Here is a 240,388-nt window from a genome sequence, read left to right as displayed (position 1 = left end):
TGTGTGGGTTTTTAGATCTCAGCCAGTATGTATAATCAGACTCCTCTTTATAAGAATGCAAGACACACCTATATTTTGCATTGCTTCTCCTCTGGACTCACTTTAACACACTGTTTCTCCCGTCTAGCCCCCATGTACTGAAGTATATTTGGATTTATATATCTTGCTATTTTTGTTTCATTTTAAAAATATTGATACATAATAATAATAATAATAATAATAACAATAAAATTTATTTATATCCTGCCCTCCTCAGCTGGAGCCGGGTTCAGAGCGGCTAACAACAATAAAAGTAGCACAGTTTGTATAAAATCACAATCTATTAATTGAAACACATTCTAAAATCAATTCATTCTAAAATCATTCAAAATCAAATTAATGACAACCATTGGGCTAGAGTTCTGTGAGGATTACCGAAGGAGGGGGTCAGACTGTGCCTTGATCCAAGGCCTGGTGGAACAGCTCTGTCTTGCAGGCCCTGCGGAAAGATGTCAAGTCCCGCAGGGCCCTAGTCTCTTGCGACTGAGCGTTCCACCAGATCGGGGCCACAACTGAAAAAGCCCTGGCTCTGGCTGAGGCCAGCCTAACCTCCCTGTGGCCTGGGACCTCCAAGATGTTTTTGTTTGAAGACCGTAAGGTCCTCTGTGGGACATACCAGGAGAGGCGGTCCCGTAGGTACGAGGGTCCTAGGCCGTATACAAACAAAAGAATCCCAACAAAGAGAAAATGGATTTGGGATCCCCCCCCCCCCAGACAGTACTTCAGATACCATTTAGTTTGTCTTTTTTTGGCCTTTGTCTATATGTAATTTAGACTGCACATGATGTGTAATCTCGCTAAGCAAGTTTTCATACTGTTTGAAAAACCTATAAAACCTGTTTTATAGGAAAGGAGGTGTATGTTGACCATGGGAAACAAAGCGTCTCTCAAATTACCTACAGTTCATGTCTGTCTGCAGCCTTAAAAACAACAACCAAAAACCAGGAAACAGCCGCCACCCCCCATGAGATGAGTAAATTTAATAACCTATTGGATCATCGTTCTAAATTCATGTGTGCTCTTCTCTCTTCCCTCCATCACACTAACCATCTATTTGACAAGGGGAAAATCAGCATGGCCTCTTTCATCCAAAGGCTGGCCAGGGGCAAAAGAGGGGCTGGGATCTTGCATTTTCACAGTTGTTTAGAAGGAATTTCAGCAGATGCAGCTTTTTCTCTTTTGTCTAAAATAGGTTGTGAGCCTGCAGGTACAACCTATCATATCTTTTAATCTCTGTACAGTTCTTAGAACATTTTAGGTGCTTCTATTATGTTGCACATGAGGCTGCAACCTCATGTGCAATTAATTGCAAGGAAGTGGGACTTACTATTATAATAATAAATGAAGGGTATTAAACATTGCGCTAAGTTGATCACCCTCATGAACTTGCATTTCAGCTTGCCAGACAGAATGGAGGATGTGGGAATGCAAGGGGGGGAATGCCTCATCTGAGTAAGTGGAAATAATTGAATAGGGCTTCCGCTGACAGGCCTCATCAGGTGAATCCTGCCCTATATCCCACATTTCAGGATATAAAAATACTGAAGCTCACACTGAAAACAAAGAAGCCAAAGGGAAACACACACATTTGTGGCAGATACATTTCATTAAGCAACAGTATGAAGTGTATCCAAAGAATAATGATAGATATTTATTTATACCCTGCCTTTTTTCCCTAATAAGCACTACAAATAAAAGAAGAACAACTAAAAGCATAGGAGGGGGTGATAATCAAAAACAATTAAACATTATTAGAATTAAAATTGTATATAAATATAAAAGATCTATTAAAACACAAAAGGAGGAGTGAGGCCTTGTCAGAAGGTAACATCTGTGCTCAGAGATCTGCTCTGGTTGCTGATTTGCTGCCGGGCCAAGTTCGAAGTGTTATTGTTAGCATAAAGGTAAAGGGACCCCTGACAGTTAGGTCCAGTCGCGGACGACTATGGGGTTGCGGCGCTCATCTCGCTCTATAGGCCGAGGGAGCCGGTGTACAGCTTCCGGGTCATGTGGCCAGCATGACTAAGCCGCTTCTGGCGAACCAGAGCAGCGCACGGAAACGCCGTTTACCTTCCTGCCGGAGCGGTACCTATTTATTTACTTGCACTTTGATGTGCTTTCGAACTGTTAGGTTGGCAGGAGCAGGGACCGAGCAACGGGAGCTCACCCCGTTGTGGGGATTCGAACCGCCAACCTTCTGATCGGCAAGTCCTAGGCTCTATGGTTTAACCCACAGCACCACCCTTATCCCAGATAATCCCAATTGCAGAAACTGGACACGTGTTTGCTTAGAGTGGCCATTGACACTTGGCCAAAGGAATGGACTCCAATTTGCATATGCTGTGTGTAGATGCACATTAAAAAATAATAGTTGTTTGTATCCTACTAAGTCATAGTCACTAGACCCATTGATTTCAATGATTCCGAGTATGACTTAGCTGGATATATGATATTACCTTGAGTATGACTGATGTGTTGGGTCACCCTATAATTCTACATGGGAATATTATACATCTCACTGCAGTGGGGAAGACTGTGGCCTAGGTGGTTGTGCTTAGTCTGCTGCCAAGGTGCTATCTGTTGATGGGCAACTTCAGTGCCCCTGCTCTTCCTTCTGTATCTTTCAACCAGACCTGGAATGCCCGGCCATTCAAAGAGAGGACACCTTCATACAGAGGACTGTCACCTGCCCACATCTTAAGCCTCTGACAGCCCAGAAAACTTACAACTGTCTTCTGTAAAATAGGACACCTGAGCATCTTATATTTGCTGTTCTTCTGCTAATGAGTGAATGTCATGCCATTTCCTCTTTCATCCCGGCCTTTTCCACATTCTGAATAATCTAAATAGGATCCGTTTGTTTGCTTATTTAGGTTGCTTTCTAAACAATGCAAAATTAAGAGTCAGTCTTTTATATATTTACACTATATTTAAAAGAATTAAGTATTTTGTTCTCTATGGCAAGGAGTGCTAGGATGGGAAGCATCCATGTAATTCACCTTGTCTTAGACACACACCAGTGATGCATCAGAGGAGCACTTTGCTTCATTTAGTTCTTAAGGGGGAGAGATAGATAAAGAGAGAGAGAGAGAGAGGTTGCATTGGAAGTAAGCAGGGACACCGCAGGGGCTTGAACCCCGTCCTGGAAACCAGGAGCGCCAACCACCAGCGTCTTTTGCTTTTTTTTGGCCAATGCAACAAAGTGAAAAGCAAAACCTGAGAGAACACTCTGAATACAGAATGTTCTCTCAGGAAAAAAGAAAACCCTTAAGAATTATGAAGTTGCAGACAGAACACAATCAAGGTTTTATCCCTTGCCATTAGCAAGGGATATTCACCTAGATGTGTTTAAGTCACAGAGTGCCATGTTGACTGCCATTCATTTTCAGGGCAGAACAGAGAGACTGGTTCCAGTCTTCAAACTCTGCCTTTATGCTCACCTTTTTGTTTGTCCCTCCAGTGTGAATTCATGGGCCTAGACGTTCTTTCTGCTGGTCTGTGAAAAGCAATCTGGACTCATTAATTTGTCCCCGGCTCTTTCTCGCCAATTCCAGAGAAATTTTTTGGGAACACAGTTCTTCTTACTGACCTGACTTCTGCAGGAAGAGCTGGCTTCACCTGAGTGTGCTGGGCTCTTGGACAGAACTGTGAAGAGATCAAGCGGGGAAAATGGAGAAGCCAGCACAAAAGGATTGTACTGAAAAAGATCACTGAATTGTTGAGTGTGAAGTTCACTTGCTGTTAAGTTTCCTGAAGGTTTGCAAAATTCTACTTCTTGTGTCACTGAGATGCACCTGGAAGAGACTAGGGTCTTCAGCAGCCCTCCCCTCCAGACACAGGAGCAAAAACAGCCGGTTACCTAAAGCAGGCAGTCAAGACGCAGGTATCTCTCAATCCTGCACTGCAGATGGTCACTTGATGGATCAAGAGCTCTGACGCTGCCTTTTGTCAATGGAGCAGATCTGCTTCCGGCACAGGTAGCTCTGTGAGGTCTGTAAAAATATCCATGATGGCTTTGTTCTGCCTCTAGGACTGGCGACACCATGTCTCTGAAGAGCACCATCTTTCTCATAGGCACCCGTCTGGCCACTGGGGAATATTGACCTCTGGTCCAGCACATCTCTTACATTGTTATGGCAAGCAGATAGTCAGCAGGAAAAGCTTTTTGAGCATGCAGGGTTAGCGATGATGGGCAAAAACAGTACCTGGTGAATGTCTGCTTGCCTTGCAGCTTTTAAAAGCATGGGCTCAAGCCCTTTGAGATGGCTCATCCAGGTTCAGTGAAGTCTCTCACAGAGAGTTCTTTAAAGTGACAGTGTGAATGTAGCCATGGGAGTCTGGCAGCCCTGCTTAGGAGTTCCCAGCCCCAAATTGCCAGCAAGCAGTTCCAGCTAATGACAGAGGTCATCCCGTGTTGGACAAATGCCAGGGCCCAGAGGACTGAAGGTGCCACTATTTTTTACCTCACATTAGGCCAATCCCAAAGTCAGATGCTATAGTCCAGTCCTGAGCTTCTGGGGTTAAGAGGAATGATGGTCTTCTGTGGGTGTGGGGCTCCTGGGCAGGCTGAGTTAATGCAGGAGGCCTGCTTGACAGATCCCACCCCTCTCACCAATCACCTGCAATGAGCAAAGGAAGAGGAGAGGTTCTGGGATTTTGCCTGTCCTGAAGCCAGGATCAGGAAGGAGGCAGAGAGAGGGATGGATAACTTAATACTGGAAACAGGGAATTGAAGATCACCTTTATAAAGGTAAAGGGACCCCCTGACCATTAGGTCCAGACCCGACTCTGGGGTTGCGGCACTCATCTCGCTTTATTGGCCGAGGGAGCCGGCGTACAGCTTCCAGGTCAGGTGGCCAGCATGACTAAGCCGCTTCTGGTGAAACCAGAGCAGCGCATAGAAACACCGTTTACCTTCGCACCGGAGCAGTACCTATTCATCTACTTGCACTTTGACATGCTTTCAAACTGCTAGGTTGGCAGGAGCTGGGACTGAACAACGGGAGCTCACCCCATCGCAGGGATTCAAACTGCCGACCTTCCTACTGGCAAGCCCTAGGCTCAGTGGTTTAGACCAGGAGTCAGCAAACTTTTTCAGCAGGGAGCAGATCCACTGTCCCTCAGACCTGGGGGTGGGGGGGGGCGTGGCGGACTATATTTTGAAATTTTTTAAAAACAAATTCCTATGCCCCACAAATAACCCAGAGATGCATTTTAAATAAAATAACACATTCTACTCATGTAAAAACACACTGATTCCCGGACCGTTTGCGGGCCAGACTGAGAAGGTGATTGGGCCAGATCCAGCCCCCGGGCCTTAGTTTGCCTACCCATGGTTTAGACCACAGCGCCAAAGCCCTTAACAACTTGGGACTCATCTTACGCTACATGCCCACTTTGACTGGCGGAATAGCCAGGTACACTCGCCCCAGGCCTTGGGAGGGTTAAACTGGTGTTGAGTTTTTAACTTTTTTTCTAAGAAGACTCCCGCCCTGGGCCTCAGAGGAGCTCTGCACGGTCGGACTACAGATGCCACACAACCCCTATTCCGCATTTGTAAGAATACAGCCCTTGCGTGTGGCACCACCTACACTTTGGAACTCCTTGCCTATGGAGATCAAGCAGGCACCTTCACTGTCCTCTTCTCGGTGCCTGCTAAAAACACATTCCTGCTTAGACAAGGCCATCCAAAGGCTTAGAAAGCTGAGGTAATCTGTTTTGGCATTTTAACTTTTGTACCTTGGGTTGGTGTTACGGTAAAATCTGGGTGCGAGGCTGCTCTGCCACCCAGCTCGTTGGACTAAGTCCGTGGGTCCCTGCGGAGGAAAATGAGCTCAGCCGGAGATAGGAGCAAGCAGCAGAAGATCCAAGTTTATTGCGCAACAGGTTCAAGGCGAGATTGAACCGCAAGAAAGGGGTGACATGAGTTTTTGAAACTTCCCTCCATGTCCCAGAATACAGTGCAAAATACATCATAGTTACATCATGAATACATTAAAGAGAGGTTGGGTTACAGAGATTAACATACCGAGGAGGGAGGGGGAATATGTAGAGCTGGAGATATGCGCGGATAAGCGCTTCCTGAGTATCAGTAATGAGAGGACAATAGTCCAAATATGTAAAGTCTGGCACCTGGTATTGCCCGGAGGAAAGGTTGGCAGAGTGATTTGACAGGATTAGGGTCTTGACACCTTGCTTGAGGGATTATGGAGGACAGGGGAGGTGTCATGGAGTCCTAGAGAAATTGAGCAAATTGGCACGTTGATTTTCTATGAATTTTATAGATTTTAGTTCCTTTTGACATTGACAATTGGAAATAAACGGATATATTGTAGCGAAGAAGAAGGTGAAGAAGGCATGCCCCCCCTTCCGTATCAGTTGGGTTTTTCAATTTTACTGTTTTATCTTTTTTAAGCCGCTTTGAGGGTTTTCTTTTTTTAAAAAAAAATATTTAATCATTTTTTCAATACAAACAACCACAAAAGACACATACAACAAAAACCATAATATCACTAACACAATTTGACAATTCAGCTTTGAATACTGATATACCTATGACTACACCTTTTAAAAAATATTTCCCCACCTCTCCTCCCCCTACTTCCCACCACTGTTCACTTTATCACTTAAATATTCCTTCCAGATTTCTTCATATTTATCCATTCTTAATTTGCGTTGACATGCAGTTCGTTTGTATGCAGCTAGTCTGTCCATATTATCAATCCGTGTGCTGAATGGAATCTTTTTGTGGCTCTTCCAATGCATCAAAAAAAGTTTTTTTGCTTCTAATTTGGCACGGTACATCCATTTATTTATTTTTACCCCTTGTAATCTCCCACATTTCCGGAATATAATTTAGAATTAAATTCAATTCCCCTAAATAACAATTTCTTTTTATTACTCTTGCTATAACTATCCTCACCCCACACCAAAATGATCTTATCATTGGGCAGTTAATCATCATATGTACTAAGTTCGCATTTTTACTCCCAGCAGTTGTCTGCACTTGTTATTTTCTTCTGGTATATAGTTTTTCTGGAGTGTCCAGTGGACTCTGAATATTATTTTCTGTTGTCTAAGTCTTAGTCCTTTTTATCTTTCTTAAGCCGCTTTGAGGGTTCTTTCTCACAATCAAGCGCTGTGTAAATTTTAAGAAACAGGTAAAAATAAATATAGAATGAAAACAGCACGTAAAGGGGAAGCCATTCCCCCTCCCCCTCCCCCACACCAACAACACCCGCAAAAATTTCCTTTCGCAGCAGCTTCCACAAGCAGGAGCCAACAGCGTAGCAGGCTCTCGCGAGAGTTCAGCCCACTTCCCGCGTGATTACGCGAGCGGAAGAAAACCCGTCGCTCCTTCCCTCGTGCGCAGAATTGCTGAACAATCCGTCACGTTCTTTTAGCTCCCTGTTCCCGCGAGATTTCGTGGCTGGAGCGGCGCGCGCCCCTCGGCCCCTTCTTCGCAGGAGGAGCGACTGCGGACTTCCGCGTGACGTCATTCTCGTGATATTTCTCCTCAGCCGTCCCCATACGCTGGAGCTCAGGGAGGCAGGTCTCGTGACCAGATCTGCGAGCTCTCGCGGGAGCTCCCTCGAGATACCAGTCCCCTCCCCCAACTCCATCTCCCTTTATGGCTCCACATCTCAACCATAACCGAAGACATGTATGTATCTTAGGAGTTTCGTCACTAGAAGCGAAGGACGGCTACCCGCGTGATTTTATTCTCCAAATCTCGTGAGGTTTCCAATAAGCAAAAGTAGGAGACCTAGTCCGCCAGGGGAATTGCTCGAACTCTCGCGGCTCTTTGGGTTGTTCTCGCGTGGAATATTTTGCCTCAGTTCTCACGGCAAGTATCGCGATAAACGCTCGTTAACTAGCTCCTTTCCGAGGTCACAGACCTGCGGCAAGAATAGGAAAACAACTCTGCCCTGTTTCCCGCCGCCTCATCCCTAGAAGTAACATCCTCCACCAGAGGGGGAACGTCACCGAAATCTCGCGTGATTTCAACTTCCTCTTTTCACGTCTCGCAGGAAGCTGCCTTCTCAGTCATTGTATCGCGAGACTGTACTTTCCGCCATAACTCGCTTCGCCCTCCTCCTCCTCCTCCTCCCGCAATTCTCGTGGGCTCTTGTGTTTCCTCAGATATCGCGTCTCTTCCTCCCTCCCTACCCGGTGGCGAGTTCTCGCGCGACCTGGCTAGGGCTGAGGCTCAGGGTCTGCTGTTAAGATGGCGGCGGCGGGAGGCAACGGGGTACGGCATTGACACCCCCTCCATTTCTGTCCCGGAGCAGGTACCCGTGTTCTGGGGCGGGGAACGGGAGAGCGGCAGCTGCGGAGGAGGGGGCCCGTTGGGGAAAGGCCCGAGGCGGGAGACGCTCTGGCGGCACGGGAAGAGCGGTGTGCGCTGAGGCGGGACAATGGGGCCTGGCTTTTCCCCGTGGGGAAAGGGCGGCGGTGGTTGAAGTCAGGAGGGAGGGTGGGGGGGGGCGCTTCTGCCTGGGCCTTTCCGTCAACTGGGACCTCGGTTCCAAGTGGGGAAGGAGTACGTCTCTCTTCCTACTAGGAGGCACTTCTCAATTCTCAACCCCCCCCCAACCCCCGCCGAAGCAGCTCTGTGGGCCTTATCACCCTTCACGCCCTTCCTACTCGCCTCATGTAGGGCTTCGTCCCCTCCGCTCCTCAGTAGACATTCCATCTATAGTCGCATCTCGTGAGGAAAGCCGGTATTTTCCGGTTTGAGACAGGGAGCTTCGTCGTTTATATGCAAGAAAACAAGTCTGGTCAACATCCCGCTGAATTCATTAGGAAACATTGCAGAGGATGCTCATAGTTCCAGCCTTGACCTGCAGCCTCCTTGGTTTCCTTTGGGTCTAATTTCAGAACCTAAGGATAGATCCACACCATTGATTGAAAGCACATGACTTTTCCCAAAGAACTCTGGGAACGGTAGTTTCTCCCTCACAGAAATACAGTTCCCAGAACCATTAACGAAACCTTAGTTCCCAGGACTCGGCGGGGGGGGGGGGGAGTTATGTGTTTTTAATGTACAATAGTGTCGATCTGGCCTAATTGGCAGGTAATTTCTCTTGTTTCTTCTCTCCTCAAAGGTGTAGGGCTACTTACACCTTTTGTCCTGGTACAGTGGGAGCTTTTGGCACCCATTCCATCTGTTCCTGTAAACGTATGATAAAATCACCCTTCCATTTCCCAGTATAAGACACTACTCAAAAATCTCTCTTTTGCCTGGGCTAGCTCATGTGGTATATTAGTTTATTCTTATAAGAAGTCTGGTAAAGATTGGGGTTCTTCTTTGTCCCTTTACCTGGTAGTTCCAAGCATCTTTGGAGTACCATTTTATTTGGAGTACCATTTATATGTGCTACATCAGTCTCCATTCCTATTTTCCTGGATAGAAAAATTATTGGGATATAAGCAAGATGTGTTCACACAGATGAGAAAAACTGTTATCTGAGTCAGGACAAATGACTCAAATTGAATAGCACATTTCATTTGCATTAAGTAAGCCTTTTATTTTAACTGTATATAGACTATGGTAGTTCTTATACCAGAGAGCCTAAAAATGCAAGAACAGGTTTAACTCTTACACAGGCATTAGCTTATGTTGCTCCTAGCCTCTGAGGAGTATCAGTATAGTTCTAAGTTCTTTTAAAATATATTTTCCTATGATTCAGATGAGTTAATCCATGACACTATGGTCCCATTATAGTTTCATAGGTGCAGTTTACTCATTTTTCAGTAGGAATAGATATTGTTGGCAAGGAAAGTTGGGCACCTTATAGCATGGTTCTGGCAAGATAAGAATCCATGATCAGTTTCACAAATTGATTACTTTTAGTAGATATAGTTGATATGGCCATATTTGTCCCTGAAAACTTGCTTCCTAAGGATGCACAAGCTGACCATTTAATCTGGAAAAAAAAGAAAAGAAATCAAGCCTTTGGGGAAATAGTACACAATGTAAAGCAAAAGCTGGTCATCTTAAAATTATTTAAAACTGTTACTTTACCACAGTAGACATAAACATCCTGTGAAAGCTTGTTTCTGCTGTCTCCTTCATTATATGGAAAGCTTGCTAGATGCACAAAATGCCAAAGTAATGTGCTGAGTTTACAGCATTTCTTAGTTCTACTTGGCCAGTTCACTTTGGTATGATTCGGATGTCAAAATGTTCTTCCTATCAGTGAACTGTGCACTTCCTTGCTTGTATTCTAAGTTGTCCTGCATTTAAGACAAATATCCTAGCCAAGGGGAGCTAGATTAGCAAAGTCCAAAGCTATACCAGCCTGAATGTCTTTTCAAAAAATACCTGTCAGTACCTTGAACTCTGCCTGCTTGAAGCCCAGTACTAACTTGTGTGGTTTTGTTGCAGACCCTAAAATAGTCTGACATAAGTGGATTAGAGTGACTGTGAAACCAGAAGGTGTTACCCTTGGCTGACTAGGGTGAGGCAAAGGTGCCAGAACAGTGACTTGGATAGTAGACCAGGCCAAGTATGGATTGGCTGTGATTCCAGGTTAGTATTGAACTTTCTTTGTTTAATCCTGCTTCTCTTCAAATGGTAGCGATTCCCTGAAATTTTCTTTTTCCTAAAAGGTACCCTCTGATCTCAGAACAACACTTGTTTAAGAAAGGCTTCAGAGTCTAACCTTGGTTTCTATGGGGTTATGGCTGGTTGTTTATGTGGAGTGAATGTAATTCCTTAGTGGAGTGGCCATGCCCCTTCTTTTTTCTTGTCCAAATACAAATGGTAGCTTTATTTGCTGCATTAGAACTATTACTGTGCACCAGCTATTCTTTCATTTCAATACTGTAACAGAAACCCGCAACCACATATGGTACAATTCTGCATCTGTTGCTACTTAAGAGTGCAATCTGAGGCTGAAGAGGCAACTTGTCCCAAGCCATCAACAAATAGTTTGTTTGCATACCAAAATCCTGACCAAAGAACCAAATTTGGGAATGGGAGTTGATATTGCTTTCTATATTTTTTCTGTGTAGAGGGCTGCAAAACTAGGGATTCAAAAACCCACTTTGATTTTTCAAAGCTTATTGAAAGGAGTGCTCAGTTGGTAGAGCATGAGACTCTTAATCTCAGTTCCATGGGTTCAAGCCCCATGTTGGGCAAAATATTCCTGCATTGCAGTGGGTTGGACTAGACCCTTATGATCCCCTTCCAACTCTACAATTCTGTGATTCAACTAAGTAGGAGTGGTTAAACTTTTAATGTTTGCTTGTTGCTTTTTTATTTTTATTTTTAAAATCTTGTTCACTGCTCATGTCTACAAATATCTTTTCACTAACATTTTCATCAGTTTTAGATCTTAGTTCATTGTGGTTTTGTTGGATTAGACCAAACTTCATTAGTCCAGTATTTTCTATAGAGACTAGCCAGAGGCCTGTGGAAACTTGCAAACATTGTACAAAAGTGATGACAATGTCTTATTTATCTCAACATCTGTTGTTGGAATGTATATTGCTTCTATGTTGAGGTTCTGTTTAGCTGTTGTGGCAAATAATTTTCTTCCTTGATGCATCCCTTATTGATGTAATACAGAGATTACTTTCTCCCATTGCTGAATGATTTTCCAGATATTTCTATGTTGCAGTAGTATGCATTTGTTACTGTGTAGCTGTGTGTGTAGTTGATAAGTACGAGGCTCTTGAGCGTTCAGAGCATTTCACATACTGATATCCTTGCAATAGGTAGATTTTATCCCTTTATTGCTTGAGGCTGAGAATTCATAGCTTGCCTAAAGCTTCATTGGCAGAGGTGAGATTCCAAGCAGGGACTTCCTCACTCATAGGTCTGTCTCAGAATGGTAGTATGTTAGTAAAGGTTAGTAAATATTTTTTTGGGTAAAGTGGATATTTGGTAGCATTTCTGTCCCCCACTGTAATTGTTATACAGTATTGACTTTAAAGTAAGAAAGGCAAAATAGATTGGTTCTGCATGGCAGTTCACACAACTCATGATCTCCAGTGGCATTTATAACATCTTCTAATCTAACAGGTACAAGGAAATTTTAATTAAATGAGTGCAAGTTAGGGCCATTGAGTGATGTAGTTCATGCAGGAGAAAATCCTAAAGTCCTTGGCTATCCCTAAGGAGAATGAATAATAATAAATATATTAAGCCATAATTCTCCTGCTGTATTGTGTGTGTATCCTCTGGAACATTTGATCCTTGTTTCTTTTTGTAGGCAACAAACTAGGTTAGATATTTCATAATCACCAATGGTGTATTCAGCACTTGGGAATGTGAGTTTTTGCTTAATAGATTTCTTTGGGTCTTTGAAAGGCATTATGATTTGACCCCTAGAGATCCAACTTATCTTGGGCTATCTATCAAATCATTTAACTTTCTGTGTTTGTCAAATTCATCCTGAAACAATTAAACTGGATCTAGTGCTTCTAGAGAGCACTTGGTGTTTACATATTACTCATTCATAAGCATGAGGGCAGACCAGTTTTTTCTTTTTGCAAGGTCCAGTAGTCCTGCTTTGATTCACCATATGCTGACAGACTGGATATATGACCTGAAGGCTTTGTTTAAGGTTCTGGAAGGTAGATGTATGTCAATTACCCTGTGACAGCTAGAAATAAAGTATTTGGGGATGTGTCTCAGGTGTTTTTGAGCATAATAAAATGTGCTATATTTATATATTATCCAGTGCTTTCTTGGGACTTAGGACTGATAATGTATTATAGCTATCAAAAGTTTCCTTTCCTGTACGTACACAGCATAAATTACAGAACTAGTTGCTCCAGTTGTTGATCAGATGATTATCTCAGACGTACAAATAAGTCCACAGATCTTAGCATCTTAAGATTTAACCACCCCTGTCTCTAGCTGATACTTGCTTCTCAACATAGGCCATTAGAGAAGGGCCAAAGTATACATGTTGGCCTTGCTGTTACCATGACTGAGGAAACTGACTTGATGTTTTTTGTGTACATGTATTAGTAATGGTTATTTTGTGCATGTTAGCTACTTTTATTCTGAGTCCTTACATACTGTATAAATGGCTTCTTGGCTTAATAGCTACAATATCACTGTCAGAGCCAGTTTTGCCCTCTGTCTCAGAGACTCTTAATTTGATGTGTCATAATAGTAGAGTTGCTAAAACCTGATATACTTGTTGACCAGCTTAACACATCTGGCTGTTGGAGTGACTTGCAAACTTGCAAACAAATGTTCACAGTGAGGAGATTAGCTCTGTCTTCTTTTTTGAAGGTCTCTCCTATTAAATCCCTCAGTTTCCATTGTTATTACAATTATTCCAAGATGACCATTGACCAGAATGCTCAAGATATGTGTGATTGTAGCAGGATAGAGGCTGTGGTAAAGAGCATTAGCCTCTTAGTTTACTGCATGTAGAGAATGTCTAAAAGTGCCATTATGCTAAACTGTACAGCCATGTGAAACAGCTTAAAATATTTATTTCAGGCTTCATTGTTTGCCCAGATCTGTGTGAATACAGTACAATTGTCAGAAGATAGACATTCTCTTAGATTGGCATGTCTATTTACTCTTTTTCTTCTTTGGTGATCACTCATAGCTGAGTAAGATTGTCTTCTATTATTGATACCTTTGTATACAGCACCCTGAAAAATGCCTTTGAAGGGCAGTATATAAATTCCACATATGGTTGTAACCATTGTCTTCTGAGACAGATGTATGCCAACAACATGTATCGAGCATCGCCTTTGCTCAATCAGGACAGGCTTCCACTTGTGCAGTAGGACTTCCTCTTCCTCTCTTTGGCAGTCCTATAGATGGTTTTGCTGAATTGTATTGGATTTTAGAACTTCTGTCAAGGTTTTGTTAATATGCTTGAAATACCAAAAATTATTGTATATTGTTAGTTGTGGCTATGCTGGGATGTAAGATGAATTGTGGTGGCACTTTTCCATTCAAACTGAAGTGTAATCCTTTATTTCCTTAGCTGTGCCACTTACTGAATGTTTGGCCTTGGTTGAATTGTTCTGCCATGTATCAGCTGCATCTCCTGTCTTGTTTATACTACACAGTTCCAAAGGGAAGTGATTTGTTGACCTTCCCTCTAAAATGTGGTAGGGATGCAGAATTCTAAAACATACAAAGACTTGATCAGGAGTGACAGATTTGTTTAATTGAAGAAACTTAAATATTATGGCAAGCCAAGAAGAAATCTCATTAAGAACCTAGTGAGGTGAACTTTTGGAGTACATGAAATCCAGACTATGGTCCTAAATTCACTAAGAGAAAAGAAAGAATTGCAAGAGATGTTAATCTGAAAGTGGTAGAGAATGAATGAATGAATCTTTATTTGCATCAGCCATCGGCCATAGCAATAAAACAACAATACGATATACAAAGAATAGATTTTAATCGAGTGGTAGAGGCATGGTACCCTGTCTCTCTTTCACTTGATATTGGACAGATTTGCTAACGCTGGTAGTCATGGGTTTTGAATCTGAAAGAAATCACTTCACACAACATTACAGAAACTTCCTTTGTATTATCTGCACCAAGCATTTAATGTATGGCAGAGGTTGAACCAGATAAGTAAATTATGCTCTTTAAAAAGAATTCTTACCTTTTCTCAAGAGGCAAGTTTGCAGAGCAGTTCCACTTGTTATAAAACTTTGAATAAGAAAAGACCATGGATCATGTGTTTACTACTTGTACTGTAGATCAGCTATTTTCACCCACTCCCACCCCCAGTGTTTTGGGGAAACCCGTGCTTTCAGTTGAAGCTTATCAAGGATTAATGAGAAGATCACAACGTGCAGCCATAGTCTGGTGTTAAGTGTGTGCGCGTTCTAAGTCTTCTACTGTGCACTGAATTTCTATGATTGAGGTTCAGGAGTTCCACGAAGGTAGAACACTTTTGAAAACAGCAAGACTTCTTAATTCTTCTGATGAGTTTTTTTGAACTTCAGTAACTACAACATGTACCACTGAGACTTGCTTGGTCTTTGAGTAAAATTTAATAAGCCAACCAAAAGCTTTTGCGTGTTAGAAAAATCTATAACTTGAATCAGAAATGTCAATTGATTTGAAGAAATGTCTGTTTCAGCAGTCTTTTTGAAGGAACACACTGCATAAAGTGGAATTAACATGGAAGCTTATATCTTTGAAACTGCATCGAGTTTTCACTCCCACACTGCATTCCAGTTGAGGGACATGCACTGTCTGATGTTAGCCTTCATTCTGATATTCTAATCCAGAGGTTTTCAACCTTTTTGAGTCCATGGCTCTTGACCAACTGCATTCTTTCTGTGGCACCTCTGAGGCTTAGGAGCCCAGTTTCGTCACCCCTTGCCTGCAGAGCTGGCAACCCCTCACCCCTTTTTGAACACCCTCCTTGTGGACTGTTCCCTCAGCCTCCTCTCTTCTCCCCTCTCCTTGGGAGTCTTTTGGGCAGCTGCTGCTGCTGTCCCTGGTCTCTGAGCTGCCTGCCCCCCCCCCCGCCCGAAAGAGAGGTGCCTCCTCTGCCTCACAGGGGCCTGGGAAGAGGATGCCCCCAGCCCTTAGTGGCCCAACAGAGACTGGCCAAAGTTGAATGTGAGGCCAGCACCTTACCTTGGGAGGCAGCAGCAAGCGCTGCCAGTCCTGCATGGCAAAAAGGCGCTCAGCACCAGGCACTCGGCTCCCTGGCAGGCCTTGCACACAGCAAGCACAAGAAAGGTCAGCGCACTGCCTGCCTCCCTGCCCAGCCTCCTACTTGTCTGTCCATTCCCAACAGCAAGGACTGGTGGATTGGCTGGCTGGGCTCCCTAGTCTGCTTGCTTCCTTACTCCAAGGCCACCTCAGCTCCTGACAACCAGCATCCCTTGGCCAGCCCCAGAGGCACCATTCACCTGGGGAGCTTATAACCAGCACTGCTGCAACAAACAGCTGTGCAAGCCTTTGGGAGGCAGAGACGTGAGGGCATCAGAGGAGAGGGAGGGAAGGAGGCCAGTGTTGTCCACGGCACCCTTGACCATCATTCAAGGCACCCCAAGGTACCATGGCACACTGGTTGAAAACCACTGTTCTAATCTAACAATCCAACACTTTCTGTGCTGGTTTGTTTTAAATGTCACTTACTGGGTTTTGGTTACCACCTGCAAGCTGATGGTGTTGAACCTTTACAGAGCAGGTAGTTTCTGAAGCCATTTCAAGAAGAGTTAACAGTGCTTGGCCTCTGCTTACCTGGAGCTGCAGCACAGGATGTGTAAACTTAGTCTCTCCTTTGCTGCATGGTCCTGTCAGACCTCTATGTATGCTGTTGTTGCTTCAGTAGCTGGGGGCACAATGAGTCACATCAGACAAAATGCAAAGGATGGTGCTGGGTGTTCCATCACTTGTGGACACTGTATGCCCTGCTTTTGGTGATGTGTTATGTTTCATAAATGAAACTTAAACTCTAAGTTGTTGCAATGACTAAGCATGTGTATTACAGGTCTCATAGGAGTCTAAGAGGAAATCTGGCAAGACATGCTAGTCTTTTGGGATTTCCAGAGTGTTTGCTGTAGTTAGCCTCTAGGGTTTCTCATCATTCTTATCTGAGTAATTTTGACCCTTCAAAGGCAAGTACATGGATCTAATTCTGTCTTCATCTAGACTGTGTTTTTTTGAAGTCTGAAGATTTGAGGCAACAGTGAACAGAGAACTTGTGGTACTTTCTTTTTGGAACCGTGTTGCTGCAAGGTGCAGGGCATCCATATCAGAATGCTTCCATGGTCGCTCTACACAGTGGTACCTCGGGTTAAATACTTAATACGTTCCGGAGGTCTGTTCTTACCCTGAAACTGTTCTTAACCTGAAGCACCACTTTAGTTAATGGGGCCTCCCACTGCTGCCGTGCTGCCAGAGCACGATTTCTGTTCTCATCCTGAAGCAAAGTTCTTAACCCGAGGTACTACTTCTGGGTTAGCAGAGTCTGTAACCTAAAGTGTATGTAACCCGAGGTACCACTGTAATTACTTATTTATACTTAGACCCCACCCTTCACCAAATGGTCCCAGGGTAGTAAGTACAATTGCAGCATAATAATAAAAGAAAACCACAGAAACAGCCGCTATCAGAATAACAAGACAGCAGCATAGAACAGCAGCGTTCAGCAGTATAAAAGGAAGGAATGCATCTACTTAACCAAAAACCTGGGTAAAGAGGTACATCTTTGCTCATATCTTGCACATGGAAAGATAACGCCTTGGGAAGACAGAATGTCTTAGCCTAATGTTTTGTCTACGGTGAACTTTTGATATGGGAGAGCATTCAAAATCTCAAGTTTACATGCCTAGCTAGAATGTACCTCTTGCTGCTCCAGTGGTCAGATAAGTCCTTTTTTAAAAAGCATGAATCCTGTGGAAATGACAGTGTTATTTCTGTTTTATAATCGGTGGTTTGATTGCAGAAGGGTCCCTTGTTCAATCATCACTCAGATAGCAGGACAGTCTCTTAGACCTGAGAATCACCTACTCACAATTTTTGTTCTGGGCTAAAATTCAGTGTAATGCTTGTTATTTATGGTCTTCCTCAGTAGACCTGGAGAGCCACTCTTTTCCCAAGATGTCTGAACATTGTTAACAAGTTAAAATGCCTAGAATGGCAGTGGGGCAGGAAGAGAAGAAAAATGTTAATTGTGTGCTTCACAATGGAAGTAACATGGCTACGTAAAGTTGAGGATCTAAAATTCCCTAAGTGTACCACTAACTGGAGCTCCAGCCAAACAGCGCAGAGTGAATCCACATGCCTCTGCTGCCCCCACTAGCTCCAGAGCTAGAGAAGGACAACAGAGGAGCGTCTGTTGGGTCCCAATCTTGTGCTGATGTTTACAGATGAAGGATAAAGTTGCGGCAAGATCCTGTCCTTGAAGGGAAAGTGCATGTCCTGGTGAATACAGTTTTTTAGCTGACTAATTGCTGCCCCAAATTTGTTGACCATTATTTATCTCCCTGTTTGGGGTATGAGTTGCTCACGTGGCAAATTCTTCATCAGTGCTGTGCATTCTAATTTATTTCCTTTTGGTGGACAGGTTCATTCCCTCACAGCTGCAGTGGACACTGGTTTCTCAAACTTGAACACTTCTTTCAACTAGGGTTTGTGTAGATAGAACATCTGGCTTGGATAGAGGACGGTAAAATGTTCTTCAGTTATGACTTCCACAAAGAGCAGGCCATATCTGACATGTGTTGCCTGCTTTTTCAAATTGTTACTTTTAGGGCAGAAGAGAAAACGTTGCGCATGATTTATTCCTGTTAGTTTGAAAAAGCTAGTGAAAAGTGCTGTAGCTAGCAGATGTTGGTGTTTTCATGTGTGCTGAATTTCTCTTGTATCATGAAGAGAGATTGGGAGCCAACAGAAACCTTCATTAAGTTATATTAATGTGTGACAAAGTGTCTTGGGTTATGGCTATGTTTTGTGTCTGGTCAGGATGCTTCAAGCATGAATGATGTGTCTGATCATGTAGATTTCTTAGGTGGGAATGCATATGGAATGGAGAGGAGAGAAACAGGCAACCGGCTGTTTCTAATGGGTGCATGGATTTGTGGAAACAGCTTTTGTGTTTTTTGTTGCTCTTTAGTGTTGAGCACACTTTGTTAGAAATGTAGAAAGATTTTGGAACCTTTGTGTCTGCAAGAGTATGAAGTTCATATTAGATGGATTGAGTGATACCCTTGATTCTCCAGAGAGGGTGCCATGTTTTTACTGCACGAGACTAACAGAGTTTTGTGGCACCTTTAAGGCTAACAAATTTATGAAAGTTTACACTTCCATAGACACATTAAGTGTAACTTTTCTTCTGTATCCAGTGAATTGGATTATAGTTTGTGAAGCTTATGCCATAAGTTGGTTAACATTTAAAGTATCACAATATTTTGTTTCCCCTTCATTCTGGTATTCTTGGGTGATCTGTGAATGAAAATCCAGCTGCTAGAGCAATTTGAATAGGTTTGTTGTAAACTTACTTATGGATGTGTACTGGTGCGGGCATGTCATAAGGATCTCTAGAAATATGAGTCTTAAGTGTGTGCTTTTTATAGCAGAATTCTTTTCAGGGTCTTAAGGCACTTTCCCAATAGCTTAGTAGGTAGAGCATGAGACTTAATCTCAGGGTTGTGGGTTCAAGCCCCACGTTGGGCAGAAGATTCCTTCATTGCAGGGAGTTGGACTAGATGACTCACATGGTCTCTTCCAACTCTGTGATTATATGATTCTAAGACTAACCACTGAAATGACTTGATGAGTTCCATCTATTCAGTTTGGAGTGCGTTTGGGTGTTTATGCAGCCCCATTCTTCCTACTTCAGACTGTAGCAAATTGTTTTGGTGCCAAGAATTGTTAGCATACTGGTCTTATGTAGGCATAATTTCTAATTACTTCTGAATACACATGCCATGGTTAAGAAAATAATAACATGGGATTGTATCCTTGTTAATCCTACTTAGAGTAGACTTATTGAAATCAAAAAGTGTGTCCAACTAAAGCAGTATGGTGTAATGATTAGAGATTCAGACTCAGAGCAGGATTGAAATCGCCATTTGGCCATGAAACTCACTGGTTGACCTTTGGGAAGAAACTGCGCCTCAGTCTATGGGAGGACAGGCAGGGTGTAGTAGCAGCGAAATAGCAGGTAGAACATAATGACAAAATCCTGTTGTTAGAAGTAAGCCCTGCCCTCTGTTATGCTCAATATAGTTTCCTTCCTTTGTGAGAAGAGCACTTGCCTTTTATTTTGGAGTTTTCAGTGGCTCAGTGGCAAGATTCAGGTAGGTAGCCATGTTGGTCTGACTCAAGTCAAAATAAAATATCTGAAGAAGTGTGCATGCACATGAAATTTTATACCCAGAACAAACTTAGTTGGTCTCCAAGGTACTACTGGACAATTTTTTAATTTTTAATTAATGCAAGTAACTGTAACGGGACATACCTTTTCTCCATGCCTTCTTGATGTTCTAACTGTGTAAACCTATCTGTGTTTGAACAGCAATTCTGTTTGGAATAGGGAATATTGTTGAGGTGCACATCTATTGAAAGTGCTGTATGTTTGAGAGTACATATTATAAACTGATCCTCACAACAGTTTTAGGTATCTAGATATTGACTCTTGAGGCTGCTGTGTTCTGGACAATATCAGAACACAGCTGAAAGATTCTTTTTTGTTGGGACCGGTAAAGGATGCAGCATTTTTTCATTTACCATTTCTTGGTCCATTTCAAGCCTGCAAATCACAGGTTGAATCCTGAATGCTCCTACCATCTTGTTGAAACTGGTGATGACTGGCTAGAGGACCATCGATTGTGGTTCCATTATTTTATATTTATGACCCACCTTTTTTCTTGACAGGGATTCAAGGCTGTTTACAGATAAAATAAAAGCAGCTTAAAATATGGGGGGGGGGGACTCATAAAAAAAGAAGTGAAGCATTAATATAAATAAAGAATATTAGAATATTAGAATATTATTATTTTTTAAGTACAGTACTTCTCTCCCTAAGGAAGCTTGCCTGATGTGTATACTGTCTTTTTGTCACCAGGCTTTTAATCTTTAATCTGTGATGAGACTTTGTAGCCAGTTCTGCTTTGTGAATGTAAGTTGCCTTGAGAATTTGTATTGAAGGGTGGTATGCATATTTAATAAATATTGATTCCACAGTAAGTATGAAATCACTTCCATAATGGAGAGAGGCTGGCCAGTGAGGATTTACATAATGAGTTAATGTCACCAAACCTAAAATCTTCCAGGATTTAACTATTCTTTTAGAGAGATGTTACCAGAATATGTTTGTTAAAGAAATAAATCTGCTTAGCGTTTTATGCATACTATAAGTCTTCTCCACCAGAAGCTTAGCTGGCAACTTTTAATGAATATGCAATTATTCACCCTTATATCTCTCTTCACTTCCTATTCCTTTTATCAGTTTTCCTTCCCCTCATCCCTCTGGACGACTCTCGTTTCTTAAGACTGGGGTAGCTCAGTTGGGAGAGCATGAGACTCTTAATCTCAGGGTCATGGGTTTGAGCCCTGCGTTGGGTGAAATATTCCTGCATTGCAGGGGATTGAACTAGAAGACCCTCATGATTCCTTCCAACTCTACAATTCTATGATTCTATAATTCTGCTCTCCTTGGCCTGCCGCTGCCTTATAAATTAGCCCTGTGCTACTAGTCTGTCATGATGAAGCAAAACCGGAGAGATATAGAATTGGAAATTGTCAGGGAACTGCCATCAGCTCGGAGACGAGAGGTGGAAGGGCAGTTGTGTTATAGGGCAGTGTTTCCCAACCTTTTTTGGGCAAAGGCACACTTGTTTCATGAAAAAAATCTCGAGGCACACCACCATTAGAAAACGTTTAAAAAATTAACTCTGTGCCTATATTGACTATATATAAAGTAACTCTCTTTAATAGGAATCAAATAAACACAAAGAAAGTATTTTATAATTACTTTATTATGAAATAGTAAGTACCGTATTTTTCGTCCCATAGGACGCTCCGTCCCATAGGACGCACCTACTTTTTTGAGGGGGGAAATAAAGGAAAAAATTTTTTCCTTTATTTCCCCCCCAAAAAACCAAGTCGGGGAACAGTGGGATGGCGGTGCTGCGCCTCCCCGCTGTCCCCCGAGCTTGTGGGGCTGGCCCATGTCTGCCTGGCGCGAGGGGCGCTCTGCTTCAGGGCGCCCCGCACGTCCGGCGGCAGGCTACAGTCCGCAGCATGGGGAACCCTCTGTTTCAGGGCGCCCCATGCGCCCCCGGGTGCGCAAGGCTTGCCAACACGAGCGCGGAGCACGGGGCGCCCCGTGCTCCGCGCTGCCAGCTGCCGCCCGCAAGCCTTGCGCTCCTGGGGGGAGATCCCCCGGGTGCGCAAGGCTGGCCAACACCAGCGCGGAGCACGGGGCGTCCTCTGGAGGGCGCCCCGTGCTCCGCGCTGCAGGCTGCTGCCCGCAAGCCTTGCGCTCCCGGGGGGAGATCCCCCGGGTGCGCAAGGCTTGCGGACACCTGCGTGGAGCACGGGGCGCCCTCTGGAGGGTGCCCCGTGCTCCGCGCTGCCAGCTGACGCCCGCAAGCCTTGCGCTCTCGGGGGGAGGTCCCCCGGTTGCGCAGGGCTGGCCTACAACAGCGCGGAGCACGGGGCGATGGGATGTGGGAGGGAGCTCGCTCCCCGCCCCGTGTGTGCTCGCCGCCGCCGCCCCGCCTCTCGCCGCCCGACTCGCCCGCCTCCCTCCCACGGCACACCAGGCAACGTCTCGCGGCACACTAGTGTGCCGCGGAACACCGGTTGGGAAACACTGTTATAAGGAACCTTCAAAGACCTTGCGAAGCAGTTCCTCCTCTGGCAAGCAGGAAAGCTCCGCCTCCAGTGGGGAGGGGGTGCAGGGACCAGGAGATGCTAGGGAGAGCCTCAACACTGAGCCTGAGCAAAGCGGAGAGGAGGGAAGTACCCCTTTGCCAGCGCCCACTCTGCGCAGTAGGTTTCAGCACAGAGAGGGGAGAAGGATGGGGGTCATGCAACTGTTAAGCTGGGGGAGGTACAAGGACTGGTCACTCCCAGATTCTGCTAACGACTGAACCAGACATGAACTTGTGATGCTCTTCACTGTAAATAGTTTGCACTAAGAATAAAGCTTGGAAAAGACAGGTCGGAGTCTTGCCTGTTCGCTCTCGAGGCAACCACACCACCACCTGACAGAAATCTTTACTCCTCCAATAGCATTAGATTTCATTTTCATGTGACTGAATATCTTTCCCGTTATCTTAAAGCAAGGCTGTTGCTTGCCCTCCTTGAAGAACATGGCATCAGGTACATGCACACAATAAAGATCTGTGACCTGCTAAATGCAGCTAACTCATGTACTTATTTCAGCCAAATAAATGGAGCTTTGCAGAATCACTCAGTGTTGTAATGGGCAGGAGTTCTATTTCAGGTAGTAGATTTAAAATAGTAACTAATTTGATCTTGGGAGTGTTAAGTCTTTCAGCGTTTTTAGTTGAGGGTGGGGAAGGGGAATCTTTCAAGTAGTGCTTGAAAATTGTCTATTTTCTAATCATCACTTGGTTTTTGTGAGCCTTCTTCTTTCTTTCTTTCACATTCATTGTTGCGGGGAGTAGCTGCCATCTCCTAATCAGATGGCTTCAGAGCCAAGTGTCAATCTTAACTATGTTGCATTCTGGGATTTGCAGTTCACTCTGCCTACAGCAGATGGGAACCTACTAGTGTCTGTCTAAAGGCAGACATTTATCCAGAGAAAGCTGTGCTTAAATTTTGACCCAGATGTATTAAGATAAAAACAGAAAACTGGAATGAAGCACTACTAGGTTAGCAGATGGAACAAGTTGTGATTTATGGACAAACACAGTCACTATTAAATGCTGTGGTAACTAATTTTATAGCTGATCTTTCCACAAGTTTGACTTGGCATGTGAATAAAAATGCTCATCATCCATCTGGCCCACAGAATTAAGCAGATGACTGTGTGGAGGGCCAATACATTGTGGAGATTTGCTGAGTCTGTGGCAAGCCAACCCCTAGGGGTTGTAGGGGCTTCGGCCCCGACAATAAAATACTGTCTAGTGTGTAGTATCTGTAGTTCTACAAAGGAGAGTTAATGCTGTGGCAGCAGGGACACTAAGATCACAGTCCTTTGCACACTTGATAGGAAGGCTCATTGAACACAATGAATTTTTCTTCCAAGTAAGCATGCATAGTAACAGTGCAGTCCTTTGCATGCAAGTCACACTGTTCAATAGGAACTACTCTCCAGTAAGTGTGCAGAGTATTACAGCTTACATTCCTTTTAGCCAAAGAGAAGTAAGCACTGATGACTCCTCCTTGTTAAAGAACTGCATTATATAATTTTACCACTTGATGGTGCCATAATGCTGACAGTTGTGCAAGGCATGGAAGGAACTGGGAATATGTAAATGCTTCTTGGTGTGATGACAATGACTAGTGTAAACTTGTACTCAAGCACCACTACCCTTCTCACATCAAGACAGGCAGCGTACTTGCCTGTTTTCCTTCTTGCATTTAAAGCACCTGTCTCTTCTCATTCTGCTGGTTGCTAATATGAATCAAGTGTACGAGTTTTTCTGCCTGTTACTTTACTATTTCTGGAAATGGGGACAGGCTGCTGTCTCCCAGGTGAGAGGAGGCTCCTGTTGGTCTGGAACTACTCAGAGCAACAAATAGGAAAGCTAGAAAGATAGCAGGAAGTGATGGGAAAGATAGCATGGGAACTGATCTTTCCAAGGATTGGACAGATGGTTGCATCAAAAGATGGCTAAGAGAACAGGGCACTGGGCAAGATAATGAATGGGGCAAAGTGTTGAGCCCCCTGTGTAGCTGTGGCCACACATTGAGCCCCTCCTATGAATCCTCCTATGGTCTGGCCTTTCCCTCTTCTGCAGTGGCAGGTCAGCTGGCATGCTACATCAGCTGGGGCAATAACTGAATTAGGACTGGTATAGTCAAGGAAGTATGACAGTCTTTTTTGACCTTTTCATGTTGTGTGTAATTTTGCCAACTTGTTTGAGAGGTAGGCTGGTATGTGACTGCTATCAGCTAAATAAAGATCCAGAAATCAGCCTATAATACTAAAAGACACACGCACAACAACAAAATAGGCCTTCCAATATAAGGATATAGTACCTTGAGAAGGGGAACACATCAACCATGAAGTTGTTGCTCCGGAACCAGCAGATGTGAAGCTAAGTAAAAGCTGAAAGGTTGGTCTGTTAGACTCCAATATAGTCATGTTTTTTTTTGGGGGGGGGGGAATCCACACACTTGGGTGTCTAGGTTTCTGTAGTTTTGATGTAGGTCATAATTTTTTCTATTGTTACAGCATTTTTAATAAATATGCTTGGTATCTAACAAATATCGCAGTGACAGGTTTCTGTCACCAGGACCTTCCGGTTTAAAAGCAAAAGCTTTTGACTGTATGACAACCCAACCAGAAGTAAAATGTGGCTAAGCCAGAAAGGACAGTGGTGCATAGCCACTCCCAACACCAATTTGCTACCCATAATGTGGAGAGACTGGGTTGCTTGAGAGTCACAGCTCTAGGTAACCTGACAGCGCTCAGTGTTTTAGTGGGGTCTGGCTGCTTCACAGAGAAGATTTCTGTGTATGAGTTCTTTGGTGCCAGAGAAATTCCTCCCAGGCCAGGGGGAGAGTAGAGCTAAAAATTGTCTCCTTATAGCACTCCTTATAGTGCTAGAGAAAGTAAAGGAGAGGCATCTAATAAGCTGTGCTAGTGGAGAGTGCAGCACCCCCCTGTATTCTTTGGCTAGGCTAGAAGGAACATGCAACACACCTTTTAAGCCCAGGGGTCAGCAAACTTTTTCAGCAGGGGGCTGGTCCACTTTCCCTCAGACCTTGTCGCAGGCCGGACTATATTTTTTTTGGGGGGGGGGGAATGAACAAATTCCTATGCCCCACAAATAACCCAGCGATGCATTTTAAATAAAAGGACACATTCTACTCATGTAAAAATACACTGATTCCCGGACTGTCAGCGGGCTGGATTGAGAAGGCAATTGGGCTGGATCCGGCCCCTGGATCCTACCCATGTTTTAAGCTGTTCCGATTAGTCAGTTTTTGGTCTTGCTGCATCACTTCCTGGCATGTTCAGCTGAGGCCGAAACCTGTGGTAGTGAGTTCCTTAGTATTATCACCTGTTTCACCTGCCATTGTTTTTAGACCATGGAACACAGTCTCTTAGAAGCTTAGGGATTTTAGTTGTGTATCTTAACTGCTGACTTGGTTTTATGGGATAAGTGAGGAGCATACTTCCAGAAAACCATTTTTTTGCGGAACTGAACTGATTCTCCACCAGAAGGTCTTAAAAAAAATTATTATCTTTTTTAATGAAATACAAAAGAACGTGCAAGATCTGTTCTTTATGTTCATATTTTAAGTCTTTTCGTTACGTTCAGTGTAAGACAATATGGTCTCCAGAGGTTAGGGGGAGAGGGTGGATGATAAACTTGCACACCATTTTTTCATTTTTCCAGCTTTGTATAAGTGTGAGGTTTTTATGTCAGCATCATTTGGGTAGGTTCTCTTTCTGTATATTTGTCAGCAAGGTCTTTCTTAATTTGATCTGGCTTGCCAGTGAAATGAGAATGTATTCATATTTTTGTGGCATAGGTACTCTATATACTATTAAATACAGTTAGATATGTTTTTCAGCATTTCTTTTTCTTTTTGGCAGTTTAAGACATTTATGCTGACACCTAAAAGTAAATTCCAGTGGAATCAAATTGAGCAGGCTCTGATCAGTCCCTACTTGAACTTGTGCATGACCCTTGGGGTCCCTTCCAGTTCTACAATGCTATGGTTCTTTGTTCAACCCTGTGCCTTACTGTCCTTCTCTATTGGAATAGATTTTCCTCTGCAACAACCTTTCAGTTTCTTGGTAGCTTTACTCGTCCCCCCCCCCCCAGTTTGTGCCTCTTATTGCTGTCCCACAACTGGTATGCAATATTTAGGGTAACTGGGGACAGTATATTGGTCTAAGGATTAAATGTGTTAAGAGAATAGAAGCCTTTTCCTTTTGGGGTGGGTGGAAAATAAATGTCAGTAGTCCACAGCTATTGTCCTGATTTCCAAAATGTGGCTACCAACCTGTTTGTATGATTCCAGCATGAATCTGTAGTAGTAGCAAATTTGAGAGATGTACAACAAAGAGGTGCCTACAATGAAATCAGAATAAAGCAGGAAGTATTTTGGTAGCCTTGTGTGCTAATGAAGCGTTCATGTGAGCAGTGGAAGCTTAGTACAGTGGTATCTTGGGTTACATACGCTTCAGGTTACAGATGCTTCAGGTTACAGACTCCGCTAACCCAGAAATAGTACCTCGGGTTAAGAACTTTGCTTCAGGATGAGAACAGAAATCGTCCCCTGGCGGCGCAGCAGCAGTGGGAGGCCCCATTAGCTAAAGTGGTGCTTCAGGTTAAGAACAGTTAAGAACGGACCTCCGGAACAAATTAAGTACTTAACCCTAGGTGCCACTGTATAGAGGTCTTTGGTATACATTCAACCTCAGAAATTGCTTTTGATTCCTTACGTTTATCTAAGACTGCCCCCATTCTATGTAGTTTGAGCTTTTTAGGCTACCTTTGTTCTTTTGCACTATCACTTGTTTGTTAACTGATTAAAATATGTCCTGTTGACAGTCAACTCTGTCATATATTTTTTTTTACCAAGCAGGACCAGGAAGCGGAAAACTAATAAAAATGAAAGTGGACCGAACTAAGCTGAAGAAAACACCTACAGAGGCTGTAAGTATCACCTCTTGTTACCTTGAGCTCATCATAGGAAAAGTGTGAGAATATACTGCAATGGGATCAAGGAGCTTACAGATTTGACTGTATCTACAGCAGTGCATTTCTGACATTCCAGTTTTGAATGTCTTGGGTTGTGTGATAGTTTATTGCTGGAATAGTCAATCCGTTGTAGGCTGCATTCCCTCAAGGGTAATCTTTTGGGAGGGGGTGCATGCTTTTAGTGAGTAGAGCCATACACAGTGATGAGCACAGACAGAAAAAAAAACCTCTGTGTTCCATTAACTAAACTGAAATAAAGACTGCCCTGCCTGGTTCAATTTTTACATGGCCACCTCACATGAGAATTCCTAATCTCATGTGCAAATCTACTCATAAGTAAGCATCACTACCTTTGGTGAGATTACTCTCAGATAAGGATTCAAGAGTTTTTTCATACAACAGATCAATATAGCTACTGTTCTGGAAAGCAAAGACAGTAAAAGCAGTTCCTTTCTGCCTTTGTGTGATATGGACACACACATACACACACACACACACACACAATGGGAAAAGGTAGAAATTTGGGAGCATTTTGTTTTCTATAAATATAAACACAGAAACACCCAAGTTGTTGTTGGTAGGATCTGTTTGTGCACATTAGGCTGAGGAGAGAAGTGAATGATTTTTAAAATTTAAAACAACACAACTCATTGCTTACCAGCATTTTCTTTTATGAAGAAGCATCCATCAATGTGTAGCAATTAGTGTTCCTTATGCAGTTTCTTCACCTTTCAGCCTGCAGATTGCAGAGCCTTGATTGACAAACTTAAGGTTTGCAATGATGAGCAACTGCTGCTGGAACTTCAACAGATCAAAACATGGAACATCGGCAAGGTATGTGGTAGCAGCAGATCATGTAGTAAAAAAGCAACTTGAGAAAATGCAATGCCTCTTGTCTTTTAATTTATATTTATTTTGAGGCTTTATAATACAGCATTTTTTCCAACTTAGTGTGCCCTAGCACCACAATTCCCATCTTCTGACCATTGACCATGCTGCCTAGGGCTGATGGGAGTCCAACAAGTTTGGGGAAAGCTGTTGTGGAAGGTTGAGGATGGCATGGGCTTCAGACAACCATGACTGGTCCCAGAGGATTAAAACTTTATGATGCACTTCTGGTTCTGCAAACCAATTTGTAGCTTTATCCATTTTTGTTGTTATTTATTATTATTATTTTACAATATTACATTCAGTTACACATTTTATCATTCTTTACAATACATTCCAAATTGTGCTATATGTATATATCTATGTGAAGATGTATATTTTCCTTATTTCTACCATTGTGTCTTCCCTCCACCAGAGCTCGACTTCTTTTGTTTTTCTTTACTTTTATATTTATAATACTATTTACTTATTCCCCATTAACGAACTTTCCATATTTTACCCTTAACTTTGTGAGCTTCAGTCAATGCATATCAATAACTTTGTTATGGAACAATGTTTTATCATATATTCTTCTACACATTCCCATTCTTTCCTCAGTTTCTGATTTGATTGGAATCTAATAGCTGCTGTCATTTTGGCCAACTCTATAAACTCACAGAGCTTGTTTTGCCACTCTGTTATTGAGGGAACAATGTCCCTTTTCCAATTTTTCGCTATTGGTATTTTGGTGGCAGCTATAGCATATAAAAACACATCTTTTCTTATCTCCAGGGATGTCTGTTGAGACTATACCTAATAGGAACGCTTCTGGCTTTTTCTCAAATGATGTTTTAAACATCTTTTTCAGTTTTTCATGGATGCTACTCCAGGATTTTTTTAATTTTCCCGCATCTCCACCATAGATGGTACATAGTTCCTTCTGCCTTATTACATCTCCAACACATATTTAATTTTAATCTGTATATCTTGGCCAGTCTGATGGGGGTCATATACATCATCTTTATCAGATTTTCTCTTACTGTGTAGCAAGCAGTAAATCTAATGTCTTGCTTCCACAATTTTTCCCATTGCTCCATCTGGATATTATAACCAAAATCTTGGGCCCACCTCTTTTATTTCCTCATCTTTTAACTCCCACTCTAACAGTAAATTATAGGTTTTAGATAATAATTTCTTTTTGTTTTGTAATAGTTCTTTTTGTAGTTTAGATTCTTCTTTTCCAAAGCCGATTTTTTTGTCCAAATTAAATATGTCGTGTAATTGATGGCATTGCCTCCAACCAGTACAATGTTGTTTAATTTCCTCAAAAGTTTTCAGTTTCAATTGGCCATTTTCTTCTTTTAGTAGTTGGTTGTATGTAGCCCAGTTTTTCTCCATGTTTTTCTTTTTTACTGAGACTGCCTCCAGAGATGATACCCACCACAGTGTTTTGGGTTCTAGTAAATTTTGATATTTCTCTTAATTCTTTTTTGTATGACATTTTGTTGTATGTAATATCCTCTTATGAAGGCCTTACTTGTGTCCCATATCACTCATATCTGTTTCCTGAGCCATATTTATTTTGAAGAATTCCTTTAGCAGATCTTGAGCTTTGTTCAGTATCTTTTCATCATTTAAGATCTTTTCATTCATTCTCCATCTCATATTTATTTTCCTGTTACCCCTTAATTCTAACATAGAGTTGTAAAAGTTATAGCTTTATGCTATTCAGGCTTACTTGCTGTGCCAGTTGGACTTCCAAATAAGCACACATGGCGGTTGGATGTAAAGTTTTACTCTCCAGTGACTTAGTCAGCTTTTGAGTCCACTGTATTTGGCTGATGAATATGGGGATAGCTTGGTTTCCTCCCCTGCCCCCCGGGAGGTATAGCAGACCCTTTCCCAAGAAGTCCAGTTATCTCTCCTTGTCACTGTCATTCTTTCCTGAATGTGCTTTTTCCTCTCTTTAAGTGCGAACTTTACCACTGGGTGGACCTGCTAGACAGATTCGATGGGATCCTAGCAGATGCTGGGCAGACAGTGGAGAACATGTCATGGATGCTGGTTTGCGACAGGCCGGAGAGGGAACAGCTGAAATCCTTACTGCTGTCAGTGTTGAACTTCACTGCCCTGCTAATAGAATACAGTTTTTCTCGCCACCTGTACAGCTCTATCGAGGTAAAGAACTCTAAAGTAGCAGGGTTGGGATTTAGAAGGGCTGAAGGGCCTCTCATCTGAAACATGTTTTAGAAGCAGATGATGGCTTTAATAGTGTGAAGCCGCTTTTCTGTTGGGACAAGAATGACAGCCCTACTATATTGTTGATGGTGGGAGGCAGATGGACTCAAATATTTAATACTTAAATACTTAGCAATTTTATACAATGCTTTAAAGCATTCAAGAGGTTTACATAGCATACATTTATTTTTTAAATTTTAAAGCCAGTAGGCAGGCTCCCCATATTGTAGGTTGAGGATTGTAGCTGCCCTAAGGCTGCATATGGAGTCCATAGCAAAAGCAAGGTTTGAATTATGGACTTCTGGTTGATAACTTAGTTTGTTAGCCACAACACTACAGTGACTGAACATGGCAAGGAAGACCAGAGTATTTATTTGCTACACCATTTTTAGTTTGTTTTATCCTGCTATGGCTGTATGCTAATGCAATAAAGGTTTGATTGATTGATTGCTATAACAGGAAAATATTAATCTCTTTGGAAATTAAGATTGTGGTAGTTTCAGGAATGTTTCAAATACTTTGCTCTTCATTTAGCACTTGACAACATTGTTGGCATCCTCGGATATGCAAGTGGTGCTTGCTGTGCTCAACCTCCTGTACGTGTTTAGCAAACGCTCCAATTACATCACGCGCCTGGGCTCTGACAAGAGGATGCCTCTTCTGTCCCGGCTACAGCATTTGGCAGAGGTAAGGAGCTGTAAAGAGACCTGCAAGAAAGTTGAATTTCATTGGCTTAATGGCTTATTTAGATAATGCAGCTTTAGAAGCTATATTGATGGATCAAAAATGTAATGTCCCTAGTAAAAAATTATTCTAATCCGTTTCTCTCACATGGGACACACTTGGAGCATTGACAGTCATAGTATAAATGGATTTGCTCAAAGCAATAGAAAATGGAAGATCTCTGACACATTTTCTACCTCTGCTTCCTAAATTTAAGGCTTTAGGCATCACATCTTAAATCTGGTTTGTCCTTTTGGGCTGTTTGCATCAGCCCATCTTACTTAGTGTTTTATTATGTACTGAGGTTTCCAGACAGGTATGTAGTTATTTGTAGTATTCCCATTGTCAAAGTATTAAGACTTAAAAGCCTGAATTGTCTAATTTTATTTGCTTTGGGGTCTTCTTCGTATAGCCAATTTTTTATTTGTTGTGGGAACAATTCCTTTTGAAAGGCTGTGTATTGTTAAACAGACTTTTGAGCCTAATGATGAAGCTAGTAAACCTGAAGATCATTGTGCTACAGTTTAGCCTGCTCTTGTGGCCTTCTGTCACATTGCAGGTGTGGTGTAATCTGAGACAGAGAGCAGGCGTCAGATTCCTTGAGCACTGCCTTTTTATCTGCTATGTGATAAAAGCAGCATGCAGCCAGTGTATATAAAGGAAGTTCAGTCTGTGACTAGCTTTAGAGGTGGTATATTTTTGGCCGATCAGACCTCTAAGCATGCTGAGAGGTACAGTCCTGTAACTGATTGTGTGAGGGACTGTTTCACGTGATGTGTTTTCCCACCAATTCTTCTGCACAGTACAATGTAAAAATGTATGGTACAAAAGGTCTGAAGGCAGATGAAGAAAAATTGAGAGGTTAAAAAAAGCGGGTGGGGACGGGACAGACACACAGATAAAACAAAGCACTTTGAGGGAATTGTGTACTTTCAGGGGGGAAACAGAAGTGGCTTTGTAAAACTTTGCTTTGAAAACAATATTTAAATATTATGTCTGTTCTCTGTCTGCTCTATTTTATGTTCTTGATTTATTTTCTGTATTTTATTGGTGGTATTTCTGTTTTGTTTATAATTGGAAACTATAATAAAGTAAAATATAAGCCACTGCATAGGTGGCTTCACTCATCTTTCTCTGGATCCAACCTACTAAGTTTTAATCTGTTTGTGGCTTGATTACACATCCAGATTACAAAACAAAGGTGACCCAATTCCTTCTCTCATTTTCAAAGCAGTTGAAATTTACTCTCTGGTGTCACTTGTAATTGCAGTTATCACAGGAAGCAATGATGTACATGACACTGCAATGTGCAGCTGGTTGTTTTCTTAAAAGGTCCAGTTTAGGTGTGCCTGTGGCAAAGACAGAGTACTATCATCGCAGGTACAAACTATGATTCAGTGAGTCATTTCAAGCAGCTCTGAAGGCAGCTGAGCACTGGCGCTCTTTATCATAGCCTGTGACAGTTACTTAGCTCTCAAACTTCTGTTTTACCAGTCAACATTGTTGCATTGGGTCATGTTGGATGGTATCTTGGCAGTTTCTCAGTGGTATGTTGGCTTTCATTTTGGGTAGCCTTCATTACCACAAAGCAGAACTTGTCAATTGCATTTGGAAATAATCATGAGGACTGTTTACATTAAGTAGGATTTTGGAGTCATAGGGGGAAGGGGGGCACTTAGTGAGATTTTAAATGCAGCTGTGAATAGAACATGCATGCCAGAACTTCACATAGCCAATTTTCTATTGATCAAGTCCAACTGAAGTGTACAGTTGAGTTTTCCTTCTGGATTGTTTTTTGTAGGGTTTTAGGGTTCATTCATCCTTTATGTTCTCCTCCTTCTGTCCTGCAGAGTTGGGGTGGCAAGGAGAATGGCTTTGGTCTGGCAGAATGTTGTAGAGATTTGCACATGCTGGTAAGTATTCCATTTTGAATTTTATCTTTTCTGCTACTTTGCGGTTGGTAGCTTGAGTCATGGTGTGTAGAGCTAATTCCCAGTTGCTTTTCTGATTTACGTGAATACATTGATAGTCCTTTCCCAAGTGTGTCTTTTATAGTGCCTCTCAAACTGTTCGTATTTAATAGCAAATTGGCAAATAGTTGGTACTCTGCTCTTGCAGGAAGAAAATTTGGTCTTCCTAACGGGCAAGAGTCCATTAAAACACAGTAGGATTCTGCAATATATTTGATATAAAAGCTACTTTGCATTGCCTGGCATAGGCTTTGGAAAAGTTTGACTTCAAACAATGTTTTAGGGTTAGGGATTCTGACACCCAAGATTTGGACACTGAAACTCTCATTTTTTGCTGGTATATATAATCTTCCTTCTTGAGGGTAAGCAATGTGTGATTTGAAAGAATACTGGGTATTTGGGGGCGGGAGTTCTTGCTCACTGCATAATTCTTTCCCCCGTCCATGGTGGTCCCCTGAACTGGGAGAGATGCCAGCTTGTGGTGGTTCTGATAGTTACTAGCCTCATCAGAACTGCCCCATTGCTTTAAAACTTTCCAGTGCCTGCTTTGCTGATTTTTGCTATGTTTTGAAATGGCTACACTCTGGAGTGAAGCAGCATCATTGTGGGCAGGATCATACATAGAGTATTTTCAAGATGTATTGTTTTTGAGAATGATCAGAGTAACAGTCATTTACAACATACACATTCTGGGTGTTGATCATGGTGGAGATCACTTTTTGCCCCAGTTGGGTTAGCATGATCAACACAGATGGTACAGCTGCTATCATACCAAAACAGTGGCAGTTACTGTAAACTTCTGGAAATAGGAAGCAAATCATTTTTAAGGTGCTTCCTGGTTTGCCGCTACCGTCACTGCTGACAGCGATGTCAGGAAGTGCACCAATTGTAGGGCTCATATGAGTTGTGAGGCCCATAAGGTCTGATGGCATGTTCTGAAATACTGCCCTTGACCTGGGGCCAGTGGAATTCTCCCCCTCGGCTGCTTCAACTTTTACATTAAGCTTGCATGAGCTGAGTGATGCAAGGCTGAGTAGTCTTTTATGCATTGCTACTCATACCCTGTGGGGCTGCTGGAGGCACAGGTCTAGGCCATTGTTCCATGTCTGTGCATCTTCTTGGATATTGCTGTTGTGTTCCTAGATATCAGCAGGGCTCCCTCTGCATCACCATGTCTTCATACCTAATCCTAACTTCTTACATCTTAACTCTCTTCCTCCTCCCACGTGCACAAAAAGATGTAAGGAGAGTTGGGGTGGTGGTTATACTCACACTTCTGCAAGTGGGTGCTCTTAGCACCAGGGTGCATTGTCCTTTCTTACGCTAACGCCCCTCCCTTAACCTCCCCCTAGTCCAGGGTGAGAGTGGTTTGATTTTTTTTGGAGGGAGTGTTTGCCATCTGGTTTGTTCTGATTCCATACTGTGATCTGTACACAGAAATACCCTCCCAGTGCAACTACACTACACTTTGAATTCTATGCAGAGCCAGGGGCCGAGGTCAAAGTGGACAAAAGGGTGAGTCTCCTACAGACTTGTTCTTGTAGGGTTCTGAGGGAAGTGGGTGGGAGCAAGATTTGGCAAATAAGCCCACATTGGATTGAAAAAGGCTATAGCACGTTGCTCCCTATTCAGTTTCTAAGAGAAGTGGGGTTCTCTACTCCCAGTGAGTGAATACTAAGATGGAGGAAGTTACTTTAGGTATGAGAAGATGCTGGCAGCCAGTCTTCCTATTCTCAGATGCTTTCAGTAGCTTGATAAACTCATTTTGGAGGTTGTCATGGTCCACTCAGTGTCCTACCTCTGCTGTAGCTGCTGTGCCCTGCAATCAAACATGCTGCTTTTAACTCTTGGAGGTGGTGGTGATGGTGGTAGGGATTCAGTGGTGTTGAAGGCCCACTTTGTTGCCCTCATATCTCAGGGAGAGTTTGTTTTCCTATGTCTTGAGAAACACTCTATGAAAGGTCTCTTGTCAGGTGCAAACAGTTCAAACTTTGTCCTCCCCAAATTCCACACTAGGCCCTGTGAGGACCCTTACATATTAGCTCCAGTTCCCTGAGTATTTGGGTGTAAAGTAGATGGCACACCTTGACAGTGTTCCCAAATTAAATGGGAACACTTCAGTGCCAGATACATATACCCTTGACACTTCCAAGGTAACACCTCTGTCCACCTGTGAAGAGACTTCTCCATTTTGCTTCTCTAAATGCTTGTTTTTTCTAGGTATGGATTTATGGGGCAGATGTGGATTTATGGGGCAGCAGCTCTTTCTCAAATAGGGGTTGCCAGCACAGTAATCCATATTGGGATATGATTAAAATACCCCACGAAAGCCAGGTCTGATTGTTGGCCAAAGGCACAACTCATTTTTGAGCTGTAGCTCTTGGTGGCTGCCCTTAAGCAGTTCTGTGGCACAGTTGTGACTTTGCCATGGCTTCCGAATGAGAGATCGGAAATGAACTCTGAAACCTTTTTGTTTCCTTTTCAGACTACCAGCAACACACTACATTATATTCACATAGAACAACTTGACAAGGTAAGCTAACTCCCCCTGCTAAATTGAATGATATTTTAAATTTTGCCTTTGTATTGGCTTCTAAGCCTCTCTTATTTACCCAATGCAGATTTCAGAAAGTCCCTCTGAAATTATGGAATCCCTCACCAAAATGTACAGCATCCCAAAGGATAAACAGGTACATTGACAGGAAAGACCAATGTGGTGCTCTGGGTGCATTACAGAATGAGGCTTCTGGTTTAGTTTCAAGGAAAACAAAGTTGCTGTGTTTCGGAGATTTTCAGTAGCTAAATTGAGTTAATGAATCTCCTTGGTACTTGAAATGGATTTTTTTCTGGGCTTGGTGGGGCACTTAATGAGTTGAGAGCTCTAGTTTCCAATACTGCTAACTTTGGTGTGGTTTCCATATTGTGTCCTCAAAATGGGGAGAGTGTGATGAGATAGAGAAATGGAAACCCATTGAGAGTGACATGGTTACACAAGGTAGTAGCAGATACTGCCCTGGATTGCATCAGGTTGAGTGCATTAGGGCCACCTTTATACAGATGGCTAAATGAGATAATAGAATAAATTGTATCATCTGGGAATTGCATTTTGAATGTGCGCTCTGTAGACAGAATGAGGGCATTGGGGAGACTGGTTCATGCCCTGCCCTTGTTCTAGTTTTCTGCTTGCAATATTTACTTATATACACATATGACTGAAGTAATAAAATTCGTTGCATCTCATTCTGCTGCATATGTAGATCCTGCCAGGTGACTGGTGTCAGTTATAACCCTGTGAGGGATGCGTTGTCATGGTGGGTGCTTGGGCCTTTATTGCAACACTGCTAACTGTTTTCTTCTTGTAGATGCTGTTGTTTACACACATTCGCCTGGCCCATGGCTTTTCCAACCATAAAAAGCGGTTGCAAGCTGTTCAGGCCAGACTGCATGCCATTTCTATATTAGGTGAGCATGGTGGCAGATGGATTCTTATCTGTGGCGCTGCCAAAGTAAAGGGGAAGAATATGAGTTTATACAAGTGGACATTGGGATGGCTTTAAAGTGATACTTTTTATTTTGTTGCACCTGACCGTGTTTTCATGTACTGCCATGAAATAAATAAACAGGCGTTTGATCAACCAGTGGGGCAGGACAGGAGGCATCTTCTCCCTGCCACTCTGTCACGTGTCCATGCCCCCATCCTGGCACTATTTCTGTTCTTGGCCCTCTCCTTCCATGCCCAGCTGCCGCCAGTGCTTGCACTGGCTCCCCTCAGGCAAGCAGGCTTGGGACAGGCTAGGCAGTGGCCCCAAGCAATTTCCAGGGTGAGAGTCTGTCTCTGTCTGTGTCTCTCTCTCTTCCTCATGTGCCCTCCCCGTTAAAGTGGAGAGCTCTCCACTTTATGTAAGTTCACATGCATGTGCGGGGTCCTGGAATGTAACCCCTGCGTAAGGGCGGGGGAACGCCTGTACTATGCATTTCTGGGGACTCTTGAGTCACATACTTTACTTAGGTATTCAGGCTGCTTTTTAACTGATAGATGTAGTGGCTCACAACAAATGAAGTGAGCAAGTCTGTGTATCAAGGAAATCCTACAGTGTAGCTACCATTGCTGAAAAAAGACTTGGCCCTGGACATGTCAGCCTGTGCTCTCTATATATCAGTATTTAGACCCGGATGAGTTAGTGCTATCAAGTCTTGACTTATTTCCCAGAGACTAACTGGTAACCAGCTGAGATCTTTTGGTACCAAGGGGATGATTCCAATAGTCCAGGCATAGGCAAACTCGGCCCTCCAGATGTTTTGGGACTACAACTCCCATCATCCCTGACCACTGGTCCTGCTAGCTTGGGATGATGGGAGTTGTAGTCCCAAAACATCTGGAGGGCTGAGTTTGCCTATGCCTGCAATAGTCAGTCCCAGCCAATAGCTTGGCTGCTGCACTAACTGAAGTTATGAACAGCTTTCAAGGGTAGCCCCAAAGTGAATATATTACAGTAATATAATATGGAAATTACCGTAGCGCAGATCTCTGCTGCTCCTACAGAGAAGGCATAACTGGTTGTACCTGGTAAAAAGTTACTACTTGTCATAGTGCCACCTTTATATATAAAAGCAGCAGTATCTTAAGATACAATCTTAATCTGTGATCTCTCCCCACCCCCCGAATCTAGATAAGATCTATTCCCAGTCCCCAAGATTAACAGGGGAGCAAACACCACAATATTGTCAATGAGATAAGTTTAAGTTGGCTGTAAGCTTCTTTCCTACTTAACTACTGCTGCAGCTACCAATTCAGGAATTTCACTGCCCCATATGTACCGTATTTTTCCTTCTATAACACACAGATTTTTTCTCCTAAAAAGTAAGGGGAAATGTCTGTGTGGCGAATGTGTGGTCCCTGGAGCCAAATGGTGTGAGGGGAGGCAAAAAAAAGCAGGCAAAAATCAAATGGCGAGTCTCCTAGAAGGGAAACCTGAAAAGAGGAAGTGGCTGCTTTCCGGCATTCTGCCTCAGGGTCTTACTGCCCACCCACCTCTGTTTCCTTGCTGTGTTTGCTCAAACGGAACAAAGAGCAGGGAAAGCCCCTCCCCTCCAGGCAAGCAGAGGGGAAAACATGCAGGAGGGAGAGAGAGCGCGCGAGAGAGAGCTGGCTGGCTTGGGTGGGTAGGTGAGGGAAAACTTTTGCCTTCCTTTCCTCCCTCCCCGTTATACCCCTCTCCTGCATTCTTAGCCAGCTGCTTCTCTGCACACCCCTCTCCTGCTCCTTGTCCCTTCTGTGTTTTTCCTTCCCTCCCCACTTAAAATGTGGTTAAAAAGCATGGATCCACATGGATCCTCAGGATCTTTGCATTGGGTCAGCCCAAATTCACCATCAGATCACATAGCATGTCCATGGCTACAGCCTGCCCCCCCAAAATCACGCACCCACTGTTGCCTGGGGCTGCAGTGGTGCAAAAACGTGGTTAAAAAGCATGGATCTACATGGATCCTCAGGATCTTTGCATTGGGTCAGCCCAAATTCACCATCAGATCACATAGCATGTCCATGGCTACAGCCTGCCCCCCCCCAAAAATCACGCACCCACTGTTGCCTGGGGCTGCAATGGTGCAAAAATGTGGTTAAAAAGCATGGATCCACATGGATCCTCAGGATCTTTGCATTGGGTCAGCCCAAATTCACCATCAGATCACATAGCATGTCCATGGCTACAGCCTGCCCCCCAAAAATCACGCACCCACTGTTGCCTGGGGCTGCAGTGGTGCAAAAACGTGGTTAAAAAGCATGGATCTACATGGATCCTCAGGATCTTTGCATTGGGTCAGCCCAAATTCACCATCAGATCACATAGCATGTCCATGGCTACAGCCTGCCCCCCCAAAACCACGCACCCATTGTTGCCTGAGGCTGCAATGGTGCAAAAACGTGGTTAAAAAGCATGGATCTACATGGATCCTCAGGATCTTTGCATTGGGTCAGCCCAAATTCACCATCAGATCACATAGCATGTCCATGGCTACAGCCTGCCCCCCAAAAATCACGCACCCACTGTTGCCTGGGGCTGCAATGGTGCAAAAACGTGGTTACAAAGCATGGATCCACAGGGATTCTCAGGATTTTTGCATTGGGTCACCCCAAATTCACCATCAGATCACATGTCTGTGGCCACAGCATGAAGCACAAAAATGATACACTGTTTCATTCAGAAGGTTTTTTCCCTTGTTTTCCTCCTCTAAAAACGATGTGCGTGTTATGGTCAGGTGCGTGTTATAGAGCGAAAAATACGGTATCTGCAAAAAGGGCAAGCATTAATTGTTGCCCATATATTGATGATACACCATTCAAATTCTGTGATGACATCTCCCAACAGTTTCATAAACATATTAAAAACATAAGAGAGAAGCCCAAGCCAAGATGGTTTTTAAGTAGTCTGAGAAAAATAAAGAACTTTACACTAAATTGCCATCTTTGAAAGCTGTAGTCTCTTTCCACCCACCACCCACCCCTAATTTTTTAACAGGCCAGGGAACAAATGTTATTGTGCTTATTTGTGATGTTGTTTCATAGAGGCCTGGTTGACTTAAATGCTTGTTCCTCCATGGCCAGTTGGTGGGGTTGTGGTTCATAGCAGTGAGAATTTTAGGTTGTGGACTAACAGATGCAAGGACCAGAGGGAAGCCAAACGAAGCCATATAGAACCATGTTTGCTTTCTTCCTCTGATCTGGAGCACCTGGACATAGCTTGTACAGTAGAAGCTTGTGCTTCTGGATCAGAGACCATAATTGTATTAACCAGTTATGTGTCACTTAATGGATAGGTTTGTCCCCCCCCCCCCATGTCTGTCACCTGCTGCAAATTCTTAACAAAGCCTCTCTTTCCACAGTGTATTCAAATGCCTTGCAGGAATCCGCCAACAGCATTCTATACAATGGGTTGATAGAGGAGCTAGTGGATGTACTGCAGATAACAGATAAACAGTTAATGGTACGTCATCTATCGACCTGCTTCTCCTGCCCAGACTTGTTGGTAAGGAAAGCTAGCTCAATGCTACTCACCTTAGTTCCTTCCCAAGGTATTGGCATTGGGTTGGACTGTAAAGATTCTAGAGTTTTTTTCTGCCATTTTCCCTGGAGTTTGTCACTAGCCTATTCAGCTTCCTTTGATACTGACTGAATGTGTGGATATTTATAAATTATAGTATAGCACACGATTCTCCTCGGAGCTAAATCCCTAATCTCCCCGTTTCTCATTGACAGGACATCAAAGCCGCCTCACTGAGAACATTAACTTCCATTGTGCACTTGGAGAGGACTCCAAAACTCAGTAGTATTATTGATTGCACTGGAACAGCCTCCTACCACGGATTTTTGCCAGTCCTAGTCCGGAACTGTATACAGGCCATGATCGGCAAGTATTTCTAGATCTCACATGTACTTTGGTTGTATTCTGCTTGTTGTATTCTAATGGTGCTTCCTTCCCTCTTCCCAGATCCCTCCATGGAGCCATATCCACATCAGTTTGCCACAGCACTCTTCTCCTTCTTGTATCACCTGGCAAGCTATGATGCAGGAGGTGAAGCTCTAGTCTCCTGTGGCATGATGGAGGCCTTATTGAAGGTAATGTATGCTCAGGAGAATGAGTAAGGCAGCCAGTTCCAAAAAATTAGAGAACTGTTTGCTGGACTCCGGTCAGACAAAAATTGGACATGCAGTTCTTTTAACTGTTGTCCAGAAAACTGGAGCACTGTTGGGTGTACTGATACCCTTCTCTGTCCCTCACCTCCACATCTTGCTGCTGCTGTTCCCGTTAGACTACAGATGTTTGCCAATTTGTTTCTATTGAATTAAAACTGGTAAATCTTGAATGCCAGCCATAGGGAAGCCCAGTTTCTGAGGCCGAGAAACTATCTTAAGAGTAGAAAAGATGGGCTCATAAGTATTGGCGCCTAAAGCATGCATGCATATGTGTATCTGGTTTGTCTCAACTGAAATGCCTGTTCTGTCAAGCCAAGCTCTGATTTAATAGCATTCAAGATTAGGCATAGTAGCTGCCCTTTGAGAAATCAAACTGCTTGGTGGCATTCCAGAGCATTTAACCGTAGCCTAACTTTGCTGTTGTGACTTTAGTTGTTGTGTTCTGGTCCTCAGACCTCAAGAAGGGCCTTATAGAACTAGAAAAGGGCAGTCAAAATGATCAGTGGGCACTGGAGACACACACACACACACACACACACACACACACCCCTTTGAGGAAAAGTTACAGCCTTGGGGTCTTTGAGGGGGCAAGGGGGAACATTATTGATTGAAAGATATAAAATTAAGTATGGTGTAGAGCAGGGATGTCCAACAGGTCAATCGCAGAGTGATAGCGGTAGATCACGTGCTCATTTTCCTCTGTGTGTGTGTGGGGGGGGGGATAGCATCCCTGCGCGTGCTGTCCTGACCTGGTGAGAGTCAGTTGTTGCTCAGATGCCTCTGCCGCCCTGCTACATGGGTGTTTTGGAAGCTCCAGCCAGCGGGCTGCAACAGGTTAACTCTGACAGGATCGCAGATCCCTGGCTGTGCCTGTCTACTTATGCAATCAGGCGGCTGTAGACTGTTCCTGGTGCTCAGCCTCTGGGGAAAGTGGTGTAGTGCTTAATGTTTTTAAAGCGATTTATGGTGTGCCCCCCAAAAGCAGCAGAAGTACTGCACCCCCCAAAATGCTAAACAAATTTGGACTGGCCCCCTTAAAAAAGCTAAGCAAATTTGATTCCCCCCCCCCCATGGGCAGATCACTGCCAGTTTTTTATTCTGAGAGTAGATTGCAGTCTCTTTTACATCTCTTGGGAGTTGGACGCCCCTGGTGTAGAGAAAGTGGATAAGTCAGTAATCCAGGGTCACTGAACGAATCTGAATAATGGGAGACTGAGGATAGGCAAAACAGGTACTTCTTACAGTGCATAGTTAAACTGTAGAATTCACCCTCAGAAGATGCATTGATCGCAGCCATGATCAAAGCCCACTTGAATAATTTTAAAAGGGGATTGAACCCGTTCGTAGTTGAAAAGGCTGTTAATGGTTACTTAGGGTTACCGTATTTCAAGAAGTGAAAATCTGGACACAAAAGTTGTTGAGCTTCCCTCCCCCCCAGCCCCCCCCCCAAACACTTCTGATATGGGCTGCCATACACCTGCGTTTTCATGGACATTTTAACCAACTTTTGACAATTGCGCCTGGACTCCCTTTTCAACGGATGAATCACGGCTTTGTCTGGGAAATTCCAGACGTATGGTACCCCTGTGGTTACTAGCAAAGATGGCCATATGTTAACCTCCAGTATGGAGGCAGTGTGCCTCTGAATACCAGTTGCTAGGGAATTTGAGAGGGGAAGAGTTATATTATATTGTGCCTAGGTCCTGCTTGAATGCTGGACTAGAGGAACCATTTATCTGATGCAACAAACTTCTTAGGTGTTTTCTTTTGAAATTCTGGATTCTCCCCAGTGTCAGTGGAAAATGGTGGGTTGTTGCACCCATGGGTTTATCATTTTTGTGGCTCCTGCATTCACACATTCTTACCTGCTTTTACATTTTTCTTCCCAGGTGATCAAGTTCTTAGGAGATGAACAGGACCAGATCACTTTTGTGACCAGAGCAGTCCGTGTGGTGGACTTAATCACAAACCTAGACATGGCAGCTTTCCAGTCTCACAGCGGCCTCTCTATCTTCATCTATAGACTAGAGGTAGCTGTGCTTTATTCTTGTGTCAATTGCTATTCATTGCATACTCTTCATGTAGGCCTGACTTCACAGCCATTGTTCATTTTTATTGCAGAGTTCACAATCATTGATACCAGTGATTCAGTTAACTCTACTCAAGTTGTTTTAAAGCTCTTTTTACATATAGCTTCCTTTGTGTTTTAGCATGAGGCAGACCTGTGTCGGAGGGAATGTCCCTTTGTAATAAAGCCAAAGATCCAGAGACCTGCTGCTACCACTACACAGGAGGGTGAAGAGATGGAGACAGACATAGAAGGTATCTCATAAGAGCTATTGGTCACTTTTACAGAATTTTTTATAGCTTACTGAACCAATAAACGTACAGAGGAAAATCTACAGAAACGGTATCTGTGGATAGTATTGGATTTTATTTTAATTGCAACTTGATGTATTTCTGTTAGCTTTTATTACGTTTTAAAGAGATTTAATAATCCTATGTTTTATAGAGCTATAGCTAAAATGTTACATGTTAGATACAGTTGGGATGCTTCTGCTGCCTTTCAAGAACTGGATTTTGAAATAAAATGAATTAAGTAGAATTGTGAGATGAAAGGTAAACTTCATGCATTCTCCATAGATGGCAGATTTGACATGCTTAGCCAGTTTTGTTTGGGTGTGTGGTTTGGCAGAGTTGGTTCAGCACTTTTTGAGTGTTGGGGGATCCTCTGGGATTTTTACTTTAGAAAATGGGTGAGGTAGGGTGAGGCAAGATAGAATTATACATGGTGTAGAGAGAATAGATAGGGAGAAGTAATATTAGTCTGTTGTTCTAGGGCAGGTTAGGTTGTTGAGTTTTGGAAAATGATGATAAAGAAGTCATGCCTACTGTCATCTTGTGTCAGCAAAGAGAAGATACAGCTTCTAAATGAAAGATAGGGTATTCCCACAGCTATAGCTTTGCAGACATAGGGTGGAACTTGTGAAGGGCCTCTGCTAATTTGTCTTACACTGAGTATATCTCTCCCTCCCCCGCGCCCACGCACAATTGAGTCCAATTGTTTCTTGTAAAATATCTTTCCATTTCTCTAGTTTCTGACGTAGCCATGGAAAGCAGCCCTGGGCCTTCCACCTCTGGAGAACATCGACAAGAAGTTGTGGTTGAAACAAGGGCCCCAAGTGCCATCACTCCTAGCAGTAGCGGTAGCAGCAGCAGCACAAACATGGTAGTCTCACCCCGAAGTGGTATGTATTGACTTGTATAAAAGAGCTTTTGTTGTACCACTGGAGTGTTTTCCATTGATTGATTTCATTTTCTGGATTCCTTCTTTATTCCAGGAGTTCAGTGTATCCCTCAGCGAGCAGCACTTCTCAAGTCCATGTTGAACTTCTTGAAAAAGGCCATCCAGGACCCAGCTTTTTCAGATGGCATACGGCATGGTGAGAGACTGCCTTAGCATTTGGGCTAAGCCAGCAGTTCTTGAACCAGCTTTCCCTTGACCATCTTGTCATAATGACAAGATGCTTGTCTCTTTGTGGTGTATAGCCTGTAAATGTTGGTGGCTACATAACTAAAGGCAGGAGTCTCTGGGATGCTTCCATCCTCCTCCAATTTGGTTCTACATGGGCAACAGATCTCTATGAATTCATTAGCTTTCTTTTCTTTTTTTGTAATTTTTTTGGGTTAAATTTTACATCTCAGATGGTGAATGTTATGTTTGAACGGAAATCTGAGAATTCATTAGCTTTCTTTGGTGACTTTTGTATTTCCCTCCTACACAGATGTAAAAGTGTGAAATGTCACACTAGACCTCTTTTTGGAAGTTGCTCTTGTTCTGGGGAATGAACTTCCCAGCAATAGTCACCAGTGTCTAATCTTGTGCAAAGCAAACCACAAAATGTGGAACTGGGGGTGGAATGTGACTTCCTTAGAATCCCAGTTTCATTGTTTAAACCCAGAGAAATTTGCTAGCCCATTATTGTAAAGATGTGATTGGAATCGTGCAGAGAATAGTTACTGACATCCTTGGAAGCCAAATGAGTTGCTGAATAATATTTCTGGTGGTTTGGGGGTAGGGATTTAATTGCCCTATGAAGCTCCTTGTCCTTTACCATTACTAGTAAAACCAGAATAAATTGTACAGAGTGACAGAATATTTTGTACATTTTTGCATATTATAAAGGTGATAAAGTAAAACTTATTGGTGCAGCATTTTTAGTGGAAACTTTACTGAAAGTGCTTTATGTAATTACCGCATTATCTGTGCCTTATTCATTATGTCTCCTCCTTGCAGTGATGGATGGCTCTCTGCCTACCTCTCTGAAGCACATCATCAGCAATGCAGAATACTATGGGCCATCACTCTTCTTGCTTGGTAAGTGTGTCTTTCATTCATAATAAATAATACGTTTCTTAGCTGGTTTCCCTGGACCACATCCCTCTTGATTTGTTTCCCAGGAGTGACAGCATACTCTGGGAATGGGCCATTGTAATGGGAGGTGTCATCTCTCAGCCTAGCTGCGAAGTTGTCCTGCCTAGGAAGACCTGTACTGGTCAGTGACGCACCTCATTCTCTCTTCTCTCCTGACAGCCACTGAGGTGGTAACGGTCTTTGTATTCCAAGAGCCTTCGCTGCTATCCTCACTACAGGACAATGGCCTAACAGATGTCATGCTGCATGCTCTCCTTATAAAAGATGTGAGTTTTATTATTTTTGCTATCTGTGTTCCTATAAAAGCCTCACGTTGTTGTTTTTTTAAATCTGGGAGCTGAAAGAGTCTTAGTAATTTTTACACTTCCCATTTTGCATTCCAAAGGGACGCGGGTGGCGCTGTGGGTAAAACCTCAGTGCCTAGGGCTTGCCGATCGTATGGTCGGCGGTTCGAATCCCCGCGGCGGGGTGAGCTCCCGTCTTTCGGTCCCAGCTCCTGCCCACCTAGCAGTTCGAAAGCACCCCTAAGTGCAAGTAGATAAATAGGTACCGCTTTATAGTGGGAAGGTAAACGGTGTTTCCGTGTGCTGCGCTGGTGCTGGCTCGCCAGAGCAGCTTTGTCACGCTGGCCATGTGACCCGGAAGTGTCTTCGGACAGCGCTGGCCCCCGGCCTCTTAAGTGAGATGGGCGCACAACCCTAGAGTCGGACACGACTGGCCCGTACGGGCAGGGGTACCTTTACCTTTACTGTATTTTGCATTCCAGCAGTTGCTAATTTCTGGCACTGCAATCTTAATTCATTTTGTAAATGAATATACTTGATAAAAGCATTTCATATAGTTCATGTTACGTGTACTGTGCTGGCCCATTTAGGGGTTCATTGCACAGTTGGAATTGCACTTGTGCTACTTTTTCGACATATCTCCTCAGCTACTCTTTTATTCTGCTCAAATGGAGGATTAATGTGGAAATACGTGGATTTACTTCCATTTTGTCTTTCCACTTTATTTCCACTCCTGCTCAGTAAGTTCACTCCACCATTTCTTTCCAATTTCCACCTTTGAATCTCTGCTTTCCTGTTTATATTGTTTTCTCTCAACGTAGTCCCTTGAAGCTACATTTTTTCTCTCAAGTCATTCAACTCAGTTAAGAGAGTTCTCTGGCTCCTATACATAAGAATGGGTTCCCCATTCCACATAAAAATTCCTCTTTTCCCACATTGCTTTTATGCCATATCTCACTGCATTTTGTAATGTTAGGCCAAAGGTGAGCAGAAGGTTGGTCAGGATCTGGTGGCAGATTTGTGTGATAGGAAGCAGATTGGAAAAAGGTTCTGACTCCCAGTTCATTAAGAATAACAACAACAAATTCTTTTTTCCATGTAAATCAGGTACTGGGGGGAAATTCCTAGGCTCAGAATGTGCTTGGAGGCAAACTTCTTTTCAGAATTTCAAGATCTTCCATGGAGTAGCCAGGTGCAAAGGACATGTAGCTAGAATTAAAAAAGCAAAGAAGATCTGACAAGCCTGAAGTCTAACCATTCTTGTGTTAGGTTGTTAGGCCTCATTTGCATCAAATAAACGTTTATAAAGAAATGTTACTTTTATAGCTCAAGTGCAACTTTGTGACCCTTTTGGCATTGCGGTGCACATCTCTCCTGACAGGTCCCAGCCACACGGGAAGTTCTGGGCTCCCTTCCTAATGTCTTCAGTGCCCTGTGCCTGAATGCCCGGGGCCTCCAATCCTTCGTTCAGTGTCAGCCTTTTGAACGCCTCTTCAAAGTGTTGCTCTCACCAGACTACCTCCCAGCAATGAGGAGGCGTCGCAGTTCAGACCCACTTGGTGAGTATCTTCTGGGGTCCATGTGTGTTGGGCATTTCTCCCTACTTGTCACCATCCTGTGGTCCAGACATTAGATAGCCATCTTCATATATATTAAGGGCTGTCACATGGAAGAGGGAAAAGTTTGTTTTATCCTGCTCCCTGGAGACAACTGGAGGGGTTCCCCCCCCCTTTTAACTTTTGGAAATCATTTTGAATTTGACTATTATCCAGTCTAATTAACAAAGTAATCCTAGTGTTTTATGGCTCATATATAGGCTCTGTTCCTAGGTGAAATTCTTATAAAGTGGACTGTTAACAACCTGTGATGAAGAATTCCCCATTTCCCTTTTGAAAACAAGCTTCTATTTTTTACCATTTCTAATAATTAAGTTGAATGGAAGTGCAGTTTTTCTGCCTCAGAATCCTACTTTCCTGATGACTTAATACAGCACCCAATGTGGTGCTGCTTGTGGTGTTTTAACACGTGAATGTGCAGCTTTCCACCTGGCATCTTTGTCTTCGCAGTGGGTGATCTTGTAATCACAACCAGAAATTGTACTAGCAGTAAACAAAATGAGCTGGCTATGAATCTGAAAGGTTTCGTTCCATCATTGATGGTGCCTTAGAAATGTAACTTATTTGGCATACTTTTATCAGTTACAGCAAGAGTTGCCAATCATCATCATTATTATTATTATTATTTGGAATAAAATTTTATTAGTTTTCAATTACAGTCCAATAATAGCCTCATTATAGCAATACCAATTTATAATACAAGTATTAATACCAATCATTCAAGTACTGAATTATATAATTTAGTTAAAGTGGCCCCCTGCATGCTTGATTTGATGATTTGATAATTTTCTTTATTTCTGCATTCCAAAATCTTACTAGTGTCAATTGCATTCTGGTTATAATAATAATCCCTTATACAACATCTGTAGTATTAATAACTCTAATTGTGTTGACACATTAAATGATTTATAAAATTTCAAGTGACGATCGCCAACCATATCCTTGTTCTTGTGTGTGGCAGTGTTCAGAATGGAGGGAAGGATGGGTGTCCAGTGCTGGCATCCAGTGAAATATGGGCATTTTTAAGGAATGTGCTCTGTGTAGAAGAGGCTGAGCATGTATAAACAGAAAGTGAACAGAAGGAACATATGCTACTTGGGCTGCTGTGGTTGCGTAGAAAAATAGATTCTTTTGACCTGTGGGGACCCATACCTGATTCTTAAAAAGAAATGCAACCCCACTCAATCTTGAATTAGTAGCATACCCAGCCAACAGTGCTTCCATCTTGTTTGGGCAACTTGTTTACTCACATCCAGTTCATCACAGACCTTAGCAGTTCAGAACCTTAGTTAACTCATTGAAAGCAGATGAAAAGGAGAGATAGCATTGAGTGTCCAAAATCTTCAGCCAAAATCTCCAGACAGTTTTGTGTAGATTGAACCTTGTGGCATTCTGCGTGTGAAAGGCCTTTGGATGGAACAATAACTCCAGCTGCCACCTTTGTAGACACACCTTGCAAGAAAGAGAGACCACAGCATGGCCTCTCTCTGCCCTAAACACAAGAGGCAATCCAGAAGAATATCAGGGGATTTTGGAGAATAAACAAGATCCTATTCTCACTTTCCATCTCCTATCTATGCGCACCCACAGTTTATAATAAAGACATTCGTGCCTGAAGATTAAACACCATACCTAGAAGTTGGTATTCTTGAAAATATCATGCTAACTTTTTATGAAAGCAAGTTCCTGGCTTATGGATTTGGAGATTAATAGGTGGAAAACTCACACAGTGTCTGCAAGAGAGTCATACCTAGAAATTAGCTGTTACTCCCATCTGGCCTTCTGTTATTTTCCCTTATACCTTGTTTCCCTTTCATGCAACACTGAACCTTTTTTTTTTTACGTTTCATTAGAATATTGAGTTATGTAGATTAAGAGGACAAAAATAAATTGTTACTTACTTGACTGGGCTGGTTTATGCCAAGTACCACAGTCCTTTATAGCTTAAATCTAATTTGCTCCCCTTTCCCGGTGTTCATTCTAGGGGACACTGCTTCCAATCTTGGAAGTGCTGTGGATGAGCTCATGAGGCACCAGCCCACACTCAAGACAGATGCTACTACAGCCATAATTAAGGTAGGAAGCAGAACAGAATGGTCCCTGTGCTGTTTGTCTCTCTATCTTGCCAGCCTCCCAAGTTGTGCACCTAGATGTTGTCTATTTTACACTGTTTTTTGCTGAATGCAGTCTTATTTGGAGAATAACATCCCAGACTGGTATTCTGGAAGTCCTAACCAGAACTTGTTCCATGCCAACATGCTTGTTCACTGTTCTGCAGTTACTAGAAGAAATCTGCAATCTGGGCCGAGACCCTAAATACATCTGCCAGAAGCCCTCCATTCAAAAGGCTGATGGAACAGCCACTGCTCCGCCACCTCGCTCAACTCATGCAGCAGAGGAGGCCTCCAGTGAGGATGAAGAAGAAGAAGAGGTGCAAGCTATGCAGAGTTTCAATGCCACGCAGCAGAGTGAGGCAGAATCCAGTCAGCAGTGAGTAGCTGAGGCTAAGAATAACATACAGCAATCCTGTGAATGGTGGCTTGCTGCAAAGTCTAGCCTGCACTTGCTTTCTGATCAGTTTTTAAAGCTGCTTGAAAACAACCTGTATTTGAGGGCAGGGTGGATGGGGGGCTTGGCAAAACAACTGGGCTGTCCTTCATGTTTAGGAAGAGCATGGTGATGGTTCAGAGAACCCATGAAGTTAATTCCATGAATCCAGTGAGGTCTTGTTTTTCTTCAGTGGTAATCCAACATGCCACATGGCAATTAGTTTTGAAACGGAGAGTTTCAGAGCAGCTGGTGCCGGCACAGGGTGTGTTGGGACGGGTAAGCTATACAAAAGTTATACAAAAGTTACATCCCACTGGATTAGCAGAGGCTCTCTGAGTAAGCCTAAGCAACTCTCTGGATCCTGGTCAACGTGCTTCACATAACTGTCAAGGTTGCTGCGTATAGCAGAAAATGTACTTGGGCAGCTGTTACCCATGTTGACTGGCAAGTACATTGTACACAGCAGAAAATGCATTTACATAGCTCTTCGTGTGTTAGCAAAGCATTCATTTTCCTGTGTGCTAATATCACTAGTAAAGGTAAAGGGACCCCTGACCATTAGGTCCAGTCGTGACCGACTCTGGGGTTGCGGTGCTCATCTCGCTTTACTGGCCGAGGGAGCCGGCGTACAGCTTCCAGGTCATGTGGCCAGCATGACTAAGCTGCTTCTGGCGAACCAGAGCAGCGCATGGAAACACAGTTTACCTTCCCACTGGAATGGTACCTATTTATCTACTTGCACTTTGACGTGCTTTCAAACTGCTAGGTTGGCAGGAGCAGGGACCGAGCAACGGGAGCTCACCCCGTCGCGGGGATTCGAACCGCCAACCTTCTGATCGGCAAGTCGTAGGCTCTGTGGTTTACAGTGCCAATTTGAGGCAACTGTTGAGCTCGTTTATTGAAGTGTACTGTTGCAAAAAAGAAAAAAGCCCTTCATAAGAGTAAAGTTTGATTCCTTTGAGCATTTTTGGTAGAGACTGTTTGAGAAATGGTGTATTTGAGTGTATGTTGTTTTGTTGTTCATGCCTGCCTTGTGGTTTTGAATCAAGACAGGATAAGACCATGGTCATTTTGCTGTTTAGCATTATTGTGATATTGACCCTTCAATACAAGGTTGCTGACATTTAATACCTGCTTGGTATTGAAGCAGGCCACAGATTCACAAATAACTCCTTAGATTCATGGTTTGCATTTGTTTATTTGGTAGGTTTACAGTGCCACACAATGAACAGAGTATCTAGGCAGTGAACATAATACAGTCAGTGAATGGTAGAGTGGGCTCTGTTGGGTTTATAGCCCTGAGATGTAATTGAAGTGATATATTATACCAGGGGTCAGCAACCTTTTTCAGCCGTGGGCTGGTTCACCGTCCCTCAGACCATGTGGTGTGCCGGACTATATTTTGAAGGAAAAAAATGAACGAATTCCTATGCTCCGCAAATAACCCAGAGATGCATTTTAAATAAAAGGACACATTCTACTCATGTAAAAACACGCTGACTCCTGGACTGTCCGCTGGCCAGATTGAGAAGACCTTAGGTTGCCTTAGGTTGCCTACCCCTGTATTATACAAAGCACAATTCTAAGAAAAGAGGGTGGGTGAAGCTGTTATAAAGATCACTTGGACCACAGCAGAACCCAGAGCTAGGTTTCAGTCAAAGTGGTCCTGTTAGCTTTTCTTTCTTGTTTCTGCAAGCTGATTCTTCACTTACCTATTTCCTGCCTTGCATACATTTTACTCGGAAGTAAGAACTACTAGCTTTCAGTGGAATTCACTTGCAAGTGAAAGTGGGTGGGAATATTTAATTTCCTCCTCTCAGTTCCATTCTGTGCTGTGCATGTGTAATCTTCCTGCTCATTATTCTATTGGCTTGTGACTAGGAGAAATTGGCTTTTGTGAGCTTATGGGTAGGGTTGGCATGCCAGTCAGTTGACAGATCAGACATTATAAATTTGCTATCTTGTTATCATTTGACCATAATCACATACCTCATGAAGCCACAGTGTTTGAACTTACTTGCTGCCTAATTAGCACAACTGCATTTAAAACCTACTTTTTAGTTGGTTGCTGCTGCTATACTTTATTTGGGATTTTATTTCATTATGTAGCCATGGACTGACCCCCGTGTTTGGGATAAAAGCTAGAGAACAGTTCAATGAATTCACATTTCAAATGATTAAAAGTTATAATTCACTGCAGTTCTTTTTGTTTTAAATATGGTAGTAACTTTATGATTTCATTAACAGATTATTTTGTTTTTGTAATTAGTATAAATATCAAACATGTTTATCTTTCTGTTTTTGTTCTAATTAAAGTTAATTCTTTCAATGTTAACCACTATTTGGTCAGTTGACCAAATCTTTTTTTGATTGGTCAGATGACCAAACTTAGCTGCAAGTGCTTTCTTAAAAATGCATCAACACAGAGTATTCATTGCTTTGGAGAAACTCCCAAATTATAACTTACCAGGAACCACAACTTGGCTGGATCTTTTCAAACCTTGATAAACCTGCTTATTCCCACCACTGGGCTTTCAGATTGTCCATGTTCTCATGTAAGACTAAAACATGACAGGAAGGAGCTGCTGTGAGCCTTGGGCTTGTTTTTCTTCCTCTCACCTCAGAGGACACCTACAGGGTTTAGTTTCACTTCCACAAAACCTGACTTATTACATATAAATCAGAGATTGTGATTTTTAAAAACCTGTTCTGTGTAAACCAGCCAACTTCAAACCATGGACTGTGAAACTGTCTTATTTAACTAGCCCAGGGGGTGGGAAACCTGTGGCCCTCCAGATGTTATTGGACTCCGTCAACCTCAGGTAGCATGGCCCAGTGGTTGGGTACGATGGGGTGTGCAGCAGCCTGTAGAGAGCCACAGGTTCCTCATTCCTGTTTTACACCATGATACCTGGTTCATAGGACATGATAAGCCAGGTTTTGTGGAAAGTGAAACTAAATTCTCCCAGCCATGTGGTAGGTGGTGTGTGAACTGTGTTTCCCCTCATAAGTGTGGTAGAACCCTAGAAACAAAATGTTTCCAGGTAGCTTCTGTTTTTACTAGAGTTTTATGTTTGATTGTTTTACCGAGAAGAGACTTGGGCTGTGGTCTTTTGCAGACTTGCAAGGGAGTGAGAACAATTTTATTCAGTAGAACATACTCTATAAGTAAACATTCATAGGATCAGGCTGCTTTCTTTAGCTCTGCCTCATGATTTTGTAGATGCTGAGGAATAATTTTTATCACTAAAATGTGTTTCTGGTGTCTAGAATTCTGTACTTAATGTGTTTTGTTGTGAGTATGACATAGATTGAGGAAAGTCTGTAGCTGAGCTCGTGAAATCTAGTCTGCTGACTGTTTACAGGTAGAATGCTGAGATCTTGGCAAAACCAGTTATAGAGAAGGTCCCTGAGCCAATACATATTTCATCGAACTGGTTTTGAGCAATGATTGCATTAGTTCTTGGGACAAGGAGCCCCCTATTGCACTAGCAAAGGGCAGGATTACATTTGGGGTGGATGGAGGGTCGCCTTGAGCATTTTTGGCATTGTTTTGCTTGCTCCCTGGCACCCTGATCCCAGCTGCGCTGAAGGCCTTACTCAGAGACTCTCTTGGCTCTGCAATACTTTGGCAAGCTCTGCAGCAGCTTCTGAGTGCCTGCCAGCTGTTTCTTTGTAAACTTCTGAACTCTGAAGTTTCCTGTCTATGGGGTTTCTTAACCCCATAAACTCCTGGCTATGTGGTACTTTGTATGTGTGCCATTTGCTGGGTAATGCCGCGGGGGAAATGAGAGAGGAGTAGTTGCTGTCCTGCATTGAGAGCCTGCTGGCCCCGAGATGGCATGATGCTTTGCAGAGTGGGTGGGTGGAGGAAGAATGTTTGGGCGCTGGGAAAAAGTTTGCCCTGGCAGTTCTGGTTTATAGGGAGTTTTCTGGCTTAAGGAGCTCTGGATCCACTTGTTTGCTGGCTTGAGGATCCTTGTTTAGAGTAGACTGTTTTGAATTAAGCATTTGTTTCTTTGTATTGCCTTAGTTGAGAACAGACCTGTGTGCGTGGCGGTTTAGAAACAGTTAAACTTCCTTCTAGTTTCAGGGAGGCAGCCATGTTTCTTCTGGCCAAACTTGCAGGGCCGGATTTCCTTTTGGCTTGCTTGCTGCCATGTGGCAGGTGCCTGGTGCAGACTGGAGAGGTCCCAGTATCCTCCACTTTTCTTCCCCCCGCCCATCCACCCCAAGCATTTTGCCTGGCCCCTCCTTGCCTGTGTCGGACTTCGCTTTCTTCTCTTCCTTCTCCGACCAAAACTTGCACCGAGCATGCTCTTTACGTCACTGCCCAACTGTTCCCTCCCCTCCTTCTCCTCCTCCCCAGCTCCATTTTGCTGCAGAACTCCATGGCGCCTGGCAGTCGACCATTCATGGCCTCTGCCACATTCCCATCTTTAATCCAATTTGAGGCCAGCAGCCAAGATGGGCAGCACAGTTATCCCTCTCCTTTTGCCTTTTTCTGGTGTCTCCTCAATGCTGGTATCTTTTGTCACCATGATGCATTCTGGACTGCTTCAGGCGCGGTTTTGCCGCAGTCCTGGCGCAGGGCTGCCCTCTGGAATTTTTGTTGTTGTTGGAAGAGAACGATGGTACTTCTATTCTCCCAGTTTATCTTTTTGGGAAACCTTAATAGGAGACAGCTTTGCATAAAACCTGGAATGTGGGAGCTGGATATTGCGTGTCTAGGACTAAGAAAGGTGAGCAAAGATTTTTATAGTGTCTTTCGTGCGGTTGCCCTCTGATAAATTTGATTGGGAGCTGGGGGAGAATACTGTAAGGTGACTGCAAGCTGAGCAGCTAGCTCACATATCTACAACCCAAAATCGAGTGTCTGGAGGCCTGTATTGAACAATATGGTTGCAGTAATGAGCCTTTTCCCCCCCTCTAGGGTGGTCGGGACAGAAGAACGGATACCAATCCCACTCATGGACTACATCCTTAATGTGGTAAGTTCTCTGTTAGTGCGTGGTCCTTGAGGGATACCTTGGCAGGATCGGCTTCAGTGTGTCTAGGGCAGGGGTCAGCAAGGTTTAACTTGCCTGGGCCAGATTGGTCCTGCGGAGATCCCTCTGGGGGCTGGATGGCGCGCCTGTGTGAGCATGCGCCCCCATGATTTTCGGCATCTGCACAGACGCGGTATTTGGTGTCTGCGCATGTGCAGACACAGTATTTGGCGGCACGGAAGCAAGTCCCCGCGCTGCGCCAATTTAGCGCAGCACATGAGCGGGCAGCTAAGTTTGGCGGCAACTCATAGGCCGGTCAAACGACCTCCGCGGGCCACTTCCAGCCCATGGGCCTTAAGTTGCTGACCCCTGGTCTAGGGAGATATTCAGGCATCCCTAGCTCTTTCGGCTGACACCTTTTTTGTCTCCAGCCTCACATGCCATGTTGTTAGAATGAATTTGTATGGCTCTTGTAGCCACAGTCTTGTCACTCAGTAATGCTTCCTGAACTTGCTTGGTGTTGGTCTTGTTTAAAGACACAAATACATGTTCAAATAGCAATATTTTATCATTTTTCCCAGCTATAGAATTATTTTAAGAGGTAGGAGTTTGAGTGTGTAATATTCACTTTCTTAACACATCAGTTAAATAAAAAAAATACTGCAGGTTTGCTGATTATCTGCAGAGAGTGTGTGTGTCCTTTTAATTAAACCTGGAATGTCAAAGTAAACTTTGCTTTACTGATTCCTTTTTTTGGAGCAGCTAGCCTTGGAACCCATCTATCACAGGGTTGTGAGGATATTGGACCAAGAAAACACTCCTTCTTTGGCTTTACTGTAGTTGCCTCTTGAAAGATGGATGAATTTGGATTTAGAGAGTGTAGAGAAACTATGGAGTTGAGAGCTCTCCATGCTTCACTCTCCATTTGGGCTTGGTCTGGGTGTAGGCTACCCAACCTTTTGTTTTTGTATGAAGTGTTGATTATTTTCTTCCCTACCCTCCTTTTCTGTCTCCCAGATGAAATTTGTGGAGTCCATCCTCAGCAACAATACAACAGATGACCATTGTCAGGAGTTTGTGAATCAGAAGGGCCTGCTGCCCCTAGTCACCATCTTGGGCCTGCCCAACCTGCCTATAGACTTCCCCACCTCAGCAGCCTGCCAAGCTGTGGCTGGAGTCTGCAAATCCATATTGGTAAGGAGGAGAATACAACATTTCCCTTTCCAGAAGGTAATTATCACTGCCATCAAGTTGGAAGTACACACAAGCTTCTGGAAATCCTACTCTTTAACTCCTACTCCTACCCCAAAATGCATCTGCTAGACATTCCTGTTGACTGTGTCATTACAGCTAACAGGTCTTATTTTTGAAGGGCTAAGAAGCCCTTTAATTGGAGATAGCTTTTTGAGAAATGTAGCTTGGCAGAGGACCTCTGCACCTCTCCCAGCATTCGTTGTGGTCATGTGCATAATTTTAGTGTATTGCCAGAGAAGGGCCAGTGTCTCAAGACTTTGTCACCTGGATGGAGTTGTAGAACTATATTTAAGAAATCCAAAGTAAAAATGTAAGCAGGAATAAATTATATCTATAGAACAGGCATACTTTCACAGTTCATGTTGGGACTATCACTCTATAGCATGATTTCCACTTGCTGCTATTTTGTGGGAGCATGGGAAACCTGTAGAATACAGCTGAAGAATTCTGTTTCCTAAGAATCTCAGCTTTTTATTTGATTTCACTGACTGGGGTGGAGTTGGGAGAGCAGCAACAATTTTATTGTTTAAAGAAACGTTTTGAGGGTAAAACCTCAAATCAGAAGGGCTAGGTTAACGTTTCTGGGGAACAGAGCTTTAACATTCTGTTTTAGCTCTTGGCTATTCCATATGATTTTCAGAAGCAGAATAATTTATGCTTCAACAGTTTAAACTGCATGATTATGCAAAACAAACCCTGCTGATTTGCTTGGGTTCCAGAATTTACACCAATTGCAAAGTTCAGCTTTTGGGGTTGTGGAACTTGGGCTATGTTGTTACAGAATGCTTAGTTTCTTTTTAGGACAGAGGCCACTCAGCCTTAACTGCTTTTTCTGATGAAACATTTTACTTCAGTTTAAAAGAGCAGGCTGTTCTCTGGAAGAAGCCGGGAATTAGTTGAAGCAATTAAAAGATGTCAGACAGTGACAGTGGTTCCATGTGGTGGCAGCTCCACATTTTGGCGTGTGCAGTAGTATTCATAAACTGGTCATCATGTGGATCTCAGTTGCATGAAGTCTCTGCCGGGGCTTAATTTGTGCCAGAGCTCACTAAGCTGCAGCCTCATTGTCTGTTGGTTTAGAGTTCATTTCCTTCAGACACTGCACACATCAAGAATGGCCCTAGTGGCCCTAGGTTAGAAATGTTTGGAAACAGACTTGAGGCATAGCATTTTTCCCTTAGAAATTAAGACTGGTCTTTTATGCTGCTCCTGCTCTGGTTAAGCTGATCAAGGAATAATAAATTTTAGGTGACCAGAACCACTACTTGATCAAAAGCAATTTTAGAGCCCTTTTGCTGTAATTGCTCCTCAGGCAAATCCGCTAATGTTGCATCACCACACGATATAGATGCAATGATCAAGGAAGTAAAAAATTAACAAAGCAGTTACTGTAGTTTTAGTAGCAGTGCCAAAAATCTTCTTAATCCTGAAAGCAATACAAACCAAAGCCAGTTTCTCTTAGATAAGCACTGTCAAATTGGTTCCATAGATAGACTTCTTGCTTTCAGCAAAATAACCAACAATTTTTCATTTTCCAGCTTTGCATATAGAAGCGTAAAATAACAAAAAGCATTGAGTGAGTGTTCTCGGCTGATGCTGATTAGCAAATGTACAGCTGCTAATTCAAGTTCATTCTTTTATAGTGTCTGTCCAGGTGACATAGTCTGTCTGTCAAGGTTTCCCCGTATAAACTCTGAGCAATGATGCAGGGCCACCACATATAAAAATTTAGTAGTAATATACACACTGCTGGCAAGACTCTGCCTATTCCCTCCCCTCAAACAATGCTTGGTGAGGGTTGCAGGGAAAGCAAACAACACCCTTACCATCCTATTTGTTTGCTATGATCTATTGCTTACAAGTCTTTGTAGTCTGAACCAGGTTGTGGCCTCCACTTCATTGAAACCCAGTTCTTCACTTTAACATTCAACATTTGCTTGCAGTGACTGTTGATACATTCATAAGTGTTGCTTGTCTCCAAAAGACCTGGCAAGTGACATGGTACTTGATTCCTGGATCTCAGGCCATATTAGAACATAAGAGGAATCCTTGTGGCCCAGAGTCCAGCACTCTGTTCTCACAGTGGCCAACCAGATGCCATCCAGTTTGGGTTAGTTTAGAGCATGTGTCAACTGCATGAAACCAAGGTGTATTATTGGATGTGTGCTGGAGAAAGGGGCTTTGTGCATTCATAGAAAAAAGACAAAGCTAAATCAATCAGTACTTTAAATGCTGACTGGTGAATAAGCTGTGGCAGCACCTTATACAGCCTTCTGGTGTTCAGCAATCCATGGTAGCGACACTTCCTTGAAGCTCTGGGTATAATGTCATGCTCGGCTTCTGGATGTTGGAAGGTATTTTTATGCAGAAGATATGCATTTATAATAGCGCTTACTGACATGCAGTTGTGTCGGGTCATTCTCAGCACTTGCTGTTTTGTTCTAAGAATAAATTCGTGTACCCATATCATTCCACATGCCCACAATCTCTCACCACCTTTGCTTCATTCAGTGTGCCAATATTACAGGCTTTCTTACCTTGCAACCTGTTTCTAGATCCATGATTAGCCCAATCATCACGTTCATTTCTCTTCAGGAAGGCCAGTTTAACTTTGACAGTTGAGGAGTCGTAATAATTAAACTTGCAAATCCACAGAGTTTACTTGGAGCAGTGAACTTTAGGGGTTTTGTTTTTCTCATTCAGTGTACCTGACTTGCTATAACTTTTTGTAGACACCTGAAGGCAGTTCCTGTTTGGGGAAGCTTTTAATGTTTGGTGTTTTGTTGTGCTCCTTTATATTTTGCTGGAAGCTGCCCAGAGTGGTTGGGGCAACCCAGTCAGATGGGCTAGGAACAAGAAATAAGTTATCGTTGTTGTTGTCATTGTTGTTATTATTATCTACATAGCACCACTTTTCTTACTAGGTCCACTTCTTCCAATCTAAGCAGTACCTAAACAGATCAAGGGACCAAAAAGGTCATGTATCAAGGATGCTGTTGTGGCATGAGTTTAAACATCTGTCCCATCAGGGATTAAACCACATAATTTAGATTACTGTGTTCTTTGCAGGAGCTCAACATCTCTATTAGTTTGAGTAGGCAGTGATCAATATGCTGTGATCTCTTGACTTGGGGAAACCACATCTGAACTGTAATATGATCAGCCACTGCTCTTCTAATTCTGTCATGGTAGCTTAGCGGGTGGGTTTGGAGTGCGAGTCTGCGCACTTGTTGCTTAGCCTTCTTGTGTGGGCTAGTGAGTAAGCTGGTGGTACTAGCTTGATTAGTGGGGAAACATTATCTATATTTAGCCTTAAGTCACTAAATGTTAACAATGTGGCCTTAGCAGCTGGAAAAGCTTCCAATATTTCCCTGAGAGAAAGTGATGGATACCTTCTGAGTGCTGCTGGGTATTCAGTAATCCACAGGCCACTACTGTAAAATGAACATCCTGAACCAGAGATTGGTATAGTGGGTGGTTTTGAGGCAGAGATCTGCACTTACTGAGCCTTGTTTAATGGATGTCACTATTTATCTTTTCTACCTTAGACGCTATCTCATGAACCGAAGGTCCTGCAGGAAGGCCTGCTCCAGCTGGACTCCATCCTGTCTTCCCTGGAGCCTCTACACCGGCCCATTGAGGCGCCTGGTGGCTCGGTCCTGCTGCGGGAGTTGGCATGTGCTGGCAATGTGGCTGATGCCACACTCTCAGCCCAGGCCACACCCTTACTTCATGCCCTGACAGCTGCCCATGCTTACATCATGATGTTCGTACATACATGCCGGGTAGGACAGGTAAGAGCAACCCCCACACCTTGTTAATGACCCATCTGGTCTGGCTACTGCTTTCTGTCAGCAGAATGTAGTCCGGGCACTTAGCAGCGTGTAATCTCTTCTATTACAGAGTGAGATCAGAGCCATCTCAGTAAACCAGTGGGGTTCCCAGTTGGGCCTGAGTGTGCTGAGCAAGTTGAGCCAACTCTACTGTTCCCTGGTATGGGAAAGCACGGTTCTGCTGTCACTATGTACACCAAACAGGTATGGAGCATTTGGTGGTTGAGAGGCTTAGGCTTGGCAGTGGTGGACAGTTTTATCATTTACTCCCAGAATTTGAAATCAGTAGCAGCCAGGTTAATGTCTTCCAAGAAGTCATTTGGCAGACAAGAATTCTGAGGGCTGAAGAGAGCCAAATGTCTTAGACTTGTTCAAATGCACGTCCTCCTTGGGTCCCTTAAGGAGTTTATGTGTAACATAATATGGTAAAGTAGAAGCCATTAGTACATACTCCCTTGGCAAGCAAAGGCTACATACAAGGAGCTTTCTCTTGTCCATCATACCTAGAGTCAGTTTCTTGGGGAAAACTCATCTGTAGATTAAGTGAACTGTGACCCAGATTCCATTTAGCAGCTTTGGAGCACACTCAGCAATTTCAGTTCTTATTTAGCCAGACTTGTTCAATCATTCTAAAAGCTGATGTGGCTAAAATGATCAAAAGCATGGGAGGAAAAAGCAAGAGTCCAGATGGAAATGTGGAGAGGGCTTCATCTAGCCCAAGGAGCATAAAGAGCTCAGCACTGACTAGGGAGATGTCTGTGATCCTTCATTTCTGTGCCCCATGCTTGAAGGGTAGTGCACCCCCTTGCTCCATATTGCTAAATGTTTTTCTACGGTGCTGTAGGCTAACGTGCCCTGCCAGATGAGTGCCACCTGTAGCTGTGTCTTACCTTTCCATGCTTGCAGTTTGCCTTCAGGTTGTGAATTTGGCCAAGCTGATATGCAGAAGCTGGTGCCGAAGGAAGAGAAAGCAGCCCCCAATTCCACCCAGGGAGCCAAAAAAGCAGGTACGAGTGGGAAGCAGGATCCTTATCCTGGACATATTGAATACTGTGGCATCTCTAGAGGAACTTTGATTTCATGGTACCTATGCAGTGCAACATGAGCATGGTTGTAGAAGATACGTTTTGTAGTTCAGTCGCTATATATACTACATGTCAAAATATAAACACCCTCTAAGGCATACTCTGTGTGGTCATAAAACGCCGATTACATTTTACACATTATTCAGGGCTACAAAACAGATGTCTTTAGCAGGGTGAGCAAAATTGACCTAATGTATGCTGTAGCATCAGCACAGTACTAATATTTCTGTGGTTTCAAATTTCACTGTCTGAGCTGCAGTCAAAACTTTGGTGTATCTATCAATTCAGATTGCCCTGAAGGTTTTTGGTGGAAAACTAAAAGTTTTAATGTGTGATATTTTAATGTATTTTTAATCTTTGTTGGAAGCCGCCCAGAGTGGCTGGGGTACAAATAATAAATTATTATTATTATTAAAAGCCCCCTGGTGCCACCTGAATTAGTACATTGTGTATGGTGTGTGTGTGTGTGTGTGTGTGTAAAAATAAATAATAAAACTAGTGTGGCCCCTGGGGGAGTATGACCCTAGCAACCCATTTAAGTTTGACACCCCTGCCCTTCCATGTGCCCTTTGTTGTCCAGTCCAGTTCCTGATTCTCTTGGCTCTAAACTACTTCACTTGAAATGACCATGTTGTAAGATGCAGACCTTTTTGAACCAGTGGCCACATTTGGAATTTTGAGGATGCTGTGGATGCCAGTCACAAGATTGTTGCTGTGGGTGTACAGTTTAGCACATCTGGGCAAACAGGAGGGAAATATATAAATAAAAAAGACAGACCATAGAATAATGTGAGCATGCCCCTCCCCAGTCAGTGGGGGGGCGGGAAGGCATCTAGATCCATCATTGATGTGCTCGGTCACAGAAGCTCTTCGCATCTTTCCTCTGGTATCCAGTGACATGTACATGCTTAAGGTGGCATGTTCAGTGTTGAAGAGGCTGAACCAGTCAGGGCAAACAGGCGCGCATAAGGAAGAGCAAGCCATGTCTCATGCATCATGAATATTTAAGGATTATTTACTGAGACCTTTTGTGGTGCCATAGGAGGTACCAGTGAACACACTGGCATCTGCTGGCTCCATGTTGGAGGCCCCAATGTAAAAAAATAAATAAATCCCTTTCCAAACCCCTAGACTCAACTGATAGAGCTACATTCTTCAGTGATTGCTTTACCCAGGACCTTTTGTCTGCACATTTGAATTTATGGACTCTCGGTACCTCCTAAGTAGAATTGTGGAAAATAGGCTGGCAAACCAGGTTTCCAAGTGATCTTGACTTAGAACTGGAAGAATACAAGACTAGTAATTTAACATATTCTTCTTGCAGATGGTGAATCGGAAGCAGTGGCAGCTGGGAGCATGGAAGCCTCTGCTCAAGGCCTGCTAGAAGGAATTGGCCTGGATGGTGACACACTGGCACCAATGGAAACAGATGAGCCCAGTTCCTCTGATCCCAAGGGGAAGTCAAAGATCACTCCAGCCATGGCAGCCAGGATCAAACAGATCAAGCCCCTCTTGTCAGGTGAGAGCAGGAGAATATTGGGGGTGGTTAAAAAAAGAGACAAGAGCTTAAGCAGAATATGCAGCTGGGGGTCAAAAATTATTTGTATGCTATTTTGCTCCTTGTTTTCCTTTTTATGCTGAAGTACAAAGAGAAGGCACTGGAATATGACATGTCCCTTCCTTTACTGAAGCTATAAGATGTGTTAGGTTTTGGGTACCCTTTTTAAGAAAGAAAGAATAAAGTATGTCTCTGGAGCTACAGAATTGATTTCATGCTCTCACTGTGGACACTGCTTCTTGGCCAGAGGAGCAAGAACAACTGTTGCAGACCTCAGAACATACTTAGGTGGCGGTGGAAGCTACAATGTACAAAACGATTCCTGCTGCTCCTCAGAGAAGGAAGAGAGGGGTGGCGGTGACGGGGGACAGAGGCAGCAGTGTGCAGAAGAATGACTCATGGCTTCAGTTGTCTCTACATGAGTGTAGTTGTCTCTATGGGAGACGAGAAATAAGAACTTGAGCTCTTAATGCAGGATGGCAAACATGACCTGACAGGCATTACTGAAACCTGGTGGGATGAGTCTCGTGACTGAAATGTAGAAATTGAGGGGTACAACCTGCTCAAAAGCAATAAATCAAACCAGAAGTGGGGAGAGGCAGTATTATATATGTAAGGGATGTGTACACTTGTGAAGAGATTCATGACTTGGAGCATGGAAGGCAGGTTGAGAGTACATGGGTAAAAATTGTAGGGGAGGAAAACAACAGTGACCTTACTATGGGTGCCTTCTATAGACCTCCAAGCCGGACTGAGGACTTGGATAATGCATTCCTCGAGCAGGTTACCAAACGTTCAAAAAGGAGAGGTACAGGGAACTTTGGAAGGAAGTGATCATGTCTTCTTGGCTTTTATTACACATATGCAAGGGAAAGCTGAGTGTAGTCAGACATGCACTCTGGACTTTAAGAAGGCTGATTTCAAAAAGCTTAAGGAACTACTGGGTGTAGTCCCATGGTCAGAAATACTCAAAGAGAAGGGAGTCCAAGTTGGATGGGAGTTTTTTAATATTGAAATATTGAAGGCACAAAAGCATACAATTCCGGCATGAAAGAAAAGTGGGAGGCACTTGAAGAAACCAGTGTGGCTGCATAAGGAGTTTACAGATGAGCTGAGATTTAAGAAGGAAATGCAAAAGGAATGGAAGAAAGGAGAAATCCCAAAGGAGGAGTATACACGAGTTGCTTGGAAGAGAGGTTAAAAATAATAATAAAAGGTTTCATTGGCTATGTTTGAAGCAAGAGGAAGAACAAGCAAGTAGTATGTCTCTTGCGTGGAGAAGATAGAGAAATGTTATTGGATGACAGAGAGAAGGTAGAACTGTTCAACACCTACTTTGCCTCTGCACCCAAAAGGAAAGTAGTGCCCAACCAGGGGATAACAGAAGAAACGATGCAAGGAGGGAGCTGAAGCTCAAGATAAGAAAAGAGGTAGTAAGGGAACACCTTGCTACCTTAAATGAATTCAGTTCTCCAGGGCCTGATAAGCTACGCCCATCTTGTTCCCCTCCAGCTGTTGCTGGACTCCAGCTGCCATCACCCCTGACTATTGACCATGCAAATGAGCTTGGAGGTGTACTCTCAGAGCTTTTGTCTATAATCTTTGAGAATTCGTGGACAACAGGTGAGGTCCCTGCAGGCTGGAGGCGGGCAAATGTTCCCATCTTCTAAAAGCAGAAAAAAGAATACCCAAGTAACTACCGACAAGTGAGCTTGACATTAGTAGCAGGAGAAGTGCTAGAACATATAATTAAATAGTTGGTCTGTGAGCACTTAGAAAAGGATGCTGTGGTTACTAAGACCCAGCATGGGTTTCTCAAAAACTAGTCCTGCCAGACGAATCTCATTTAGAGAGAGAGAGAGTGTGTATGTTATAAGGTTGGTGGATCAGGGGAATGCGCTGGACATAGTGTATCTTGATTTCAGTGAGGCTTTTGATGTCCCCCATGCTATTCTTGCAGAAAAGCTGGTGAAATGGGGGCTGGATGAGGTAACTCTTAGGTGGGTTTGTAGCTGGTAACAGCTCCTCACCATCCTGGAAAACAGTGGCGTGCCACAGGGTCCTTGGGCCTGTTGTTCAACATCTTTATAAACAACTTGGATGAAGGAATTGGGGGGCTGCTCATCCAATTTGCAGATGACACCAAATTGGGAAGGGTAGCTAATGCCTCAGAAGATAGAATCAGGATTCAAGATGATTAAGGGAAGTAATAATCCTGCTCAATTCTGGCTTGGTCAGACCACACCTGGAATGATGTGTCCAGTTCTGGGCATCAAAATTTAATAAGGATATTGACAAGTTGAAACATGTGCAGAGGAGGACAACCAAGAGATTATCAAGGGCCTGGAAACCAAGCCTTATGAGGAATGGTTGAGGAAGTTATGTATGTTTAGCTTAAAAAAGAGGAGATTGAGAGAAGATATGATAGCTATCTTCAAGTATCTAAAGGGCTGTCACATGAAAGATGGAGCAAGCTTGTTTTCTCCTGCTCTGGAGGGTGTGACCTAAACCAATGGCTCCAAGTTACAATAAATGAGATTCCTACTAAACATCAGGAAGAACTTTCTGACAGTAAGAGCTGTTCAACAGTGGAACAGACTCCTATGAGAGGTGGTGGATTGTTCTTCCTTTGAGGTTTTTAAGCAAAGGTTGGATACTCATCTCATTTATGATCTAGCTGAGATGCCTGCATTGTAGGGGGTTGGACTAGTTGAACCTCTGCATCCCATCCAGCTCTCCAGTTCTATGATTTTATGACTTTATGGTTCTCAGTAAAGCAGGAAATTAGAGATTATGCCAACACCAGGTGGAAAGTCCTCATAAGCTTCTTTATTTTGGCACAGTTTACTCGTACCAAGAGTTCCTGCAAGTAAAGAAAATCAGTTCTTCATTCTCTCTCTGTATCTCAGCTTCGTCTAGGTTAGGCCGTGCCTTGGCTGAACTGTTTGGGTTGCTGGTCAAGCTGTGTGTGGGTTCTCCAGTAAGACAACGCCGGAGCCACCATGCTGCTAGCACCACTACTGCTCCCACACCGGCTGCTCGCTCGACAGCATCAGCACTGACCAAACTACTCACAAAGGGGCTTTCCTGGCAGCCCCCACCATACACACCCACCCCCCGCTTCCGGTGAGTCCTGTCTACTATAAATTGATCTCAAGTTCCACAGTGTTTGCAGGAAGAAAGGAAATTTTATACTTGGATGCTTGTAAATACTCTTCCTGAGGTGCTGGGACTCAAAGAATGTTTGAGTGTTTAATCTTGCAGAATCATCAGCCTAACTATCTAAATCTATTTTTCTTCTAGGTTGACTTTTTTCATCTGTTCTGTGGGTTTCACCTCACCAATGTTGTTTGATGAGCGGAAGTATCCCTACCACCTAATGCTGCAGAAATTTTTGTGCTCAGGGGGCCACAATGCACTCTTTGAGTAAGCATTTATCTACTGCACTCCACTTTTTCTAGTATAGGAGACTGAAAATTGGGTTTGAAGGTTCTGTAGTTTTATGTGCTGTAGTCAAAAAATGAGATTGAAAAACTAAAACCTCTGTCATCCATTGTTTGCTCAATTACTTAATATAACATACGTTGCTAATGACACTAATTGTGTGGGTGATGGAGGTGGCACTAGGATATGTGAAAAGTAGCTTTTAAGTCAGTGGGAAGATCAATAAATGGGGCCCAAATGCGGGTGCATAATATTGTGGGATCCTGTAGAAAAAACATTCAAGTCCAAATGCTTAGAGGTTGTGACACTATTTGTGTTCATTCCTTTTTTCCTTTAGAACATTCAACTGGGCCCTTTCCATGGGTGGCAAAGTTCCTGTCGCTGAGGGCCTGGAACACCCAGACCTACCTGATGGCACAGGAGAGTTTCTGGATGCCTGGCTTATGCTGGTGGAGAAAATGGTGAATCCCACCACAGTGCTGGAATCTCCCCATTCATTGCCTGCCAAGCTGCCAGGTGGGCAGAACTACCTGCAGTTCAGTGCCCTGCGCTTCCTCGTGGTAACACAGAAGGTGAGCAGCCTCTCCTATCCAGCTTATACTATAGGTCTATAGGCACCATTATACCAGAATCTGGTTCAGTGTGTCTTGACTGTGGCAAGGACTCTCAAATCATTTATTTTATTCTAATGTTATAGTCTAATAAAGCTGACCTGTATGGTGCTCTTAGTAGTTTGTTCAACAAACCTGTTCATCGAATGCTTTATAGAGAGTTCAAAATGCTATATACTGCTAAATTATAAACATTTAATTCTGTTAATACTCCTAGCCAGGGCTTTGTGTTGCACTACTTAATGCGGAATGCACCATACTGAGAAATCTCTTGCTCTTTTCTTTGAATGATTCCCCTCCGCACGGACACATATTTTGCCACCTTCTGCTCCAAGGAATGTAACCCAAGTAGGACTAAGTTTGCTAATTCTTTCTCCGTGGTGCAGGCAGCCTTCACTTGCATCAAGAACTTATGGAACCGCAAGCCACTGAAGGTATATGGAGGACGCATGGCAGAGTCCATGTTGGCCATCCTGTGCCACATCCTGCGTGGAGAGCCTGTCATCCGTGAGCGCCTTGGGAAGGAGAAAGAAGGAGCACGCAGTGAGGAGGAGGCAGGGCAAGAGGAAGGTGGTGCTCGAAGGGAGCCCCAGGTCAACCAACAGCAGCTGCAGCAGGTAGGTAGAAATCAACTTATTATTCCACCATAAAGAGCACCCTCCCATCCAGAGATACTCCATCCAAACTGTGTCTTCCACGACAGTCTCTTCAGTCTGCATTTCTGATCTTTTAAAAACCTGTCTCTCTCTCTTCAGTTGATGGATATGGGCTTTACACGGGAGCATGCCATGGAAGCTCTGCTGAATACCAGCACCATGGAACAAGCTACAGAGTATCTGCTGACCCATCCTCCTCCACTTATGGGTGGTGTTGTTAGGGTAAGGCCACTTAGCAGCTAAGACTAAGTAGCAGGGGAGGGGCATATTCCTGGGCTGCCACTCTCTCCAGCTTGATACTTCTGAAGGAAAATGTGTACTGCAAGCTAGTTTAATGTAGTTGTGGTGGCCTTAGCCAGGAGGATTGTGTAAGCAGTGTACCCAAAGGGTAGGTCTCTTCCTACTTGAATTCTGCAATTTAGGCCCTGTAGACTGTTTGGAGAACTCTTTAGTTTCCCTTGCATTGAGTTCTGTAACCTCACAGGGTTATTTCTGTGTTGTATGACAGGATCTGAGTATGTCTGAAGAAGATCAAATGATGAGGGCCATTGCTATGTCACTGGGACAAGACATCCCCATGGACCAAAGAGCTGAATCACCAGAGGTAAAGGCATCATAAGGGGATTCCATAAAGTGCTGGGTTGAAGGAATACTGGTGAGGTTTTTGGAAAGAAGTCGGGAGTGGGCTGGCATATGCATCCTGGAATTCAAAGGTTGCAGAAATGTGGTGAGAACCTGTGGTCGTGACAATGTAAATATCGCAGACTCAGTTTTCTTTGATAATAATAGGACAGCTGCAAATAGCAGAGGAACCGTGCCTTATCTTTGAGGGAGGTAGGCAGGTGAGTCTGTGGTACTGTGAAAGCAATATTTATAACCTGCCGTTTCTGCTCTCTAGGAAGCTGCCTGCCGAAAAGAGGAGGAAGAACGTAAGGCCAGGGAGAAGCAAGAAGAGGAGGAGGCAAAGTGTCTAGAGAAGTTCCAGGATGCCGAACCTCTGGAGCAAGAAGAGCTGCACAGCTTTACAGACACCATGCTTCCTGGCTGCTTCCACCTGTTGGATGAGCTGCCAGACACGGTGTACCGGGTCTGCGACCTCATCATGACTGCCATCAAGCGCAATGGGGCTGACTACAGAGACATGATCCTCAAACAAGTGGTGAATCAGGTGAGCGTATCTACCAAGACCACACAATCTCTTTACATTGGGAGGCGTCCTGAACAATACCCAGTCCATTTTAAGCTATTCTTGCCCTGAACAAGACTGCATTATCCCAGTGCTCTGTTAGCCTAGGTGATTATCCAAGATGCTCTAGAAGAGGAAAAGGCTTCTTTAGGTACTTAAGTTCACCTGGTTTTCTGGGACAATCTGGAAGACAGGCTGCAAGCATTGGGTTCAGTTAGAGCTTGGATTTGAGATCCTGGAAGATAATGATATCTGAATTGGGCCGCACGATGTGTGCTGGATGACAGGACTCCCAAGGACTGCTTAATGTACGATACATTAGGAAAAATCAAGAACGCAATTGAAAACTGCATGTTTTCCTCTTTGTGTACAAAGCAGGAAGCTCAGTTGGCCACAGAGGCTTTGAGGTAGATGTGTACACACATGGGTAACTCAGGTGTAATGGTACAGGCGACTCCCCAATTATGTAGTGGTTACGTTCTGAATCCCTGCACGTGTCACTGAAATCGCATAAAATGGGGAGTTGCCTGTCAGCTCAACAAAGCCCCGCTGATGTGTGTGGAAGAAGTTTCTTCCCTGTGCATCAGCTGAGCTGGTCAAGAAGACCCGCTGCCACTTTGGCTCGTGTGAGCCAGAGACACAGCAGGGCTTTCTGCCTGATGCTCGGGAAGGTGCAGCAGCAACCACTTTGCCACACATCAGCTGTTAGCTGGGAGCCTCAGCAAAGCCCTGTTGCACCTCTGGCTCATGAAGAGACCATCCCCGGAGTCCGAAAGATGTCCCCTTCAGGGAGGGTCTCCTCACGAGCTAGAGGCTCAGCAGGGCTTTGCTGAGGGTCATCAGGTCTCTCCCCCCACTTCCAGGTTTCTGGAGCCATGCATATGCATGGTCAAACGTGAATTGAACACATGGTAGTGGGGGGGGGGATACCTGAATATACATGCTCTCTTGAAACATAAGCATTTATCTCAGTAGGGAAAACTCTGTTTAAGTAGCTGGGAGGCAGCAGGGAGATAATGTGGAACCCAAGGTATAACAAATTAACAAGAGCATGTCTCCAGGTAGAATTCATAGAGGTCAGTGTTTGATATGCTTAGGTCTCAGTTTTAGAACAGTTAACTTCCTGTTGCCAACAGGTGCCTGTAGGGCCTAGCATCATAGCCTTCTGAGCAAATACCTTAATGCCATTGTGTTCTGGATGTTCTGTAATGGATTAAGACTAGTGTCCAAGAAAGGCTATCTTGCTGATAATCCACTCCATTCATAACATGCCCTTTCTTTGGCAGGTGTGGGAAGCCGCTGATGTCCTTATAAAAGCAGCTCTGCCCCTCACCACTAGCGACACCAAGACTGTCTCAGAGTGGATCAGCCAGATGGCTACCCTGCCACAGGCCTCTAACCTGGCCACACGCATCCTGCTGTTAACTTTACTCTTTGAGGTGAGTCCAAAGAAAGGGGAAGGAGACGTACCCACCCCCCACCAGCTACCCCATGTCTTTGTTCAACTTTTACCTGGGATGGGGTTGGAGGGTCAGGACTGGACATTCAAGCATTTGAGGTGATAGTTATCATGTTTTCCTATAGAATTTGGATTGCTCTTTACATATAGCATTTATCTCATAGCCCTCCCTTGCTGTTTCATTGCTTTAATCACTAGATGTTTCTCACTTCTCACAAAGTCCAGGATATAGAGCATATGGAACGTAATTATTTGATAGAGAGAGTGGACGTGATCACTCTAGTTCATGATACTTTGTCATTTAGGGTTTTCTATTATAACTGCTTAGGCATCTATATGTTAAGCAGTGTCTGTATGTGTTATATAACATTAACATTAATATATTCATATTTCATATTTGACACTGAAATATTCCTTTTTTCAAGGATACTATACACACACACACAACCACAGAATACTCAAATTCAAATAACTTTGGTGAACACATCTACAGATTGCTTTCTACTAGGCCAGCCTTCCCCAACCTGATGCCTTCCAAATTCTTGCTGGTACTGATGGGAGCTGTTGCTAACATCTGGAGGGCACCTGGTTGAGGAATGCTGTATTACAGCATACAGTTGTGTGGGATGGGATAATTTTTTACAGGACAGTTGTGCTTTTCATTCAATCATCATCATCAACTATTCTTATTATTCTTATTACCACCCTACCCATCTGGCTGGGGTTCCCCAGCCAGTGTGGGCAGCTTACAGTATATCAAAAAACACTTCAATAAACTTTGGATAAAGAGGTTGATGTATGCTGTTAGATGTGAACTACGCTGAGGACCTGTACAATAGAGCATGCACTTGAAAAGAAAATGCCTCACACTCCCCTTCACTTGGCTCTGAAGTGATGATAACACTTAGAACTTTGAATGTAATGGTCAGTTTGTGCTCCAGTTAGTCCTATCTGCTGCATGGTTGCCAACCTCTTTACCTTTGTTTCCCTGCAGGAGCTTAAGTTGCCATGTGCTCGTGTTGTAGAATCTAGCGGCATCCTCAACGTTCTGATCAAACTGCTAGAAGTGGTGCAGCCCTGCCTGCAAGCTGCCAAGGAGCAAAAGGAAGTGCAGACACCAAAGTAAGCAACAAAACAGGATATAGGGTGGAGCTGCAAAGCCCCAAGCCAGGCTTACCCACGCTTTGATATACATTACCTGGGTTTTGCTTCTGGTCTTTCTTGTGAGGAGAAGCTACCAGTTTTGTATTTGTACCTAATGAAATAGATAATGGTTTAATAATGCTGGATGCAGTTACTAACCTGGAATGAAATTGGGTTTACCTCCCTCCTTGAGTCCAGAAGGTCTTGCTACTGTTTTCTTGGCAGAGTTTTAATCCCAAAAATGGCTGCAGTATCTTGGCTGAGGAACCCATGCAATATATTTTGTTGGATGCCTTAGCTGATGTAATTAACTTGCCTCCCACAGGTGGATCACCCCAGTGCTGTTGCTGATTGACTTCTATGAGAAGACAGCTATCTCCTCCAAGAGGAGGGCCCAGATGAACAAGGTATGAGCTCAGGGTGGTGGTGTGGGAAATGCAAGCTATTACGAAGGGGACTGGGAGAAAGGATCCTGGCCACTGGAATTGTGAGTGTGCACGGCAAATAAGCTGTGGCATTTGCAATACGCCCTGATACAACCAGGCTGCAATCTTTTATTAGAACTGGGAGCAAGTTCCATTGAACTTTATGGATCTCAATTCTGAGTAGACATGGAGAGAACTGCAGTGTAGGTCTGCAAATGCTAAGAATCTGTCTTCTTTCTCTCCAGTACCTCCAAGCCAATGGCAACAACTGGCGCTGGTTTGACGATCGCTCAGGCCGTTGGTGTAGCTATAGTGCAAGCAACAACAGCACCATCGACACAGCGTGGAAAGCAGGAGAGACCAGTGTTCGTTTCACTGCTGGCCGCCGGCGCTATACTGTGCAATTCACTACAATGGTGCAGGTATAGGCATTGGGAATGTTGTCATGGGTGTTCTCTGAGGTCGTTGGGCACATGGGGTATGGTAGTCTTAACCTCCCTCTTGTTTCCTTAATCAGGTGAATGAAGAAACTGGGAACCGGCGTCCAGTAATGTTGACTTTGCTCAGGGTGCCCCGGCTCAGTAAGAGTATGAAAGAGGGCAATGGACAAGAGCTGGAGAGAACCTTGGAGGAAGGCAAGGAGGTCGAAAACAAGCCAAAGGAGGAGAAAGCAAATGGTACTGAATATGTAGTCTCATCACTGGCTTACCTATAGAGTAGGAGACTGGAACTTGTAACCTCAAACCTATTTTATCTTCCCTCATCAGATAGCCCTGCTTCTACTGAGAGTCTCACCCTGGAGAAGGAAGCACCTTCAGAAGAGGCCAAACCATCAGAGATCCTCATCCAGGGCCTGACAGAGGAAATGGTTACCGTGTTGATCCGTGCCTGTGTCAGCATGTTGGGTGTTCCTGTGGAACCAGACACACTACACGCCACGTTGCGCCTCTGTCTGCGCCTCACCCGCCACCACAAATACGCCATGATGTTTGCAGAACTCAAGAGCACACGCATGATCCTGGGTCTCACGCAGAGCTCTGGCTTCAACGGCTTCACGCCTCTTGTCACCCTTCTTTTCCGACACATAATCGAGGATCCCTGCACACTTCATCACACCATGGAGAAGGTATGGCTTGCTTCTGCTGACTTCACCATAGAGAAGGTAGAGTCTTAGAAGCTTTCTTCTGTATAGGTCTTGCACACTAAAGAGGAGACTTGACTCAGCTCAGACAGCATATGGAAAGTGTTGCTGCTTCGGTAATTGCTCGGGCTTCCTGAAATCTCCATTGCCTTGTCCAGTAGAACTGGCTTTTTCAATTGCGGGTATGAATGCACATTTCTCTTTTTGTCTGTTCCAGGTTGTGCGCTCAGCAGCCACCAGTGGAGCAGGCAGCACAACTTCAGGTGTCGTGTCAGGCAGTTTGGGCTCTCGGGAGATCAACTACATTTTGCGAGTGCTGGGCCCAGCTGCTTGCCGCAACCCAGAGATCTTCACTGAGGTGGCCAATGGCTGCATTCGCATTGCCCTGCCTGCTCCCCGTGGCTCTGGAACTGGTAAGTAATTCAGAACCCTGCTGGTTTTCCTACAGTGTCCGCGCTAATGCAGTGTGCCCATTTGCACATGGAACTTCTTCATAATTTGAGGTAGAAGGAGGTCTGGGTCAGAGATAGAAGAGAAGTATGAATCCTAGAGTAATCTTGTGCCAAAATAAAAAGCAGCTGGAAAAATCGCAAAGAACTAACCCCCTTCCCTCCTTAAGTCCCAGGTTCCTTTACCAGTGTTGGCTGCTCTAGTTTTTTTTATTATTTCTCCTTTTGCTCCCCAAGCCTCTGATGACGAATTCGAGAACCTGCGGATCAAGGGCCCCAACGCTGTGCAGCTGGTAAAAACCACTCCAGTAAAGCCCTCACCGCTGCCTGTCATACCTGACACTATCAAGGAGGTGATCTATGACATGCTGAATGCTCTGGCTGCCTACCATGCCCCTGATGAAGGTACATGACTACCTGGGACAGGATGGGTGGGAATTTCTATGCATGGGGGAACCAAGGGCCTCATTCTGTTGAGGAGGACTTCATGTTGCCTGAACAGAAGCTCCCTTCTGATCAGTCCTTTTTATTAAAGCTGGAACCCAGTATTATCCATTTCACTTCCCATCCCCAAAAGACTAGTAATAACAAAGTGCTTTTCTTTCAGCAAGTCTTCAGATCATGGAATTGGGTGTAAGATAAACACCACACCAGCTTCTTGAAATAAACACTTTGAATTTGCCATGTATATATGTATAATGGCTCTCTGAAGAGACATTGTCAATGGTGGTCATGGTTTCATTTCCCCTCTCCAGCAGACAAGTCTGAACCCAAGGCAAGCAGTACTAACCAGGAGATGAGCCAGATCCTGCAAGAAATTGGAGATGATATGTACCAGCAGTATCGCTCTCTAACCCGTCAGGGCAGTGACTTTGACTCTCAGACCGGCTTTGGCATCAATGTGAGTCTGCCAGAAGCAAAAACCCAAACTCCACAGTAACATCTATCAGCTGTCAAAATCATTGAGCCATTTTTTCTGCAGCAATATCATAAATCCCATATCATCTCATTTTTGGCTCTTTTATTTCCTTTTGCTTTTTGAGGTTTTCAGTTGTTGGGGGTTGTGGACTGTATCTGAAGCATTGTTTAGATGTTGACTGCTTCTCTGGTTTCTTATGGTTTGAGACCTCTTGTGTATTCCACCTCTCTGTTGCTCCAAAGTAGCAGATGGCAGTGAAAACTGTAGTGCCTTGTCATGTGTGGAACTCTGTTGGTGGATTTTAGGCCATTCAGCACCATTTTGTCCATTGCCTTTGTTGTTCTTCTCTAGGCTCAGGTTTTTGCTGCTGATAGTGCAGCTGCTGAGACTCCCCAGTCTGGAACTCCCCAAGGAGATGGTAAGTCTCATCTTTGTTGATTAGACATAACAGTGTCTTAATGCCTCTCCGGGGATCTCCCTTGAAGCTATCCTGCAATTGGAAATACTAGTCCCTGATTAAAACAGACCCAGAATGACATTCCCCTGCTCAATCACTTCAAGTGTTGGGATGCCAGTCTCATTTCTCTTAGTTGTAAAGATGGGGCCCCTCAGTCTTTTTCCTGAAAGTGAGATCAAACCCCATCTGCCATACTGGAACCATGTCTCTCCTGAAACTTCGTGGGGAGGTTTTTTTGGGGGGGAGGGAGGCAGGGAGCAGTTCTTTCACTGGTTCTCCTTTTCCCTTGTGTCCTACAGCCTCCACTCCTGAAGAATCAAGAGAAAACAAGAAGGATAAGGAGGGTGATAAAGCAGCAGAGGAGAACAAGCAGAAGGCTAAGGGAAGCAAGCCACTTATGCCTACATCCACCATCTTGAGGCTGCTGGCAGAGCTTGTGCGCTCATATGTTGGCATTGCCACCTTAATTGCCAACTACAACTATACTGTGGGCCAGTCTGAGCTGATAAAGGAGGTGAGAAGCCCTGGAAGAACAAAACAAACCTAAGGAACTGTGGATTAGGAGTGGGGTAAATGCAAAATAAGACTTGGGGCCAGCACTGCTAGGTTCCAGAGAAGAGGAGTGAGTTTGGGTAGACTGCTTGGGAGGAGGAGTTGCTGATGAAAGAAGATGACTAGGCCACCCTGGCCTGCTCTCGCTACTATCTTTCATTTTGTCTTTTCAGGACTGTAGTGTGTTGGCCTTTGTGCTGGACCATTTGCTCCCTCACACCCAGAATGCAGAAGACAAAGATACACCAGCCTTGGCGCGCCTCTTCCTAGCCAGCTTGGCTGCAGCAGGTAGTGGCACAGATGCCCAGGTAGCCCTGGTGAATGAGGTGAAGGCAGCCCTGGGTCGGGCACTGGCCATGACAGAGAGTACTGAAAAGCATGCCAGGTGAGCTGGAAGATGTTGAGGATTGATTAGCACTTGAGAAGAGGATGTTGTATTACAACTCTCCTGTAATAGGTTCTTGCAGCTTTGCAGCCCAGGTATTCGTGGTTTTCAGTAGGTCTGCAGCAAAGGTCTTGACTAAATCATGTTTCTTTTTAGTACAGAGGTGCCCCGCAGGACGAACGCCTCGCAAGACGGAAAACCCGCTAGACGAAAGGGTTTCCCGTTTTGGAGGCGCTTCGCAAAATGAATTTCCCTATGGGCTTGCTTTGCAAGACGAAAATGTCTTGCGAGTTCCTGCGGGGTTTTTCCACTTTTTTCCCCCTTTTCCTAAGTCCTAAGCCGCTTATCAGCTGATCCGCTAATAGCGCTAATCCGCTAAGCTGTCAATGGGCTTGCTTCGCAAGACAAAAAAACCGCTATACGAAGAGCCTCATGGAACGGATTAATTTCGTCTTGCGAGGCACCACTGTAGTACCATTGTACCTTGGAAGTTGAACGGAAGCCGTTCTGGAAGTCCGTTCAACTTCCAAGACGTTCAGAAACCAAAGCACGGCTTCTGATTGGCTGCAGGAAGCTCCTGCAGCCAATCAGAAGCCCCGTTGGATGTTCGGGTTCCAAATAATGTTAGCAATCCAGAACACTCACTTCTGGGTTTGTGGCGTTCGGGAGCCAAAATGTCCAATTATCAAGGCATTCAGAAGCCAAGGTACGACTGTATAAAATTTTCAGGTACAGTATTTTGTAAATCAGGAATGGGGAACTTCCGGCCCGCCAAAAGTTGTTGGACACTAGCTCCCACCGGTCCCAGCCAGCATAGCTAATGGCAGGGGGGATGGGAGTTGTAGAATATCTGGAGGGTCACAGGTTCTCTGTCACTTTACTAAATTAGAATACTTGTTGCAGGAAAATAGATCCTTCCTGTTACAGGGATTGGGGCAGGGTATTGCAGGTTTTGCTAACCATGACACTGTTCTGGAAGTAAAGAAATGTCACTTTCCACTTTGACACTCTTTAGGCTGCAAGCTGTCATGTGCATCATCAGCACCATTATGGAATCATGCCCATCCACCTCTAGCTTCTACAGCAATGCCACAGCAAAAACCCAGCATAATGGCATGAACAACATCATCCGCCTCTTCCTCAAGAAGGGGTTGGTCAATGACCTGGCCAGGGTGCCTCACAGCCTTGATCTGTCCAGGTATGTGACTTATTTAACCGCAAGGAGATGGAGCGGGCCTCCTTCATGATCAGGGATGATGTTGAACAGTTGGTGTAGGGGACAAGGACAAGACCAAATGTAGAAGACAGATACAATCCCTTCCACTAAGATTTGGCCTTAGAAAGTTTTTTCCCCTATCTCTAGAACATAATTGAATTGGCATATTGAGAGAGCAGGCAGAATCATGACATCTTCCCACTAGAGGTTTCTCTTCGTTCTACCCCAGCTAAGGTTAGCTTTGCTATTAAGACCTTTGTTCACAGTCTGGAAACTCATATTGGCATGTGTTTTTCCTCCAAGTCCCAACATGGCTAACACAGTAAATGCAGCCCTGAAACCCTTGGAAACGTTATCACGAATTGTCAATCAGCCCAGTAGTCTGTTTGGTAGCAAAAGTGCCTCGAGCAAGAGCAAGGCGGAGCAGGATGCTCAGGGAGCAGCACAAGATGCCAACAGTGGCCAACAAGATGCAGGTATGCCGTCCTCAGCATCCATTGTTTATGGGTCATGTACCTCTTCTCTGTGATTTTTCATCAACCTCTTCCACAATAAGATCCACACCTGCCATCCCCTCCTTTCCTTGGCCTGGAATTTTTCTGACTTCCATTATGAGCCTCCATTAGTCTGTCTGCCACTAAGCTAATTCAAGGATGACTTGAGAGGGTAATATTGAGACCTTGACTTACAGGGGAGAGTGGGGAAGCAGAGGCCCCGGAGGAGGACCATGATGTTGCCCAAGCAGAAGTGACAGATGGTGACATCATGGATGGTGAAACGGAGAGCGATGCCGTGGTGATTGCTGGACAGCCGGAGGTGCTGAGCACGCAGGAGATGCAGGTATTGATGGTGGCTTGTAGGGACCCTGCCTGTATTGCATGCAGGAGGTGGCCACAGGTTTTAAGGCATGGGATGTTGGTGACATATAGCTGGGATCACTTCCATTCCTGCTTGTGTTGCTTAAAGTTGCAATTTATTTAGGGCTATATGCAGAGGAGTGTGTAAATGAAGACTTTTGTTGACCACATCTTTGCTCTGAGATTAATGAGTACAATCTGGATAGCTGCACAAACTGAAATGACCCTTTGCTTGCTTAATTTAGATTGTGATACCTGGGGCTGGGCTAGCTGTCGTATATAGCGTTTGACTTGGGTAGAGCACAAATCAGACCTGTTTCAGAAGTCAGGGTGATGCAGCTTGTTTTACGGTTTTGAGACTTGATTGTAAAGAACTGGAGATCACCAGCGTGTTTGTTTTTACCATCTTCTAGGTGGAAAATGAGCTAGAGGACCTGATCGATGAGCTTTTAGAGCAGGATGGTGGCTCAGGGAATAGTACAATAATAGGTAAGTACAAAGCCCCAACACTTTGCCTCAGAACTTTCCTTCAGTATCTCTGGACTCTCTGCCTTTCCCCCTCTGTGTGGCCTCTGAGGGAACCAAGTGCATTTTTTGCTTTGCTGTAGAGAATCCTACCTCATAAGGCCACTCCAGGTAGAGATCATCTACTGTTCTTCTCTCTTCCTCCTCCCTGCAACTCTTCTTTATCTCACATCATGGGTGCTGTATCAGACATATGTCCGTGTTGCTTTTTTGCCCATTATAGAGATAATCTATTCCTATACAATTCTTGGTGGGTGGGGTGACTTCTGAGAGGCAAGAGGCTTGTCATGGTAGCTGCCAAGAAAATCGCCATCTGTATATGGAAAGCAGCATCACATCAGGACCATAACGGGCACTCAAAGATAAATGGCCATCAAGTTTAGGGACTGCCCAGAAGGTCCTCTAAAGGGAGAGGGTTGTTTGCTCATAACTTTGCTAAGCCCTATACACTTCCTTTATGTCCTTCAGTGGGCCGAAGTGGAGAGGATGAGTCTCAGGAGGATGTGTTGATGGATGAGGCACCTTCCAATCTCAGCCAGGCTTCCACATTACAGGCCAACAGGGAAGGTGAGGCATTGCCTACGATGTTACATGGAGTCAGTAGAAGTGCCTATAGTCCCTGGAGGGGGAGGGGGAGGGTAAGTGCAAGAGAAGGGTGAACTAGCACAATGCAGAAGTGTTGTTATAGGCTTGCGCTCTCGTAAGAGAAGCAGGAGGGGGGGCGGTTCTGAGACCTGGCTTTGTGAGGTTTTGCTTGTCTGGCAAAAGGAGTTTGAAGATAGAACTTGCCAGAAAGGTAACTGGAAGAATCTTCACTTAACCTGCAGGGGCCAATTCACCATAGCTACACTCTAATCTTCTCTAGATTCTATGAATATTCTGGATCCTGAAGATGAAGAGGAGCACACACAGGAGGAAGACAGCAGTGGCAGCAATGAGGATGAAGATGATAGTCAGGATGAAGAGGAAGAAGAGGAGGAGGAGGATGAAGATGACCAGGTAAGGGCATTGAAGGAAAGGCAGTGCAGAAGTCTTTCCAGTGGGTGCTTTATGATCTTAACATAGGAGGCTGTGGGGCAGATGTCAAAAATAACAGGGAAAGGGTGGTCATAATTGAGGACAGCATGTAATAGGTTTTATTGGGGAGCTAATGGGAGCTAGGCACCATGATGTTTGGGTTTTAGATCTAGAATATTTTATAGTGTGAGAGCCAAAAATTTCATTGACTCAGTCTGTGGTTCCAGGTAAAGAGAGTGACTAAAGTTGGAGTGAGGAGGTATGAAGACTGGTTTTCATGATGCTGTATTCTAGCCGTCATTTTTCTTAGTCTTGTGTTTGGTGATAACTTTCCCTCCAGGATGATGAAGAAGGTGAGGAAGGCGAAGAGGAGGAAGATGACGATGATGGCTCCGAGATGGAGTTAGATGAAGACTACCCTGATATGAATGCCTCCCCACTGGTGCGTTTTGAGCGCTTTGACCGTGAAGATGACCTCATCATTGAGTTTGACAACATGTTCTCCAGCGCCAGTAAGAACTTTGAAAACTGGAAAGCCACAGGACATGGCTGATTCTGGGGGGGCTGGGAGCCAAGATGCTAAGCTTTCCCCCACATCCTATGGACTAGGGAACTGGGGTTTTCTTTGAAATGGAATAACATTCTCTATCCAGTGGAACGGAAGCATCCACATAATGGGTTGTCTCCTCCCACTGCCCAGAACAGGCAGGACCAGACTGCCCACATTCAGCATCATCTCAGTTCCTTTTCCTGCCTTATCCATGATCAGTGCTGTGTTCTAGCACATGATCTGTTTTCTAGCTTCAAAATGTTGCTCTGACATTTGGGAGGCTTTGTAATTATGGCTTTGTTGACCCTATTTCAGGCTAGTTCTTGTCTCCAGGGAAATTATATTTGTATGTCTTCAAAGCTCCATCTTGGCTTGCTAACTTTGCCTATTTCTATTCCCAGCGGATATTCCTCCATCACCTGGCAATATTCCTGCCACTCATCCACTCATGGTACGGCATGCAGACCATAGCTCCTTGACTTTGGGTAGTGGCTCCTCCACTACGCGATTGGCGCAAGGCATTGGCCGCAGCCAGAGGACCCTTCGGCAGCTGACAGCAAACACTGGCCATACCATCCATGTTCATTACCCTGGCACCCGCCAGCCCAACCCACCTCTGATCCTGCAGAGGTGAGACTTGAGGGAGTGGAGGAGTATCACATTTTGCCAAAAGCTGTAGAATACAGAACAGTGAATTGTTCTGGCAACATCCCAACGCAGTTTGGTTTGCCCCAGTGTTCCCCATAATCTTGTTCTGAGAACTGGGGGATTCTTTTAGAAGTCACTGCATCTCTGTGTAGGAAAACAAGTGTTCCCTTTATGTCTTCTTTAGGTTGTTGGGCCCTTCAGCAGCTGCAGATATTCTTCAACTAAGCAGTAGCCTCCCGCTACAAAGCAGAGGTCGAGCTCGCCTTCTAGTAGGCAACGACGACGTGCACATAATCGCTCGCTCAGATGATGAGTTGCTGGATGACTTCTTCCATGACCAGAGCACAGCCACCAGCCAGGCAGGCAAGTCCTTAAGACTGTTTACTAGATTTGTAGGTAAAATCAAAAGGACCAATAGATTAAAACTCTACAGTGGGAATGGCTGACCCTTTTGGGGCCACATCGACCCTATGGTCAGCACTCAGGAAGCCAAAGTGTAAATATGGGTGCAGTGAGAACTACAGTTCTCAGGTCTACTTTCCAAAGCAGGACTTTTTGGGAGTGGTTGGTCAGTGACATTTTTTGAAATTTCAATTTTTCATTTAAAAAAAACTAAATGGAAAAATTTGAGGGATGCTTAGGAGACTGCAAAAGAACCTTTTGTGAATTAGCAGTCAGGTGCCTACAACATTTTTATACCATTGTGGATCAGTTCAAACATCTTTATCAATGGAGTCAGTTCACATTTTCAGCTGTTAGGCAGATGTGGAGAATGGCTGGCCAACGGCACAGCTGTGGGTCTTGAGGGTGTTGGTGAGCTGTTGTATGGATTGGCTTATCAGTAATATGTCCTCCACTTTTCCTTCTATAGGAACCTTGTCAAGCATCCCTACTGCCCTGACACGCTGGACAGAAGAATGCAAAGTACTAGATGCAGAAAGCATGCATGACTGTGTGTCAGGTGAGCCAACAAGTAACTTACCTTGCTTCAGCCAATGCAGGCCCTTCTCTGTTTGGCTCTATTTAATCTGGTGCTTTTTCTCCATCCAGTGGTCAAAGTTCCCATTATCAACCACCTGGAGGCATTGAGAGATGAGGAACTAGAGGAGCGTAGAGAGAAGAGGCGCAAACAGCTGGCTGAGGAGGAGGCCAAAGTTGCAGACAAGGCCAAGGAGGCAGAAGACAAAGAGCAAAATGCCCAGGTTAGAAGCCCAACTTGAACATCTGTGGCCTTTTTTAAAAGCTTGTTGAATGGCAAACTTTCAGCAGGACTGATTTCATCTGGTATGGTTTTCATTAAGGAAGCTGCATTGTGACTGGGGTGTGGAGACAGGACTAAGAGTTGTATTCATTGTAGCACTAAGGCAATTGTTAAATTAGCGCAAGGCTTTCTGCTTGCACAATGGAACACTCTCCTCCTGTGCATCCCTAAATCTGTTCTAGGGGTGTTTCCCCAAATCCTCCGGAGAAGTTTCAGGGAGGGCATGGGCTGCAAGCAGGGAACGTGGTAATGCTTGCACTAGTAGGGCGAATCAGTTGAATATCACCTTGAATATATGCAACAGGGTTGTAAATGAGAAGCAGAGTACCTATAATTTGGAATGAAAATGCCAGCAGACGAGTTTAGGTCTTGGTAGCTTGATAAGACAGCAAATCTGTTCTGCTCCAGAGCAAAGATGTGAACTGTTTTTTGGTAAACTTTAAATTGTGGCAAGTGGGCCACCTTAAAATAAAGTTGGGGATGTTCATTCACTTAGGTATATAAGGGAAAACACAAAATAGAAACCCCTGCTGTCATTTCAGTATATAATTCCACATGTCTGTGTGCTCTTTTGCACATGGCAGACAGAGATGAAATCAGAGAAAAAACCTCTGTTCCTTTCTTTCCCATCAGGAAGGCAAGCAGAAACTCAGACACTAGACTGAGAGCTGATCTTTCTTAGTACAGTCATACCTTGGGTTACAGACGCTTCAGGTTGCGCATTTTCGGGTCGCGCACTGCGCCAAACCCAAAAGTACCAGAACAGGTTACTTCGGGTTTCGGCGCTCATGCATGCACAGAAGCACCAAATCGCGACCCGCGCAGACGCGGCGCTGCATGTTGCGAATGCTGCGGGTTGTGAACGTCCCTCCCACATGGATCACATTCACAACATGAGCGTCCACTGTAGCTCTTTGTAAGAAGGAAAGTCATCACATTCCTTTCCTAGAGCCAGGTCTTACACCTGTTCTTTTTAAAAACACCCCACCCCCACACTGTTACAGGAACAAAAGAAACTCTGTTATCAAGAATAGAGACACCAGCAGTAAGTGGAATATGGTAACAGTCATACCTATAATAGTTAGCAGATACAGGGATGGACACACTTTAATGTGTTTCTTCATATCTCTGCCTGTCAATGCTAGGAGGATATTGTCATGAAGTTTGCTCATTGATATAATTCTATTGGATTGGTATCTTTAGCCATTGTTCCAAACATTTGCAGAAGAGAAAGTGGTCATTCTCTTACTCTTTCAATAAAGAATTTAGCTGTTAAATCTCAACTAAGGAGAAGGAAATCTAAGACAGTTTAGCAAGATTGTTTTTGGATCTGAGGGAATAGAATATCTTGACATTTTTCTGTATATAATCTATAAAAGCCGGATATCTTTGTCAACCAATTACAGAAAGGAAAACTTATCAACACATTTTCCAGCAGTATTTAGAATGCTTGCTTCTATGTAGAAGAGAACATTTTGATAGATGTGCCTCACTGGACTAGACGAAAATCGGGCAGAGCTGTTGTAGCAAAAGGCATTCAGGTTACGTACCGTCCTCCTTACAAATGCTTCGGGTAACGAGCTCCGCTAACCCAGAAGTAGGTCTCCTGGTAGCAAACTTTGCCCCAGGATGCAAGCAGAAGTCGCGCACTGGTGGCGTGGTGGCAGCGGGAGGCCCCATTAGCAAAAGTGTGCCTCAGGTTAAGAAGGGACCTCCGGAACGAATTAAGTTTGTAACCAGAGGTACCACTGTAGAGAGAAGGTACAGCTGTGACCTGAAGCTTCTGCCTCTTTTCCTTGTCCTGGGTGTCAGAAGCTACATAGGCAGTTTCCTGCCCAGATGAGTTTTAATCAGATGAATCTTTGCTTACTTTTTTTTCCCCCTCTGCAGGGAGCCTTACCCCAGTCAAACAGCTCTGCTGAGCAGAACCTTCCAGGTAATTTGTTCCCTTACTCTATGTCTGTATGGTGTCTTCTTCCCCCAGCTCAGCTGAAGCAGATGCTGTTCCTGGGCCCCCTGGGATGAGGTAGTAGATTGTATAGTTTTAGGGTCACACCCGGTCTTGGAGATAACTATACAATCTACTGTCTTTCCTGTGAGGACTCGCAACTCGCCGTGCCAGCACTGAAGAAGAGAGAAGCCACTGAGAAACCACGCCTAGCTCAGGAGGAAAGAACATGGGCTCAAGAACGAAATGTGGAATCAAAGCCCCTGAGTTCCTTGGTTCCATCCCTAGATGTGGACAGAAATTTGGGGATGGGGGTTATAGTGGGATAGTGTGTCATTAGATCTTGTAGGCAGGATTCCCTGGATCTTGCTGTGGCTTGGGGAGAGGATCGTCTACATGAGTGTTCTCAGATCTATGTGAAAGGATTTTGCAGGATTTTTTAAAAACTGGCTGTTCAGATAGGGGAAGAACCAGTTGCCTGACGCTGAGGCTTTGTGACGTTGCTCTTGCTGGGGTGAGGTAGTAAGTTGTATTGTTGTGGGGTAGGGATTTGTGCCCCAAATCAGAGATAACTATACAACTTACTACTTTCCCTGGGAGGAGTGAAGTACCCAGGACTGGGGTGGGTGTTTGATGTGCCCAGCTTTTGAACTAACCTTGAGGGTGCAGGATGAAGCCAATTCCCTGCTTGAAATCCTGCTGCTGCTCAGTGGCCTGGGTTTTAAGACAGCCTCCCTCCCTCTCTTGGCTCCCAGATGGTGCTGCCCATCCTGATGGCTATCCTGCAGTCCCAGCTGCAGCTGAAGACGCCTCTGCTGGCCCCAAGCAGACTCTGGTCACGCTGGAGAGCCCCCAACAGCAACAGCAGCAGGTGACAGGGGCAGGCGAGCTTCCTTCAGAGCTGGCGGGGCAGTCCAATGCCCAGGGCTCTGGGCAGTTGTTGATGCCGGTGGAACAGGAGGACTCAGGCCCTGGGAGGCCAAGCACTGATGCTGAGGCCACACAGATGGAGCTTTCACCTGCTCCCACCATCAGTAAGTGGCCCCAGGCTTCACCCTGCAGCAGGTGTTACCTCCTTTCTGGCTGTGTGTCACTTGTACGTGCATAAACATACTCTGATTCCTACCATCTTCCACATGTTCAGGAGAAGGCAGCAATAGTTTTAAAGTGCATATATTTTCATCACCTACCTACCTACTCAGTGGCCAAGAGCATCATAACTAGACACTGGAGAGAACATGAACCCGTGGTACCAAACCATATGGGAAACAGCCCTACTAGAGCAGCTAGCCAACAGACTGAAACTGACAGAGGGGCAAATAAAAGAGGACACCTTCACCCCAGTGTGGCTCCCCTTTATTACATACACAGCCCAACAAAACAAGAACCCACCAGCAGCATACAAATCAATATGGCTAACTTGACCCTAACAACAACTCCACCTCATACACGCAAACAAAACTCACTGCAGCCAACTGAAGGCAACCAATCATGCCCTGCCCCCCAACCTCTCTCGCCACCAATGAAAACTAATAAATGATTAGAGAGAGAACCTGGCCACGTGACGCTGACACGAAAACCTTGCACATACGCTCTCCCCACTTCTCTTCTCCCCATGCCATATACTGTCTATAACATAAGTGTCTCGCATCGAGTATAACTGATCTGTAGAAAGGGTCCTATGAATGGAAAGCAGAAATGCTGTATGCACTTTTGTAACCCAAGAAAATCTTTAATAAAAACAATTTTTTAAAAGTGCATATATTTGCAAATTAACTAAAATTTGCAAAGTGAAAGTAAAAGCCTACGCACCCACCTAATGATTTGATCCTAGCTTTCAAAATTTGGCTGGATGTTTGTTTGTTTGTTTTTTAAGTAGCTTTTTATTGAGGTTTAAACTCATGTTTTGAATCTCTCATTTTTAAAAATAAAAATGCTGTGCTGGATCAGACCTATCAATTCAGCTCAGTATTCTGCCTTGAAAGTCTTCACAGGCAATTTCTGAAGCCTGTTACTGTATAGTAGGTGGTAGTGAAGGGTATATCACAGCCAAAACAAGATGTTTCCTTGCTAAATTGGAACCAGAGCCCTGTCATAATAGGCAGCAGAATTTGAATCCAATGTATCAGGTTTTCAGGCAGTGCTTCTATCAGTGCTTCTTAGGAAGGGTGTCTAAAAGCCAGAAGGAGGTCAATGTGTAGGTTTCTGTCCTTTCCATGTTCTGGGCTGAATCTGATGAAAAGAATTCACGTTTGTCAGACTTATCTCTCAGTCCTTTCTTTCCTTTCCCACCAGCTTCGCTTTCTCCAGAGAGGGCTGAAGACTCTGATGCCTTGACAGCAGTCAGCAGCCAGCTGGAGGGCTCACCCATGGATACCAGCAGCCTGGCCTCTTGCAACCTTGAAGAAGGAGTTGGAGAGGCTGGTGGCCCTAGCAATGTGGACCAGGCAGGGGGAGCCACTGTTGTAGCAACGGCAGACACCGCCCAGCAGGGCTCCAATGCACAGGCCCTCAGGGAGGGCCAGCCAGATCTCAGCCAGCAGGTGGATGATGGGTAAGGAGCAGTGATGAGGTGCAAGGGGGTGATATGCCAATTTTAGCATTAGCACTGCACTTGCTAATACTGTCACTTCCTGCTCTTCAGCTCCCCACCTGCCTCATCCTCCGAGAGCTCCTCCACCAGAGATTCGGCGGTGGCCATTTCCGGTGCTGATTCTCGGGGCATCTTGGAAGAACCCCTTCCTTCTACCAGCAGTGAGGAGGAAGACCCCTTGGCAGGTAAATACTAGAAGAGGACATAAAAAGAGGGAGCTATACTAAGTCAATGCCCTTTTTCTTAGTAGGGATAGCAGCTACCTCTAACATGCTTTTTCATAGGGATAAATCTTCCGGAAGGTGTAGACCCATCTTTTCTGGCCGCTCTGCCTGATGACATCCGGCGTGAAGTGCTACAGAACCAGTTGGGTATCCGGCCTCCTGCCCGTACGGCCCCGACTACCACAACTGCTGCTACCCCAGCACCGCCCGTGGTGGGAAACCCTAGTGTGACAGAAGTCAGTCCAGAGTTCCTGGCTGCACTGCCTCCAGCAATCCAAGAGGAGGTAAGATGGCACTTTTAAAGATTATGGGGTAAAACACAGTTTAGGAACAAGTATAATAGAACTATAAAATCTGAAGGAAACTCATGTAGCCTGTGACCCTGCACTGTACAAAATAAAACTTTCTGAATTTAGGATTCCTGACCTCTTAATTAAAAAAAAAAAGGAATTTTTCCATTGCTTGAATTGTATTGTTTAAAACATGTAACATAAAAAAAACATAAAATGGGAAGTCAAAATAGGAAAGTAGGTGTAAAAACAAATCTACGGGACTGCCAACTACAAGTCACAAGAAAATCTGGGCAATTGCATTTCTCTTCTTTGCGCTTAAGTTATAAATTGCATAAGGACAAGATATGCAAGTTATTTGTGTGGATGTGTTTGGCTCACCTTATTGCATGCATGATCCATAGTTCATTGCCTTGTGGGAGATTCCACATAAGGGGGATGTAATTCAGTGAAATATGTATTTCTTTGAAATATAGTGAAATTTCCAGGACTAAATTAATAATGACCAAGACTTCACATCCTAAAAGGGGCTTCCAGCTGTGGAGTTCCACCCGTCATGTGGTCACAGAACCCAGTTTCTGTCCCACCCCCCACACCTCGGAAAGAGAGATAACCATTTGTGGTTGAAGGAGGAGAGTCATTTTAGAGAGATTGGTTGGGTCTTTTTTTTTTTTCCCCCTCTGTTCTTGCTTAACAGTAGAAGTTGTTTTTATCTTTCCCCCTCCCATCTCAGGTGCTGGCACAACAACGGGCAGAGCAGCAGCGTCGGGAGCTGGCCCAGAGCACAAGCTCAGACACTCCCATGGACCCTGTGACTTTCATTCAGACGTTGCCATCAGACCTGCGGCGCAGTGTGTTGGAGGATATGGAGGACAGTGTTTTGGCAGTCATGCCTCCTGACATTGCTGCTGAGGCACAGGCTTTGCGGCGTGAACAAGAAGCACGCCAGCGCCAGCTCATGCACGAGCGTCTCTTTGGCCACTCCAGCACCTCTGCCTTGTCTGCCATTTTGCGTAGCCCAGGTAAAGCACATCTGTTTCTGACATACTACTGTTTTTAGTTCTGTATGTCTCGACTCCTGATCTGATTGCTTTGCTTATTTTCTTTCCCCTAACTCAGCCTTCACAAGCCGGCTGAGTGGAAACAGAGGTGTCCAGTATACACGTTTGGCTGTGCAAAGAGGAGGAACCTTCCAGATGGGTGGTAGCAGCAGCCACAGCAGGTACAAGATCAGTGTTCAAAACTCCCATAGTTCTAGGCATATTTTGTACAGGGAATTTCATTAGCACGAGCAGTTTCTGAGCTCTGGGTGCCGTACTGCACCTAAGATTTCAGATTAAAACTGCAGAGTGGAAGGAAAGGAGGACTTTGTCTGCCTCCTCACTTCCAACTATTCTCTGAAGACTGGAGAAGAGACCCTCTTAAGAATATATGGGGGGGGGGCAGGGTAAGGACTAGACCATGTGAAAAATGAACATAATATTTTAGCTGCAGTTCATTCATTTTCAGCCTTGTATTCCTGTTATTTAAAAAAGTGTGCCTAGACATTCTGTTGTTGCACCCATAAGCTAAGTTTAAGGTGACATTTAGCTCCTAGCTTTCATATCTCAGTTTCTAACACTGTATTAGACTTATGGGGGAAGGTAGTGCAGTTTCTTTGGAGGGAATAAGCTGAGGGTTAGGATTCCTAGGGAAAAACCAATGTAACTTATTAGTTAAGTTGGGTATGCTTGGGGAAATTAGAAATATAAAAACTTTCCCAAATTGTATAGTACCTAAGGTTAACCTTAAAGTCTGGAAACCAGGGGGATTATCTTGCTTCTTCCAATTATCAGTCCTTCCTAATAAGCCCTGGTTCTTGCAGGGCTGCCATGGATTCCTTTGGGAGGAAGGGTGGGAAAATGTTTAATAAATAATTCTCAGATTGAAAAAACCACTCCCTGCCCCATTGTGTAAGCTGAAAGATGGGCTCAGTGATCACTGGATCAGTTCAGGGATCAACTTCAAAGCAAGTGGGCAGAGTTGCCAGGCCAGCAGGATGTGCTGGTTTTACAGGAACCAGCTGCAAGGCATGTCATGGTAAAAACTGTCTACCCTCACTTAGATGAGACACTGCTAGGGGAGAGCTGTTCACCTTGGATGCTGTAAAGAACTCTGTTATGCTTTCAGAGTCCATTGTAGACTGTGCTGATGATATTTGTCTTGTTGTATCCTAGGCCATCAGGCAGCAATGTGGACAGCCTGCTCCGCCTGCGTGGACGCCTTCTGTTGGACCATGAGGCCTTGTCCTGCCTGCTGGTACTGCTTTTTGTGGATGAGCCAAAGCTGAACACTAGCCGGCTACATCGGGTGCTGCGGAATCTTTGCTACCATGCACAGACACGCAGCTGGGTGATTCGGAGCCTGCTCTCTATCCTGCAGCGCAGCAGTGAGAGTGAACTGTGTGTAGAGACACCTAAGGGGACTGCTGCACCAGACGACAAAGGCAAAAGAGCAGCCAAGGCCTGTGCCCCTGACAGCCGGCCACTAGACCTTCTGCACAAGATGGAATCCAAAAGCTCAGGGCAGCTTTCTTGGCTCTCCGTCTCTATGGATGCTGCTTTGGGTTGCCGAACCAACATATTCCAGATCCAGCGAGCAGGAGGGCGTAAGCACACGGAGAAGCATGCTGCTGCCGGTTCCACTGTTCATATTCACCCCCAGGCTGCTCCTGTGGTCTGCCGCCATGTACTTGACACGCTCATCCAACTTGCCAAGGTGAAGACAAGGGCTGTCTAGAGTGGTGCTCTTTTTTATGCGATGGGCATTCTATCATTCTGATGGAAGTCTGAATCTTCTTGGTCTGCATAGCTTAAAAGAAAAAGTTAAGGATTTAGATTACAGGGAGGTAACTCTCTAGACTAAATATTAGGGTGAGTTCCAAACTGAGAGCAAGCAGGCAGTTAAGCTCCCTGTAATTGTTGTTGTTATTTAGTAGATTTAGATCCTGTTTGTCCATCAGCATGTTCAAGGTGGCTAACAAAATCACCATTGCATAAAAACGCCTAAAACAAATAAGTGCAAATTTGCTGCAAAAGGTGTAGGGGTCATCATTTAAAAAATGGGAGAGCAGTTATTTTAGTATTTCTAGGCTGCATTTCTACCCACAGACCTTCAGAACAGCTAACAAAAGTTTTTAAAAAGTTTTGAAATTGGTTCCTCTCTCCACTGCAGTTGCTGCCAGCTAATCGGCTGGTCTCTTGCTGTGCAGGGATTAAGGCAAATAATGGGCAGGCATTTGTAGCATATTCTGTACCAGGAAACATCCAGTTGTGCTAGAAAGGAGCTAGACGTTAACTTCTTGGTTCCTTTGCTGTTCAGAATAAATGAGATTAGTAAATAATAGCCATGGAAACATCTTCTCCGTGGGCTACTTTGCACATCATGCTAAACCATTATCAGTGAGACTTGCATTATCAGTGAGAAAGGAGCTGCTGTGAGCCTCTTGCTAATGTATTCCCCCATCTTCCTGCACAGCCAAGAAGAACAGCCTTCTCCTCCTAGTCTCTCTCTCTCCCCCCCCTCCCTCCTTGTTGTGTCATCCACACCAGGGATTGTTTATCACAAGCTGTTTTGCTTGAACTAACCAGCATTTGGGACAAACAGTAGTCCCTGGTCTGGATGCCCTGACAAGCCAAGATTTAGGGAAACTGGTGTGAGGATAAGAACTGTTGGTCCTCTGGATAGTGGAGGAAAGGAAGACAGGGAAGCACGTGAGCCCACGGCTTGCAGCATCTCCCTGCTCATGTGTGACTTGCTAAATCATGTGAACACAGCATGGGCCCTACTTTTGTTAGCATGAAGCATCCTGAAAACCTGTGAATTTAAAAGTGCAAGTTTTTTTAAAAAATCCCAATAATAATAATTACATTTTTTTTATTTAAAACAATTTAGTATCTTGTCAACAAATGATTCCAGAGCAGTTTTTAATAGCCTTTCCAATTCTTCTGTGATGATGGTTATTCAAGAGTGGGTTTCTCCTTACACTTGCCTCAGGGGCAGGGCTAATGTAACTCAGTTTTGTGCTTGGTCCCTCCCCACTTCTAGTTCTGCCAGTTTCAGGGTAGCAGAACTTTGTCAGAGCTCCACCTCTGTTATTTTTTTTCATTGTGATGATATGATGGGATCAGCATTTGTAAATCTGGGAAGTTTTTCTGACCCATGGAACAGGGAAGATGCTTCTGATTATCTGCTGTATGCCCCATGAAGCAAAGGACCAGAACTGGCGACAAAGAGGAGCATAGCTCTCAACTTCTTTCTGGCAAAGGGGGGCAGCTTGTTTCCCAGGCAAGGTTCATCCTCCTTTGGTTGGCAGAGGGGCCAACACCTCCTATATGAAGACTAATACCTTGTTAATATCTTTTTAGCTCTGAATATGCTCTTTAATATAGCTGTTAATAGTTCTGTCTTGCAGCAACCCTGGGGAATAAGTAATTACTTGGGTCCTGAGGTTATGTGCATGAGTTGCCCCAAACCATCCAGTGAGTCTCTCGCCTGTACCTGGAGTTAAGGCAAACATACATGGGGAGAGAAGTGAACCTGGTGCTCTGTAGATTGTTGCCACTCAGCCAAATGCTGACTAGGACCTGAGGAGACTGGCACACACGTGCTGCTCTGCATGGTCCCCCTTCTCACTCTCTGCTAATTTGAAGGAAGCTATAGAGATTCCAAATACTGGCTTTGGCAAAAAACTGTTGCTGGAGGCCTGTGTTAATGCTGCCTCAAAGGCATAGTTGTACTTTTTATGGACCGCAAGGTAGATATTCCATGTGGGACACCTTCCAATTACAGAGTGGAGACTGTCTTCCTGGAGCAAGGCTCTAGGGGTCGTTGCTCTGTGATTTAAGCTTATTCTCCCAGGACATAACTGCTGCTGAACAATTTGTTCTTTGCTGCGACTGGCAGTGCGGTATATATCTATGTATTCTAGGCATTTTCTAGAGAGCATCTACTTGGAACTGTTCAGGTTTATCTAGAGCCAGGTGTGCCAGTAGACTTGGAAGGTGAGGGGTGTATGGTTGGGTTTTTTTTAGGGATGCTGGTTGGAGAGGGTGCTGTTGTTGAACCTTGATTCGGTGGGCAGAGTGATAAATAATCCTATAGAACTGGAAGCCACATTTTTCAATGAGGGATTCCAGAACATGATTTGACTTGCTTCTCTCCTCCGTGCCCCCTTCCAGGTGTTCCCCAGCCACTTCACACAGCAGCGGACCAAAGAGACCACCTGTGAAAGTGAACGGGAGAGGGGCACCAAGCAATCGGGCAGCCCATGCCCAGGTCAAATGGGCACCAGTGGCATCTCCACTGACTTCTGGGACTTGTTGGTCAAACTGGATAATATGAACGTAAGCCGCAAGGGCAAGAACTCCATCAAATCTGTGCCTGTGAGTGCTGGCTCTGAGGGAGAGAGCTCTCCCTACAGTCTAGAAGCCTCTCCTCTGGGTCAGCTCATGAACATGCTGTCCCATCCAGTGATCAGACGGAGCTCCCTGCTGACAGAGAAGCTGCTGCGCCTGCTGTCACTCATCTCCATTGCTCTGCCTGAGAACAAGACCACGGCTGAGGGGGTAGCCAACCATGCTGCTGCTGCTGCTGCTGCTGCTACTACTACTACTGCAACTACCACCCCAGCACCTGCTCCCGCCCCTGCCCTGGCTGCTGCCGCCGCTGTAGCTGCTGCAGCTGCCGCTGCAACTGCTGCTTCTTTCGGCACCTCTGGTGCTGCCACAGTAACTGTATCTACTCTCCCCACCACTGTGTCCAGTAAGTATTCTATTGATTGGGGTTTTTTGTGGGGAGGGGTGCTCGGAGACGAGAAGAGGAAAGGATACTTTTCTTCTCCTTGTCCCACATTCCATTTTCTTTCTTCATTTGAGTTGTGGAGCAGGACATGTCTAAAGAGAAAAATATATGTAAATTTCTACATCCAGGCAATCCAGACTCTGTGACCTGTACAGTCATACCTTGGTTTTCAAAGAGCTTAGTTCTCAAACATTTTGGCTCCCAGATGCTGCAAACCTGGAAGTGATTGTTCCGGTTTGTGAACTATTTTTGGAAGCTGAATGTCCCAACGGGGCTTCCACGGCTTCCGATTGGCTTCAGGAGCTTCCTGCAGCCAATCAGAAGCCGCGCTTTGGTTTCCGAACGTTTTGGAAGTCGAATGGACTTCTGGAACAGATTCCGTTCGACTTCCAATGTACAACTCTATGTGTATTTGCATTAATTTAATTTATTTTTCATAATTCTGTGTTTTGGTGGCCATGGAGACGAGAAGGGAGCTATGAAGAACCCCAAATATTTGTCTCAGTTGCTAGAAATCTTATTTAGCCACCTTTTAAGACTTCAGTAGGTATTGCTGCACACACTTTCAAGCCATTGCAGCCCTGAGGAAAAGATTTTTGAAACAAAATAGAGAGCTGGGATTCTCAACAAGGCAAGCTCTTAAGATCACACACTGTTAAATCTGTGCTGTCGCTGAATTCATAGAATTATAGAGTTGGAAGGGATCCCAAGGGTCATCTACTCCAAGCCCCTGCAATGCAGGAATCTTAATTAGATCATATATGACTGATGACCATCCAGTCTCTACTTAAATACCTCCAAGGAAAGAGTCCACCACCTCCTATGGGAGTCTGTTCCACTCTGTGCCAAACAACTTTTACTGTCAGAAAGTTCTTCCTGATGTTTAGTCAGAATCTCCTTTCTTGTAACTTGAATCCTCTGGTTTTGATCCTACCCTCCAGAGCTTGCTCCAGTTTCCATTTACAAGTGTACACATCGCTTACATATAATGCTGGTGCTCCTCCCTTCCTGACTGATCTGTTCCTTTTGAGCAGGTTGTACCCCTCAATTTCTACATTTCAATTACGAGCCTCATTCCACCAGCTTTCAGTAATGTCTATTAGATTATAGTTGCCATTCTGTATTAAGAGCTCAAGTTCTTCTTGCTTGTTTCCCATATTCTGTGCATTCATGTAGAGACAACTGAAAGCATGAGTCATTCTTCTGCACACTGCTGCCTCTGTCCCCATCTGTAGGGAGTCACCTGCCACCACTACATGTCTCTTCCTTCTCTGGGGACAGGCAGGAATGGTTCTGTACACTGTAGCTTCCACTTCCACCTTGGTATTTGCAAACTTACCACATATATGAACACAGCCCTGATCAAGGAGGATATTGCCTCCCAATAGAAGTCTGATAGACTTATGTGACTTCTGTGTAGGGATGTAGGTAGATGGTAGGCAAGTGCTCAAAGGAGACCCAGACTTCAAAAAATAGCTGGTGGTTTGTTTGGTCATTCTCTCACTGGTTAATTGTCAAATCCCAAGTTGGTTCTAGCTTGTATCTTGTCGTTCTCTGCAGCTATCGCAAAAAACAGCAAATCGCCAGCCAAGGTAGGCGAAGCGGGAGGCGGAGGTGGAACTGACAGCAAAATGGCTGCCTCAGGCCTAACGGAGAACCAGCTACAGCTGTCTGTGGAGGTGAGTTGTGGTGGGTGTGGCCAACGCACAATATGGGGACGGAAGAGGAAGGGATTAACATTTTGAGCTGTCAGCGGCACAGTGACTTTCTCATCTTCCATTCCAGGTGCTGACATCTCACTCCTGCTCTGAAGAAGGTCTGGAAGATGCTGCCAATGTTCTTTTACAACTGTCACGGGGTGACTCAGCCACACGTGACACTGTGCTCAAGCTTCTGCTTAATGGGGCCCGGCAACTAGGCTACACTCTTTGCAAGCAGATAGGTAAGGAGAGATGAGACTGGAGAAGTGCCAGTGTGAGGAGCTGGCTTAGTTAAGGGTCCTGCCCTGTCTCAATCACTGAGTACCACAGTGAACAGTCAGAAATGTGAAGCTAGGAATATTAGCCAGTAGCTTACAGAAACAATGGGCTTCAGTGCTCTTCTCATGTATCAGTGTGATAGTCTGGGGATTTACATGTGCAAGCATGGGTAACATTTAAAGGCACACCTCCTCACAGAGGATAGTAACTCATAAGACTGTTTTCCTTGCTGTCAGGTTTGAATGAGCTATAGTCTCTTTTGGAACTGTCTCTGCTAGAAAGAGTCACACCATAGCATAACAGAACTGTTTCTGGTGGTAGGGCAGGGTGATTCAACCAGATATGGGATTTCAGTCAGTTCTGAACAAGGTAGCAAGCATGGCAGGGGAATCCCCCTTGTGCTAGTGGAAGCCCTTGAACTGACTTCCACTAGCGCACCAGATAAGTTGAATCTGGGCCCTAAATTGTACTCTTACATGGCCACCCATGTTGATCCAGCTGTTATGGTGCTCACAGGAACACAACTATATAAGCGTGTTACCTATTTTAGAACAATTGCACTGGTTACCAGTAAGTTCGTGGGTGCAATTCAAAATGCCAACCAACTTGGCATCAGGCCCTAAATGGCTCACATCCAGGACCATTCATACCATCTACGATCTTTCCTCTGTGTCTCAGTGTAGGCTTATTCTAGGTTGGCTGGGATGTGTGAGAGCCGAGGAGCGGAATGCTCTCTCACTGGGACATTCTTTTTTTTTAAAAAAAAAAAAAACAACTTTATTACTTTTCAAACTTATCTCAATGGGACATTCAACTGGCCCTTTTAGTTTCTACTTCCTAGTGAACACAATTCCTTTTAGGCAGGGATTTTTTATTGCCTCGGGCTTTATGCTGACTGTTTCAAATTGTGAACGCATGATCTTTGTTTTCTGGATTTTAATGGTTTTACCATCATGTGTTTTGATATTGTTTGTTGTGTTGGGTATAGTTTTATAGTGGAGAGGTGGGATCGATTTTCTTAAATAGCACTCACTAATTCTCAACTCTCCCTTTCCAGGTACTCTCTTGGCGGAGCTGCGAGAATACAACTTGGAGCAGCAACGTCGAGCCCAGTGTGAGTCCCTGTCGCCAGACGGGCTCCCTGAAGAACAGCCTCAGACCACCAAATTGAAAGGCAAGATGCAGAGCAGGTGAGTCTCCTTCAAGTTGGCCTTTCTCTTTGTCTTTTGAGTGGCCTTCTCTGACTTTCTTCCCCACCTTCTTCCTCAATTGTTAGGTTTGACATTGCTGAGAACGTGGTGATTGTGGCATCACAGAAGCGCCCTCTGGGTGGTCGCGAGCTCCAGCTACCCTCAATGTCCATGCTGACTTCTAAGACCTCCACACAGAAGTTTTTCCTAAGGGTGTTGCAAGTCATCATCCAGCTACGGGATGACACACGCCGTGCCAACAAAAAGGCAAAACAGACAGGCAGGCTAGGTATGTTAGGCAGGAGAGCAAGCTCTGTCTGCACAAGGCCTGTTTGTAGATGCTAGAGCATGGGTGGGAGATCTCCTGATACTGGTTCAGACCAGTCATACTTTACCTATAGAAGACCGGAGAGGCCCATAGGCCACTGCAGTTTTTGGGGGTCTGTTCAAAGCTTGAGTAGGGGGTTAAATCTTAACAGGCTCAGCTGTAGGGGCCAACCCTCATTCTTCTTCTTCTCTCCCCCTCTTTTTGCAGGTACTTCCGGTCTGGGCTCAGTTAGCAGCATCCAGGCCGCTGTTCGGCAGCTGGAGGCTGAGGCTGACGCCATTATACAAATGGTACGTGAGGGTCAGAGGGCCCGGAGGCAGCAGCAAGCAACAACGGTTAGCATGGTGCCTGTGGCGCTTGTAGGCCACTCATTTTGTTTATTTGAACTACCCTTTTTCATTATTTTACATTCCTTTCTCCATCTTTTCTCCTCCCTTTTTATGCCAACTGGTTTGTCATCAGAGGAGCCTCTTTGTTCAGGGAAGGAAGAAGCTTCAGCTCCTTGCTGCTGTTGGCTCTTGATCCTAAAAAGCTGTTCTTCAGAGCAGGCTGAGGAAGAGCTTGTGAGGACAGTTTGTGATTTGAATTCTGGGTTCTGTGCAGTGTTTTTTCCCTAAAAAGATGTTTAGGGGTACTTTCATTTTGACTCAAGAAAATCACCATTTTATAGTTCAAATCGGGGAAAATAAATACAGTAAATGGACAAAAGTACAAAGATTCACAAAATGTTTAGGGGTATGCATACCCCCAGAAAAAAGCACTGGTTCTATGTATTAGGTAGAGGGATGAGAAAACAGCTGGTTCCAGCTGAAGTGTAAGAAATGCTGAAGACAGAAGAAGTCTTCCTTCTTTGTACCTGGCTTATGCATACACCTTGGCTGTTCTCCCAACAACCTCAATATACCTCCATGGGCTCTGGTGGTGGTTAACTTTTATGAAGTTTGCTTATTGATATGAAAAATCTGAGTTGGATATTTGCATAGTATCTTTTAACAAATTGTGGTCTTCGGACTTTTCACTCCTGCGAACACCCCTTTGTTTTCTATTATTTTAGTTCCTCTTCCAACACTTAAAAAATGTGTTTAGCTTCTGTATGTCTTGGACACCTCTATGCCAAATAGCTCTAACCTTATTTGCTTCCTCTTCATACGATTTTGGGTTATCTGCTGAAGGCAGGTTGAATGGGGGAAGGGGTTTGTGGTAGGAGATAGTGAGCTGGGTGAAGAATCCTCTGCAGCTTCAAGATGCCTTCCCCATTTTGAAAGGCCGTCCACTTCCATGGTGGATACATTACTAACTCTGCTGCTTATGAATTGAGAACTGAGTTGGGGGGGTGGTTCCTGTATGCATCTCCCCTTCCTTACTAATGGAAAGCCAAGGCCTGACCAGGAATAAATGGAAGGCTCTGCAGCTGTGTAAGCAGGGTAGGGATTGTTTTTCTGGTTTCAGCTGCCTTTTTCATACACTGTTTGGCTAGGATTGTTGGTTGAAAAGCAGGGTGTTAAAAGCTGAGAGCAAGCTAGCCATCTCTACAGTGGCAGATATTTAGCATTGGTGATCCGCCCTGGATTCTTCAGTTGAAAAGCAAAATGCTGCCTTTAAGAAATAACCTTCCATTGCCTACAGACCAAATCAGTTTTGTGGAGTTTAGCATTCTGATTGCTTAAGTTGTTGGAATTTTGACATTTTAAAAGGTGGGCATTGTGGCGGCGGCAAGTAATATTAGTGAACAAAAAGACAAGTGGTCAGGGGACACTCTGCTGTGGTCTCAGCCGTTGACACTTGCTTAGTGCTTCAGATGTTCTGTGATTAATAATAAATCTTTTGGATTTCTGTGGAAGTTTCAAAAAGCACAAACAACAAGGGAACTAACCCAAAGCTGTACAAGTTGTGGACTGAACATGTGATCCATAGTTGTGGTCTGTCTCCCTCTGCCCTTCAGCCTTAGTCTCTTCTCCTGGCTCAAAGCCACTCAAATTGGAAAGCCAACTTGACATGGCTGTGAGTGAGCTGACACCCATGGTAGCTCTAAGAGCTCACTTCCACTTGTTAGATCCAGCATGTATTCAGGGTACTTCCACTGTCTGTGTGGCCCCGGGGCAGGACTAGCACAGCAACCACACAGCATGGCTTGATGCCCAAATTCTTAGGGCTTGTACACACATTACTTTCCTATGAGAAGTAGCTAAGCAATAAAAAGTAACCTGCATTTATTTCTGGGTTGCAGTAGGTAGAAAGAATGCATTAGAGGTCAACAAGAACCAAGCTTGTTTGCAAGCACAAGTGACACAACTGAATCACGTTGGTGGACTTTTCAATCACAACTATTGTGGAGTGGATGTGACAATACAGTAATGTGTGTACAATCCTTGAGCCTACCTCTCTCCAGATTGTTGCATCTTAGAGGCTCCAGTCCTGTCCAGTTTCTCTAGAGAGATGTGGGCTGCCTTTGCCCCTGGCATGTGGGCCTTGTTAAATATGAGGTTATCCCTGCAGGAAGGTCCCTGATGACAACTTTCCTCTTCTCTCCACACCTGTTCTTTGCTTTCCAAGAACTTTCCCCACTCTGGTGCATGCACTTCACCATTGCTCCTGGCTGTAAGTGCTCCACCTTCAGATTCACGCATGTCATGCTTTCTGTTAGCTTTTTCCCCCTGCTCCCCTCTTTCTCCTGTAGCTGTGTCATTCGGCTCATTCCCTCTGCAGATTTTAGCTTGTGTATAGCAGCATGTTTAACCTCTTTTGGTCTTTGTAAAGGATGGGGAAAGTGGTAGGGCCACCATGCACAGTTCTGTTGATGGTCCATTTTCTTCCCTGCCTTTTGGGAGTTACTGGGCTGACCTCCCAGCACCTATTTCCTAAGTGCTCTTGGGAAGCTTCAGCCCTCACTAATGTGTGCGTCTCTTCTGTTCAGTCGGAGCCAAACCAGGCAGAGGGTTCTGTACGAAGAGACGAATCACCTATGGATGTGGATCAGCCGTCACCCACCACACAAGACACCCAATCAGTTGGTTAGTATCTGCTTTTTGCAGTTGAGGGGTGGCTGTCTCTGAAGTAGAGAAGCTGTTTTACCTGCCATAGGCCCTCCTTCTACAGGTCTGAAGGAGTTGCCTGTCCTGGAACTGGGAAGGCTAAAGTGTGAAGAACTGATCTCTTGTTCTTACAGTGTCAGAAGGGTCCCAGCAGGGTGAGAAGGAGAAAGAGGAGCGTCCTCCAGATCTGCCTCTGCTAAGTGAACAACTCAGTCTGGATGAACTATGGGATATGCTGGGCGAGTGCCTGAAGGAGCTGGAAGAATCGCATGACCAACATGCTGTGCTTGGTAAGGTTCTGGGCTGCTGGAAGGTTGGTCTGCTTCAGGCCTCCCTGCCTCTTGAAACTTCACCTTCTGCTCTCTCCCTACAGTGCTGCAGCCTGCAGTGGAGGCCTTCTTTTTGGTGCATGCTACAGAGCGGGAAAGCAAGCCCCCAGTGCGTGACACCCGGGAGAGCCAGCTGGCTCACATCAAGGACGAGCCCCCACCCCTTTCACCTGCCCCGCTGACCCCTGCAACACCCTCCTCCCTTGACCCCTTTTTCTCCCGTGAACCTTCTTCAATGCACATTTCCTCCAGCCTTCCCCCAGACACACAGAAGTTCCTCCGCTTTGCAGGTTAGTTCAAACTGTGGCATGTCTGGCTGTGTCCAGGGTATTTTCTTGAGGGCTTCAAGTGGGGGTTTCTCGGCTGTCTCTATCTCAGAAGGGCAGCTGGTTTGCTGAGGGAGGAGTGTGTGGATCAAGGTGTGACTAACTAGGGAATATACTTGTGGAGGAATTTCATTAACGGGTTTCTGCAGCATGCCTGGAAGAAACACAATAAGGAGCGTGCAGCCGAACCTTCACTTTTGTTCTCGTCTTGCAGAAACACACCGCACTGTGCTGAACCAGATCCTGCGCCAGTCCACCACCCATTTAGCTGACGGCCCCTTTGCTGTCCTCGTGGATTACATACGTGTGCTGGATTTTGATGTCAAACGGAAGTAGGTTTTAGGGTGGGGTGTTAGTATTCTGTTTCCTATTCATTTTAAATAATAATTAAAAAACAAGGAGATGCCAGAGATCGATTGTAAGCATGAGTATGATGTCTCACTTTTGATCTCTAGGGCAGATTGCTTGAATGATATTCTAGGCTTGTGTGCTGACTTTTCTATTGGCTGTGATGCCCTCTAGGTTGGCTACCCAGACATTTCTCATTTCTTGGCATTGTTCAGCTCCTCCATTGGCAAAAAGATCAGTGTGGGTCAGGAGAAGTCGTGGTGACTGGATGGGTGGTCTTATTCAGTTTGATATGCTTCTTCCCCTAGAATGAAGTATAGTCAAAAGTGTCTCTCAGCCCCAATTCTGAAGACACTTTGTAAGGGCTGGAGAGATGGCAAACCCGCCCACTTTTCATCTACATCTGTAGAATATGTCATCTCTTGCATTGTTAGTGCTTTGCAACTGTAACTGTGAATTGGCTTCAGGGAGTTCCATAGTAATAGCCCTGGGGGCTGCCCAATGTGAGAGGTAATGGCTACATGCTTACTCTTCTTTCCAAGGTACTTCCGGCAAGAGTTGGAAAGACTTGATGAGGGGCTGCGGAAAGAAGACATGGCTGTGCATGTGCGTCGAGATCATGTCTTTGAAGACTCATACCGGGAGTTGCATCGCAAGTCACCCGAGGAAATGAAAAACAGATTGTAAGCAACTTCTTCAGCTACTAGAACTTTTAGCGTGCGGCTATAATCAGAGTTTTCTTATGTGCACCGTTTTCTTTCTTACCCTTGCTGAGGACCTTTGCCCATGTTTTGTCTAAATGTTGATTTTTCCTTATTTTGTAGATTGAACCTATAAACCAGACATTCAGTCCCTGCCAGCCTTTTTGTTCTAAACCCATCCTCCACTTCTGACGTTTCCTTATTATTATATCCTCTTCTGTTTTTCAGGTACATAGTATTTGAAGGCGAAGAGGGTCAGGATGCTGGAGGTCTCCTGCGCGAGTGGTACATGATCATCTCACGGGAGATGTTTAACCCCATGTATGCGCTCTTCCGCACATCGCCTGGCGATCGAGTCACCTACACCATCAATCCTTCCTCTCACTGTAACCCCAACCACCTGAGCTACTTCAAGTTTGTAGGGCGCATTGTGGCCAAAGCAGTATATGATAACCGGTTGCTGGAATGCTACTTCACCCGCTCCTTCTACAAGCATATCTTGGGCAAATCAGTCAGGTCAGTAGTGCCTTTGCTTTTAGGGTTTTTGTTGAACTAGTCCATCTAAAATGCTTTCCTATCTTTCCCAAAACATGTTCCTAACCCAGCCAGCTTCCTTCAACCATACAGGTACACAGATATGGAGAGTGAGGATTACCACTTCTACCAGGGACTGGTGTATCTTCTGGAAAACGATGTCTCCACACTGGGCTATGACCTCACCTTCAGCACAGAGGTAAGCTATCCCCTTCTCATGGAAGTATTTTGGGGCAAATCTTTTGGAAGTTGAAGGATATTGAAGCTAAAGAGACAAAGGGCTATCGCATAGAATGGGCAACCATTCAATTTGGACAATTTTGAAGATGATGGATAAAAATCAAGAAGGTGGTAGAATTCCTCACCCAGAAGTTGTACAGATCCCTCCATGTGTAATAATAGGTGAAGATGACTATATATTTGCAGGGATTTTCTAGCAGCGGATACAGCTCTTTCCTTTTGAATTCAGATTTCTTTTGATCTTAAAAAATTAGAACTCTCTAAACAATGTGAGAAACAATGAGGCTGTGGATATTGGCATTGATTATCAAGCACTGTAACAAGAATGGCATTTGGACACAGTGTTCCAAAATAGTAAGGATGTATTACCTGGTGATAACTGCCAGAGTCTTTCGTTGCCCCTGAATGATGGCTGCTGCTGTTCTGTTTTGGTTGTGTGTTTATATTTTACTATGCACAAGGGGTAAATCTGATTCTTGCAACTACATTATGGTGTTTTATTAAGAGAAGCATCCATTGGGTTGTAATTTGAGGCTGAGGAGGAATTTGTGAAACTGAGAAAGGATTGAATCAAGGCCAGTATTGAGTCATTCTGACTTCTGGCCCTTGTCAGAAAGAGCAAGGCAAGCCTTCTCTTTTCCCAAGAGATGTTCTTGTTAATCCAGTTTCTACTTATTTAGTACACTTCTGTCTTTCCTCCTCCCCTACCCAAACAGGTTCAAGAGTTTGGTGTGTGTGAAGTACGTGACCTTAAGCCCAACGGAGCCAACATCCTTGTGACTGAGGAGAACAAGAAGGAATATGTACACCTGGTGTGTCAGATGCGAATGACAGGTGTGTTGGGGGAGTACACCTGAGAACAGTGAAAAGAACCTGATGATCTAAACCCATCTCTGCTGGAAGATGGGATCCCTCCACTTATTAACTTGCGTCTACCTTTTGAATTAACATTCCCTCCCTATCTCATAATTCATACTAAGTTCTAAGCAAAGAACTAGTGTCATACCAGAGCTGTCCATGAGTTGCTGTTTCACCGGATCAATAGCAATAGCCTGAAGAAGGAAGCCAAACTGTGTTTTTTAAGGAAAAGTGTACAAACAACAGCAACAACAAAAACTTTAGTTGTCTAATTCGGTCTAAGGTCATTACGTAGACTCTGTACTTGAGGCAGATTCATCTACCAATCAGCTGTGAGAAGTTGTAAATTTTACATAAATGTGCACATTTCAGTGTTTAGATTTTATTCCCTCCTGAGCAATAGTTTCCCCTCTTCTTTGGCTACTTGGAACTTCCATTGCCTTCCCCACCCAGTGATAATCCATATTCCCTTCTGGCAGGAGCAATCCGCAAGCAGCTGGCTGCCTTCTTGGAGGGCTTCTATGAGATTATCCCCAAGCGCCTCATCTCCATCTTCACGGAGCAGGAGCTGGAGCTGCTAATCTCGGGGCTGCCCACCATTGACATAGATGACCTGAAGTCCAACACAGAGTACCACAAGTACCAGGCAAACTCTATCCAGGTTAGCCTTTCCTTTCTAGCAGGTTGCCTTTCACCAACTCTCTATTCTCCAGAGTGGAAGTGTCAAGGCCTTATGGAGAGGAATCCTCTTGATTTTTCTTGGCATGTTAACAATCAATTTCCTTAGTTGGTTGAGTTCAATGAGACTTTGGGTAAACTTGTATAGTATTGCAGCCTTGATATGTTTGACTGCAAGTTTGATCTTGGAACACTGTTTGCCACTAAGCACACAATGAGGTGGCTCTTCTCCTGTTGGGCGTATATCCCCACTACCTCCTGCTTAGAAGGCAGGAAATGTGTGACACCATCCCTTCTGCTATCCTCTCCCCCTATTGGCTCCTCTTTGTGTTGGTCCTTCTGGGCCCTTCACTTCTGGAGGCCTGCAAATTTCTCATGTTCTCAGAAATGTCAGAGTCTCTGACTCCAGTCTCCACTCCTTTTGTCCTTCTGCACAGATTCAGTGGTTCTGGCGAGCCCTGCGCTCCTTTGATCAAGCAGACAGAGCAAAGTTCCTGCAGTTCGTCACAGGCACATCCAAGGTGCCCTTGCAGGGGTTTGCTGCCCTAGAGGGCATGAATGGCATCCAGAAATTCCAGATCCACAGAGACGACCGCTCAACAGATAGACTGCCTTCTGCTCACACGTGGTAAGAGGCAAATGGATAAGCCCATTGTTAGTGTTCAAATTATAGTTTTCCATTATGCAGGAAAAATTCTTATGTAAATGGAAGTGTGTCATATAATCACCCTAACTCCAAGAGGCCCTCCAAGCTTCTGTAAGTGCTAGAATTCGCTGGTTATCATCTTGAGCCATAACACTTATACCATGACGCTGCTGAAGGTTTTTTCCTATGAATATCTGTAAGGGCCTAGCTATTTTACAGGAGCTTCCCTTCTACAGCAGTATCTGTTGCTCCTTTACCTAGAAACACAATTGGGGATTTTGTGAGCTGGGAGGGGAGAAAGGGAATGAGTGTGTTTCTGAAACAGAGGCTATCTATAACTTCAGTCATGAGTCAATGGTAAAGTCCTAAAGAAAGAGGTGCCAGAACTCCAGTTTTGTGCCTTGCAAATCCAAATCCCAGATGGAGAGTTGGATGGGGTGACAATTGTTTGGGATAGACATTCTGCACATGTGCAGAGGATTGTTCATCACTTCCAAGGGCTGAATTTTGACCTTCAGAACAGGTTCTTGGGCTGTCCTCTAGTTGAACTGAAACACTTCTAAGAATCAAATGTGAGCAGGCTGTAGATCTGTAGGTTTTTGTCAGTAAAGTGAGCATGGCCTACACATTAAGAGTTCTGGCCAGTTTGTGGGGAGGGTGAAGGTACTGTCTTTTGCTCTCATTTTGAAAAAAGAAAGGCATTGACTTTGCAATCAAGCTGGTTGGCCCCACCCCCTTACACTGATGCTTTCTTCCTCCAGTTTCAACCAGCTGGACCTCCCTGCCTATGAGAGTTATGAGAAATTGCGTCACATGCTGCTACTGGCCATCCAGGAGTGCTCGGAGGGCTTTGGCCTGGCGTAAGGGTGGCTCCAGCTGCCATATTTTTCTACTGTCAGACTTGGGGAGCAACAGGAGGGAGTGGAACTGAGCGATGCTGCTCCCCCTTTTCCAACCACCTGTGTGTGTGTGTGCGTGCCCTGCTGCCCCCTTACTGAAGAGAGCCAGAGACCCCCAGCCAATCAGCCGTCTTCGGAGGTGGGGCCGGGGTGCAACCCGGAGAGAAAAAGACAAATTATATATATAAATATATATATATTTTTTGGTTTAGTTTGCATTTCTTAATTTGTGCTTGGAATGTGTTGATGAGGCGGCGGGAGGGAGCGTTTGGATTCTTTTGTTGGTCTCTTTCCTTGGCACCCATTTGCTGCTGGAAGGGAACCTAAGGTTTAAAAAATTCCAAAAAAAGGAAAAAAAATTAAAAAAATAAAAGCGCACTCTTGATAAGAATGTACTGTGCCTGTGTGTTCATTTTGGTAAGAGTGGAGAGTTCACCTGGCTTTGGGAAGATCTTCTGGAGATGAGGAAAGAGTCCGTAAGGCCATTCTGAATGGTAACATACATGCTTTGCATACAAAATGTTCCAGGTTCAATCCCAGACATCTCCATGTACAGCTGGTTAACACTTGTGACTGAAATTCTAGCAAGACGAAGATTACTCAAGTAGGATGGGAAGTCTCTTGACAACATGCCCACCCCAAATAATGGTCCTCCATGTGGTTGTTTCCTGTCTGCATAGTGTTCTGGCAAGCTGGGGTGGATCTTGCTTCTAGCACCTATGACTGTAGTTCAGTGGTAGAGCATCTGCTTTCCATGCAGAAGGTCCCGGGTTCAGTTCCCAGCATCTCCAGGTAGGACTGGGAATGTCGTCAATCTCAATATCTGGAGAGCCTCTGCCAGTCAGTGTAGGCAATACTGAGCTAGATAGACTAATGGTCTGACTTGGTATAAGGCTGCTTCTTGTGCCAGTTTTCACCACTAATTTTATTTGCTGGAAGCTGGGTGTGTAGATTCCAACGTGAGAGGGAAGCAGCTCTTGATTTTGGCAGATTCGGGAAGGCAGGGTGGAACTTCTAGTTATGTGTCAGAGGTAGCCAACAATAAATCACACAGAATATGTGAAGTTAACTCTTCATTAGAAGATACAAGGTCTGTTCAGGGGAGTCAGGCCTAATGAGCACAACAATTCTTGGTAGGTATTGCCCCTTATGGAGGCTGAAGATCCACACCTTCCCACAGCTGTCTAAATCTCGTCCTTTCCAAACAATCTGAGACTATGCCAACACACCTGTCTCTGCTCCTCTCCCTTCATCCCTCTTCTGGTCCTGGGCAACTAGGGGGATAGGTAGCTTGTTGCAGCAGGCAGCAGGGAGTCATCCTAGCTTCTTCACCAGCCTGTCTCATCTCTGCCTCTTGGACTCCCTCCTCTCCTGCTTCACCTTCTGTTTCTGGACTTCTCTCTGACACAGACCCTCCCTGCTCACTAAACCCTGTTACCTTTTCAGCTTCTGACACCACCTACTTCCAGGCTTCGCCCTCTGACCACTCATCGTCATCCCACCACCATTCTCTGGGCTCTGAGCCTTCTTCCCTTGGTGGTTCCCCAGCCCATGCCTTCAACCATTCCTCTGTGTCCAGCCAGTGCATGACATGCTTGTATTTTATGAGATCACTAGCCAGCATACCATTTTGCATCCTGAGCAATCAAACCTCACTTCCTTTAACCAGGTTTGTACCACACATCGCTTTGGCAAAAATACCTTGGAGTTATGTCTGAAAAGGCAAGATGCTAAGAAACTGGCAATGCTTCTCATTTAACAGGTTGGGGCTTGAGTGTCCAACACAAGCTCCCTGTCCTCCACCCCACAATGCAATTTCCTGTCATCATATTTCTATCCCTTCTGCCACATGAGTCCTTGCCAGAAATTCCTCTGTGAACTCAGTGAACAATCTCGGAAGACCAGAATAACTTCTGAATCATTTATTCTGGGCACTGAATCTCAAAGTGGAGTGTTTTGTTGTTTCCGAATACCTAATATTAATACATATTGCTTCGCTACCTATTGTTTGTTGCTTTGGTAGAGGGCTAAGACTCCCAGATTTTGAAATGGGTGGTCTGGTAGTAAGAGGGCAAATGGGAATGGAGAAACTCTGGCTCTCCAGATCTTGTTGAACTGCATCTCCCATCTGTGGCCATTGACCATGTTGGTCCCAACATCACCTAGAAGGTCACTAACCCCAGCACTCCACCTGGAGAAACATCACTCAGAGGCAGTTAATGAGTCAGCAGAATGCTGATGAAACCTCTTGAATGGTTTTATTATGTGAGAGGCAATGGCTTCTTGCCCACTCTTCCTTTCTGTCCTCTGAAAGTCTCTTTAAAATCTCCATGTCTATTCCTTTCTGTACCCTACTGCTTCATTTAGGGCAAAATTGAATGACGCTACTACTTTCATGCTTGTGGTCAGCAGGGAAGAAACAAATTTGTCCAGTTTCATGCGGGTGGCGCTGTGGGTTAAACCACAGAGCCTAGGGCCTGCTGATCAGAAGGTCAGCGGTTCAAATCCCCGTGTCGGGGTGAGCTCCCGTTGCTCGGTCCCTGCTCCTGCCAACCTAGCAGTTCAAAAGCACATCAAAGTGCAAGTTGATAAATAGGAACTGCTCCGGCGGGAAGGTAAACGGCGTTTCCGTGCGCTGCTGTGGTTCGCCAGAAGTGGCTTAGTCATGCTGGCCACATGACCCAGAAGCTGTACGCCGGCTCCCTCGGCCAATAAAGCGAGATGAGCGTCGCAACCCCAGATGACCGGACCTAATGGTCAGAGGTCCCTTTACTACTTTCATGCTCAGGAGGGAGGAAACAAGTTTGTCCAGTTTCTGTCTCCCCAGCAATAACAGCTGGGCCTAATGTACAGATTTCTCCTAAGAAAGGCAAAACTATCATTCAGAGGAAAGGAAGATGAGCACTTTTCGGCAATCTGCTTGAACTTTTCAAAATGAAGTTACAGAGATCTGCACTAGGGAGGCAACAGCCAATTTGCTGACTTTTTAACTAGTAGTGAAGCTACAGCTGGACTTAACAGCATGGTGCCTATATCCTTAGGTTTTGTGAGTGGCAAGGGAAATGCTCTTGTCCTCTGTCCCCTTTGCCATAAGTTGGCAATGGGGATTATTGTTTCCTCCTCAAAAAAATGACACAAGAAAGCAAGTGGGGAGAGTGACTCCCACTTCCTCTTTTAGCTCTCTCTGCTTCTCAAGGCTCAGCTGAACAGAAAGTGGATGATGGGGGGGGGGGATAGGAGGAAAAGGGAAGGGAAATGGCATGACTGAGAAGGCAGGGGCAAGATAGTGGTATGTCATGAAAGGAGACAGAATAGAGCAGGCTTCCTCAACCTTGGCCATCCAGATGTTTTTGGCCTACAACTCCCATGATCCCTAGCTAGCAGGACCAGTGGTCAGGGATGATGGGAGTTGTGGTCTCAAAACATCTGGAGGGCTGAGGTTGAGGCAGCCTGGAATAGAGCAAGAATGAAGGATGAGTAGAGACAGAAAAAAGAGGGAGTGGTGTCAGATTGGGTGAGAGGCAAAGACAATGAAGAACCAGAGAGAGAATTCATATGCGCACACGTTTACCTGAGTCAGATGCAGAATCCTCTTGAAAGTATTCACAGGTTACCCCTCCCCAACCCCCCCAAAACAGAACATGTCTAAACTGACTGAACTGTAAAAAATAATTGATTCAATGCTTTACACCACTGACATGATACAAAAAATTGATGGTCATAGGCCCAAATAATATTTGCAAGATAGTCCCTCAAAGCCACCATTCTGTGATTTATTGGGTTTTTTTGTTATCCTACATAAAAATCATGAGGATCCATGCCTTGAATCAGTGTTTTTCTGTTGCTGGCTAGCAGAAGATTAGTGTGGTGGTGTTTTACTGTGCAGTACACCAATGTAAGCTTTATTTCAGGAAGTTCCATTTTAATCCTAATGGGACGCAGGTGGCGCTGTGGTCTAAACCACTGAGCCTCTTGGACTTGCAGATCAGAAGGTTGGCGGTTCGAATCCTCACAATGGGGTGAGCTCCCGTTGCTCTATCCCAGCTGCCAACCTAGCCAGTTCGAAAGCATACCAGTGCAAGTAGATAAATAGTTACTGCTGTGGCGGGAAGGAAAACAACATTTCCGTGCACTCTGACTTCCATCACGGTGTCCTTTTGCGCCAGAAGCAGCTTAGTTGTGCTGGCCACATTACTAGGAAAAGCTGTCTGTGGACATACGCTGGCTCCCTTGGCCTGAAAGTGGTGATGAGTGACACACCCCATAGTCAAATTGGACTGGAATTAACTGTCCAGGGGTCCTTTATCTTTTTGCATTTTAATCCTACTGGATGCAACCTTTACCCAGATCCTGTGAGAACACACACAACGTGCTCTTGCTCTTCTTTCCATCTGCTGGGGTGGGGGAAAGAAGCAACTGAAGAGGAAGTGATGCCCATGGCACTCTCAAAATCCCAAATGGGCCCCAAACAGTTGGCAATCCTTGTGCCTCAATATTGGCCATGATGTCTCTTTCCTGCTTACTCTGAGGCTGTTTTGCTAGTCGGGGGCAATACTCTTCCTGCTCATGCAAAGGTAGTCAGATGCTGCAGAATACAACTCCCATCACCCCTGACCATTGTCAGTACTAGTGAGGGCTGGGCTTTAGCCCAGTTTTAGTGTAGGCTATCCATATGCCAAAGTCTTCACTGTTTACTTCTTGCACTTGACAATCGGAAGGTCGGTGGTTCGAGGCCCTGCAACAGGGTGAGCTCCCGTTGCTCTGTCCCAGTTTGAAAGCATGCAGTGCAAGTAGATAAATAGGTACCACTCCGGCGGGAAGGTAAATGGCATTTCTGTGTGCTGCTCTGGCTTTGCCAGAAGCGGCTTAGTCATGCTGGCCACATGACCCGGAAAAGCTGTCTGCAGAAGTGGACAAACGGCTCCCTTGGCCTGTAAAGCGAGATGAGTGCCGCAACCCCAGAGTCGTTCACAACTGGACTTAACTGGACTTAACCTTTAGTCTTGCTTCAGTTTTCCTTCCCATCATTCTTGGACAGTTTGCTCTTCCAATCTTCATATGATACTTTCTTTAGTCCAGATTCAGGTAGGCAGCCATGTTGGTCTGACTTTAGTCCAAATAGCCTCATGCTGTCTGCTCTGGCAGCAGCTGCTCTCCAGCGCCTCCGGCCAAGGTCCTTCCTTCCCTGCCATGTTACCTTATTTGGCTGAAGATGCTGGGATTGAACCTGGGCTCTCCGTATACAAGGCATGTGCTCAGACCAGTTGGTTGGATAAAAATCATGTGAATAAGTAACAGAATGAATGCTTCCTCCAAATCATCCGGCACAATGGACATTGAACTCTTCCAGCCTAGCACTTCTCCCCGACTCCCCCAGGCCTGTTGCCTTCTCAGTACTCTGTCTCTTCCCCCACCCCTTTATGAAAAAATTATTAAGAGATTCCCATAATACAGTAAAATTACAGCTACAAAAAAAATAAGTTGAATGCAAAGTTTTAAAAAGTAATTCTTAGCTCTTACCACCCACAGTGGACACTCGCTCCTCCCAGGTCTCACCTGGGTCTTTATCCTCCCAGCCTCTCACCCTGGGAGACCGACCTTTCCCTTTCTCTCACACGGGGTCCTCAATCAGCCATTTACCACCCCTATGAGTATACAATCTCTGGGTGTTAATAAGGGCCCCAAACATAGGACTCTGAAGAAAGAAGAAAACCAAAAGGAGGCAGGGAGGCAAAAAGATACTGGGGAAAAAACTGATTTTCCATCTGCTGGTTACATTAAAAAATATGATCATTCAGCCCATGCTAACATCCATCTTCTCCACTTTCTGTTAAATAATATTTATTTTAAGTCTCATTTATTTTCTTTTTCCCGTGAAAAGACAAAGATAGATTCCCTAATTGTTATTATTGATAAATGTCAACCATTTTTTAAAACTTTACTTCTGTTAATTCCCACCACCATTACTCCATACTGAATGATAATAAGTTCTTCTGTCCATGTCCATCTTAAAGTCTCCCCACTGTGCTCACACACTGGGCCAATATTCCATATTCCTCCCCCGTCATTAAACATGCATTAGGTCGTGTCCAGTTCCATAGGTTCAATTCCATTTCCTGTTGTATTTTCATTTCCTGTTGCGTTTACGATAGTACCCTAATCTTATCATCTATGACCTTCCATTTGCTTTTTCTCCAGAAAGAGTACCATAATTTTAATAGCATCATTCTCTAAATTCGCTCCAGGTCATATGCAGAATATTATCTCCTTGCTAGAACTGAAGGAAGGCCAGGACTAAAGTTTTCCTAAAGTTTGTCCCCACCCCTCTTAACGCTACCAGTACCATATCTGAATAATTCATCTCACCATTTTTTATTTTATCTTCTTCTCCAAATCCTTGTATGGTAGTCATTTACATTTTTTTAAATTTAACTATTTCATGATCCAGTCCTGCCACTTTTTCATCAATTTGGTCTGAATTCTCTGAGTGTTCCCCATTTCCATTTTCCATATCATATCTCTCTGGCTCATTTTCTTCATCAAACATTGATCTGATCATTATTAATTGTTCAGCCATCAACTATTGAACAATACCAGCGGTCACTGGGAGATCCAAAAGTACCTTAACCATACTGGATACTTTTGATGTACTAGATATTATTAGCAACTAAATCCCCCTTCATATTTCCACAGCGGCAACTGTGTCTTATCTCAAAGCAAATTCCTTTCTCACAGCTAATGATGATCGCTTTACTTTCAGCTTTTCCAGTTCTCTAGTGGCAGGAAACAGAAAAAGGATTAAGGATTTTTCACATATAGGGGGTTCCTCTCGTCTGTTTAATCTTTCTTGTCAACCATAAATTGGGCTTTTCACTCTGCTTTAGACACTTTTAACAATCAGTTTCCTTTCTGTTTTTCTCAATGACAGAAGGCAGTACTTTCAGACTGTAGATTTTCTGCAGCAGATGAAGTGGGGTTGGGGTCTGTTACAGTTTCCTTGTCCCAGAAGTGTTTTAAAAAGAGAGAGTGCAGTTATTTCTTACCTTTAAAAGGTGATTACTCGGCATTTGGGCAAATCTGGAGATAGTCTGGAGGAGCATCCTTTTTAATAAAAACCCTCTAATTTCTATTGGTTCTTAAACAAAGACAAAAACCATTAAGCACTCATCCAGCAGTACATCTAACGGTGTTGGTTCTATCCATTGACTCTAGACATAAACTTTCACATTCAATGTTCAAACGTATTACTTAATGTAACCTCTCCAACTGAAAATATTGAACTGTTTGTATAACAAGGTCTTGATATTTGTCATTAACAAGCTTAAAGAAAGGAGTCCATATCTCTTGGAAGGTGTCTCTATTCGTTATGCCTTTAATTGCTCTCCTGTGTCTGGTGACAGACACCAAGGGGCCTCCTTGGTGTCTCCATAGGTGGATTCTGATGTGTTTAACCAGATTCAAATCCTTATTCAGCTATGTTGTTCACAGGGTGACCTTTATCAAATTGCTATTTTGGAGTCCAACCTACCACCCAGGTCTGTTGTGAGGTTAAAATTAGAGAATCCTACGTATGTTGCCTGGAGTTCCTTCCAGGAAGGGTGGGAAGCAAATGCTATAAAGGATGTCCGAGACACAGAACATCCTGCTTAGTTTTCCTAGGCTGGCTTTTGAGAACTCCTGGGGAAGTTAGTACCTCATTATTGAGAAACATTTGTTATTTTTAAGCAGAGCTCAAGTCAAAACAAGTAATGCTTGGATGCAGAACAGAGTGTGGCTGTAACTAGCCATTTATGATATATGAGAGTGAGAAAGCCTGTGTATCAGCCTGCCTTGTAATTTGCCACTTGGATGAGAAGCACTTGCTCATAGCCAAACCACCTACATGCTAAGCATAGCAAAGCCCTCTTTAATTGAGGAGGGGGAGCAACTGTGTGAGCTTCATATATGGCTTGAATTTGTTCTCTCTCTGCCTCAAAGGCATATTGTACCTTCATGGTTATAGGCTAACAGTGCAGCATCAAAAGCAGCTGTAATAGAGGAACGCACATCTTTAGCACCACCAGAGGGGCTCACAACCTCTAAGGAAGGATGCAGCAGCAATACGTTTGTGGCTGTTTTTGCAGAGCCACCTAGCGTGTTTCAGCACAGCATTCTTCCCTTACAAAAAGGTTTATATTGAAGACTTTGTGTTACAAAATAAACAAATAAGGGAAAATACATATAGCGTCTCCACTTTCGATTCATAGTCTTTTCCAAAACTTAATGTTCAGTATGAGACACTAATGTCATGGACATATTATGGTTGTGGAGAAGAAAGAGGGTGAAGAAATGGGGGGGGGTGTTCTGTTGCTTAGTGGTAGACTGCTAGACTGCATCTGTTTACATTTCCCCCTCTTGGCAGCTCTTAAGTTGGTCCAGTGGCCCTTTTGTGGAGGCAGAGTACCCAGGAATTTGGGGGGGGGGGGGTGAGAAGTGGCAGAACAGGATGAAACACATTCAAAGATGGAATCCTGCATCTTTGGCATGGAGTCACATTGAATTCAAGTCAAGTCAAGTAACCTTTATTGGCATCCCATAAGAACATTCAGAATACATTTAAAATAGCTAGGCCAGTGCGATCTCGTCGCCACCCCAACAGCACAGTCACCCGCCAAAGGGCAGAAGAGGCAAGCAATCCGCCTCATCTCTGTGGGTTTCCAGCAATCCTGTAGCATACTTTGGCGACAAAAAATCAAATAGAGGAACTTAGCTACTGTCTTGGTGAGCTCCTGGTCTCTCCCCTGTAATAAGAAGCGCATAACCTCCGTCTCTGGTTTCCATGTTGGAATACATAGATGGTCTAGAAATCGTTGGCGGAGATCATCATACATTTTACAGTTAAGGGCCATGTGTGCTAGAGTTTCCACCAGGTGGGCATCGCATGGGCAGATCCTGTCTCCTTCTGCCAAACCTGCAAACCTGCTCCAAAGGAGGTTAGAAGGATTAGAATTGAACCTGGCCAGTGAAAAGGCCCTTCTTTCTTGCAGATTAAACAAAAATTGTAAGTAATTAAGATTAAATTCCTGCGCCCAAGAGAGTCGAAAATAAAGAGGGGGGCATGTTTTTTCCGCAGCTGAGATTAGTTCCTGGCGATCTATGTCCCACAGCCTAGTTTTTAACATGGTCTTGGCAACTGGGAAAGCCACAGCACCCAGGAGATCCTCTGAAACCCGTGTTGCTGTATCTTTGCGCAAAACAGTTGTAGCCCTGGGGAAAGGAAGGAGTCAGACAGAACACTAAACACATTTAAAGATGGAATCCTGCATCATTGGCATGGAGTCACATTGAATTGAATGTGACTTACTTAGGAGACATGTATAGGATTGTTTGCATCCAGCACAGCTCTGTCCTGAGCATGAAGTCTCAGTTCTAAACAAGTCTCACACGCTGGATGTGAAGGGTAGAAAGAAGAATGTGCGTGTGTGTTTGTGTGTGTGTGTGTCAGAAGGATGACTTTCTACTCTTACCCCTGTTGCCCTTTTGGAAGTCCATGATGAAGACTTGTCATCCACCACCCCATGAGATCTTTCAGCAATCTTTGCTCTGGTGTCCCGTTTTCCCTTCGCCACAGAAGCAACGTGAGGGTGGAAGCGGATCTAGCTAGACGGCGCACCCTCGTGAGACTTAAGCAGTCGAGGAATGCAATTATTTTGTCGCTGGAATTCAAAAGTATATTGGAATTTGAAGGTCAGCGCTTCCCCCATGTTCATGCACGTCCCCGTCCCCCCACTCCAGTCTGCTGGCCGAGGACAGAAACACAAACATGTCTGCATCTTGCCTTCCCTTGCAAGATAGCCTCTGCCCCTAACTGGTCTGATCGTTCTGTTCCCAGTGAAGCAGCCATTCCTACGTCCTCAGACGGTTCTGCTTGGGAAAACATATGTTGCTTCTTCATGAACCGCGAAAAACACGAAGACAGTTGGGGCGGACAAAATCTTCGAGTGCCAGTTCCTTCGTAGCCATCTTGAGGGCATGGGGTGCAAAGGCGCCCTCATGGAGAACAGCTTCATGGGGCCGACACCATCTTTAAAAGGGGTGAGGGGACAGATCCCTAGGCAGCTAAGGGAGGTGCTTGCTTCGCCCACTCGCGGGAGGCCAAGTAGAAATGGCAGCTGTGGGGATGGTCGCCAGGGAAAGCACCCTGCGCTGTTGACTCAAGGCCCTCTTTTGAACATTTCGGGTGGCCTGAGGGCAAGTTGAAGCGTGAGGGGAAAGCTGGCTTTGCCCACCTCACTGGCCCATGTGAAACATGACTTTCCTCATGGTGGCAGTCTGAGGGAAAAGCGGGATGATGATGATGATGATAATAATAATAATAATAATAATAATAATAATAATAATAATAATAATAATATCTAACTCAAAATATCAAACCCCGGTGACTAAGAGCAGGAATATGACGCTTGGTGCAGACCTTACTTTTGAGAATAAGCATAAAAACGCTATGTGGTATTTTGTTTTCAGTAGGCATTTTATATGTGGTCCCCCCAACCCCACTCTGGCTGCTCTTTCTAAATAATGTTTAACATACACACAAACCTGAGCCCTTTGAATGTGTTGAGTTGGCAACTGAAAAAATAAGTTCAATCGTACCAGCACCCTAAAACCAGGTGACTGTAAAATTTGTGTGAATTTTCTCTTAATAAATCCTTTCTGCCCCTCCACTATTTATTCCATTCTAGGTATGAACACAGGTATTTCTTTATCTAAACATGCACACCTAGAAAAAGATTGACAAGAATTGCACAAGAGCAGATACAGTATTATAAACATATTTCACAGTGTGGGGAAACGAGGATTGTGCTTTGGGTGGGGGAGGACAAGGGAACATCAAATCCCATCCATCTATGGGTTCCAGATATAATAAAGGACCAGAATACAGCAGCTGCATTTACTTTATGAAGATCACCAGAGTACTCAAAGCTTAAGCCCACCTGAGCTAACTCTGTTTCCCTTCAACATTACCCCACTTCCAGGTCCCAAATCCTGTTGCTTAAAGATAGTCACAATACATGTATCAGCCATTTTTAAAAAAAGGATCTTGTGCAAGTTTGCTCTTATGCAAGACCTCTATCAAAATATTGCCCCTGCTCCAGTGACGAGGTTCCTTTGACCAGCCATTTACTTTCCAAGAAAGAAGCTGGAGCAGAATGAGTGCAAGTTTTCACAGCCTTTATTGGGGTTCATGGCTCTCATAGCCACCACTCCAGCCAGCCTCCACAACAGCCTGGTTGTGGCAAGTGGCCGCTGAGTTGTAGATATCAGTCTGGACATCCCACTTGTGCACCAGCAGTAAAATGGCTAGGTTATGATCCTCAGCTGAGCAGCAAAACAGAGCAAAGGGGGTAGTGATAGAAGCCAGCCACATGACAAACTGCCCACTAAAACTAAGGAGCTTCAACATCAGTGACTGCAGATGTATAACATGTTATACTTACTGGATTTTGTGTGCTAAGGAGCAATCAATATTAAATGGGGTGGGGAGCATGGGCTAGTTTTCTGATGATTTCACCTTGATACACTAAAAACTTGCATACATGAGTAGCACCAGAGCTTTTTTCCGTCTGGAACTCAGTTCTGGCACTGCTAGAAAAATAGCACTGAGTAGCACTCATTCCACAAACTCATCTGGAAGTGCCCCTTAGCGGCTAACACTGATATGGGGAGTAGGAGAATTCCATTAATGAACAAGTACAGCTAAAGCATGCTCGTTTTACAGTACCATGGTACCTCGGGTTACAGACACTTCAGGTTACATACGCTTTAGGTTACAGACTCCTCTAACCCAGAAATAATACCTCGGGTTAAGAACTTTGCTTCAGGATGAGAACAGAAATCGTGCTCTGGTGGCACGGCAGCAGCAGGAGGCCCCATTAGCTAAAGTGGTGCTTCAGGTTAAGAACAGTTTCAGGTTAAGAACAGACCTCCAGAACGAATTAAGTTCTTAACCCAAGGTAGTACTATGTGTAGTCACACAGCCCTATATTAAACACTAGCAACTAGGAATTCAGTGAAAGTGAGAGAACAGGCCTATGGAGGAGAGATGGAACACTCAGTACTCTCCGCACATGAGATAAATGCATCCAAGAGGGACAGAGCTCTCCATCCTTCCTGTCTGCCTCCCAGTAGGCTAGTAAACATTTTTTGCAGGTGATTGGTAACACCTGCGGCTTTATTTAGAAGGCTCAGAGGAACCTTATTTTAAATGCAGCTTATTCTAGAGTGTAACAGTGCCATAAAACATAATTAGTATCCCTAATTGCAAACTACTGCTATGTCCATAATTGCACAACAGTTCTATTTTAACATACAGGTCACAGTTGGCCCTCCACATGTTCTAACCCCTGCTAAATTCCACTTTCTGGGAATCACAAATGGGTAGAGTGCTGTTACACTCAGGTCCTGTTTCGGCCCTTCCCATATGTTTCTGGTTGCCCACTGTGAGAACAGGTTGCTTGGACTAGGTGAGCCAGGTCCAGCAGGCTTTTCCCATGTTCTTATGTTTCTGGGATTCCAGCTCCCATCAGCTCCAGCCAGTGCTGGGAACAGCAGCATCTTTGAAAGAGAACTGCATTCAAGGATCAGAAGAGGTGACAGGAACACTGAACTAGAGTCTTAAGGCATGCTAGAATTCAAAGCAGGTCTCAAGAGTTCTATGGAGTTGATGTCACAGGTGAGTCTTTTGTGAGCTTAAATGTTCCATCCCAGACAACTCATGTGCTGACTCCCTGCCTCAGTGGGGCCTGTGGATTACACTACCTCTTCTCATCTTCCCTATGAAGCACCTTTATGACCCCAAAGCCTCCCTCTGCCATAGAGAGGAAGGATGGAGCTTCTCCTTGGGCTCTCTGCCCTTTCCCAGTTGTTTTTGTCCTCCTCCACCACCTGTAAGTGACCAGAGTCAGAGCTTGAGTTCTGTTCCCCATGTTATGGGAAGCAGAAAGACTTGTGCAACCCAGAAACTCTTTAGGATTAAGTGGTATAACTGAATGGGAGGTTTCAAGTACAGAACATTAGCCCCTGACAATGAACTATGTATAAAGCTTATATTTTTAAAAAAGAAAAAGGTTCCATGTGGCGTTCATTTGCACAATCATTTGACTAACCTGTACCAGATTGAGGGAGGGTGTGCAATACTGGTTTACATTAGAGGTTAACTGTAGAACTGGCCTGGAGTTTTGGTGAGCCATCAAAGACTCCTCCATTGGGGTTAACCACAGCTCAATATCCAAAGCCCCAACTAAAGCATCTATTACACATTGTACCACAGTCAGGATGCAGGGAATGGGAGATCCTACAATATTCTACTGTTCCTCTGTAGTCTGTAGCATCCGGCATCCCTGGACGAATTGGAACAAGTCTCCCTCCCCAGAAGAGAGAGAAGCCCTGGAAGCACCATGGTTAGTGAACATATTTGGCAATGGCAAAAGGTGCCAAGGAGTTGTCCTGAGCAGCTGGTGGGTCCTGACAGCAGCCAACTGTTTCCTACTGATGTGAGTAATGTGAGAGATTGGAAGTGCTTTTCTCCTGATGGAGTGCTAGCTCTGGTCCTAAGATGGTTGGTTCTGAAATGAAACAGAGTGCCTGAACAATGAACAGGCTGTTGTGGAGTAAGGTCTCGCCATTCAGGATCTGATAGCTATGGTTGATTATAAAATGACCTTCCATGTTTGCCTTGCAGGCAGCCGAGCAATGTAGAATTCACTGGGGCTCACGGACGTTTCAGCACCAAGACAGTGAGCCAGTTCATTTCACACCGGGGTTTCAGCTCTTGGGATGCACCACCCAACAATGACCTGGGACTCATTCTGCTCGGCCAGCCAATTGATTTAAGGAAGCCAGACATATGGCCAGCTTGTGTCATTCGGAAAGAAAAACCCTATGACACACAAGAGGAATGTAGGATTATTGAGCGGAGACCCGACGGTGAGTTTGGAGGTGCCCTGTCAAGGTCTGAGGGGGTTGTGCTAGTGGGGAAGGTGACCACAGCCCAGAGTCAAAGTCATAGGTACTAATAAGTCTGCAAGTTATTTAAAAAGACTAAGTGTATGTGTCACATCTGTTAGAACCACTATACTCAACTAATGTGTATTTGGCACATAGTTTAATATATTAAGAGTGTTGGGGTGATTATTACTCAATTATATTATTGTATAATTATATTATTATATAATTATATAAATTATATATCTTAGGGCTATGGAAATATTAGAAAAAAATATGGTCAGTGAAGACTTAGAAGTTAGAGAAGGCTATGTAGGAGAATTTGATTTAAAAAAAAAAAAACGCATGCAGACACACGCACAGCGCTGAGACTGATCAGTGCTGGAGTGGATCCTTAGAGTTTGGCTAACAGGCCTTGCAGTTTATAGTCATCTCTCCTTCTTCACAGGGTCCTTCAGATGGTCAGTGAAGGAGATCATTGTGCATACTTTGGTGACATCGGAATGTGCCAAGCAATGGCCTGACATAGGCAAATCATGGAACTTGTGTGTTTCAAGAGAGGCGTCTAATGACACAAACTGCATGGTAATCCCTTATGAATGGATTCAGGGTCGATTGTGTGAATGGGGACACACACACACACACACACACACTTTACACCAACCCTAGTAAAGGTAAAGGATCCCTGACAGTTAAGTCCAGTCATGAACGACTCTCGCTTTACTGGCCGAGGGAGCCGACGTTTGTCTGCAGACAATTTTTCTGGGTCATGTGGCCAGCATGACTAAGCTGCTTCTGGCGAAACCAGAGTAGCGCACAGAAATGCCCTTTACCTTCCCGCCTTTACCTTTACCTATTTATCTACTTGCACTTTGACATGCTTTCGAACTGCTAGGTTGGCAGGAACTAGACCTGGCCACAAAAAAACCCTTCCCGTTGATCACGTTGGGGAGGAGGGATTGAACAATGGCCACTTACACATAATTTTTTGTCCAGACCACATCTCCACAACAGAGTATAGGATATGGAGTGACTCACTCATCAACCCATCACAGCTCATTACCATCTGTATATAAATCCCACACAGGGAGACCAGATAATAGGGTGCACAGCATGTGTCTGTATCTCTCTGACTTCATGTTGTACACATAAGGCTCACAAAAGGGAACCTTGGCCATGGGAAACAGGTAGAAAGGGTATTTTGTACAGAGAAGAAGCCTCTTGTACAAAGCAACCTGTCTCCAGAAAAACCCAGGAGCTTAAGCATTGCTAACATTTCTTCTCTTCCTGGATCCCTTGCCAGGTGCCTTTTCTCTAGCAAATGGGGTACCAGGACAGAGTTCTTCACACAATGCTATTGTTGTTGTCATATCTCTTTGCATTTTGTGATGCAGGAAGATGTGTTAAGGCATATCCCTATTGATTTGGGGTCCTTGTTCAAAATGAGAAGGGCAGCACTTCCCTCATACTTCAGCAACGGCCAGCAAATTGTGATTCTGTATTCCAAACCAACTCTACCTCATTAGTTCTCTAGTGGGTGCCCATTCTATACTTCCCTTTTCTAGTCACCATTTTGTATATGTGGGAAGTTAGATCTGGTCTTATACTATTTGATAGGACCAATGTGATTAGAAAGGGACTACAGTCAGCAGAGGGGAAGGGAAGATTGGCCAAGGTTTGGAAATACCAGAATTCTAATGGGATTTTTTTTTAAAGTGTGCGTGTATAGGACACCAACAAACATTACCAGAAAGCACAAATAGTTATGTAGGAGAAATGAAGAGCGGGGATGACAGGGACACCTTTTCTTCATTCTGGACACATCCTGTCATGTTTCACCTGCTGGTGCGGACAGGAAACAGCACAATCAAACAAAATAATTGCCTCTTCATGCCAACTGCAGCATAGCTGAGGAGCTGGAAAATAACTACTGAGCTCCTATGCTTCCCAAGAGGCAGCCTTTCTTACTGCTTTTAGTGGCACAGACCCCTTTTTATAATCTGCTTTAGTTGTCTCATTCCATATCTGATTATCATGCTCTCTTTTCTGCTACAGGTGTCTGTAGGCAGTCCTGTGATTTGTCGTGACCCTGGCAGCGGGCACTGGGAGGTGATGGGTGTTGTGTCCCAGAGCTTACACGACTGCACAGCTCCTATCCTGGCTTCTCAGATTTTATCCCATTTGAAGTGGCTGAGTCAAGAAGGAGCACTTGGTCCGCAACTGAAAGATAGCGAGACCACTAATGGTGAATTGTCTCCCCCAGCAATTACACCATTATATGCTCTGTCTGAAACAGAAGGAAAATTATCTTCAACAGCTGGAGAATCTGTAACATTCCCAACAGGCAGAGTATTCACATCAACAGCACAAACAACCACACAAGTCTCACAAGCATCTATAACACCCCCAATTGTGGAACAAGAATCTGAAGCATCTGAAGCAGTTGAACCTGTTGAACCATCAGAAGTAGCTTTGACAACCAACCCCCCACTGTTGGATTCTATCTTTACAAATGAACTCTCATCGCCAGAAGCTACAAAACCATTGACTGTAATACCTACAGCTTCAGTGCACTCTACACCTGCACTCAATAGACTACAGTCAGTAGTCACAATAGTTGCAGCAGATAATCATGTAAATTTTACAACATCCACAACAATTCAGAAAACATCCACAACAACACAGTCCCTCCCCAATATCACAACACCCCATGTAACACTTACAACTACCAGGCACCCCCCATTTTTATCATCTTCAACAACTGGACAGACATCTACAATGGCCAGAGAAACATCTTCTGTAGTGTCTTCCACACTTGAACATCTATCTTCTGCAACATCTACAATAGCACTAAAATCCACAACAGGGCAGAAGTCGTCCACAACAGCAGGGCATTCGTCCACAACAACAGGGCAGTCATCCACAACAGCAGGGCAGTCATCCACAACAACAGGGCATTCGCCCACAACAACAGGGCAGTCGTCCACAACAACAGGGCAGTCATCCACAACAACAGGGCAGTTGTCCACAACAACAGGGCATTCGTCCACAACAGCAGGGCAGTCATCCACAACAACAGGGCATTCGCCCACAACAACAGGGCAGTCGTCCACAACAACAGGGCAGTCGTCCACAACAACAGGGCATTCGTCCACAACAACAGGGCATTCGTCCACAACAGCAGGGCAGTCATCCACAACAACAGGGCAGTCGTCCACAACAACAGGGCAGTCGTCCACAACAACAGGGCAGTCGTCCACAACAACAGGGCATTCGTCCACAACAACAGGGCAGTCGTCCACAACAACAGGGCATTCGCCCACAACAACAGGGCAGTTGTCCACAACAACAGGGCATTCGCCCACAACAACAGGGCATTCGCCCACAACAACAGGGCAGTCGTCCACAACAACAGGGCAGTCATCCACAACAACAGGGCAGTCGTCCACAACAACAGGGCAGTCGTCCACAACAACAGGGCAGTCGTCCACAACATCCTCTACAACCAACCAAATATCTGTAACATCCACAATACACTCAACAGAAATGTCAGCTGTTGTACAACCACATATAATAATAATACCTGCTACCACTTCACAGCCACAAACGCCTCCTTCAACCGCCGTAGCATCCGTACCAGACACTTACATCAACCAAGGTGCTCCTGTTCATATTGTTGTAGCTAGGCCACAGTTCCCCAAGAGTAAACGCGAGGAAGGCCCATCTCCTGGCCCTTCCCTAGCATTACTTGCCCCACCTAGTGTAACCATAATGCCCAACTTGCAACTCCCTGTACAGGTGACGCTGAAACAGTGTGAGGTGGGATTGGCATGGGATGCCAACTCCCATACCTACCAACTTAACAAGATGGCAGTTCTTATGGATCGCAAATTTGGTGAGTACATGTACTCCCCACCCCTGAAAAATAATAATAATAATAAGGGGGAGATCTGAGGAACTGTTATGTGTGTGCCACCAGTTGCTCCCTCATCATTCTGTCGGGAAATAGACTGTACTGGATAATATTACTTCAGACTTCTGTTAGATAAACTGAGAACTGAAGGCAAGCAAATTCATTTCTAATATGTTGGTCTTTCCCTTCAGGATGTGGGCTGCGGCCTGGTTTTGTGCCCAAATGCCCAAGCTGCACTGAGGCTGAGTTGGGGGAATTTCCCTGGGTTGTTGCTCTTAAGCTGCCCATCCAGCATTTCTGTGCTGGCTCCATTCTCAACCCCTGGTGGATTTTAACCTCAGCCAACTGTGCCAACCTTATGTAAGTATCCTGTTATTCAGGTTGATCTAGTTCAAGATAGGTGCATTGTCTTGGTCTCTCTCTCTCTGCATTTTCAATTTTACAGTACACCATACATATTTTACCTTATACTATTTTTTACAGACTTCCCAACCTAACCTTCAGTGACATTAACAGAATCTTAGTTTGCTGCATTTCCGCTGTTTTCTACACCTTATTTTAATTCTACCAATTCCTTCGTTTTATTTTACTGTTGTTCAAACAGTTGCTTGCAGGCCAGTTGTAATATCATTTCTTTTTAGGTACTCTCTGAAATATTCCCACTCAGCCCTTGTCCTCCCTTCATCACAATCCCTTATTTTAGAAGTCATGCTTGCTAATTCTGCAAACTGTCAGTTTATCAAACAATTGCTTTTCTGTTGGAATAGCTTTGTCTTTCCAAATCTTTGCATACATAATTCTTGTAGCAACTGTGGCATATAAAAATAAGTTACACACCTTTTTTGGTAGCTCCTCTCCTATGATGGCTAGCTGGAAGGCTTCAGGTTTTGAGGGGGAAGGTGAATTTAAACATTTTAAAAAAATTCTTCATAGACCATCTCCCAATGTTTTTTGATTGCTTGCATGGCCACCACATATGTTTTAGGGATCCTTCCTTCTCTGAGCATATCCAACAGAGTTTAGAGCCCCTTTTGTACATTTTGATGAGTCTTGTGGGCATCAGGTACCACCTATACAAAATTTTTAATATATTCTCCTTCATCTGATAACAAGCTGAAAAATCAATTTTTCAGTGCCATACATAGCATGGCAACTGCAGAAGGAGGGAAAACAGAATATTATAAATAAAATTGCAGTGATAGACCAAAACTCTAAAGATACAGTATAAGGAATGAATTTCAATGGTTTTACTCAAAACTGTACTTTTATCTGCCCTGAATCCTTCAACATTCAGCTTCCCTGGATGTCTCAAAGTTCTAGTGTTATGAAACACCACCCACTTCCTCCATAATTTTATACATTTCTATCATGCCTCCTCTTACGCATCTTTTCTTTAAAGTAAAAAGCCCCAAATGTTGTAAGCTTTCCTGATAGGAGAGTTGCTCCATCTCCTTGATGATTTTGGTTGCCCATTTCTGAACCTTTTCCAGCTCTACAATAAATACTCTTTTTGAGCTGTGGTGACCAGAACAGTACACAGTATTCCAAAGGTGGTTGCACTATGACTTGAGTAACTGCATTGTAATATCAGCATTTTAATTTTCAAGTGGAATTTACCTTTCCACAGCTGCCACACATCTTCATCAAGCTATCCACTATGACCCCTTGGTTTCGTTCCTGGTCAATCACCACGACTTTGGTGATTGAGCGTATAAGTTAAATGAAGTTGTTGTTGTTTGCCCATGAATGCATTTAATTGCATTTGCCATTTTACTGCCGTTCACTCTTACAAAATATATTGCTGCCCCAAGCACCTGTTTGCTACCAGTATTGCATCCATTTTAAAATGTTGAATTTTATTGTATTATTATTATTATTATTACTACTACTACTATTACTATTATTATTTTATTTTATACTGCCCTTCATCCGAGGATCACAGGGTGGTTTACTAGCATGCTAGAACAGTATGCATTTTTATCCTTCCCAGTGATTTCCAGACTTGTGCTGAGTTGTGCCTTAAAACGTTACCCAGCCACCACATTGGAACATGTATTCATCATTCTGTGCCCACTGAAGTAGGGAGTCCTTATGTAGCATTAATAACCTTCCCACCCCAAATATATGTCATTTGTTTTACATGCTGTGCAGGTGTTATGGGGCCACAGAAGCACATTTTATTTGATTGCATTTTATATCAAGTTCACAGTTCATATAATAAAAGTTCAAATAACAACAGTATCTACAATAGAGTGCTCGATACCTGCTTCTGCAACATGTGTGTGGTTACTGAAACTATTATGTTGCTGTATCTCTGTTTCAGAAAAAAATCAGAAGCTTTGGCCCTGGTGCAGGCTGGTCTAGTTGACATCTCCAAGGCAACGTACTCAGTGCAGACCCGCCAGTCTCTGACACACCCAAACTGGTTGGAGCACAGGGACCTTCACAACCTGGGCCTTTTGCAATTGGAGGAGCCACTGGAATTTGGTCCCTTTGTTGCACCTGTGTGTCTCTCAGACAAGGCAGATGCAATAGGTGACTTCAGAAATTGTTGGCTTCCAGGCTGGTCTGTGCTGGAAGGTGAGTGGTGCACTTGCTTCCTGCTTGTACACTGTGATCTGAATTGGCTCTCTTAAATGACCTTGTTGGTTCTTCCAGTCTCTGTGATTCTGTAAGCAAGATTGCATATCAGATAGTAGTTAGGGTCCCCAGAAAAGATACCCAAGAGAGATAAGTCTGTTTGGTTTTGTGCAGGGCCCTCTCATGAAATGATGCATGAAAGGTATAATGCCAGTGTTACTCTTGCAGGCAGCCAAAGAGCTGGCTTGTTGTTTCAGATAAGTCTGAGAACATCAACCTTCCACAGTTCATCTTCATGGACACTCCTGTCCATTGTCCACTCTCTATCCCAACATTCCTTTTCTTTTGCCCTGATCTGGACTCTTCTCTTAATTCCTCTTGCCCACTTCAACTTCCAACCCTCCTGTTCCCATCTGCTCACTTTCTTTATCCTACTATAGGGGTGGGGAACTTGCAGTACTCCAGTTGCTGAGGGACTCCAACTCCCACTGGCCTTAGCCAACATTGTCAAAGGTCATGTATGATGGGAGCTGTAGTCTGGCAACAGCTGGAAGGCGAAAGGATCCTCATCTCTGTGCCCTGCCACACCCTCTTGTGAGCCCTACAGGTGGTCATCACTGAGGGCCTGGAGATGGATTTATGCTGCCTAACTTGAGGGCAGATGGTGCTACCCCCATGTGTTCTCTCCCTGCTGTAGGAGGCCCTGCCGTGCTGCTGAGACACCCCTTAGACATCCTGAGCATCACCAGCTGCGACCAGCTTGGAGAGCAGCTCTCCAACGCCATATTCTGTATCAAGGCTCAAATGGGCCCGGAAGGAGTCTGCACGGTGAGAGAGATTATGACCCACCTCCACCGCTTTTTGACTCGACGCTGATATCAGCTGGCTGTGGATTTAAAAAGTCAGTCTCCTTGCCCATTTGTTAAACTGAAGAGGTTAAAAGACATAATTCCTGCCTGCCACACATAGCTCTTTCAGGTGTACAACAGCACCTAGATATTGCATGTTCTCTGTCTCTCTCATACTGCTTATCATGGATCCAGTAGATGGGTATTTACAAATTAGCTTGTTACATGGTTTGCATAAAGTAGAGGTGGCATGTCAAAACAGGAAGTGCCGCCTTGCCCTGCCACTGCTGCTACCATAAAGGTAAAGGGACCCCTGACCATTACGCCCCGCCGGAGCAGTACCTATTTATCTACTTGCACTTTTGATGTGCTTTTGAACTGCTAGGTTGACAGGAGCAGGGACCGAGCAACGGGAGCTCACCTAGTCGCGGGGATTCGAACCGCTGACCTTCTGATCGGCAAGTCCTAGGCTCTGTGATTTAACCCACAGCGCCACATGCATCCCTTTCCTGCTGCCAATTTTGGGTGAGATATCACTGAAATTGCTCAAGATTCTGCATGCTCCACAAGGTCTTGCAAAATTTCAGATGTGATTTCAGCCAAAATCGGCACCAATACTAGCACCGTTTCTGTGCCAGCAGTGGGGCAGGTGGGGCTCCTGCTGTTTGAGACAGCCACTGAGCCAGCTCTAGCACAAAGTGCCCCACAGAAAGGAGGTCAACTGCTGTTTGAAAGAGTGTAATGGTTGGGAAGCTTCTTTTGTACCTACTTCTCTTTCTCATTTTCTTTTCCTTCTCCCTCCTCCTATCCAGGGTGATGTGGGCTCTCCGCTGATCTGCCCTGACCCCCAGGGTGGGGCCTGGCTTCAGCTGGGGGTGCTGAGCAGTTTTGATGAAGCCTGCTCTCGCCCCTATGTCTTCAGCAGTCTGCCCCACTACCTGCCCTGGCTGGAGAGGACCACAAAGGTTGCAGGGTATCGTTACAATCACACAGTTCCTTGGAAACACCTGAGGCCTACAAAAAATCTTAGGCAGCTACAGAAACCAGAGAGTGAGTGATAGCTTGGAATTTCTCATGTGAGCTGCTTCAAAACATGTGTCCCTTCTCCCCCAGGTCACTGTGGCCTGTACATACAATGGCACAATGCCTTCCAGAGCACCCCTGACAGGAATGGCATTCCATGTACATTTCCTGCTGTTTAGAGTTAGCCTCCCTCGCTCTGCTATTGTCCTCTCCCCCACCACACACTGACCCAGCCTCTTTGCCCTCTTCAGCCCTGGCTGCATGGATCTCAGCACAATTGTCCTTGCCCTGGCAAGTGCTCATCGCCACATGTGAGAATCAGAGCTGCGGGGGCTCAATTCTGAACCGCTACTGGGTGTTGACTACAGCACAGTGTGTTCAACAGACGTAAGTGATGCCCCCATTCTCGTGGCCTCCTTCAGAATAAGTGTCGAATGGGAGAAGCATGGCGAGCCAACTTGGACCCACAGGCTAGAGGTTCTCTAGCCCTGTGTTAGGAGATCAGAGCCCATGCCCTTTGGGAGACTCTAGTTCATTATCAATACAGTGGTACCTCGGGTTAAGAACTTAATTCATTCTGGAGGTCTGTTCTTAACCTGAAACTGTTCTTAACCTGAAGACCACTTTAGCTAATGGGGCCTCTCGCTGCCGCTGTGCCACCGCTGCACGATTTCTGTTCTCACTCTGAAGCAAAGTTCTTAACCCGAGGTACTATTTCTGGGCTAGCGGAGTCTGTAACCTGAAGCGTATGTAACCTGAGGTACCACTGTATTCACCCATTCCGTGCTACATGTTAGGGTAGGGAGACATTTCATTACGGGGTGAATGTGAAAGAGGCACACCTATTTTGTTCACCTAGGCTGTAGGACATGGGTAGGCAAACTAAGGCCCGGGGGCCAGATCCAGCCCAATCGCCTTCTAAATCCGGCCTGCGGATGGTCTGGAAATCAGTGTGTTTTTACATGAGTAGAATGTGTGCTTTTATTTAAAATGCATCTCTGGGTTATTTGTGGGGCATAGGAATTCGTTCATTCCCCCCCCAAAAAAAAATATAGTCTGGCCCCCCACAAGGTCTGAGGGACAGTGGACCGGCCCCCTGCTGAAAAAGTTTGCTGACCTCTGCTGTAGGATATAGCTGCCCAGAGGGCATACAGGAAAGGGAGATGGCTGTACTTCACAGCATCACCGATGAGCTCAGATAACATGAACAGAAGCAAGAAAAAGGCCCAGATTAATTTTAACATAGGTCAACATCAAGTTTACCATAGTTTATGGAGGAGTTGTTACTTTGAATAAACTATGTAAACATAGCTGAGCCTGCTGCCTGCCCTGTCTCATCATTATGGGTCCTAAAGGTAAAGGTCCATTAGATCCAGTCATGACAGACTCCGGCGTTGCTGCGCTCATCTCGCTTTATTGGCCGAGGGAGTCGGCGTACAGCTTCCGGGTCATGTGGCCAGCATGACTAAGCCGCTTCTGGCGAACCAGAGTAGCGCATGGAAATGCCATTTACCTTCCAACCAGAGTGGTACCTATTTATCTACTTGCACTTTGACGTGCTTTCGAACTGCTAGGTTGGCAGGAGCTGGGACAGAGCAATGGGAGCTCACCCCGTCATGGGGATTCGAACCACTGACCTTATGGGTCCTACCAAGAGCAAAAAAAAATGAAGAACAAGAGACTATTCCCTGTTAGTGATGGCTAGTGCCCATTTGGGACTGGTAGGGTGGGAAGCAGGGAGGCCACAATGGAGTTGGAGTCAATAACAGCCAGCGCCAACTGATTCTAGTTTTGTCCCCATCCTGCTCCCTGCGGAGTTCTGCAAGGGCAACACAGAGACTAAGGAGGAGGAAGAAGCAGACGGCCAGTGCCATCACCTGAACTGGTTGTAGCTAAGAAGGCAGGTGGGTAGGGGCTTAGGGCAGACTGAGGTTGGTGGGGCAGTGCCCCATTTGCCTTAATGGACTAGCCTACACTATTCCCTTTGCCTTGTTGCTTTTCCTTTGACCCAAAACAGAGTTATTCCAGGCCCCCCTTTACTCTTTGCAGGGACCCAGCAAACATAGCTGTCTTTGTGAGGCTGACACATCCCAAGGGCCACGCCAGAGGCATCCATGTTGCTGCAATTTACCCTTATGAGGAGACGGCGCAGTACAGTCTCTCTGGCAGCTCCAACGTGGCTCTGCTGCTCCTCCAGAAGCCCATCGCCTTTGACCAACATGTGGCTGCTATGGCCTACTTCCCAAAGGAGCCCTGGGATAGCTGCAAAGTGATGGGTCTACAAATGATGCAATCTGGTATGCCAGGAGACTGACTGGGAGTTGGGTGGGAGTGGGGTGGAGGGAGAGGGAGAGAAGAGAGGGACCTTGCTATTGTATAGGGCTGTATGCTCCAAGACTATTTCAAACAGTCTCTCTTCCTTAACATCAAATATCCCTTAGTACATTCATTTGGAAGCCTGGTGACGTTGCATCAAGTTGCAGCATGATTTGTGCAGGCAGCCAATGGAGCTTAACCTGGCTTTTGCCCCCAATTACTGTTTGTGCATCTGCACATGTGTGTGTGTGTGTGTGTGTGTGTGTGTGTGTGTGTGTGTGCGCGCGTGTGCCCATGTGTGTGTGTGCGTGTGTGTGCATACACACACACACACACACACACACACACAGAGCTTGTGTGTGAACTGTAAGGATCAGCTGTGCTGAGTGGAACTGGACAGTCCTTGAAGACACACCCACCAGGGAGACATCTACTCTCCAAATCTATATTCCATCAATCTTTATGCAATGGCCATGGCTGCCTGCAAAGAATCCTGAGCATTGTAGTTTGGCAAGGGTGCTGAGACTTCTCAGTGATCTCTCACGGAGCAAAAAGTCCCCAGGGTTATCTGAGGAGAAGGAATGGCTATAAAATTAGTGCAAGTGTACCAGAAAGATGTTGAGAGGAACTCTTGACTGTCGCTACCTCACGGCACCTCTTGTGTCTCCCTAGTAAAATTTGTTAAATGACATGTTACATGCCATCATCATGCACATTCCTCCTTGCAAACATCATCCAATGAAGTACAGTGAAACAACACTGAAAGCAATGATGATATATCTCATGTCTTTTGTAGTTAAATGTTACGTCTGTGGTAACGTGTCCCTCACAACATGTAAATTAGGCCCCGTGTTTCTGGTGTAGATATGATGAAAGCATATGGCTAAAAGCGTAGGGAAGTGGTGGATTTTTCAGTGGTGCTAAACTAGATTATTATTGTGGTGATGGAAGCAGAGGTGGGGTGGGGGCACAATTCCTGAGACAAATTAGTTCAGGATAAAATGGTGTGATTCAGCAGACAAATGTAGAGTCCAGGCATTTGGGAGTCAAGGCTGGATTCTGACAGGGTAGAGCTTGGGGCAGTATGCCATAGGATGGAGGAAGGATTCTGGAAGTTTTCTTTCCCAAAAGTGGGAAGTGAATTGGAAGCAGTTTGCTGGCTAATCACCCATCTTTTGACAGGTGAAATTGAGGCTGACTCCAGCGCATACCAAGTCAAGGTGCTGATGCCCTCAGACTGTGCCAAGGAACATCCTGGGGTCAATCCAGGCATGTACTGTGTTGTAAGAAATAGCTCTAGCTACCTGCCTGGTGCTGCTGTGAGTATCTCTCCAAACAGCCTCCAACCAACCACTCATCTTCACACCTTGTGATAGGCCAAAGCCGGAGCATTCTTGCTTCATTCTTTTCTTCTTCTTCTTCTCCCAGCTAGGTGAGGGTGCAGCCCTGCTGTGCCACTTGGAGGCCAAGAGCATGACATGGAGCCAGGTTGGCTTGATGAGTGAGCCCTTTCCGGGATCCCAGATGGTTGTTCTGTCCTCCAGCATCACCTCCTATGGGGACTGGATAGAAAAAACCTCCAGACAAGCCAAGCACCAATTATTCCTGCCCCGTGGGAGAGCAGCAGCCTGTGGACCAAGTAGCTGGATCCTCCTCCTGATCCTGTCATTGTTTAGGGAGGCAGAGTTAGGTTGAACACACATATTAGTGTGTTCTCATTCCTACTGAAGGTGCTGCGTTGGATGGTTCAGCTTCTGCAGTCGATTACCGGGTGCATGACTTTCCGTGCTGGAGGTGGCCCCGCTCTCCTCATCTCTGCAGGCACCATGGGATATCCACAACAAATTGCCAGGTGAAGGGCAGTTGCTACAGTTGCCTCCAGCAGTGGTCTTTCAAGTCTCAGCTGGGATGGCCCCCATGAGCACCTTTCCGGACAATGCCATCAGCTAGAGGCCTGTCCCTGGGAGTGAGAGTCTAGAAACAAGTCCTGAGACTACTCTGGACTTCTGCGCCAGCTATTGCTTCAGTAAACGAGCAAGTAACAAAAATGAGATGGAGATATTTCAATAATATGTAGGGCATCATCCTAAGAGCTTTAAGGGAGAAAGATAGAAAAACCATGGTAGACGTTCTGGAGAATTTTCCATACAATACATAGTAGACCCTCCAGATAACTTCTGATTTGTGCAGTCTCCCCTTACTTCTCCGAAGCATGGTATTTGCATAGAATATGTGTCTGCAATTGGGAAGTATAGCTGATATCAGCACTTGGACTCTAATCTTATAATTAAAACTACGAATCAATTAAAAAAAATGCTCTCAAATACATTGTAGAGTTCAAGTCGGTATAAGGCCAATATAGGGCCTAGCACTGAAACTTCAAGTTCTTCTTTTCCTTGTTGGTGGCAAGGAAAAAATATGGAGGTGGGGTGTGTGTATGTACACACTTTCCAGATGACATTATCCAGGTTTTAGGCAAGTATTCTTTGGTGAGAGAACCCCAGCAGAGATTTACAATCACAAAACATGCAGCAAAGTAAAGCATTGAAATATAGGCTCTCAGACCTAAAATATGCCCTTGTGAGTTCCAAAATAGTCCCCTCTTTCCTTGGCATGGAAAAAGACCACATGTTTGGTAAGTTAAAAATGATTTGCTTGCAAACTCTTCAAAGGTTGGATTCATGCACTTTCCCCTATGGCATTCAGAAAATGTTACACAGGCAGTAAAACTTGGTTTCGTTATAAAGTGATAAAAGTTCCTAAATGATTGGTACAGGAACATAAGAGTGGCTTGTTAGAGCCATGCGGTCTGAGCTTAGAGCAACCAGGGATCATACCTCATACATGCTTAGCTTCTCAGGTAGACTGAGGTACAACAATAGGCTTGATTACCCTCCTCCCAAGGAGAGTGGGAGTGCCCTAGTTAAGCCTGGCAGACAGCTTACTCTATGGCATTTAACCCCTTCATGCATTACTTAGACTTAAACATATTGGCTATATGAGGCTGGTTATCCCACATTTTTCATCCAAAGGATTCCCCCACAGGAACCATTTTCAGCCCCTCCCCCTTTTCTGGCAGAAACCTCACAGAGGCATGCAATAAGCTGTAAGGAAGTGGTTGGTGTGTGTTTGAGTTTTGGAAGCAAATATCTATATGTCTGTACCTGGAACATGGCTTGTTGCTTCCATGGTCTGTATATCAGCTGGCAGTTTTTTGTGGGCTAGATTTGGCTTGGGGGCTGTCAGTTGCTGACCATTGCCTTAAAGCCAGGGCAAGGACAGGGGGGAACCAAAGGACACTGGGAAATGTGGCAGGATCTCTTGCAGGGTCAGAGAAGGAGTGGTGGTGCATGTAGGTTTAGAGCAAGGGAAACAGCAAAGCAGGCAATTACTGCAGACATGGAGGGAGGGGGAAGGAATACCTGGCATTCCACAGCCAAGGCCCTTGGGGCTGGAATCTGTGATTTACCTTCTTCCCCTCTGAACTGCCATGTAATTTTGAGTTCTCTTCCCTCCTCCACACCTTGCCTACTTCCAGCTATTATGTCCTGCCCTTCAAGCTGTTCTTGGTCACTTGCAGGCAGCCTACATATTGAACATTCATTATTATTCATTTGCACAAAGGTTCTGGGGACCTCCTACAATGGGAGCTATTTACTGAGCATTCATTCTGATTTGTCTGCAGGGAATCTATACAATTGCTCAAGTCCACACCATAAATTTAAAGCTCTGTTAGACCACTTGAAGAACCATGACTTCCTGCAAAGAATCCTGGGCACTGTAGTTCGTTAAGGGTGCTGAAAACCCTACTCACATCACAGAGCTACAATTCCCAAAGTGGTTTAACAGCTCTGTGAGGGAACAAGGGGTCTCCTAACAACTCTCAGCACCCTTAACAAACTACAGTTCCCAGTATTCTTTGAGAGAAGCCATGGCTCTTAAAGTGGTAAGGTAAAGGAACCCCTGACCATTAGGGCCAGTCGTGACCGAATCTGGGGTTGCGGAGCTCATCTCGCTTTATTGGCCGAGGGAGCTGGCGTACAGCTTCCGGGTCATGTGGCCAGCATGACTAAGCCACTTCTGGCGAACCAGAGCAGCGCACGGAAACGCCGTTTACCTTCCTGCCGGAGCGGTACCTATTTATCTATTTGCACTTTGACATGCTTTCGAACTGCTAGGTTGGCAGGAGCAGGGACCGAGCAACGGGAGCTCACCCCGTCGTGGGGATTCAAACTGCCAACCTTCTGATCGGCAAGTCCTAGGCTCTGTGGTTTAACCCACAGCGCCACCCGTATCCCCTTAAAGTGGTATAATGATGCATAAAATGTGTGTTGTGAATGTCACCATTAAGCAATTGTTATCCCACATTTCCCAGTGTATTTCCCTGTTACTCTCATTATTTATTATTTTTTAAGCCTGAGCACCAAATCCATCTTAACTGCATGGCGTGAATTTCCCACTATGCAGCTGATTCCCACCTGCAAAATTATCAGCCGTCTGGAAGTGCCCTGTTCTCACAGACACCCTCATCTTCTGCTTTCCACTTTATGCAGGAGCTAAAAGCATGTACCAAGTTCTTCTCAGGAAAGGTGCAAAATAGTGTCTTCTGCATACATTAGGCATAGCTACCATATTTGGAGTGTGCAAGTGACAGAATCCAGGAGTTCTGATTCTCAGTCCTGGCCTCTGCCCTAACTCCACCAGATGCACTGTGTCAAGAGTTGCCTTCACAGTATAATTAACTGGGTGATTCAGCCAGACGTTACAGACAAAAGTCACATCCACACCAAACATTTAAAGCACATGTCTATCCCTGAAGAATTTATCCCCAACACCCTTAACAAACTACATTTCACAAGATTCTTTGAAGGAAACCATGTGCTTTATATATACTTTAAGTATAGATATAGCTCAGAGAGAATCTATAACATCTCATCAGAGACCTTCTACATTTACAGGTTTTCAACTTCACCTCTATTCTCTTCCAGCCCACAGTCTTGGGATAGTGAGGAAACCTTAAGTGTCGATCTGTATTTGGCCCACATAATGGTTAGCCTGAACGCAATGTAGACAAGGTCTAGAAGTCTCTTTCTGGCTTTTCCAATAACAGGCTCAACTCCCTTCCAAATTTACCATCAAGGGTCGAAAGCGAAGGTTGGAGAGTGCTTCTATGAAGGGCGAGAATGGATGCCCAAGTTGTTTTTCTCTCTGGGATTTGCCTCTGTTGTGGATTGCAATAGATTTCCTGGCCCAAAGAATTTGACCTGGGACCTAAACTCCTCTAGGGGGTATGTAGGTTCCCCCCATTCCTCGGCTGGTTTTTCAGGTCCCATCTGCCTCCGCCCAGTTTGCGCTTCAGAGAGCGTTGCTAGGCACCCCCATCCCCATGGAACTCCTTCCGCCGGCACCTGCTGGCAATGGGAATAATCAAACCCTCCTCCCCTAATCAGGCTCATTTCTCTCTCATCTCTATCAACACATCCTCTTCCCTCTCCCTTTAGTAATGCCCTCCCCTGCAGCCCCCTTCCATGAGGTTGGGGGGGGGGGACACCAGGAACCGTGGGAACCATTCCTGCTGTGTGTGGCATGCACACAGGATGGGGAGGGGGACAGGAATAGCTCATGCTTGGGCAGCAATTCCTAACAATAAGGCTGTAGCATGAAAAGAGGCATTTGCACTAGTCTGGGAAATCTGGGCATGGGGTGGGGGAAGGGAACTCTTTAGCACAGGGAAGGGAATTGGATTTTCCTAACTCTGTGCAGTACTGTTTTCCCATTTTTATTTTTGAAGGGCAACCTTATAAGTGAGCATGTTCCCATCTTTCCCACCTGCTCTGATTCTGTTTTTTTACATTTGTGGTTGAAATAGAAGGTTGCTTAAGCAGAAGGAAGGAAGGTAGTGAGAATGGTCATTCAGAAGCCCAATGTACACAAGACATTTGAAATCCTTCCAAATATACAATGCACAACTATAATCGCTCACAAATATTATCTTCTGGCGTGATATTTTCTTAATACAAGAAGGGTGTTGGCTTCCTGTGCCTTTGAACAGAGTATTTTTTTCCCTTCTCAAGGTCAGTTTATACTGAGCCTTCCTGGGGAGAAGGTCGTATGAAGAACATCGGAAGCTGCTTTAGACTGAGTCAGACCTTTGGTCCATATCGCTCAGTATTGTTTTGCGGTGACTGGCATCAGATTTCCAGGATCTCAAAGGGGTCTTTCCCAGACCTGCTGCTGGAGATGCCAGGAATTGAATCTGTGTTCCAGCACTGATCTGCAGAGTCTCTCAAAAAATGAATCTGTTATATATATAGTGGTACCTCGGGTTACATACGCTTCAGGTTACATACGCTTCAGGTTACAGACTTCGCTAACCCAGAAATAGTACCTCAGGTTAAGAACTTTGCTTCAGGATGAGAAGAGAAATCGTGCAGCGGCGACGCGGCGGCAGCAGGAGGCCCCATTAGCTAAAGTGGTGCTTCATGTTAAGAACAGATTCAGGTTAAGAACGGACCTCCAGAACAAATTAAGTACTTAACCCAAGGTACCATTGTACTAGGACTGTTTATCCATCATGCCCAGTATTGCTTACTTCCTCTGACTGGAAGCAGCTCACCGGGTCTCAGGCAGAAAGTGGTCTTTCCTATCATCGGAATAATTTTAACTAGAGATTAAAGTTGGGACCAGTGTGCTCTGCCGCTGAATTATGGCTCTTCCCTTTTAATTAATTAAATTTATATACCACATTTCATCCAAATTTAATTACCACACTTTATCCAAAGATTACAGTGCAGTTTACAACATAAAAACACAAAATGCTAACAACTACAATATAACCCCACCCCACAAATATTTAAAAGGCCAAAGACTGCTTAACGGCCAAAGACCTGGTTGAAGAATGTTTTCCCTTTGCAGCCTTTAGGTGTCTCCCACAAGGAGGCAAGGAACCTGCTGACTACAGTGGTACCTCGGGGTTACGTACTTAATTCGTTCCGGAGGTCTGTACTTAACATGAAACTGTTCTTAACCTGAAACACCACTTTAGCTAATGGGGCATCTTGCTGCTGCCGCACCGCCGGAGCACGATTTCTGTTCTCATCCTGAAGCAAAGTTCTTAACCTGAAGCACTATTTCTGGGTTAGTGGGGTCTGTAACCTGAAGCGTATGTAACATGAAGTGTATGTAACCCAAGGTACCACTGTATTTCTGATTCTGTAGGCGTTGTTACAGTATTCTGTTAGATGGCCAACCACGCCTTCCCCACCCCCCAGGCCGCCACCAGGTCATTTTGTAAAAATTAAAGGATTTAGTGGATTCTCATGGACTGGAAGGTTGCACCCAAACTGAAGAACTACATGACTCATATTGGTCAACCAATTCAATCTAGAAGGTTCATGTTCATGGGCACTATCTGGTACCCAATAAATCGGTACTCTCTAAGTATTAGCTCAATAAAGTATTATTACTTGACAATGTGATGTGCAATGTTTAAATTATGCATCCTCATCAATAGGTTAATGAAATGAGCAAGCTGCTAGGCCTCCCTTTTGCATTGTCCTAGACCAAGGTTCACAATGACCCACTATGTGAAAATATAATGGGAATCTGTGGCCCTCAATGTTGTCAGAGTGAGACACCATCTCCCATCAGCCTCAGACAGGTAATAATCAGAGGTGATGGGAGTGATGGTTCACCAACATCTGGGGGGGGGGCACCAGTTCCCCATCCCTGCACAACACAAGACCATATTTGGTATAAATCATGTGTGCTGTGTTTCTTTTACAGTTCACTGACTCATGTTTTTTACATAGTTTTGTAGTGCCTGTGGTTGACTATATTTACAGGCCGTTGCCTTTGGGGGTCTTTCCTTTAGAGTTCAGTGTTTCTCCTGTACTGTAGCAAAGGAAAAGATGCAACTGCCTCACCAGAGATGACCCTGGAGGCATCATTAGAGCAAACTTTCAGGGCTGGATCTTGGGTTCGCTATGTATGCCTTGTATGTAAGATGTGGTCCAAAGCTCAGGAAAGCAACCTCAGAACACTGGTATGTTTGGGCCACCCTAAATGGTCTTACTGGGCAGTCAAACATTGGACAATAAAGTATGTTATTTCGCTAACTTCAAAATGCGGTGAGTCAGCCCTGCGGCGCTCTGGGGGCTCAGACCTTTCCTGACAGCCCCACTTTCTCAAAACCCACTGTGTCATAAAGAGTAGAGATGCATCAGGGAGGGGGGGGGGGAGGTTGGAGAAAGAGACTTTCTTCGATTCTGCGCCCATTGAAGGAGGCAAGAGATGTGCCGCGCTGCTCCTGTGAGCTGCACTCCTGGAAGCTACATCCTGGGCTGTGTTGTGCAAGAGCTGCCCCATCCCATCTCCGCCAGATGCCAAAGTCAGCCTGGCGCCATCCTGTCTTTTAAGAGGAGCTCGATCAGGTGGGTCGCCCGGTGCGAAGGGTGCGCTGGTGGGAAAGAGCTGGATTCTGGAGGGGGGCTGGCCTGCCCACCTGTCAAGGCGTCTTTCTCGCCTCTCCTCCTCCAGCCGGATCTGCCCCGGGCTCCTTCCAGCACCTCGCACCCCGCCTTCTCCGGCTCCGCTGCCAGGGACCCCCCTCTCCTGGCCTCCTGCAGGTGCCGCCCTCCTCCTCGCTGGGGAGAGGCCAAAGGTGCGGCTGGGCCCGCCTGGCACGAGAGGGGGCGGTTGTGACACACAATCCTGGCGCAGGTAAAAGACCTCTCTCAGCTCCTCCGGACTCCGGACTTTGCCCCCGGACTTTGCCTCCGGATTCTCCCCCCCCCCCGCCCAAGGCTATGGGGCAGATCTGGAGGAGCGCCCCATAGAAGGCAAGGAGGGATCAAAGACACGGGCGCAGGGCTGAGACCCCCAGCTGGGGAAGGTCTCCCCCCCCCGCCCATCTGCTGGGAGTCCCTCCTGCTCGGGGAAGGAGGGGGCGCCACGCCGCCTCGGCAGCGCTTCCCTCTTGGGCTCCGGGAGCAGCGAAGGGGTTAAGGCGTCCCGCCCGTCTCGGGAGAGGCGGCTCTGCCGCTCGGGCTCCAGGAGGCAGAGCAGCAACTTGCACGCGGCGGCGGCGGCGGCTTTGCCCGGCGGGGCGACGTGCAGCCGCTTCCCTTTCCCTCCGCGCAGGGACACAAGCCCGGACCCGGCGGCTGGGGGGGCGGCGGGCAGCGATGCGCCTCTTCCCTGCGCGGCGAGCGGCTCCCCTCCGGAGGAACAGCACCACCCAGAAAGTTTCGTGCGCGCCGGCGGGGGGACGCGCCGGCGGGCTCTGAGCCGCCGCGTGGGTCGGGAACCGGGAGCAGCGCGGGCGAGGGGCGGTGAGTGGCCCTGGCCACGATCCTGGCCCTGCTCCTTCGCCCCTTCTGTGTCCCAGGCAGTGGCGTAGCGTGGGTTGTCAGCACCCGGGGCAAGGCAAGTAATTTGCGCCCCCTAACCCGTGGATTTGTGCCCCCTAACCCTACTCCTAACCCTAACCCCCAGATGTTGCGCCCGGTGCGGCCGGGCCCCCCTGCACCCCCCACGCTACGCCACTGGTCCCAGGAACACCCCGCCAGCCTCCACTGCAATCCTCGCTTGCAACCTTCCTCCTCTCCACTCCTGTTATTTATTTTTCCTCTGAAGCTGGGGGCGGGGGGGGGGGAGCACACTTTGCGCCGCTTCTACTTCGCTTCTCGCTTTGGCTCTGCGCGCCTTTACCCACAAGACGTCCCGCGGGCGCTTGAGTAGGACTCGCTCCCGGGGCGGCGCGCGCTGGGGTTGCAGCTTTGGTCTGAGATGCCGCCGCTTGTGGGGTGAGGGCCGGGCAGCACATCACGGGAGGCTTCTGTCCTGCTCAAAACACCAGCGTGGCGGATCTGGGCGCGGGGGGCGCGGACCAGGGCTGGCCCCCGAGGGGGACACGGAGTTCCTGCGTGTCGAGGGAGAGCGCGAGAGAGGTGGCCCAACATGCAAAGCACGGGCCCTGGATTCCGGGGGGGGGGGGGGCGAGCCAAGCCCCTCTGGCCCCCGGGGCCCTTTGGGACTCCATGTCCCAGCATGCCCCGCTTCGCTCAGCTGCACCTGGCTCAGGTATGGAAGCGACAGGTTGCGGCACGTCGGCGGAACGAGGGACGGGACAGGGCAGAGCCGAAGGGACGCGACTGGCAGGCGGATCAAAGCGCCCCGCCCGAGCCCCGCTGGCAGGGAGGGGGAGCTGCGTGTGCTGGCCGGGCGCGCGGAGGGGGTGCTGCTGCTGCTGCTGCTGGCATTGTCCCCTGGCACCTGTTCCGTGGCATGGGGAAGATTAGAGCCCGGCTGGGGCTCGGGGAGGGGTTGCTGCCGTTCCTGCCCCCTTGGGCTGAGAGTGATGGCGTCAGGAGGCCGCCGCAACATCGCTGCCCTCTCCAGAATGAAGGGGGCCGGCCCAAGGCAGGGGGCGCCGGCAGGGGGCGCCATCTCCCGGGGTCCAGAAGCAGTCCAATGAGGTAGAGGTTTTTTTTTGGGGGGGTGGGGGTGCGGTGGGCTGGGATCCAGCCCCCATTTGGGGACTCCCAGCCCGCGCCCCCCGACTTCAAAGTGCCGCAAGAATGGCGAGGGGGGAGCGGGCAGGCCAGGCGGGCAGAGGGAGAGCGAGCCTTTGAAGTGCCCAGGAGCCGCGGCCCCGCTCGGGTTACAGCGCCTTGGCCGGGCGCCGGGGGGGGGGCGGGCGAGCGAGGCTGCGCCTTTGATCTGGCGCCCTCGGCCGCAGCGCCCTCTAGGCCTCTCCCCGCCAAGCGCCCAGAGGCGCGCGCGTATCCCTCGCCCGGTGCCCCAGAGCCCGGCAGAAGGAGGGCGCGCCTCCAGGTCTCTCTCTCTTCCCGCCCCAGGTGTCCCGAGGACTCCCTCGGCCATGGCGCCCTGGGCACCCCTGCTGCTGCTGCTGCTGCTGCTCCGCTGCTGCCGGGGCCAGAGCAGCCTCGCCGGCGCTCCCCGGGTCTACCTAACCTACAAAGGTAAGAAGAAGAAGAAGAAGAGGGCCTTCCAGGTGGGACTCAGGTGAGGCCCAGGGCTGGCGGGGGGGGGGGAGGAGGACAAGGCCCTGTGGGCGTCGCCTTCCAGGTGGGCACGGAAGGGTAGCGGGAGGTGTGGCACCACCGGGCAGTGCCGGCGCCGGGCTATTTTGCCCCCTGGGCAAGGCTAAGTACTCGGCACCCCGCCTCCCAAATTGCTAACTTCACTCTCCAGAAACATATGTCTTGTAGACATAAGATTCTTCAAAATATAAAAGAAAGCATTATCAGGAATTTATAAGGTGTAACAAAAAGTAATCTGTATCAAATCGTGCCCCTCGGAGGTCTGCACCTGAGGCAGCTGCCTAGTTGGTCTAATGATAGTGCCGGCTCTGGTACTGGGGCAACTCTGGGAAGGGGCGCTGCTTAGAACTGAGAACTCTTATGGAGGGGTGTGTGATTTTCATTGCGTTGTATCCAGTGTTAGTCCTGCTCAGAGCAGACCTGCTGAAATTGATGGACATTACTAACTTGGGTCCATTCATTTCAATGGGTCTACTTTGAGTAGAACTTAGTTGGCTACAGCCCATTGCATTTTTATTTTATTTTATTGATATCCTGTCTCGAGGTTCAAGGCAATGCATTGCACACAGTTCTGGTTCCCCTCCTTTTTATCCTCTCAACAACTCTGTGAGGTAGGGTTAGGGAAAGAGGTAATGACTAGACAACCAGTGAACTTCGCAGCTGAGCAGAGATTTTAATCAATCTCTCCTTAGTCCAACACTAACCATTACACAACACTGTCTTTCCATACTAAAATGTGTATGTTTGCTTCTGTCAGCCAACCTAATATGGGGTTCTCATGGCAGCAGGCAGCACCAAAAGATCAGCATAGTTAGGGCTGTCAGCTGGTGAAAGAAACCAGTAAGCTGATTAAGCCATGCAAGATTTTTAATCAATTGAGCAACTGACTGTATCTGCATTGGTTTGCATATGAATAAAACTACAGTTCTGAGGCAGGAGTGTAGCATTCTTCAATAGTGGGTGCATGTGGGTGTCCCCACCCCAGAAGTGGCATTCCCTCCTTGGGAGAAAGTTGGAAGGGGGTGATTCCTCTCATCTGAATGTGCTTGCTGCCTGTGAATTCAAAAACATGTGCATGGGTAAAAGCTAGTGAATTATTTTAAATCTGCTGCCCTGTAATATCTACAAGATTTTGAATTGCTCTGTCTCACTGATTGGCTAAACCTTTCAGCCCTACTAATAATAATAGTGCATTATTACTGTGCAGGAGCCTGGTCATAGCTGTCAACTTTTCCCTTTTCTTGCAAGGAGTCCTATTCGGAATAAGGGAATTTCCCTTTAAAAAAGGGAAACGTTGACAGCTATGAGCCTGGTGGAGGGGGTGTTTGGGGAGAGAGATCTTTCACTCCTTGAATTTGCACTTGAGTTCATCTTGAGGATCGCCACACGTGGCTTTCTCTATAATGTTCACTTGTTGTGCTTGTACTCCAAGCTCCTTGGAATTGTTTGAAGTCATAGCCATTCATTGAGGAGGAGGAGATTGTGTGTTGATCAGTCAGAGGGCAGGCTGTATGTGAGTAAGCAGTGACATGAAAGGAAAGAAGAAAAACAGGGGCAGATTCACAGGTGCTTGTGGCAGTGGTGGACAAGGGCTTTGGGTTGTGTGTGTAAAATGTAGGCATTTCACAACTCTAGCATGACGCAAGGCCACTTGGGCTAGAGAGATATACAATTGGCTCTAAAACTTCCTGCATGATGTTGGGCCGGTCACTATCTCTGATCCTAGCCCACCTCACAGGGAGACCGTGAGGATATAATGGGTGCTGTGTGCTGCTGTGAGCTGCTCAAACAAAGGTGGACTATAAATGTTGATATCTGCCCATCTGCAAGTGGAGGAGGACATGAAGATGCCCTTTTTGCATGCGGATGAGGCCCGTAAAGAACGACACCACATTTATCACCTTGAAAGTTGGCTGATACAAGGAAGCATGGATGTTCCTTTATGAGAACCACATAACCCACAGTAGGGTATTCTAGAACAGGCATGTCCAACAGGTAGATCTTGATCTACTGGTAGATGGTGGGGTGTACCTGGTAGATCCTGGTAGATCTTTGGCCTCTCAGTGATCTCCCCCCCCCCGCCCTGAAAAAAGGGGGAAAAACAACTGTGGCTCAACAACTTTGCCTTTCCCAAAAAAGCTCAACAACTTTGGTCCATCCAATGACAATGGGTAGATCACTGCCAGTTTTTCTATATACTGTGAGTAGATTGCAGTCTATTGGGAGCTGGACGTTCCTGTTCCAGAGAATAGGTACCCTTTTCTACCTATGTTTATGCTTGTGCAGTGGGTCCCTCCACAGGGCAACAAGAAAAGGTCTCCTGTCACATCAGGAAATTTGTTTGTTGGTATCTGACCGATGGCCTGGATTTTTTTTTTGCTTGGAATTCTGGCAACAGCAGCCAGCCAGAATCCTCAGAGAGATTTGCAAGCACAGTCTGATGCCCATTTCCATCCCTCATTGTTAAGCCTTCTGATGTGGTAGCCAGAGAGATGCTGTTTTCCTTTATGGTGGCTGTGTTTTTGGCTATTATGCCTAGAAGCCACCAGCGAATTCTGTTTTCCTTACATTCATCTAATTGTGATTTTTTTAAAAATTGCTTTTGCTCATTGTAGCAGCCGCACCACCATGTGGCAATAAGTTCCATAGTCACCACATAATCATGCAGCCTTATTCCGGCAGCTGTATGTGTGTAGTCTCACAATAAGCAACACCTTTTCGTGTGCTGGCAAGTGTGCGAGCAGTTGGTTACACTTAAATGGGAACGTTTAGCCACAAGCAGATCTTTGGACAGGGATCGTCAACTATATATGTGAACTATAAAGCCATTCACACATAAGGAAAAGTGAACACATTCCCACAATGGTTGCCATGAGTTGTATGTATATAAGCAGCATTTTGTGCCATGTGTAGGACAGCATGAGTGGGCCATGCAGTCAATGTGCGCAGGGCCAAGTCTGCTTGTGTGGGTTTCTCTCCCTGACGGCGTCCTATGCAGCAAATCATGTCAATTCATGTGCCAATGACACCTGTGAATTTGGCACAAGCGTCACCTTCAAGGCATGCCCTTGCATGCTGAGATACCGCCAGAAGGCAGGAAAATCGCCTAGACTGTGTTCTTACTGTGCAAAGTGCCTTACTACAGGTGTATTTTTTTTCCAGTTGCACAAATGCATGCCATTGTATGTGTGGGTCCTCTGCTGTCATGTTGGCTCCTGCTGCTAACCTCCCCCCATCCCCAAATTCATCTCCTGTGACCTTGCTGGGTTCCCCCTACACTCTCTGTTCTCGGGGATTCCGGGATCTGGTTACTTGCCAGTCACAGGGGGAAAGGATTTCCCAGAAGGGCTTAAAATACCCAGCATGCCATACAGAGAAGAGGCTGGAACACACTTGGATGATTCCCCTTTTCAAAGCACATTGTTGGGAAAGGGAAGTGAGAGATATCGGGGCAGAGAGGAGATTGTTTAATTGCTGGGGGAGTGCGTGCCACAACCCCCATTACGGGCACCCAACCCTCTGTCCTCTTTGCAGCCCTTTTCCCCTCCTTTCCTTCAGCTAAGGCATTTGGTGCTAGCCCAGCCCTTGAAGTGGATGGGTGTGCATGTGTGTGCAAGAGAGCGAGAGAGAGAGAAACATCCTTGGCCAAAGGACAATTCATTCCTTTTGGCAGCAGCAATCCTGCCTATAAAAGGCAAAGCCCTGAACACCACTCTGCCCAGAGTTTGTGTGTGTGTGCGCGCGCATGAATGCACACATGCATAGACACGTGTGTTTGCCTGTGCCTGTGTGCACCCATAGGACTGCATGTGGTGAGGACGCATGTCATGGATTGCAGGCTTGGGGAGTCAGTGATCTCATGTGGAGCCTGGCCAGCTTATGTTTCATGAAGGCAGGAGGGTGTGCAGTGGAAGTATGGCTGGGCATTACTATTTGGGAACAGTGTGGGGAGAAGAGTGTTCTGCAGTTGCTCTTTGTGAACTGAAGCCGCTTGGTTGCTGCAGCCTAGATTGCACTGTGGGCTTGGCCAGGGTGTGGCAAAGATCTGTGCTGGGGGCGCAATGTTCTTTGTGGCTGTTCAACACGTCTGCCGCATGAAGAGCCCATGCACCTTTACAAAGCGGGTTCTGCTTGTGTGTGCCTTTGATATGGTGGGTTCTCCTGCTGTTGCCCAATGTGGGAAGGTCACTTTTTTGTTCATGTCCAACTGATTGTCTACCCTGTGCCAAGGCATGTAAACAACATTTTATTTTTTAGCGATATAAAGTAGAACCAGTGAGGCCACCCAGTGAGCTTGGGGCAGAGGGGACAGCAAGTTCTATTGCAAGGGTCATTTGCCACTTGTGCTGACTTCCAGAGGCTTGTTAAAGTTCATGGCTTTCCAAAAGTGTTGTAGTCTTGTTGTGCTAACAGTAGTATGTATATGCAGGAAGTGTCAAGGCAGTTTTATTGGGAAAAGAACATAGACCCAACTAGTACAGCATCCTCTTTCCACAGTGGCTAAGCAGATGCCTATGGGAAGCCACAAAGCAGGACCTGAGAGCAAAGGCATTCTCCCCACTTGTGATTCACACCCACTGGCATTTCAGGAGCACCCTGCCTCTGTCTGTGGAGGTAGAACATTGCCTTGGTGGCTCGTAGCTGCTCATAGCCTTCTCCTCCATGAATCTGCCTCAGAAGATTCTAGAAGATTCTGGAAGATTCTGGAAGCCATCCAGGTTGCTGATGACCATCACTGGGTCTTGTTGGAGTAGATTTCATGGCTCAGCTGTGTGGAGAAGAACTTCCTTTTGCCCACCCTGAAGCTTTGAATGTTCAGCTTCATTGGGTGTCCCCAAGTTCTAGTGTTATGTGTGAGAGAAAAACTTTTCTCTGTTCACTTTCTCCTTATGCCATGCTAAATTTTATACACCTCTGCCATGGACAGTGGTACCTCGGGTTACAGACGCTTCAGGTTACAGACTCCGCTAACCCAGAAATAGTACAGTCATACCTCGGGTTGAAGTAGGTTCAAGTTAAGTATTTTCGGGTTGCACTCTGCAGCGACCCAGAAGTAACGGAGCATGTTATTTCTGGGTTTCAGCCGCTCGCGCATGCGCAGACACTCAAACTGATGTCACGTACGTGCACGGAAGTGGCGAAATGTGGCATTCACAGACGCACAGTCACATCTTACGTTTACTTCAGGATGTGAACGGGGTTCCAGAATGGATCCTGTTCGTATCCAGAGGTACCACTTTACCTCGGGTTCAGAACTTTGCTTCAGGATGAGAACAGAAATCGCGCGGCGGCAGCGGGGAGGCCCCATAAGTTAAAGTGGTACCTCAGGTTAAGAACAGTTTCAGGTTAAGAACGGATCTCCAGAACAAATTAAGTTCTTAACCCGAGGTACCACTGTATTCTCTTACTTTCCTTTCTTCTAAACTCAAAGGCCCCTATGTTGCCGCTGTTCCTCACAGGGACTTGCTCCATCTCCCTGATCAGTTTGGTCACCTTTTCTGAACCTCTCCTAGTTCCACCATATTCTTTTTTGAGGTGAGACCACCAGAACTGCACACAGTATTTAAAATGCTGTTGCACCAAAAATTTGTATAAAGGCATAATGATATTGACAGTTTTATTTCAAATTCCTTTCCTAGTGGTTCCTAGCATGAGATTTTGGGGGCGGGGCAGCGGCAGCAACTGTTCCACGCTGTTTTCACAACATCTTAATTGAGCTATCCACTACAACCCCACGGTCAGGTAGTGAGTAGGTTTTCAAACCATTTAAACATGTTTTTCACCGACAGTTATCCAGGGCTAACAACCAAGTGCTTTATTTGAGGAACAATGAAAATAAATTCAGTCAGCTGAAGTCTGGGATGAATGCAATTAGAACCAGTAATCTCCTAAACCCATTCCCACTCAGCTAATCCCCTCTACCCTTCATCCTCTCCTCCCTCCACTGTCAGCCAACAAAATTTGATCATCATCCCAACTGTCAATCCATAACTGCCTCCCACATTTCATGCCCCAACTGATTTCCTCCAAACACTAACCCCAAACGTGGTTCCTTGCAAGAGGATACCTCACCTGGTTCTAATAAATGTCTGGTGACAGTTTTTAATACCTTCTCTGTGTGGAAATAGACAAAAGGAAGTACGCCTTCCCACAGCACATACTCAAACTATGATATTTGCTTCCACAGGATGTGGTGACAGCCACCAATTTAGACGGCTTTGAAAAGGAGATTAGACACATTCATGGCAGATAAGGCTAGCAATGACTACTCGTCATGATAGCAGCTATGTGCTCTGAGCTCCAGTCTTTGCAGGACAACAGCAGGAGAGAGAGCTATTGCACTCATATTTGGTGTGTGGGCTTCTCAGGGACCTCTGGGTGGCCACTGTGACCACAGAATGCTGGCCTAGATGGGCCTCTGGTCTGATCTAGCAAGGCTCTTATTAGTGGCACATCTCTGGTCTGGATATGCATTTCAGGGAGTCTTCCTGCACGCTCCTGACAAAGTTGCCCAAATGCCTGTTGTGTGAATACAGGAAGTGATGCCTGCTTTTGATTTGTTTGGTTTTTGGCTGGTAGAAGTCTCCCTGCACCTTGGCTGTGCAAATTAGGGGCAGCTTTCAAAGTATTCTGTGTATTGTTGTGGTGGAGACACATCTAAAGCACCATCCATTGCCACTGTTGGGCCCAATCAAGGAGAGAAGACGTGAGGGGTTTTCAGAGCCCCAAAAGGTCCTTTTCCTTGCAGATTTGTGTTCCTTAGCAACTGTGCCTTTGTTTACCCAGCAACAGAATCACCACATGAATTTCCCCAGACAGAAAAAACAACAGCACGTTATTTCCAGAGAGATTCCAGATTTATCCCGTGTAAACGTCATAAACACATTCTTCCTCCAAAGTCTCTGGGGTCCCATATAGACAGCCTCCCAAACTGCTGCTGGTATGGCAAGAGCACCCTGTGGTATTTCTCCCCTTCCTGTCAGAGGAGAAAATCAGGGAAGTTGTGCCTTCACCTAACACCTAATAATTAATTATCATAACTGACGGTTTTCCACTGGTAATTATATAACACTCAGTTTTCATGTGGCACAGGTGGGGAGTGTGTGACCCTCCAGATACTGTTGGCCTCCAACTCCCATCAGCTCCAGCCAGAATGGCCAAAGGCAAAGGATGCTGGGAGTCCAACAACATCCAGAGGGTTACAAGTTTACCGCCACCACCTCCTTTATGACTGAAAAACTCTCCCATGCCCTCTCAGGTTGCTGCTTATAATGCCTAAGAAATAATCCAGTATTGCTTGGTTGTGTGTATATCCCTGAAAGGGGTCCCCAGCACTGCTGGTGTATGCAGTGTTATATAATGGTCATTGTATACATCGGATCTGGGTATGCGTGACACACCCTGCCCTGGGCATCCTGCCATGGGGCTGCCTGACATTTATTGCAGGGTGGGGAATGATAGTCTCCCACCTGCCATGTGTTAATGCTTGGGGAATTCCACCAGGTTCTCCGGGTTCTGTCTCCAGCGTTCAGACTCAGTCGGTCGGCTGAATTGGAGCAGAAGGAACAGAGGAGAGGGCCCTGGAGTCCTGCTCCTGCACTTAGTTTTGTTCCTTTCATTTTAATTGGATCTCAATTCCTCATCCCACTCAGGCTCCTTTCCCTCCCCGCTCCCCACCTGTCTCCCTCTCTGAGCTCCCCGGAAATCTGCTCTTCTGTCCACTTGTCCACAGGGATTAGGCCAATTTCTGTCCCTGGTCTCTGAATTCTTGCCCAGACTTGGCTGCAGAAAGTAGCTGGGCAAAGAGGCTGGTTGTCCTCTGGCCACATCCCCAAGGTCACCGCAGGTGGGAAGCTCACCAGGCCACCCTCTGATCTTCGCCTCTGGAATGTGGCCAGGGGGATTGCTGGGGGATTTAGGCTCTTTGCTGTACCAGCCGCTGAGCGCCCTCCCCCCACCACCCACGTCGGCTCCGCCTTAGCCACTTCATGGGACCAAAATACCCCCTGAGCTCAGCTCAGCTCGGCCTGAGCCCAGACCAGGGATCACATAGATTAGCTTGCTCCCGCTGCTGCCCATGCGGAAGGCAGCAAGAAAGAAGGGGGATGAGGACGCTTGAGACTTGCCCTCCTTTTGGAGGCCAGTGGGCTGAGGGAGTGGGCTGGCTTGTGGTTGACCCTTGACTCCAAGGATGTCTGTCTCTCCCCAGAACTCCTGGAGACACGCACTGCCCGCCCTTTCAGCTTTTCCTTCAACACAAGCGATTATCGGATCCTGCTGATGGACCAAGACCAGGAGCGGCTCTACCTGGGGGCACGAGACTTCCTGGTGGCCTTGGATCTTCACAATATCAACAAGGAGCCACTCATTGTAAGCCCTGCTGCAGAGGGCCTCAAGGAGAGTTGCGCTGGGTCAGAACGAAAGGGGCCACATTGCCCAGCATTTATGGGGTTGGGCTGTGGTCCGCTGGATGCGTCCAGAAAAGGCTGGGTTTGGTTGGTGGGGGTGGGAGGAGGTGAAGAAGAACATGGGATAGGCTGGAGCAGAGGCAGCCAGGGAGATGGGCACCCTGGATTCTTGGCCAAGCTTCAGAAGGCAGCTAACAGCAAGTGCGTGAAGGCTTGGCATGGAGGGGAAAATACCTCCAGTCTCTCAAAGCCAATCCTCTTCCTGTTCATCTCTCTCTGCACAGATTCATTGGCCAGCACTTCCCAGCCACCAGAATGAGTGTCGCCTGGCAGGGAAGGGGCAGAGGGTGAGTCGTAGTTGCTGCTCCATCACTCTCTTATTATCACCCTAGGTATCACCTCACAACAGCTAGTGGGTTTTTTGGTCTAAATGCCCCAAATCCCTGTGGAAAGACCATTTGTCAATGTGGCTATGGCTGTCCCTGAATCCATCCGACGCCTTATTTTAGTTTCTTGCATTTATATCCCGCTTTTCTTCCATTGTGGAACCTGAGGTGGTATGCATGTGGCTCCCAGGCCCAGACTCGCTTACCTTCAACCAGATGATGTGCATTCAGGCAATACCCCTTCAGGCAATACTCCTGGGTTTTCTTGTGTACCTCTAAGAACAATATTACAAAAAAAGCAAACAAATCTGTCACCTCCATGACATCATCTTTGCTATCCATTGATCCTGCATAGCCTGTTTCTGAGCTGTTGTGTTTCTAACAACACTACCCAATCTGAAAGTTAATCTCTGAGCAATGCTCCCCACCAGAAGTCAGCTCCCCTTCCTCTTTATTTTTTGGGGAAGGGACAGGGTAAGAAAATGGGGGTTGAACCAACGTCTGGCTGCCAGGAGGATGTCTGCCAGCTCATGCCCTGTTTCCTCTTTACCCTCCAGGGCGAATGTTTCAACTACATCCGGCTTATGCAGCCCTTGAACCGCACTCACCTGTACGTGTGTGGAACAGGGGCCTACCACCCAGTCTGTGCCCTCGTCAACCGTGGCTGGCGCTCAGAAGTAAGCAGAGAACCTGGATTGCTTCCCGCTGGGAGGAGAGCCACTGCTCAGTGGTAGAGTCATGCTTTGTATGCCCAAAGGCCCAGGTTCAATCCTTGGCATCTCCAGGCAGAGCTGGGAAGGATCCCAGTCGGAAACCCTGGAGTGCCACTGCCAGTCAGTGTAACTCAGGTGTGGGCAACCTATGGCCCCTCACAGATATTGCTGGGCTACAGCTCTAATATCCCTGATCATTGGACATGGAGGCTGAGACTGATGAGTGTTGGCAGCCAACAACATCTAGAGACCCACAGGTTTCCCTGTTGTTGACCATAGTGAGTTAGAACACAAGAGGAGCCTGCTGGATCAGGCACATGACCCATCTAGTCCACCTTCCTGTTCTCCCAGTGGCCAACCAGATGCTTGTGGGAAACTTGCAAGTGGGATTCGAACACAAAAGTATCATCCCCTCCTGTAGTTTCCTGCCAGTGGAGTTGAGAAACATTGATGCCTCCAGCTGTGGAGACAGAACATAGCCGTCATGGCCAAGAGCCATTGATAGCCATCTCCGCCATGAATTTTTCTGATTCTCTTTTAAAGCCTTCCAAATTAGAGGGACCAATAGTACGCTGGACAAATGTACGCTACATACATCCTATACCGCTAAAAAACATTCTGGGTTCTATAGTTTGCTCAGGATTGTTAAGCGTTGTAACTCTGTGAGGGGTGAACTACAGTGCCCAGAATACTTTGAGGGAAAGAATGTTCTACAAATGTGCTTTAGTGAGTACACAGCCTTAGTTTAAGGCAGTTACTTGTGTGAGCTTCTGAAGAGAAAGGCTACTTCTGAAAAGGAGAGCAGGTCAAGAGTGGGATTTTGTCCCTCCACAGTTTTGGAAATGAGCTGGGCTTTAGGTTAGGCATTCAAGGTAGGTTTCCATGCTCATATTCATACTCTCTTCTTTTTTCATCCCTTCAAAGGAGTACCTTTTCCGCATGGTGCCTCGTTCACTGGAGCCCGGGAAGGGCAAGTGCCCATATGACCCCCGGCAGCACAGCACGGCTGTGCTTGTCAGTAAGTGACTTTGAGTGAGTTTGCACGTGTCCCTGGATGCAACCCTGCTACCAGATATCTCTATGAAGTACCAGTAGTGCTGTGCATATACATGTATTTGTCTTTTAACTCTTGTTTTTCTTACAAGAGAGCTCTAGATGAGTGTGATCCATCTTGCTTGTCAGCATATAAATGGCCACAGGTTGCCCAGTTGAGCCAGAGACCTTGTCATTGTGTGTTTACAGCCACCATTGTTTGATGACTTGTCTTGCTCTTGCATTTACTAGACATGCTGCATTAGCTAAGCAGCCAGTTAGCGCTAAACAGCTGATTGGCAGGGAACAAGAAGCTGCTGAGGATGTTGCAGGCCAAGAAGATATTTTCCACTGAGGGGCCATGACTTAGTTTCAGAGCACATACTTTGGAAGTATAAGGTCCAATGTTTAACCAGAATTGAAAGGAGATTAAAAAACAGGGTTAGGAGACCCACGTCTAATGTTCTGGATTGCTGTTTCTCAGTTAAGGCAGACAATACTGGAGCAGATAGACCAAAGGTCTACGCTCTTGTATCCAGATCCCTTTCCTTCAGGTTTGCATCGGCTATATGTCTACATATGTCTCTGTGTCTATTTGACTAATGCTGCCATGTGCCTCTTCCACCGTTCTCCTCTCCCCAGATAACACACTGTATGCTGGAGTTCATGTGGATTTCATGGGCACTGATGCTGCCGTGTTCCGTACGATGGGGCCTCGACCGGCTGTGCGCACTGAGCAACATGATTCCCGCTGGCTCTATGGTATGAGGCTGATGGAGGTAGCCCGAAGTGGGTGGGGATGAGTGCTGGGATAGCAGACTGTGGATAATGGCGAGAATTATGGCTCACCTCCTGTGGCGTGAGTGGCACAGGTAGCAGGGTGTGTGTTGCAGCACACCTGGAGATCCTTGCACTTGGCAGGGCCATAGAGGTGAAACCTGCAGCCCTGCCCTCTGTTAGGCTGCTGCCTGCCCCTCAGCTCAGCAGACTTACGCCCGTCCTCATCCTCATTATTATTTGTGTTCATTTGTCACTTTTTTCACAAAAGTGAGTTAAAGTGATTCATGGCATTAAAAGAAACATTAAAACAGTGTACAAAGAGCAGACTCTGAATCTGAATGCTCATCATGCAAAAGGACAGATCCAACTCACCCACCCCGCTGAAAAAATTAGCATTACCCCAATGCATAAGAATATGTGTTATAACTAAAGCAAGCTTTCTCAACCTCGGCCCTCCAGATGTTTTTGGCCTACAACTCCCATGATCCCTAACTAGTAGGACCAGTGGTCAGGGATGATGGAAATTGTGGTCTCAAAACATCTGGAGGGCCGAGGCTGAGAAAGCCTGGACTAAAGTGTAGAAAATTTCCTAGATGTTGTACTTGGCTTGTTGTGGCACGCTTGCCCCCAAAGGTTGGCAGCCACTGGGCTAAAGTGTTTGCTTGTGCTGCCTAGTGGCGGACCAAGGTAACGGCACTTTCCCCCTCCCCACCAGACCCTGTCTTCCTCCACGCCCGCGTCATCCCCGACAGCTCCGACCACAACGATGACAAGCTCTACTTCTTTTTCCGTGAGAAAGCGCTTGAGGGTGCCGTGGGGCCTGCTGTGCTCGCTCGGGTGGGACGGGTTTGCCTGGTGAGCGACGCTTGGAGTGGGGGAGACACCCACCCACACTGTTGAGTTTTGGCTTGAGGCATGGGGAACCAGGCTGAGAAAGATGGAGCAGGCTGGGGGCTGCTGCCTGAGGGGTGTGTGAGCGCGTGTTTTGCTGGTGGCAATGGCTGTGTCCCTGCTCCTGCAGAGCTAAAATTGCACCTGGAGATCCTAGAAAAGGGTTCCAAATTCTGGGTTTCCTTAAGTGTAGCTAAGTCAAGGTCCAACTACCCTTAGGATTACTGCTTGCTCAATGGGACTTCCCCCCATCTTACTTTTGAATACATCTAAATTTCTTCTAGGGTTCCTCCAACCCCCCTGGAGCAAATTTTGGGGCACGTGTACGGGGAAGAGATGGGGAGGGAGTCCTGTTGTGCAAGTGGTAATCCACACACTTACAGCAGTGTTTCCCAACCTTGGGCCTCCAGCTGTTTTTGGACTACAACTCCCATCATCCCTAGCTAGCAAGACCAGTGGTCAGGGATGATGGGAATTGTAGTTCAAAAACAGCTGGAGGCCCAAGGTTGGGAAACACTGACTTACAGGATGTATTAGTTGACTACCATACAGTGTGTTTCATTTAATAACCGGACAATGCTTTACTGTACTATAGGAATTCAGAGTATGGCAGATGCTGCTGTTGGGGAAATCTAATGGGATGCCTTGTTTGTAAACTCCCCAAGGAACAGGATAATGGACTAGAACTTTCATTGGTCTGTTCCAGCTAGTGAACTCTGCTACTGAGTGTCAGCAGGATTACAGCACCAAATTAGGAAACTGAGGAATAAAAGGGAGGTGTCAGCATGCTTGGGAGAACCTCAGAGTTTAGAGAAGTGCAAGCTATCTTTGGCCGGGCATGTGTTTGTGCGGCAATGAAGAAACCAACACAGAAAAGCTAGCAGCCCAATGAACACTCGGTGTCTGTTGTTGTTGGGTGATGGTGTGTTGTGGAAGAGAGCACTATTGGAGGGCAGGAACCCTGAACAGGAGCCCTCCCCACTTCCACATTACTCTGTGCCTATCTCTCTGCATTCCCACAAGCACACAGAGATGCAGACACACAAGCAAGCACACTGGTCCTGTGCCAGTTGCGGCACAACTGTGCACCACAGCGAGCCTGTGGAAGGTATAGGTATATGCACAGCCATTCTGGTCTTCGTTGTGCACAGGTTGTGACCACAACCAACTCAAATGTTTTCTTGCAAAATCCCTATTGAAATTCATGGGAGCTTGGAAAAGAGCCCAGATTCCCTCATCCTTTCATTGTGGCTTGTGCAGGGAACTTCCTGGTAGATTGTGTGTGATTAATATTTTAAATTTCCCTGACAACTGAACACATGGCCATTGATACCCTGTCATGTGATTAGGGAAGAGCCACTACATTCTGAGTTATGGAACATTCATGAGAGTTCAAACTGTTGTTCAGGTCTGAAATGCTCTCAATTACATTAAGTACAGAACCCTACCCAGTGTGGGGGGAACCTGTTTTACTTAGCCTAATGATTTGCCCAGCAGCACATAATAAAGGATGCCTGAACAGATTACCCAAAATCCTTTCTGTTTTTTAAAAAATATTTTTATTTTTTATTTTGACAAAGTAATAATAATAAATAAAGAATAAAAATGTGCACCCCACCCACAAGACCATTCCATTGTAGCTATCCAACATCCCAAAATTTCAACACCTCTCTTGCGATGGTTTGACCCCTTTCCATTTTAACAGTAAAAATTCTACAAACCCCTTCCATATCTCCTCAAAATCATTTCTTTTGCATATTCCCCGTCTTACCTTAATAGAACATGTTAATTTATCATAAATAAATAAATCATTAATAAATTTATCCCACACCTCTTTATCCCATTCTTCCATTTTATATTCACCTTGCCCCTTCCACTTCCTAGCTATAATGACTTGGGCAGCTGTCAATAAATTTGTGAGCAACTCCTTCATAGCCTGCGAACTTTCCACCCCGTCGTAAATTGATAATAATGCTACCTTTGGACTTTTGGTCTTCTTTTACCCAGTGATTTCTGTTATCTCCTTAAACACCCTTTGCCCCCAAAATTGTACGTATTTATACCCCCACCACATGTGAACTTAATTCCCGGTTTCCTGGCATCCCTTTTACTTACTCTTGTCCCTTTGGCCAGTTCATTTTTATTTTTAAACTTTTCTTCCTTATTTTTCAATAATCAATAATCAAGGTATGGTTCAAAGAAAAGTGGGCCAGACCCATGTGCTTTCTTTTTGTAACCTCTAAGTTTTTCCAGAGTGTGCTGTGAGTGGGTGGTGGGGCCATATATTTATAGCACCATAGAATTGTTGGGACCAAGGACAATCTAGTCCACCCCCCTGCAATGCAGGAATCGCAACTGAAGAATCCCTGACAGATGCCCACCCAACCTCTGTTTAAAAACCTCCAAGGAAGGAGAGTCCTTCACTTTCCAAGGTCCACCCTAGTTCCTGATTCTTTTAACTGTGTAGATATTCAAATGGTGCCACTTCAGATACCAGCAAATTCAGGTCGCACAATTAAAGTTGATTGTGAAGAGCTCTCCTCTGGAAATTAGTGCTCACCCAACTGTCTTCTCTATGGGTAACAGTGCTATTGCTGAAAAAGAGTTAGAGCAGGGGTAGACAGAAAGACCAAGCTGTGTTGATAGATCTCTGGCTGATTTGCAGTAGATCAGCAAAGGTTTCAGAGGTTCCTTATTTCTGTGTCCCCCCACCCACCCACCCACCAGCCACTATTTTGCACACTGCTCTGATGGGTGGACCTTGATGTTTTGGTTAAAAAAAAAGATACAGTTAAATATTTCAAGCCTGAAGCCTGCCCGTCCGTGGGTTAGAGAATTTTGATCCACCCCCTAATTGAATCAACTAAGAGTCTCCTGCTGCTCTTAGATCTCCAAATCCTAGGGTCTCTGTTTGGCTTTCTCTGCTCCTCTGTGATAAAACTTTCCTACCATTTCCTATTCCATGCCCTCCATGTTCTAATTTTTTTAAAGCTTTCTGATTCTTGCTTGCATGCTGGTGTTAAGGCAAGAGGTCCCAGTACAAATAATGGCTTTCTCCATCTTCCAGCCCAGAGGTGGCTGCTGGATCTATTGTTCTTCAGGGGTGAATGAAAGCTTCCCCCTGACCCAATGCAGATTGCAAGTACATCACCCTCTTTTCTGGAATGGGAGCATACTGGTGGCGGGGGAGAACTAAAGCCCCCCCCCCAATATCCTAATCCAGACTGGGCTCTACATGCTGTCTATTTCTGCAAGAAAAGCTGTGCACTCAGAGACCAAGCATGTGATTCACTTTGGCCACTGTAGGGATTAGCTGACAGACCCGTGTACATTTCCCTTTTCAGAATGATGATGGAGGGCAGCGCTCTTTGGTGAACAAGTGGACGACTTTCCTTAAAGCTCGGCTTGTCTGCTCGGTGATTGGAGAGGACGGCGTGGAGACTTTCTTTGATGAGCTCCGTGAGCTGCTGTTTTGGAGAGGGATTTTGTTTTGGCGGGGCAGAAATGATTTATGCTGGCAGGGGGGAGGTTAAGGCCATAAGGATTTCAGGTTCCACCCTTGGTGCAGAAACCTGAGGCTTAGTGATTGTCTCTGTGTGTGCAGGTGACTGTAAGAGGGTTGAGGCACAGGAGACAGAATTGCACCCTAAGCTCTGGAGAAAGAATTAGCTTGAATGACTTAAAGCCAGGCGTAACCAGAGAGTGGCCATTGAAATATCTTGGCTCTGCCAACTTCAAGGGGTTCTTGAGGCCATTCCAAAAGACATCTGCCAAGATGCTTGTTGTTCTTAGCATTCCAGGTCAAGGTGGAAGATCCCAGCCCTGTGTATTCCAGTGGCCATTGGGATGAAAAATGTTTTTCTTCATTTGGCCATTTGTAGATCTCCCTAAATTCACTGTGTAGCCAAGGATGGGGATCCTGTGGATTCCCAACTCCCATCAATCCCATCTCTGATGTAATCAACCTATTTCTCTGGACTTGATCCATTCTTATGACCCTTTGGAAGGAACCCTTGGATTTCCATGTGTTCATAGAATCATAGAATTCGACAGTTGGAAGGGATCTGGGGATCATCTAATCCAACCCCTTGCCGTGCCATTTGTTTGCTGCCATTTGCTTCAGTATGTCCCCCTAAGCCACAGCACAGATGTTATTGGGAGATGCATGCAAGGCATAGGCACCAACTTCTAGGGGCTGAGGTCTATTTGGCTCCCCCAGAAAATATTTAAGGGGGCTGCCCCCTAAAGTTGATGAGCATTGCCATTCAAATGGTGTGTGTGCTTCTTGTGATTGATTATGCAGGGCAGAGCTTACCTCCCACCCCACCCCACCCCAAATATTTTATTCAAGTTGTCACGCCTGATGCAGGGGGTTGGCCATAGACCAGATGGGGACTGGCAATCTTGCATGCACAACCTACCCACCTCCCTCAAGAAGCTCTGCCTCTTTGTTTCCCTCTTCCAGGTGATGTTTTCCTGCTGCCAACTCAGGATGAGAAGCACCCTCTGCTCTACGGGGTGTTCTCCTCATTGGGGTGAGTGAGCACCCCGTGGTGGGGACAGCTGGGCTTCAGTGTTGGGGCTTAGCCTGCTCAGCAGGCCTTGGGCCTCACACAGGGGCATGCCCCTTTCTCCCTTCTCCCTTCCCCAGGTCCGTGTTCCGTGGCTCTGCGGTCTGCGTTTACTCCATGGCCGACATTCGCACAGTCTTCAATGGGCCCTTTGCCCATAAGGAGGGACACAACTACCAGTGGGGCCCTTACACGGGACGGGTGCCCTACCCTCGCCCTGGAGCTGTGAGTCACCAAGGCATCTCCCTCTCCTAATGTGTTAGTCCCCTCAGCACCTGGATTTCCCTGTCTGCCTCCCTTTTCTCCTTCCATTTCCCCTAAGCTCCTTGCAATTTCTTCCTTATATTTACCCCCTCGCCTGCTTTACACTCAATTGTGTGTTTCCTTTGCATTATGGGTACAAAGAAGATTAGCAGGGTAGGGTGGGGAAAGCTGGACCCCTACAGTTCCTCCCACCCTGGCCAAGACTCTGATTCTACCACCTGGTTCTCTTTCTCAGTGCCCAGGAGGAACCTTCACCCCAGGACTCCGCTCCACACGCGAATTTTCGGACGAGCTGGTGACGTTTGTGCGTGCCCACCCTCTGATGTACAATGCTGTTTACCCACTGCAGCGCCGCCCCCTGCTTGTGAGGACCAATGTGCCTTACAGCTTCACCACCTTGGCCGTGGACCTAGTGGATGCAGTGGACGGGCGCTACGAGGTTCTCTTTCTTGGGACAGGTAAGTAATGGGTGCTAGAGTTGCTGGAGAGTGCTTAGCTAGGGATGCTTTCTGACATTGTCACTCTTCAGCCTCCCCCACCGCCCCCATCAGTCAGGCTGTGGTGGAAGTCACCTAGAAAACTCACCTTCAAGTGCATATTTAATACCATTGAATTCCCAGCTGTGACCTGAGTGACTTTTCTTTTTCTTAATTTCCCCGGCTGAATGGGAAAACTGTGACTCTCCAGATGTTCTCAGACTACAACTCCCATCATCCCTTACCGTGCTGCTTGGGGCTGAGGGGAGTTGCAATCCCACAACATCTAAAGAGCTACACAGATTCCCCATCCCTAGTGTAGGGTTTTGAAGGTAAACACAAATACCTTTGAAGTTGTCCCTAAATACTGTTCACAAGCAACCAGTTCAGCTCTTTGAAGCACTGGAGTAAAATGTCCTCCATAGCTTCTGAAGGAAGATGTCTGGGTCTTCTTCCTCCAGACCAGGGCACAGTGCAGAAGGTGATTGTGCTGCCGAAGGAACAGGGCAACTTGGAAGAGCTGACCCTGGAGGAGGTGGAAGTGTTCAGGGTGAGTGAATACGTGGCTCCCTATCGTTGCTGCCCTAACACTGCTGCTGTCTCTGCCCTTCTCAAGTATGGCCTCTCCTCTTTTTGCCCTACAGGCTCCAGCGCCTGTGAAGACCCTGTGGATATCCTCTAAACGGGTAGGTGGTTGAGGTACCTGTTGCTGAGGAGCAAAGTAGGAGATGAGCACTCTGGGTTGCTGCTCTGACAGGGGTGCAGGTACCTGAAGGACCTTGTGGGCTTAGTCCTTCAACTATGAGGTTAGGGTTCTGCTGCTGTTACGCAGAGGCTGAAGACCAGGACCCTTAGCTTCGTCTTGTAGGAGGCAAGCGGGTGGTCTGGCAACAAGAGGAGAAATCCAGGTTCCCATTCAGCCGCTGCTCTCTCCTCTCTGCTCTGCAGCAACAGCTGTACGCCTCCTCAGACGTGGGGGTTTCCCAGCTGAGCCTCCATCGGTGCCGCGAATACGGTGAAGCTTGTGCCGATTGCTGCCTGGCCAGAGATCCCTATTGTGCTTGGGATGGGCAGCGCTGCGCACGCTACAGCCACACAGCCAAAAGGTAACATCCTGAGAGTGCTAAGTTGGGAAGGCAAATGCCGTGGGAAGGAGGGAGGGAAGCGTGAATGTAAGACGAACCTGGAGGTTGGATCAGGCCAGTGGTCCATTGAGTTGAGCGTTCTGTTCTCACAATGGCCAACCATGTGCCTGTGGGAAGCCCCCAAGCCGGACCCCAGCAATTCAGAGACATATTTCCTCTGCTAGTGGAGGTAGCCATCAAGGCTAGCAGCCACTCTATGGATTTGTCTAATCATCTTATAAAGCCATCCATGTTACATGGAAGAAGAAGGGAAAAAAAAAAAAATACGAGGCACTACACTTCTGTAAAACAAGAAAATCCTTAATAAAAAATAAATATAAATAAATAAATAAATAAAGCCATCCATGTCGGCGGTGACCATCACTATATCTTGTTGGAGTGAATTCCATTCCAGGGGTAGGGCTTGCTCTTTGCTCTGGCAGAGGCACCCAAAAACACCACTGGCAAGGGAAAGGGAAAGAGTCGGCTCCACCAAGCCCACTTCTATGAAGGCTATTTACTACCATCAGGTCTGATCCCTGAGCAAAAGTACAGTGGTACCTCGGGCTACAGATGCTTCAGGTTACATACGCTTCAGGTTACAGACTCCACTAACCCAGAAATAGTACCTCGGGTTAAGAACTTTGCTTCAGGATGAGAACAGAAATCTTGCGGTGGCAATGGGAGGCCCCATTAGCTAAAGTGGGTTAAGAACAGTTAAGAACAGTTTCAGGTTAAGAATGGACCTCCAGAACAAATTAAGTTCTTAACTAGAGGTACCACTGTAATGTGTGACTGTGGCTGTGGCAGGAGCATCCCTAGCCTGGCGGTTCTCTCCTCCACTCTCAGATTGGTCTGGGCGGTGGCTGCTCCAAGGCGGCTTCCCCAGCCCCCCCGCTGCCACCAATAGTGAGTTTTCCTCCCCTCCCCGCCTTGCCCTATTTGCCTGTGGTGTGTCCCTTCAGTGTGGACAAAGGGCAGAGAGCAAGGCAGCTTGTTCTAAGAGGAGGGTCTGCATGTGGAAACTTGACTGAAAACTATTTTATTCAGATAGAAGCAGCCTTGAAGCACTAAACTGAAGGAAGGCAGGATGAGTCGGTTAAATCAGGGATGGGGCATCTGTGGCCCTCCAGATGCTGTTGGACTCCAACTCCCAGCAGCCCCCGTCAGCATGGCCAATGGTCAGGGGTGATGGGAGTTGTAGTGCAACAGCATCTGGAGGGCCACAGGTGCTCCATCCCTGGCTGTTAAACAGAAAAATAATAAGCACCATGATTCATGGGACGTGGGTGGTGCTGTGGGTTAAACCACAAAGCCTAGGACTTGCCGATCAGAAGGTCGGCGGTTTGAATCCCTGTGACGGGGTGAGCTCCCGTTGCTCGGTCCCTGCTCCTGCCAACCTAGCAGTTCGAAAGCACGTCAAAGTGCAAGTAAATAAATAGGTACCGCTCCGGCGGGAAATTAAACGGCATTTCCGTGTGCTGCTCTGGTTCACCAGAAGCGGCTTAGTCATGCTGGCCACATGACCTGGAAGCTGTATGCTGGCTCCCTCGGCCAATAAAGCGAGATGAACCCCAGAGTTAGCCACGACTGGACCTAATGGTCAGGGGTCCCTTTACCTTTACCTATCATCATGATTATGGTTGGTCGGTGTTTACTAATTTCCTTTAGCTGCTCAAAAGGAAGTCTCCTGGGTTGGAAAAGGGAATGAGTTTGACCTCTTCCCTTTCATTTAGGAGGAGCCGCCGTCAGGACATCAAACATGGTGACCCTTTGCGGCAGTGCCGGGGCTTTAATGCCAAAGGTAAGTTTTCACAGCACCATCCCAGCCTTATTCTCCAAGAGTTTGTCTAATCCTTTTTTAAAGCCATCCAAGCTGATGGAGATCCATAGTCCATAGTCCAACTGTGTGCTGTGTGAAGAAGTGCTTGCCAACAAATGTGCCGTTTCCCTTAACACAAATGATGCCTTCCTGGAACAGATGGCCAAGCATGCAAAAGGAAGGGAGATAGTAGTAATGGGGGACTTCAATTACCCGGATATTTGTTGGATGTCAAACTCAGCCAAGAGCATAAGGTCAAACAGATTCCTCACTGGCCTTGTAGACAACTTCATTGTCCAGAAAGTGAGAGAAGCAACAAGAGGAACAGCCATTTTAGATCTGGTCCTAACCAATGTTGATGACCTGGTTAGTGGGGTAGAAGTGGAAGGATCATTAGGTGCGAGTGATCATGCTCTTCTGAAGTTTACTATACAGCGGAAAGGAGCAGCCAAGCATACTAGGACTCAATTTCTTGACTTTAAGAAAGCCGACTTCATAAAACTTAGTGAAGTGCTGGGTGAGATCCCATGGACAGTAATACGAAAAGGAAAGGGAGTTCATGATGGCTGGGAGTTTGTTAAGAGGGAGATAGTAAAAGCACAACTTCAGGCAATACCAATAAGACGGAAACATGGAAGGTGCCTAAAGAAGCCAGGGTGGCTATCTAAAGAACTTTTAACTGAGTTAAGATTAAAAAAGGATGTGTACAAAAAATGGAAAAGGGGGGAAACCACCAAAGAGGAATTCAAACAAATAGCCAGCACGTGTAGACACAAAGTCAGAAAAGCTAAAGCACAGAATGAACTCAGGCTTGCTAGAGAGGTTAAAAGCAACAAAAAAGGCTTTTATGGGTATGTTCGTAGCAAAAGGAAGAACAAAAAAACAGTGGGGTCACTCAGAGGAGAAGATGGTGAAATGCAAACAGGGGACACAGAAAGGGCCGAACTCCTCAATGCCTTCTTTGCCTCAGTCTTCTCCGATAAAGAAAACAATGCCCGACCTGAAGAATTTGGAGCAAATGATTCAGCAGGGGAAACACAGCCCAGAATAACTAAGGAGATAGTACAAGAATACTTGGCTAGTCTAGATGTATTCAAGTCTCCAGGGCCAGATGAACTGCATCCAAGAGTATTAAAAGAACTGGCAGATGTGATCTCAGAACCACTGGCAGTCATCTTTGAGAATTCCTGGAGAACAGGCGAAGTCCCGGCAGACTGGAGGAGGGCAAATGTTGTCCCTATTTTCAAAAAGGGGAAAAGAGAGGACCCAAATAAATACCGCCCAGTCAGTCTGACATCAATACCAGGGAAGATTCTGGAGCAGATCATTAAGCAAACAGTCTGTGAGCACCTAGAAAGGAATGCTGTGATCACCAATAGTCAGCATGGATTTCTGAAAAATAAGTCATGTCAGACTAACCTGATCTCGTTTTTTGACAGAATTACAAGCCTGGTAGATGAAGGGAACGCAGTGGATGTAGCCTACCTTGATTTCAGCAAGGCATTTGACAAGGTGCCCCATGATATTCTTGTAAAGAAGCTGGTAAAATGCGGTCTTGACTATGCTACCACTCAGTGGATTTGTAACTGGCTGACTGACCCAACCCAAAGGGTGCTCATCAATGGTTCCTCTTCATCCTGGAGAAGAGTGACTAGTGGGGTGCCACAGGGTTCTGTCTTGGGCCCGGTCTTATTCAACATCTTTATCAACGACTTGGATGATGGACTCAAGGACATCCTGATCAAATTTGCAGATGACACCAAACTGGGAGGGGTGGCTAACACCCCAGAGGACAGGATCACACTTCAAAATGACCTTGACAGATTAGAGAACTCGGCCAAAACAAACAAGATGAATTTTAACAGGGAGAAATGTAAAGTATTGCACTTGGGCAAAAAAAATGAGAGGCACAAATACAAGATGGGTGACACCTGGCTTGAGAGCAGTACATGTGAAAAGGATCTAGGAGTCTTGGTTGACCACAAACTTGACATGAGCCAACAGTGTGACGCGGCAGCTAAAAAAGCCAATGCTGTTCTGGGCTGCATCAATAGGAGTATAGCATCTAGATCAAGGGAAGTAATAGTGCCACTGTATTCTGCTCTGGTCAGACCTCACCTGGAGTACTGTGTCCAGTTCTGGGCACGACAGTTCAAGAAGGACACTGACAAACTGGAACGTGTCCAGAGGAGGGCAACCAAAATGGTCAAAGGCCTGGAAACGATGCCTTATGAAGAACGGCTGAGGGAGCTGGGCATGTTTAGCCTGGAGAAGAGGAGCTTAAGGGGTGATATGATAGCCATGTTCAAATATATAAAAGGATGTCACATAGAGGAGGGAGAAAGGTTGTTTTCTGCTGCTCCAGAGAAGCGGACACGGAGCAATGGTTCCAAACTACAAGAAAGAAGATTCCACCTAAACATTAGGAAGAACTTCCTGACAGTAAGAGCTGTTCGACAGTGGAATTTGCTGCCAAGGAGTGTGGTGGAGTCTCCTTCTTTGGAGGTCTTTAAGCAGAGGCTTGTCAACCATATGTCAGGAGTGCTCTGATGGTGTTTCCTGCTTGGCAGGGGGTTGGACTCGATGGCCCTTGTGGTCTCTTCCAACTCTATAATTCTATGATTCTATGATTCTATGAAATGTTGACAAAATTTGGCAAGTCTCGGGAGGGCTGCCTGGAATGGGAAGTCCGGCTCCTCTGGGGATCAAGAGGCAGAGGCAAGCTCAGTTCCTAATTGCCACAGGAGGAAAGGGTTATCTCAGCTGCTCAGACCAGGACATGCCTGCTCAGCACTCTCAAAAGAAAAACAAATTCACTGCTTCTGCAAGGAAGGTAATGTAATAAAGGTTGAGAGAAAACTCTGTGTGGTTTGGCTGCTGCAGCAACTCCTGGCTTTATAAAAGCCAGCTCTGTTGCTGAATGAAGAGGCCATAGCACATAAGATGAATACAGAAGGTGTCAGAATCAATCCCTGGCATCTACAGCTTTTTTTAAAAGAAGGGTTGGTTTAGCAAGTGATGGGCAAGACTCTTGGCTGAAACCCTGGAGAGCTGTGGCCAGTCAGAGTACTATACTGAGCTGGATGGATAAATATTCTGACCTGGTAAAAGGCAGCTTCCTTTTCCCCTAAAAGTAATGTAATTCCAAATTAGAAGGGGAGGATTGCATATGCTGTGTTAAACATAATGAGGATTTAGAAGATAAATTTGAAGGTATTTCTTCTCTACATTGAGTGTCAGAGGACGATCTAGATTAGAGATTTGTGGGAGTGGGAAATGAACTGAATTGACCATTGGAGGATTTACTAGTGCAGGGGAGACGGGTGCCAGGATCTTCAAAAGGGGAGCACAATGACCTTCTAGTGAATTAGGAATGGGGAGTGGGATAATGCTAAGAGCCAGCACTGGGGTTGTGCAGGGAAAGGTGGCATGGGCAAGCAATGTGATCTCCATGCATGGGAAGCATTTGTGTAAGTTGGCACGAAGCCCTCCTGATATCTCTGCCTGGCCTTCAGGAGTCTTCCCAGGCCACTTTTGATACCCCTTTTGTGCTTTTGCCTGGTGGGAATGTGTCCTTGGAGTGTGAGAACTCTTGCTTGCTCAGATAAAGTATAGAGAGAGGTTGGGTGGAGGTAGAAATCTCGTCTTTTGTGGAATGTAGCCCGTTGGCAAAAGTAAGCATCTCCACCCCCTTTGGCTTCTGTCACTGCCAACCACCAGCAGTTGGTTGGCAGCACTGCCAACCAACAAGCCTCCAGAAGGTTGGCCATGGGGGAATGAAAAAGATTCCCCACCCTTGTGAGACATAAGCATTACTACCCCTATGCATGATACTCCTGTAATGGAAGAGTAATTCTTGCACAATGGCAAGATGGGTTGCCCCACAAGAACTCCTGCGAGTTACCAGAAGAAATGCCACCTGTGATGGGTTGTGTGTGCTGGTTCTGAAAGAGAGTCTTGCTCTCTAATAAAGTTACAAGGTGCTCCAAACCTGTGTTTCTGTTTCATCCTTTTGGTGACAAAGGTGAAAGATGGGAGAACCTTTTAGAGTCTTGTTTTTTAATTGTTTATTTTGAATACTGTGCTCAATTTCTTTGTTAAAGACCCTTGAGGCCATGGAAATCTTATAGAAGTGTAAGAAGAGCCCTGCTGCTTCAGAACAAAGGTCCGCCTAAGTCTGGCATCCCAGTCAGATGCTCCTGGCAAACTGGCAAACTGGCAAGCAGAGCATGATGCCAACACAGCTCCGCTGCTTGCCCCACAGTAGTTGAAATTCAGCCTCTGAAAGTGGGTGTTCCATATAGACCTCATGGCTAATAGCCATGAATGGAGCTACATCCTCTGTGACTTTGGCATAAATGACTTTAAAGGAGGATTAGACAATGGCCTTCACCTTGTTGTGTGGCAGTGAATTTCATAAACTAATGATGCGCTGGTTGAAAAAAGTGCTCTTTTTTTGTCTGTCTGGGGATCTGCTGCCCATGAATTCCATTGGGTGGCCTAATGTGATGACAGAGGGAGAAAAACCTCTCTACCTACAACATGCATAATTTTATGAACCTCTGCTGTGGTTCCCTTGGTTGTCCTCCTGCATTGTAAGCCACAAAGCTATCAGACACTTTAGGCTTGTAGTGATGATGCTTTAGCCCCTTGATCATCAGAGGTTATCTTTTTCTGCACCTCTTCCAGTGCTGTGTTCTGCTGAGGTGGGTTCAACTAGGACTGTATGCTGCTCTGTCCTAGTGACCTCATTGTTACTTAGGTGTACTCTGCCTCCTTCCCTCCAGACAAATCCTCCTAAGGATTTGAGGGTGGCCTGGTGGGTCCACAGGGCTTTGCTGAAGCAGATTCAGACTGATCAGCAATAGTCTGGGGCTCAACACAAAATCGTCAGTACCTTTGACACAGGGAATTTCAGCAACAGTAAGTGGTATTCCTATGTAGCGCGCGTGCACACACACACACACACACACACACACAATCTTTATGTACCACCAACCTCTAAGCAGTTTGCAAAAAAAAAGTACAAATATGGCAAATATGGCACCTATGGCAGTGCTAATTCTGCAGATCAAAGTGGCCAAGTGGGCATACATGGTGTGATTCCACAAGTAAATAGTTGTGTTGCACAAATCCACACACGCACCCTTTTTCACATGAACACTGGTACATGTGTAGATACGGCTTGTGCCTATGTTTAATGTGACATGTGAACAACCCTCTATTCCCAAGAGCTTAATAATGTGAAGAGAGCCTGCTGCATCATGCCAATGGGGCAGCTAGCATCCTGTTTTCATAGTGGCCAACCAGATGCCCAAGGGAAGCCCAAAGGACCTGAGCACAACAGCCCTCTGACCAGCAAATACTTTCCCCCTTACACACTTCCTTATGTTATTATTCCTTGTGTTAATATCTAGTTCCTTGTGTTCAGTCTAGTTCCAAGATGCCTGGGAGGGTTTATAATTTTTTTGACAGGGGTTAGTGAGATTGCTTACACCTATGCAGCTCTTGGGCTTTGCTGCTTATGAAGAATACAGTACCTGAGGGACATCATCGCAGAAGGAAAGACAGTCTACTTTAGAGGCAACAAAAGAGAATGGGGCTAACACTATCAAGGCCTTCTTACTAAAGGCCTTCTTACTCTTACTCTTGCCAACTGAGTAGAAGCACTTGCCAAGTCATTTCCTTTCTTATTGTTATCAGTGGCAGCTTCTGACGAAGAGTCTTGAAATTTATTTACTTTTCCCAAAGGAGTTTGTCTAAGGCTGGCCCAAGACATTTTGGTTCCTGATGCAAAGAACAAGATGGTGCCCCCTGCTCCTCACACACAAACAGATTGGGGCTGAAATTGAAACAAACTTAGCACTAGCAATGGGACAGTGTCTTCCAGTTTAGAGGTTGCAGAATAAGCTATAGGCCACACACAGCTCTGGTTGGCAACAGAGGGGAATGGCTGAGGTTCTCAGGTGGAACATAGGCAGACACTGCTGCAGAACACACACTTGTTGCCTGCGATGATTGCCCGCCTCCGAGTGAAAACATTGGTGGAAGAATGTGAGATGCAAGTGAGAGACAGACTGATGCCTGTCTTCATGTTCGTGTTTCCAGAAATACAACTGTCTTAGTCTGTTTCAGCAAAGACAACAAACGTTTTGTGGCACCTTAAAGAGAAATACTTTCTTATGGCACAAGCTTTGATGGACTCAAGTCTCCTTCCTTAGATACAGTGGTCATTTTTGGTGTACTTTGCATTTGTAGTGTGGAAACTGTCGCAATGGGCAAGGCCTTCTCAAGGAATAGGAATTGAGGAATTGTGGTCCTCCAAATGTTGTTGGACTCGAACCCCCATCAGTCCCAGACAGCAGAGCCAATAATGGGAGCCAGGGATGATGGGAGTTGTAGTGCAGCAACATCCAGAGGACCAAAGGTTCCCTATCCCTCTTGTAGTGTGGGATTTTGCACCTCTAGGCCACCTCTGAGAGAATTTGGCTGTGATGTGTTAGTTGCTAACTCAGTGGCTGACAGTTTCATCAACAGGAGAAATGGTATGCAAAGCTTAATTTATTTTTAAGTTGTTTTGAACCTTCCCTGGAGAATTTTTCTTTATCACTAGCCTGCCCCTTTAGCACAGTCTCCTGGGCCAAATCTTATGCAAATTGTGGCAAAGCAATCTACCTTTTAAGCCAGATCAGGACGGTCAAGATGTAATCATACAGAGTTTTGCTGAAGTGGTGTTTCCAGCTTTGCTCACTTTCCTGCCTTAGCTGGTGCTTGAGTGGGGCTGTGAGATTGTGAACATCCAGTTTCTGCTTTGTCAACTGTACTGCAGGATCATCTCAAGCTTGGTAGGTTTGAGGATCACAGGAATCTCAGCTATCAAAGCAGGGTGTGTGCGCTAGTACTTCTTGCTATTCTCAGCTTATCTGAAGGTTAAATTCTTCTATTAAATTATTGGAGATCAGGAATTTCTAAGTGTTGCTTGATTGCTGCTTCTGGCTGCAAGAGTGTGTTTGTTTTTGTCATACGCCTATTCAGATGCAGAATGTTTTATCTTGGGTATACTAAAAAGATGCTACATCAGTTCCACAATGAAGGCGTTCCCTTATCTCAAATTGGCAGTGAACACTTCCTAAGAGCTAACTCTGTACATCCCTGTTCCTGGACTTTTCTACATTAATTTGCCAATTTTGGCAGTCTTCCTGCGTTGTGAGGTGTGGTATCATTGGTAATGGTTGTCATTCCTCTTGTCCTCCACTTCAGAAAGTAGAAAAGTTGGAGAGGGGAATGAAAGGTATTTTTGATGGCCCAGAAGATACAGGATACAAAATGGAGTCTAACTAAAAGGAAGCTGGGCAAATTTAGTCTCCGTTGCATTTCTGATCTCCAATAGGAAAGCAGCAAATTTATGTTTTTTATTTAATTTTTGTGATTTTTGCAGCTGAGGATATGTCCCCATCCAAAGCAACACATTTTTAAACAGATATGGTGGGTATTTTTTGTCCATGATTAGCCTCTGCTGAAGTTGTGACAGACTCTCCTAAATTTTTGTAATACTACTTGAGCCTTACTTACACTTTGGTCCAGAATCCAGCACTAGCTCTTTTCCTAGTGTCTGACTTGGCTGCTCAGCTCTGTCACATTTATTGCAGATTCAGCAAAGTGTGATCTCCCAACGTATTTACTGCTTGCCAGGTGGTTGGCAGCTTTACTCCATTGGAAGACTTATTACGATGTATCTAAATCAGGCATAGGCAAACTGGGCCCTCCAAATGTTTTGGAACTACAACTCCCATCATCCCTGGCCACTGGTCCTGTTAGCTAAGGATGATGGGAGTTGTAGTCCCCAAACATCTGGAGGGCCGAGTTTGCCCATGCCTGATCTAAATCAAAGGCACCGTTGGCTTGTCTTTTTTGTGGGTTCTTGAACAACTCATTCCTATCTGTTGGAAGCACTGGAGAATGAGGGCTGCTTGTAGGCGTTCAGTAAGGCATCACTGGTGTGATCCATAGCTCCTAATGACAGAAGTGCTTTTAATATAGTTCATAACATGCTGTTACAGCTTTAGATAACTGAACCCACACCACTCTCATCTAACAAGACTGGGATGAAATTATGTTGACTTTTAAAATGTCTAGCAGAAAAAAGCATTGGCCCTCCTGCGACTTATATTCCCAACCATTGAACAAGCTTGGGCCTCTCATTAACTGAGCTCACTGCTTTGCTTTTGAAGATTTACCAGGACTTGGCCCTGTCTGCACATCTCCCTCACAGGTGCAGAAGTGCTCTGTTGTGTGCTAAGCTGTAATGCTTGTCATTTTACTGCCTTTCCAGGAGCACTGCCTATATTCTACTCAATGTAGGTGTAGCCTAAAACTGGCTGTGCTGCAGGTAGCTGTACTTAGTCATGGTGCCCAGTTCCAAGGCTGTGGGGAATTCCTACTGCTATCTCTTGCTACAGGGAACAGAGATGAAGCTTTGGGCAACACAGATGTGGTGTAGGCATGGGGGATTGGGCGATGACTGCTGAGTTCTTGAGTTAACTATTTCTGCAGCAACAATTCTGGAAAAGCAAACCTCTGTGCTAACCAAGACAAATTTGCAGAACATACAGAATTACAGTGGGGTTATAACACTCAACAAATCCTGGACTTATTTGCAACCTTTTTTTTTTTTTTTTTTTTTTTACAGTAGAGCAACAATTACATGAGCAGATTCAATATGGACTAGAAGGCGGAAGTGTATTCCTAGAGTGTGAACCACGATCTCCCCATGCCTCCATCAAGTGGCTTATGCAAGCTCATAATTCTGACAAGCGCAAGGTGGTAAGTCCCTCATCCTGAATAGCCTTTAGCTATGAGTGTGTGGACTGCAGAGATGTTAAACTTTTTTTTGGGGGGGGGAGTAGTCACACTGACATTTGTCTTCAAAAAAAAACACCAAAACAGCAGTCTGATAGCATCTCTGACATAAGAGGAATGTTGGGAGCAGCTTTTACTTATCTCACAAAAACTGCAGCTACACTAACTGATGCATGAATTTGGGGACAAAGTGCAATTTCTAAAGAGAAAATTTAAATCCCTTCAGTTACCTCATTCTCTTCTTCCCTTTGCAGCTGCCCCGTGATCGTGTGTTGCTGCGCACGCCTCAGGGTGTGCTTTTAGGCCCAGTGACACCGGCTGATGGTGGGCTCTACCAGTGCATAGGCACAGAGAACAGATTCCGCCACACACTGCGCCGTCTTCGTTTGCACGTACTTCCACATGCCTTGCTGGAGGGGGCCATCACCCAGGAGGCCCCTGCTCTTGGCATTTGCGAGAGCTACTGGCGACAGCTCAACAAAGGCCAGGATACATGGCGTAGTCGGAGCGGCCGCCAGTCCCACTCTGGACCTAGTCTGTGGGACTCGGAACAGCAAAGCAGCTGGTACAGAGCCACCCAGCACTCTCTGAACTGGACCAGTAGTAGTCCCCAGCACTCCCAAAGAAGCAGCAGTAGCCGCCGCCGCCAGCACCACCACCGCTCCAAGCCATGGACAGGCCACCATTCCCCTCCTCGGAGTTGAGCTTCATGGGAGGGGAAAGAGCGGGGAGAGGATTTGAACCCACGTTCTCTGGCTTGAGAGAATGACATTCCAAGGGACTCTTTGTAAGAGATGGGTGGATACAGAGACGGGGGAAACCTCTCTCCTCCTCAAACTGAGGGGACAGCACTGATGCTAATAGTGTGTGTTGTGTTGTGTGTCCAGGCTAATTCCAAGGTTTTGCAGGACCAAGGCTCACTGGCTTTTCCCACAGCTGTAGATACATGACCAGTGCAGATTCCAGGGGCTTTGGTTTTAGAGTCTATTTTTTACAATGCTCATTCACTCCCACCCACCTACCACCACCCTCCCCGCTAACATGACAAACTGTTTTTCCTACTGTGATAGGAAAATGGTGGGGCTTCCTTCAACATTAACCTCATGGTTTATTATCCCTCTGTTACAGGAGCAGACTGCAGAGAATAAAAATGCCAGTTTATTTTCTAAACAAAATGCAGAGGGCCATGGTGAATTTCTGAAAGTAACAACATTCCTGCACAGTGATCCTAAAATTATATTTAAAATGTAGTTGTAATGCCCCATCCAGTTAGATCAAAGACCTACCGAGAATGGGAGGGGTCAACACCAGAGAAGGATAAAAAACATGTTATTAAGCTGACTTTTACCTTGGCTACAACACAGGTATAAAACTGACCCTTACCCTTGAATGGAAGGAATCAACAGACAGATCTATCCTAGGTTTTGTCTGGTCTCTGGCCAAATAAGCAAATACAGTTAATTTGCATGAGTGGCAAGACCAATTGCTCTGTATATTTCAATATCCAACTTAGGAAAATACTTTTATTAAGTGAACCAAAATGTTATAAAGGTTTCAAATTCTTTAGAATGCTTCTTCAGGTAAACAAAAGCAGGGAGGGGAGAATTGGCTAGTGCTGAAACCATGGAGACTACATTTAGTCAGAATCGTAAGATGGAATGTGGGAGGATGTAGCAGACATTCAAATGAAACACTGCTAGGTAATTTGCAGGTTTCATCCATCATGTGTGCCTTTTCTCCCTGCAGCCATAGATGCAACCTGAAACTATTGCATTTTATTTAATGTGCTTTATATACCGCTTAATCATCAAAACCTCATTGAATAATGGAACTGTTGCATTGGGAGCGTTCCCGAAGCCATCTAGTCCAACCCCCTCCAATGAAGGAATCTCAACTAGATCATACGGTTCTTTGCCTTGGCAATGGTTCCCGCAAACACTGCTGGTCACCAGCAGAATGGGTGCATTTATGCCTTTTGCCATCCTTGGTGTATTGACTGGGCTCTCACTTCCCCTTAATAGTCTGGGGGGACAAGTCATCAGGCTCAAGTCTCTCATTTTAATGTCTGCCACCTCCTTCTACATGCCACCATAAGACTGACAAATGCTGGCGTCTACAGTCCCCCCTGCTTTGCTTGCCATCTAGCCTGATGAGAGTGTTCTGGATAACAATTTTGTGAGAGTTTGGTTGGGTTAAGTTGTTGCTCTAATGTGAAGTTTGGAATTTTTCTTATAAGACAAGGCTACTTTTGCTTATTATTATTATTATTATTATTATTATTATTATTATTATTGAGTCCTGTATAAAATGCTTGTTGAACTGAAATGCAGCAGCAGGCTTTGGACTGCAGGTTATTCAGATGATTGGAGTTCTCCAGCATTTCTGTTTTGTCTACAGCAGGAAAGACACCCTTTTACATGTTCTCTGTGTGCAGACTCCTTCTCCCCACGGTAGGGGAACTGCCTTATGCCTCAGTTGTAGGAGGGTTCTGCCTACACCCCTGCAGCCCCACCTTCAAGTGCTGGACCAAGGAGGAAGGGTAAGGGGAAAAACCTAGCAATGGTGCTACAAAGGCACCGGAAGGACATGTATCCAGCTCAAGAACCAAAGGTTTCCCTGATGGATCAAGCCCCATCTAGTTCAACATTGTGTTTTGCAGAAGCTGCTGGAAACAATAGCCATCTTACCATTCCCCCTCCCTCCAAAAAAATCTGGTGTTCCAGAACACTGTTTTGGCACATGTAATTTCCATTAAGCTTCTATTGTTGATGGGTAGCAATAGCTCTGTCCTCCACACATTTATGTAATCCTTTTTAAAAGCCATCGGAGCTTGGTGCTATTATTATAACAACTAAAAGCACATAGCATAAAATAGTATACACCTCTGCTGAGGCCCCTTTTGAAGCTTTGCCCTGACTCCTTAGAATTTCACCATTTTGAACAAGTTGGTGTTATTTGCAGAACTTGGCTACTTACTATTCCCTGCCTATAGTTTGATTAAAAATATTACATAGCATCAATTCTAAGAGGGACACTTAAAACACTACTGGCTGCTCTTCACTGTGAAAACTACTCAATCACATCTACCCTTTGCTTCTCCCTGCTTTATAGCCAGTTACTGGTCCATGGGAAAATTCTTCCTCTCATCTCTCACTGCAAAGCTTTCCTAGGAAGCTATGGGGAGGGACAGTCAAAAGCATTCTGGAATCCCAAGCATCCAATGCTGATTGGTCTTAGCTCAGTGTTCGAGACACTGAATTCCAAAGATGTTAAGGAGGCAAGACTTCCTCCATGTTGATTCATCACCAGGAAGGCCAGTCCTATGTAGACTTAAGTATCTTAGTCTTAAATAATGCTTTCTACCAGTTTACCTGGGGAAATGGCTTTCTAATTTCCTGGATGTTTAAAAACCCTGTTATTCCACTGCCTGCCTTCAACTCCTCTCCAAAAAAGGAAAAAAAATAATTTTGCTGTTTTACACAAAATATCAATGATTTAATATTGGAGGAAAAATGCCTTGGTTAAAGTGTCATGCAGCCCAGCCCAGCTGATGTTAATTTTTTATTTGACAATTGAGTTCTGAAATATCATCCTTTCTCACCTCTCTTTAACATAGCTTTTCAGGTGCACTCGCTGTTAAGTCGCAAAGATAATCTGACACAGAAAAATCTATTTACCTGACTCTTTCTGTCTTTGTTCAGTACCCTTCTGTCACCTACTGCTCCTTCTACTTCTCTGGGCTTTTTGGGGGGTGGAAGGGCTTCTGAAGTATTAAAAAAAGTTTTAAATATCCATTTTCAGAGCCATAACAATTTGCCCCTCAAATTCCTTCTTTGTGTCTTATTGGCAACGTATGTAGGTTTGGCCTAAAGGGCTTTCTCTTTTCTTGGTGATGTGCAATTCACTACTGGAGGGACAGCAGGGCTTGCTACAGCTAGACTATGGGAAACTTTCTGTCAGGAACCATGTGCCAATGATGGGCCAGGCTGCTGCCCAAAGTGGGCAACCTTTTTCTCTATTTTCCTGTCACCCACTTCTCCCTAGAGAGTGGACTGCTAGGGAAAGGGACAGATTACATTTGCCACAGGACTGAACTGATCAATTGTGGAATTTTCCACCCCTCCTTCTCCTCTTCTGGTAGGTTCCCCACCATCACCAGCAGTATGGGATTAGGCTGACAGCTACATGCGGCCCTTGGGCTGCAGGTTCCCCACTCTGCCTCTACAGTGACTATTAGGCACCTGGAAGAATCATATCACGCTATTTTTTACTGAAAACTAGGGTGCCAGAACTCAGAATTTCAAAAGGAGAAAGCAGCTAATCAGGGCTTCTCAGTGCTCCACAGCTACCCTCCTACATAGCAGGAAGTTACAAGACAGGAGCAGTCACTAGACCTGTGCATGCCTACATTTTACATGACAACTGCTAAAAGCACCCCTGACGGATGAGGTGGCGCTCACCCCCAAAATCCAAGTAAGTTCATTAACCTCCAAAGTTTAATAATAATAAAAAATCATAATACAATAAAATAACACACCCCTCCCTACCCTCAACAGCCCACCCTCCCCTGCTGGAAAAAAGGAAAAACACTAAAAAGAGAAAGACAAAAGGACTTTAGTGTCAGAGCCTGAGGCAGCATGGGGCCCATGATTTGGGGTAGGAAGGTCAGGGTGGAGTAGAGGCTGGAGTGGAATGGGAAGATTCCTTGCCCCGTCCACCACCCTAAAGAACAAAGTGGTTACCCCAGTTCCTATAAAACCCAACAGGTACCAGGAGGAAGATAAGGGTGTTTGGGGAGAGCTGCCCCTCTGTGCAACAGGAGGCGCTGCCCCTGTTGTATCTAGGGAATGCTGGTACGAGGAGCAGGGCACTGCCCTTAAGAGGGCACCTGACTCCTTTTACTGCCAGAAGCAAGGAGCTGGGGATTTTCCCAGCACACACTGCTATCGCCACCCACAACAGGTCTCTGCAAGGCTCTAGTCCTTACAGCAACAGGGTGCACCCTGCTGCGTCCACCAAAGGGAACTGGTGGGTCCTGCATTTGGTGCCCATGGTGACCCCTGCAATGCCTCCCCCTGCCGAGGTATCAACAATACAAAAGGAGGAAAAGAAGAAAATGAAATATTACATCATCTGAAAATAGTCTGGTGCAGGGCCAGTGCTGAGTCCGGGTGGGGGAGATTGTAGCCTCCAGCTTCTGAGACTAGGTGCCTCCCCCCCATGCAGAGTGCTAGTCAAACCAACAGGGTGACATGGGGCTGCCAGAGTCCCTTGCAGTGCAGTATAGTCCAGGAAGGGGAAATCCAGGCATCATCTAGCCGTCACAACTGCTAGGAAAAAGGAAGACAGTTACTACACATTAACTATTCGTCTGACACAAAACAAACAAACAAACAAACAAACAAACAAACAAACAAACAAAAACCACCAAACCCCTGAGTGCCCCACTACTAGCTCAGAACATGCCCCATTCCACATTTACCCCAACTCCATTGTGGCTGCAATCTGTGCCTGCTGCAGGGGGAGCCCCACCCTGAGGCAGCGCTGGGTCTGCCCCCCGGATCTTCTTTGGCTCTAATTCCTCCTTGGGCAAGGGTGGGTAGTCGCCGCGCTCTGTCTTCCGCTTCCGCCTTCGCTCAGAGTCTCGGCCTCTCCCACGGGTGCCACGCCGCTCTGCTTGCTCCAGCTGAAAAGGAACAAACAAGAAAGCAGGGGCTGACAAATCCTGTTTTTCTGATGGTTATGTGGGGTTATTATGTAGTTTATGCCTCTTACAGATACACAGTGTAATATCCTAACCTACTGCAAGCTTTGGCTTAATGTCTTTCTTTTTTTTTTTCATGGCAGAACTACACCACAGAATCAGATCTGTCATGAGGGCACTCATCTGTGCCTGTGAAGTTGCTGCAGCCAAATCACTCAAAGAATTCAAAAGTATTCAAACTATTCAGAAACCCAATATTGGGAAAATGTACAAAGTACAACAATGGGCAGGGTTGATTTCCTTGATGCCATATAGAGCAAGACCAGGGTGCTCCAATTCTGCCCCTGTGTGACTTCCAGAGAATATCACACAACTACTGCAGTTACTGCAAAATGCAAAAAGGGGAAAAAAAGAAAAAGGATGGATTCAAAGCTAATTCCAAGATAATCCTGTGCAGGTAATTCTAATACCTACATAGTAATCAGTTGCTTCTACAATGCTGTTAACTTATGACTCAACGTCTCTGCGCTCACCTACATGTTAAGCCCTTCCTCAGGCCCCTTCACACAGGTAATGCAACTATAGGCGCACTTACTCTACACCAGAAGTCTACCACTTATTCTAATAAACCGCCTTCAGTTTTTCTGGATTCTAGATCTGCTCTCTGCTAGAGAGCAGGTTGGATAAAAGAAGCCATGTTAGGAAAACAACAAAGAATGTTGCAGCACTTTAAAGATGCAACAAATATGACATTTTTAAAGGTGCCCCAAGGAATTTCATTGTATTTTTGTTTATTGCTGTTAGCTGAGCACCATTTTGTTGAAAGGCAGGATACAAATGTAACAATTTTTTAAAAAATGAACAACAACCAGCTGCTCAGTTCATGAGCGACTCCAGCTTTGATAAGAGTCCCTTGAGGTATCAATCTACTCCTAATTCACTGACAAATGCCACATCCAGGAGTCCTCCTCCAACACTTCTGTGATGAAGGAGGCCATAATGAATTCATGGCTAGTGAAAGAAGTCCCAACAAATAAGGAATCAGATCAGGATTTCTGATGATAATTAGAATATGCCCCCAGAGGGGGGAAAGCATGGTCGCTTACATCTAGCAATTGGTGGAATTTGTCGAGCTGGGGAGCAGAAGCAGCCTGCAGCAGGCGCCAAATGCTCTGGCTCTCATCTAGCGTCACCTCCAGAAGATCTCCCTCCATTAGCAGCTCCTCCAGGGGTAGGCGAATGGCATCTGTCACCTCCAGCACAGGGCCCTGCAGCCGTGGCAGGTAAGAGCAGAGCGTCTCCAGGTCTGTGAGAGGGGCAGAAAGGCAACTGAGGAGAAGAAACAGCTAGAATCCTCTGCTGCACAACAGGGCTAGGACTAATTTCCCCAAATAATTGTTAAACCAGGCAGACACCAAAGGTGCCTAAAAATAAGGGGAACACTCAACTACAAACTTCCTAAATTCTACGTAGGGAAGCTGGCAAAATAAGGGCTTTACTAGAGAAATACCTGAGGCACAGGAGCCATTCTTTTCTGGAGCTGTGGAGTCTCCGTTCTCCAAGGAAACCTGGTTGAGGAAAAAGAAGATGCGTGATGAAATGGACTTCCACGTCACAAATGCAGTTTCTGCACAGGGACTAATGTAGCCCTGCAGAGAGATTCACTTGAGATCATGGTAGTCAAGGCAAGGCAATTCAAAAGATGTATATTACATCACACTTTGTCATGTTCAAACCTTTGAGAGACAGAGTGGGTAAACTGGTGTGATAGATTGGAATGCTCAGCTGTTTAAGGAACAAAGCAGTTGGCAAACCAGCTTTTGAGGGAAGAAAGTGGTAGGTTTGGGCGAGGCTGAAATCTCACACACAGTCTGAGGACTGTAAGGAGGTCCCAGGACATGAAACAGCTATGGAAAGAGGGGTTCAGAATAGGCAATACAATGAGAAACCTGTAGAAAGTGTCAGGAGAAAAAGGCTTGCAGAAATGCAGAGAAAACTAGGAATTGAGGCAAGGGACTAATCAAGGAAAGCAGAAAAGGACACTGAATGAACCTTCCAGTGCTTAAGGAGAGGTGCTGCATACTAAGTAAGGGAGAGAGAGAGAAATGCTGGAGGTGGTGGTCCAGAAAGAGGGTGGCTAAAACCAAGTGGGACAAACTAGACAGTGGCCTGAAGAACCAATGGGTGATGGACGTGGGGCAAAATAACACACAGTGTCTGGCGATAGGACAACTGCGCATTAATAACAGGAAGCGGGCAAGCAGGGGTGTATAAGGGCTAGATGCAGGAAAATTCTGGCAGCAGTGGCTCCTCCTGTTATTATAGCAGTGCGGCAAGGGAGATGAAGGCCAAGCAATAGGGGTGGGAGATGAATTTCACATATTGATCTGAATCAAATAATTATTTGGTTTCCCGAACAGATGAAAAAATTTAAGATTCAGAAGCTGGCAAAGAATTGTATTTTTCCAAGTGGCTCCATTCTCTTGCATATTAATGGCTCCAGCACTTCTTTTTGTAAAAAAGAAAGCAGATTATTGTTCCTCCTTATCTCCCTCCCTACAGTATCTTTTTGTAATTTACTTTTTTTTAAAAAACCAAAATTACCAAATACTTTGAAGGCCCCAAATACAGTAAAGTGTATTCAGAATTCTGCCAATAGGCATGGGCACTAACAAATGTACAACAAAAGAAGTTCCTTATTGCAAAGGCTGGAAGGATGAACACCCACCATCCACTGACTGCACAACTGTACGAAGATTTCACTGCTCTTTCTACAATGGAACATGTGGATTATAACCATCAATCTCATTTAGATACTTATTTGGACAGAAAATCTATACATTCACTTTTTATTGTTATTGCTAAGCTGACGTTTCTACAAAATAAGAACATTCTGCCACTGGAAAGCAAACACACCTATGTGAAAGACAAATACATGCACCACACTTACGCTCCCAATCCAGACTTGGCTAGTTAGCACTAAAAACCAACCCATCTCCCCCTGTACTCACTTACCTTGGTCTGTTCATTACAGCTGCTCTCTTTGAGAGCACCTGCCTCCTTGGCCGAATCTCCAACCAGTCGCTGCCGCAGCCCCGCCAGACGCTCCAAGGCAGCTGCTACATCTGAGGAGGCAAGGAGCTGGCGGGCACGGTCCTGCCATGTAATGGCTCGCTCTGTCAAGCACTGTAGAGCTTCTCCCTCAGGCAGGCGCACAGGAAGCTTTTGTAGGGCTACAAGCAGAGCCAGGATCGTCTCCAGGCGGGGCCGGCGAGAGCGCTGGCAGAGTGGACAGAGGAATTTTGCTTCCCATTCCCACCATGCAGGAGAGGGGCGGGGGTTGCCAAGGCGGGGCCAAGCCACACAGGTGGTGTGGAACCAGTCCTGACACAGTTCACACTGCAGCATAGCAGGGCTTGGAGGCTGGGAACATACACAGTACTGGCCCCCAGGAGAACTGTGCGTTGATGGCACAGGCTTCTGGGCATTTGACTGACGTAGGCGCAGGATCCCCGCTTTCTCCTTCTGCTCACCTTCTTTGAAGGCCAAGATCTGCTGGCACAAGGTCACATAGTCGTGATTACACAGAAGTAAAAACTTAAGCAAAATCCCATTCTCCTCACTAGAACCTAATTTCCCCTTCTCCAAACAAGGTACTACTAGATTAGTGATGGGAAATCTGTGGTCCTCCAGATGTTGCTGCACTATCTGGCTGGGCATTTATAGGAGCTGGAAGGTTACAGCTACCTCATCTCTGAACTAAAGTAAGTTATTAGCAGAAATCCAGACATGCTACTCATTTCCCAGGTTCTTCAGTACTCATCTACAAAAGGACAAGTCCATCATATCAATTTTTATATTTCAATAGCAATGCAGTCCTACTTACTTTCAGAATCATTAAAATTTAAATATGGACCTCAGCAATATCTAAAGCATTGCTATGATTTTATTGAATTGTATAAGCATTGCTAAGATTTTGTTGAATTGTATCAATCATTTTGATGAATTTGTTGTTTGCTTTATTCATGTGTTACTGTGTTTGATAGTATAGTGATTGCAATGTCTGTTGTTTTTTAATGCTATTGTGATGATTGTGAGCTGCTTTGAGCTCAGAAATATTAGATCAAATCAAATCCATCACCATTGCAGGTGAAGGTATGAGAAACAATCCTACCAACCTGGGGCTAGTTCAGAACCAACACTTTTCATAGGAGAAAAGGCCCCAGATCCCATTCATAATACAAACAGCCCTCTCAAGCCAGCCACTCACAACGGAGCCAGGGTCCCTGAGGTCTTGTGCTGAGAGGCCCAGGCTTTCTGTATCAGATTTGTATAGGCCTGGTTCCTTCTCCCGCTGCCACTTGGTGCGTTTGACACTGTCCGAGTCGGCATCAGCACATGGGCACAGCACCTGGGAGAAAGAGGCGAGGTATGAAGCCTTTGATTCAAGAGGTCAGGCCCTAGAATGGCATCCACCGATCTCACATGCACAACACCATCACTAACCTCAAGTAACGTGTAACAGGAATTCTTTTTGAGAAAGGTTTTGGAAGCCTTTTCCCGCCAGGAATGTGCAGTAGCCACTTGCACTTCTAAGTGACGCAGTTCCTCCAGACGCACTGGCAAATCCCTACCCACAGCTACAAGCCCCTCCAGGTCATCCAGGCAAGGATAATGATCCCCATTCTGTAAAGAGATTATAGTACATATTGAAGAGGTTACTGTGTGATTCTGAGGCCTTTACAGCAAAGTTACCCAAATCCTCAGGGCTACAGCACACCTGGATCTCCTCAACATCAGCAATCCAAGCCTGTGCCTTAGAAAGAGCCTCCTTGAGTGACAGGATATTGGGCAGGTGCACTGGGATGTTCTCTGCCTCTTTGATGATGGCCTCTAGTGTAGCTGGTGGGTGCTTCTGCCTGCAAGTGATGGGGAGGGAAGTCATCAGACAAGGATTTTCATGGGCATGTTTTGGCACATACACAAATAACTAAGTTCTGTTGAGGTGAACCCTCCCAACAAGAGCTGTGGATACCCAGGCATCTGAACTCTTCCCTGTCAACAATGGTGCTTAAACCTCACCTGGCCTCCAGGCACATCTGGGCTTTTTCCTCCCAACGCTGGGCAATAGTGAGTAACTCCTGTAGTTCAGCCATGGCTTTGTCCACAGCAAGGCTAGGTGCAACCCCACAACCAGAGGTGATGAGTGCTCTCATAACAGATAGAGTGACTTTATCTTGGGGTGAACGCAGAGTCTGCTTGACCTCCTCCAGCCAGACAGCCTGTTGCACCTGTCTCTCCAGTAGTTCCATCTCTGGTACCTCCACCCCTAGGCATGTTCCCTGAGCCAGCAGTCTGTGCAGCTCTGGGGAGTTGCCTGGGAGATCCTGTAGAGCTTCCTGAACCTCAGCTTGGAAAGCTTCCACCTTCTCCAACACACCCTAGAATATGATACATATCATCAAGTCAGACAGATTCCTTTACAGTCACTCAATGTTTCACTTAGAAAGCAACACCAGTCATCAGTGTTCCCAGTGGAGCACAAGATATCTCCAGTTGTGGCAGGGGGCCACAATACACCACCAATTATCCCACCTGGACTTCTTTGATTTGGTGCATGACACAAGGCAAGTTGCTCATTTGCTCTAGGAAAACACGTAATTCTTCCACTGTCATATGGACTGATGGTTCCCTGTAAGAGCAAGCAGGAAAAAGGACAGAATGCACTTAGCAGCTATAAAGAGAGAAACACAACAAAACTTGATCCCACAGAAAACTACTGAAGAAAACAGCCCCCTCACTAATACAGTACGATTAAAACAAAGAAGAGTATCCCTGCAGAAGAGGCACTCTGGAAAACGGGCTGCCTCAGCCCAATGGACATATAAAGCTGGATGCAAGACTATGCCATCCACACTTTATATTGCTGTATATAAAACTCCTTATCTGCAGTCTTCACTCACCCAGTTTCTTGGCTGCTTATCAGACCCAGGGCCTCTGAGACACACTTCTCTGCTTCACTCAAGCAGCTTTTGAGTCGATGAAGGAGCTCATTCTCAGGGAACTTCCTCTCACGTGCCTCGGACTCTAGGGCACGCAATTCCTCCAAGGCTGCAAGAGCAGACACACTCCATGAAGTTCAGAGCCAATTACACCTCTTCAGCTACACCTCCTGCTATCAACCTCAGGAACCCAGGTCAGAAAAAAGCCCATGAGTTGCCAAAAGCTTTCCAACGATTGTGGGATTCTTGTCTCTCAATCAGTGGGTGACACATTACCTGATTCCCAGCTCCATCACTCTCATTCTGAATTTTATGCTTCAGTTCCTCCTAACGTGTCCCACTTGTCACTGCTTTTCTCACATTCGGCTTTACAAAAGGAAGCCCTAATGCTTACCGAAAGGGTGCATACTTTCTGCTCACATCATACCTCAGCCTGTATGCAGGGCCTTGAGGGATAATTGCACACTTCCCCACTGAGACCATAGAGATTAACCTTATTTGTAAGACACCAGTGCCTTAAGAAATAAGCCGCCCAAGGTCACTTACTTCTTTTGCGTCCATCTTCGACTTCCAAAGCAATTCGAACCTTGTTGGCCCACATGTCAAAGCACTCAGCTCGAACCTTCAGCTTGTGTAACATGGCTGGGAGCTCATCCAGAGTGTACCGATACCTGAATGGAGGAATAAAAAGAAGGGATCAGTCTGATCTCAAAATCAGAGCAAAGCCCACAAAAGTCCATTCATCAGCCCTCAAATCATACCTAACAACCTGTACTGAAACTATTCTTTCCTCCTCTCACAAAGCAACACACCATCTTTTTAAGACTTTGAATGCACCTACAATTTATTTTAGTGTCAATCTTCCTATCACTTTCATTGTGTCGTAGTTACTAGAGTGGCTGGGGAAACTCAGCCAGATGGGTGGGGTATAAATAATAAATTATTATTATAATAAATTATTATTATTACTAATGGCTACTGCTTATCACTTCCAAGTTAGCATCACTGAAAAAGTGAAACCTTCAGCATTCCTATTCTGCAGCCTTTTTACAGACAATAGGTTTATAGGAGCACTTCAGAGCACTCTTAGCATAGTAATAAGGTATCCTCCAAAGTTCCACATGCAAGCCTGAAATGTCAGGCAGGCACAGATGTGCCATTATCTTGCAATGTTCTCAACAAGTTTCCCAAGCCCACCCACCCCTTTTCCCCATGGTGTCTCCCAATCCCAACATCTGAGTCAGGGTACCAAGATGCTGCGGTGTGGACCACTGGGGTAAACACATCACTCCTAGAACAGTTGTGACTGTTGCCAATTTTGTGTGCTAGACAGATGGCTGCCTATGTTAATTTTGTTTTTGAATGAAGTGTGACAGTCATGACGATTTCACCAACAGTGGTGCCCCGCAAGACGAACGCCTCGCAAGACGGAAAACCCGCTAGACGAAAGGGTTTTCCGTTTTGGAGGCGCTTCGCAAAACGAATTTCCCTATGGGCTTGCTTCGCAAGACGAAAATGTCTTGCGAGTTCCTGTGGGGTTTTTTCCCTTTTTTCCCCCTTTTCCTAAGCCCTAATCCGCTTATCAGCTGATCCGCTAAAAGCCGCTAAACCGCTAATAGCGCTAATCCGCTAAGCTGTCAATGGGCTTGCTTCGCAAGACGAAAAACCCACTATACGAAGAGCCTCACGGAACGGATTAATTTCGTCTTGCGAGGCACCACTGTATACAGAAGCTGAGCCTAGTAACACTTCAGGAGTCATAAACCATACGTTTCCCTGTGTCCAACTCAGCACCTCTCCTCTAAAGTGACACCAAGAAAACAGTCTTAAGATCTTAGCTGCTTTTAAAAAAAAGCAGTGTCACATGTTTCCAATGCTATAATACTCAAATCAATGTAAAACACCTAGTTCAGGCCTTCAGCACTGAAAGGGCCAGTCAGCCAGATGAAGGGAAACAAATAAGGGGTGGAGACAAAGAACTTGTTCAAAATAACTCGTTTACATGTCTTGCATTTACATGTCTTTTTGCTCTGGCTGGTTAAATTACCTGATTTCTTCTTTTCATGTGCTTTAAACTGATGTTTTGTTGCTTTTATGTAATTTTTTGTTTTTGTTTTCTTGTTACACACTGCTTAGAGCTTTTTAGAAGTCTAAAGTTGTTTATAAATGCATTTAAATGAATAAACAAAGCAGTCTACTTCTTTCTGCCCACCTGAGGTACTGCTTGCTGCTGGGGCACTTGCAGAGGTCATTGATGTGGTAGAGGCAGACAAGACAATCTGGACAATCATAGCAAGCTAGTGCTGACAAGAAGCATGTTGTCTTGCACTTGTCGCATTGGCGCTCATCATCTGGGAGCAGCTCAAAGGCCTCTCGCTCTGCCTCCGTGATACCCTGGGGAAGGAGGAAACAATGATCAACTGCTCAGGCATCCACAGCTATCATACAATTGTTCCCTGTCCCTGCATCATATACCCATCCTATTTCCCTGCACCTTGTCAAGAAGAGCCTTGCGCAATTTGCGCTCCTCTTGCACCAGAATAAACATCTCTTTGTGCACAGCAGCTGCCAAGTTCAGGTCCAGCTTCTCAGGGCAAGCAGCCATCTTACAGATAAGCTCCTCATGTGAGAACACACAATATCGACGGAGGCGGCGGTAGTGCTCAATGCACTGGCGACCAGCTGGCAACTAAGAAGAAAAAGAAAGAAGTCCATTCGTCAATACAACTGAGGATCTCTGGCTCCCAGGATTGTCAGGTAAACCTTACATACTTCACAGTCATAAACTGCAACCCACATTCATCACCCTGAAGTCCTGCTTTGGTAGGGTAGCCCACCACACTCTTTCTTACAAGAAAAATATTGTAAAAATGCAGAAATATGACTCACCCAGTCAGCAGTACAGAAGTTTACTGCTTCAGCAAAGTTATAGCCCTGGTTGAAACCACTGTGGTAGGCTCTAGGGAAGGTAATGACAAACTCTCCAGCACACTGGTTGGTTCGGACAACCTGCAGAAGCATACAGGGGGAAGCAATGAAAACAGGGCAGTGCAAGGGAGACACACATACATGCTACTTAGACAGATAGATTACTCACTGGGACCCCATGAGCCATGAGTGTGTTGGGGTTCATGAGCGTCACCAACTGGTGCAACAAGTCTGGTTGACTCTCAAACAGCTCTGGGGTCAGCTTCTTCATTACATCTTCCAGATGTTCAGCAGCAAATGATGGGACCCCATACCAGGTTTTGGGTTCACCCCTGGAAAAAGAAATTGAGTCAGGAAGTGCTGCTTTCAGCTATCCTTAAAATGCGGGAGAAGGCAGCCTGAGCATCCATTGATTCCCAGCCTCAAAATGCCCCCTCAAGACATATGGTTACTGAAGTGTATAGAAAGAGGCAAATTTTATTTCAGACAAATTTTGTCTCCCAAACTAGTTCACATCAAGGTTCAAAACAGGTGGTAGTGAAGGAAGTCAGAAAAAGAGAGGAAAACTGACAAAGTAACAAAAGAAAGCATGCTCGCTGCACTGCTTATTTGAAAGGCTTATTATTTAAAGACTATATAATGTGAGCTCCAGTATAGCAGAATTCTTTCCGGGGTCCTCTAAATTCCATGCAAAGTGCCATGAAAGCAGACTTGTTTTCACTGTTTTCTCTTTCATCTGTCTTTCTATTTAGATTTAATAAAAATAAAATAAAACATTATTTCACCCTTATTTGTGATTTTTAAATTTTTACAGTTTGTAATAGTGACTTTCTTACTTCCAACTTGGGCAGCCTTTAGAGAAGCCTTGCACTAGACAACAAATCCGGCCTCCATGTCCCCCCCACCCCCGATGTCTTACCAGTGGAGGTAGTTAATAGAGTAACTCCAATGATCCTCGATGTGCCAGCAGAAAGCAGAGAACACCATGCCCACGTAGAGCCATGGAACCTTCATGCCCGAAATATCAGCATTTATGTGGCATAGCACTGACTGCTTCAGCACTGGCATCACATTGAGGTTCCAACCGCTAGCTGCATACTCCTGCAATCACATGTAGAGAGCTAAGAAAGAGGGTAAGGCTAGTAGTACAATGTAAGCCTCAAGTTACAAAGGGTGAGGGGCTTAAGATATGTAGGCAAGAGGACGTCTGCCTTCAATAGGGTACACACCGCTTCCTCTGGAGAGAGCTGCCTTTTGCCATCATTGATGGGGAAGCCACTTCCAAATTCCTTGGAATGGATATCAGCCCCATACTCCACTGTGACATCTTCTTCAATGCTGTTTACTAAGCGCCAGAACTCCTTTTCCACCAGCTCTGTTGGCACCATCTGGGAAAAGAAGCAGAGGAAGAAGTCAAGAATACAGACCCCACATTTTTAAACTCAAGACACTAGAAACTGCATGGCAGAATCCGCAAAAGAACAGGATGCTGTGTTCCTTCCTTCCAGCACCCAGCATATTCCACAACCTTCCCAGAAATAAGTTGGGTCCTACTAGCCCATGGCCTAGCCTACAGTGAGGGTACTGTGACTCACATGTACAGGCATATTGAAATAGTCTGCCTTGAAAGAATCTGCCATCTCGCCAAAGCTCTGTAGTGTGTACTCTCGAGTGGCCTGCTCAAACCCAAAAGCCTCTGGGGGGCGCTTGCATTCCTATGGAAGAACAAAGACAGAAAAAAAAATAAGTAAAAGGATTCAGACATGGCCACTGCCCTCTCCCACCAAATTATCAATGATGATCAGGTTAGCAGTAGATTCATAATTATTTTTTAATAAAAAAGAGATCCATTTAGATCAGGCATCTTCACATCTAGACATGCAAAAAATGTTCCACTGTGCCTGCTGTCAAGAGGCAGAAAGGGACCCCTTACCGCCATGACACATTTAGGACACCTCCAGACGCCTTTTGGAATTTCAGGTAAGGGGGGCAATAGGCAGAAGATGTGGTAGTTGTCATCACAGCCATCACATAACAAGAGCTTGTCATCCTCATCTCCCCGTGCACAGATACGACAAACAAAAGACTCAATCTGGAAGAAAATAGAGCAAACCCTAAGCACTCATATAAGAATCAATAGCATGTGTCTGCTAAACCCTATCAACAGTGTTTCTTTGACAGCAGCCATCACTGCATGTTCCAAAGGAAAGTACAGGACGGTGATTCAGCTATTGAATACAAGCAGGCAAATTGTGACTGAGGTCACATCTCCCTGCAACCAGCATCTATTAGTCACTCTTGATCCATTCCATCACTGATAAAGAGGAAAATGAGATCCTGAGACCTTGAACAAGAGAGAGGAGGTAACCCGCTCTAGATGCCCTCCTCCGCCAACAAAGGATACTTAATGCAAAGGCAGGATATAGAGGGGTAAATGGAGGGCACCTGACTAATGAGTAGGAACACAGAAGATTCCACTTACAAACTGAGTGTTGTGGTTGCGACGCAGGCGCATTGTCATCTTGGTGCAAGGTTCTGGACTGTGCCTCAGCTCCTCCTTCATGTTTGCATAGCGTCGGGGTGATGTGGGCTCCAGCTTAGTCTCTGGAACAGGGGCCTCCTCTTTCACTATCACTGTTGGAGGGCACTCAGGCATCTCCTTGTCTATATTTGGGGAGAAAAAACCTTAGGAATGGAGAGGGCCGACTCTGCCTCCAGCTTTTCAAATGCAGGGCTAGCTCACAATTCCCACCTTTCTTGCGCATATTCTTGTCCTTGGCCACAAGCCCCAAACCAAGCATTTTAGGCCCAGCACCATAAATCTGCAGTTTCTTCAGTTCTGGATTCTTCTCAATGTCTTCCTCTGTTGGCTCTGGCTGCAAGGAAGGTGTAATTAGAAAGGGGATAACTATATAAGGTTACCAGCCTTAAACGGTGTCACAAACACTCGAAGAAAGCAGCAGCAAAGGAAAGCAACAGTAGAAGATAGACTGGGGAGAAGAACTGTTGCATAGGGAGAACTGGATAATGCAAGGATAGTGCTAAGCTGTGACTGAGCTCCTGGGGCAGAACCTCACATTGTGCAACAGAATTCTTGATTACATACATCCCTGATGTGAAACATGCCATACTGCAACATAAACAAAAGTCAAGAGTGTATTATGGGAGATTTAGTCTCCTTAGGCCGTATTTCTCATTCTATGTGGTCTATGGACTTTCAGCCATGAAGCAGGATAAGTAAAAGAGAGGCAGGAGAGATGGACAGAACAGGAACTGTACCCATGCTTGAGGCGCTCGCTCAGGTAACAGAGCTGGGGCGCTGGGAGGCTCAAGGCACGATTCGGATTCCTGTAGGAGGGCGACAAAATGAGTGGGGAGTAGGGATCAACAACAGGGCTGCAGGAATTTTAATGAAGGGAGTAGTACTGGATTGTAATGAAGGAGATGGCTGCCTGGTCTATGACTTCTTTTTCTTGAACATCTAGAAATGAAAGGAATTAAGGTGCCTTACAATTGAAATCCATCTGCTACAATGGAGCTACAACTGGTTAGGCTTTACTCTCCCCTGGAATTCCTCAAGAATTTCAGGGTAGTCATGGTGGGGGAAGGGGCAAGAAGAAAAGGGGAGGAAAACAACAACTATTTTTTTGCTCATTTTACTGATGGGGAATCAAGAGGGGAACTATTCAGCAACACAGCAAAGCTTAAAACATGGGAAGGGAGAAATAATCCTGAAATTTTAATTCTTACCACCACCCCTCATCCTCTATAGACATCCAAGGCACCTTAATGCAGATTAGCTAGCCCTTCACACCTTTAAACCATGCTGTCACCCTAGTTCTTTCAGAGTTTTGAGAGTAGGAAAATGCGGATTTTGAGCTATCTTTCACTGTAAACAGACAAAGTGGGGATTCTAATCCATATTCATGATGAAGACCATGGAATCATAAGGTTATTTCAGATTAATTCATGTCAAAGATCTAACCTTGTTTGCGAGACATACCTCAATAAATTCCCATGCTCCTAAAGATGAGCAACTCCCAACCCCTTTACTATTATCGGTTGTGTCTTTCATTTTACAACTGAAAACAAAATATATGAGGCTACGCTCCAATTGCACACTGTTAACCACAAGACTCATGTCCCTGCCAACCCTGAGAGAAGTTCTTAAAAGGTTGGGCCAAGGACATCCAAAATGTTGTTTGCTCTTCATGATCCAACCTCACCCACTGAGATATGGCAGAAAGGTCTTGCTCCATGTTCCACCACCGCCTAAAGTAGGGATGGGGAACTCCCAACTTCTGAACCAGATACAGAACTCAGCGGAACTCCTTCAGGCTCGCCAGTTCCACTCCCACCTATCAGCTGTTCAGCAGGGAATGGCTGAGAGGGAAAACTGCTTTGGTGTTGTGCAAAGTGTGCAAATGCAGATCTTTTCTTTGTAAGAAGATCAGCCAAGAGGTAGTCTTGTGTTCCTGGCAAATATGCAAAAAGCATCTGTACATATTGCAACTGAATGAATGAAATGAGGCTTTGAATAGCTGCAAAGCAGGGCTTGAAGTTCAGTGATGCATTGAGGTTATCTGCATTCTTCTGCTGGTATTATAGGGTATTTTTTGTTTTTTGTGTGCCTTTTGCAGTCAGGATAAAGGGTTTTGAAGAACTTTTTTTAAACACTTTTAAAAACAAACAAGAAATGGTGAAACTAGAGCAGATTTACTAAGAATTAAACATATGTCTCTGTTTCCATGGGAAATAGCTTTGCGTGTGAGTGTGTGTGAATATGACTGTGTGGTCTGGCCCCATGCACTTTTGGGGCTGGTGGCCCCCCACCCGCTACTGGAATGCAGCGGACAACTTCCCACTGGGGTAATATGGTTTTTCACCTATGAGTTTTCCCTACCTCTGGACAAAAGGATAGCAAGTGGCTATGCAGGACAGGGCTCCCTCAAGTTGCAGCACCCATACTCTGGAATGCTCTCTCGTGAGTCTGCTCTACCCCTTTCCTCCACTGAAAGACAGCCACTTTAGGCAGGCCTTCATCTTGGAATAATCCATACTCCACAAACCAGCATATTTTTATCCAACTCTTAATGACATGGTGTCTGCTGTTCTTTTATTGAATCTTTATCATATTTTAGTTATTTTATTGCATGCCACTTTCAAAGAAGCTGCTACAAAGCAGCTTACTTATTTTAATTAATAAAAATGCATAAACACACCTGTCCCTTGAACATGCTCTAAACAACTAGATTCAACACTTACACATACTGTACTATACAAGAATAGTCAGCTTTTGCTTTTTTAAAACCAACCAACCAACAAAAAACAAAACTTTTTTTTTTAAAAAAACCCCAAAACTACATTCCAATAAACCTTTAGTGGTTCACAGCTGACTAAGGCTTAAACCTACATTGTTAGCTCATAAAGATGAAGCACACACACAAAAAAGTGAGGCAATATCCCTTCTATAGAAAAGAACACCCACGTTTGTAAACTCTCATCTACTTGGTCTTATCACCATTCCTTTTTCTTTCTGCCATAGTAATTTAAAATCACTGAGCTTGTTCCTTCCAAAAGCAATGCTTTGTCCCAGAAGAGCCAAAGACACACATTTCCAGTCTTTAAGACCTGTGAGGACAAGACTTCTTTATGTGGGAGGGATGCACCCCAGCAGGTCTAGGAAGAAACAAGGCTTTCTGCAGAGTCAGGGAGATGCATGTGTGTAACAGCCCTGGGAGTTAGTGACTGGCCCAACCCAGAACAAAAATTGTAATTAGGGCTGAAGGTGTGTCTTATACTCACCTCCTGCTGCAGACGCTTGGCCCGGCGCCCATAGCTGTTGAACTTGGATGGCTGAACCGATTGGCGCAATGGGATGCTGTGTGGCTTATACTCCTTGTCTTTCTCTTCGTTGTCAAATGGATGGGTATTGCACTGCTGGGGGAGAATAGAATTAGCACCAAACAGACCTCATGGCTACACCGACCCATCACTAGGGATCAGATAGCAAGTGCCTAATCCAGCTCTCCCACAAGAGCAAGAGACTAACACAAGGGAGCACATGACATCTTTGTGCAGCTCAAGTCTCTGCCTTCCTGCCTACAAAAAAATCATTTTCCAGAACAGAATAGTTCCCAAGGGGAATGCATTCATGAGGTTCCAATCTTTCCTATAAGCATCTAAAATAAGAAGGAAATGGCAAGCGCAATGAGGTTTTAAGAGATCTGCTACTCACCACCAGGTTGGCACCGGACTGGTACATTTCATAAGGGTAGATTATGCGCTCATAGTGGGAGCGAAGAAGAGATCCAATGTTCTTCCCCGATGGATAGGAAAGGCGTTGAGCCACTCGTGCCCACCGCCGATCCTTGCAGATGGCTTCATATCCACCTTCCTCCATCACAATCTGGAATACAAAAATGTTGAGAAATACTATTCCTCCCAAGCTTGGCTAATTTCACACAATCATCACACAAAAGGAATGCATATTCCAGTATCATACTTGGTTTTTCCTATCCCTGTCTCCAAATCACGATCCACAGCAACCCAAGGCTGAGCCCTGGCAGTCCCTTCACCAAACCAGTAATGAAATCCATCCATTCTACCATCCCTTTTAAATTTTACATATTATCTCCCATCTCTGTTTTTAAGGAATAGCTTATTTTCAATGGAGGAATTTAGTTTCCAACTTACTTTGCTGAGGCTGTACAAGTCAAGGATTCGCCTCTCTACATTGGGGATTTTCAGTGCAGAACCCTGGATTTCCCAAAACTTTGCAATCTGGTCTAAATAGTTCAGCTTCACTCTGGTCTGTGCCTGGCAATAGGGACATGACAAACTGCAGTCAGCTTTTCTCATATCAATGACTTACATTAGTTTCCGACTAATCATGGAATCTTTCAATCACCAATTACTGACCTCTAACATATTTTCATGGTGCCATGATGAAATCAGTTTTGTACATAGCAGACACACTCATTGAACTGGGCTTAGACATGTGCACTATAGTAATATTTCAACTTTTCTCATCTACATAGCTAAGACTTTAAACTTTGACTACTTCACTCCAAAAAGGAAGCTAGAGTGCTAGGTCACCATCTCACACCTTAACTCCCTACAGCACAATCCTATGTAAGTAATTCTCAGTGCCTCCAACAGGGCTTAACAAGTGCATTTAGGATTGCAGCCTCAGAATGTTCACTTATTTCACCAAGTACAACTCAAGCTGCAATCCTATACACATTTAAGTGGGAGAAAGACTCACTGAATTCAATGGGGCTTTCTTCTGAGTAGACATGTATAGGATTGTACCATCTTGCCAGTACCTTATGCACATAAATTGTTTGAAAAGTACAAGAGAAGAAAGAACAAGAGCAGAGAATCAGAGATACTCTAATTAAAGCAATGAAGATGTGGGGAAACACTTAAAATAAATTGTAATACAATTACTACAATACAAACAAATATACTACATACAAAATTGACAGCCATTAAACCCAGAAATCCCACAATTTCTCATTATCCTCCAGGATGCTCTCATATTTCTCGAATTATATTAATTTTGCTGCAATTGATTAAAGGCTTCTCCTGATAACCTTTTCCAGTACCAAAAAACAAGAAGGCACGGCATCTGTCTTAGCTAGCCTATTCATTTTATCAAAAATGTGCAAGGAACCTTACAGTTCTCTGTCTCTACACTTGCAAGACTCACCTCTAGTTCATTGAGCCTCTGTATTCGTGGGGTAAACCGGAAGTTATCCACTTCCACAGCAAAGGGAGGCTGCCAGTCCTAAGAATGAGAGGGAAAGATGGTGTGGTTAGGATCCCAATGCTCTGTGTGCACACATGTAAATCTTTTAAATCTAAACAGCAAGAGATTCCAGTACTTTTGCTCACAACACACCATGAGCAAGGATTAAGCTAAATATCTACGTGCCTTGAAACTCAGAAAGTAGTCTCACAGGATCCCATTTGATTTTAAACTTAGACTGCTTAAGCACGTTAGTTAGATTAAAAACAGGAAAACTTTGGCAGAAGGGGGAATACCCTTGATGTAACAACAAAACAGCCCCCCATACACAAGAGAGATCAAGCAGAGACACAGCTGACACTTGAAAGAGGCCTAGCTTTCCACATGGATGCCTCCTAGTGAAGCATGAATGCATCAGGCAGTGTAAAGTGGTGCGCATGTGTATGTCTTCATCTTGACCATTTATACAGATAGAAGCACAGGACATCATCAGTGTCTCTTTCACCCATTAGCAATATTCTTCCCCAAGGCACCGGACATACAGGAACTGAACTATGTTGATGCTGATACACAGACACTTCAAGGGTGGGGCAACTGCTTATGGTCATCAAATGCCAGACATAAAGACAAGGGAAGGCCTGTGAAGGAGTGTGTGTGTGTGAGAGAGAGAGAGAGAGAGAGAGAGACAGACAGAGAGATTCCAGGTCTCGTAAGAAAAGTGGGTCAAATTGATGGTTACACATTTTAATTTCGATCAGCTTGAACAGCCACCAGGATTTGTGTCCCCCCCTTTCCGATATGATTCATATAAATATGGGCTATTTCTTGGACTTGTGGCAGCAAAGAATAGTATTTTATTGGTTTCTAACAGCATAACTCAACTTTAAAAAAAAACAAACTTAAGAGGCAGGCTAAGTTGGAAAATTCCTGTTTTCTCAGTTGTAAGGCATTTTATCACATTGCTGATTTCTAGTGAAATGCTTGCTTAAGGAATAAAGCAGATCTACAATGCCATACATTCTACTAAATGTTAGCACACACAAAAAATCATAACAAAGATATCAAACAGTAATGCCTCTTAAAATTCCAAAACCTAAAAATGGAAGAGGAAAACCAAACATGCTAACAAGATAACTCTTAGGCACCATTGTCCAGACTCACATTGTCCAGGTTCCCATCCTACATCAAGCTTGACTACAGCAGAAACAGTTGATATGGAGGACACTGACTAGTTTGAACTACAGCATATACCTCTCTAGAAACAAATGTGGAACAAACCACTTGTTCAAAATGTTCCATTTTACCTTTACAAAAAAGCTATTCACTGGACAGACGTTGGTACACTGACTAAAAACCACAATAGCTTCTCAGTGAAGAAGAGAAAGAAGGGTGGGTGGAGTTGTTTCAATAGCTTAAGTGGGACCAGAGGGCAAGAAATGCTAAAACAGATGGGCCCCCTCCTCTAGACACACCTACCTGAATTCCATTTCACCATCTCTTCTGGTCCCACAGAAGAATCAAAACTCTATGCAATGCTCCGTTTGATACAATCTCTGCTAGAAAAGCAGCATTGCTCTAATAATACTTACTAGCCTTTCCCTCTACTGCTTCTTAGACAAAGTTTATGTCACTTGGACATTACAGAAATGCTTTCTGTTTTGGTGTTTGAAATCTTTAGGCTATGACCAGTTCCCCTGCATCAAAATAATACAACAGGGAAAGAACTAAATAACATACATGCAAATCAATAATATAAGCTTAACTTCATCACTGTTGAATGAAACTGTTAGCTGTAGTGCAGTTTACAGCTGAGGCCCAGCAAGGGAAAAACTAAGAAATTCATGAGACACCAGAATGTAGAAATAATCATGAAGTAATAGAAGCAGGAGATAACCCAATCTACAACTTCTACAACTTTGCAAAAGAACAAGCTCTACATCAAAACACACATTTCACCACATCTTGACAACTCAATCAGAAACTGAAGCCTCTTCCAAGCCCACAATAATATGACAGAGGTTGATACAAATACTATGAAGACAGAGAATCAACATTCTTCCAAACGAAGCCAATCACTCCATCAACTTGCTCATCTACTCAGCATCCATTCACTGATTATGTCACAAGTGATGCTCCAATGTGAATGCAGATGGCTCAGCTTCCAAACAGTATGCTGGGCATCACTGCCTCTAGCATCCACAGATGCTACGTATCCATTCTTATTATCATGCCAAGACAAGCATCCCAAAGACTAAAAACACCTAATGTGGTGATCTCCAGATATTGTTGGACTACAACTCCAATCATCCTTGATCTTAGGCCACTCTGGTTGGTGCTGATGGGAACTGGAGTTCAACAACCTCTGGTGGGCACTGGATTGGCTCCCACTGCTATGACTTGCTGGAAGAACCCAAATATTTCAAACCCACCAAGGCCATACATCTTCCACACCACACTCTACTCCTTCCATAACTATGACAGCTGTCAATAATTCCTTTCAGGAGTTACAGCAACCCCATACATCCTTAAAGTCATGTTATCCACACCCAAGCTGTCACTGGTGCTTCTTGAAATTGAACTCTCTCACCCACTGAAAGGGGAGCACCCCAATATAACTCCCACTCAATCTACTCCACTTGCGGACACTAGCCCCAAAAGGCCCTCACCTGCTCTAAGCACCTGCCTGTCGCACACCAAGAACCTGCTGCTCCAAATCCCGTACTGGCAGGCACGGGCTACTCCGAAATCCACAGGCGCCCCCCAATTGGTGTCCCCATACTTACGGCAGGAGGGCGGATCTTGCAGATGCCGCTCTTCTCTGCGATGGGCCGGATTTTCGCAATGTAACCTAGTGGGTCGCTGAATTCAGCCCAACTGGGCTCAAAGACGGGACACTCGGGCGGCGGCAAGAAATCCTCCGGGGGCAACGGGGGTTCGGCTTCCCCTGCCCAGGCCGGGCCACGCTCCACCCACTCGCCTTGCTCTGCCCCCCAAAGCCCCCGGTCCGCCTGGTCCGCCCCTCTGGGAGCCCGAAGAGCTCGATCTCCCCGGGGACCCCCATCCCCTTGCTCAGCCTTCTCGCCCCTGGGAGCCCCTCGCTCCCCCTTGGCAGCCCGCTCGGCCTTCTCTGACCTGGGACCACGCTCCCCACAATCCCCGTGCTCCCAACTCTCCGCCCTCGAACCCCGCACCCCTCGCTCCCCTTTCTCCTCGCGAGGCGCCCAGTCTCCCGGGCCTTGGTCTCCCGCCTCGGTCTGCTCCCCCAGCTCCTCCCGGGACTCCATGCCCCCCGCCCGCTCCTCCCTCCCGGGGCCCCTCAGGGGGCCATACCCGGCCCCTCCCCCTCACTTGAGCCGCAGGCCTGACTGAAGAGGGTTAACTAGGCCGCTCGGCCGTAGCGGTTCCCCGGGGTCGCCGCTCCCCTTAGCCTTGCTCCCGCCTCCTCTCCGGGGTCTCCCTGGTGCCTCTCCGGGCCCGGTGCCGCTCTCACAGCCCTCCCTTCCCGGACTCAGGGCCTGCCGGGTCCCCTCGGCCTGGCAGCCGCCGCCATCTTGGACTTTCTCAATACCCTCCGCTGAGGCTGTGCCATCAACAACAAAGCGTCTCCCTCCGCCACTCTCCTCAGGTACGAAAGGAGCCTCCCCCAAATGTCGCCGCGCGCCTCTAAAACGACCTATCTCATGCAGGAACCCCCATCCAAACGGCTTAGCTAAGTGCGTTGAGTTACGTCGGGAGCTCCAGAAGCAAAAGAAAGCAGAAGAAAAAGTCCCTCAGGGCCAAGGCGGAAGGATTCAACCAGCAGGGGAATGTGGTTGCTGGAACTCCTTGCGCACGTTTAAAGGACCGCATCGCGCCTGCGCCAGAGAACAGAAAACAGGAAGAGGGGGGAGGACGGTCGAGTGGGCGGGGCAAGTGCTAGCCCCACCCATTCAGTTGTCAGAGCAGCCTCAACCTCACAGCTGGTTCGATTCAGTTCAGTTTCTATCAGCATATTGTTGACAGATTACCTCATGCGGACTCCTTTAGGCGTATATGCGATGCGTTTAGAACAAGGACAAATCAAACTTTTGACTCCCGATTCTTTGCAATCTATTGTTCAAATATATCTTGGTCCAATTAACTGGCGGAAATGACTGGCAGAATCCGAGATCAGGGAGAAGAGTTGGTGGAAGAAGATTGGAAAAAAAATAAAGATTATTTACAGAAATATTGTAAAATTAATGAATGTTAGAAAAATGATGGAATGAAGTTATATGGCTTTAGCAGAAATGTTATAAGGAAATAGGTACAGATAGATTGTTAATGTATTAAAGGGGGAAAAAAACAAGGTTAGAATATGTTAAGACAAATTACAGGACAGAAGATAGAGATAGATGGAAAGGAATTGCTGAAACAGGTAATTGAAGTGGAATACAAAAAGGGAGGTGAGAGGAGGTCGCTGAAACAAGTGATTGAAAGACAAGATTTTGAAATTATTGGATGTGTTTTTAATTGTTTTGTTTTGTTTTGTTAATTTAATGTTTTATGTAGTGTTTTTGTTTTTGTAATGTATTGTTTAATTCTTTTTCTTTTTTCTTTTTGTAACTTTTAAACTGTCAATAAATATTATTAAAAAAAACACAAACAAACATATCTTGGTCCAGCAGCTGGCTTTTCCATTTTAATTGCAATCCATCCAACAGGCTTCAGCATGAGCTTCTTCAGTGCACGCAGGGCAAGGCAATCTTGTCCTATAGAGAATTGCTATAATATAGAAGTTTATTTCTTGGATCTTGACAATGCTGGAGGACAATGCGGGTGGCGACAAGCCGGGTAGCAACTAAGATGTTGGCATGTTGCTGCTGTATCCTGGTTTGAGAATTTCAGAAAAGTATTCTATTAGATGTTCCTTTCTACACTCATAATGTCTACAAGGGTGTGGAACAGGCCAATGCTTATCACTGATGCAATCTATCCTTATTGTTTTTCTTTTTCTTTTTTTAAGATTACATGGAAATAGTGAAGTTATCAGGGGTCCTTTGCCAAATATCAGTGGGCAAGGAAAATTACCAAATGCCTAAAGTAACTGGGGTCTCAAACAGGTAAGAGACCTTATCAAAATAGATTAGGGAAAATAACTTAGGATTCTGCCTATATCATAAATGATATAGAGTGGCTGGGAAAACCCAGCCAGTTGGGCAGAGTATAAATAATAAAATTATTATAATGATTATAATGATTACTAATGCTCATTTTTGTGGCTATACCACTTCAAGAACACTGTAGTATTTTTTTTTTTCATTTCTTATATCAAACAAACAAACAAACCTGAAGTTCATCCCCATGTTTACAAAGAAAAAAAGGGAGGGAGACTTGACAGAGCACTGCTGAGATCCACTGAACCCCAGAAGTAAATTCCACTCTAGGGAGTCATGCAGTGCCAGGTTGACTTTGTCTTGACACAGGAGTTGTAACACTGATTTGGGGTATTTGAGTAATGTTAATTTGGCAGGGAGAACTTGTTGAAGTTATTTATTGATCTGTTTATTTATATGCTGCTTAATGCCAAAATAGGCTTCCAATTGGTTTGCAAGTAAAAAAACCAATTTACAATGAACTCAATATTTCATCTAGGCATTTTTTGTTTGTTTTCTCTTCTGCTATGAACCCAATATTTCACTTGTGCTGTACATCTTCTGTTTTCTTCTCTAGGGCTTCCTGATAGCCTAATGAGGAATTTAAATTAACATTGCAGGGTCTAACTTTCCTCAATAATTTTTGTGTTAAATTCTACTTTTGAAGCATGTTAATAGTAAAATTACGTTTTAAAAGTTAAACTGTAGTCATTTTGAAATCAATCATTTACTTTATTTCCAGGTAGGTCTTCAAAGGGGGCTTTTCAACCACAATAGCAGACTGATAGTGGCAAAAGTTTGGGGCAGGTGAGATTTGTGACGGCTTGATATATTCCACCATTATAAAAACCTGGATGTTCTAAAAAAGAATAAAATGAAGAAAACTTGTCTAAACTTTCTGTAATTTATCATGACATATCTACCTGATGAGTGCTATGAGCTAGCCATGTTTCAGGCAGCTATTTTGAGAAATGGCTAAAATGCAACACTTTAAATCCATTTCCCTTCTTCAGCAATTTTCCTTTTACAGCCATTACTCCACATAAAGTTCCTTCTATCTCCCTCCCCCCCAAATACATATATTTTGAAGAAAAATGGTAGAGAATATTGCAATGGTCTTGGTTTTCCCATGTTTGTGAAAACCATAAGATTGAGGTGAGGGAAGAAAGTATACCTGTCCTTAAGCAAAGCAAAGTGTGTTGAGTCCTGGGGAGAGCTGGGTAAATTGTCCTGTTGAATATGGAAAGCTAACTGCCTACTAGGAATCTTGTTTTTTTTTTTCCTCATAGAATTATAGAGTTGGGTGATCATCTAGTCCACCATTCTGCAATGCAGGCATCTCAACTAGATCTTAATTAACAGATGGCAATCCAACCTCAGCTTAAAAATTTTCAAGGAAGGAGAGTCCACCACCTCTTGTGGGAATCTGTTCCACTGTCAAACTGCTATTACTATCAGAAAGTTCTTACTGATGTTTAGTCGAAATCTCCTTCCATTGGTTCCAGTCCTAGCCTTGAGAGGAGAGGAGAAAATAAGCTTGCTCTGTCCTTGTGTTGGACTGAAGGTGAAGTGTTCCAGAAGCTTTGCTAATGTAACCTCACCATTAATTGGTAGCAATGAGGTCATATATGTATACATTCAGTTGCTTTGATATAAGCTAATTGGTTTGCTGTGATGTTATTATCTGTGGGCTTGGGGTGCTGGGCTCTGAACTCAGAAAGGGGAACTATTTGTAAGACTTGGGTATCTGTCACCTATGCCATCATTTGGGCAGGTGAAGTGATGGAAAATCCCAGACAAAGCAATGTATGTTGGAGGGTATGGAATTACAGTCATACCTCGAGTTAAATGTGCTTCAGGTTGAGCATTTTCAAGTTACGCTCTGCGACGACCCGGAAGTAACAGAGCGTGTTACTTCCGGGTTTCGCCGCTTGCGCATGCGCATACACTCAAAATGACGTCACGTGCATGTGCGGAAGCGGCAAAACGCAACACACACAGACGCGACTTACATTCTACTCAGGATGCGAACGGGGCTCCGGAACAGATCCTGTTTGCATCCAGAGGTACCACTGTATGCAACCCCCAAGCCAAGGAGAGAAGTAAATTAAAAACCCTTAGAAGACATTTGAAGGCAGCCCTGTATAGGAACATTTTTATTGTTTAATGTTTTTATATATGTTGGAAACTGCCCAGAGTGGCTGCGGCAACCCAGTCAAATGGGCAGGGTATAAATAAAAATTGTTTTTGTAAACCTAATTTACCCTTCTTACATATTTAGGGCTTCTGAATGAATACTGACTCCCACTGTCCCCAATTATCATTTAACTTTTTCCTGCCTCCCCCCCCAGCTGTCCCAGCTTCCTTTTTTTGTTTAGTCATGTCCGACTCTTCGTGGCCCCTTGGACCAGAGCATGCCAGGCACTCCTGTCTTCCACTGCCTCCCGCAGTTTGGTCAAACTCATGTTGGTAGCTTCGAGAACACTGTCCAACTATCTCGCCCTCTGTCATCCCCTTCTCCTTGTGCCCTCAATCTTTCCCAACATCAGGGTCTTTTCCAGGGAGTCTTCTCTTCTCATGAGGTGGGTGTTGTGTATTGAGTCAAAGGATTTTATATCTGTATTATTATTGTCTGTAATTGCATTAGGGTAAAGTAACTGCCTTTTGGTTCCAGAGGGTACAGCTACTATTGGTTCATTTAAGCTGCTGTATTTGGATCCTCTGTCTTATTGGTTGCCTCCAAAAGGCAGGACTGTGATTGCCTGATATTGTTCCCTCCAAAATGTATCCCTTCTAACTAGTTCCCTGTCCCTATAAATGTAGCTCTCCCCTCCTCAGGTTTTAGTCTTGTTGCTTTTAATAAAGAAGTGTTATTAGAGAACTGACTCCAGCATATTATGTCAAGAGAGCTGAAATCACAAACCCCACGTCACAACAACTGGCGACGAAGGTGGGATCCGGAATGCTGAGGAGCGGTTAAACGCAGCCCTGCCTCAGAGTCCGGATTGTAGCTAAGAACAAGACTCACTGGCCGGCTGAGAAGACGACCCTGCCCACAGGACAATGGAGAGTCCAAGGGTATTGGAGCCCTTCCAGCCATCAGAGCCCCACACGTGGGAAGACTACGTCGAACGCTTCAAGTTCTTCGCAGTGGCTCAAGGGATCACTGATGCCAGCAAAAGAAGGGCCACATTCCTGAGCTACTGTGGGCCTGAGACCTTCAAGCTGGCCAAGGCATTGCTTGCCCCAGCAAAGCTAAGTGAGACATCTCTCAAAGATATTCTTGCCTGCCTAACAAGCCATTTAGCGCCTACTGAGACCAAGATGGCCCGGCGGATGGAGTTTCATAAGAGGCAGCAGCGTGCTGAGGAGTCTGTATCTGCATTTCTAGCTGAACTGCGGAAGCTCGCTCAGCACTGCGACTTCCAAGATCTGGAAGAGACTCTCCTGGATCGGTTTGTCGGTGGTCTGAGCAGCAAGAAAGCCAGAAGACGCATCGTGGCTAAAGAAGAGGTTACCCTTGCTTCAGCCTTGAAGGAGGCCACTGCCACGGAGAATTATGAAAGAGAGGAGCTTGATGCCAGTCGCAGGGCCCCTAAGCCACAGATAGAAGTTGCGCATGCCATGGACGAGCTAGAGGCTACTCCGAGCCAGAGCCCAGTCCGTGGGGTCGAGTCAGTGCGTCAGGCCTGCACAGTGCACAAAGATCACCGAGGCAGGTGCCCTGGTTGTGGCGGAAACCATGAGCGGAAGAGTTGTCGTTTCCAGGATGCTATGTGCCGGACGTGCGGAAAGACAGGTCACATCGCCAGGGTCTGTAGATCGGCGGCGTTGGGAGCGACAGGAGCACCTAGACTGGAGCATCGCAGATCGCCCACAGCAAACCATGTTCTAAAGGACTGCCACTACGTAACGGAGATCAACGGGAGGGTCGTGCAGTTTCCAGCGCAAGGCAAGGCACACATCAAGGTGAAGATTGAGGGTCAGCTGTGCGACATGGAGGTGGACTCCGGATCTGGATTCACTATCGCGTCGGACCAGACCGCGAGGACATTCTTCCCCAGGGGTAAGTTGCCCCCTCTGGAGCCCTTCCCGGCAACTTTGCAGTCATACTCAGCGGGCCGCATCCATGTCATGGGAATGTGTGCCGTGAGAGTACAGTTCCGGGACAAACAGGCGGTACTCAAACTGGTGATTGCGAAGGGCAGTCGCCCCAGTCTCCTGGGCACTGACTGGTTCCCCGCCCTGGGACTGAGTATATTAGGGCTTAATTCAATCCAAACCTGCCCTGAGATGAGCGAGGCATTATGCAAAGAATTTGCTGGTCTCTTTAATGGAAAACTGGGTTGTTATAAAGGGCCCCCAGTTGACTTCGAATTGGACCCTGGGGTGGCCCCAATCCGACTCAAACCAAGGCGAGTGCCATTTGCACTGCAACCCAAGATCGAAGCAGAGCTGGATAAATTGGTCAAGCAGGGAGTTCTCTCACCCGTGGACTCCGCTAAGTGGGAGACTCCAATCGTCACGCCCCTTAAAGCAAATGGGGAAGTCAGGATCTGTGCTGATTACAAATGTACTATCAATAAGGCACTCAGGGGAAACTCATACCCCATTCCAGTCGTATCACATCTGTTGGCTAAACTGGCTGGGGGCAAGGTGTTCGCCAAAATTGACCTGGCGCAAGCTTACCAGCAGCTGCCAGTAACCCCACAATCAGCGGAAGCACAGACTATTGTCACACACAAAGGGGCGTTCAGAGTTAACAGATTACAATTTGGAGTTTGTGTGGCCCCAGGGATTTTTCAAGGGCTCATGGAACGCCTGTTAAGAGGTCTGCCGGGGGTCTTGCCATTTTTTGATGACGTTTTGATTGCTGGAAAAGACCCACAGGAACTGGTTGCGCGTGTCCGTGCCGTGTTGCTCAAGTTCAAGGAGGTGGGGTTGCAACTAAAAAAGGAAAAATGCAGTTTTGGGGTGCCAACTGTGGAATTCTTGGGGTTTAAAATTGATGCATCAGGCATCCACCCCACAGATGCTAAGGTTAAGGCCATCATCGAGGCACCACGACCACAGAACAAGACGGAGTTGCAGTCATTCCTGGGACTTATTAACTTTTATCATTTGTTCTTACCCCAGAAAGCTTCGGTAGCTGAACCATTACATAGACTGTTGCAGAAAAAGAATGTGTGGCGATGGGGGCAGGAGCAGCAGAAGGCTTTTGACTCCTTGTGAGGAATGCTGAGTAGCAAGAGCGTCCTTGCTCATTATGATGAATCGAAGCCGCTGGTCCTGGCATGTGATGCCTCTCAATACGGCCTGGGGGCGGTGCTGAGTCATAGGGAACCGGATGGGTCGGAAAAGCCCATCTCTTTCTATTCCCATACGTTGTCGCCCACGGAGCGCAACTATGCTCAAATTGACAAAGAGGCGCTTGCAATTGTGGCAGGAATCAAAAAGTTCCATGATTATGTGTACGGTTGCCATTTCTCCATTGAAACGGACCACAAACCACTGTTGGGGTTGTTCAACCCGAACAAACAAACGCCACAAATTCTCTCCCCCAGAATGTTGCGTTGGTCTATATTCCTGAACGGGTTCCAGTACACCTTGACCCATGTGCCGGGGAAACGGTTGTGCCACGCTGATGCGCTGAGTCGATTGCCCCTTCCTGGCGGGAGCAATGAGGATCCTGCTCCAGCGGAGCACATAATGATGCTGGAAACACTTCCGGGGGCTCCTGTAACGGCTACTGATATTGCTGAGAAAACAAGGAAAGATGCTGTTCTCTCCCGTGTGCTCACTTGGGTGGGGAGGGGGTGGCCAGGTGGTCCGCATGAAGACAAATTCAGGCCTTATGCGACAAGGCAGCACGAGTTATCCATGCATAAGGGTTGTCTCCTGTGGGGAGATAGGGTGATCATCCCAGCACCACTGAGAAACAGGGTTCTTGAGACGCTTCACATGGGACACCCGGGAATGGTCAGGATGAAGTTGCTAGCCCGATGTTATGTGTGGTGGCCTGGAATGGACCAGAACATAGAACAATGGGTACGAACATGCAAGGCATGCCAAGAGGTGCGGCCAGAAGTGGCCAGAGCACCAGTTCACTGGTGGGAGCAGTCCAGATCTCCCTGGAGCCGGCTGCACTTAGATTTTGCTGGGCCATTCCAGGGGAAGGTCTTTTTGGTTATCGTCGATGCATATTCCAAATGGTTAGAAGTGGCGATGGTCCTACCCTAACTGATGAGGAACAGGAATTCATGGACAGCCCTATCACCCTAGAGGAAATAGATGTGGTCCTCAAAAACCTGAAACCACACAAAGCCCCAGGCCCAGACGGCTTCACAGCAGAATTCTATAGGAAATTCAAAGAACCCTTGATGCCCTACATGACCCGCCTATTCAACGACATCATAAAAGGGGGCCCCATCCCCAAAACCTGGACCCACTCCAAAATAGTCTCCATCCCAAAACCACTAAAAGACAGCCTCAAAGTAGAATCATACCGCCCAATCTCATTAATAAACCAAGACTACAAGATATTCACATCAATCTTGGCCAACCGCCTAAAAATCTTCCTACATAAGTTAATAGCCCCAGACCAGACTGGCTTTGTCCCTGGCCGCAATATAACAGACCCCATCAGGAAACTACTGAACCTGATCGAACACAGCAAGGCAACAAAACTCCCATTGACAATTATGTCCCTAGACATCCTCAAAGCCTTTGATTGCTTAGAGTGGAAATACATATTAGCAGTACTAACTAACATGAAATTTGGCCCCAACTTCCTACAAATCCTCAAACAAATATACTCCCAAGCCTCAGCAAAATGCAGAATTAACAATATGGATTCTAATACTATAGCTATCCAAAGAGGCACGAAACAAGGATGCCCACTGTCTCCCTTCTTATTTATCCTGGCTCTGGAACCCTTAGCAATCCGCATCCGAGCAGCCACAGACATCAAGGGAGTGGAAATAAAAGGCAGAACCTATAAATTAGGGCTCTTTGCAGATGACCTAATGGTGACAACACCAGACCCCATAAGCACAGCAACCTCCCTAATCAGAGAACTCAACAAATTTGCAATGGTGTCGGGCTTACAGGTAAATTTTACAAAGTCAGAAGCTATGTGCTTCAACACCCCTCCTCACACCCAAAAAGAGCTCACGAAGGTCACCAAAATAAAACTCTGCCACACCAAGTTCAGATACCTAGGGGTACAAATAACCAAAAACCTCAACAAATTGTACCTCCACAACTACAAGCCCCTGTGGCGGCAAATTAACAAAGACCTAAAGAGATGGAATAACACGAATTTCACTCTCTCAGACAAAATAGCCATGATCAAAATGATCACACTCCCAAAACTAACCTACCTATTCCAAACCCTCCCAATCTGGATCCCCTCAACCCAACTCCGCAGTTGGCAGAGAAAACTACACTCTTTCATCTTCTCACATAAAAAACCAAGAATAAGCCCCAAATACCTGCACCTCCCCACCTCAGAAGGAGGATGGGGAATCCCCAACATAGAAGCATATTACATTGCCAACCAAATACGTCATGTAATTCCATACATACTAGAAGATGAGACTAAACAATGGGTACACCTAGAGAGGGACACAATTGAAAATACCTGCACCACAACATACCCACTCCTCCCAAACAAACTAAAGAAAATTCCCACAACACTTAACAGGTACACACAGACCATGCTCAAAGCATGGAAAACACAAATAGGCAAACTATCCCCAACCCCATCCCCACTAATCCCCCTGGCGTACCACCCATTATTCCACCATGCAGCACAAAACCTCCAGATAAAAGCCTGGCGAACCAAAGGCTTATATCACCTAATAGACTTTTATAAAAATAACAAACCCTTGTCAACACAAGAAATACAAGACAAACTAGAAGACACCCAAATGCCCTGGTTAACACAACACCAACTACATGCCCTCTTAAACAACCCAACAGTAAAATCAGCAGCAACTAGGCCCCTGACAACCTTTGAAAACCTCCTCCTAACAACAAAGGGAAATGGTAAAGGGACGGTATCCACAATATACAAAATACTACTCCAAAATCCCGCAAATCCCCTAGACGCAATCAAAAAACAATGGGAGAATGACATAGGCTATGAGATTAACCCCACTCAATGGACCAGAATGTGGTCTAAACCCCCCTTTAAATCCATATCAACGAAAAGAAAAGAACTCACACTGAAACTCACCTACAGGTGGTACCTAACACCAAGGAAACTAGCGCTAATACACCCAGGAACCTCACCAAAATGCTGGAGAGGGTGCACCTCCACAGGCACATACCTCCACATGTGGTGGGAGTGTCCCAAAATCCAACTATTCTGGACAACAGCCATACAAGAAATATGTAAAATAACAAAGCAAGTATTAGACTTCACCCCAGAATTGGCCCTACTAAACATCTTCCAAGACAACAATGCCCATTTACTCCACAAAGAACTCATAACCCACCTACTTTCAGCAGCCAGAAACACCATAACCAGACACTGGAGAGACCTGTCAGGAGTAAGCATGGACCAATGGTACCAAATAGTATGGGAAACAGCCCTACTAGAAAAATTAACTAACAAACTGAAACTGACACGGGGACAAACAGAAGAAGACACCTTCACCCCGGTATGGCTCCCCTTTATCACATACACAGCCCAACAGGACAATGACAATAATCCACCAACAGCATACAAATCAATATGGCTAACTTGATCCAAAACACCCACCCACCTCACTCACACACGAAAACAAAGATCACCACAGCCAATCACAAACAAACAATCACATCCTAGGCCAACCCCAACCTCTCTCACCACCAAAGGAACACAAGTGAACAACACAAGCACGCTGACACCAAACTACATACATTAAGCATAATAGAAACACCGCTACCCCACCCCACCCCCATCCATCTCCCCTCCTTCCACCCTCCTTTCTTCTTCTTTTTTTTTTTTTCTTCTCCCCCTAATGCCTCAACAAATGAAATGGATTTGTAAAAATGTTATACGGGGGAAAAAAAAAAATACACGAGGCATTACACTTACACTGTAAAACAAGAAAACCCTTAATAAAATATATTAAAAAAAAAAAAGAAGAAGAAGAAGTGGCGATGGTCCCTAGCATGGCATCAGCTGCCGTAATCAAGGTGTTGAGGCAGCTGTTTGCAACCCACGGGTTACCTGAGACCATTGTATCAGATAATGGGGCAGCTTTTGTATCCCAAGAATTCAGGGCATTCTTGGCTGATAACTTCATAAGAGGGGTCACATCCGCGCCCTTTCACCCATCCTCCAATGGGCAAGCGGAACGCATGGTAAGAACAGCCAAAGAATCCATTGCGCGCTTAATGGAGGGTAACTGGTCAGCTCGCATCGCGCAAATGTTATTTTTGCAGCATGCGACACCGTGTACTGCGACGGGCAAGTCGCCAGCTGAGCTGCTCTTGGGTAGAAGATTGGTAACGGTGTTGGATTATGTCCACCCGGATAAAATGCCAAACCGTAATTCAAGAGCAAACCCCCAGGCTGAGACTGACACAACAAGGTATTTCGCCCCTGAAGATCTGGTCTGGGTGAGGAACTATTCACGAGGTTCGCGGTGGGTGGCTGGTGTGGTCACCCGGGCTAGTGGACCTGTGTCCTATTATGTGACCTTGGAAAATGGGCAAGTTTGGAAGAGACATATAGATCAGCTGAGGCGCCGGGCGCTCAGCAGGGAGGAGTCTGATAATTCATCCCTGGCTAACGGCGCAGAGCTGCAAGACCAGAGTGAAAATGGCCCAGAGGTGCAATCACCAGGGGCTTCAGCAAATGAACCAGGGTCTGCTAGTCCTCAGGATGACGAGGTACAGGTAGGGGACCCTGAGATGTCTGTTCCTGATGAAACCCCTATAGCAACCCCCCTACCACAGGTGACACCCAATCCAGAACCGGCAACACCTGTTGTCAGGAGATCAAGTAGAAGTTGTAGGACCCCACAGTACCTGAGAGATTACGTCTGCTGTGCTCACTAGGGGGGGAGGGGTGTTGTGTATTGAGTCAAAGGATTTTATATCTGTATTATTATTGTCTGTAATTGCATTAGGGTAAAGTAACTGCCTTTTGGTTCCAGAGGGTACAGCTACTATTGGTTCATTTAAGCTGCTGTATTTGGATCCTCTGTCTTATTGGTTGCCTCCAAAAGGCAGGACTGTGATTGCCTGATATTGTTCCCTCCAAAATGTATCCCTTCTAACTAGTTCCCTGTCCCTATAAATGTAGCTCTCCCCTCCTCAGGTTTTAGTCTTGTTGCTTTTAATAAAGAAGTGTTACTAGAGAACTGACTCCAGCATATTATGTCAAGAGAGCTGAAATCACAAACCCCGCGTCACAACAGTGGCCAAAGTATTGGAGCCAGCTTCCTGCTTATGTACAACACACTCTGGGATGGGTAGTTCATGAAAGACAGAGGAACTATTTGGATGGCGTGCTGCCTCTTACCTTCCTTTTCCACTTTTGAGCAGTGTGCATGTATGTGGCAACAGTATACAAGGTTTGAACCACTGTGTTGCAGGAACTCCTGGAGACCAGCAGTACACTGTGCAGTGGAGGGTGCTCTGTCATCTGGAAGGGGCCATGGGAGCACAGTCCCATCAGTGTGAGTGGAATGGCTCCTTCCTTGGAGGAGTGACACAGGGATGTTGTCACCACCATAACCCATTGTAATAAGAATTTTAAGGTCTTAGATATATAATAAATGTTCATAAATAGACCAAGCAAACATGTACATAAATATATAAACCACACGTTTGAAGCAGCACAGACAGTCCTGAAACCATTTTAACTCTCCCAAACTGACCAAATGCAAGGAGGGGAGGAAATGAAAAAAAACCTTCCCATTGTCTTAGGAATTAAGTAATCACCATCTCAAAGGAATGGGAAGACTACCAGAAAAGGCAATCAGATAAGGCATTATCAGATAACCTGACAGACAGGAAAAACAACAACATTCAAATTTCTGTTGTAGGCTGCCTCTTCTGTGATCTATGAATGATGTATGGAGGGGTGGTCTCGAGCTCCAGGGCAGGGAATTTCAAAATGGCTATATAATGGCAAGCACACATGGTTCGTGGTCCTCCTCCTCTCTCCTGCTTGTGGGGGGAGTACCCTGTTGCAACTGTTTAATAAAGATCAGGCTTACTAGCTGCTTTGCTTCTCAATATTCTCTGGTTGGCCTCTGTTATTTTCTCCTACTGATGGAGAACCTACAAAGGACTCTATAAGGGCTCTTGTGTACCCCATAAGGAAATTAGGGCAGATTTTGTTTACAACACCATAAATGGTAATGGACAACAGTGTTGCCACTAGTTTAGGGTTGCCATACATCCAGATTTTCATTGTTTGAAATATGGCAACTCTACACTAGTTTTGCATGTGTGCTTTGTTTTTTTACTGCGGCTTTGCCCTCTCTCCACTTATGTGCTGGGAATATATATAGTATATGTTGCAATACCACTATTGTGCTGGCATAAATGTCCCTCCTCCCTTGTGTAAATAGAGTAGAAGAGCCTGTGCTTGTGGCAAGGTGAGGGGTGGGGAATGCACAGATGTTCAGACCTTATGCCAAACCAGTGATAGGGATCCTGTGGCCCTGCAGATGTTGTGGGACTAAAACTCCCATTGTCAGAGATCATTGGCCATGCTGCCTGGGGCTGATGGGAGATGGAATTCAAAAATATTTAGAATGCCACAGGTTCTCCATACCTGTGCCAGACCACAGGTAAATGGGCTTACTTCTCACCTTGCCCACCAGCAGCTCTAGCCCTGCACACTGTCAGTATGCTGCCTCTAACATATTATCCCTGAGGGAATGTGGCCCTCACTGGAAAAAGAGTATCCTACCCTTTTAGGAACTAAATCAGAACTGCCTCTTCCCTGTACAAACCTACATAAAAACTCCCTCTCACTTTGGAGGCTCTCTTCCCTGTCCCCTGGCCATCAAGGATGCAGTAAGTGTACGAGGGACCCCTCTCCTCAGCTGTTGCACACTGGAATCCACATTGCGGAATAGCTGCCCCTGGCCCTATTACTGGTGACCCCTTAAAATACTGAAACTGAGCTTGCAGTGAAAAATGAAATCTGAATTTTGGAGGATAAAACAATGCAGCTAACACCAGCTGCAGTCCCAAATACATGTGTATAATAAAGCAGTTGAGTGCTGATTATAAAGAGTTTGATACTTTAACTTGCAACACCCTTGACAAAGTTCAGCATGAGTCACCCAGATGTCACAGTGCAATATCTTAGGTAAGTAGCATTATAAAATTTTAGGTTGCACAAACATAGCAGATACACACTCCCCAGAAAACCAATCCTTCACCCTTCAAAATTTAGGAAATGTTTCCTAATTGCACCTTATTTTAGCACACAGAACCATCCCAAAAAGCCATCTTGGCTCTCCTGATGACTCTAAATATTTCCTCTACAGAAGAGAAACCTTTTCCAATAGTTCTTTCACTTACAAATCCTAAGGGCATATTTTGTGCATGAATAGGGAGGGCCTGTGACCTGGATTCAAGAACTAAAGCATTTACCATCTCAAAAGAATGGTCAGACTGCCCAGGTAATGTAATCAGTAAAGCATTATCAGAAATCTTGGCAGACAGGGGGGAGCCTCACTCTCAAATTTCTGTTGTGTAGACCACCTCCTGTGATGTACGCATGATGCCTTGAGGGTGGTCTTTGGCTAAAGGGTTAGGCAATGTCTTTAAAGGTTCCTGCACACTTTTGTTCTGGGTGTCTCCTACCTCCTTGCAAGAAGGTGTTGGGACTCTGTTGCAAATAGAAAAAATAAAAGATCTGCCTTGCTTTCTATGGATCTTTCCTCCATCCATTCATCTCTGACCCATCATGGACTTTGGGGACTCAGTCCCTTGGGGAACTGGGCAGCAAAAGCCAACCTCCCTATTTTTCCTGCAACAATAGCTATGCAACTTATGAACATTTATTTATTGGATTTTTTTTTACTGCCTTTTTGCCAAGGCACCCAAGGCAGTTTACCATTGTAAAGCACTGATTATAGCAACAACAGCAGCAAGGATACTTATTGCAAAGTATTGGAAGACACAAGATTTACCCACCCTGGAGGAATGGCAGATGAAGGTGATGGAATATATGGAATTGGCGGAAATGACTGACAGAATCCGAGACCAGGGAGAAGAGTCGGTAGAAGAAGATTGGAAGAAATTTAAAGGCTATTTACAGAAATATTGTAAAATAAATGAATGTTAGAATGATGTTGGAATGAAGTCAAGTGGTTCTTAGTAGTAATGCTAGAAAGGAGTAGGTGAAAATGGATTTTTAATAGGCGAGAAAGTAAAGTTATAATATATTAAGATAAGGGATTAAGATAAACATAAAGAGGGAAAGGATTTGCTGAGTTAACCAATTGAACTGGAATACAAAAAAGGGAGGTGTGGGGAGGTCAGCGAAACAAGTAAATGAAAGATAAGTTATGGAATCATTGTGTTTATTTTTTCTGTATTTTGTATTTTTCTTTTTACCTTTTTTTCTTACCTTTGTAACCTTTTTTGAAACTTCAATAAATATTATTTTTTTTTTTAAAAAAAGTAAAGCACTGATTATATATACGTGATATAAAACGTCGAGAGAGTGAGAGCTCTCATGCCAGCCTTGGCGTCCTCCGTGGCCTGGGCGCCGCCGTCCCTGCCGCCTTCCCTCAGGGCGCCCAGGTAGCGGCCGCCTCAGGTGAGGGGGGGGAGCAGCTGCCCCGGGACTCCCGCTCTCGGGCCTCGCTCGCGCGCCTGATGGCCCCGTCAGGAGCAGGTGGTGTTATGGGCGCCGCTCCGTGGAGCTGGCGCGGGTCGCCTCCGCTGCCACCTCTGCCCCGGGGCGCTGGGCGGAGCCGGCGGGAGGAGCCGCCACCGCCGCCGCCGCCGCCGAGCTCCAGTAGCAGGAAGATCCTGCTGCTGGAGGCCGGATCCGGGTGAGGCGGCGCAGGAGCGGCGGGATTCGGAGGCCTCTCGGAGGCGCTTTCCCAGGCCGGCGCCTCAGGGCGAGAATCGAGGGGCGCCATGAGGAGGAGGTCGCTGGGCGGGGGAGTTGAGTATGTGGGCCGCTGGACGCCATGAGAGGCGAGGGGGCTGCCTTGGGGTTTGGGGGGCGGGCGGAAGGGACGGGGGTGCGCGAGGGGTTGTCGAGCGAGAGCAACGGGGGGAGCCGTCTTCTCTCACGACGAGGGTCGCGGCAGGCAGAAGTGCGACAGGTCTGGCTTCCCTGCAGCATCTTCTGCGTAGCGACGGGCGGGCGGGAAGGAGGCTTCAGGAGCTGCGCCGCTGCCACCCGTGCAGCTGTTAAAGGCTCGGGGCCCGCCTGTCACCTGAGGGGAGGGAGGGAGGGAGAATTTTTTTTAAAAAGGTTGATTTTAGAGTAACGTGGGGAGGGTTGGAGAACAAGATGGGGGATTTAGCTCCGCTGCCCCAAAGGTCCAGATTGGAGGGAAATCCGAGCAGCTTTAAATTCTCTCTCTGTGTGTATCAGATTCCCTTGCAGTGTCGAGCGATGAGTGGATCATTGGCTCCCCAGCCCCGAAACTGCAGGTGGAGAGGTGATCCAGGGCAGGTTAAAAGGAAAAGAGCCCCAGGGTCAAAGAAGGAGCGGTTGACTCATGGCAATTGTGGCAGGGCAGGCCCCACCACCATAATCCTGAAGGCTGCTCTCGGCTCAGGAAAGATATCGAGGTCAATTCAACTCCCTAGAATTCAGGGGGTTGTTATTAACTACAGTACTGTGCAATTTCTTTGAGGTGATTACCTTGTTTTGCCCCTGTGGCTTTTGAGGACAAATGATGATGTGGAGCAGAGAGGAACAGGATTAGCCAAGATCCCCTGACCAGAGAGATCATAGTGGAGTAGGAACTTGAACCCTGGGCCAATGCTGCTAATATACAGTGGAAGCCACTTCAAGCCTGGTCTGCAGACAAGCAGCAGAATGAGAGGGTGATAGAGAATTCTGAGGTTCTGCAATGCATTGTACCACTTCAGTCACTAGGCCAGAAGCCACATTCTTTCCCCAAAACTCTCCAATGTAAACAAGCAAGTGAACAGAAATCACCTAAAAACATGGCAGAATGGGAGGAGAGTTCTAGCCCAGGTCTCCCTCACGGTCTACTGTGCACCTGTTTTTTGTTTAATGTGAGAGAGCATTCAAAACATTGCTCCTGCCAAAAAGGGTATAATCCATCCCACCACCTCGTTTTGCTGTCGACCAGGCCTCACTGCTGTCCAGTGAGTGGTTTGACAACATTTCTGGGACATTCCTCAGTCACTGCATCTCAGTTGTAAAACATCTTTACCATGGTGACTTGCTGAAGTCCTCTTCATGTGTTGGATTTTTAAACAGGACAAAGACATGTTTAAAACAGAACACAGTTGTTTGCACAGCTAGCCATAAAGATTCCTGCTGTGTTTACTTTGAGATTGGACAGTGTCCAGTAGTTACAATTGGTTAAAAAATGTAGGTGCAAAACTCTTGCTTGAAGTCTTGTAGTATAATGCCTACTTTGAAGGCGCTGCACTGGTTACAGATAAGTTGTCAGGTGCAATTCTTGGGCTTATGTTGACCTTCAGTCCAAACCCACTGATATTTGACTAAGTCCCATGGAACCCAGGGAGACTAGCTAGGGTCTTGGGTATCTGGAGACTGGATGTATCTGGATATATCCAAACCTGCCTTACAGGTTTAAGAGGAAGTCCTATTGGACATACTATTGTACTTTTTCAGGTTTCTTCTTTTTGGATGAGCTAGCATGCCTGTAACTTTATTGTCCAATAATTGCACAACTTCAATTGTACTCACAGGAAAGTTTTGAGAAAGTGGAAAAAGAGTCATATGAGGATTTGGTGGAAAATTTGGTGGAAAATGAAGGTGAAGCTATAATGTTGTGGAAGATCAGAGGCCTGTTAGCACAAGTGAGATCAAGATGGAAGTTGGAGCTTTTGGGACATACAGTTTTAAAAAATTTAAGGAACAAAATTTGAGCTCCACTTTTAAATTCAGAGGCCTGCTTGGAAGAAAAATGGTCATTATTGGGACAGATCTTCCCCGAGATTTGGTATTGAACATAAAAGATGGTCAAAAAATCCGGCAGAGTGAAATGGAAAGAGTTTTAGGAGCCTCGGAAGTTTGGGATCCAGGCTGAGAATTGATGGATTGATGGACATTGATTTGGGGATCAAACCGGGAAAGGGAGGGTGGGATTTGGGAATCCAAAGGGTGTTAAAATATAGTTTGTTAAGTTCTTTTTTCTTTTTCTAACTTTTGCGATTTTTATGGAATGTGGGGAAATTGTGGAAAGGAAATTTGGGTTGACTTTAGGAAAAAGGTTTAAGATTAAGTTAAAATTGGGTTTTTTAAATTAATTAGAAATAAGGCTAAAATAAATAGCATGATTAAAGAAATTATTAAGTTAAGGTTGAGAAAAATGATAAGAACTTGTTGAGCAGACAACACAAATTGGAATGCAAGAAGGGGAGGGGGGAGGAGGTCTGAGAAAGAAGGTGAAAGAAGATAAGGTTCTTTAAATATTATGTGTTTTTTAATTGTTTTTCTTTTTTGGATATTTTTTGTGTTTTTTCAATTTTTGCTTTTTGTTTTGTTATTATATGGAAAATTTCAATAAATATTATATTAAAAAAAAATAAGTTACTGAAGTTACTGATCATAGTTGGGTTTTGAAAACATTTGTTGAGGGAGTTTGGGGGCAACATTCTTTCTTGCCCACCTTCTTAAGCTGGAGGCCAACCCATCTGACATGTCCAAGGCCATGGAGATGCACTTGTTGGACAGACTGGTCCTTCATTCACCACCATTCGGTATCCCCTCCTCAGCCCTAATTGAGTTGCACATTGAGTTGCACATTTATTGCCCACAATAATTAAGTATCCAAGAAGAGCGTCATCAGAATTTTGCTCTTGAGAGAACTGAGCAATAAGATTCTTGGGAACCACTAGGAAATGGGTTGGAGCTTGTGGGGAAATGTCATGGAAGGCAAGGCACTTATCGTCCTCGAAGATGATCTTCCCTGGGATCTCTTTGTGGGTGAACTTCCCAAAGATAGTGTTTCTGCCTGGCTGCACCACATGTGCTTTGCTGATCTTGTCAGCCATCGCTCTCCCCACCGCCTCACCTGCTCACTTTTTGTATGTTTGATTGAGGGGTATTGCAAATGTTGGCTTAGTAGCTCTGAGCTGGAGAGAAAGAATTCAAAACTCATTTCTGTCATTCTACCTTTAGGGGTGCAACAAATGCTTCTGATGCTAATACAAGTCCAAGGATAAACTCCCTCTCCCCCCCCCCCCCCAGTTCGGAGCTGGGGTAGAAGGCAAGGATGAGACACTACATCCTGTTGTAACATAAACTAAGGACAGAGTCTGGGACTAAAATAGGCAGGGGTTTCACCCTGAATTTTTGTCTAGCTCCCAAGTCACTCAGAAAGCAGTGAGATGCTAGGTGCCTCTGAGGTCAGGGAAAGCCAGGTCTGTTTGTCAGTCATACGCCATTGAGGAATTGGCAGGTATAATTGTGGTCCCTTTATGGTTGGCAACAGCATGATTGAGGGTTGTGATGTTCCAGAAATGGAATTCCCCTGATTGGTCTAAATACTTAGAAGGTTAATGAAAACTATTCATTTTTAGAAGAGTATTTGGATTGGTTTAGCACAGGGTTGGGAGACTTAGCATCCTCCAGATGTTGGACACCAGCTCCATCATCCTTACAGCAGCCAGCATGGCCAGCAGGTATAGTGGTTTTTGTGTCAGACTATGACCTGGGAGACCAGGGTTCCAATCTCCACTTGGCTGTGAAGCTCACTGGATGACCTTGGGCCAGACATTGCCTCTCAACCTAACCTACCTCACAGGGTTGTTGGGATTAACTGAGGGGGAGAACCTCTTTGTGATATAAAAGCAATAAAGCAATAATAATGGGAATTGTAGTCCAACTACATCTGGAGGGTACAGGTTCCCCTTTCCTGTGGGTTGATGGGGGTTTTTTATGCAGTCTGATGTTGATATATTTTATTTATTCATTTCATAAAATTTATATATATATACCACTTGATTGTAAGAAAAAGCCTCAGAACAGTTTTAAGTAATTGAGGGTTTTGTTTTTTTACAGATTCATTAATTAGTACATAAATTATTCTTAATGGTTTGCCACCACAGGGGCCTGCATTGACTGTTTTGGCAGAATAAATCTATTTCAAATAAAATTAAAATTGGGTTTGACTGTGGCTCCCTGCTGAGAGGGCAAACCAGGGTTTGTTGCTGTGTAAATGTATGAAATGGCCCATAGTCTGGAAATAGTACATGATTGTTATCTTGGTTGTCTCGTTGGGTGCTGTGAAAGTAGTACTTTAATATTTGTTTGACATATTTATGTTTATGTTTTTTTGAGTAGTGCAGACTACAGAATGGGCTGTTTGCGTTTTAAAAATTCTTTGGGCTGATTCAGATTACCATTTCTGATCTTTGTAGTTTGAAGGGTGCATGTGACTAACCCATCTCAGAATCCCTCACCTGCCCTGGCACTTCAGGAGCCTAGTAGCATTGGATTGTCGCTGGTTCCGGACACCCTCAAGGGGCCATGAGACTAGCAGGTGAGTTTTAGCTTGAAAGAAGCATTGAAAGTTTTAGCTTGAAAGAAACATTTAGATTTGGTTAAGACACAGAATTGCAGCACTTAGACAGTGATATCAGATATGCCTTTTGGAGCCCTTAAGCTCCTGGGACAACAAGGGAAAGATGTAGTAAGAAGGACTGCATTATGGCGGCAGTTAGGTTCAATCATTCAGGGGTTTGCTGGTGTTGTTGCAGATCTGACTTTGTCTGTCTTAACCATCTCAGGTCCCCTTCGTGTTGTTGTGATCGTCTTGACAGCAGGACTGACCTGGATCCTTGTCAGCGTCTTGTTGGGTACCCAGAGTGGCTTCTCTCGCCTGCAGCAGTTCCTCAGGAGTAAGAACCAGAACAGCTAGGAGTGGGGATGGGGGCTATGGTGGGGAAGGGTTGGAGCACTGGGTCATGGCGGAACAGTTGCCTTTGCAGCTCCCACTGCCTTACCTGCGCCTGTTTCTCCATGCTTCACTCCCAGCCATGTTGTTGGGTTCAGGAAAAGGAGAAAGTGGACAACTATGGTTGTTAAACCTGGAGCAGGGATTGGATCTGTGGCCCTCCAGATGTTGTTGGACTCTGATCATCTGATCATCTCTGGCCATTGGCTATGCTGGTTGACGCTAATAGAAGTTGGAGTCCAACAGTCTCTGGAGAGCCCCAGGTTCTTCATACCTGATCTAGTGGTGGCTGTGTGGAACTGGCAGCAGAATAACTGGAAGGCTAGGGTGATTTTTAGATTAGCATTGCATAGGTCTAGTAACAGCTATTAGCCATGAGATCCAAGTGGATCTTTTCAGACAGTGTAACTCCAAATACCAGCTGCTAGGGACGGACAAGGGGAGAAGGCCCCTGCCTTCATTCATTTCATGCTTGTCATCTGCTCCATGAGGGCTGCATGGTGAGCTGCAGAGAAAGTTCCACTGTGCTATGAGCATATTGTATCTGTGAGTGTTTCAGTGTCTTGGGCTAGCCCTACATGGCCCTAAACAAAGAAGTGAGATTAGAGACCTTTATGGAGCCCAGTCGCAGGTCACTAAAGTCTCTGTGCCTATAACATGTGACTTTAGAAGAGTAATTAGGCTTAAAACAGAAGCTCCCTCATGGCAAAATCTTCTGACATTTACTGAGTGCAATTTATTTTCTGCTGATGTTTTCACACTTACTTCCTCAGACATGAGATGTTACTCTAATGAATAATTCCAAGAGTACTAATTATGTAACTTCTGCAGAATTTGCACTTACTGTTCCAATGCAGTTTATTTATTCCCCCCTTTCCCTGCCTTGCTAATTTTTGTAACCCAAGGGAGTTGAGGGCCATGTACTTTCCCCCCCTATCAATGTCCCTGTAAAGGAGGTTAGGCCAGCCTTGTATTTAAGCACTTGTTTGTTGGCCATAGCATGTAGGCTGGTAGAAGATGGACAGGGTGCACCATCACGCCTCTGAACCTAGCATGAGATCCAAGCAGGCTGCTGAGGTGGGGGGGCAGCTGTCTCCTTCATGCCTAGTGTAGAAATGCTGGAGAATATACAGTGTGTATGTGTGTGTGTGTGTGTGTGTGTGTGTGTGTGTGTGTGTATCCCAGCCATCTGGCTGGGTTTCCTCAGCCACTCTGGGTGGCTCCCAACAGAATTCAAAGCATAATAAAACATCAAACATTAAATACTAAACAGGGCTGCCTTCAGATGTCTTCTAAAAGTCAGGTAGTTGTTTATTTCCTTGACTTCTGATGGGAGGGCATTCCACAGGGCGGGCACCACTACCGAGAAGGCCCTCCGACTGGTTCCCTGTAACCTCACTTCTCACAGGGAGGGAAACGTCAGAAGGCCCTTGGAGCTGGACCTCTCAATTCCTCCACTGCAAACCCCCAGCAGACTACTAAGACATTTTGAATGCTTATAACTTTTTGTGAGCTTGTTTACAAGTTTACAAGTCTGGGTTGGATCAGACAGAAAGTGATGGACTTAGGGTCACTGAGTGAGCTTTGTGACAATGTAGGGGAAAGATGGGGAACCTGTAGCCCTCCAGATGTTGTTGGACTCCACCTCACATCAGCCTGAGCCAGCATGGTCAGTAGCCAAGCCTGATAGGAGTTGTAGTCCAGCACCTGGAGAGCCACAGGTGCCTAATCCCTGAAATATGGATTTGGACTCTGAAGACTCATGTTGAAGTGGATAGTGTCAAACTTGATCACATTCATTCATTCATTCATTCATTCATTCATTCATTTGATTTATATACCACCCTTTATCACAGCTTATAGTGTGGAAATGCAGGAGCCATCCCATATGGTGTGTTTTTTAACTGACATAATTAAATTTTACTAGTCAGAGTAGGGGTGGGAACCTGTGGTCCTACTGCTGCTGGACTACAACTCCCATCATCAGCCTGGGGCTGATGGGAGTTGTAATCCAGCATTGTCTGGAGGACCACAGGTTCCCCATCCCTGAGCTAAAGTGTGATCTACATTTTTTTCTGGCACCTGAGATTTCACTCCTGTAAAATGTCTAGACCCTACATCTAAATCCTTATTTGCCTAGTTCTTATAGTGCTTTAGAGATGTTACACATTTATTTCTTCAGTGATGAAATATATGTATGCTCAGGTAGCCTTTGGCACCCTTGGTTGCTTGGCTGGGAAGTTCTAATCTACTTTTCACCATAAAGAAGCTGATTTCCCCCCTGCAAAGCATTACACTGTTATTTTAATGATGAAATTGAGTGATTTTGCAAACTGGATAGCTCAACCTAGTGATACAATCCACATAATTTTCAAGTTTGCAAGAAGAGTGTTTCTTTTCTTGCTTTTTGAGTATCGCCTCCAAGCCTTACAATTTTATATATATATCTCCTGACCTAGTATTGAATTGTGATGATGGGTGGGATAAAATACTTTAAATAAATAAACTGAAGAGGTTTTAAATCAGTTCTTTGGCACCTGTCCTGTTGGGGTGTTTTGAGGAGTAAAGGAATTTTAATCTTGACATATTGCTGCTACATCCTTGAAGTGATGAGGCAGGGCACAAGATCTGGAGTGGATCTTGCTGATACAGCTGTTTATTTGCTTCCTTGCAGGTCCTGAGAATCCTCCTACATCAGGTAGATGGCTTTGGCTACATTCTTATGGGGTCTACACTAACACACACCCGGTTTGCAAACTCATCACTCACTCTGACTTTGTTGGGAGCAACACAGGTCTTGGAGCTTGGGCACTCTTAAACTGTGTTGAACTGTTCTGCCACTTAATGGAGAGACTTTTTAAACTTCCCATAGTGCAACTGAGATAAACCAGAGAGATCCTGCTTGTTTCACAGTGCTGATTGTCACTTTGGATCAAGGAGAAGGCAAAGGGAAAGAGCAAGGAAATCCTCAGGGGAAAATGGGGAGATTTATCTCATCATAGCCCATCATACAGCACCACCAGCTGAGGGACATACAGTTTGTCATGTAGCACCAACTACCAAGCAGTGGTGGGAGACCAAACAAAATGCTCACAGAAATTAAGGGGGTGGCAGAAAGAAGTCTTCATTGGCTGACTAGGACAGTTCTGTGCTGTATTGCGGTTCTCAGTAGCTATCTGATAGAGTGGGGTTCAGTTTGGGGTGGCTTTGTGGTATATCTTAAGATAAAGTGGAATCATTAATTTCCCTTAGCAGCTGATGTGGTGGTAATGACTCCCTGCCACTCCACTGTGGTAGGAAATGAGTTTGAGGTGACCAGTTCAGGAGAGATTATGTTGTACTGTGAACTCCAACTCCCATCATCCCTAGTCGTTGGCTATACTGGCTGGGGCTGATGGGCGTTGGACTCCAACAGCACCTAGAGCAGAGTTTTCCAAACTTTTCATGTTGGTGGCACATTTTTTACATGCATCATTTTGCGACACAGTAATACAGTTTTACTAGCAAACCAGAGGTTAAACTAACCCCTTTCCAGCCCTGGGAGGAGCACAAGGAGCATTCTTGTAACACGCTGACACACTGACTTGTCATGACACACAATTTGGAAAGCTCTGATCTAGAGGGTTTGCTCATCCCTGCTTGTTAGGGTAAGTGGGAAATGAGGGTTCCACATCACTTTTTCTTCTGCATCTCCTCTGGCTCTTTATGTGTGTTTTGCCATCCCTAGAAAATACTGGTTTACCTCAATGTCCTCGGGTTATTCGCCAAGAATTGGCCAGCATGCTTGATGAGATCAGAGTGGTCACGGCAGAGAAAGCAGGCAGCAACAGTAGACACCGCAGTGAGTTCAGAAGAGCTGAGAGAGTGGAAGTAGAGGATAGTACAGTGGAGCATGTGAAGGCCTGTTCAAAGCAATACTTATTCCCAGCTTTCTGCTTTTGGTCATGCTGGCTGGGGAACTGATGGGAGCTGGAGTCCCAAAGGAACACCCAGAAAGCCTCATTCCTACTTTAAGAGCAGGTTCTGGCCTGCCCTAGCTGTCAGAAGAAGAAGTGTTATCATAGTTCAGTCATAGAGCACGTGCTTTCCATGTAACTTTCTGCCGTCTTTGGGTTTAAAATAATGTTTGCTTTGATGTCAGGAAAATCCACAACCCGGCCTCTTGGAGAGCTGTTGCCGGTTCCATGCAAAAGTCTCCTTCAGTTCCTGGCAACAGCTTTCCTTCAGCTGGTCAAAAAGTGGCTATCAGTGGAAGGGAGATGTCCAGACATGGGGTGTCTTCCTCAAGACAGGCAGGGTTATTGATGCAGCTTTGAAGACTGAGGCAGGTAGAGAAGGCTCCACCCTGGTTCCTTCCCTGCCTTGCCCAAGTTCAGATTAGTTAAACTTGCCTCTCGGCCTTTTTTTTTTTTTTGCCTGGTCCACTCTTAAGCCTTTTATCTTTCTTGTCTATTTTTACCTTAACACTTACTTGCCTTGTTGTACAGCATTCCTTATCCTAATAGAAAAAAGCCCATTGCCTCTGTTATTCCCCCTCTGCTATCCCTTCTTTTTTCCTCCTTGCTAGAATTGGGGGGGGGGGGGAGGATGGTCACTCTTGCAGTGAGAAAAGCAAAAGAAAGCACAAGTCAGCCTACCTGGGGAGGAGTGAGACAAAAAGCATCACTTAGCCCTGTGGCATTGGCAGCCATCACAGAATCTCCCGCAAGGCATTCCCAGAGAGGATTGCCCCAGGAATTCCATTATTATAATGTATAAGGTGGGCAGGATCTTTTAGGTGACGTTCACTGTTGTATCTTGGGGCTGGATGACTAATCACTGTTGTGCCTCTCCTCATCACCGGCAGTTAAGAGCAATGCAGCAGTGTGGGGTTGGGGAACCTGTGGCCCTCCAGATGTTGCTGGATTCCCATCCTTGACCATTGACCCTGTTGGCTGGGGCTGATGGGAACTGGAGTCCACAGATTGCTCAGCTCTTGACAGGGCAAGAAAGCATCCTGTTTGGCGCAAAAGGGTACTTGTAACGATGGGGCTTTAGGATTTCTCCTTTGCTGTCTACTTAGAACCTAGGCCTAAGAAGTACAAGTGTGGCCTTCCTCGGGCCTGCCCAGACAATTCGTTCGCCTTCCGGATCATGAGCGGTGCAGCTAATGTCATTGGGCCCAAGATCTGCCTTGAGGACAAAATGTGAGTCATTGCCACTGAGGAGGACTGTGGCTCTCAAAGCCTTTCTGTAACCAACCTGACTGGAGGTGGTGATGCTCATGGGCTGCATCTACTTGCTCAGGTGCAATCCCCTATGGATGGCTATTGGGGTGGGGGAAGAAACTAGGGGAAAGCCTTACCAACCAGATGTGATCCCACTCTAGCCTCACTTAGATCTCTTGATGGGACATTTTCTGACCAGCCCTGATCTTCCTTTCAGGCTAATGAGCAGCGTGAAGAACAATGTAGGCCGGGGCCTGAACGTTGCACTGGTGAATGGTAAGGTGGGCTTTTGAGAGGGTGGTGGCCATGAGTGATGTTGTTGTAGGGCAACATAAAAACTAGTCACCAACACTGTCCTGTTCTGCTCTGCTCTGCTTTGCAGGAGTGAATGGAGAACTGATTGATGCAAAGTTCTTTGACATGTGGGCAGGAGGTGAGTGTGCTGTGTTGGTAGGAGTTTGGTACTCAAGATGGGGCAAAAAGAAGGGGAGATACAGGGATTATTTGAGAAATCTTAAGGATGTGTTCCAATATGGTCATGGGGGCACAAGCAGCCTTTGGATTTGGAGGAAGGCAAAATAATTTTAATAATAATAATAATAATAATAATAATAATAATAATTTTTATTCATTTTAAAACATATTAATTGTCATACATTCCACAAAATTTCACCTCTTATACAATATTTTGGACTTCCATCAGCACCTCTGATGATCTCCCATTTTTATGATTTCTTCTGCAGTTCTTAAATTCATATTGCCTTTAATTATCATAACTAACGTCATCCTTTTCGTTCAATAATGCAATAATTCAAATTATTCCCCTTACAAAACTTCCTGCAAACCTACAAATGTAATCTGATCATCACAATTACTTTTCAAATAGTCCGTAAATTTACGCCAATCTTCTGTGAATGTCTGGTGCCGCTGGTTTCGAATTCTTCCCGTTAGTTTATCTAGTTCTGCATAGTCCATCAATTTTAGGAGGAAGGCAAAATAATTTCAAGGAAGGTTGCCATGTTGACTAACATGCACTGGGTTACAGAAGATAGAGGCTGCCTAAGAAGAGGCTGTAGCATAGGGTTACTGTCACTCTATACTGCTTTTTCACCAGGCCAAGAGCTCTGGGCAGGAGGCGGAACAACAGTGGATGGATTTGCAGGCTAGGTCTGTGTGAACAGGGGCGCCTGAGGCTGTGCAAATAGCTTGTGGTACTGGTGCATACTGGACCTGAAAGGGGACCAGAATGTGCTTTGACACCCAGCACAACTCTGGATGCTTGATGGGGGGAATGGGCCCTGAGTCAAGCAGAAGACCCAGTACAAATGCATGTGCTGAAGGATCCTCAAAGGTCAAGACACTGTAAATGCATCAAGAGGGCACATCCAGATTGCAACATATTGATGATGTGGAGGGCATCCCTTGTAAAGGAACAGACTTTAGGGGTCATGGCCATAAAATAATTGCTTTGCACATTGATCACACTTGCATATTTTCTGTGTTGATACTTACACCCTTTTTTGCACAATGTATTCCTAATTTGTCTCTGCTAGTACTGAGGAAGGGCTAGAGGTTAAGCAGAGTGCTGAAACCTCACACCTAACCTCTGAGAATTGTGTCCAGCCACCCTTCTATCATCTAATAATTCAGCAGGCATTGCCCACTTGCACTTTGGAGCATATCTGCCCCAACCACTTTGGAGTTTTTAAAGTTACGTTTTTCATAATGCTGAATTCTACACCCTATGCCACCATCTCTGCAGAATTGCACTTCTGCAGAATTGTAGCCTTTATGCAAGCCTTTGGTCTATGACACTTGGGAGGAACAGTTGTTCTGAGATCTCCTTCCATTCTCTCCCTGCCCTTCCAGATGTGAACGAGTTGTTAAAATTTATCCGGCCGCTGCACGAGGGGACGCTGGTGTTTGTGGCCTCATACGATGATCCTGCCACAAAGTGAGTGTTAACAGGGGGACAGTTATACTTACTTCTGTAAAACAAGAAAATCTTTAATAAAAACAAAAACAAAACAGGGAGACAGCCAGCACAGGTTACGCTCAACTCTTGTAGTAAAAATGTACTCAGCCTGAAAGGAAGCTACCTAACTTATATAAAACTAATGCAAAGCGGTTGTTGGGGAGGCTGGGGAATCCCCCTTTTAACAGGTACTCAAGTAAAATTGGGAGTGTATTGAGAAAAGACAGCCGTTTGTTGCATCTGTTTTTTGATGCCTAGCATTTGAGACTCTGAGATCCAAAGTTGGTCTCCTTCAGATGACTGAGAGGGTGGTCTATCCTGTATCTAGCATGGGGGCCACTGAGGGCTTATTCAGACCTGCATACCCATGGCTTGATTACTTATCCTTTGATTACTCAGCCTTTGTGTCCTGAACCGCTGGCCCAAAGGAGGGATCATGGGAGTGGTTGAGTGCAGGTATCCTGAAGAAGGATGCCAAAAACACCAGAGTGCTTTATTAAAGAAAGGAGTAGACTTACAGCCTGCCAGGTCTCCTAGCCGTTACATGTTCGAGACAGACACAGCAGCAGGGAGATGGCTTGTCTGCACCCAAGCAAATGTGCACACATTCTTTATATACAAAGCAGCATACATCACTTTGTCTAGAATTTCCCATCACTTCTCCTCCCCAGATGAAGGAATAGACTGGCAAATATCCAAGTCTTACAGATAGCTCCCCTCTCTGGGCTCAAAGCCCAGTACCCTAAACCCACAGATAATGATAGCATCAAAGCAAGCCAGTTAGCTTATATCAAAGCAAGTGAATATAAACAGTGCTTTTTTTCTAGAAAAACAGGTGCAGGAATGCTGCCCTGTCCCTCCTGCTTCTGCACCAGTGGAAGAGGGAGGGCTGCTGTGTGAACGGGCAGAGATAATGCACAGGGAAGAAGCCTCCCTGTGTGTCTGCTCTGCAAGCTACCCTGTCCCTCCTGCTTCTGTGCACAAGCAGGAGGGGCAGGGCAACTCTATGGAGGGGGAAGAGCAGATGAGCAGAGAAGCTTTTTCCCTGCGTGTCTGCTCTGCAAGCTACCCTCTCCCTTCTGCTTGCTTGCACAAGCTGGAGAGACAGGGCAGCTTGCAGAGCTGAGGCAGGGGAGGCTTCTTCCTGCGCATCAACTGTTAGCCCAGGAGGCTGAAGAGCCTCATTAAAGCCCCAGTGCACCTCTGGCTCATGAGAAGACCCTCTCCATTGCCCATAGAGGATGTCCTCTTTGCGCTCCAGGGAGAATCTTCTTGTGAGCCAGAGGTGTGGTGAGAGGTGCCGGAACAATTTTTATTCATACCCCAATTTTTAGTTATTGCCCCAGCCACGCTGGGCGGCTTCCAACATATATAAAAAACATAACAAAACATTAAACAATAAAAAGTCCCTATACAGGGTTGCCTTCAGATGTCTTCTAAAGGTTTTTAAGTTACCATATTTTTCGCTCTATAAGACACACTTTTCCCCTCCTATAGCAAATGCAGGCTGCACCGCTATCCCAGAATCCAGAACAGCAAGAGGGATCGCTGTGCAGCAATCCCTCTTGCTGTTCTGGCTTCAGAATATTTTTTTCTTGTTTTCCTCATCCAAAAACTAGGTGCGTCTTATGGTTTGCTGCGTCTTATAGAGTGAAAATTGCTGCGTCTTATAGAGTGAAAAATACAGTACTTCTCTCCTTGGCTCGGGAGTTGCATAACTCCATATCATCCAACATATGTTACTTTGTCTATCACTTCACCTGCCCAAATGACAGCATAGGTGGCAAATACCCAAGTGTTACAGATAGTTCCCCTTTCTGAGGTCAGAGCCCAGCACCCCAAGCCCACAGATAAGGATAACATCAAAGCAAGCCAATTAGCTTATATCAAAGCAAGTGTATATAAACATACATGACCTCGTTGCTACAGCAACTGCCAATTAATGGTGGGGTTATTTTGACTAACAAGATGGCGTTAGCAAAGCCTCTGGAACAGTTCACCTTTGGTTCAGCACACCATGAACCTGCAGCCTGGACCTGTTAACAAGCACGTGTGCCCGAATGTCCTGAGAAATGTTTGGTGTGCTTATATGCCCCCATTCAATGTAAAGTTGCCACAGGGACTCTTATGTTAACATAATAGGGTAACAAGGCAAAAAAAGTGTTTAAAATATGGAAACATGAAATATGAAAGTTCTATCTGATTGGTAATGACTCCTCCACACAGGCAATGTGTGGTGCTTGATGCTGCAACTTTCAAATGATGGGCATGCATGTATGAATAAGCTTATAAGAGAGGGGGTTTGAAATTAAGATATTGTGGCTTTATATTATGGTTTAGGACAGAGATGGGGAAGCAGGGGCCCTCCAGGTGTTGTTGGACTCCTAACTCCTAGCATTCCCAGCCAGCATGGCCAGTCGTTGGGGATGATGGTAGTTGTAGACAAGAAACATGGTGGGGACACTGGTTCCCCATTGCTGAATATTGGATCAAAGGGAGATTGCCAGACTTGGTGCAGGACAGGGCTTTTTCACCTGAAGGAATAACTTGTGTTTAAGTACAACTTCTCACACCACTACAGCATTTGGATGGGAGAAGAAATTCCAGTTGAAAGTCTTGCTCTGTACAGTAGTTTCTTGGCACTACACTGAACTTTTTCCAGAAAGAATAATGTTTTACTGTGTTGGTGGGACCAGAAGAGTGAATAGTAGAGGTTTGTTTACTCACATTTTCTGTTCCCTCTAGGATGAATGAGGAGACCCGTAAAATCTTCTCAGAACTGGGCAGCAATGTTGCCAAAGACCTAGCTTTTCGAGATAGCTGGGTTTTTGTAGGAGCCAAAGGGGTGCAGAACAAAAGTCCTTTTGAACAGGTACTGAACCATTTTTCCTTTTCACAGATGTCACCTTGAAATGTCTGTATTTCAGAGAAATCCTGAAATCACTAGCTCACACATGAGGGAAACCGGAGCACTCCAGATATTGTTGGTCTCCAACTTCCATTGATTCTGACTTATTGGCCATAGTGGCTGGGACTGATGGGAGGTGGAGTCCAACAATATATGGAGGGCTGGAGGTTCTCTACCTCTGCCTTAGATAAAATCTGGGAGGAGAAGCAGAGGAGTGTGAAATATCCATGTAAACCCTGATTTTGTTATTTTCATAGCACGTCAAGAACAAAAAGAGCTCCAACAAGTATGAGGGTTGGCCTGAAGCACTTGAGATGGAGGGCTGCATTCCACAGCGAACTGCTGAGGTGTAGTGAGGACCGGTTTCCTTGAAGCCTGCGGTGTCTTTTTGTGGTGGGGGAAAGGTCCTTGCTTGTCCACCTGTTGTTGTCTTCCCATATGGTGGCAGCTATCCATTCTCCTTCTCTCCAGCAGCCTCTGCCTCAACTAGGCAATCAAGTTTTCCTTTCCACAAAAGGCACGTCTGGCCCAAACCCTGGGAAAGGAAGTGAGGTATATGTGAGGCCACCCCCCCCCCAACTCTCCCCTAGTGCCTTATTTTTCTCTTGGTTGGAAGAGCTCATCCTACTTCCCCTTTGCCTGTTGCTCTGAATGTGATGAGCAGATTGGTGCCCTCTGCTCAGAGGAAGCAAGTGTATTTATGTGACAGTCTTTCTTTTTCCACAGTGATCTGCTCACATGGTGGGGAACCTGTGACCCTTTGGATGTTGCAGGACTCCAGCTCCCATCAGCCCCAGTCAGCCCTGCCAGTGGTTATGGGGTGATGGGAGTTGTAGTCCCAACTACATTGGGAGGCCCACAGGTTCTTCATTCCTGCGTTAAAGGGACCACTACTTTTCTATAATAGTTTATGTGGTTTAAGTTAGTTCTTCCACTACTACAGACACTAATATATAGGAGGAAGGAGATTAAGGACAATCCTTTTTTTGGTTTTGGTGAATCTCTTGAAAAATGTCAAGTTGCTGTTTCCTGAAAGACAATGTTGGTACTTAAACTGTGATGGGAATTGGAGATGGATCACTGTTCATACATTGTTGTGGAAAGGAATCAAAGCTGAGTTTCTTTTTTTCAGAACACTTGTTGCTAAACGGTATCTCCAATAAACAATGTGCACAGCAGCTGTTGGTTAATTGTTGTTCTTTCAAGAGCAGAACCAGTGCTGTTCCCTTGGGATCCGCAATTAGTGGCCAAGAGAGTGATTGCACTCTTGTAAACTCTTCCATTTCTGCTTTAGGTAGAGGTCTGACACCAGCATTTTGGCCTTCTACTGCAGATAATGCCTAATCTGCCCTTGGAGAGTGGGATCCTAATTTCTTTCCTGTTGCAGTAGGAGGACCCAGCTCACACATTCTTGGAAGGAAAGGATGCTACCTATGTCTGAACCTGGGCTACAGCAGCTCTTTTAATAGCTGGGGTGGGGAACCTGAGGGACTGAAGACAAATGCTTCCCTTGGGACTCTTCCCAGCCCTACCCCCTCCTAGTCTTGTTTTGTGCTCTCCTTGAGTGTTTTTGTCTAGCCTGGCTAGAATGTGTCCTTGACTCAGATAAAGCCACTTGCTTCCCTGGATGGAGGGAAAACAAAGAAGAGTGTGAGTAGAAACTAGCCTAGTGCACAAAGGTAAAACTTTACATTCTTTGCTCTTCTCACCTTTGCCTCTGGCTTTGCACACAACTGAGTTGTCCAGAGGTGAATACAGCTGGTAAGGTTCTCTAGCCCTTTTCCAGGATTTGGGCTTACTATCTTCTCCCTCACCTGTTCCCCTGCTTTCTCCCCAACATGTACCCTGTCCAAGGTTTTTCATCACCACGAGCATAATGTAAGACTGTGTACAGAGTTATGGTGATCCAAATCATGTTGCCACCAGATGGGCTTATCCACACCTTAGTTTGCCCCAGCACTTTCCTCAGGAAAACCCTCTGTTTAGCCCTGAATTGGAACAAATGGCAGTCAGATTTTCTGTGGACGGCCTTTGTTCCAATTGAGCGCTAAAGAGTAGGATTTCCAGGGGAAAGTGGCAAAGGCAAAACTGCTCAGACCTGTGCCTAGAAAGCACAGGACAAGCAGCAGGGTGGACAAGCCTGATGTCCTCTGTAACTGTGCTGTCTCTGTGCTGAAGACTAAACTGGATTTTGCTCACACTTCTTTTTTAAAACTAGCCACTTATGTTGAAGAAAAAGTAGCCACTGCCCCATTCCAGTATTCGCTTCTTATCATATCAGTTTTTTCTCTCAACATCACCTTGCCCTCAAAGGTGCTGTTTGCATTCATTGGCACCTTTGAGGGTAAATAGCAGCTGAGGAAGGTGACTTAGGTTAGGAAACTGGCATGGGACCTTGTGAACTGCCCTGAGATCTACAGAGCAATATGTAATAATAATAATAATAATAATAATAATAATAATAATAATAATACTGGGGCCCCAATCCAGATCAGCAGCTGCTTTTTCTTTAAAATAGTGGCCACTTGACACATGTTTCTAGAATAACATGTAGTTTTTCCTTGGATCATGTCCATAAAAGCTGGGCTGGCTGCATCCTTTGACTGCTGTTGTGCAGTTTTAATAGAGCATTTAGGGAAGCCTAGCTTAAACTAATCACTTTTGCCTGTTGAACAGAGAGCAAAAGGTGTCCTCGGACAGTACCTACAGAAGAAGTTCCAGGTAATCTCAACTTTTGCCTGCCCGGGATGGGGATTCTTCTGGATCCATAGGTAGCCATTCTTTCAAGTATTGCCAAGTACCTGGGGCAGCCTTCCCCAGCCTGGAGTCCTCCAGATGTTTTGGACTCCACCTCCCAAGTGGCCAGTGATCAGCAATGATGGGAGTTGTAGCCCAATGATCTCTGGGGGGTACCAAGTTGTGGAAGGCTGACCTGGGTCAATCACTTTCTGCTGGAAAGGAGGGAAGGAAACGAAGATATGCTGCCTTGGGTTTACAGGTGCTCTTCACGTACTTATGGTCATCTAAGGCACAGATTTGCAGTCAGTTCTCGTTAGTAAAGAAACAATACCTACCATGCCATGCCTTGTGCAACAAATTCCTTGTGGAATGGGAATGGTTTGAGGAAGAGAACTTAGACAAGTTCCTTGAGCTGCAGAAAATCAAGATTCATCAGAGGAGCAAGACACAGGAGCGTGTCTCATGGCCAGTGGAGCCTGGTGCAAAAAACAGAATTAAGAATATGCTGGCTCTGGGCCACTGCTGAACAAATGGATTTAGTTTAAGTGCCAGAACTGAGCTGAGCTCACAGTCCTTCCATACAAAAATCCATTGTTGTTACTGTTAAACAATAGGGAGTCAGAAACCTTGCCAACTTCTCACCCAGTGATTTACTAATGGAGCTTGCTCTGCCTTCTGCTGGTGTCAGTGACCAAAGTAAGCACACTGGAGAGAAGGAGCTGCCTTGTATGGAGTTGGACAACTGGCACATCTAACCCCTAGAACAGCTGATCTACTGACAGGAGCTCTCCTGGGATTTGACCAGGGGTTTCTCAATTCTGCTTTCCAAGACTGGCCACAAGCTCTAGGGTGCTCAAGGCTGTCTCCCTCTCTCTGTCCCCTCACACTTTTTGCTATTGACACGTACTAGGAGGTCTCCCTCAACTGGGCTTTGTTGCAGCTTTGTGACTTCCAGTGGCGTAGCGTGGGGGGTGCAGGGGGGGCCGGCCGCACCGGGCGCAACATCTGGGGGTTAGGGTTAGGGGGCGCAAATCCACGGGTTAGGGGGCGCAAATTACTTGCCTTGCCCCGGGTGCTGACAACCCACGCTACGCCACTGGTGACTTCTGAGTGGGCAGCAGCAAGCAATGGATTGAAGTATTTTGTCTGCATGGTAATATTCCTTTTGTCCCCTAACCCTGAAAGCAATAATAAAGCAATTATTTTAAAAAGTGTATCTGTTTTGGCCCACCAGAGTCCCTCATCTTTGCTCACAATTATGGTGATCATTACCATGCAGACAAAATACATAAGAAGAACCAACTTGGATCAGACCCAAGGCCTATGTAAGCTGGCATCCTGTCTCCACAATGACCGCCTTTGGCAGGGGGTGAAACTAGGCTTTATTTCACCCGAGTCAAAGACCCTGTTTGGAACACACACACCCCATGTGCATTTGCACACACACACAGGCTGGGAGCCTCAATAGAGTGCCTCTGGAGGCTTCACCCAGGGCAAAAAAACCTGGCTAGCCTCCCTGTAGCAACGCCTCTGCCCTTGGGAAGTCCACAAGTGGGATTTTACATGCAAGCGGAACTCCTGAGTGGTGAGAGATCTCAGGGATACCAATACACACCTTGAGTGTGCTACCCTTAGAAATAAGGATGCTAGAGACACATCTTTTATAGTACATGGTTTTATTCACACACATCTACAGGTTGAGTGGGACGCGGGTGGTGCTGTGGGTTAAACCACAGAGCCTAGGGCTTGCCGATCAGAAAGTCGGTGGTTCGAACCCCCGCAACGGGGTGAGCTCCCGTTGCTCAGTCCCTGCTCCTGCCAACCTAGCAGTTCGAAAGCACGTCAAAGTGCAAGTAGATAAATAGGTACCGCTCCGGCGGGAAGGTAAATGGTGTTTCCGTGCACTGCTCTGGTTCGCCAGAAGTGGCATAGTCATGCTGGCCACATAACCCGGAAGCTGTACGCCAGCTCCCTCGGCCAATAAAGCGAGATGAACACCACAACCCCAGAGTCAGCCATGACTGGACCTAATGGTCAGGGGTTCCTTTACCTTTACCTTTACAGGTTGAGTATAAGATGGAAGGGTTCACAGCATTAGCACTCAAACACATCATGCTCCACCATTAAGTTTCCAGACTTCCACAAAAGCCAAAACTGACCTAGCTGATGATCTCCTCTCCTCCAACATTCACTGATGATATCAGTGAGGGTGGGGCAGCGGCAGGGAACCTATCCACTTTTTGCTCAGCTTCTGAAAGCATCTCCAGTCATAGTTTCTACGTCAAATCAGTCACTTGGACTTCTTAGTCATGCAAAAAGATGCTAAACAGGCCTGGCTAGAGCTATTAAGAGACTGGTTTGACTACTTCAGTAGCCTTTCTTTCTTCAGAATATCATTTTACAGATATAAAACTACAGGCTTGGAGGGAACCTACAGACAGGGTCATACCTAGGGGTCCGCTAGGTTGGCCCCCACCCAGGAAAAGGTGCAAAAATCACACCTCTCCACACCAAAACATCTTGTCAAAGGTGCACATGACTCTGTGTGTGTGTGTGTGTGTGTGTGTGTGTGTGTGTGTGTGTTAGTGTGTACCAATGCAGTTCCTTGCCAAGGACACAAGGGAGCCTAGGTATGCCTCTGCTCACAGATGATATCCAGACCACCACTCCCCCCAGTCCTATAACAAGGGGATGAGGGCAATCGCCCTCTCCTGCTGTTCTTTCCCAGTGACTGGTACTCAGATGCACAAAGACTAGAATTGCAGCAATCAAGCTTGCCAGTCATTAAGGTGGTTAAATTGGTATACTTGTTACATCTTTTGAAGGCCTAATCATAGGAGCTTTTAATAGGTGATGGGACTACAAAGCAGGAGGGAAATATCTTGAGATGGGACTATAAAACAAGAGGAAAATTATGATTGCAGTCCCAATCATAATCCCTACAGATGTTAAAATTTAAATAAACACACAGGTAAACCATGTGTTTTGAAAAAACCTCCATTGTTATCAAATGCCATTTGTTCCACTTTAACGTGGTGGTTTGGAGTTACATAATTTAGCAAGTTCAAATGATACAGTCTTGTGGCTAATAGTACAATCCTATTTCATACCATAGCTGTCAATTTTTCCCTTTTCTTACGAGGAATCCTATTCAGAAGAAGGGAATTTCCCTTAAAAAAGGGAAACGTTGACAGCTATGTTTCATATATATTTAGAAGCAAGCTCTGTTTAGTAAAATAGGGATAACGCCCAGGTAAATACGTACAGTATTGCAAAAGACATGATGAGTAAAGTGCTTTGAACAATCTGAAGTGGTATATAAATCACAGAGAATCATAGTTGGAAGGGAGCCCCAGGATTATCTACTCCAACCCGAATGTGGGGCGCAAACCCAAAACCCTAAGATTAAGAGTTTCATGTTCTACCAACTGAGTTATCCCAGATCCTAAATATTAAGTTCTATCCATTATCTTCTATCAACCTCTGCTTAGCACATCCCCTGGTGCCATATTGTTACTGACCTGACAGGAAATGGCACTGGGAGGACTCTGCTTGCTTTTTGGTTTTCTTCCTTGCATTTATATCTTCCCCACAACATTGCACAAGGGGAACAATGATTAAAGTCCTCCCTCTCATCATCCCTGAATAAAAATAATAATCCCAAACCCTCTGCTTGAGCACAGGAAGTACTCTAACTAAATGCATTTAATTGATACAAGTGAATCCGTAATCCCAGCAGAGCAAAAAGCCTCCCAATCCCATCAATCCGAGGATAGAAGGCCTTTAAATTGCCCAATCGAATAAAAGGATGAGCATAATCCTTTCCATCACATCACCGCCTAATCCCATTGAGATAGTTAGCGGTGGAGTGCATCCGTGTCTTCCAATCAGCGCTCAGCCAGTTTCTGATCCAGCCAAACAGGCAAAGGGTTTTTGCTAAACGGAGCAGAATGTAACTATTAATCTCCCATTTAGGACAGACGTGGTTGTCCACTTCCTCCAATCAGAACCCAGAGTGCCCCTATGATCCTATTTATCGAGGCACAGAGCGAGCTTAATGCCTCCTGCTGCTCTTTGAGGTTTAAAAACACACACAAGCCAGCCAACCAGCGCATGGCAGGGAATTCTTCTTGCTTATACCAGATCCGAAGTGTTTTTCCTGTTGTTCTCTGCACCTAAATAGCATTTATTTATGTTTTTTGCGGGGGAGACTACAAATCCCAGCATGCCCTGCTAAACTCCCGGGTTGATCCTGCCATGAATTCGCATTCAGTTGCTCTGGGCGTGGCTATGATTGTGATGCGCCGCCCCCCCGGGGGGGCGGAGTCGGAGAGGAAGGAAGGAAGGAAGAAGGAAGGAAGGAGGAGAAGGCAAGCAAATCCAGCGGCGGAGTTCAGCTCTGGGGCGGCGGCGGCGGCAGGTGAGGCGGTGGGAGCGCGATAGAGGCGGAGGGGTCAGGCCAGGGCAGATTTTCGGGCTGAGGATCGCGGCTTCCCTGAGCGCTCCTTTGCAGAGGACTTGTTTAATGGACGGCTGGGGAGAGAATCGGGAGGGGGGGCAGCTGCCCAAGGCTCTTGCTGGATCGTTGCTGACTTTGGGGGGGGGTCTTTCTTTGGTAAGACTCTTGTAGCGGGTTTTTGGGCGGGGGGAGGGAGAGAGAGATAAGAGGACGCACTGGGTGGGGGGGGGGGTGAAGGGACGGGCCGCCTCCCTTTCAGGGAAAGTGGAATGGGTTTGGAGGAAAGTGTTGCGAGAGGGCGGCGAGCTTTTCCTCTTGCCTAAGAAAAAAGGGGCAAGAGAGAGAAAGCAAGTTTTGTGGCCAGCGGGCTCTTTCCCAACAGGTGTTTATGGCCCGGAGAGAGAAGTGACTCAGCTGAACTGCAGGGGAAGCAGGAGAGCAAAGTGGGGGGGGGGCTGCTGGTGCCCCGCGCCTCCTGCTCCCCTTCATCTCCTTTCTCGCTCACACGCGCGCCCTTCCTCTCCCAAAGGGACCACTGACGGAGGGCGGGAGTTCAGTGGGTGGTGAGCCAATTCCCGTGGGAAACACCTTGCCCTCGTGGGCTTTAAAAATGTTTGAGGAGTTAGAAACACTCCAGGCCTGGACAGAGCCGCTTAAACACGCACGCCTCAGATAGAAAGGGGAATTGTAGGAGGTCAAGACATAACAAATGGAGCACACCTAGAGCAAGTGCATTTATGGCAAGCCTGGTGCTATTTAAAACAATCCTGAGATGGAAAAGCAGGGGAAATCATTGTTTAGTCTTTCTCTGCACAGGGGAAGTGGCAAGGTTCTCTCTTTTTAAAACTATCTGCTGAATTTAAAAGGGAGGTTAAGGGGAAACGTACTTCCTTGTCAGGTTTTTAAAAGATAAATGTGGGGCTGCCCCCGTCTATTATTCCTGCCCTAGGCAAGTTGAAATGTTGACACACTGATTGTTATGCCCGTCTTTACCTTTAACACAGGGCAGCCAATGAAGCTCTGAGGGTTACTGGGGTGCTGCCGAGCTTGAAGGTGCAGGCAGGCTCTTCCTCATACCATTGTTTAGCTATCTGGGGCAGGCACCCCTGGAATTTGGGTGCCCCAGGGGGTTGCCCAGCTTGCCTTTTTGTTGGATTAGCTCTGTTGAGCAAAGGGTTGCATAGGCTGGGAGCACTCTGGCAATCCCTCTGCCCCTCTCATAATCCTGATTATGTCATCCACCCTCCCATATTCAAGCCAGCCTGTGACATTGCCCCCAGATGGGGGTTCCTGGCCATGCTCGTTGTCTCAGCACCCACTCTGTGACCCTTCCTGCCTTAGGGTCAAATGAATGAGAGCCCTCCTTGTTCCAGTTGTTGGGAATGGAGGGAACAGTGGAACAGGAGGACCTGTGGCTGCAAGACTGTTAAAGATTAGAGGGTTCTACAGTTTGTATGATGACAACCCTCACCTGGGATGCTCTAGGCCAAGGGTAGCTAAACTCACTGGCCGTTGGCCGGGGCTGATGGGAGTTGGAGTGCAGCAACGTCTGGAGGGTGTCACATTGCTATGGGCCCAGAATATCCTTCCTTGGGTTAGGACATGGGTAGGCAAACTAAGGCCCGGGGGCCAGATCCGGCCCAATCGCCTTCTCAATCTGGCCTGCGGACGGTCCAGGAATCAGCGTGTTTTTACATGAGTAGAATGTGTCCTTTTATTTAAAATGCATCTCTGGGTTATTTGTGGGACCTGCCTGGTGTTTTTTTACAGGAGTAGAAAGTGTGCTTTTATTTAAAATGCATCTCTGGGTTATTTGTGGGGCATAGGAATTTGTTCTATATAGATAGATAGATAGATAGATAGATAGATAGATAGATAGATAGATAGATAGTCCGGCCCCCCACAAGGTCTGAGGGACAGCTGCAAAAGTTTGCTGACCCCTGGTAGGAGATCAGATGAAGTGGTTTACTTGGTCATGGTGTGTGTGCCTCTAAGAATTATCCAATGTTTATTTCCTTGTAGGTGAACACTGTGCACTGTGCTTGAACACTCTGCCTCCCTATCCACTCCCTGATTAGGCTGGATGCTTCTGCGCCATCAGCAGAGGGTGCCCTTGGACCTGAGCCCAAAAGGAGAATGACCCCTGCCCAGTGAATCCATGTTTTGTCCATGCTGGAGAGGGAAAGAAGTTCTGCATGGAATGAGTCCTTTACATGACTTTGCCAGCCAGCTGCGCCATGGGTGGGGCAGCCCTCTTCTTTCTCCACCTGCTGGTGGCTGGTTGGGCTCAGGGAGCGACTGCTGACAGCCCTTACCTTAGTGTGGGGGATGGGACAGCGTTGGAATTTGACTTCCCTGCACACAGCCGTGGTGTCTTGCTGGTTTCCTGTCGCTATTCAGGGCCCAACGCTTGGCTGAGCGCGGAATCTCTGGAACCTACCGTTGTTGCCGTTGAGAACGTCAGCGCTTCCTGGGGAGGAGGTTTTATGGTTGGGTTTCAGTCCAGCTTAGCTGGCCTAGCTCCTCTGCAGCTGCAGCTGCTGGAGCAGAACCGACTTATCGAGAAAGCCGATTTCCAGATCCGTGTCAGTGCTCCAGAGCCGGTGGCATCGTCGGGGCTGGGCCACTTCTCGGAGAACCCCATCCTCTATGCTCTCCTGCCTCTCATCTTCCTCAACAAATGTGCATTTGGCTGCAAGGTGGAGGTGGAGGTTCTGTGGAACCTGGTGCGCCAACCCCACCCGGTCATGCTAGGCATACTAGGCCAGTTTGTGGTCATGCCGCTGTACGGCTACCTCATGTCCGTGGCCTTCTCCTTGCCTAAGCCGCTGGCCTTGGGACTGGTCATTTCTTGCTCTTCACCTGGCGGTGGCGGTGGCTACCTGTACAGTCTTCTGCTGGGTGGCGACGTCACCGTGGCCATCTCCATGACCCTCCTGTCCACAATTGCAGCCACGGGGCTGATGCCGCTGTCCTCGACATTCTACGGCTGGTTGCTGGGTGCCCACGAGACTCTCCACGTCCCCTTCCTCAAGATCTTCATCACCCTGCTCTTCATCGCTGTGCCCATCTCCACTGGCATGTTGGTCAAGTGCAAGCTGCCTCGCCTCGCCCGCCTCCTGCTGCTTCTGATCAAGCCGTTCAGCTTCACCCTCATTATAGGAGGACTCTTCATGGCGTACCACATGGGCGCCTTTATCCTGGCGAATGTGCAGGCCCCGATTGTGCTGGCGGGCGTCACTGTGCCCCTCTTTGGCCTGCTGTTGGGCTACTTGCTAGCTTGGTGCTTAGCGCTGCCTGGGCCACAGCGCCGGACGGTTAGTATTGAGGTTGGGGTACAGAACAGCCTGCTGGCTCTGGCTGTGCTGCAGCTCTCCTTCCAGCGGGCCCAGGCTGACTTTGCCTCACAGGCTCCTTTCATTGTGGCCCTGAGCAGCACTTCAGAGATGTTGTTGCTGGTTTTGGGGAACCTGGCATACACCAGACTCTGTTCTGCTGGCTCCTGAGTGCTCCTGGGTGAGGGGAGGCAGATACCAAAGATGTCAAAACATTGGCTGTGGCCGGCAAGAAGAGACGGATACCATAGGCCTTAGAAGCTGGTCTTGGGGTGCTTTCCCCCATCCCTGGGGTGTGGATTCCAAGGCCTCAGCCTCTCAACCCTTCAAGGGGTGGCTTGGGTACCAAAGGGGCCCTTTGAAGTGAGAAGCACACACCTCCCAGAGGCTGCTTGTGTGTTAGGAATCCACATCATCTGGCCTTTTTGTTTTCTTTTTTCTTGTCTACTTGTTTTTCTACACAGGGAGTGGTGCCTCTGGAGCTTAGAGCTAGAGCTGTACTGACTGTGAGGTGGAAGATGGGGGTGGAACTGACCCATTTCTTCTCTCCCATTCACCAGGGATACAGGGTTTGAATAAAACGAAAGAGATAATATGTTCTGTGTGGCTGTCTTTCTTCTTATTTCCTTCCAGGAGCTGCAGAAACGGGGCTTTGTGGAGTGATGGGCAGATGTGGAGGCAGCCTAGGAGGATTTTTTCACATTTTTAAAAAAAGCTAGCGCCCCTAGCTGAAATGTGCTTGAAGGCTTGGGTGAAAATGTCAGAAACAAATAAAAACTCCAAAAATCCACACTTGTGCGATGCCTTTTATTACGGCCAACCAAAATGTCACTTGTAGGACCTAATAAAGGTGTTGCCCAACCGTGGATTTTGGATTATTATTATTTTCTTATAGACCGAGATGGCTACCTTTGCTTTTTATATAATGAAGTAAAAAAAGTTTGGAGTTGGGTGATCGTTTTCTTCAGAGAATTACAGGGAATAGGAGAGGGGCATTATAGTCTCCCTCCCTGTGTGTGCATAAGTGTGTGTAATAATATATATGCATCCTCTCTACTGTTGCCTCTGGTAAACAAATTTCTTATTAATGTTTTTGCACCATTAAACAAGTTTGTTAAATGGAGGCAGTGAGGAATTGTATATGCAGACCATGCTGTCGCTCAGCAGTCTGAACAAAAGGAACTCTACGTCTGACCTGTGAAGAGCCAGCTCTGCTGCGTCAACATTCAGTATCCTCCTAGTCCAGCAGGCACTACTAACCTGTTGGCCTCCGGCTCCAGCATGGCCAGTGGTCAGGGGTGAAGGGAGCTAAAGTCCAACAGTGGGAAAACCACACGTTGGCCACCTCTGAGCTAGTTCAACTTCAGCTCTCACTACTCATGCAGAATGCCTGCTGAGTATAGATCACAGTCTGCTTGCCTTTCACTATTTCCAGGTTGGCTGTGTCTGGCATACCACAGGGGAAATGGTGGAGGGTGGTGACATTTGTGCCCAGTCCTCTCGCCTAGCACAGTTTGTTCTGAGGGCAGTGATCGTTTGCTGCGGTTGGGTGTCTCAATTAAAGGTATTTGATCTTGTGCCAGAGGGAAACAGTGACTTTGCTACTACTAAACTGCCCTTCTCACCCGTCAGCTTAAAGAGTTCAATCTGCTTTTTCAACTATGCCCCCAAATCCATTTTATGGACCACTTTCCCTTTCATCACCCCCTCACCCTTCCCTGCACTGCCTGGTTGGGTGGACAGCGCTGAAGATGGATTAACAATCAGACAGAGAATGGAGTAAAGTAGGACACACACCCCTAAACTGGGAGCCCCTCATGTGTTGTAAGCATTCAGGAGAGGTATGGAGATGCCTGTTCTGTTCTAGTCTTGGTAGGGAGAGGCATGTTCTGCTCCAAAAGTCTTCATGGAATGGTTTGTTTCATTGTTCGATAGGGCAGTAAGGATGAGTACTGGCTAATGCTTGCAATCCTACCCACACTAGGGAGTAGGTCTCATTGAAATTCAGTGGGAATTGTTTCTGAGTAAACATGCATACGATTACATTGTAAGTTTTGACGTTGGCCTGCCAGCAAAGCTCTTGGGTAATGGTCGGGGTGTGCGTGATGGAAGTTGTAATCTAGCTTTGAAGAGGAAGTTAAATGAAAAAGAGAAGTATCATAGATGCATTCTGGAAATGGTCGGGGTGGGGGTGGGGTTTCAACTAATGAAAATTGTGGGATTAGCAGGACGTTCATAACTGTTCCGCATCTGAGGATGAGGGTTGCCTAAGGGCATCAGATGTATAGAATTCAAATTCAGTCGTCGTAGAGCTCCCGTATCCTTTAATCCATTGCTGGGCATTATCTTTGTCGATTTGCTGGGCTATTTCCATTACTTAGAAGTGGGTGTTGGAGGACGGTTACTTTCCACTCTTGAAATAACTTCTTTGTGGTCAGGTGTCGTGTTTTTCTCTCCTCCTTGCATATCCCATGTCAGCCCAGATAGAGCTGCTCTTCCAGGATGTCTGCATCAATTTTACCAACACCTCCACTCAGCAGCCCCGTTGGGTAGCAGAGCTGGAACCTGCTCACCTAAGAGCTTCTGGGCAATGTCTTTATTAACATAGGCTTCACAGATTAAAAAGAAAAAAGTGTTGGCATGAAGGCCACTTGGTAGAGCCCACCCAGAGTGCCAAGTGTACCCAAAGGTAGGCCGTTGAAGGGGCAGAACTAGCAGGACTGCCATATTGTGCTATGCTAAGTAGAAGTGGTTGACTAATATTTCCCCACCCCTGCTGATAAAAGAAAAATCCCATATCCTCTAAACTCCTCTACTTCCCATGAAGGGAGTATGAGATAGGGCTTGAAAGGCAAAATGGGGGACACTCATGTGTTGGAATAAAAGTATTTGGGGAGATTTTATGGGGACTTTTTGCTCATTTCCCCCCTTTGATATCTTTCTTAGTTCCCACAGCGTTAGTGGTTGTGATGTGTAGATAGCCATTCAAAGGAGCAGGTTGAAATTTGTCAGTTTGGCTTAGGAGTTTCTGTGACTATGTTAACACAAAAACAGTGGTTCCATATAAGTATATTATTATTATTAATTCCATATCAGCATCTGTTTCTACAAATAAATAAAATGTGTAGATTAGCACTTGGGAGTAAATGGCTGAAGGGCATAAGAGGCTCCTGCCAAAAACACAGGGGAGCTACAAAGGTGAGGAGTTCTTCTCAGGCAAGATATTGCCCACCTCATTTCAGGAGGAATACCTTTGAAAGCGCAGGTCAGGGCTGTGTACACACCATACATTCAAAGCCCCCACACCCCAAATCCTGGTAACTGCAGTTTACCCTTCGCAAAGCATCTTAACAAGCTGCAGTTCTCAGGATTCCTTTACATGCAGCCCAGTCTGGGTGTCAGTGGGCCCAGTTTGCACTTTCAGAGCACTGGACAGCCTCTTAAATGAGGTGAGCTTATTGAAGGTACTGATCAGACTGGCTGACAGCCAACTTGATTCATGTTTTCAAATGTGTCCCTCTGGCCACTGACCCATGGGGGTGGGGAATCAAAGCTCCTCATTGATTTTTCTTCTGTAGCTTAATGGTCCCTGATAAGACGTACCTCACCCCTATGCCAAAAAATCATTTGTGTAAGGAGTGAGTCAGTGAGTGGAGCAAGTGTTGGTGACTTAGCATGTTACCAACATGGAATTTGAGGGTGCTTATTGAAATAAGACTTATTTATCTGAAGATAAGCATGCCCACATTAAAAACTCT

General features: G+C 45.6%; 6 protein-coding genes, 2 long non-coding RNA genes and 1 pseudogene across 23 annotated transcripts; 5 read left to right on the top strand and 4 right to left on the bottom strand.

Annotated features, from left to right (window-relative positions):
• Positions 1–7,973: 7,973 nt before the first annotated feature.
• Positions 7,974–104,733, top strand: HUWE1 (HECT, UBA and WWE domain containing E3 ubiquitin protein ligase 1). 2 transcript variants are annotated; one of them, XM_081845860.1, is made up of 84 exons: positions 7,974–8,330; positions 10,430–10,573; positions 27,248–27,318; positions 28,099–28,197; positions 30,202–30,408; positions 31,003–31,155; positions 33,042–33,104; positions 34,599–34,676; positions 35,647–35,694; positions 35,783–35,851; positions 36,524–36,623; positions 40,044–40,186; positions 40,417–40,567; positions 40,649–40,776; positions 42,744–42,884; positions 43,065–43,176; positions 43,950–44,102; positions 44,196–44,297; positions 45,152–45,232; positions 45,449–45,555; positions 46,955–47,132; positions 49,174–49,265; positions 49,468–49,679; positions 54,673–54,730; positions 55,745–55,921; positions 59,530–59,775; positions 59,885–60,018; positions 60,721–60,821; positions 62,224–62,418; positions 65,367–65,583; positions 65,761–65,883; positions 66,239–66,473; positions 66,899–67,129; positions 67,268–67,390; positions 67,677–67,772; positions 68,067–68,336; positions 69,641–69,793; positions 70,808–70,935; positions 71,282–71,363; positions 71,627–71,803; positions 71,899–72,058; positions 72,149–72,507; positions 72,740–72,935; positions 73,200–73,376; positions 73,727–73,872; positions 74,242–74,308; positions 74,647–74,861; positions 75,073–75,284; positions 76,300–76,482; positions 76,804–76,976; positions 77,192–77,340; positions 77,771–77,846; positions 78,351–78,449; positions 78,748–78,881; positions 79,240–79,411; positions 79,851–80,079; positions 80,282–80,460; positions 80,969–81,058; positions 81,148–81,299; positions 83,249–83,294; positions 84,062–84,340; positions 85,602–85,860; positions 85,951–86,084; positions 86,184–86,407; positions 87,147–87,435; positions 87,533–87,635; positions 88,630–89,170; positions 91,633–92,215; positions 93,815–93,933; positions 94,040–94,196; positions 95,291–95,423; positions 95,510–95,712; positions 95,959–96,086; positions 98,666–98,762; positions 98,918–99,073; positions 99,157–99,402; positions 99,653–99,770; positions 100,329–100,469; positions 100,716–101,003; positions 101,115–101,220; positions 101,978–102,095; positions 102,599–102,780; positions 103,235–103,425; positions 104,205–104,733. In XM_081845860.1, the coding sequence occupies exons 3-84, from the start codon at positions 27,274–27,276 to the stop codon at positions 104,305–104,307; spliced, it is 13,320 nt and encodes a 4,439-aa protein (XP_081701986.1). In that variant the 5' UTR covers positions 7,974–8,330; positions 10,430–10,573; positions 27,248–27,273; the 3' UTR covers positions 104,308–104,733. The 2 variants fall into 2 exon arrangements, with proteins under 2 accessions (XP_081701986.1, XP_081701985.1); XM_081845859.1 differs by having other exon boundaries at positions 55,745–55,957; positions 73,209–73,376.
• Positions 104,734–117,067: 12,334 nt separating this feature from the next.
• LOC309332734 (uncharacterized protein) lies at positions 117,068–131,329 on the top strand. Of its 2 annotated transcripts, none has more exons than XM_081845908.1 (13): positions 117,068–117,268; positions 117,703–117,781; positions 118,063–118,307; positions 118,774–118,910; positions 120,381–122,220; positions 122,430–122,598; positions 124,562–124,818; positions 125,516–125,646; positions 126,479–126,716; positions 126,941–127,076; positions 128,739–128,986; positions 130,188–130,324; positions 130,434–131,329. In XM_081845908.1, the coding sequence occupies exons 1-13, from the start codon at positions 117,208–117,210 to the stop codon at positions 130,698–130,700; spliced, it is 3,945 nt and encodes a 1,314-aa protein (XP_081702034.1). In that variant the 5' UTR covers positions 117,068–117,207; the 3' UTR covers positions 130,701–131,329. The 2 variants fall into 2 exon arrangements, with proteins under 2 accessions (XP_081702034.1, XP_081702033.1); XM_081845907.1 differs by having other exon boundaries at positions 117,703–117,874.
• LOC309332752 lies at positions 127,684–235,362 on the bottom strand. Its single transcript, XR_014152327.1, has 2 exons — positions 235,234–235,362; positions 127,684–127,806 (listed from the first exon to the last, which is right to left on the bottom strand). It is a non-coding gene; the product is annotated as an uncharacterized lncRNA (long non-coding RNA).
• LOC309332700 (semaphorin-3F-like) lies at positions 137,708–170,572 on the top strand. 3 transcript variants are annotated; one of them, XM_081845824.1, is made up of 18 exons: positions 137,708–137,726; positions 139,865–139,990; positions 148,281–148,441; positions 148,764–148,826; positions 149,423–149,542; positions 150,503–150,596; positions 151,253–151,372; positions 152,106–152,245; positions 155,626–155,740; positions 156,747–156,816; positions 156,933–157,077; positions 157,352–157,574; positions 158,054–158,142; positions 158,237–158,278; positions 158,541–158,698; positions 160,453–160,520; positions 169,228–169,361; positions 169,652–170,572. In XM_081845824.1, exons 2-18 carry the CDS (start codon positions 139,888–139,890, stop codon positions 170,099–170,101), a joined length of 2,295 nt encoding a protein of 764 aa, XP_081701950.1. In that variant the 5' UTR covers positions 137,708–137,726; positions 139,865–139,887; the 3' UTR covers positions 170,102–170,572. The 3 variants fall into 3 exon arrangements, with proteins under 3 accessions (XP_081701950.1, XP_081701952.1, XP_081701951.1); XM_081845826.1 differs by lacking the exon at positions 137,708–137,726 and adding an exon at positions 137,984–138,337; XM_081845825.1 differs by lacking the exon at positions 137,708–137,726 and having other exon boundaries at positions 139,799–139,990; positions 169,231–169,361.
• KDM5C (lysine demethylase 5C) lies at positions 170,540–195,588 on the bottom strand. Of its 7 annotated transcripts, none has more exons than XM_081845817.1 (28): positions 194,568–195,588; positions 191,746–191,823; positions 190,728–190,850; positions 190,270–190,440; positions 189,837–189,971; positions 187,311–187,379; positions 186,784–186,907; positions 186,514–186,695; positions 185,965–186,123; positions 185,627–185,746; positions 185,261–185,419; positions 184,951–185,132; positions 184,201–184,363; positions 183,993–184,112; positions 183,598–183,792; positions 183,316–183,497; positions 181,650–181,774; positions 181,065–181,212; positions 180,697–180,793; positions 180,184–180,542; positions 179,882–180,020; positions 179,608–179,787; positions 179,372–179,512; positions 178,117–178,656; positions 176,612–176,669; positions 176,208–176,407; positions 174,880–175,083; positions 170,540–174,727 (listed from the first exon to the last, which is right to left on the bottom strand). In XM_081845817.1, exons 1-28 carry the CDS (start codon positions 195,066–195,068, stop codon positions 174,719–174,721), a joined length of 4,863 nt encoding a protein of 1,620 aa, XP_081701943.1. In that variant the 5' UTR covers positions 195,069–195,588; the 3' UTR covers positions 170,540–174,718. The 7 variants fall into 7 exon arrangements, with proteins under 7 accessions (XP_081701943.1, XP_081701944.1, XP_081701948.1 ...); XM_081845818.1 differs by having other exon boundaries at positions 178,117–178,653; positions 194,568–195,587; XM_081845822.1 differs by having other exon boundaries at positions 178,117–178,653; positions 189,837–189,968; positions 194,568–195,587.
• On the top strand, positions 210,858–227,275 carry FAM3A (FAM3 metabolism regulating signaling molecule A). 5 transcript variants are annotated; one of them, XM_081845913.1, is made up of 11 exons: positions 210,858–211,042; positions 215,472–215,593; positions 215,841–215,951; positions 218,682–218,705; positions 219,735–219,848; positions 221,070–221,193; positions 221,432–221,490; positions 221,597–221,647; positions 223,084–223,168; positions 225,935–226,061; positions 226,355–227,275. In XM_081845913.1, exons 2-11 carry the CDS (start codon positions 215,581–215,583, stop codon positions 226,448–226,450), a joined length of 804 nt encoding a protein of 267 aa, XP_081702039.1. In that variant the 5' UTR covers positions 210,858–211,042; positions 215,472–215,580; the 3' UTR covers positions 226,451–227,275. The 5 variants fall into 5 exon arrangements, with proteins under 5 accessions (XP_081702039.1, XP_081702043.1, XP_081702042.1 ...); XM_081845914.1 differs by having other exon boundaries at positions 210,904–210,922; XM_081845915.1 differs by lacking the exon at positions 210,858–211,042 and adding an exon at positions 211,183–211,201.
• On the bottom strand, positions 213,642–214,323 carry LOC309332743 (adenosine 5'-monophosphoramidase HINT1 pseudogene; annotated as a pseudogene). The gene has a single exon. The product of its transcript is annotated as an adenosine 5'-monophosphoramidase HINT1 pseudogene (transcript).
• On the bottom strand, positions 226,609–235,139 carry LOC309332751. The gene is made up of 3 exons (XR_014152326.1): positions 234,289–235,139; positions 229,172–229,312; positions 226,609–227,720 (listed from the first exon to the last, which is right to left on the bottom strand). It is a non-coding gene; the product is annotated as an uncharacterized lncRNA (long non-coding RNA).
• A 146-nt stretch (positions 235,363–235,508) lies between the features above and the next one.
• Positions 235,509–237,225, top strand: SLC10A3 (solute carrier family 10 member 3; the record flags this gene model as incomplete). Its single annotated transcript, XM_081845912.1, has 1 exon — positions 235,509–237,225. The coding sequence occupies one exon, from the start codon at positions 235,509–235,511 to the stop codon at positions 236,799–236,801; it is 1,293 nt and encodes a 430-aa protein (XP_081702038.1). The 3' UTR covers positions 236,802–237,225.
• Between the last annotated feature and the right edge of the window lie 3,163 nt (positions 237,226–240,388).

Source organism: Podarcis erhardii (genome assembly GCF_964252035.2).
Source record: "Podarcis erhardii genome assembly, chromosome: 17".
Classification (NCBI taxonomy): Eukaryota; Metazoa; Chordata; class Lepidosauria; order Squamata; family Lacertidae; genus Podarcis; species Podarcis erhardii.
The sequence above is the reverse complement of the archived record's forward strand: the minus strand, read 5'-3'. Positions and strand labels throughout refer to the sequence as shown.

What these genes read in the sequence shown, in the direction of transcription:
- KDM5C (XM_081845817.1), bottom strand. Translation starts at nt 195,068, where the DNA reads ATGGAGTCCCGGGAGGAGCTGGGGGAGCAGACCGAGGCGGGAGACCAA. An exon ending in CAGATGTGCCTGGAGGCCAG is followed by an intron (nt 180,021 to 180,183) that starts GTGAGGTTTAAG and finishes CATCACTTGCAG; the next exon opens with GCAGAAGCACCCACCAGCTA. An exon ending in TCAGGGACCCTGGCTCCGTT is followed by an intron (nt 178,657 to 179,371) that starts GTGAGTGGCTGG and finishes ACCTTGTGCCAG; the next exon opens with CAGATCTTGGCCTTCAAAGA.
- FAM3A (XM_081845913.1), top strand. An exon ending in GAACGTTGCACTGGTGAATG is followed by an intron (nt 221,491 to 221,596) that starts GTAAGGTGGGCT and finishes TCTGCTTTGCAG; the next exon opens with GAGTGAATGGAGAACTGATT. An exon ending in ACAAAAGTCCTTTTGAACAG is followed by an intron (nt 226,062 to 226,354) that starts GTACTGAACCAT and finishes TTATTTTCATAG; the next exon opens with CACGTCAAGAACAAAAAGAG.
- LOC309332734 (XM_081845907.1), top strand. Translation starts at nt 117,208, where the DNA reads ATGGAGCTTCTCCTTGGGCTCTCTGCCCTTTCCCAGTTGTTTTTGTCC. An exon ending in TATTGAGCGGAGACCCGACG is followed by an intron (nt 118,308 to 118,773) that starts GTGAGTTTGGAG and finishes CCTTCTTCACAG; the next exon opens with GGTCCTTCAGATGGTCAGTG. An exon ending in GCCCGGAAGGAGTCTGCACG is followed by an intron (nt 125,647 to 126,478) that starts GTGAGAGAGATT and finishes CCTCCTATCCAG; the next exon opens with GGTGATGTGGGCTCTCCGCT.
- LOC309332700 (XM_081845824.1), top strand. Translation starts at nt 139,888, where the DNA reads ATGGCGCCCTGGGCACCCCTGCTGCTGCTGCTGCTGCTGCTCCGCTGC. An exon ending in TGTGGATATCCTCTAAACGG is followed by an intron (nt 158,279 to 158,540) that starts GTAGGTGGTTGA and finishes TCTGCTCTGCAG; the next exon opens with CAACAGCTGTACGCCTCCTC. An exon ending in ATTCTGACAAGCGCAAGGTG is followed by an intron (nt 169,362 to 169,651) that starts GTAAGTCCCTCA and finishes TTCCCTTTGCAG; the next exon opens with CTGCCCCGTGATCGTGTGTT.
- HUWE1 (XM_081845859.1), top strand. Translation starts at nt 27,274, where the DNA reads ATGAAAGTGGACCGAACTAAGCTGAAGAAAACACCTACAGAGGCT. An exon ending in CGCTCATCCAACTTGCCAAG is followed by an intron (nt 89,171 to 91,632) that starts GTGAAGACAAGG and finishes GCCCCCTTCCAG; the next exon opens with GTGTTCCCCAGCCACTTCAC. An exon ending in CTGCCTTCTGCTCACACGTG is followed by an intron (nt 103,426 to 104,204) that starts GTAAGAGGCAAA and finishes TTCTTCCTCCAG; the next exon opens with TTTCAACCAGCTGGACCTCC.